At 47.0% G+C, this 288,358-nt stretch overlaps 2 protein-coding genes and 1 non-coding gene across 7 annotated transcripts in view; 2 read left to right on the forward strand and 1 right to left on the reverse strand.

The window, feature by feature from the left end:
- LOC146194269 (polyamine-transporting ATPase 13A3-like) overlaps positions 1–34,325 on the forward strand; it is an 813,351-nt gene extending 779,026 nt beyond the window's left edge. The window contains exons 32-33 of the mRNA XM_084596520.1: positions 19,263–19,355; positions 34,092–34,325. Coding sequence (XP_084452646.1) covers positions 19,263–19,355; positions 34,092–34,265 — 267 coding nt within the window. The 3' untranslated portion in view covers positions 34,266–34,325. The remainder of the gene's footprint in view (positions 1–19,262; positions 19,356–34,091) is intronic.
- A 5,531-nt stretch (positions 34,326–39,856) lies between these two features.
- LOC146194272 (uncharacterized) lies at positions 39,857–159,819 on the reverse strand. 5 transcript variants are annotated; one of them, XR_014705855.1, is made up of 4 exons: positions 159,507–159,819; positions 157,164–157,227; positions 147,763–147,891; positions 39,857–39,875 (listed from the first exon to the last, which is right to left on the reverse strand). XR_014705855.1 is itself a non-coding variant. In XM_084597319.1 (4 exons), exons 1-4 carry the CDS (start codon positions 159,765–159,767, stop codon positions 134,966–134,968), a joined length of 408 nt encoding a protein of 135 aa, XP_084453445.1. In that variant the 5' UTR covers positions 159,768–159,819; the 3' UTR covers positions 134,812–134,965. The 5 variants fall into 5 exon arrangements, 2 of the variants coding, with proteins under 2 accessions (XP_084453445.1, XP_084453444.1); XR_014705854.1 differs by lacking the exon at positions 39,857–39,875 and adding an exon at positions 134,812–134,999; XR_014705853.1 differs by lacking the exon at positions 39,857–39,875 and adding an exon at positions 134,812–134,999 and having other exon boundaries at positions 147,758–147,891.
- A 93,404-nt stretch (positions 159,820–253,223) lies between these two features.
- TRNAT-UGU (transfer RNA threonine (anticodon UGU)) lies at positions 253,224–253,296 on the forward strand. Its single transcript has one exon. It is a non-coding gene; the product is annotated as a tRNA-Thr (tRNA).
- Positions 253,297–288,358: the final 35,062 nt, after the last annotated feature.

A 288,358-nucleotide genomic window follows, 5' to 3' on the forward strand; every position in this document is an offset into this window, starting at 1 on the left:
TGGCGGTCTGTCCAGCGGAGCCAGGAATTCTTAGCACCTCCTGGTGCGTCACAGGTCTTACCGCCGCCGTGGTTAGTTGTTCCGCAGCCGCTGGTGACTGAGGGCCGGAGTTTTATGGAACTAATCATGAGAGGTTGCGGCAAATTACTGCACCACGGTGGCCAACTCCTATCCGAGGGAGGGAGTGCGTTGCCGGAGGTGTTCACCGGCATCAGGTCGCACCCCAAACCTGTTTGTGCAATTCCATCTACACGCGGATTTTTTCTTCCGGTGGAGAATTGCGGGGCACTGGAATTTGAACCCCAGTCCTCTTGCATGCGAGGCGGATGTTCTACTGCTACACCAACGGATATATGCGCGACAAAGGACTGTCAAGAATAAAACGGAACAAGGGTCACCGCTTTACCACGGTAACACAAAACACTCTGCGGCGCGAATAGGGCGAGTAATAGGGCCAAAGCGTTAACGGCGGTACAAAAACTTTGCCACCCACGTGGCAACAACTCACGCTAATACTCCTAAGCTATTCCTGTAGGCACTGCATCCATCTTCGTCCGGTAGGACCCCGCTTCGTCGTCCGTGTACATTCCGCCGGCCTGTGACGCTCGCTGGCCGCCCTTCGCTGGCCGGCACCCGGCGAAAAATCCCCGAGCCTTGCTTCCGATGCGCTTATTTACCATCGGTTTTACGCCGATAACATGTCGCCCGCGCTTCAGGCAGCTCGCTCAGGCGTACTCGCGCTGTCCGGGAAAACACCGACACAAACAGGAAAAAGCGCGCGCGGTTTCAAACACTAAAAGGGGCTGTGGGGCCCTGGGGCCCCCATAGTGCCTGGTTCTATGTAGCTAAGGACGGCCGTGGTAACCTCGGAGATCGGCTACGTTCACTGGTCTGGTTTCTCGACCAGCCTACACATGGCGAATATAGTACGAAAGCCGAGACACGCGCTTTGTTATCGTGTAAGGGCCAATCCATCGTGGAGTGACAGAAGCAGCAAACCCTTTTGCTACTTCGTGCATGCGGCGAAGAACTGTCGCCGACTGTGAACTCGAAAGGTCGCTTTCCCTTGTTGCAGTGGTTGCAGTGTTCCAGGCGGGCAAGGTCCAAGTTTTTCCTTGCCTCCTTCAGAGTCTCAGCCAAGCGGCTGGAAAGATCATGCGCGAATTTAGAATCACTAAGACGCGGTAAATCAGAGCCATTCAGAACATGCTCAATAGAGAACCTTAGCTCACGACCAAGGAGAATGGCCGCTGGCGTAAAACCTGTTGACCGGTTTACCGTGGTTCTTTGGGCGAAGGCCATCTCCGGAATTCGAGCGTCCCGGTCCTTGTGCCGCTCCGTGAATGCCACCATCATAGTCTCGAGATTTCGATTCACTCGCTCTGTAATGTTTGCTTGAAGGTGGTAGGACATAGTATTTTTGTGCTGGACGCCAAGAGCTTTGCAGGTGTCACTGAAAATCCTACCGATGTAATACGTGGCATTATCAGTGATAAGCTGAGCTGGGAAGCCATAGCGGGTTATTGTTTCTGGTAGCTTATGCCAAAGTATCTTAGAGTCTAGCCTACTCAGGAGATACAATTTTTCCCATTTCGAGAAAAGATCAGTGATCACTAACAAATAGGGATTCCCTTTCACTGATAAGGGATAGGGACCCACTACGTCGCAGGCTACGATTTCCCACGGGATATCGGCTCTCTACAGGTTGCATGAATCCCGGTGGTTTCCCTCCCCTCGGCCTCACAGTCTGGCAGGTATGGCAAGTGCGGACGTATGTCAGGACATGCGGTCTCATGCGGGGCCATGTTGCGACGCGACAGAATTTGTCATATGTTTTCTTGCCATCGCTGTGGTCTGCGAGGCGTGTATCGTGAAAGTACTCTAGAAAATGTTTGCGGAGGCCCTTAGGAACGACCACACGAAATGCGGACTCACCACTCTCGGTATCCGCAGCAGACATATACCGCAGGAGCAAGCCATCTTCTGCTTCCGCGTAGCTGTCATAGCATCCGTTAGGTGCCCGAGCCCCTGCAGGGTTGGCGCTGTTCAGACTTTCGCGTGTCTGGTTGCACTTGTAGTCTGAGAGCTGAGCATCGAGCAGCTGTTGACGTCACACCAGTGTTCCCCAGGTGTCTGCAGGAGCTGCCACAGCGTGTACCATGAAGGTTCGCTCCATCTCACCAGGAGGTGGAGCTCCCGAGCTCCGCTTCTTGTAGCAAATTGTGACAAGGCGTCGGCTACTTTGTTGAACGTGCCTCTTCTTTGTTCCACCCTGTGATTGTACTCTTGGAGAGCAAGTGACCAGCGGGCTAAATGTCTATGTGGGTTTTGTGACCTTGAAAGCCATAATAGGGCTTGGTGGTCGGTCTGAATGGCGAATTCGATCCCTTCTAAATACATGTAAAATTTCTTTAGTGCAAATACAATCGCGAGACACTTTTTCTATGTAACACTATAGTTCTTTTCCGGTCCGGTTAGTTTATGACTAGCAAACACCAATGGGCGAAGCTTTCCTTGATGATCTTGAAGCAATATCGCACTAATGCCGTACTCCCTTGCATCCGTTTGTACTGTGAACAACCGGTTAAGGTTTAGAAGCCGCAGGCGTGCAGTATCCGCGATGGCTGCAGAGAGTAAACGGAATGATCCGTGCTCTGCTTTTGTCCATGACCAGCAGGCTTCCTTCCGGAGGAGGTGATGGAGCGGTCGCGTTAAGTCATCGCAGTTCGGAATGAAGGTTCGGTAGAATCCCATCATGCCCAAGAAACGCTGGAGACTATGTTGGATGGTGGTGAGAACTGCAGAATGGCCTGAGTTTCTCTTCATCCGGGAGAACTGTGCCCTGTTCCACAATGAAACCAAGAAGGTTGATTGTGCTTGTCACCAACAGTACCTTGCTGGGGTTAATGGTGATGCCCGCATTCTGCATCCATTGAAGGACAATTGTTAGATGAAGGAGATGTTCTATGAAGCTTTCTGAGAACACTACTACGCCATCCATGTAAGCCATAGCGTAGTTAAATTTAGCGTCTCCCAGCCCAAATCCATTACACGCTGCAAATTAGCAGGGGAATTGCAGAAGCCGAAAGGCAATCGCACAAATTCGAACTGTCCCCGATGGGAAGTGAAAGCCGCTTTCTCAATGCCACAGCAGTCAACTGGGATTTGCAGAAAACCCCTACTACATCAAGAGTTGTGAAAAATTAGCTGACCCAAGTGAGTACATGGCTGAGTCAATTGACAGGAAATGGTAAGAGTCTCGCACTGTCGCAGCGTTTAGACGTCGATAATGGACACACAACGGTGCTGTGCCATCTTTCTTAGTCGCGAGAACAGGGAACGCCCAGTCGCTTTTTGAGGATCTCACCGCACCGGTAGCCACCATTTCGTTGAGGGCACCATCAAGCACTGCTCGCTTGTGCACACTCAAGGGCCTTGGATGGAATCGGACCGACCGGGCACCGCCCGTGTCGATCTTGTGAGTTAGTACGTTTGCCTTCCCCGGAGCCTCCGTGAACATTGCTGCAAAATGCCTGCGTACTGTCTCGATTCTGCATTTTTCCGCTGGTGACCCCCTGAAGGAATTTAAAACAGTGAGAATACCGCTTCCTGTGGCATTGGCCGAATGGCCGGTTGTTGCAAGCAACTGCGACTGTGGCTCAGCGGCCTTGGTCGTGAACGCAAAGGTTTCTGTTCGGGTGTCGTACCGGTAGGTACCCATACTAAGATTCATCACGATTCCTCCCCTGACTTATGACAGCCCAGGATAGACCGGAAACGCTTCTAATCTTTCGACCGTTTATAGAAATTGTTAGGTGGGCTGCTGAGGTTTGCGGGTACTACATGAGTCGTCGCCATACGAAGTTTAGTGTTTACACTCTGCAACTGTACATGTTTTGCCTCACAGAAATTCTTTGCGTGTTCGCCAAAAAACGACACAGTAGACTATTGTGTGGAACAGCGCGAAAACACGACAGGGACGAAGGAAGACAAAAAGACGATCGCTGACTTTCGTGGGGATTCTCACCGTGCTGCGGCTCCGCTCTGAGAACCGAGGCCACACCGCTAGCTCTGACCACAGCAGTGGCCGTGAAGAACGTCACACCGAGGCAAACATAGCCAGCGGGCCAAGCTGTTTATTGGGAACGCCCAATGTTCTTCCTCGGTGTCATAGCATCATCCGCGCGCTACGGCGTCGCGGCGTCGTCTCTCCGGGTGAAGCTGCTGTCCGCCAGGATGAGAGGGGAGGGGGAAGGAGGGGCCGTTCTCTCACCCCCGCGCTCTCCGCCACAGCACCGGAGGAAAGAGGCCAGAAGGGGAAAGATGAGGGCTCCCCGAGAGAGAGAGAGAGAGAGAGAGAGCGTTCGCCGCGTCGTGCGGGCGAGGGAAATGTTGAATTTCCACTCCCTTCCTCCCTTAATCATGACCTTCACCTGGGCACCGTTTTCCCCTTTGAAGCTGCATGGCTGGTTCCTCAGCAGGTCCATGTCGCAGGACAGGCGGCCAAAGCAGGAACGGCCGCCCCCGCGTCGGGCTGGCTCCGCATGCCGCACAAATCCCTGCCGCTGCCGTCAAGGGGATGAAGAGAGGGCGAAGTCCGCTGACACGCCATCCGGTCGCGTGCCGCCGGCACGCCCGCAGTGCGCTGATCGCCTACGACCGCGCCGACTCCTCGAAAGTCGTAAATCAGGGCATCAGGCTCCGTCCCTCCGCGTACAGGAACGACTCCGGCCTGCATATCAACACGGGTCGCGTTCTTATCCAATTCGAGCTCGGATGCTAGCTGCTCTATGAACTAGCTCAAATTCGAGCCTTTTTTTCGGGGACCACTATATGCCTGCGCAGCCATTGGGCTGGTAGACTAAGCATCACCTTCGCCGCACCCCGCAGCCTGAATGCAGACAGCGTGGCCCATGCGCCCGGAGTGCCGGTGTCATAAATAAGGCCAGTCGGCGGGCTAGGTCCCTCTGAACGTGCTCAGCACAGGCTTCGCGTAGATGAACACTGCCGGCTTGTGTATCGACACGTGCCGGATAACTTCACACGAGAGCGCTCGTGCCCCTGCGGTTGACATTAGGCGATTGCGCCTACCTTCTGCACTATATCATCGCGGAAAGGACTGCCTTCCCTTATATCCGCTCGCGCGAACTCGCGCTTCTGGCGTTTGTCCGTCGTCAGCTCAAACTGCACAGGCAGCCGACGCCGCCAGCGCTGCTCTGCGTGCGTGACCTCCACGCTCGGAGCACTCCCCCTTCTTTCAGCGATCGCGCTGACGGAAGGTGTTGTAGCGATGCCCACGTAGTAGCTGTGCACGTGGTCTCACATGCGCAGCATTTGACAGTTCTTCAGCGATTTCAGCCGGCTGTGTGTGCTACAGAGCCGCTGCTTGAGTGATTGCACTTGCGCGGCATTTTTCCCGTTGTCGCAGCGAGTGCGCTGGATTCGGGTTTTGCAGCGGTGCCCGTAGAGACCGCTCTCGGGATCGCTTGCCTACGCGCTGTTATGCGCATGCAGGGTCCGCTTCTACAGGTACTTTCAAAGGAAGTACTATTGGCATGGGTCCGCCGATTCCGCCCGACCTCGGGCCTTTCAGCTTGCATCCGCGAAACAATCTCAGCAGCCTCTAACAGTCCCACCCATCTGGGCGCACGACTCGTCGCGATCTCGAGGTCACGTCGCTGAGTGCGTAAGCATAGCTAGCCATCGCACTTGCAATGTTCTTACCGCGGCAGCGGTTCGCCTTTCCACTGGCATTGACCGTAATTTCGCGCAATAACATTGCGTAGTCGTCGACATTTGTCTCGACCTTCGCGTTCATGCGCAGAGCTAAGGAAATGGCGTGCCAGTGCACATTCCGGTCGTTATGCTATTGCGCATATTCACCCTAGAGCTTCTCTATATTCCGATATCGGCGCTCGCTCCTTTGCGAATAACGGCTTTTCTGCCCTCAACTGAGGCGTTATTGCCTAGCACGTATGTATCAAAGCCTAATCATAGATCAGCAGGAAGTCTCCAACTCACTCGTAGCAATACCAGCTACACTAGAGTTAACTAACGCCAAACACAGTACAAGTGGCTTCACAGTGCAATTTGGCCTGCATCGTCGCGGCGTTCTGTCTCTTCAATAACACTAGCGACCCTCTTACGACAAAATAAAAAAATATGAGCCTTCATACTAACCCCTGACAGCTCTTAACTGCTGAACGCAAGCTCAAGTGGGTGTCCCCACTCTTACGAGATGCACGTGCTTTGGAAGTTTGCGCAATAGGGCGCTCCCCGCTGCGACCTCCTTCCGTAAATTTGGTGTACTACGGCTCCTAGTGACATCGCACAGGCGACTATAATTCACGCTCCCTTTCCAAACGGCATTTGGCTACTCGTGAACTGACCTGCCGAATGCGAGTGACCTCACCGCATATCCATGCGATGCCGCTCCAGTAAACTTGGCTCTCGATTCTCCTGAGCCGGTGAACTTTGAACCTGTGCTCGGCGCGCTTCGGCAGCGCTCTCACCCGCATTCTTCGCTGTACAGACAGCGCGGTTTTGAGCCGACGGGCAAAACGGACTTACCGCATTGGCGGTTCTGGGCGGAGGTAGGCAAATGGGCACTTATCGTGAGCTGGACAACGGGCCGGCTTTCCCGAGCGGGTGTATGGGGGTAGCGTAGGCAACTGGCAGTAGCTTGACGAGTAGCTCAGGATCTCCTTGAGAATGACTCGTTCGGCGGACCACACCTACGAATTAACTTGAGGCTTATCGCTATAGCGGTTGGAAGCCCCTGCCATTGGGCTAGGCTTCGCATATCGGCCAGGATCTCCCAGCCGACTTCGGACAACTTACTGCGCGGAATTCCACAATTGTTCGTGAGCTAGCCTCCCCAAATGGACTGCCAGTGGGGCCCAACGTTGGTGCGCCATTTTGTGGGGATTCTCACGGGGCTGCGGCTCCGCTCTGAGAACCGAGGCCACACCGCCAGCTCTGACTACAGCATTGGCCGTGAAGAACGTCACACCGAGGCAAACATAGCCAGCGGGCCAAGCTGTTTATTGGGAAGGCCCAATGTTCTTCCTCGGTGTCATAGCAGCATCCGCGCGCTACGGTGTCGCAGCGTCGTATCTCCGGGTGAAGCTGCTGTCCGCCAAGATGAGAGGGGAGGCGGAAGGAGGGGCCGTTCTCTCACCTCCGCACTCTCCGCCAAAGCACTGGAGGAAGGAGGCCAGAAGGGGAAAGATGAGGGCTCCCCGAGAGAGAGAGAGAGAGAGAGGTTCGCCGCGTCGTGCGGGCGAGGGAAATGTTGAATTCCCACACTTTCAACTGACAAGTTTACTGCATGCCTGCAGCCATATATATTAACACGTTCACACAATAAAAGAAACAAGAACAAATAAACTATACACCAGAAAACGTAAGATATGCTGTTCTACACAATGGATTACCAACGTGCCCAAGCTTCTGTTTTGAAACCGTAGACGCTGTGTCTGAAAGGGCTGGAAGTTCAAGTCCGGCTGTTTTGATCGCGACTAGCGGGGTCTTCTAGTTGGTTTTGATGAAAGGAGGAGGTTGACGGCACTGCACTCACCGTGCGGTCATAAGGTTTCTCGGGGTCTGACTCGGGCACAGCAGGTAGTGACAATGGTACCTGTGACGATAGCACCTGTGTTGATTCGGGCAGGAGGGATAGCGACTGGGTCAACTTTCCGGTGGTTGGCCGCGTCTGTGTGGCCTGGCAGCCGGATGGCGCGACCAAAACACCCTGCCCTGCGGTGTCCTGAATCTGCGAATCGGAAAACAAGTTGCGTCCGGGGGTGACACCAATGCACCCGAAGGTGACACCCATGTCTCACCCGATGGCGACATTATTGCACCCGAAGGTGAATCTCATGTTTAACCCGGTGGCGGCACCCACGTTGCACCCGAATGTGACATTATGGCACCCGGTGGTGACATTATTGTACCCAAAGGTGAATCCCACATTGCACTCGGTGGCGACACCCATGTTGCACCCGAAGGCGACATTATGGCACCCGGTGGTGACGTTATTGCACCCGAAGGTGAATCCCACGTTACACCCGGTGGCGACACCAACGTTGCACACGAAGGCGGCATCACTGCACCCGAAGGTGACACCATTGCTCACGATGGTGCATGGTAAACGGCAGCTGCTGCAGGTGGTGTCCGTGATTTTCGCGTTCTGAGGTTCGATGGCCCAGGTACTGCCACACAAGGGGTCCCAGCACCTGCGTATGGCAAGAAAACACAGGGCGCCTATCTGACCTGGCACCCCATGCAATCGGCTCATCACTTGAGGCGCATCAGGGCCTGTGACCTCTTGCAAGTCGCCAGCCCCCATACGGCAGCCCGGGTCACCAGGCTGCGGGCTGCCGATGATCCAGGCCACACACAGGACGGCTCAAGACAAGTCTCCGCCAGGGGAGGTGGCTTGTAATGGAGCTCGGCAAGGAAAGCTCCCTCGATGCGGGATGCTTCTCTAGCCATGTCATCGAAGTCCGCGAACTGGCGACGCCGGAGATGTGGCTGGTATCTTGGATGGCACCGATGTATGGTATGAGCCACCTTCTCTGGCTCTGGGACTGCAGGATCTGTCCGCTCATGCAGCTCTTGAAAACTGCGCAAAAACTCGAGCGAACCCTCGTTTCCCCTTGCGTCTTGGTGCAAAGCTCGTCTTTCATACGGATGACATAGTCAGATGGCAAAAACTCTTCTCGAAAACTGTCTATAAAATCCTGCTTTGTTGCTAACGGCCGCTGCCTACGCCTTCAGGTTGCTGCGGAACCTACCAAAGCTACAGGAAGCACACGCGTGACCAGAGCGCTGTCCGAAATTGCCATTGCATTCTGATAATCGTCGATTTCGTAAAGAAAAGCGCAAACACATTTTTTGTCGGCATATCCTTCAAACCTTGGCATGGCCAAATTCAGCTGCAGCTGATTATCGCGATACAAGGAAGTGGGCGTTAACGAAACTGCCTCGCTTCCAACCACTTCTCTGAAATGAGCCTTTGATTCAAGTAGCACGAACAGTAGGCCAACAATTCCGCTACAAATGTCCGACGGTTCGCTTTTTATGTCTTCTGATTGCTCATGCCCGGAACCCGCTTGTGTGGGAGGCCGAACTGTCTCTGTCAACTGGGCGCTTGCCCCCGGTAAGTCTGGCATCGCTACACACGAAACTGCATGAACCTCAAATTGCGACACTCGCGGGGCAAGCCAAAGCTCGAGCGGAAATCACGTTGGGCGCCAAATGAAGGGTCCGCCTTCTAGAATACAGGTCCGCGAGCGATGGTCTCGCCCGACGAGTAAACAACCAAGTCTTCCTTGAGAAAACACCAGTTTATTCCGGATCAACAGAAAAGCATTAAATAAAAAAGAAACAAAAGTAGACAAAACTGCGCTGGAAACATGCCGTCGAAGTGCGCGACAATGGAGTATCAAGAATAAAACTGAACAAGGGTCACGGCTTACCGCGTCAACACAAAACACACTGCGGCGCGAATAGGACGTGTAATAGGGCTAAAGCGTTAACGGCGGTGCAAAAAAACATTGCTTCTCGCGTGGCAAAAACTCGCGCTCATATTCCTAAGCCATTCTGTAGGCACTGCTTCGCTTCTTCCCTCTTCGTCTGGCAGGGTCCCGCTCCGTCATCCGTGTACATCCCGCCGGCCTGTGACTCTCACTGGCTGCCCTTCGCTGGCCAACGCCTGGCGAAAAAGCCCCAAGGCTTGCTTCCGACGCGCTTATCAACCCCCGGTTTCATGCCGGTAACATGCCGCCCCCGCTCCAGGCAGCTCGCTCATGCGTACTCGCGCCACCCCGGCAAACGCCAACACAAACAGGAAAAAGCGCACGCGGTTTGAAACAATACAGGGGCTGTGGGGCTCCACAGCACGAACAGGCTATCATCTAAGCACCTACAATTCTGAAGTTCTCCAATCATCTTACTTTCCACCCATGCTCGCATCTTTAATTTCACCACTTGCATGGCCAACCTGTATATAAAAAATGTTATGTTAATCGGCCTGCAGTATTTATGTATATGCTATCTCCTTTGCTTTTATAAATCAAATTCAGTTTACTTTGCCGCCAGCTATTCGCGATATGTTTATTCGCTATGACCTTTTACAAAGATTTTAACAACGTTTCCTTACTTCTTGTACCAAGTTCATTAATCAGCTTCATCGGAAATTCATCTATTCCTGTAGATGTGCATTTAGGAACATTTTTTTCTGCCTTTTTCCAGTTTATATTGGTCAGTTCTAAGCTTATTTGTATTTGGTTGTCTAGTCTTGCTTCCTGATTTGCGAAGATTACCCTATCGTCGCTCTTCAATGATTCGACTATATCTAATGTAATGTAGTTCATTGCGTTGTCTCCCTTTAAACAATTTCCCTCGTTATCTTGAATCCGCTCCTCCTTTGTTTGAATCTTTTCACCTAGCCAGCTTATATGGTTCCAGATTTTTCTTGGTCCGCCTCTAGTGGCATCGTGTATTTCATCTATCCAGTGATCGGTGGAATGCTTTATTTTACTTTAGACGAGGGCCTGTACATCAAGTTTATTTTGTCGATACGATTTCCATTTTTGGTCTATTTCCTCCTGAGATACCTGTGGTTTCTTTGCCTCTCGGTGTTCCCTTGAAGCTGCCCGTCGTTGTTCAATGACTTCCCTCATTTCTTTATTCCACCAGCTCCGTCGCTTCCTTTTTCTATTCCAGCGGTTTGCTATTTTAACGTCCATAATTTTTCTCCTTATGAGTAGTTCTACCTGTTCATAATCTCGGTCTTCCATTGTTCCATGGGGCTTTTATCACTTCCCGTACTACACTCCCCTTCTTCGTCTACTTCCTTTTTTGCGAGCTTGCAATAAATTCCCTACGACATTAGACAGTAGTCAATGGTCATCTGTCTGTTACTGAATTCTCACGTGATTTGTCCCTCACATTTTATTTCTCTATTTACAATAACTAGGTTGTGTCGCAGAAATCTAGCATTAGCTTCCCGTACAATTAGTGTACCCATCCAGATCGTCGATATGGCCGTTCATGCCCCCCCACTAGAATAATATGGGCTCAATGGTATCATGAGGATGTCTTGGAAGAAAGACCTGGTACCGAAGAAATGTACTACAGAAGTGGTGACGTTTTTTGAGCGGAATAATCTTCGTTTACTTCAAACGAACAAAAAAGAGGGTTTTGCTATGGTTCCGGCTGGACTCTTTGAAGAGAAGGCGACACTGGCAATTAGGAAACTTTTTGTGAAAGTGAAGAAGAAAGTTAGCAAATCAAAAGTTGTTGCGTTATTTACTGATCTGCAGCTCACCAGGTTGGCAAAGGGGATAAGTGAATGCAAGAAGGCCTGCTTGAGTGTGTCTTTCATCGTTAAGACTCATAAACCGGGCTCGCCTTTCAGATGTATTGTGAGTGAACGGGATGCGTGGTAACCGCAGATAAGCCGGTATCTTCTTAAACATTTCAAAGGTTTGGAGTTTGATGATCCCTTTACTAATAAGAATTCTTTTCAAGTGATCCATTTGTAAAAGATCAAACTAATCTCGGGGACTTTTTTTCTGTTGATGTAGAGGATTTGTTGTTATCGGTTCCGCATTTAGAATTGTTTGAATCGGTGCGGAAATGTATTGAATGTAATGGCACTGTAGCTTTTCAGACCTCTTCTGGTGTTAATGTCGACAATTTTCTTTCCCTACTTGCGTTTTACCTTAAGTCCACTGTTGTGTCGCTTGGGACAGATATGTACGTATGTGCAGAGAAGGGGCATTTGTATTGGGTCATGCGTTGCCCCAGTCTTACGTAACGTCTTTTTATTTTCAGTTGACAGAGCAGTTGACATCTACATGTGGTACTTCTGTTTTTTGTGTTTGTTATCGCCCTCCTTCAAATGACGTTCGTCTGTTCTTGTCTTTTTTAGACTCTTTCTTAGAATTTGTCAGTGAAAGAAAATATACATTAATTCTGGGTGGTGATGTAAACGAGGACATGTCACAGAATTACAGGGTTAAATTAGAACTAGAATCATTATTAAGCTCTCACTCCTGTCAAAGCTTTATAACGTCTCCTACGCGAATAACTGCACAATCAACAACACTTTAGATCTGTTTGTCACCAATATTGATCCTTCCCTTGTTAGAGCCGGCACTTTGATTTACGATATCAGCGACCACTTGCCTATATTTATGTTTGTCAGTCAAGTAATTAACACGCATACACGTATGCGCTCAGAATTTTTATAAAGACGCATTACTCCTGATACGCTCTCCGCTTTTACAGAATGCTTAAGCAGAGAAAACTGGAACGATCTTTTCGCAGTGAGCGATCCTAACATTGCGTGCTAGATATTTATGAACAAGTTTAAAATTTGTAAGAAAAGTAGGAAGCCTTGGGTGGATAAAGAGTGTCTTAAGCTTATTAAAAAACGGGACCAGTTGTTCAAAGCATTTATATATCTTCAAGCTTCAAGCTTCAAAGATTCAAGTCCCTTGAAGCCCTCAAAGTGTTCAAGAAGTACAGGAATTCAGTCACAAAAAACCTTCCTAATGCCAAAAAGCAATATTACTCTAACCTCTTCGAAGCAACACAAGGACGCACAAACAACGTTTGGAAGGCACTCAACGCTGTATTTAGTAATGATTCAGAAGCGGTAACCACAATCGTAAAAGATGGGATAGAACTTCAAGGCACTAGGTTAGCTGACGCATTTAATGATTTCTTTTTATCAGTTGGCGATGCTACCAGCAGAAACCCTGATTTAAGATATATGAAGCACCGAAGTAATCCAACTATATTTCTAGAGCCATTCTCAAAGAGTGAGCTTGTAGCGACATTTTTAACCCTAAGCAATAGTAGAGCTGCTGACGCGGACGATATTCAAGTGAAACCTGTAAAATTTGCCATTGATATATTAGCACCTTGTCTTGCCCACATTTTTAATATGTGTTTGTCCGCAGGATGCTTTCCTCAAAAAATGCAGCGAGCAAAAGTGACAGTTGTGTTTAGGAAGGGAAATAGAAATGACATGTCAAAATACCGCCCCATATCTGTTTTACCTGTATTCTCCAAAGGTTTAGAGAAAATAATTTTGAAACGCCTTACCTCTTTCACTGAACGCTACAACTTAATAACATCTGCTCAGTTTGGCTTCCGCAGGAACAAGTCTACGGAACTCGCACTGCTGGCCCAAAAGGAGTTCATTCTCGAAAACTTTGAATGTAAAAATATGGTACTTGGGCTGTTTCTGGATTTTTGCAAAGCATTTGATCTCATTAATCATGAAATTCTCCTTCAGACACTCGAACACTATGGCATAAGAGGCATTTCGCATCAATTAATTACGTCTTACTTACATTACCGTACTCAATTTGTCGTCACTGAAGGAAAACACTCCACAATAAAGTCAATTAAAAGAGATGTCCCACAGGGAAGCATCCTGGGACCATTTCATTTCTGAGCGTCAATAAATGCCCTATTACACATGCTTATATTAACGAGATAGTTCGCGTTGATGCAACAGCACATTACATAATCTATGCTGACGACACAAGTTTATCCTTCTCAGGCAAATCGTGCGTTGATCTAGGTATCCCAGCGAATACAACGTTGTCCGAGATTAATGTCTGGGCTAAAATTAACTGCTTAAAGCTAAACATTAATAAAACGAAGGCGATTTTATTTCACCCGCGACACACACATGTCGAGAGACCTTCCGTTTTCTTACATAACACTGAAATTGCAGTGGTAAAGTGCTTTAAATCACTGGGCGTGTATTTCTCGGAAAACATGACATGGGATGATCATGTAAGCTATATTGTCGGTAAGCTATCTAAGACAGCTGGCATTATGCGCCGGTACTGCTACAATTTTAATATACCTGTAAACATGCTCATATATAATTCTTTATTTTCCTCTTTATGAAATTATGCGTTTTCTGTATGGGGAAACAACAACAGTCGAAAATATAAGCAAACTCACTGTTTTGCAGGAAAGGGCTTTACGCCTCGCCTGTAAAGTTCCATATCGCTTTCACACAGCAGGCCTATTTAAGAAGTACTACAATATACAAGTTACATCGATGAAAGATCACAGACTATGCCGTTTATGTAAACTCAGTTTAATAAAAGATAATGATGCCATCACTACCCTAGCATGGCTAGAGAAAAACATATCTGCTTATAATGTGCGCTACCTGAGGTGTGGTATGTTCCAAATTGTAGAACCAATTATGGAAATCAAATGTTAAAATTAATTTGCCTACACTTCTGAATTACATGATAAAGGATGCTAACATTGATATCAGATACATCACCAAAAGGGCTGCGTTTATTGTTTGTATAATGTTGTTATATGATTTTCTTGTCCTTCTTGCCTGTTTTATACTCACTTTTTTTTAACGATGTTGTCATATCCGACTGTGTTCTCTTGCCGCACGCTTCTGTCCTACCCCGTGTGCTAGAGGGTCAGGGCTTTTGAAGCGGTTCACACAAGGTTTTCCTGTCCTCCTCGCAGCATATTTTTGTTGTGGAATAAAATTTCAAATTTATCCGTCTCTTAATGGTTCAGGTTTTAAAAGTTTTAGGTATGGTGATGATTTTTAGTGATTTTGGATAAGGGCTCTGCATGATTCGAAGTGTGGAAAGCGTCCTTTTTATTTTTAGGCTACAAGGAAAGAGACTTAGTTTTATCCATGAGCTACCTGTGGATATAAAGTTGCAGTTTCTAGATTTAGATTTAAAATTTGTGATAGGGAGGCGTGTTGGAAGTATTTTTTCAGGGCTAAAAAAGAGCTACTTCCATATGAGTCAGCCATTCAAAAACTGTTAAAAGAGCGATAGCTTCTCTTTGCTTCGAGTCAGCCCTATTAAAGTCATGTGAACGTATGAATGAGGATAGCTTCAATAACGAAATACGAAGGCTTCAGGTGGCCGAATATTTATTTGAGGTGGCCGATTACGGTTATTTGTGGGGTGACAGAGACTCTGCTTCAGAAAACGAAAGGAAACAGAAGGATTGCGGCTAAATTGAGAAATAAACGCCCACAAGTAATACCTCATATTCAATGAGTGGCGCACTGCCTGAAAAAGGTAGCTGGCCGGTATGAGGTGTCGGTTGTGTTTTCTGCGGCAAAAAAAAAAAACAAAAAAAACAGTGATTTGTGTGCAATAATAAGGAGCAAAACGAAAGCACAATGTGATAAGTAGCATGTAAAGAGTTGTATCCCTGTGTGGTGGAAGTGATTTACGAGCTTCCACTGACGTGAGGTAAAGAATATATAGGGCAGACTTGAAGATGTATCAATGATAGAATAAGGGAACATGAGAAGCCCATAGAAAATAGGAAGGGGTCAAATTCCCCCTTGCACTGTCTAGAAGTGCAAGTGTGAGCCATTGTTTAAAGGCTTAATATTTTAGAGAAAAGTCGGGACAAGACTGACCGCGAAATTTTAGAGGCGTTCTGGATTCTGAAGAATGAAGATATATGTTTTAGTGAAGCCTCGCTGTGTTTACGCAGGAAAGAATTTACTTTTATTGAGGAATATTCCTGAGTAATGGAAAGATTTTAGTTTAATCTCGGCCCTAAAGCTGTTATTCTAAGATACCTTTCTTGTATTGTTGCCGCGTTTTGTGTTTTACATGTGCTCATTGCTTGCATCGCTTCTTTGACATGCTGCGCAAGATGCAGTCCTTTTTGTTAACGTAGGAACTCGCTCCTGCAGAAGTGAGTGGTTTTGGTGTCACCAAGGTGTTTGTTGGTCATGTTAAGAGCGTGTGCCAAATTTTCAGTTCAGAGTTTTAGAGTCAAATTCAGATTTTTAAACACTGGTTTCGTGCTATATGTTATGCAATACACCCTGCGTGAGTTGATGGAAAAAGCTATAGGATATGTGGCGTTTAGTGGCCAAACAACAGAGTTTTTGTAGCTATGTAAGGGTGGATAGAGGGGCTTTGGATGGACCTCTCCTACTGCACAAGGGACGTGCTTTGGTTTGACATGTCTGACTGCACATATGTGGTGGTTTTTGCTAGTGTGTGTCTATGTAGTGGACTTTGTGACTGTCTTGCTTGGACGATGTTTGTGTTCTACGGGGAGGAATGTGCTACCATCTGCTTGGCAAAGAAGAGGTGTGTGAAGTGAATGTACTTGTGTGTAGAAAAGGATCCTGTAGCGGAGTGATGAAGAGGACGTGCGTGTTCAGTTCCATATTACAGTTGGTAGCATGCGCCTGTCTTGTGTTTTCTTCTCAAGTGATTGCTTTTGTTGCGCCACATTTCTGGGTAACATGGGTCCCGTCTCCAACCTAGCTCATATCGTCACTGAGACATTCAACGAGATCCTTGTTTTCCTGCCTGCATCGGTGTCCTGCTCCTAAATAAGCTATCCCTAGCCATGTCCTTATGCCGGTAATTTTTCCTGATACCCAGACATGTTCTTTGCAAGATGATGTTATTCTTTGCCAATTTGTTCCTTTGTGTATCAACATATCTACCGCTCCATCGTTTTTTTTTTTCGCTCTCGTTCTGTTGCACCCTTCACAGACGCTACCTCCTATAAACGGCGGATCTTCTAGATCCCTGAGATGAGTCTCGCATAGAGCGCTGACACCTATTTCGTCATCATTCAACTGCTGTTCTATCTCTAGCCATTTCGCTCTCTTTCTACCCCCTTGCATGTTTATGTAGCTGATCCTAGTGTTGAATTTCTTTTCTGTACTTTTCCTACTCGACCTCCGCTTTGCCATTTTTTTTTGGGGCTCAGCCTCCGTTATTACGCTTTCTTCTGCTTCACTTCCAACTATCCTTGCGCCCGGAACCCTCGCGGACCCTCTAAAAAAGCTACAGCCCTGCCTGTCAGGCGCCAGCCGATCTCTGCTCCCTCACTTCTGGTAAAATGGATGCCATCTCGCTGAAAGGTCCTGCCAAAACCTGCTCTATGCACTTTCCTGTTTACCTCAACCACTTCGAAACGCTTCTCCAGGCTTAACGTTCTTATGTCATGGTTAACTGTCACCATGTCTTTTTCAAGCTTTCCGTTCGTTCCTAGCACCTCCGGTACTGTACACAGTGATCTGCGCTTGCTGTACTATCGCCCTGATATCGTCAACTCGCTGAGCTAAACTTTCCACCACTCCTGCAGCGTCACTATTAGGACATCGTTCAGCCCCGCGGCTACATTACCACATTGCGCTCTGCGGAAATTTCTGACAGCCTATTTTTGGTCTCTTTCAACATTGCGCTGATTGTCATCCCGGGGAAGGTTCCAACTAATACTCGCTTTTCAACCTTTACATGTTCCATGATATCTTGACTGCACCAGCTCATGTCATGTTAGAGATCCCCAGCGATAAGCGCCTGGACATTCTCTCTCTCCCTCCAAACTGTTGGCTCCTGATTTGGATTAACTGTCTCCTTCTCTCTTGAATTTTCATTCTTCTTTCTTTCTCGACTTCTCAGTAGCGACTTCAAAATAACTGTGTCGGTTCGGCACCACCTGACCTATTTTGGTTTCGCCGTCCAAGCCAGTGCTGGTCCCAGCCACGTGACCCGCACTGGAATCTCCGTCCTGGTTGCTGCCAAGGACAGTGTCGGCCATTTATTTTTCATTTGAGGAAGCTGTCCCAGAAGTTTATAATGTTCTTCCCCAAATAAACCTAATTCAGTTTCTAAGGCTTCCACGCGCGACACTAGACCGACCTTTCTTGTTCAAACCTGTCTCGGCGCTATTAGGTTTGGGGCTCGCGTGCTCAGCCCACCGCTGATGCCAGTTATTAGGTTTGGGTCGCGCGCCGGGTATCGTACCGCTGCCACCAGTGCCCCGCGCGGCTCGCGGCCCCTCGGTAGCGTTGGCCTGGCGGCTCCGTGACTCGGCGGATGGCATCAATGGTTCCAGCAAAGACGAGGCGCCTTCCAAAGAAACAACCTTTACTACATCATGAAGGAACGGGCAGAGAAGCTGACCCGGAGAGAATACAGACACTCTCACACAGCTGGTGTCTAGCGTCGTGTCCACGACGCGTCAAAGTAGTCTCTGGCTCAGCAGAGTCGGCCGCTGCTTTTTATAGGCTTGCCAGTTCACAGGGAAAAGGAGAGACCTGCATGTCCCGACACGAGATGACTCAATTGCGGGTGGCGCGACCACTTCTCCTCCACCCCCCGCAGACGGGCGAGGGCGACGCACTCTCCCTCGAGCTCCGGGCTTGGTCAGCGTTTGCACATACACGCACGCACACACATTTGGCGCGTGGCAGGATCACGTCGATATTTGCCCGCGGGAGGAAGCGTTGGGCGGCCGATGGACGGCGCCGAAATGGCCGATCCGCTCGCGGTTCTGCCTGTTGCTATGCGGTGGCCGCGTCAGCTGACACGCTTGTTGGTGGCGAAACGTAACAGCGCGCACTGAGCACGCAACACTGGCGCCAAAAGTAACTGCCTTCCACTTCCTCTACCGAGTCAAAAGGCGTTTCCGTGAGATTAACCTGCGCCTCACACTGAGCACACCTAACCTTCTTTTTGTTGCACATCTTAAGCCTATATCAACTGAACTATTGCTACTGCGAGTTCTCAGAATATACAGACTGCAAAGGAAATACACAAAAACTACCAACACGCTTTCAAATAAAGTCTGAATGCCAGTAACCTAGAAAACAGAATAATTAATAAAAAGCTAGCAAGCTAACAAAATAGTTAAAGAATGAACACCAAAAAAACCTAGTTGCCGGCACGAAAACCAGGCTGCTATGACAAAGCGCTAACATCTATTTTTTAGGCTGCACCTAAACTAACTAGCTGAAACATAAATAAAATTATTAAAGATAAAACCAATCTATTTGACGTTTTCGGAAGCTGCCGCTGTCTCCAGTCGTCCGTTTCCACAAGCCACGTGAAATTAGAGGAGCGATGAAACCCGCGTCCGCACCACACAGCAGTCAACTCTCAACCTCTGGCGCCAGCTGTCAAGAGGCGCAACCAGGGTAGCTACGGACCTCAAATCCGGCACCAAAAAAACGGTCTGCTGCCCTGTATCATCGGAGAGGTTCTGCGAAATAAACAATAGAACAGAACTAGTCCCAAAGGCTTTCCCTGTGAAACTGTAACACACGTACAGGGCGGGATGGGTTGCTAGACAGGCAGAGCTTGACCTTTGCAGTGCTTCAAGGTCACCTAGACCAAAGAAAGCGGCCCGAGGGTTTGTACTTGGAGTGCTGTCATAGCTTGATATTTCAAAACAACCTTTGCATGCAGCTGGTGCAATGGCAGCGTCGGGAGAAACTGCTGCTGCGGGTTTCCATCATCTTGGTTTCCTTCATGCACTGGGCACTGGCCCATCTCATCCAGGTGAGCGCACCTTCCCTCTCACTGTCCTTGTCTGTTTCTTCGGTGCCGTTTCCTGTGCTGCTGCATAACTCAACAATAATACGATTCATATCAACAGAGCAGCGCGCAAGGACGAGAAAAAGACAGCGCCTTGTTGTCTGTACTTTTCTCGTCTATCGTCCGTACGCGCTGCTGCCTTGAAATCAATATTTACCAACTAACTGTTTTAGTACAATAATAAGGTGGACGCTTCAATAATGTTCTGAGACACTTTTTGTCTCCTTGCGTGAGATTCCCCCGAGTGGCAGAAGCAATCGGAATGGGTGCCGTTTATCGTACAGCCTCTGCCGCTCGTAGTAGCCACTGAGCCACCGCGGCAGGGTACCGCTATGGTATTAAGCAGGCGTGAGTGCCTTCCACGGACAGTTTTCAACGAGCTCGGTATTCGTCGCCGCCTCGACGAGGCGTCATATTTATGACCTTGATACCGAGGGACGTTCCAGAGAGACAGCAAACCACTTATTACGAACTCTATGAAAGAAAGTGTTCCGCCTCACGTGTATCGGTTTTGCCACAGGCATCGGTCGCCTCCCCGACAAATCTATTCACAGCATGTATAAGCGTATCGGGCATATTGTCTTTACTGCCAGCAAGCAACAGTGTGTTTCGCCTAAGTACAACAGAACTGCGGCTGTCAGTAAGTCTGCCAAATATGCGTTCCTTGCTGGACGTAGTCTTAATGGAAGCTGATTTCGACACACCTTAATTTGTATAAATTGCGCACATCTTTCAAACTTTTCTAGCAAGACAATTTTATGCTTATTTAGTAATTCTCGCGTTAGCCAAGGATTTGAAGCCTTTATTCGTTTCCTGCTACGGGAAATTTACCTCATATAGCCAGCTTACGTCCACCATGCGCCATCACAGTTGGTTGTGAAGCGCTTTCACGTAGCCACTTTTGATTAAATTAGGGGTTCGGTAGCCGATAGCGCGTCACGCGCTAGACAAATTGGCAGGCTCGTGGCAGTTTCGAGGGATGCTTGGAGCTCAAAAATGTTTTTTCTCTTTTATTTCTTTCTTATCGCGCTGCAGACCTGACCAAGGCGACAGCTGCTGTTTAAAGCAGGTTACCGCCAGAAAAAGTTTATACATAAAAGTAGTCAGCACCCTGCTGACATCGGTCAAGTCTAAACATTGTTGTCTTCGTGCGCAACCGCTGCTAAGAAACTGCTTATACAAGCGTGCTTTTCGAGATGGATATTTCTTTTTGTAGATTCAAATTCATTTTCCTGCCTTGTAAGGTTACATAAAGCGGAGTCCCAAAAAAAGCTGTAGCTTAAAAAAGCAGCAGCCCAATTTCGCTTGGCACCAGCTTCTAAGCCTGCAAGGCTTCTAAAATAAACGCAATGGCACAGAGTAATAAAGAGATATACAATAGTGAAAAGCTGCAAAATAAATTGCGAACATTATGCAATATTGCGACATACCACAATAAGTAAATAACAGTACCGACAGTAAACAAAAAATGAAGACAGAGAAAAGTTTTGTTTTTAACATGCATAATACGTGAGGCCGAATGAAGAGGTGAAAATGCAGTACAATTCTAATGAAAACGATCTGTTTTTCTCTCATTGAGAATAAGTCCCCCTTGCGAATATCAAGAAGCTAGACTGAGCCTTCTACAGGGTAACATGCAGCATAGAGCATATATTTAATAATTCATTATACATATTGAGGGATCATGAATGAATTCATGCTTAAGTAAAAAAATATAAAACATATGAACAATTTTCACCGCTAGAATAAAATTAAAAGTGGAAGCAATTCAACAGGTGAACAAGCAGAAAAGCTGAGAGAAGCAAAAATGATATATGACCCGGAGCATGCCGCCACTCAGAATTTGCAGAGTTCATGAGGACGAAAACTAACTACAACATTATTTCTGAGATAGCACAGATAGCGAAAGGAAGCACGCCGAAATGCAGAAAAATAAATATTCAAGAGAAAAAACTAATATTATTCATTTTATATGTCAGAAAAATCCTCCACAAGGTATTTTCTTGAAATCACTATTTTCCTGCCGCCATTCATTTGAATTCAATGCAGCCGGTATCAAGAACTTTATCGACTGTCTTTCGCAATTAGTAAATTAGGGAAGTACACTGTCGATTGAGGTATACTGACTGTTACAGGGCCGAGCACCGTTCATGTGTAGGTTAGTAAGCTCGTCTGATGCTTCCCTTAAACGCTGAATCAATTTATTATGTGAAATAAAATGAATCTGGATTACATAACACTGACCTCAGCTCACTCTTTGCCGAGACTTCAAATGGTCACTCCTAAATACGTTCATTCGACTTAATCTTCCTGTAACTTGTGGTGCCGAGCCGTCTGCCTAGACTAGCAAGAAGCACCGCGCTCTCACTCCAGCACATAGATCCTGGCCCGTTCCCGCCGAAACGTACTCTTTCAGATCATTCTCTCACAACAACTCAGCCAATAGACACTTCTGGTTGGTTTGGTATGTGGGGTTTAACATCTCAAAACGACTCGAGCTATGAGAGACGCCGTAGTGAAGGAATTCGGAAATTTCGACCACTTCGGGTTTTTTAACGTGCACTGACATCGCACAGCACACGGGCGCCTAACGTATCACCTCCACAGAAAAGTGGCTGCCGAGACCGCGGGATTCGATCCCTTATTCTTGAGAACAGTAGTCGAGCGCCCTAACCACTGCGCCACCCCTGCGGATTCAATAGACAATTCTCTCACCATTTTGTTTTATTGGTTGATTGACTGATCTTTATTTTTCCCACAGCGAGAGATTCGGATCAAGGACTTGCCAAAGGTCTTAGCCTCTTACAAAAAACATTTTTGAACAGCGTTCATGAATACTTGAAATCCATAAATGTTAGAGGCACATTTTTTGAAGAATGCAGAATTTCAGTACCCAAAATGTTCAGGTATAATACATCACACACGTGTGTATTGCTCACTGCACAGCCGCACTCCAGCACAAGGCTATATTCACTTTTTATGGCGGAATATACATACAAAGAAGAAACAGTGTCAGTGACCAAGAAAAGGAAAGTAAAAACATGTTAATAAGGAAGAAGTTCGTCATCGAATTAGCGTTGAGAGGAAAGCTAGAATAATTCACTGCCTCGATACAGAACAGGTCATCTTTATCATTATTAGCCGAATTATGCCCACTGCAAGGCTAAGGCCTCTCCCATATTAATCCATCTAACGAGGTCCTGTGTTAGCTGCACCCACTTGATACTTGCTAACTTCTTAACCTCATACACCCACGTAACACTCTGCCTTCCTCTGCTACGCTTTTCTGCCCTTGGAATCCAATTGGTTACCTTACGCGACCATCGGTTATGCTCGCTTCGAAATTTCAATGCCCTCCTTAGAATGTCGTTAACTCGAGTCACTTCTCTGACCCATTATGCGCGCTTCCTATCTCGTAACTTTACACCTACCATTCTCCGTTCCACAGCTATCTGTGTACTCCTCGGCTTAAGTAAAATTCGCTTCGTTAGCCTCCACGTTTCAGCCGCATAGCTGAGTACCGGTAAGATATGCAACTGTTATACACTTTCGTTTTGAGCGATACCGGTTCGTTCACCGTTGGCATCTTTGAAAAACACTGGTATAAAGTATGTAATGTGATTTCGAAGCTACCTTTGAGTGCTAAAAAACAACTTCAAGTGGTAGCCAAAAAATGTAACAATACTTAACCTTTCAATTTCACAGAAAACAATCTGTCGGAGTGCATTCGAACAGACAAATCGCTCTTACGAAACTTGACAGTTATCGCTGCACCCCACGTATTCAAGTCTCGCGTTTTGCATTTTATTTCTTCGTATTCGCCGTTAAAGATGTCTGTTTTCCGTCCGTGGAAACGTGTGCCCCCAAACGTATGTAGCGCGCTACCACTACGATCCCTTAGTCATCGATTTCTCTACTTTAATCCTGACCATGACATCCTAACACCGAACTGAGAGCGGAACAAGCAGAAACTGATAGGCTCGTTAACATACTTTTCATTTTTCCAACTTGCTTAAACTGGCTGCAGTTTTTCAAAAGGAACGGCGTTTTGTGAAGCTGAACATATCCTTAACAGGTTCTGTCCAGTTGTGCTTTTCCGAATTCAACATTCTCCTGAAGCCCAACTTACTGTCATGTGCGCTACACTGGCTCATTAGTAGGATCCTTTAAAATTCAAGATTAAGTCACAAGAATGCTCTACATGAAAAGCAGTTCTCAAACGGTAGGGGAAGCGAAAGAAAACAAGCTACACACTATTGCCGACGACATCGCAGGTGATAACCCGGCGGCTTCCGGCTTTGGCTCCTTATCCTCCTATGTTTATAACACTGTGGTGGTTCGGCTATAGTGACAAGTTTCCTTGGAGGCGAAAACTTTACAAAAGGCATCATTCTTCCTCAATCCAGCCATACCCAAAACCTGGGGGAATTTGTGACTGAAGATGGGAATGAAAAAAGGCGCCATTTGCAGCAGGCCGATGACAAACAAGCGGCAAAGGAAGCATATAGAGTGTTATACTAGCTTGTTTTACTCCAAAGAACACATTCAATAAGACTACAGACTTTTACAAATATTTTAGGACAGCAAGAATACATATGTGATGAAAATTACGAAACAGCTTACTGCTGGGACGACCGGCCGAGTTGAATTTAATCTATTTTAAGAGAGCACGTTGTTGGGCGAGTCGGTCGTACATACTTAAAGGAATTGCGCTAAAAAAGACACGGACTAGAAGAGGACATGGACGGGAGGACATGGATTGCGCTCGTCCATGTCCTCTTCTCGTCCGTGTCTTTTTTCTTTTCCTTTGTTTCCTTTTCCTTTTCCGCAATTCCTTTGTTTATGAATTGACTCTTTTCACCGTTCTTGCTCTCATTTACTTGCCCCCGCCCCCCCCCCCCCCCATGAAATCTATTAAGGGCTATTTCAGTCAACACAGCAGATAGCATCACTGGTTAGGGCTCATATGAGCCCGAAAGAAGCTCGGTGCCGGACCGCAAGACTCACTGGGGCGCGCACCGAAATTTCACCGCTTATCCCTTCTAGATCCCCTTCATGGATCACTGCCTTGTCGTGGCGGAGGGGCTTGCGAAACTCGATGAAGTCGTGAGCTCTGCTGTGTAGGGCCACCCAAGAAAGACAGGTCACGGCAGACAGTTCTGACAAAATGTGATTCACTGGAGAAGGTAATGGCAACACACTCCAGTATTTCCTGCCAAGGAAACCCCATGGCCAGTCACAATACCATTAATGATATGGCGCCGGAAGATGAGCCCCCCAGGTTGGAAGGCGTCCCACATGTTACTGGAAATGAACAAAGGGCGATTCCTTGTAGCTCCAGGACGGATGAAGCGGCTGGGCTAAAGCCAAAAGGACGCTCAGTTGTGGATGTGTCGGGAAGCGACCGGAAAGTCCGATGTTGCAAGGAGATATATCCCATAGCAACATGGAATGTAAGATCTATGACGCAAGGTAAACTGGATGTCGTCAAGCGAGAAATGGACAGATTGAACATTGATATCTTGGGTATCAGCGAGCTCAAGTGGACCGGAATGGGAGAATTTAACTCCGGCGACCATTATGTCTTTTATTGTGGGCACGAATCCAAGAGAAGGAATGGGGTCGCTCTCATAGTAAACAGAAGAATGGGCAAAGCAGTGCTAGGGTACAAATCCAAAAACGACCGAATTATTTCACTTCGGATCCAAGGTCACCCTTTCAACATAAAAGTTATCCAAGTCTATGCCCCGACCACTACTGCTGAAGAAGCTGACGTTGAGTGAATTTATGCGGACCTACAATGCTTTTAGACCGCACCCAATCGTCAGACGTCGTTTTTCTCATACGAGACTGGAATGCTAAGGTCGGGAGTGAAGAAATATCCGGAATTACAGGCAAGTTCGGTCTTGGCGAGCCAAAAGAAGCTGGGCAGAGGCTAGCAGAGTTTTGTCAAGAAAACAACCTGACCATAGCGAATACTCATTTTGAACAGCACAAGAGGCGCCTTTACACATGGACTTCACCGGACGGTCTGTACAGGAATCAGATCGATTATATTATTTGCCGGCAGAGATGGAGAACCGCTATACAAGCAGTAAAAACAATACCTGGGGCCGATTGTGGCACCGATCATCAGCTTCTTGTTGCCAAAATTAAGCTTCGATTGAAGAAAACGCAGAAAACTAGAAGGCCTTTCAGGTAATGTCTGGATCAAATTACATTAGAATATGCTGCGGAAGTGAGGAATCGATTTCAAGAATTAGATCTAGAAGACGGAGAGCCCGAAGAGATGTGGACTGATGTTCGTGATATAATACAAGAAGTTGCTACTAAAGTAGTTCCAAAGCAAAAGAAATGCAAGAAAGCAAACTGGTTATCTGAAGAGGCTTTTGCAGATAGCTGAGGAAAGGAGGATAGCAAAAGTAATGGGGGAAAGAGAAAGATACAAGGTTCTCATGCGGATTTTCAGAAAATAGCAAGGAGAGATAAGAATGCCTTCCTGAATATACAGTGCCAAGCAGTTGAGGACAACAGCCAATTAAGGAACACAAGAGCTCTGTATAAGACAATCAAATATATTAAACGAAGCTTCTGTGCTAAGCTGGGCGTGATAAAGGACAAACGAGGCAAGGACCTCACTGAAGCCTCAGAGATAATGAATAGGTGGCAGGAATACACAGAAGAACTGTACAAGAAGGACCCGAATGTGCAAACCCAACATAAGACGGTTGTGATTACTGATCTCGAGCCGGGCATCCTGAAGAGTGAAGTTGAATGGGCCTTAGCCAGCCTTGCTAAGAACAAAGCTAGCGAAATTGATGGCATTCCAGCTGAGTTGCTTCAAAACCTCAACCATGATGCTGTTAACATTCTGCATACATTATGTCAGAAGATTTGGACAACCCTGCAGTGGCCACAGAATTGGAGGAGGTCAGTTTACATCCCCATTCCAAAGAAAGGCAGTGCCAAAGATTGTTCCAACTACCGCACGATCGCGCTTATTTCGCATGCTAGCAAGGTGATGTTGAAAATTCTCCAAGGTAGGCTGCAGCGGTATGTGGATCGGGAACTTCCGGACGTGCAAGCTTTGTTTCGCAAGGCGAGAGGAACTAGAGAACAAATTGCCAACCTTCGCTGGATCATGGAAATAGCAAGAGAGTTCCCGAAACCCATCTACTGCTTTATTGATTATGCGAAAGCGTTTGACTGCGTAGATCACAGCAGATTGTGGCAAGCTCTCCAAGAGATGGGAGTTCCAATTCACCTCATCTGTCTTCTCAGGAACCTGTATGAAGGGCAAGAGGCCACAGTCAGAACTGGGCATGGTCTTTCTGATTGGTTTCCGATTGAGAAAGGAGTGAGGCAAGGCTGCATACTGTCGCCCTGCCTATTTAACCTCTATGCAGAGTGCATCATGAGGAAGGCCGGTCTGGACGAGTTTTCAGCTGGAGTGAAGATTGCTGGAAAACGTATCAACAACCTTAGATATGCGGATGATACCACTTTAATGGCAGAAAGTGAAGTGGAACTCAAGATACTTTTGATGCGTGTACAAGAAAAGAGTGAGAAGTTTGGGCTTAAACTGAACATTAAAAAGAGAAAGATCATGGCGTCTTGCCCTATCAAGTCCTGGAGCATCAATGGACAAGAGGTGGAAGCTGTGACAGATTTTCTCTTCTTGGGCTCCAAGATTACCTCGGAAGGAGACTGCAGCCATGAAATTAGGAGACGCCTGCTTCTGGGAAGGAGAGCAATGGTAAGCCTTGACCGCCTAGTAAAGTGCCGAGACATTAGTCTGCCAACGAAGATCCGTATAACTCGTGCTATGGTCTTTCCAGTTGCGATGTAGGATGCGAGAGGTGGAGTGTGAAAAAGGCTGACCGCCGAAGAAATGACGGGTTTGAATTGTGGTGCTGGCGAAGACTCTTGAGAGTTCCTTGGACTGCCAGAAGATCAAATCAGTCGATATTGTCGGCCATAAACCCTGACTGCTCATTGGAGGGTCAAATTCTAAAGTTAAAGCTCAGCTACTTTGGTCATCTGATGAGAAGAGAGGAGTCGCTGGAGAAAGATTTTGCAGTGTTATCAGGTACGCGTGCTGATGTATAGCATAAGCTTGACTGTTTACACGTGCCGCATTCTTGCGTATCATGATCTGTAATCAGTGCGGATCTGTTATAAAACCAAGCACACCTATCAATAAAGGGGCAGTCCTTTGGCCTCCAGCCGCCGGCTACGTTCCGTTATTTCAGTGGCGACGAGGATGGGATAGTTGCTGCACGATGGCAGCCAGGCCACCCGAGTTCGACGACACGACTAGTAGCTGGGGCACTTACCGTGTTCGTTTAGAGGCCTTTTTTGAGGGCCACAGCATCACAGATCCAGGAAAACAGCGCGCGCTTCTGGTGTCGGCCCTGAGTGACAACGTGGTGCGCGTGCTTCAAGGCCAGTGCCAGACGGAATCGGTGAACAGTCTGAGCTACGAAGCCGTCGTACAGCTCCTGGACAATCACTTTGATCCCCAAGCCAATGAGATAGCAGCTAGCTACGCTTTCTTTATGCGGAACCAAGCGGACGGCGAAAGGGTACGGGACTACATCACCGACCTGAGGCGTCTCGCCAAGGATTGCAGTTTTGATAAGTTTTTGGATCGCATGTTGCGGGATCGGATTGTCTGCGGAATCCGTGACGAACAAGCTCGACGGCATATGTTATCGCAAAAGAAGCTGAGCCTGGCGGAGGCAGAAGCTTTTGCTCTAGCCGCGGAAACCGCCGAGGCGAATGTCCGGGTGATGCAAGAAAGGAGCTTTAATGACAACGGGGCGGCTGCCAACGTCGTACGGGAGCACAGCCGGTATCCGCAGAAATCCAGACGCAAGCAAGGATCCACGACCGAGTCCTCGCAATGCGGGAGATGTGGCTCGAACCATGCTTCAGAAGTGTGTAGACACAAGAAAGCGACGTGTCACAAGTGCGGTAGGAAAGGAGACCTAGCACGGATGTGCTCCAGTGGTGGCGATAACCCTTCAGGAACATACGCGGTGAAGGACGCAGACGGCAGCGACGGCAGTGAAGAAGATATGCTCTACGCTTTGGTGGCTCACAGCTACAGTACTAACGAGGCCGTACGGCCATTCGAAAGGGATTTCATCTGGGAAGGTCGGAACCTGCGCATGCTCGTGGATACAGGGTCTGCTGTCAGCGTCATTCCAAGGAAGGTATTCGAGAACCATCGCGACTTTTGGCCGACACTGGAGAAGACTGCACTGCGCTTATCGTGCTTCCTGGGGCCGCTTCCGGTCCTTGGCCGAGTGGCCATGAAAGTCGAATGCGGTAACACGCAAGTGGACAGCTCGCTCGTGGTTGTGGATTGCGACGGGCCTTTGTTGTGCGGCCGGAACACCATCCAAGCCTTCCAGAATGCGGGCATGGCACTACTGGAAGAATGTGCGCCGCAGAAAGTACATCTGGTTCAGGGTGACGCAGCGACAGTCGAACTTTTGGCGGAGTTTCCGGAAATTTTCGAGGATAGTTTGGGTCGTTGTAAGGGGCCGCCCGTGAAACTACACAAAAAAGAGGCCGCGGTACCACGCTTTCTCAAGGCTCGACCAGTGCCCTACGCGCTTCGGGAAAAGGTATCGGCAGAAATTGACCGCATGGTACAGGAAGGAGTGCTTTCACCAGTGAGAGTTTCCGAGTGGGCTACGCCTGTCGTGCCCGTAGTAAAACGGAACGGTGAAATTAGACTGTGCGGTGACTTCAAACTAACCGTGAATCAGGCGACACATTTGGAACAGTACCCATTACCAAAAATCGAGGACATCTTCGCATCTCTGTACGGAGGGGAGGTGTTCACCACTCTGGATTTACGGCACGCATATAATCAACTTCCACTGGACGACGACGCACGAAAAATGGCCGTGTTAAACACCCACAAAGGGTTGTTTGCATACAACCGCCTCGCTTTCGGCATCGCATCGGCTCCAGCTTTGTTCCAGCGTCGCCTCGAGTCCGTTCTACAAGGCATCCCTCGCGTCAAGGTGTACTTAGATGACATCATTATTGCCGAAAAACAGAACGACAACTCAACTCTCCGGCAAGTCTTCGAGCGGCTGCGCGATAATGGGCTCAAGCTGAACCGTGACAAATGCAGGTTCCGCGAGAAGGAAGTTTCGTTCTTGGGCCACAAGATTGATGCAACTGGACTACACCCCCCTGAGAATATGGAAGCCGTCACAGCCGCACCCAGACCGGAGACGGTGAGCCAGCTTAAATCCTTCCTGGGATTGATCACATATTATGCAAAGTTTTTGCCCAACCTTGCCACTACGCTGGTTCCACTCTATAGGCTGTTGACTAAAGGAGCGCGATGGCAATGGGGATGCGAGCATGAGGAAGCATTCCAGGCAGCAAAGCAGGCTATGGCAAAAGCACAGCTTCTCGTACACTACGACCCCGACAAGCCGTTGCGGCTTGAATGCGACGCTTCGCCAGTGGGGGTCGGCGCTGTGTTGTCACACCGAATTGGAAACCGGGACTATCCCATATCGTTCCGTTCAAGAGCACTGACACCTGCGGAGCGGAATTATTCGCAACTGGAGAAAGAAGCGCTGGCTTTGGTTTTCGGCGTTACCAAGTTTCGAGATTATTTGTTGGCGAAACATTTTACTCTGGTGACGGATCACAAGCCATTGACAGGTCTGTTCCACCCGGAAAAGCCGATTCCGCAAATGGCAGCAGGAAGAATTCAGCGGTGGGCGTTGTTACTGGCGGCTTACCAGTATGATCTGGAGTATCGGCCAGGACAGCTTAATGCTAACGCAGACGCTCTCAGTCGCCTTCCACTGCCGTGCATGGAAGACCGAGGAGGGCAAGAACCCATGGAATACGTACTTTATACGGAGAGCCTCAATTCCACCGCCCTTTCCGCTCAACAGCTAGTGGACCTAAGCGGCTCGGACGATACGCTTCATCAGATCAGGTGGTGGATCGCACATGGCTGGCCACGGTATTTATCAGCAGCACAGCAACACCTGATGCCATACTTTTCTCGCCGCAACGAGCTCGCGGCCAGTCACGACCTGATTTACTGGGGTCATCGAGTAGTGTTGCCGGAGGCGGCGCGACAAAGCATGCTAAAGGAACTGCACGACAGTCACCCCGGTATCAGTGCCATGAAGCGCACGGCTCGGGCGTTGTTTTGGTACCCTGGGTTAGATAGGGACATCGAAGTGTTGGTTCGAAGTTGCCCGCAATGTATACAATGCTGGCCCATGCCGGCTGCGGAAGTTCCCAGTCCCTGGCCGGTGAGCAACAGGCCCTGGTACAGGGTTCATATGGACTTTGCAGGCCCCATCAGGGGCTACCAAATTTTTGTGCTGGTTGATGCTGAGACAAAGTGGATTGAAGCCATACCTTTGAAAACGACCACAGCGGAGGTCACCATTCAAGTACTTCGAGGTATTTTCGCACGCTTTGGCTTGCCATTCTGTGTGGTATCGGATAATGGACCACAATTTTCAAGCTCCGCCATGTCCAGTTTCTTGCAGGAAAACCAAGTGAAACACATAAGAACCGCCCCATACCATCCCCAGTCAAATGGGTTGGCGGAACGGGCCGTGCGAACAATAAAGGAAGGGCTTCGGAAGAATCCAACAGGTACACTGCAAGAACGACTAATCAAGTTTTTATTCCGTTATAGAACGACACCTTTGGAAGGAGGAAAATCGCCAGCGGAACGGCTGTTGGCCTTCCGTCCCCGAACCCGGCTGAAAGCTTCTATCACGGATACCAAGGTGATAAGACATGACGGTTCGAGCGAAGCGGTTCCAGCAGCAGCAGCAGTACCGGCCCGGTTTCAACCTGGCAGGCATGTATGGTCGCGCCAGTTTCAGTCTGCCCGGAGATGGATGCCGGCAACCGTAGTGTCCACAACGGGAGCACGCATGGTGACACTGGAAACACCTGAGGGACAGCAACGACGCCACGTAGACCAACTCCGGCCACGACTAGTCACAGGTTCATCACCTAACAAGCAGAGCCTTGACCGGACCAACGACGGAGCTCAGCCTAGTTCCGGGGAGGCAGAAACTCGCCAAGGTACGGAGGCACCGGAAGTCAGCTCTCAAGCCGAAGACCAACAACCACCACCACCACGTCGTTCGACTCGCCTGCGGAAGCCCCCAGATCGTCTTACGTACTCCAGCTTAGGGGGAGGGGATGCAGTGTTATCAGGTACGCGTGCTGATGTATAGCATAAGCTTGACTGTTTACACGTGCCGCACTCTTGCGTATCATGATCTGTAATCACTGCGGTTCTGTTATAAAACCAAGCACACCTATCAATAAAGGGGCAGTCCTTTGGCCTCCAGCCGCCGGCTACGTTCCGTTATTTCAGATTTGATGTTGGGAAAGGTTGAGGGTCGCCGGAGAAGGGGTAGGCAGCGAACGCGATGGTTAGATGGCATCCTCGAGGCACTGCAGATGAAGTTATGTGATGTTAGGAAGATAGTGAGAGACCGGAAAGTGTGGCATGACATGGTCCATAGGGTCACGAAGAGTCGGAGACGACTGAACGACTGAACTGAACTGACCCCTTCTAGATACGTGGATGTAACGGTAATCAAAGCCCATAATTTGACTCCCGAATACTCTAGACTCGTGTCGCTTTATGCTGTGGGAGAAGAATGAAATTCCCTCTGAGTGGAAGCGCTCGGAGATAATCGTAGTTCGGAAACCGGCCAAGAAACCGGCGGTCGAAACGCTGCGACCCATATCATTCACCTCGTGCCTGGGCAAGCTCTACGAGCGAGTCATCCAGACGCGACTTCAACACTACATAGGAGTTCCATCCCTCCATGATCGGCATCAGATCAGACCTGTCCACTCAAGACGCTTTTCTTTTCCGCAAGGAGGAGGTACACTCCAAAATTCCGAGAGGAGGCGAGCACCTCATTATGGCGCTAGATCTAAAAGGCGCGTTTGATAACGTGCCTCACGAGGCAATCCTCTCCGAGCTCAATAACCTAAACTGCGGCGAGCGCACCTTCCGATACGTCAAGAATTTTTTGTCCAATCGAGCAGCAACGATAGGAATGTGTGACATGAGATCGGATCTTCAAGACTTGCCAAACAAGGGCATGCCACAGGGATTGGTCATCTCCCCGCTCCTCTTCAACATCGGCATGATTAGAGTCGCAAGGGCTCTGCAACAAGTGCCACTTATACGAATCCTGGGTCTCTGGCGCCGAAGCAATAGAAAAGTAGACCACGTGCTCCACCTCAGCAGATCTCTAAAATTATCCGTCGGGCGGCCAGAAACAAAAAGGCATGCGGGAAGAAGACACGATCCGTCTGGTGCAGGCGCTGGTCATCAGTCGCCTCTCCTATGGAGTACCTTACCTCACCCTGCTCCGAAGAGATCTCAACAAAGTAAATGCAATGACACGTGCAGCCTACAGGAACGCGTTAGGCCTCCCACCATACACCTCCAACGTCAAATTGGAAGCTCTTGGACTACACAACACATTTGAAGAGATTCAAGAGGCTGTCCCCTTGTCTCAAAGGGAACGCCTTCTGTCAACTGAGACAGGCCGGCTCATTCTCGAGCGCGTTGGCTATCCCTTGGACGTACGAGCTATCCAGTCAACGACCAACATTCCTGTTCCGTACCGGGCAAGAGTATATGTGGCCCCGCTTCCAAAGAACATGTACTTCAGTCCACAACGAAGGAAGACACCCCCGAGTGAATTATCTTAAGCGTGCAGTGGAACGCAGTCCGAAAATTGTCTATGTGGATGCCGCTCTATGCGAGCATACATCGAACGCAGCATCAGCCGTGGGGGTGAGCTCTTCGAGCACAGAAGTCTCCAGCATGTCCATCCCGCACTGTACTATCACAGAATCGGAAGGGGCGGTAATCATGCTGGCCATTACGTACGGAGATGCGACGAATCGAGAGCTTCACGTAATCACCGACTCACAAGCGGCGTGTCGGCTCCTTCTTGCAGGCAGAATACCAACAAAATTAGCTCGCTTCACAGCTAACCCGCTGGCTACAAACTCACTGCTCAAACATCAGATAACTTGGGTTCCAGGGCACTCTGGATTGGAAGGTAATGAGGTCGAGGATAGGCTAGCTCGAGGTCACACAAACCGAGCGGCCACCAATCCCGATCTCACAACCAGCATTCCTGTCCCAGCGACTTACGGCGCGCGACTTAATTATCTACGAAAACAACGTAGGATTTATCCCCCTCCACACAAGGGACTAAATGTACAAGAAATGCGGGAATGGAGACAGCTCCAAACTAACACTTACCCCAACCTACATCAATACAACATAATGTTTCCAGAACACTACACAGACATATGCCCTTGGTGCAACCACCAGCCCACCACCTACCATGTCCCATGGGGGTGCACAGGCCCCAAATCTCCACACATAAACATGCACCATTCGGAGGAGCAGTGGGAGGCCGCTCTGCTAGCTATGATCTAGAGACCCAGCGTAGGCAGCCCAGGCCACTGAGGTCATGAAATGAAGTCTCCACTCACTGCCCCCCCCCCTCTTTTTTTTCTTTTCTTCTTTTTTTTTCTTTTTGAAATAAAGTTCTCTCTCTCTCTCTCTATGCTAATTCTGCTTTCTCTAGTGCTCAAGTGTACGACAAGGGTTGCAAAACCAGGCTTTTCGTTTTTCAGGTGTATATCAAGAGAAGCACAGCCCTCAGAAGCATTTCCCGTCGTCTCTTCCCCACCAGTGTCACAATGCCTCGTTATGCATGCGTCCAAGAAGAACTGACAGAGGAGCCGGACTGGCTTCTGTCTAACGCAACAATGGTTACTCAAATAACCAACTTCGAGAGTCTAGGTTGAATTACTTTTACCAACTTATTCAGTTTCACTCCGTTGCATGACTAAAATAAAGATCAGCTTTGCTTATTATCGTACATATGAAGTTCAGATCACGATGTACTTGCTTAACCAAAGCTAAAATTGTCTACAAGGCGCTTTATGATGCAGACACAAGACCTATACACTTGGGCGCCTACGAGTGGTTTATTGTCTCTTTATCTGTCCTACGCTTATATTAGCGCCTTAAGCAGGATGTCGAACCAACTGAACCAACAATGACTGGTGGCAAAAAGACTACATAATCAAATTTGCTAATACGTATGAACGCTCTTGTTGGCCATTCATCGTGACAAACCAACGCAGGAAAGCGCTGACAAGGACACAACGGCACGAGTACACGGTCTATGGTCGAGGATCCCCGGCTTTCACCCAGGAGGCTGCAGTTTTATTCCCGGCTTCGGAATATGGTGGATCGAACAAGAGTTGTCTCCCTCGCATTCGCGAGGTAACGGGCTTGATCTCTAGTGTCATCGGTTACCCACCAGTTCGCGCATGAATACAAGATTCCTCCGGCCTGGTGTTCTGCTCACTATGGTGAAAATGCTTGGAAGAAGGGTTGTGGATAAAAAATTTACGCTGATGGGTCAGCGATTCGTATTGCCATCGGACACCTACAAGTCCTCATAATGCGGCAGAATCCCTTATGTGGCCCTTTCATTAACCGAAGTTGGGCTACGTGTAAAACATCCGCCTCGTATTAAAGTGGTACCAGGTAACATTTCCGGTACCACCGATATCCACCAGATTTCCAGCGGGTACAAGATTTTCACTGGCCTGATACTCGGCTGTTCTGGGATGAAATTTTTGGGGAAGGGGATGAAATGCTATGGGCACGGTGTAAGAATAACATACTAAGGTGTTGACACTCTCCTCCCGCCGCGCGCAAAAGCGCGGCCCGCTCGCGGTCAAAAAATGTTCGGGGGCGTGGCCAGGCGTGGCCATGGCAACCTGTCGCTAACTTGGAGGGCGCTGCGAAACGCGGGCCCACGCTAGCCCGGCGTGGCGCGGCGGCGCGGCACTTCGCACGTGGTTTTGCATATTTCAGTGTGCGGCTGCACCTCCGTGCTGTTTTAAACGTGTTCTTTCATTTTGCTTAAACACCGTCTGTTTGCCTACCGTCAGCAGAGTAGCCCACAACGGTGAGTGTTGCGCAAAGTGATGCGCAATGGGAAGAAAGTGCTTCGTGCCGAACTGTAATTAGGGCTACCGACTTCTGCGGAGCGTGTGGCGTTGTTCAAAGCTTCGTCCGACAATGTTCGTTCGGAGAAGTGGCGCCGTGCAATTCCGATTTCAGGGCTCTGATAAGCACAAACAATGCCAAAGCGTCATCAGCCGACATTGTAGATGATGTGCAGCAGAAACTAGAGAGACTTATCTGCGTAGACGGCTGGGAATGTGATGACATCATCAGGCAAACGAAAGGGGCAGCAGAAACTGAAGTTGAAGACTGCATTGTCTTTTATTTAGCAGGATTCATAAGCAGAAAAATGAAAAAGATCACCAACTGTCCGACATGCAAATCAGCGTTCAGTTCAGAAACGAGCATTACTCCTGAGGCAGCACTTACAAATGCAAAGGACAGAGGAGGCCTTACGCTTCCAAATATGCACCTTTATAATTTACTGAAGCAAACTGAACGTTTGTTTGCAGCATATGCAGGCACCCAGACCGTGTACTGGGACACAATTGATGGTGTTCTTGACACCTACACCATTACTTTTCCATGTGATGAGCACAAGGAAGAAACAGTGGCTCAGTTGCTTCACTGATATGTTAGCATGCGGATGAGGCAGCATTGTAGGCATGTTAACATGACCATGAAAAAGGAGGCTCAAGAAAAAAAGAAAATGGCTAAGCTTTGTTCCTCTTAGCCGCAATTTTTATTGATATGCTCCTATGTGCCACAGTTCTTGCGACTTTTCTTGGGTACATTAGATAAAAAACTGCTGCTATCGCGCAGTGACGCTGTGTATATTTTGAACATTTCGCCCAGTGACTGCATTTTTTGTTTGCACTGGGCATAATGGTGTGTAATAAAGTTATGTAAGTTTTCATTTCGTTTCTTTTAATTGTGGGAGTACATCACAGTTTAATCTTGTGAAGTGGTGCTTCCCTTGCATTTTTTCCCTCCATTGTTCGTTTTGAAAACGTACTTAAGTAGTGCCGAAAATTGGGCGAGTTGGTGTAGGTTCATAATGAAAAAAAAAAGAGAGCACCCGCCTTGCATTCGGGAGGTACCGGATTCGATCCCCGGTGCCGCCGGGTATCCACCGGTTTCCAATGGGTACAAGATTTCCCCCGGCCTGGTTGCCGGCTGTTCTGGGGTGAAATGCTTAGGAAAAGGGGCCATGAATAAAAAATGTTGGTTCAAGAATAAAAAAGGGCCACATAACGGGCGTTTGCCGCGCAATGCGTACTTATTGTTGTCCGATGGCGGAACGGATCTCTGTCACAACGGCGCAACTATTTGGGCCTATGACCCCTTTCCCAAGAATTTCACACCTAAGAGCCTAGCACCAGCCCAGGGCAAAGCTTGTACCCATTGAAAAACCGGTGTGTACCCGGCGGCAACGGGGACCGAGCCTGGTACCTTCCAAATGCGAGGCGGATGCTCTACCGCAAGGCCACCGCCTTCTTTTTTTTCAGCTTTTTATTTTCATCAAGAAAGCGTTCTTGGCTGAACGCTGAGCCCTGCACACTTGAGTCCTTCAAAATACATTTAGCCTCCAGTAGAAACGAGCTTATTGAAAATTATGCCCGTTCTATGATAATTTGCATTGGAATAAAAATGCCGTTTAGGTTTTCGTGTTGGGTCCATGTTGTTGGGTCCATCCGACGCGCCCTTTCATCCCTGTGACACATTTCTCGCGTGAGAAAGTTTTTACCTAATACGCAGTCTCTTCACAACTTAAGTCGTAAAAAGCCGCTCTATACTAGTACGCTGCGCCTTGAATATTGTCCCACTCAACGAAACAATGTTTGTACGGTCTTCATACAGAGTGAAGAAGCAACGATAAGCGTGAAGCAAAAAATTTCCTGCGCAATAATTTTCTACCATTTTGAGCGGAAGGAAGGCAACAAGAGGACCCCCATTTATATTTATTATGCATAAATGTATGATTAAATTGTTGGAAACAAGAATTGAGCGCGGAAGAGAAACTTGAATAGGATTCAAGTGCTGCTCGACCGTGTTCATATCATTAACTGCTTTACAAAGATAATTTCCAACAAAGTTTTAAAACTGGCACACTACTGATTTTAATTTCAAGCAACGATTTTCCTTAGCGTTTTGAATTCAAACTACGCCAGCAAAGCGAAAATCAAGCTTGTTCACCGGAATCACAAGGCGCCAACACCGCTCAACTGGGCCCGCTGGCATCCGCGCCATCTGTCGGCTTGCAGCCGAACTGCAAGGCGCGCTCCGCCGTGGCCGAACATTATCTGGACGCTCCCGCGGGCGCAGTGTCAACACCTCAGTATTCTTGCACCGTGCTATGGGTTGCATATGATCCCCCCCCCCCCCCCGTAGTCAGCCTCATGTCTGGTTTGGACCCCGCATGTCAAAACCATTGGGGCGGTTGGAGAAAGGGTCTCAAAGCAAGTGAACCAGCACGCAGCAAGGCCCCTTGCTTACAGATACCGGTTAGCTAAGGAGAGATCCGGTCCGCCTGGTGACATTAATTCGTCGCTGGAAAACTACAGCCGTTTCCTCGATGAAGAAAGGATTTAGTTTTGTCTGGACGGCGTTGGAAGGGGCAGCATCCTCCTGTAACCTAGTGGAGCGCAACCTTTGACAGGCTGGGGAGATTTCCGCCTCCCTTTGATCCGAGGGCGGATCTTACTATTCCAGGGGGACCACTAGGGGCGGCAGAGGACAACGGACGAACTCCTCATGTGCTCCGCTGATTTCGTGTTTTTACCCTAGACAGTGAGACCCTACAATACTTCCGTTGATATCACTGGTTTCCTAAAGACGAGCGGAATCCAGGGACACCAACCAGAAGTACGTACAGCGCGTATTGACCATTTTAGGTAAACTTTTACCGTGACCAAGCCAGATTCCTCGCTAGGTCTACTGCGCCGCGCCGAAGAATACGGAGCTCTGCGTCGCAGTGGCGTTCGCCACGTGCGTCGCAGCAGCGTTCTCCAGCTGGGCTGCGCCGTGGACCGTGCCCGCGCGCCGTAGTTCGCCATGAGGGTCACCATAGAAGGCATCCTAATTTCTCGAGAAGAGTTAGCAGCCAGTGATTGGTTGACTAAAGTAAACAAGCTCCGGGAAGCGCGAACAACATCAGGGCCTGCCGTGCCAGATCTCCCTGGAGACAAAGCGGGACCGAACCAAGCGTCCCAAATCGACAATGGGCTACGTGCGAAGACGGAAGCCTAACTCACGCCACGGCAGCGAGGACGCTTACTAGCCTAAAAATCTGTAGAATCAAACCAGCCTCGCTTACCCAGCAGCGCTCTCAAGCTAATTGTGCGCCCACGGGGAGGACTGCTGCTCTCCAAGATTACAACCTACCAACTACTGGAAGCGATTTGCACTGCTGCTCGCTTCACCAGGGACGCTGTTCGTCACGACCCAAGCGGCAAGCCTATGGTCGGCCCGCACTCGGCCCTTGCCAATATGGCCGACTGAAACTCACCGGGCCGACCTAGGCCACCTACCTCAGCCCGAGGTCGGGGATTGACAATGGCCTAAGAACGGCCGATTATCGGCAATCGACCTCGGGCCGACGAGTACGGCCGACTTGGCCAGCCTATTGCCGCGCTAGGGTCATGCATGGGCCATGGCTTGCCGACTTGACCAGCCTACTGCCGCGCTAGGGTCATGAATGGGCCATGGCTTACCCACACATGGCCCAACCACTTCGGCGGTACTCGCTGGCCGGTGGTTTATCCACTGTCGGCAGTGGACCTCGGGCCAACGAGTATGGCCGACTTGGCCAGCCTACTGCCGCGCTAGGGTCATGCATATGGGCCATGGCTTACCCACACATGGCCCAACCACTTCGGCGGTACACACTGCCCGGTGGTTTATCCATGTATAATTAGTGGTCTACTCATCCATGGCCTATGGTGTACCCAATAAAACGTCTGCAGTTCAATTGTGCATGGAGAATTAGCGCTGCGGCAGTATTTTGAGATGTCCCATCTTCTCCCATCTTGAGATGGCCCATCTTCTCCTCCAAGCGGGCTCTAACTTTGTGGCATCAGTAATGGTGTTCTCCGGGCAGGTGAAAAGCAACCCATACGTATGTAGCTCAAAAAAGCCTGAGCATCGGCAAATGTAGGTTTAAACAGCACTTTTTATTGGTTTTTCTTAAATATTCGAAACATGCTCAAAGCCCTGCTAATAAAAAAATGGCACTTACAGCTTACTAAGTTTGTGAGGCTTCACATCAATTTATTCTGGCTTTCAACTTCTAGACTGAGTTGAAGATGTCACCTTTCCCTGCTCGTTGTGCCCGCCGTCCTATTACTTCACTGTCACGAGCCATCGCTTGATTGCTGCCGCGGTCTTTCTGGAGAGGACGTCACTCAGGTACACGCTGCCTCTCCTCAGGCATCCTAGAAAATATACGAAAGAAAATATCAGCCTTCATTCCGTATTCATGAGTTTCCTAGCCTGTTAAAATGATAAAAGGCTGTCACTCAAGCAATTATAAGGACCTTCAGTGGTATCGGTAGTGATATAGTCATCCGATGATATCTGAAGTCATTTGAAATATGAGGTCCACCATTTTTACACATATGCTGCTTGTCCAAGCAAATTTGATCCAAGGGATAAAAAAGACATTTCCGAAGCAGGGGAAGGAAACCAGAAACGTATTGCTGGAAGCTACCTTGAGCACCACAGAAAAGGTTTTGTTTGGAATCCTTAATTGACATTATTTACCTAAATTACTGGGGGACGCCTGTACCCATTTTTACCGGTGGGTGTCCGGCGGTGGGTTTCGAACTAACCACCTCCCGCAGCCGAGACGGGCGCTCTAACCACTTACACAATAAATGGTGTTGCTACTTTGAAGAGTACCGGCACAAACCACGTTTCATTATTAGCGAAAAAGAACCATCAAGTCTGCATTTCGTTCCCCAGATACAATAGGATACCCCGAAAATACAAAAATCAGATTACCGGACAATACAATTGAGGCCTTGGCTTGGCTCGACAGCCCTGTGTAGCGTTAGACCTATAAGTTGCCTATGGTTTCTTTGTCCGCGCCAGCCCAACCGTTCAACAAGACCGTATTGGTACTTTACAGCTGAAAAATAATGTTCCACTCATTTGTATCCTTACCGCTTTGTAGTCATTATCCGCATTGCAAAGTTCAGCGCGCTCAGTGTAACTCGCGCCTTCATGTGCGCCAAAGGGCTGATGCGAGGCAACCATCGCCAGCATATCACCCTTACTCATGCATGGGACCAGCCATCATAGCGGCAGGTTGTTTCGTCCGCTCAAAATCATGTTGAGAGCAGCACAATTGAGGTGTGCGAATGGGCTAGTAACGGTTTCGGTATCTACATAACCGGTATCTACATAACACTGCAGATAGAAAAAAAAAGGTACACAAGAGGTTTCTAACCGCAAATATCGAAACAGAGGTTTCCGAACGTGCTCACCGACTCTGTAAGTCGTATTTATTGTCGAAAGTGAATATTTAGTACTTGGAGCGAATAACCTCACTTCCCTACGTACAAAATAAAAATTTACTGTGCTGTCCTAAGAGGCTGCCGGCAATGCGTCATTGGTTTCCATCGCCTGTTTCTAATGGTTTATTTCTAACCCTTGGCTCAAGCTATCAAGCACAGCAGGTGTAATGTAACTTGAATAAAACCTGCATGAGATCATACATATAGGCATATTTGTATGCTTTACAGATTTCACTTACAAATATTACGAGAATCGCGTCACTGCGGTCTTTCTTTAAAATTGACACCAATATTCATGGCTAAAATAAAGTACTCAACGTATTAATTCAGCTTCGCAAGTGCAGCTGTAACAGAAAGTGAGGGCTGGCGACACCGAAGGTGTGCCTAGCTTTCAAATTTTCTTAGATGGCCCAACCGTTCGAAATATGTAATTTTAAAAATAAGCCCTTGATAGTGGCTTTCTCACAGCGTATATGGGTGCCTTAATAAGAAACATAATAGAGGTCCCATGACCATCTTTTGTTTCAAATGAAATTTTTATATGCGGTGAGCAAATATCTAGACACAAAGGAATTAACCTTAGTTATGCAAGATACGGCGTAGTTTCTTCGAAAACAAAAAAAAAATATTACGGTATATCTTTAGAGGTAGAAAACGCTGTTTTTGCCATTTCAAAATGTTGCAAATTTGGATACCATGATTTTGTCATCGACAATTTTTACTCACTAAATATATGCAGGTTTTACATTTACAAACAGTATTAGGAACCCGTTTTGTTTTTGCAGTTGAGTTATTAAAAATCGCAAACTTTGGTTCAGGAGCGATGCGCTGTAAAAATATGCATTTTTAACCTTGTATACTGGAATGTGATGCATTAGGTCGGTTGCACTAAATTTGTTTCCACTTCCTAACGCATGTTCTTAAATCCAGGCAATATTTCGAGCTCCAGACCGCTAGGTGTGTTCTACACAACGCATCAAAATTGCCCAAAAATCGAAAACAGCAGTAAAGGGTAAATTTGCTGCAATTAAAAAAAAGATCATCTTCGATCTTCAAATACCTCTCAAGAATCTTCAGTACCTCAACAATATCGCGGACTAAAAAGTGTTGCGTTATATTGTTTAAAAATATAACATTAAATATTAAAACAAGTGCTTGTCCTGATAATGGCCAAATTCAGCCTGCATTCTTGCAAGATCCAATATTATCCTGGCACAGAAAATATTTCTCTGCATTATCTAGGTTCCATTCTCTATTTCTGAAAAAACTTGAAGCTCTAGGTTTGTTTTGTTCTACATATCATATTTAAATCGGCCAAAATTTAAAAAATGATAAAATAAGGAAAACTGATTAGGACTGAAGAAAATGCCGCAACATCGATTTTTATCGAAATCTCTGGAAACAATGCAAAGTACTTTGTTAATATGAGTCAGTAAATATATTGAATTCTGAAGACAACAACGAAACTGCTGGCGCTTACCGGTCCCAAAAAGGCGTCGTTGTCATCGTCCTTCGGGGGAGCATCGACGGGAGCGCGGGATAAGCAGTCTGCGTCGGAATGCTTTCGGCCCGACTTATAGACTACAGTCATGTCAAATTCTTGAAGTCGTAGGCTCCATCTGGCAAGGCGGCCGGAAGGATCTTTCAAATTAGCCAGCCAGCAGAGGGCGTGATGGTCGCTTACCACCTTGAATGGTCGGCCGTATAGGTATGGACGAAACTTAGAAGTGGCCCAGATGATTGCAAGGCACTCCTTCTCGGTCGTCGAGTAATTGACTTCGGCTTTTGTGAGTGACCTGCTAGCGTAGGCGATTACTTTCTCCTGTCCGGCACTCTTCTGGACGAGAACGGCTCCTAGGCCCACACTGCTCGCGTCGGTGTGAATTTCGGTCTCGGCATTTTCATCAAAGTGGCCAAGTACGGGAGGGCATTGCAGGCGGCGCTTGAGTTCGTCGAAGGCTTCTCCTTGCGGCGCTTCCCATTTAAAAGGTACGTCAGCCTTTGTAAGCTCCGTCAATGGTTCGGCGATCCGCGAAAAGTATCTGACAAATCGTCGATAATAAGCGCACAGCCCAAGGAATCGGCACACAGCTTTCTTGTCATCAGGCAGTGAGAATTGTGCGATTGCAGCTGTTTTCTCCGGGTCTGGGCGAATACCGTCCTTGCTAACGATGTGACCTAGGAACCGGAGTTCTTCGTAGGCGAAGTGACACTTCCCTGCTTTTAGCGTTAGTCCCGATGATTTGATGGCTTCCAACACTGTCTGTAGTCGTTTTAGGTGGTTTTCAAAGTTTGACGAGAAGACAACAACGTCGTCCAAATATACCAAACAAATTTGCCACTTCAACCCTGCCAGGACTGTGTCCATTACTCGTTGAAACGTGGCTGGTGCGGAGCAGAGGCCAAATGGCATCACCTTGAAGTCATAAAAGCCGTCCGGTGTGATGAATGTGGTCTTCTCGCGATCTCTTTCGTCGACCTCAATTTGCCAATATCCGCTCTTCAGGTCCATCGATGAGAAGTGCCTTGCATTGCAGAGTCGGTCGAGAGTGTCGTCGATGCGGGGAAGCGGGTAGACATCCTTCTTCGTTATGCTATTCAAGCGGCGGTAATCAACGCAGAAGCGAAGTGTGCTGTCTTTCTTCTTGGCCAAAACGACTGGTGTCGCCCAGGGGCTGTTCGATGGCTGGATTACGTCATCACGCAGAATTTCCTCAACTTGATCGCGAATGGCCTGCCGTTCTCGCGGCGATACACGATAAGAGCTTTGGCGCAGAGGTCGGTCGTGTTCGTCCGTTATAATGCGATGCTTGGCCAGTGGTGTTTGTCGTACCTTCGATGATGACGAGAAGCACTCCCTGTAGTTTCGAAGAAGACTGCGAATCTGGTTTTTCCTGCTGTGGGTCAATACTGGGTTGATGTCAAATGTGGGCTGACGGAATTGGTCCGGTGCGTCTTTCAGTGGTTGGTCGTGGAGGGCGAATACGTCTTCGAGGTCCGCTAATTCGTCGAGAAAAGCGATGGTCGTGCCCTTGTTTAGATGCCGGTATTCTTCAATGAAGTTTGTTACCAGCACCTGAGCTTGTCCTCTCCGGAATTTCGCGATGCCTCTTGCGATGCCGATACCTCGTTCCAAGAGCAATTGGATATTTCCTTCGACGATGCCTTCAGCGGTTTCAATGTCTGCGCTACCTACGCTGACGGCGACGCTTGATCGGGGCGGCACGGTCAATTCTCCGTCGAGGACGTTTAGAGCGACGTGTTGCGTCGAAGTCGTCGTAGCAGGTATGGCTTTGTCTGCAGAGAGCCTGATGAGCTTGGATCGGAGGTCGATGATAGCCCTATTTTCATTTAGCAAGTCCATGCCTAAAATCACGTCGCGGGAGCACTGCTGCAAGACCACAAAGCTGGTGGGGTAAGTACGCCCATTTACGGTTATTCTTGCAGTACACCGTCCCGATGCAGTAATCATGTTGCCACCTGCGGTGCGAATAAGCGGGCCATCCCAAGCGGTTGTAACTTTCCTGAGATGGGAGGCTAACGGTCCACTGATGACTGAATAGTCAGCTCCTGTGTCTACAAGGGCAGTGACTCTGCGACCGTCGATATCAACTTCAAGGTCACTTGTTCGCGTCCTCGCATTGCACGTGGACCTTAGTGTCCGATCTCGGCTCCGTCGTTTCTTCAGGTCATGGCCGGGGCATACCGTTGTTACTTCGCTGGGCGGCGGTGTCTGCTTGCAGTCTGGTCGTGTTGTCGTCGATGACGTCGTGTGGAGCGGCAGTAAAATGGCTGCGTCGTCGTTAGTGGTCGTCGGCGGCGGAGGATGTTCGTCTTTTCGCCGTTGAGCAACCTCACCTCCAAAGGTTGCTCTGTTTAGTTTCCCCTGCGCGGGCTTGGGGACCTTCCGCGCATACTCTCATCATAAGTACGGCCTGGCGACGCAAAGCGGGCCCTGTACGGCGATGGAGATCTGAACCGACGGCTTGGTGGGGCAATCTCACCGCTACGCAGGTAGTTGTCAATTTCTTGTGGTCGTTCACCTGGGCGTGGTCGTGGAGCGTCGACTGCAAATCCGCGGAGAAAGATTCGTCGGTACGGGCAGTGGCGCAGAATGTGGCCGGCCTCACCGCAGTGGAAGCATAATGGCCGGTTGTTTGCAGTCCTCCAGGCGTCGCACTTTCTGGGGTTTGGGGCCGTTGGTAGGCTTGGCGGGCGGGGGCCAAGGGGCGGTTTTCAGGAACAGGACGGTAGCGGCGAGGGCTCGGAAAGTCATCACGTCGGGGCGGAGGGCGACGTAATGCACCAGCGTAGTTCATCGCTGCTGCTTCTTGTGCTGGAACAGTCGTAGCCGTCGCTTCAGGAACGCCCAGTCCCTGCTGAACTTCTTCACGGACGACGTCAGCGAGCGTCGCCACCTGGGGTTGTTGCGATGATGTCAACATTCGGCGGAGCTCCTCTCGCACGATCTCCCGGATTAGGTCCCGAAGGTTCTCTCCGCTTGCAGATGTGCTGGGGTAGTGGCATGAGTAGTTTGGTTGAAGTGGTCGCTCGTAGTGGCGCATCCGGGTATCCAACGTCTTCTCGATGGTCGATGCTTCACTCTCAAATTCTTCCACAGTTTTCGGCGGGTTCCGGACAAGCCCCGCAAAAAGCGACTCTTTAACGCCTCGCATTAAGAATTTCACTCTGTCATCTTCGGTCATGTTAGGGTCGGCGCGGCGAAACAGGCGTTTCACCTCCTCTACGTAGACCAGGATGGGCTCGTTTGGTAGTTGAATTCTTGATTGGAGGAGGGCCTGAGCTCTTTCTTTTCGGACAGAACTTGTAAAGGCCATCAAGAACTGTGCTTTGAATGTCTCCCAATCCTTGAAAGAAGTCTCGTGATTTTCAAACCAAATTCGTGCATGTCCTTGAAGAACAAAGTAGACCTGCCTGAGTTTCGCAGCGTCGTTCCACCCGTTGAAATCTGCCACACGGACGAAAAGGTCCATCCAATCTCCCGCATCTTCATCCGGTAGTCCATGGAAGCAGGGGGGCTCACGGGGTTGGACGAAAACAACCGGTGCTGTAGGCTGGGCCATTGTCAGCGTCGATGCCTTCCGAGATCGAATGGGGTCAGGCAGCAGACCGTGTTGGAGTTGTAGGCCTTCAAGTCGGCGGCTGGCTCGGTGACCTGTAGGCTGGTCTTCCAGGGCGACAGGAACACGGCTGGGGTCTTCGCTTGAAGGGTCAAAGGTAGCACCTCCACCAGATGTCACGTAGTCGTGACGAGGTCGACGACACAAATTAAGGGGTCGATGATTGCACAAAGAAACTCCTTATTTGGGCTGACTTGCGCCCGCAAAAGAACTAAGCAACTCGGCGGTGGCGATAGCAACAAACGCGCTCGTCGGTCGTCGAACAAAAGAATGCCCGTCACACTCGGCAACGCTCAATTTAAAGGCTGCACAGAACAATCTAGATAACGTCGCAAACAGCTACCAGCACGGGCTGGAACATTGTGGACAGACACCCGAGTCGCCGGAACCTTCGAGACAGATCTCGGTGCATCTTTCGCTACAACAAAACTGATAAAGGTGTGACTTGCGACATCGAGCATTAACAAACAAAGATTACAGAACTGATAAGCGGTCCAGAATCAGAGTGATAAGCCTGTATGCCGGCGGCTGTTAAAAAACAACAAATACTGTTTGAAGGTTTCGCGGCAATATGACTCCCCCTTATAGAGTAGGCATCAAAACTACAATTTAGTATTTGCTGAATTTAGTTACATTTTACTGTAAGTAAAATTTAAAGCCTTGTCAGCGCTAATAAAGCCTTTTTCTGCTTGTCAGCAAGGACATAATCTTGCTTAAAATGGTATTAATTCGCTATTTCTGTCAATTTCATGGCAGAACGCAAGTGAAGGCTGCACTTTTTTTCTGTTTTGCATTCTTTTTTATTTCTAGGTGCAGTAGTATTCAATCTAGTCTATTAATATATTATTCCATTTCTCAGCTTTGACCATAACTAACAATACTATGTTTTTGAAGATGGTTTTTAAATGTGTAATTTTTTATAATGCAATCATAAGCAAATTGCTTTCCAGCGTTACAGAGAACACACATAGCTGCTTAGATCTCCAGATTCTGCCTTAAATTAACAATATAGCCTGCGTAATAAAGACAGAATATTTTAGTTCAAACAACGTAACGCATCACGCCAGTATGTAAGGTTGAAAATAAACATTTTTGTAGCGCGTTGCGCTTGAAGCAAAGTTTGCGATATTTTACTAAATCAACTGCATCAATGAAACACACTTTCAATACTTCTTATACAAATAAAAGTTATGTTGATGTGGTGAGTAAAAAACAATGGATGACAAAATTTTAGTGCGCAAGCAGCAGGCCTCCAAACGTGCAACATTTTGAAATGACAAAAACGGGGTTTTCCAGCTTAAGTGATAGGCGTTTTTTTTTTTTTTTCTGAGAAAACTACGTCGCATCTTGCAAACCTAAGGGTCTTTCCTTTGTGTCGAGAGATAAGCCCACGACATAGGGAAATTTAATTAAAACAAAATGGTCATGACTCCACGATTACTGTTCCTGTCCAAAGACATCCATATTTGTTTTCATTTCGTCTCTTCAAACAGGCTGGTTTAGGCAATGCGGTGAATAAAAATATCATCATATATATTAAAGATTTCCGCGCTACACGTTGTACCTAAAGCTACCTATATTGTCACAACTGTCATTCGTTATTTGTAGCTGAAACAACATCACAAAAGGAATTCGATTGCAAATTGTTCGCGAGTTAAATAGGCGTACGGGATGACACACGTGTACTCTGTAGAATACAATTTAAGAAAGAGCAGTCACAAACTATAGGCAAATAAGGCTATGATACGGAGCATATGTATTACTCCGGTTAACAGTAAAAAAGTCGACTTTTACCATGTTAATATATTCGACAAACTATTGCATGTTCACATAGGAACACAATTAATGAACTCATTCACGCATCTAATGTCTATGGGCATTAGATGCGTGGATGACTTCGCTTTCTTCCAATTCGTGCGTCACTGAAAATAATTGAACGAAGAAAAATTTAATGTCTACACAATTTTCAGCGAGTATACCACAAAATATACTAAGGTGCTTCATATATAGTCACATCACCTAGCAAGTGAAGTGGGATAACAGAACTAATCAGACACTCACCCTGATCAGCATTTCGCTTTCGCGTCATCTTTGTAAGTTTTTAGGCAGGCTTTTCCACTGATTATCCTCTTCTTTATTCCCCTTCCAACCACAGGACACAGATCTTCTGGGGGTGCCGAACTGTCGGTTTTCGCTCCAGTGATACAACTCAATCGAACCATTTCTACGTAGAAAACATTCCAATGCGCATCTAAAAAAATGAAAGCATGTATGTGTAGGCTAAATCATTCACACATGATAAAACAATATTATTTGAACAATAAAATCAAATGATCACACCCGGAGCAACAATAAAGTGATGGAGAGATAGAAATTGAAGCAATGAAAGACGGTTGCTTACTGAACAAAGTCAATAGCAAGAGGTCCTGCGTCTATAAGAATAGTCAATAAAATTATGGCACATTTAAAGGTGCATGCAGCAGTTACAGTGATGCAGTGTTACCTTTTTTGTTTCACTGCAGCGGTTGGTATAAATATTGCAGAAATTGCTAGGCATCTCAGGTAACCCCATTGAAAACCTCATCCAAGGTTGCTGCGGCGTGTTATTTGCAGCTGTTAACGGTAAGACAGTCTATCCTATGAGTGCATGTTCATTTCCTCCTCTTTGTACCTTGAATGAAACCGACTGAACAGTGGGTGTTGTAAGAGGTGCAGCGTCCCTAGGAATAGGGAACAAAATTAAGTTTTGCTTGTAATAAACAAAGGTAAAAAAGGAGCAAATATGCTTGCAATAATAGCATGATGACCTACCTTTTCATCAACAGCTGTAAACAACCTGTCACTACTAGTCGGTTCTTTGGATAGGGTTGTCAATGCCAGAGCTTAAAGCTAAGAGCAATATGAGTAATATTTATTGCGGTCACGGCCGTAAAGATTTAGCACAATACTCCATTACTGTAACTATTCAACAGTCCATTTATACATATTTATCATTAAAGAGCCATGCACATCTTATTCAGTTGCTCTTTTCTACTCCCAAATGATCTCCTATACAATTAGAATACGTGGATCCCTGCTTCGGTTTAAAATTTTTGTACGATGGCTATGACGTGCCCTTCATGCATACAGTACGTGAGGCACAAAGAGCTATAATTGCCGAACAGGCGGACCTGACGTCCTGTCCCATTTAAAGTGCTCGGCGTGATCGAGCGCTTCGCGAGCTATATATCTCGGACGATATGGTCGCCTCATACCGGCCGTCAGTTTTTTGTACAATGTGTCCCACGTGCACGTTGTTTACTTTCCAGTGACAGGGGCGCAGTGCACACACGGCTGATGCGCCTTTTTGCTTGTTTTGTTATTTTCCTCAGCCTTCGAAGCGCGTCTGCGAAACCGCTCTCCTATTGTCGCCGCTTCCTGACAGCGCGCCCTCACCTGAAGGTGCGTTCTCAGAAGGGGGGCGTCGATTAAGAAAATTTTGAAAAGGGGCTCACTTGCGCTGTTCACGGCTCTCAAATCCTCAATATGATATTAACCATTATAAAAGTGGAGGTTCATTATGACTTAATTATAGCCTAATCATCAAGCGGCATCACGCACATAACGTCTGCCCCACTGTAAAATTCGCTTGCACAGACCGCACTGACAGTTTTCAAAGCATCGTCTGTACATTTGAAAACAAAAAACTGCCCTAACTCTTAACAAAATCCAAGAACTGAGCGAACATGGCTTCCTGCGCGCAGAAAAGACGCTGTCCAAAATATATGTACAAAGCTGAGCGCGTAGTATTCGGTTACTAATTGATTGCGGCGCGCTGCGCAGTCAAAAAACTGCACAAATGGCTGCCGGTAGTGTTCTGTCGCGCGTTGGTGGCACACACACCTGTTCTGCACGGCTTCTCTATTTTCGGCGCAAATGTTGTTCATATCGCAGCCATGTAAATAAGTCCACGCACTTGCTTGCATGTAACCCGGACGAAAATTCGCTTAGTTCTTGAAGTCATGCTTCGCGCAGTTGTTTCGAGGAGAATACGGAAAGAGAATATTTGGGACTGGTAGGAGGTTATATAGAACCAATTATGAAGCAATGGCATGCTGAAAAGATATATACTCACGGTCTAAGATGACGGCTTTCACTGAGTCCGAGAATGCCGATGGTTTCCCGCCGTTGCTGTAATCCGTACTCCGGCGACATTTCACAGCTCTACTATACACAGATATGTAGCAATCACAAACCGGAGCACATGTAACGTATATAGGCGCAAGAAAAAAAATTATACACAGCACAATGAATAAGAAAATTAACGAGGGAAGCAATTAAAGAAAGGTATAAGAAGCAGTGACAAGTCTTGTAGCGTCTTCATCAAGCTCTGAAATGAACGCTTCGGGAGGAGGCCGCACAGCCGCGCAGCGGGTGATTCGTAGACGAGGTGGAACAATGAACTGCTCAACCAGTGCGCGTTGATTCCCGCCGCGGTGTTGTGTTCGCAAGGGCTGCGCGAGGGAACGAAGGACCAACGACCCTCTCGACATTCCATTCCTCCTTTACCCCAGCCTCTCCTGTCTGCCTCGGCCAGCCGTGCCCAGAGATTGGGCCGCGCCGACGAGCGGCCGCCAGCGCGCACCGCTCTAGTCGAGGTCTAATAAATAGTTTTTTTCTGTTCGCAAAAGCATTGTTTCTTCAAGCCAACCGCGGACATAACATTTAAAAAAAAAAATAGTAAGCCTCCCCATCTACCATCCACAACGTTGCGTAAATCTATACAGTTGGTGCATCGACAAATGCGCACGTCATCTTTCCCCTCCCTCTTCCATCTATGATCGAACAAAAGACGGTTGTTCGACCTTTTATATTGTTGCATGATGACTGATTAATAATATCGAAGAGGCGGAGTTCCGAGCTTCTCTGCTATTCTGGCCAAATTTAGTTATAGATTACACAAACTATGTTCAAGTTAGCTAGCTGAAAATTATCTGACTGAATATATACATGTTTTTATTTGTATTCAGTTAATTTTCGCTATTCGGGTAAGAGTAGATGTTTTTATAAAAATTCTCAAGATCGGCCAAAGAAACGAAATTTTCCTAAATTGCAGGCCTTTGTTTCAGAAAAGGTTCATGGTAGAGCAGCAATAATTCCCCACTATGTTCTCAGCATAGTTATCCGCAAACAGGTAAAGCTTATATTTTTGTGATATTTGAATACAGATACGATCGCGCTAATTTAGAGAAAACAGCGAACATTGAAAACTTCTTAGGAAAATAAAAAGAACTGTTTTTACACTGTTTAAGCTATTTCCGCCTATTCTACACTACCTCAGCTTTCAAAATCATTAAAAACACCGTGCATAATTTTGTTGCGCTAGTAATTATGGCCACTTTGATAAGGCCTTTGTCCAATTATAGCGCACCGCGCAGATCTGAAGTTCTCCGGAATTTGTGAATCGTTGAAGGTTTTTAAATTTTGGCATATTATTGTAACAGGGAGAAATACATTTATAAAAGAGGATTAAAGATATATGCATTGAGAAACAGCCAAGGAGCCAGGCAATAGGGCCCCCAGTTCGACGCACTTCTTTTTCTAATCTTCCACAAACGAGCGCGCCACTTCGTCCTCATCATTATCCAGCTATAAAAGTATTTCTTCTTTTATTGTTTGTGTCGACTTCGCAAATTGACGGTGACAGACACAGCAATGAATGATTCAGAATCAGTTTTGTACGCGTCGAATTCCTGATGCGCTGTGGCATCAGGCACCACACAGACGTTTTTCGCAATCACCTTCACCTTAACGCGAATTACAGAAGGAGACGATAACGTTCAATGAGCAAGCAACGTATTCCAAATCATTTTAGTAGAATTGAAAAATTGTGAAGGGCATGGAAAACTGCCTCAGTAAAACACAGTGTTTCTGGGCTGCATCCGTTTTTTTCGAATGACTCGACAGCGCACATTATTTTCATTCCTGTACAGTTTCTTCCATGCAGTCCTGGCTAGCGTGAACGCGCGGCAAAAGGCCCACTTCAGGCCGTCTGGATGCCGTCATCTGAGAGAGGCACGCGCATCCGGTTACCAATTGTTTTTTTTTCCTTTTTTTTAGCATTCCATACCTTGCTTTGCCACTGCAGTACCAGTTATGCTTTCCACCGATCGCATCTGGCGCAGCAGTTTCTCATACGGCAGAGGCTGTCGCCCGCGCTGGTGAAGCGGGCTTCCCGACAGTGGGCGCATCTCATTAACTTCACCCCGTGTTATTGGCGTCCGGTGCGGTTCGAAAAACAGGCGGATAGAATAGTGAAGCTCTAGTGCCGATGCGTTGAACAGCTACAAGGAAGTATTTTTTATTAGTTTTGGGTAGCTTCACCATAATATATGTATCGAAGTCTGTCGGTCTGAAGACGCAAAAACGAGCTCTCACTGCTCCGCCTCTTAAAACGAACGTCTATGGTGAGCACACCCCCACGCTCATGGCCGCTCCGGTCATCTCAACATCTCAACATTACTGTCCTCATTTTCGTCGACATCTTTTCCCTACTGTTGGACATATTTTTAGAACCTGAAATCCAATCCTGCTTGCATTTTATTCGCTTAGTGGCCAAGAAGTCAGACCTGCAGCAATTGCAAATTCCTGTTTAAGGGTCTTATTGGACTGGTCGTAACTACTAGTGCATCAATATTGTGCAATGTGTTTTTATTGACATTGCAAATTGATGTAGAGAAGAATACGTGAACGAAGTTTAAAAAGATGTCATAAACGTTTTTTTTTATTCTCCTCACAAATTTTCATTGTAATAATGGTGAAGGTGATTGCGAAAAACTTCTGTGGGCTGCCCTATGCCACAGCGCATCAGGAACTCTACGCATACAAAGCTGACTCCGATTCATTCAGTGCTGTGTCTGTCACAGCTAGTTTGCAACGTCGAGACAAAAAATGACAGAGGATGATGAGGACGAAGTGGCGCGCTTGTTTGTGGAAGAATAAAAAAAAAAGAAGTGCGTCGAACTCATTGCCTGGCTCCTTGGCTGAATACAAGCACCTTCGCACTTGTATTCAGAACTCGAGCGTAACCACGGAGCCATCACGCCTTATACGCTTCAGATTCGGATATCAATTTTGTAGACATTTTGCGGGATCCTTGTGAATTGTGGGCGAATGTTCTACTTATCATGGGTCCCGAAAGCGATAGCGCGCATGCATAGGCGGAATTTCTCGCCGTTCTTCCTAAGGCTCAATAGGCCTCACTCTGGAAGCGACGGACCAACTGAGCATTAGCATTAAAAACAGTTGAGCAGAGGCAATTTACGAGACTTTTGTGGCCACAGGCCGACAACAACGACCTTCCTTTTGAGACGTGTGTTAGTGAGGTAAGCACACCTGCGAGAAAAAGTGGAGAGGCCACGCGCTTTGAAAAGTCTGCACGTCCGCCTTTTCTGACGGTGAAGCGGTTATTTCTGTTTAAGGTACTCTCCTAAATGTACTTGCCATCTTGCCCAAACAATTTTGTCTGGCGCATTGTTTTGTATAAAATAAAAAAAAAGCAATCGTAGAAGTTTGCTCGAATCTGTACGTGTTGGTTCAATGCTGGGAACTAAAGCTGGAACGTGAAACCGAAGGAGGTTCTTGCCTCTACCAGCCTCTCTCGCCTCCCTGCTGTTCACCGGTAGTCTGCGCAGAGCGTGCGCAAGCCAACAGCGCATGTGAGACGCGCCAGCACAGTCGGTGGGAAACAGGCGGAGGAAAAGGGTGGATGTTTACTCTGCGGGCCCGTTGAGGCCAAATTATAGGCGCCGAGGAGCGCGTTTCATCGTACTGGGCGCGCCGCTTTCGAGCTCGCATGATGTCGACAATCGCCGAACCTTTCGCTTTTGCCGTAGTTCCTTTATGTTCTCTCTCCGAGTGCGTTTTTTTTTCGTTTTTCTTTTTGTCTAGATATATAATCTCGCTATTACTGTCTGTAATATATAGATATTGATGCTTATTCGCTTATTTAGTCGAGTTTGCATTTTTCCTCCTTTTCGCGTTTCAGGGTTTGAACTGTTGTCATATTACTTTTATGGATTCCGTTACGCGTGTTTTTACGTTGCGTTTCTTTGTGACAGCAAATAAATGCATATTGTAGCGCCCGAAGAAGAAGCGCGATCGCTTAGACAAAGACGGCGACGCTGCTGCCGTGACTCGCACGCGTGCGCTGTTCCGCTGCTGTTTTGCTGCACTGTGCAGTTGCCCCGACTTCGAACCATTCTTTGCTGTGTCTGTCACAGCTAGTTTGCAATGTCGAGACAAAACGTTACTGGATGATGATGAGAATGATGAAGACGAAGTGGCGCGCTCGTTTGCGTAAGATTAAGAAAAAAAGTGCGTCGAACGGGGGGCCCTCATTGCCTAGCTCCTTGGCTGTCTCTCATTGTATATATCTTAATTCCTCTTTTGTAAATATATTTTTCCCTGTTACAATAATATTGTCACGTCTGGGTAGAACGCCAAGGAGGGCCTAGCGTTAGATGGTTTGGATGGTCGACCAGAGCGAGTCTTGCGTTCAAGCTTCTTTCTCTTCCAGGCTCGCGCTTGTTGTCTCATATGTCATCTTTTGCTCCGCCTTCTATGTGTCGTTTGCCCCCCTCCTCAGGAAGCATCGTCTCGATGAGGTCGTGGGCGATTCACAAATGCCGTAGAATCTTCAGATCTGCGTGGTGCGCTACGCCTTGCACCAGGGCCTCATTGAAGTGGCCGTAATTACTTGCGCAACAAAATTATGTAAGGTGTTTTAATGATTTCGAAAGCTGGGGTATAGTGGAGAGTACGTAGTAAAAGTTTAAACAATGTTTAAACTATCTTTACTTTCCTAAGAAATGTTCAATGTTCGCTGTTTTCTTTAAATTAGCGCGATCGTATCTGTGTATTGAAAAGTTATATAAATATAAGCTTTAGCTGTTTAATACATAACTATGCTGAGAACATAGTGTGGATTTTTTGCTGCTCTGCCATAAACCTTTTTTGAAATAATTAGGTCTGCAAAGTAGAAAAATTTCGTTTCTTCGGCCGATTTTGTGAAAATTTATAAAAACATCTACACTACCTTGAAAAGCGAAAAATAACTGAATACAAATAATAACATGCATATATTTAGTCCGATAATTTTCAATTAACTGTAACATATTTTGCGTAATTCAAAACCAAAGTTGTCCAAAAGAGCAGAGAAGATAAGCGCGAAACTCCGCCTCTTCATTATTAACTTCGTGTGGCCGGAAAAATGTTTTGGCAGCAAAACCAATTGCAGATCTCTTCTTTCCATTTATCTGACAATGTTATATAAAGTTTTGAAATTAATATAAAAGGTCGGCCGACAATCTTTTTTTTTCTTACGTGGAAACATTCTACTATTTTTTTCTTCCTTTTCCACCACCTAGCGCGGTTAGAATGATCGGACTCTAAACTAATAGGCGGAACAAACTAATTTGTTATTTATTGCCGATATATATGTTGCGCGTCATATAAATGTACCGGGGCTTGTCATGCTCGCAGTCAGCGCGAAAAACTGCCATTTTTTTCTTTTTTTACCACCGTGTGAATGCCCAAAACTAAAATGGCAAACTCGGGTCTTCCGGCTTTTCATTTTCCAGGGATTGCGTCTAGAAAGTACACACACCGTATTCATTTCTTTCCCCAGGTAAACAGACGATGCTGCTCGTAGTTCCTTATGGATAATGCAAAAGCACTAGAACAAAAAACGGCTGAGAAAACGGTCATTTGTTCGATCAACTTGCGGCAACATTTTCTTTCTCGGCAATGAAAAAGCTACCTTCTAATCACTAATTTAATGTCCAATAATCGTGCTATGGCCACAAGGTTTCGTTTTGTATGCGCGTTCTCACTAACAACTGGATTTGTACTAGAGGTTAAGTAGATCCAGGGATGTAATCAGCGTCCACTACAAGCATATTGGGTCGGGAGTGCTAGCCTGCTTCCTGGCCAACATAGTACGCGGCCGACCGTGGGCTGTCAAATGCCCGAGCAACCGTTGTCAAACAGGTCAGCATTCAGTTGAGGTTACAAGCTCGGGCCATGGTTGCTGGCCGACTTCTGCCCAACCTAGTACATGGCCGACCATGGGCCGCCCAATGGCCGAGCTACCATGGCCAAATCGGTCGGCGTTCAGTCGGGTGCTCGAGCTTGGGCCTTGCTTGATGGCCGACTTCCGCCCTACCTGGGTCATGGCCAACCATGGGCCATCATTCCACCGAGCCCCGAATGCCGGCAGGCCGGCTGCCGACCAGCTGCCGATGACCGGCCATAGGTCGGCAGTCGGCGAATGCTGCTTAGGGAAGACCTAATACAAGCTAACCTGATCCAGAATACTTCCGCGTACTGCACCCCAATCGTCGAAAAAGCTGAACGGGTGATACAACTGAAAGAGATCGCCATTGACAACAAGAAGTAAGAGATATCCGTCTACTGCGCTCCAGATGATAGTTCGAGCCGTGGTGTGATTCGCGGCGTCGACCTCCGACTGGATCGAAATACAATCCAAGCAGAGTTACAAGACAACCGTAACCCAAACATTGTGGACTTTCGGCGGCTCGGCAACACCACTGCAGTACTTATCACATTCGCTCAGCGCCAAGTGCCTACCTGGGTCTACTTTTGCAATAGTCGCCACAGATGCGACTTATTCAAGAAGTACGAGGTGTGCTATCACTCTGGCGAGCTCGGTCATCGAGCCGATGTTTGTGCAAGCACAACTACCAACTACAGAGGTAGCGGACTATCCAATTTCACCAACGACCGCACGTGCAAACCAATCTGCCGCCTGTGCGGCAAAGGACATCTCACGGGCGATAGTCGCTGCAGAGAAATCTTCAGGATTCCTTACGAAGTCAAGCGCAGGAATTGGGAGAAAATTCGAAATGCTGTGGAAGAGAAACTCAAGACCCAAGAGACCGCCAAACGGATCACACTCCAGCGCCCCAGCTGATGGGACCGGCAATGCTCCGATAGCCAGCAGCGGCAGCTCCGAGACCGCTCGAGCTCTTTTCCACCGCTCAAGTCTGCCGCTCCATGGATGGGTTCTCAGGGGACCTCCCGGACCAATCCCGGGCCACCTGCAGTCGTCCAGCAGACAGGAGACTCTCCTCATCCTTTGCAGCAGCCACCTGGGCTACCACCATCTCTACCCGATCTACGAGAACGTCAAGAACCGGTGAGTACGCAGGAAGGGACTCCCACTACTCTAGACACACACAAAGCGATTATGGAACTGACAGCAGTCATCAAACAACTATACTCAGAGTAGAGGCTCTCGAAAAGCCAACGGCCACACTCACTCCGTCTCCCCCGCATCCGCAGGGATCATATGAATAAGTACCTATGGATATTGCTTCTCCCAACCGATCCGCATAAAAACGCAAAGCAACGTCCGTCACCGACTCACCCGCGGAGGGTTGCAGGCGCGTTTTGCCAAAGTTAAGGAAAGCTTCAACCTCAAACTCGCATCAAGGCTTTAGAAGCACACATCGAACGCTAACTTCACACAATCGGCGCATAAAAGTCACGCAACAATTTGAGATGCTGAGCAAAGCTATAGAAGCACACGGCAAACTCCTCGCTGCCGTGGTTCCCGCGGCCCCTGCGCCGACACTCGTTCAAACCCCACAACTATCCCAGCCTAATCATGGCGAGCAGCTCGGGTAACACCACCATCTGGCAGTGGAACTGTCGTGGGTTCGCGCGTAAGCGTCCGCTCCTCCAGCAGTTCCTCGACGCGAGTGATCGTCCCGAACTAATAGCTCTCCAGGAATGCGACAAGAACACGAAACTTGCCGGTTACAGTACATACTTATCGGAACGAGTAAAACCTCGAATATCTACTCCCGTCAAACGTAATCTCACTGTCCTCCAACATAATTTAGATCCAACTTTCCCCGAATACGTCTTCTTAGAAATATTACCTCAACCCTCGCGCAAACGTTGCACTAGTCTGTTTATAATTAATGTCTACAGCCCTCCCCTGAGCTCATAAGGATATTTTCGGTCCGCTTTTCCTCAAAGCCCAGCAGCTGGCGCAGGGGTAACCCCTCCTCATTCTCGGTGACTTTTTTGCGCACCACCGCGCTTGGGGCTACCACTATGACTCTGCTAAAGGTCGACGCCTTTGGAATGACTGGCATACGCACCAGGTGACCCTTATCACGGACGTATCCTACCCCACTAGACACGATACGGGCCTACACCATAATGCAATGCCGTATCTTGCCTTTACGACCTCCGGAGTTAAAGCGACTCTGTGTCACACGAAAACTTTGGGAGTGATCACTTCGTACTCGAAATCGTAATACACGAGCTCACCAGGCAATGTGCGCGCCCGGCTCAGGTGATTGACTGGGACTCCTTCCGGACGCACAGGAAACAGCAGGACAAACCTCCCGCTATTACTGATATCAAGGCGTGGACAACCGAAATTGTCAAACAAGTGGCCGACGCCACTCAAACCGTCGAGTTAGAGGACAGTATCCCAGACTGCGACCGCTACTACGCCCATCTGTGGGAGCGCAAGAAGTCGCTCGAAGCTGTACTTGCCACTCGGAAATAGGACCGCGATATCCGGTGTAGTCTGGCGCGCGCACATACGAATATCGAGAACTATGCAATAGAACTCACTCGACAGAGCTGACACAAAATATGTGACCAGATGAACAAGACTCCAAACGCTCGTAAGACGTGGAACCTTCTTCGACATTTAGTCGACCCAGCAGGAGGCAAGCTCCAGACATGGCAACAGCTCGAGCGAATCTTCCACAAGTATCCTGGCACGTCTGACGAGCTCAAACTTACATCCTTACATACTTACATCCGCCCTGAACCAACAACCAACCTCCCCTTCTATCAGGGCGCGGACAATATCTGTCTAGACGCTCCAATCACTTTTGCGGAGGTCCTAGCAGAACTCAATCGCCTCAAGACGACTTTGGCGGCCGGCCCTGACCGCATTTCAAATAAAATACTTAGGAATCTAGACGACGCATCCATTCATGCTCTTACCGACTATTTTCAAGAATGTTGGGCCAGCGGTACCATCCCTCAAGAGTGGAAATGCGCCAATCTAGACCTCATCCCCAAGCCGGGCAAACCACCAACCTTGGCCAACCTCCGCCCCATCTCTCACGTCCTGCGTTGGGAAGCTGGTGGAACAAGTTATCCAGACCAGACTCTCACAATACCTTGAAGACAACCGTCTTCTACCAGACACAATGTTCGGCTTCCGCCCTCATTTAGCGGCCCGGACATGATGCTCCTTTTCCATCATCAGGTAGTCCTGAGACGTACACTAGACAAGAAAGTCATCGTCGGCCTCGATGTTGCCAAGGCATTCGACAACGTCCTCCATGAAGCGATTCTTCAATAACTTCAAGCTCTCAATGTTGGACATAGCATGTATGCGTACATCCGAAACTTTCTCACCGACCGCGCAGTGCAACTTAAAGCCGGCACTGGAGATCCTTCCATCATCTCTCCGGGAAACCGTAGCACGCCGCAAGGCGCCGTACTTTCGCCGATGCTTTTTAACGTCGAACTGATAGGCCTGCCGAAGCTACTGGCCGACATCCCCCACGTGCATCACAGAATTTGTGCTGACGACCTCACACTTTGGATCACGCGCGGCAGTGACGGCCAGAATGAAGAGATTTTACAAACCGCGATCGAACGCATTGGAGATTATCTAAGTACAGTTGGCCTCACTTGCTCGGCGACAAAGTCCGAGTATATCATCACCCCTTCCCCGGGACGATGCCCTTCAAAGATACTTCCTGACATCAATCTCCAGGTGCAAGGAAAATTGATTCCTAGAACAGACAACATGAGGATATTGGGCTTGCATCTACAGGCCAACGGCAGCAACAACATCACGATCCAACGCATCGACAAGTCTGTTGCACAGATCGGACGCCTCCTTAAGCGAATCTCCAACAAGCATCATGGCATGCGAGAGTCCAACCTCCTGCGCCTCGTTCAAGCTTTCATCCGCTCCCGCATCACCTACTCTGGACCCTACTTACGTCTCACTCGTGCCGAAAGCGAACGGCTAGAGGCGTCACTTCGAAAAGCATACAAGACGGCCCTAGGTCTTCCCATGTCCACAGCTACCCATAAGCTCATGGCTCTCGGAATCCCCAATACCGTGAGCGAACTGATCGAGGCAACCCTCACCGCCCAGTATGAGCGGCTCTCACTCACACATGCTGGCCGAGCGGTACTGCAGTAAGTTGGGATCTCCCCGCAGAGATCGGCCCCAAGTTACGCTGAACTTACACCGGAATATCGCCTAAATATCCGCATTCCTCCCATTCCCAAACGGATGCACCCGGAACACCACATCGAGAGACGGGCCGACCGGGCTCGTAAATTCGAGAAACGCTTCAGTGGACGTCCGGATGTCACGTATACGGACGCCTCTTACCATCCATCGAGACCAGCGATGATGGCGGTAGCTCTCGCCCCTCACCGCAGCTAGTACACAGCCTGCAGCATTCGCAATGCAGAAACAGTCACCGCAGCTGAGGAGGTTGACATTGCACTAGCGCTAGCCGACCCTAATATCAAAGTCGTCATCAGTGACTCTCAACAGGCAATTCGCAATTACAATGCTGGCCGTATCTCTTGCCAGGCGTTACACATTCTACTTTCTACAGCACCCTCTTCCACATCTCGCTTACTTCTTTGGTCTCCAGCCCCCGAGTCGCTCAGCGGAAACGCCCAGGCACACACTCTCGCTCGAGATCTCAGCTGCCGAGCCGAGAGTATGATCAGCCACCCTGCTTCCACTGACACTAATATCTCACGCGCTTCTCTACTAACCACTTACACGGACGTACTCCAGCACTACCGACTCCAAAGGTGCACATATCCTCCCGCACACCGCGATCTAACAAGACGCGAGGCCATCCAATGGCGCAAACTACAAACTGGCAGCTTCCCACACCCCCTCTTATAAAGCAGGATCTTTCCGGATCAGATAGCCCACATGTGTAAATACTGCTCAACTCCGGCCACACTCATACACATGGTGTGGACTTGTACACATTACAACGCAGACAACTCAAACACCCCAGAGACGTGGGAGTCTCTCCTGTGTACTTCCGACCAAGCAGACCAACGCTGGCTTATCCAGCACGCGGTGGAGGCCGCGGCATCCCACAGGATCCCCGCCGACCTCCTCTAAGTCAGCGCAACCGGTCCTTTGACTGGTCCCCTGTTTTTGGGCGCAATAAAAGAGTTCACCACCACTTACCATTCCAGAGTTGTGGAAAACAAAATATAGTTTGCCGCCGGTGTGATCCTCGGATGGGCTGCGGCGGCTAAGTCTCTATGCATGGATACCACCGGGGAATCCCCGCTTCCTTATGAGATCAGGTTTATTGCAACCCTGTGTAGCCCAGCCCACAAAAATGCATGGGAGCGCTATTACACAGTCTTCACTACCCTCCCGGAAACCAAAGCCGCCCCTGGAAAATGCTGCGGCCTCCAGGCGTCTCAGTAGTCTCCACTCGCGCTTCCGGTACGTGGCGCAGAGCCTGGTTCAACTTAAAGAGCTGACTTAAAAAACAAAATGCTTAAGAAAACTTGCCGGAATCGTACTCTCACGAAATAAACACAGCGCGAAGAAACAGGACACAGGAAGAAGACACATAAAAGACGGGACTGACGCGTCTTCTTCCTGTGTCCTGTTTCTTCGAGCTGTGTTTATTTCGTGATACTTATAAACCAACTAGCCCAGACCAAGATCCTAATTGATCGTGCTCTCGCTTAGCGCTTCACGAAAAGAGTTACTGAAGTCGGCGATGCTACGACGCCTTGCACGGGAGCAGATCTCAGTGGTGCACCACGTTGAGTTGGGGCCCCACCAGCCCGAGATTTTGAGATGAACCCAGATTTTACCCATGAGGTGGCACTAGTGGAGTAGCCCGCCACGAGTGGCGGGATGGTTATTTAAGCGGCAGCTTCACTGCTATATCCAGCTCGAGCCTTCAGCGTCAGTTTTGGTGGGGGCCTGAAAGAGCACAAACTTGGGCCTCTCCTTTCATGTGGTGGGTGTGGGTGGGTGACAATTACTTGACTTCAACGCCAGATCACTAACATTGGTTTTACTCTCCGCGGGCCGAAAAAGACCTGTTATCGTTTGGATCAGCACATTCAAAGACTGTGAAACGGGCCATATCGCAACTTACTGTATGCAAAGCGCCTTGGCAAAGTCATATGTGCACCTAGTAGATGCGAGCATCAGAAATCAGGCCAATAGGCTGATGAAAGCTGGTTTCCCGATTACTGTAATTGCCGCTGTGGCAGAGAAGATTCTACGTAAGCTGAAAGCCAGACCATGCAGAAGGGTGGCCGGTCAGAGAAATAAAGGCCAGCGGGGGTGTTCAGCATTCACAGGGATTCCCACAATTTGAAGAATGGGGCGAAGAGACACGATGTGCCGGTGGTGCCCTCATTATGCCTGCTTGGAATGTACGAAGGAAAAAGTACGCAAGGCTGCGTGAAGCGTCATGCCAACTTATATGTCAGGTGTCAGACGGGCGTTGTGTATGAGGTTCCCCTAACCTGTGGAAGCGCTTACATCGGTTAGACAGCCTGTGTTTAAATCACCGCTCAAAAGGACAGAACACTAGAATTTAGGTCTCGAATTTTTTTCGCCACAATGAAAAGATTGACGTCTAAAATGTTTGATTACATGACGGTTTGGTGGAAACTGGGAATTCAACATTTCCCGCACCCGCACGACGCGTCGAACGCCCTCTCTTTCTCCTTCTCTCAGGGAAGCACTCATCTTTCCCCTCTTGGCTTCCTTCCCCGGCGCTGTGGCAGAGAGGGTGGGGGTGAGAGAACGGCCCGTCCTTCCGTCTCCCCTCTCATCTTGGCTGACTGAGCTTCACCAGGGAGACGACGCCGCGTGGCCGGAGCGCGCGGATGCTGCTACGACAGCAAAGAACATTGGGTGTTCCCAATAAGCAACTTGGCCCGCTGGCTATGTTTGCATTGGTGTGAGGTTATTGAAGGCCACAGGTGTGGCCAGAGCTAGAGGTGTGGCCTCGGTTCTCAGAGCGGAACCGGAGCCCTGTGAGAAATCCACAAAATGGCGTACAACATGGGGCTCCACTGGCAGTTCAGTTGGGGAGGCTAGCTCACGAAGAATGGTGGAATTCCACGCAGTATGTCTTCTGAAGTCGGCTGGGCGATCCTGGCCGGTATGCGAAGCCTAGCCCGATGACAGAGGCTTCCCACTGCCATTCCGATATGCCTCGAGTGAAACCGCAGGTATTGTCCGCCAAACGAGTCATTCTCAAGGAGATCCTGAGGTACTCTTCAAGCTACTGCCAGTTGCTGACAGTTGCCTTTACACCCGCTCGGGAAAGCCGGCCCGTTGGGCCAGATCACGGTAAAGTGCCCATTTGTCCACCTCCGCCCAGAACCGCCGATGCGGTAAGTCCGTTTTGCCCGTTGGCTGAAAACCGCGCAGTCTGTACGGCGGAGAATGCGGGAGAGAGCGCTGCCGAAGCGCGCCGAGCACAGGTTCAAAGTTAAGCGGCTCAGGAGAGTCGAGAGGCAAGTTGACTCTAGCGGCGTCGCATGGATATGCAGTGAGGTCACTCGTATGCGGCAGATCAGTTCACAAGCAGTCTGATGCAGTTTGGAAAGGGAGTGTTAATTATGTTCGCCGGTGCGATGTCAAGGTGCGGTGGTACACCAAATTTGCGGAAGGGGGTCGTGTCGCGGAGCGCCCTGTTGCGGAAGCCTCCAGAGCACGTGCATCTCGTAAGAGTGGGGCGCGCCCACCTGAGCTTGAGTTCAGCAGTTAAGAGCGGTCAAGAGTTAGTAGGAAGGCTCATATATTTTCCTTTAGTCGTAAGAGGGTTGCAAGTCTTATTGAAGAGACAGAACCCCGCGACAATTCAGGCCAGATTGCGCTGTGAAGCCACTTGTACTGTGGTCGGCGTTAGATAGCTCTAGTGTAGCTGGTATTGCTACGAGTGAGTTGGAGACCTTCTGCTGGTCTATGATTAACCTTGGCTACAATACGTGCTAGGCAATGACGCCTCAAATGAGGTCCGAAAACCGTTACTCGCAAAGGAGCGAGCGCCGAGATCGCGAACCGCAGATGCGGTAAGAACATTGCAAGCCCGACGCCTATCTATGATTGCACACTCAGCGACGTCACCGCGAGATCGCGACGAGTCGTGCGCCCAGATGGGTGTGACCGTTAGAGGTGGCTGAGATTGTTTAGCGGCAGCAAGTTGAAAGGCCCGAGGTCGGGCGGAATCGGCAGACCCATGCCAACAGTACATCCTTTAAAGGTAACTGTAGAAGCGGACCCTGCATGCACATAACAGCGCGTAGGCAAGCGATCCCGAGAGCGGTCTCTGCGGGCACCGCTGCAAAACCCGAAGACAGCGCAGTTACTGCGATAGTGGGAAAAATGCCGCGCACGAGCAATCATTCCACCAGCTGCTCTGTAGCACCCACAGCCAGTGAAATCGCTGAAGGATTGTCAAATGCCGCGCATGTGAGACCGCGCGCAAAGCTATTCCGTGGGTATGGCTACAACACCGTCAGTCAGCGCGATCGCTGAAAAGAGGAGAGTGCTTCGAGCATGATGTCAAGCACGCAGAGGAACGTCGGCTGCCTGTCTAGCTTGAGCTGACCACGGACAAACGCCAGAAGCATGAGTTCGCGCGCGAGCGGAGCGAAGGGAAGGCAGTCCTGTCCGCGATGATACAGTGCGGAAGGTAGGCGCAATCGCCTAATGTCATCTGCAAGGGCACGAGAGGTCGCGTGTGAAGTTATCTGGCACGTGTCAGTACACAAGCCGGCGACGCTCCTTTATGCGAAGCCTCTGCTGAGCATTTTCAAACGGACCGAGCCCGCCGACGGGCCTTATTTACGACACCGGCACTCCGGGCGCACGTACGGGCCACGCCGTTTCCGCTCAGGCGGCGAAAGCGGCGAAGGCGATGTTTAGACAGCGCCCTGTGCCTGCGCCAGCTTACAAATGTTCTTGGAGTAGCTTGCATTCGAGCTGGACCGAATAATTAGCGAACGGGAGAGCGGGGAGATACAAGTGCACTCTGACCACTCCCGCCGCCCTCTAGGTTTTGCTGGACTCGAACACGCCGGTTCAACCCTGGTTGGAGAAGAACCCTGCCCGTGTAGATACCCAGGCCGGAATGGTTGCTGCATACGGAGCTCTGCAAGATGTCTGGTGCATGGAGGGACGGAGCCTGCTGCCTTGATTTACGGCCTGCGGGGAGCCGGCGCGATGGTAGGCGGTCAGCGCACTGCGGGACTGCGGGCGTGCCGGCGGCCCGCGACCGGATGGCGGGCCAGCGGACTTCGCCCCCTCTTCATCCCCGTGACGGCAGCGGCGGGGATTTGTGCGGCCTGCACGCGGAGCCAGCCCGACGTGAGGGTGGCCGTCCTCGATTTGGCCGCGGCGCCAGAGCTTACCAACCCGAGTCCCGACTACTGTCGTGCGGCATGAACCTGCTGAAGTATCAGCCGTGCAGCTTCAAAGGGAAAACGGCGCCTAGGTGGAGGTCATGATTAAGGGAGGGAGGGTGTCGAAATTCAACATTTCCCTCGCCCGCTCGACGCGACGAACACCCTGTTTTTCTCTCGGGGAGCTCTCATCTTTCCCTCCTAGCCTCCTTCCCCCGGCGCTGTGGCGGAGAGGGCGGGGATGAGAGAACGGCCCCTCCTTCCCCCTCCCCTCTCATCTCGGCGGACAGTAGCTTCACCCAGAGAGACGACGCCGCGTCGCCTTAGCGCGCGGATGCTGCTACGTCAGTTAGGAAGAACATTGGGCGTTCAGAATAAACAACTTGGTCCCCTGGCTATGTTTGCCTCGGTGTGACGTTTTTCACGGCCACGGGTGTGGTCAGAGCTAGCGCTGTGGCCTCGGTTCTCAGAGCGGAGCCGGAGCCCCCCGTGAGAACCCCACAAAACGCCGTAGAAAAAAATTACCGCGAATTTTGCGATCAGTGCATGCGGCCGTGTTTTTGTAATCCGACGCTGAGAACCATGAGAAGCGACCGCGATGACGACTGGTGGTCGACAAAAAAGACGCACCGGAAAGAAATAAAAATTTCATTCGCCAGACAGTAATTAGACATTTTTTGCGTACAGTAACATCCTTTACAGTTTCACACTTAATGCTGTTACGGTACAATAACGCACTCCTCGTCAATCCAAGTCTTACTACGAACATCATCGCTTCATTCACGGAATTGCAAACACTGTGGCGCTATCTAGTAGCAAAACCTGAAAAACCTGAAAGCATGTCTCTCGTGTTGCGGAAAAAGGGGTGTTTTTTATTTAAGGACGCACTGCAGAAAGCGCAAACGATTTTCAATGGCAAATTAAAATAGTAAGGCCTCTTATCTTCGAAAATGTACTGCTCGATCTGTACTATATGAGGCAAGATCTTTTCATGTCCACCCTTATCTCATGACATATTTTGGCCAGTGTTCTGTCCCTTTAAAGGAACACCAGCTTTCTTTGAAAACTAAGATGTGTTCGAATTTAGCCGTGATTTGCGGCGCTTGCCCGCAAGCTACTCGCGGAAAGCCTTGCCTACCTTTGCTAAGGAAAAGAAAAAAGAAAAGAAAAGCATAGGTCAGGCCGCACGTGAACTTGCCGAGGCGTTTTTCATCAGTAAGCATGGGGATGATTGTATAAGTGACCGTTCGAGGAATCTTTATAAAAAAGAAGGCAGCTTTTTTAATAGCGCATGGTCCTAGATATGACACTTCAAAGCATACAAGATGCTTTTTCTTTCTTATGAATTCAGTAGCGAGTCTGCGGTTGTTGTGCCTACCGTCACGTACTTGGTTTTATGTGCGCAGTATGCTTTGAAGACATAGAATCAGCCTGTCGTGGCATGTCAATACACACTACCCCTATGCCACGGGCAGGAGCTGCCAACTCGAGTCGCTCCTTTTATATGGGGGGGAATGTGGTGATATCAGAGCCAGCCTTCCATACCACTAGGACACCAAGGGTAGTCCTTACGGCTTGGTTTAACGGGGACACTATTCATCGTCTCGGAGCTTACGCTGTCGCGTCATAGCCTCAAAGGCTGAGCTTAAATGTCTCTAATAAGGTAGAACCCTATACTGATAGGGCGTGATAGACGAATAATGTAGCAGGCAAAGAAGCTTCCGCTTCCATCCAGGTTTAACCAAAGCTAAAACAAAGTTAATTTTTGGCACTGGCGCAGACCCGCGGACGACCCAACCGAATTGGGTACAGGAGCGGTCCCCTGCGTTAGAGACCGGCCTTATGGTGGGACTTGGCTCCTGGGAAAGGATTCGGCCTGGATGAATACATGAATGCGCGACGGATACTATCGTCGAGCTGTAACTCTTCCTAAATGTTGGGCCGATTGGACAGTGATTATTTCCGCCAACGGAACATCATAAGTCCGTCTCGTGCGGCAGAATGCCATATGTGGCCCTTTTTTGGCCCGTGTCTCTTTCCCAACCATTTCACCCCAGAAGAGCCGAATAACAGGCCAGGGGGAATCACCCCATTGAAGGCCGGTGTGTACCTGGTAAACCACTCGTGCCGTTGTTTCTTCCTGTTCCGTGTCTTTCCTGCGCTCTTTTGTCAAGATATTTAATGAAATATTCTAATAATGAAAACATTTCCTTAGAAACCTTTGTGTAGTTTTTAAGGGCATTTGGTAGTGACAGAATAAACAATGCAGTCCTCTACAAATACGCGGGATAGGAGACCAAGGTTTACTTTCTTGGGGATGCGCCAGAAGACAACAATTAGATCAGTGCCTTTAAATTTACGCCTCATCTACATAAACTTGATGGCTCGTAGGGCAGTGTCCACAATCTTCTAAATCCTATATTTTAATTCTATTCTTATGCTTCCCACTTCCATCTGCTCTATATTTTACTCTTGTCATACATAAGTGAATGGGTAGACTACCTCTCATAAGACCCACTAGAGTCTAGATATAAAAGGTGAGGGCACAAAATAGAAACTGCTCGCCATAAAAGTATTTACACGAAAGCCACTTTAAAATATAATTCTTTATTTCCACCCACATATTTCTATTTTGCCCACTAGGGAATTTGATGACTTTAAGGTAATAAAGTGAAGTGAACTGAAGAAGTGAAGTTTTTTAACGCACATAATATGTCCTTTAAAAAAAACATGCTGGACATAGTCTGCATATTATCCAGCAGACCCACAGCCCAGACTTTATTAATTAAGGTCAGTTTAGTTACAATAACATATTCTTGCCGTATAGATGCTGCGCCCGTACATATTGTTAAGTGTTGGTGACGATGCCAAACCAGCAAATTGAGAGAGTTGCGTAGGACTGAATGAACTTTTTATTGGGCTGACCTGCGCGCCCAAAAGGACTAAATAACTCGGCGGCGGCGAGAACCCCAAGCGTGCCCATCGGCCGTCGAACTGAGAATGCCCGGTTCACTTGCAAGGGCTGAATCTATAGTCGTCACAGAAACATCTCGTAAAGACGCGAAAGGTGATATCATAAACGAGAACATTATAGAAACAGACGCACGTGGCTGGAACTATTCGAGATACATCTCGACGCATCTTGATCAACACTAAACATGGTGTCTCGCGACAGAAAGCATGGGCAAAGAGTGGAACATTGTTCCGTGCGCTAGGTGATAAAGCCGCATGCTGGCGGCTCTTGAAAAACAACAAATCAAGTTTGGAATGGTTCATGGCATTACTCCCCCCTGAAAGAACATCGCCTCTTTCTTCAAAATAAACAGGAGGATTATCGACTTGAAAACTTTACACTCAGTTCGCGAGTTCGCGACGGCGAATCACCGTCCATGCCCACACTTTCTCTCCCGGCTTCTACTCTGCGTCGCGTCGTCGCAAGTTGTATCGTCAGGCTTCGGTGAGTTGTTGATCTTTAATGCGTAGCCGTGTGAGTCCGAGCTTCCTCTGCACGCTTGAAGTAGGCGGTGACGTCCAGGTTCACTTCGTCATTTACGTGCCGCAGCATGCGTCGAGTGTGGTCGCGTGATCCCTGCCATTCACAAACTGGAGAGGGACTGTCCTGCTCGTGTCCTGGACGGCAATGTAATATGCTAAAATCATTTAGGGTAGGATGGAGTCCCATGTCTTGTGTTCGGCATCGACGTACATAGCAATCATATCAGCATTCGTTTTTCTTAGATGCTCCGTAAATCTGTTTGCCTGGGGATGGTAAGCAGTTGTACGTCGGTGGCAGGTATGACCATAAGTCAAGAGGAATTGCGTCACATCCACCGTAAATTCTATTCGCCTGTCCGTGATCAGTACTTCTTGTGCGCCGTCTCGCAGAAGAATTTGTGCGACAAAAACCTGCGACTTCCGCTGCGGAACCGTTAGGCAGGACTTTTGCGCCGGCTTTTTTTCCCATTGACGAAGTTGGGAAGGGTTCGAGGCATTCCTATTTCGAGGGAGGATTCGAGAGATTTCTGTTTGTTGAAAAGGCTTAGTCAGGTGTAGTATCTGGTACAGTAGCCCAGAAGGTCTGATCAGGGGTGTCTTGTGTCGCTGACATACCGGGCACGTTTTCAGGTAATGAGCAACGTAGGCATGTACCCATGGTAAATAATGCTTCTGAATTCGGTGCAATGTGCGCTCGAGACCAAGGTGCCCTGCTGTCGGCTCATAGTGCAACGCCTGTAAAACTTTCTATTTGAGCTTCGTGGGCACGAGAAGCTGCGAGGTCCTGTTGGGAGCGAATTTATTCAAAAAGATGTCATTCCTTGAGGCGAATGACGACCAATGACGCCTGAGCACAGCTGGAGTTCAAGCGGTTTTTCCTTGTAGGTATCTGCTAAGCCTTTCATCTCAATTTCTAAACGCTGCTGCTGTGCAAAACTGCTAGCGATTACTGGTCCCACGAAACTGTCGTCGTCTTTCGGCGGTGCGTCAAAGGGAACTCGTGAGAAGCAGTCTGCATTTAAGTGCTTGCTGCCAGACTTGTACACAACTGTAATGTCGAATTCTTGGAGACATAAGCTCCATTGAGCAAGGTGGACGGAGGGATGTTTCAAACTGGCGAGACAGCAGAGCGCGTAGTGATCACTGACCACCTTAAATGTTGGTGTTGGCTTTCCACAGATTTCCTCCTATCTCAGTGGGTCTGAAGACTACCGGTACAGCAGCAGCCCTCCTTTTCAAGCTGGACTCTACCATAGAGGACACCTGGCCCATGTATTCTGCATGGTCGCCCAAAGACGCTCGCTGGCGTGCTCTTCGTGCAGTTTCTTCTCCGCAGGGCGCATATTAGTACACACGGCTACAGGGGCCGCTTGAGGGAGAGTTGGTACTGCTGTCATGAGTGCAGCACTGATTTCAGTTGATGTTGATGTTCCGTGTGAATGTGATTACCCGGTAGAGCTCGTACGATATCGCTTCCCTGGCGGCATTGGCAGACTGCCGACCAACGGCCGACCATTGGCAGTTGGTCGGCAACCGATTGGACCTTCCAAGGGTTCTCGGCCGAATGACGGGCCATGGTTGGTCACGTACCATGTTAGGCGGAAGTAGGCCATCGACCAAGGCCCACGCTCGGGCTCCAGACTTAACGCCGACCAAATTGGACATAATTGCTCGGCCTTTGGGCGGCCCAAGGCCGGCCACGTACTATAATGGGCAGAAGTAGGCCAGCGCCCAAGGCCCGAATTGGTAACCCCAACTTAACGCTGAACTGTTGCTCGTTCATTTGGCGGCCTACAGTTGGCCGCGCACCAGGTTGACCAGCAGCCAACCAGCATCTACGACTCAAATGTATGCCCGTTCCGTATACCAATTGCAACCATAAAGCTGTGCAGGAATGATTTAATCGCAAATTAGCCCGACCGTTCAGGACAGCTTTTAAAAACCTAAAATACAGAATATGTAAACATTATCATTCAGTGAGAAGTTTAATCCATTTGCTTATACGCAAGTATGCTTTAAATGATTAGATTTTGTCGCTTGGACATATCTGCGCGAAAAAGAATATGCAGTTTAATATGCCAAAAGGACTGGATAAGATACTTGTATTTGGTAAAGTTTATCTTTATAATCCAAAGCAAAATTAATGGAACAATCACACGTGGCGGGGAAGAAGTTGACAGATGTAGTATGAACATTCATTCTGTATAGTAGCGCAATTAAACTGCACAAGCGGTTATTTCATGGCTCCGCGAGACATTCTTGCGCTTATTTTCGACATGAGCATGATTTAAATTGTCTAGGGGCATAAATCGCGCTTTTAGAATTTTTCGCGGCGATTTCACAATAATTTTACACCAATCAATGGATCTAATAAGAGTGGATGAGTGCCTATTATATGCTGTACGGGAACATTTTGTAAATGGGCGCGCATATCCCGAGCAGCTCACCACTATTGGACCACCGTGCGATCCAATGTTGGAAAACCGATGTTTCAATATCAGACCTACGTTGGCTCTAGGATAAATTCCGCAATAATGTTACACGAAGCAATGGAATTAATAAGAGTGAACGGGCGCCTAGGACATGCTGTATGGGAACGTTTTGCAAATTGGCCCGCATTTCCCAAGCAGCACGCCACTGTTGGACCACCGGTGGTCCAATGTTGGAAAACAGGTGTTTCAATGTCAGATCTACATTGACTTTTCAAGAAATTACTAATTTTTTTTACATTGAACAATCGTCCATGCCATCAGTGGTCCAGCGTTAATCTGTTATGGCACTACCAATATGCGTTTACTAATGGTGTGTCCATTCATAGCCCAATTATCACGGCCTTCCTAATCCCCGCAGGGGCACCCTGTGTAAACTAGGTGTTGGATGCTTGGCGCCACCACGGACCTTGAGCCCCCATACTGAAGCTGTCATCCGTACCGTGGCGAAAGGTTGAGAGGTGGAGGGAGGAAATCATGAACGGTGGCGGTCGAAGCCATGGTCAAGTCTCGGCCGATGGGCCCCTCGCCTGTCCACCAGGCGAGGGGCTTCGGGACCTTCCTCTGCGTATAAGGGTGAACCAGAGGCGACATATATTAGGAACCCTTAAACTATCCATACTGCATGGAAAAACTACCTTTAAAAAAACCTGATCGACCCCTAAAAGGAGTCGCACCGAAGTGACGCAAAAATTCACATCAACTGAGAACTTTCCAAAATTTCTTGTCTTGCGCTCTATAACCGAACCTAAACCAGTAAATGAACTGTCAGTCTTTCTGATTGCCAACTCTCTGAAGGCCATCATTGGGGCAAACTATAAAGCGAAAAAACTAGGATCTAATGACCTGCTAATAGAGGTATCAGACAAAAGTCAGTCTGACAACCTCCTCTCAACAAAAACATTTGCTCACCTTGACGTTCAAGTATCACCCCATCGCAGTCTTAACAGCTGCCGGGGAGTGGTTTCTGAGCGAGACCTCCTAAACGAAACAGAGTCAGATCTCCTTGAGGGCCTACAGAACCAAGGTGTAACAGCAGTACGAAGAATAACAATCAGGCGAAAGAATGAAGAAATAAAAACGAAACATATTGTTCTCACCTTCAACCGAAGCACACTTCCTGAGTTTATCAATGTGGAATTCATCCGATGCAAAGTTAGCCCGTACATACCAAGCCCGCGCAGGTGCTTCAAGTGTCAACGGTACGGGCATGATAGCCAGACATGTCGACGACGCCTTACATGTGCGAAGGACAGCGCTCACGACCATGCAACCGATAACTGCAGGGCGACTGAGTTCAAATGTGTGAACTCTGAGGGCACATACCCTGCGTACTCACGGTCCTGTGTGGCCTTTCAGGCAAAATATGAAGGGATAAATTGAAGGCTACTGAGAATATATCATACTGAGAGGCGCGAAAGAAATATATAATGCTTTCTTCCGCTCCCTATGCTGACACAGCCCGTAGAGAGGCCAAGCCGCGTCTAGTAACGTTGGGCAAGCAGTGGAAAGCTGCTGACGGGCTCCCATCACGGCTCCTCACTAAGCAGCCACCGGCTGCACCAATCTTCGCAATCCCGAAGATCACTTTCTCCCAGACGTCCGGGACACAAAAGAAATCTGAGAGGGACTTGGTTCCTCTCGAAAAATCTCACTGCCTCCATGCCTTCGCCAGAGGCGATGGAGGTGAGCGCAGACTCCGTAGCGCAAGTGGCGCCTAGGGAGTTCGCTAATGAGAGGCGGGGCTTGTTGGACCGCTTCAAATAAAAAAAAAACATACGCCAGTTAAGCCACCTGATAAAGGAGACGATTCTTAAACGCACCGTCTCTTCCCCATTCCGCACTTACAAAAATAGCCATTTTTGTAAGTGCGAACTGTCGAGGACTGCTAAATAATCTGGATGATGTATATGAAATCCTCGGTAGCACCAACCGCACATACTTTGTCTGCAAGAAACCCACTTAAAACCAGCAGACACAAATTTCCTGAAGCAGTATCTTGTGTTTTTAAAAGATAGGCAAGGCAGCACTGGCCCCACTGGCGGGGTTGCCATTGTAACTCAAAAATCAATCCCATGTCGAAACATCTTGCCTAATACAGACTTAGAGGCAGTGGCAATACGAACCTTAATTTTCGGTAAAATAACAACAGTGCGTTCCCTGTATTATAGGCTATATAGCGAAAGTTTTGGAAAGCTCATTGACCAACTTCCAGATCCATGGCTGCTGGTCGGAGTTTTTAATGCTCACCACCCACTATGGGGATGCACAAGAACGGACTCCCGAGGCGTGCTAATTGAAAAATTCTTATTGTACTCTGGATCATGCTTACTTAACACAAAAGAGCCAACATACGACAACATAGTACACAACACATACACAGCCATAGATTTAGCTATTGGCTTCTCAATGTTCTTGGCATGTACAGAGTGGGTTGTTATTAACAATCTACATGGAAGTGACCCTTTCCCGATATCTGTAAAGTATGCGGGCAATATAAATGAAATTGTATCTTACCCTAGAAAGTTTAAAGAACATGCAGCCAACTGGGAGATGTTCAGGGAACACTCATCATTGGCTTGTTCATCAGTTGCTAACTTAGGCATTGATGAAGCTCAGCACTTGATCACGCTGCACATTATAGAGGCAGCAGAAAAATACATTCCACAAACATCAGGTAGGCCACCAAATAAACGAAGACCATGGTGGAACGCGGAATGTAAGACTGCTCATGAAACTTAAAACAGGGCGGGGTAGAAGCGACGCCGATACCCCACAGTCGAAAACCTAACAGCCTTTAAGCGTGCAAATGCAAATGGCAGGCGTATTCGACGCATCTCTAAGCGAGATAGCTGGGCATCGTTCCTTTCCTCTGTGAACTCTTATCAAGACGTACACATAGTTTACAACAGAATAAGAGCACTCAAAGGATAAAATACTCTCCCGACACCCTTTGTCAGCACCAATGGAGACTCCCTTGAACATCAAGCAGACACTAGTGAAACACTTTGAATATATATTCAGCTGGGCGCACTATACAAATTCCTTTTTGGGGCACAAGACAACAAAGGAGAGGAAGCCAATACACGATAAAAGACCGTGCACAGGAAGGTACAATAGTTCATTCACCTTGCAGGAGATGAAGATTGCCCCAGGCACATATGTAAGAATTCAGCAGCAGGTCCTGACAGAATTACATACGGAATGCTCGGGCCCCTGCATGCGGACATGCTTCAAATCCTACTCTGCCTCTATAATAAAATGTGGGACACAGGACGCTTTCCTAAAGCATGGAAGGAAACAAACATTATTCCAATAACAAAACACGGAAAAGAGCCCGCACTTGCTGCCAGTTATCGGCCTATTGCTCTAACCAGCTGCCTATGTAAGCTTTTTAAAAAAATGGTAAATCTTCGCATTCTTCATTTTCTTGAATACAATGGTCTTCTTAACGAAACCCAAGCTGATTTTAGGGATGGGAAGTCAACAGCGGATCACCTCATTGCATTTGAGTCTTATGCAAGGGATTCTTTTGTACACAAACAACATTGTTTAAATGTTTTTTTTCCGATCTTAAACAAGCATATGACACCACTTGGCGCTATGGTATCATCCGCAACCTCTTCTCTCTCGGCATCACAGGGAACATGTTGAACGACACGAAGTTACTTGTCTGAACTGGTCTTCAAGGTTCGTGTTGGCAATACATACTCAAAGCTGTGCATACAGGATAATAATGTCCATCAAGGTGGTGTCCTCAGCTGCCCACGTTTTATAGTCAGAAGGAACTCTCTAAAAAGCGTGCTGCCAAGAACCATTTCTTGCTCTGTATTTGATGACGTCCAGATTAGCTTCAAATCTTGCAACTTGGCCATCTGTGATCGTCAGATTCAGCTAGGTGTTAACAAACTGTCTAAATAGGTTGATGACAATGGGTGTAAATTTAGCACTGGAAAGAGCGTTTCCATGCTTTTCACCAAGCAGCGTGGCATCATACCTGGCCCCAACATAACACTGAATGGTCAGAGCATCGTCGCTCAATAAGAACATAAATTTCTTGGCGTAGGTGTCGACAAAAAGCTTTCCTTCACTGCACACAAAAAACAGCTGCGACTGAAATGTCTCAACGCAATGAATCTACTGAAACTTCTGTCTCACCAGTCATGTGCACAGACCGTGACTGCTCCCTGAGACTTCTCAATAACGTAACCCTATCGCGCATTGACTATAGCTCGATTGTCTATGGGTCAGCATCATCCTCTGCTTCAAAATTGCTCGAACCAGTGCACCACCCTGGCATTCGCCTCGCCACGGGTGCTTTCAAAACTAGTCCAATTGCTAGCTTCTGTGTCGAGGCGAACCGATGGTCACTGCAAAGAAGAAGACACTTTGCTGGTGTAACTTGTGGTACAAAGGTACTATGCCAGGTAGATCATTCATGTCGGTGGCTCCTGCTTGACACAACTAGTACAAAAATTTTCTCAAGGAAAGCATCAATAACACCACCCTACCCAATCAGACTAGCCACTGATATGGAACATCTGGACATTACGCTAGCCAGTCTTCATACAACTTCCATAAATGACCTAATTGCTCCCTGGGAAATGCACGCTGTTAATTGTGACCTGTCATTTCTTGAAGTGGGGAAGCACGCATCTCCTATTGTCATACAGCAGCACTTCATGTCACTTCAGGCGAAGTACACTTGTGATGAATAATACACTGATGCTTTAAAGTCTGCTCAAGTGTCCTGTGCAGCACATGGACCGCAATTTTCATTTTCAAAAACACTGAACAGACATTTACCGCTGAATGCCATGGAATCCTGCTAGCTGTGAGACACATTATTGAAAACAAGATAGATAGATGGATTTATTGAAAGGAAAAGGCAGAGAGGTTGGCCGAAATAATTCAAATCTGGCCTGCTACTCTGCACTGGGGAAGGGAAGGAGAGAAGAAAGAAGGTCATGATGGGTGACGATGTGGGAGAAGGCATATGAAATACATATACAGACATAGTAGCTTGTTTTACAAGCGCTAATCAAGTCCGCTGGCGCACAAAAAACGGCAAAGAGCGCGCACTGCCTGGACACCCTCCCCCTTGTCCTGCCAAGCGCTCAGCAGCAGTTCCTCCGGCCGAGGCCTCTTGTCTAAACGCTTCAAGGAATCGGCTAGCACACTTTCGCACGCATACACTGGGCATACCAATAATATATGGTCCACAGTCACTGGGATGCCACAAGTTGAACATTCCGGCGAGTCCAGCTGTCCGATTAAATGTAAGTACTTGTGCATGAAAGCCACGTTTAAACGAAGTCTATGTAGTAAGTATGCCTGATGACGCGGAATATCACGCGGAACATAAAATTTTAATGTTTGATCGAGCCTTCTTAGACGAATGTGTCGGGCGTGTGGCTGGGCCCAGTAAGCTGCTGTAGCATTCTTCATACAACTCGTAAGAAGGCCCTATTTCAAACAAAATACGTACAGCGGTAATCTACACAGACTTCCTCAGCGTTTTAACCTCTATATCTTCTTCGAAATGGCTTAAGAACCCAGTCCTAAATTCTCTCTTTACAACCTCATGTCTGCCCATTATTTTGAACTTAAAATTACGCTATGTTGGGGACCAGGCCACCATTGTATACCAGGCAACGTGGCTGTTGATAGGCTTGCCGCTTCAGATGCCCTTCGAAATGACGCGGACATCCCCAAGATAACTTATCATGACCTCAAGCCACACATAAAAAACATGATTCGGCAACAATGGCAATAGGAATGGGACGCAGCAGCAGAAAATAAACTACACACAATAAAGCCAGGAATAGGCAGCTACACCACAGAAAAACGAAACAGATTTAAAGAAGTAGCTCTGTGCAGGCTGAGAATTGGTCACACATACACAACACATTCATATATTTTAACAAACTTTCCTGCACCACACTGTTTGTGATGTCGTTTTTTTTTCAGTACACCCTGCAGCGCCGAAGCATTATAGCAGGGGAGAGGGTACAACATTAGGCGACGAGCAGATAAACAAATAAAATATCACATTCGAGAGAAAGAACGACAAAATAGGGAAGGAAAGGGTAGAAAAGTAGTAATGAATTTAAAAAAATACAAGAGGAACAGCATTGCATTGGGTCAACAATAATAGTTTGAAGGAACAGTAAAATCACAAATCATTGATTAGCCGTGAAAATGCATCTCGATCTATACTCACATTAGCTGGCAACTTGTTCCATTCAGAAATAGTACGTGGGAAAAATGAGTACTTTTTGTAGTTCGTTTCACGCCATTTCGCGTGTTTTAAAACCGTGGTCATTTCTGTTAGAAATATAGTGAGCTATTTTGAGGTACTTTCCCTACTGAAAAATCCTGTATAAAATTCGTACAGGAAATCTTATACAGGTTTACTGTTAGGATCTGGGATATAGGATTGAGGGCTATTTCAGCAAATTCCTGTACTGCCCTGGTAAGTCCGGAATGAAACCGCGCGAAGCTCTGATACCGGAATGGTCTGTATGGTTGATGGCCCTCGCTTCCGGAAAGAAACGCGTCGCCAGGGTGGAAAACGCATGCAACAATATAAAATAAAACTACATTTAAAATAATAAAAAGAGTTTTACTACCAAGTGTGGAATTGAACCTCTGTCTTCATGGTCTTCAGACGGGCACCTTAACCACTACTCTACGGCGGGATACTTTTTTTCTTTATTGCCTGACTTCGGCACAATACACAAAACCACTTACAGGGCACAATGAGCATTCATTAATACAACAATCAGCCAGGTGGGTTGTGGCGTCGTCATGCTAAAATTCTCTTAGGGTCACTAACGGCTCCAATCTTCCGAGCCACTCGGGAGCTTCAGGAGCAAGTTTCTGAATTTCAATATATCTATTCATGCCCTCCCGAAAATAGATCCGTGCTGGCCGTGCGTCAGGATCGCAATGGTATCCTGCCATTCTAGCGCCAAATACAGTGGAGGGCCATTAGCATAACAAGGTCAATTGGCACCCCATCCTCATTCTCTACTGGCAAGTACCTAATCCCATGCGAGTCTAATGGAAATTCCCTTTTTAAAGTCCTTTGTAAAGTATCCCAAAAGTATACCCCTTCCCAACAATGTCGGAAAACGTGGTTTATAGCTTCTGGCTGTTTGCAAATTAAGCAATGCGAACCTCAAGGTAAAAATAAATTCTTCCTTTCCAAGAACTTCTTTACTGGCAGTGTTTCCGTGTGTAACTTAAAAAAGTTTTTGCATTTGACGGCACCTGCATCGCCTTCACCCGCTTAAGTACGTCGCGTCCTGGTACTCCCCTGTATAAGGCCCTGTACATTGGTATGGGAAGAACTACGTCACACAAATCCTTATACAGCTTCTTCCTGCTAACACAAGATAAATATTCATAAGAAATTCGAACAGACAGGAATCGCACACCAGCGACAACTTCTCTAAAATAACCAAAAATGCCTCCCGGTACACTTTTGGTCGAGACAACAAAGTCCGGCAGTGCATTTCCGAGCCTTAATTGGCACACAGTACGCAAAAATGGATCTTTTACATCGCGAACAAAAAGAAATCTGCTGACAATCTGTCGTAGAAATAAATGCCCAAACCCAGTCCACCGTCCTTCACCCGCCTAAACAAACTGGCCCGGCTACATCGTTCCCATTCTGCTGCCCACACAAAAATGGCAAATATCCGGTGCAGTCTCTGTACGTTCATCCTTGCACAATGCCACACTTGCATCACGTACCACAGCTTCGACATAAAAAACATATTGCACACTGTGGCCCTGGTGAAAACTGAAAATTGTTGCCCTTTCCACCCCTCCACCTTTTCCCGCATGACTTGAGTCTGTGCCCTCCAGTACGATTCGCTATCGCGATAACTATCTAGTGGGACTCCCAAGTACTTTACTGGTGTTGTCACCCAGGAGATGTTTGCAAACTTCTGGGGCGTCGTCGGCCATTCTCCGTGCCAAAGCCCCAGGGACTTTGACCAAATAACTTTACTGCCGGAAACCTTTGGGAATTCTTTTACAGACGACACGGCCTCGATTACCCCTTCGCGATTCACTGCGAATACAGCTACATCGTCCGCATATGCCAGCAGCTTAACCTCTGCAGCTTGCATTTGGAAGCCACGAATTTTGTCGTTTTCTATGATATTTAAACACCTACATCGATGTAGATGCAGAATAGCAGAGGGCTGAGGGGACAACCCTGGCGCACCGATCGCTGCACGTTTATGGGGGCCCCCAAACTCTTATTTACAATCAATCTTGTTGTGCAGCTTCTGTACGCCATGGCCACTCCCTCGCGAATGACGGACCCTTCATTCACATGGTCGAGTATGCAGAACAGGATTACATGTGAGACACAATCAAATTCTTTCTCCAGATCCAACTGAAGGATGGCTACGCAACTGTTCATCACAGCACTCAAGCACACTCCTCACTTTATGCACATTGGAAAGAATGGATCGACCCTTGATCCCACACGTCTGCTGTGGTCCAACTAACTGTTGAATTACTGACTGTAGTCTACGGGCTAGAATTTTCATAAAAACTATGTAGTCTACATTCGTGAGTGCGATAGGGCGATATGCTGTAACCTGTTGTAACTTATCTGCTTCATTGTATTTAGGAATCAACACTGTGGGATTTTCGTAATCAATGAATGCTATGTATAAGGGCTGGTTATATTCCGAGCATTTTTCTATCACCTGATTGATGGTATGGATATGATCGATAGTAGAGTACCGTTTCCGAAACCCTGCTTGATCCTTTGCTTGATTGCAGTCTAAGGTTGTCCTGATTCTATTAGTGATTACCTTAGTAAATACCTTATACGTAACAGACAGTAAGCTGATTGGTCTGTAATTTTTAAGGTCCTTAGAGTCCCCTTTCTTGTGAATGAGGATAATGTTTGCGTTCTTCCATGGTTCCGGTACCGTCGATGACACCAGGCACTGCGTATACAGGGTGGCCAGTTTTTCTAGCACGATATCCCCCCCATCCTTCAGCAAATCTGTAGTTATCTGATCCTCTCCAGCTGATTTCCCCCTTTTCATAGTTTCTAGTGCTTTCTTGACCTCGTCCTTCGTCACTGGTGGAACGTCTGACTGTTTCTCCCTACCGCCAATCTCATTACGGTCCTGACTACTTTGGCTACTGTAGAGATCTGTATAGAACTCCTCGGCTACTTTGACTATCTTGTCCATATTAGTGATGACGTTGCCCGCCTTGTCCCTTATCGCATACATCTGGTTTTTGCCTATGCCCAATTTCTTTTTTACCGCTTTAAGGCTTCCCCCGTTTTTTACAGCATGCTGAATTTTATCCATGTTATACTTCCTTATATCGGCCACCTTGCGCTTATTGATTAGCTTTGATATCTCGGCCAATTCGATCTGGTCTGTTGGATTGGAAGCTTTCATACTCTGGCGTTTCTTAATCAAATCTTTTGTCTGCTTAGACAGCTTACCGGTATCCTCTCTAACTATCCTACCGCCTACTTCTACCGCGCACTCAGTAATGATATTTCTGAAATTATTGTTCCTTGCCTCTACGGTAATGTCGCCATCCTCAGTTAGAGCTGAATACCTATTCTGTAGCGAGATCCTGAACTCTTCTGCCTTCCCCCTTACCGCTAATTCGTTGATGGGTTTCTTTCTTACTAATCTATTGCGTTCCTTCTTCAGATTTAGGCTAATTCGGGACCTCACCATCCTGTGGTCACTGCATCGCACTTTCCCGATTACCTCTACATCCTGCACAATGGCGGGGGTTGAACACATTACGAAAAAGCATTTGACTCAGTTGAAACCTCGGCGGTGATGCAGGCATTGCGAAATCAGGGGGTAGACGAGCCGTATGTGAAAGTCCTGGAAGATATATATAGTGGCTGCACAGCAACCATAGTTCTGCATAAAGAAAGTGACAAAATTCCCATAAAGAAAGGTGTTAGGCAAGGAGACACAATCTCCCCAGTACTATTCACAGCTTGTTAGAGGGAGTATTCAGAGACTTGGAATGGGAGCAGTTAGGGATAAGGGTAGATGGAGAATACCTCAGTAATCTGCGATTTGCTGATGACATTGCCTTGCTAAGCAACTCGGGAGATGAACTGCAAATAATGATTGATGACCTAGACAGAAAAAGTAGAAAAGTAGGCTTGAAAATCAATATGCAGAAGACTAAGGTAATGTTCAACAGCCTCGGGAAGGAACAGCAGTTTACATTATGTAGCGAAATACTGGAAGTAGTTGGCGAATATGTCTACTTAGGACAGGTAGTAACCGCAGATCCGGACCATGAAAAGGAAATAACAAGAAGAATAAGATTGGGATGGAGCGCATTTGGCAAGCACTCGCAGATTATGACTAGCAGCTTACCGGTATCGCTCAAGAGGAAAGTATACAACAGTTGCATCTTGCCGGTACTCACCTATGGGGCTGAAACGTGGAGGCTAACCAAGAGAGTTCTACTTAAGTTGAGGACAACCCAGAGGGCTATGGAACGAAAAATGGTAGGGGTAACATTAAGAGATAGAAAGCGTGCAGAGTGGGTCAGAGAAATAACTCAAGTTACCGACATTCTAGTGGAAATTAAGAAGAAGAAATGGACATGGGCAGGACATGTAGTGCGAAGAGAGGATAACCGATGGTCGCTGAGGGTAACAAACTGGATTCCAAGGGAAGGAAAGCGTAGCAGGGGGCGGCAGAAAGTTAGGTGGGCGGATGAGATTAAGAAGCTCGCAGGGGTGAAGTGGATGCAGCTAGCACAGAACCGGGTTAAGTGGAGAAATATGGGAGAGGCCTTCGCCCTGCAGTGGTTATAATCAGGCTGATGATGATGATGATGATGATGACTGTGGGATTTGCCATAAGACAGGGGCAATACATTTACTTTGTAGGACTCGTTGTACACGGCTGTTAGTACTGGCACTATTTCATGTTTGTATGCTTTGTAGAACGCCGCGCTTAACCCGTCGGGGCCGGGAGATTTTCCCGGGTTCAATTTTTCTATGGCAAGCTCGACCTCCGACGCGGTTATTGACAACTCCAGCCTATCTTTCTACTCATCATCTAATCGCGGTAAAGCGCCCACAAACTTTCTTCTGAATGCGTTTACTTCCACGTCTTGCTTTACAAACAGCGTTCGATAATATTCAAGAAACGCCTGCTGGATATGACCGCTTTCTCCAGATAACGTCCCGCCCGATTCGATCAGTTCAATGTGGTTTCTCTGAGCACTCGTCTTCTCAATTCCTAGTGCTCGTTTCGACGGTGCCTCCCCAGTAGCTATATCTTGCGCCTTCGGCCGCACAAGCGCACCACGATAACGCTCTTCTTCGAACAGTTCAATTCTGTTTTTTATTTTCCTAATATCGTCCATCCATTTACCAGCTCTTCGCTTTCTTTTTCAAGTAGTCTAGCCAGCAAGGATCTTAAATTGTCATCCTCACGCTTCTCTTCTTGTCGTATACAGCTTGACCGTTCGATTGCTGCTATCTTTATTTGCTCTTTGCAAAGTTCCCACTGCTGCCCTATTTTCATCTCCCCCCTAGACTCTATTTTGTCAATTTCTTCGCTTACTTTCCTACTAAAGATATCGTCTGTAATGAGCTTATTATTTAATTTACACTTCTAATGAAAACTGATTGCCTCGATTTTTTGTCCCTATCCCGCACTCCACTAAACAATGATCAGAAAATGAAATCGGTACTACATTGTAACTACTAAATTTTGATATGATGTCCGTAGACACATAAATACGATCCAGCCGCGCGTGGCTTGACCGGTGAAAATGTGTAAACTTCGCACAACGCGATCCGTCTAAACATTCCGTCACGTCGTCAAAGTTGCTAGTGTCTATAATTTCTTAGAGAGCCTCAGTACTTCTGTCTATAAACGCTCTTGCACTGGATTTATCGCAGCCTCTCAAGACGCAATTAAAGTCGCCCATGACAATCAGGGATTTCTCACAACTGATGTACTTTTGTACGTTTTGAAAAAAGGCTACCCTCTCATCCACAACATTTGGAGCGTACACACTAATAATGCGCCAATACTTTTTGTTGTACAGAAAATCAACACAAACACATCTGCCCGACGAACATGCCATATGCGCCTGAACCTCGAGTCCGGGCAATTTTTTAACAAAAATGACACAGCCCGCAGACGTGTCAATTGCGTGGCTCACTACTGCAAAATACCTAGACGTGAAACGTCGCACCATGTTACCGGTCTCTTCTTCCCCATCCATCAACTTTCCTTTCCTCCACGGCCAGGACGTCGATGTCATGCTCGGTTAAAAGGCGGTACACCTGGCCCTGCTTCTCCTTGCTTGCCAGTCCCCTGACATTAAGTGTACCTACTCTTATCGGAGCCGCAGAAGCCATTTTCATACAGAGGAAAGAGGCCGGTAACATGGTGCTTACCTCTCGCGTCTAGCGCGTGGCTATACGACGTCTTTGACACCGCAGCCATCCGGTGCTGGAGGCAGGCCTGACTGCGGTGGCGGTTTGTCGTGGTCTCTACTCTCCGCCGACACACTACACCACTACACCACGGCAGGATACGGTGGTAGGGGTTATATATCTGCTTATGTAGTCGAGATTGCTCTTTTGTAGTTCGTATATTTTTGTAGGGTGTAGAATTTGTCGTCGTAATTGAACGATCGCCCTTTAAACACTGCATCTTTTTCCTGGCTATCACGAAGGGTTATCCGTGCCCCGCATCTTTACAATGTATCGCTTTCTTGCAGACAAACCTCAGAATGTCACCATTTACTAATGCTGATGTGTTTTGTCATCGTCTTCGAAAGCATGCAATTTTTGCTACATATAGGTGCACCAACACTTGTAATACTGCTTGTTTTAGCTTCACCTGCTGCCAGCGGAGCCGCGACGTCAATGAATTTACTTCTTACCAAGTGTTTTGCATACGTAAACACTCGAGAAAGCAACTCACGGTGTCCGGCTGTCCTGTGCATATTTCGATGATTAGCAATATTTCATTTATTCTCGAGCGTATTTTATCCGCGCTAACGAAACGTTCTTGCTTGCACTTTCGCGTTGAAGGTGGCAGATCTTCAGTCACAAATTATGAAGATGCGCCGCAAGATCGTATAAGCAGCAGCAACTGTTGCACACGCAAAAGCAAAACGCGAAGCATGTATGTACTTGCTAGCGCACACATCCACGGCTTCATATCTTCTAGGTATGTGCGAAACAACGCGTACTCCACATATACAGAAAATTTGTAACGTATATGTATGGTTTCATGCTTATTTAGCGCGAAAGCATGTTCCGACGTGGTCATCCTGGCTGAGCTTCATGATCCGCCCGAATTGTACTGAGAAGCGGAAATACTCTGTCCCGTACCAGATTCATTCATATCGGGTTTGTCCGGTTTCTGTTAAACCGGACATGACCTGTCCTGTATATGAGCTCAATACAGGACTGGTCCGCTCTGTTTCATATCCATACCGGACTGGGATGTCATGTATAAGTTGCATATTGGAAATGGTCTGCCCTGTATTAACTCAATACTGGACTGGACCATCCGGATTGAGATTCATACCGGACATGTCCTGTCCGATATAAACACTTTTAAGCTTCATACAGGACTGGTCCGGCCTATTCATATCCATACCGGACTGGGATGTCATGTATAACATACATACGGGAAATGGTCTGCCCTGTATTCTGTCTGCCCTCTATACCGGAGCGGACCGTCCAGATTCAGAATCATACCGGACATGACCTGTACGAAATAAACCCGCTTAAGTTTCATACAGGACTGGTCACACCGGTATCAAATTTATACGGGATAATACAGGACCGGTTCAAACCCGTTTGTCGCGATACGGGATTTTTCACTAGGGTTTGCTTATCAGTGCCTGTTGTGTCAGTGTATATTGAGTGCAGAAGTTTGAGCCTTTGCTTCTGGCGCCTTATCTGTAGCGGTTCGAGTTCTATGTGTTTCTTTATCTGTGCTATGATGGCATGTTTGGAATACGGCCTTGATATAAATCTGACTGTGTGATTTTGTGCAGTTTCTAATTTATCAATCAGTTACCGCTGATACGGATCCCCGACTGCAGACGTATATTCCAGTTGAGGCCTTACCAGTGACTTGTAGGCAGTACTTTTAAGACTCTGAGGAGCAGTTCCAAGGGTCCGTATGAGTAGGTTGAGCATTTTCCCAGCTTTTTTGACAGTCACATATATATGATTTGAAAAGGACAGCTCAACAGTTAGTAGAACTCCTAGATATTTCACTTCATTTACGATGCTGAGAGTAGGTTCATTAGGAATCTTAGACTTAGTAAATGTTACCTGGTAACATTTGTTGGTGTTCAGGACATGTTGCCAGGTTTGGCACCAGCCGGCTATGCTGTTCAAGTCCTGCTGCAGGGCATCTACATCTTGTACATTACGGATTGATCTATAAACAATGCAGTCGTCTGCGAATAATCTTATTTTTGGAGATATGTTTGAAGGGATATCATTGATATAGATTTGGAAGAGTAGCGGTCCCAGCACCGAGCCCTGCGGCACTCCCGAAGTGACTTCAACAAAGCTAGAATTTTCGCCACCAATTACCACTCATTGCATTCTGTCGCTCAGTATAGTCTTCTATTACTCTCACAACTTTACCGTCCAGGTTAAGAGTTCTCATTTTGTACTTAAGTAGTTCATGTGAGACGGAATCAAATGCTTTGCGATAGTCAAGAAAAATTGCATCAGTACGGAACCTTTTTTCAGCAGTATCGACTAGTTCATGAAAAAGTTCAACCAGCTGAATGGTGCAGGACACGCCATTGCGGAAACCATGCTGGTTGGGAAAGAAAAGCTGCTGTGCTCTAAGTGTCTAATTGGTGTATAGTAAGTGCTCGAAGAGAAGAGAGGTTGAGGGTCGCCGGAGAAGGGGTAGGCAGCGAACGCGATGGTTAGATGGCATCCTCGAGGCACTGCAGATGAAGTTATGTGATGTTAGGAAGATAGTGAGAGACCGGAAAGCGTGGCGTGGCATGGTCCGTAGGGTCACGAAGAGTCGGACACGACTGAACGACTGAACTGAAGTGCTCGAACACTTTACAACATACGGAGCAGAGTCAGGTTAGCCTATATTGGTTCACAGAAACTTTGGAACCGCTTTTAAAAACTGGTACGACATAAGCTTTTTCCAGTCTTTGGGTATTAGGCTGCATTCGAGTGTTTTGCAGAAAATTACTTGTAAATATTGAGATACACTAAAGAACAGGCTTTGAGTACTCTAGGAGAGACTCCTCCTGGGCCAGTTGCTTTAGTTTCATCAATTGAGTTTAGGCATTTCCTGATACCCTCAGCTGTGATTGTTATTGAAGTCATCACGTTTTCAACTCTAGAAGTAGTGCTGGGTAAAGTATCTATTTTGTTCTTTTTTTAGACATACTGACTTCAAGCAATTATTAAAACAGTCAGCTTTAGCATTATTCTCATATATCTGGTTTCCGGAAAATACTCGGAATACCTACTTTCTCCTTGTGTATCTTTCTTGGCTTACTGTCATTCATGTTTCATTATATGTGAACAACTCGAACCAGAAAGGAGACGTCATTTTCCCTCATTGTACACTTACCAAATACCTGCCCAGCCATCCATTTTTCTTGGTGACAACCCAATCTTACCTTTAAAACATGTACTCAAATTCCTATCGAAAGTAGGTTTTTTACATGAAATTTCCTCTACGTGGGTTTCAGCCCGTTCCTCCTTTAAAAGACGGATGAGATCTTTTAAAGCATGTACATATCCTTTTTTAATTTTTGCAGTTTATTATACATCGCAAATCAATTTTAGGCCCTATACACCACTGATTTAGTAATTTTACACAGCCAATGAATTTTTAGGCCCTATACACCACTGTCTTATATACCTTCATGAAACCTCACAACCAGAGCATTGCACCAACTTTAGTACAACGTTCAGCTTGTGTTTGGCGCTCTTTGGCCTGAAACGCCTTCAGGCCATTAAAATCCGTCATCATCATCATGCTCATCATCATCATCACGGCCTTCCTAATCTATTGGCCTTCCAAGGTTGGGAAAACAATGGATGGATGGATGGATGGATGGATGGATGGATGGATGGATGGATGGATGGATGGATGGATGGAATATAGGAGCGTCCCCTTTGAAACGGGGTGGTAGCAGTAGCTATCATGCTCATTTTTCTCCCTATATCTTAATTATTGATTAAGAATGGTTAACTAAACCATCATTCTATTTATTAAATTTTGTAACTACATTACTAACATTATGTCAATTCTCTGCTTTTAAGCCACCAATTTTACAGTCGTTTTTTCTAGTTTCCGCCGCCGGTTTATTCACCCGGCCACTGGTATCTCTAAACCCCAAAGCGTCAGGAACAGTGATTGCGCCTGCACCAACTTCCGGATGGATACCATTACATTCGAGTATAATATGGTAAATTGTTTCACTGGAGATTCCACATACAGCACATGCGTCATCTCCATTGTTAAATTTCTTTTTGTAGCTGCATGTTCTAAGGCACCCTGATCTAGCTTCAAAAAGTAGGGCACTGCCTCTTGAGTTATCAAAGAAATCTTCCTACCTGATCCGCATTTTCCACTTTCGGTATAATGCCACACTCTGTTTCTTTTCCATCGAATTTATCCAATTTTTACCTTCTGTGTTTTTCACCTGTTGCTTAATGCTCTTTATTTCTCCGTCCTTGTTTCTAGCATACTTACTAGTTAGTTTTCTAGTTCTTTTCCTCCATTGTGAGTAAACGCTTTTTAGGTACAGGTATTTAAATACTTTAGCTGCCCATCTGTTACTGTCCAATTTCCTCAGGCGTTCCTCATTTAATATTTTACTCTGAGCTTCCCGTACTTCGAAAGATGCCCAGCCCATATCTCCCTGTACCGCCTCATTTGTAGTTTTGCCGTGCGCACCTTGTGCTAATCGTCCAACGGATCTCTGATTTGTTTCTAATGTCGACTGCACCTCTGATTTTAGGCACAAAACCGCATTTCCGAAAGTAAGTCCGGGCACCATAATTCCTTTCCAAATACCCCTCAAAACCTCATACCTATTGTATCCCCACAATGCCTTATGCTTCATTATCCCGGCATTTCTTCGCCCTTTGGCCTTAAGTGATTGCTCATGCTTTCCAATGTATGCCAATCCTTCGTTTACCCATACCCCTAGATATTTATATTCTGTTACTCTAGGTATTTCAAGGCCTTATATTTTAAGACCCTGATCAGTTGAGCCGTTGAAAATCATCAGACCCGACTTAACTGCGCTGAAACTGAAGCCTAGAGCGTACCCTTCGTCTCCGCTATACTTAACTAGAGTTTGCAATTCTTCCAGACTCAGCTAGCAGCACAATATCGTCTGCATCGTGCCAGCCCGCCTCACTTGTGCCGTTGCAGTACCCTGCGTGACTCACCGCAGTACCTCGTACCGAGCACTGGTACGTCGGGCGTGGCCTGTCGTGCGACCGGGCACTCGGAAGCCTGGGCGTTAACAGGGCCCGCGTCACACCCCGGCCGCCGGTCTCTCTTCAACCGGATTTCGAGCATCCTAGGACTCGATTCAACCTGACTCCGAGCACCGTCGGACTCGCCTGCACCGGCTTCGAGTCCACGATTGGATGAAGTCATAATAGGATGGCTTTTTGGACCTATCAAGTCAGCCTTTAAACTAAGATGTATGCCTGTGTGATCCGTGATCCGTTAATGGCCAAGAAAAGAAAAGTATGCGTGTGTCCGTGAATCTGATATGGTGCCTGCCCTAGCTCCTGAACGGACCTGGGCCCATAACATCCCAGTTAGCAATGCTCGGGAGGTGTTTGTGGGACCCTTTAACACTAGGTAGAGGTCGCGGGATGTCTCTTCCATTTCCTCGCCCTGCAGCTCCGCAGCCGACGAATTCCGACCTCAATGACTTACTTCAGCACCAAAACCACCCGCCCCGCTCCCTCGGACTCTTCCATGCTTCGGGGTGATTCAACAGCGGGACCCGTCGACAGCGGTACCGACGATCAGGACGTGGAGGACTGGCTTTCGTCGTATAAACGTGTAAGCACCCACAATAAGTGGGATGACGCCTTGAAACTTAACAACGTTATCTTCTACCTTACATAAGTAGCAAAGTCATGGTTCGCCAATCACGACGCTGACATTCCAACTTGGGCCTCCTTCAAATTTCGCTTTTTGGATGTCTTCGGTCGCACTGCAGTCCGCAAGCTTCGCGCCGAACACCGTTTGTGCGAGCGAGTGCAGCAGACATATTATGGTGAGGCCATCCAAAAAAAAACATAAAATAATGTCCTCTGCCCGTGCCACTAGGTATAACGGGCTGACAGGAGAAACCTTCACTAGCTACACCGAAGACGTTTTAGATTTGTGCCATCGTGTAAACGCATCGATTCCTAAAGCCGAGAAGATTCGCCACATCATGATGGGCATCCACAAAGGCGTATTCAACATTCTCATGAAAAAAAAGAGCCCCCTACTGTAAGTGATGTCACGATGTGTCAAAGCTACGACGACCTTCGTCGGCAACGCATCGTCCCTCGACAACCTGAAGCCCCGTCGCGGCTGTTTGACGCCCCTGTCAGCCCCACACTTATTCAAGAAATGAAAGACTTCGTAAGCAAGAATTTGCCCGGCAATTATCGCAAATTTCAAACGTTCCGCGTTCCAGCTCGCACCTGGCTCCGACCATACGCCAGGTTATTCAGGAACAAGTTGCCGATGCACTTCCGCCCCCTCGACAACCAAGTCTTCATGCCGGTCCACTGACAGCTCCGCTCATTCAAGGCGACGCTGTCCCGATGCCCGGACCCCCTCCAGTGTCTTATTCTGAGGTTGCCGCAAGACCACCACCTCCTACGCCTTTCCATCGTACGGTTCGCCTCAGCGGGAATTTTGCACTGAGCGCCGTGCGCCACCTATTCTACGTCCTTGGCGAACATCTGACAACCGGCCCATTTGCTTTGCATGTGGTCTCTCTGGCCATGTTGCACACCTGTGGTGCCCTTGCCCGGCTCCGTACGCTTTCGATCAGAGCCCGGTCGCGTATATCCGACCCCAACAAACGGATGCGACGCGAGGGGGAAACCGAAGATGGAGAGGGAGAAGAGGCCGTCGACTGGCTGTTACTAGCTGCGGCCGGCACCCCCATTCCCCGCTAGCGACGCAAGGAAAAGGCCTCGGCGCCCGTGTTGTTGTGTGCCTAGGCAGCGTGCGATGCGCGTTGTTGCATGGATGTGTGTGCGCGCTCTTGTGCTATACTTATGCCGCGAGTCTTCTCCAAAGACGACATGAGGCTTGTCATCTTGTCTTGCCCCAGATGAACTAAATGCGATTTGTGAATTGATTCAATCGCTGGCGCACGGCCGCTCCACGAAGCCCTTCGTGGCTCAGACGCAGGTTTGCTACATACCGCTTGCATGCAAATTGGCCTCGATCGAAATCCAAATGCGATCTATTTTATGAGGGAACGCAAGCCTTGTATTTCGGCAAGATCCCCGCTAAGGTACGACTGTATTACTTAGCCATCCGATGAAGAAAAGACCTGCATTTAAAAAAAAAAGCAAACCGTCCGCAGCTGTGCTTTCTGACCGCCTCTACGGCGTGCAGATATGTTCCGCCGTGCATGCAGTGAGAATGATTTGTGCATTTCGTAAGGCGACACTGAAATGAAAGTGCGGAGATTAAAAGCATTTGGCTGCTTTCGGGATGACGTGTTTTGTTCTACTGACAGTAATGTGCGGCGTCTGCAAGCTTTCAAGTGAGTTCTGTTGTTGGAACTCTAAAAGAAACAGCTGGGATTGACGTTTGGTTATGTGCAAAGCACGAAGTTCGTTAGTCGTCCGCTTTCATGAGTGACGCACGCTCTTTTTTATTTGATCTTGGAAACCAATTCCAAAATTTGGAGATCGCCCGCACTATCATCAGAGGAAGTGACCTTTACAGTATGAAACATTGTTTTTTTATGCTACGTTTTCGATAAATTACAACCATGTGGCACTTTTCAGAACAATCTTGTTTGCGTTATGCCCCGTCGCCATCTGCTGCCTCTGACTGCACTCGTGAGTTTTGTTTCGTTAGCGTGGTCACTAAACAGAGTTTTGTTGCTCTTTTGGTGCGGTATAAGGGGTTCAACTTCTAAAAGCAAGTTTTTTTTGCGAACAAAGTAAGTGATAAGAGCTTAATCACAATTTATTGCTACAATATATTAATCCATTCATCTCCGCCACCAGCCCAAAGTGCCATGTCTGGTGAAAGTATATGCCTAATACTGGTCAGTTAATTGAGACAAATGGGGTGAAACAAAGTCAATGACTGTTTTCACATAGAGGAATAGAGGAAAAGTAATTCATTTGTAGCCAATAAGCATGAAGCAAAAAAGGTACTATCATTGGCATGTGTTAACCTTTGTGGCATACTTGCGCTCTTGCTGCTTATGCAGCCATGAGGGAGCTGCACTAGTTGCACTTTTACCATATCGACAAAACTGTCTCGATGAACTAGAATTCTAGCAGGGGTTGTCCACAATCACTATAATATTTGGCTTCTGCTGTGCCTTGGTTGTATAGTCCTTCCCCCTATCAATAGCAACACACTTTCACCACTAGTACATCAAGGGAAAGTTGCTGGTTTGCATCATGCGCCTTGCAGCAGCAACCTTGTGCCACTTTTAGGATAAATTAAATTTGAAGGGAATAAACACTGAATGTGATGAATAAGACACCAGTGGAGTGCACATCAATATAGTGCCCAGATGTACCATTCACAGTATCATACAGCACCAGTGTGAAAACTGTCAAAAAGTGTGAGAAGCTCATAGCCAACTTTATTATAAAAGTAACTTGTTTCAGCTGCATCATGTAATGAGTTGCAAGACGAGAAGCGAAACTTTTCCATAGACGTAATATCAATAGTGGTCTTTATTTCATAGTTAGAAATGTTGCAGCAAGGTGTTCACTTGGCACAAATGGCCGGAGGCTAAGGTTGATGGAAACTGCCTAGCCGGTGTCACCAGTCCAGAAGAGCCAGACTTTTTCCATGGCCACAGTGGAAAATGTGATTTGCTTCCGAGCTTTTCCTTTCCTACTTTTTTTACCCTACATAAATTATTTTTCTTTTTGAACTCAGTTTTATTGCTTCATTATCATACACCAGTATTTTTAACATTGAGAAAAAGATCCATGAGCAATTTCATTGCTTTAAAATATGGACCTCTGTTAAGAACCTATTCCTGCTTCATTTCTTCACATGCACCAAGCAAAAACCATTAAGCTCTGTTGTCGTAATTTCTAGATGCATAAACAATACTACCCTACACTGTCACTATCTGCAAAAATATCTGCTATTGTGTCCTGTAAAGCTGGAGAAAAGGTACAAAATTCTTGTGATTCTCAAGTTGGCAGACAATCTCTGCATATTGTCGATTTCAGTCGTACTCTATGTCTGTCATCTTAAAGTAGAAGAGTATGAATAGTGAACCAGATATAATTAACGCAGCCTCTTTGATATATTTGGTTCTCAGTGACTTATGAATGCACACCTTTCTAAATATATTTTCTGTCACATATGACCCCTATGGCCAACATGATTAAATGGTTTCGAAGATTGTCAATTTGGGCTATATAGTGCATACTGTTCGAGACTGAAAATAATAGTGCTAAAAAGTGACACAAGAGACAATGACACAGGGCGAGCGCTAACTTCATCTGACCGTTATTCACTGCCAAGGCAGCAAATATATTGAAATTTTAAGGCATGCGCATGAACAACACGACGCATCAAACAAACCGTTCAAGATATGTCATCTCGGTCTTGAAAAGGTGAACCGATGTACCACTCACACGCTTTCCCTCTCTTTCTTATGTGAAACACCTCCAAGACCTCGCGTGCCTTCAGATCCCTACTTCTGCCCAGAATTTTTATCTCATGAAGCCGTGGTTCACATATCTTTCTTCAGTGCATGCATATTTTTTCTCCCGGCGCATGTTTTGCCGCTCGGTTGCACATGAAGCAATTTCCACAATGCTGTGAAAGATGTGCACCCCCTGGTTCGTTTTGTGATCGTGCATGCTCAACTGCACGGTCATTCACGCAGCGCCTCGATTGGCCTACATAGGCTTTTCCGCATGCCAGTGGTATCTGATATACCACTCCTGTGCAGCACTTCACGTAATACTTGCCATGTTTTTTGCTGCAAGCGCCCTTCTTTTCATTGCTCGCAATGCGCGCGCATAATTGTGCAAGCTTTCGTGGAGCGGAAAATATAACAGGCACGTCATGTGGATTTGCAACCTTTTTCACATTGTGTGCAACCCTGTGAACATAGGGTACCACTTCTGGTTTCACGCTTAGCTTTTTTGTCTCGCAAGGCTTTTTGAACACTACACTTTTGGTTTTTCATAGGAAGGCTTCCGCTTCACCAGTGATTACCGAGCTTGGGAACCCCGCCATAGCAAAGCAATTCACTTGCTTTTCAAAGCTCGCCTGCATAGTATGTTCACACGACTTCACAAGAGCAGACCCAAGGCAGAGGTTAGACGCGTTTCACAGTCTTTGAATGAGCCAAGGAATAAGGCAGCAGCTCCTTCCGTGCTCGAGGCGAGTATTGCCAACACAGATGATGCTCGCCCAAGGTAATACTTAAATTCAAAACTGCAAACATCCGCAAAGGAAGTTCGCAGGTAAAACACAATCCCTGCCCCTCTTCTTGAAATTTGGCTAAAACTGGGCTTACAGAATCTGTGTAGGTCAAATGTTTGTTTTTTAATCACTATTAGAAAATCATCAACATACCTGAAAACTTTTAGTACTTCCTTTTCTGTCAAACTGAGTTCTAGAGCGCGGTCATTTAAAGGCTAAGAAATGTTAGCACAGGGGCTACACAGGATCTCATGCAAATCCCTTGTCTTTGTCAGTAAAATCTGTTATCAAAAGATATAAATGTCACACTGAGATGAAATTCTAGCAGCCTCATAAAATTACTAATTGACACACCTGAGGAGTTCTGAAAATCAACTGTGCCGCTACTCTCTATGGCATCCTTTACAGAAGTTAACAAGGCATCATGGAGCACAGAATGAAACAAGTTCTCGACATCGACAGGAAACACATATCTAATGGATGCATTTCCCGCGAGAAACTTAACATCCTTTGAGCTTTTGGTATCAAGCGGATAATGAACATTAAGAGAAGGGAGCTGCTTCTGCAGTATTTGCTGAGAACATGCTTCCAAGTACCATTCATGCTGACTACTGTTCTAAACAAAACCGAAGGTGAGAATGGTACTTGGCATGTTGCTGGAGAGTCTGCATGGGGCTTTTTGGCATGTTTTTGTTGGGTTTAGTCATGGCTGCAATCATCCTTTCATGAACAGAACACCTGCCCTGTTGGCTGATAGACAGGCACCTTATAATCTGTGACATGCAAGCATCAGCGCAGTTGCTTCTATTCACAGTTCCATTAAGGAAGCTACGACAGCTCATGTGAGTTAGGTGTTGACAAATGCACACGACGTTTGATGCAGGATTCATCATGCATTGCAAAGTTATCCTGAGTATATATGATATTCTCAAAGATCCAAACCGTTATGAGTCTTCACAGCATCACTTTTATTTCAATCAGCCAGGGTGCCGACAACCGAGTTTTAACCTTTACTGATCTAGACTTGTACTCCCGTCTTGCAGACTTTAAGAGCGATGGTGAAGGTAAGAAAAGTCTTCTTCTCCATAGTACACAAACCAAATTATCAAAGCAATCAAATTACATAATGAAAGAAACCTCGCCACAAGACATGGTAAAAACAGAAGATCATGACTGCTGTTTCTTTTTGTTGACAATGTAAATTCGGTTCTCATAAACTAGGAACCTAGTAGGGTGACAGAAATTGTGTACTTTAAAAAAGCAGTACTCATAGTCATATCATAGGACATACCCTCTTCCACTTCGTGCTAATCACATTAATATTTTAATATGATGCGTTATCCAATCAATTTATGTCATATGAGACCTGCAGAAAGGGAAATTTTGTTTTTTCTGCAATGCACGTACAAAGCCAATGTGAAAGCAATGCCTTTGCAGAATGTGCACATTTCTTGCAGCTTAAAAAGGTTAAAGACTTCTTCCGAACACAAAGGAGAACATAGGTCTAAGGCATTCAGTTCCACTATAGTTTTATTATAAACACTAGAAATAGTTTGTCATAATTTTATTGTATGGTGAAGGAACAATGCAAGGGACGGGACACAGCGACACGAGGAAGCACAAACACTCACACACCTCGTGTCACTGTGCCCCGTGCCTTGCGCTGTTCCTTCATCACGTAAAACCAACTAGCCTGCCAATTCGCTCTTATAGATTTTGTGTTGCTCACTGAAAAGTTTGCAATGCAATTATTGTTAATCTGAGAAATGAAAAATTTAAATAAGAACAAAAGTTAATCACATGCCTTTAAAGGGATCTGAACTAGAAATTCTAAATATCCTAAAATTTTGTATGGCTTATAAAAAAAATTTTCCCTACGTTCTTCTAATAAATTCAACATTTTGGAAAAAACATGACAAGAACAGCATGGAATTATTTGCTAAAAAGCATGACTGAATAATGACAAGCTTTATCAGATCAAGAAAGCAAGTTTAGGTCATGAGCCACATATTCAAAACATGTGATATGCGCTTGCAACAATACCACAGGCTACTTTTATGCTGCTGGCATTGCTGCGATTAATGCCACTACTATATGATGGAGGCGAAACGGTGTAGCGACTGTGTGCTTTATGATGTCAGTGCACGTTAAAGAACCCCAGGTGGTCAAAATTTCCGGAGTCCTCCACTACGGCGTCTCTCATAGCCTGAGTCGCTTTGAGACGTTAAACCCCACAAACCAACCAACCAACTATGTTCTGAGCATTTCACTCACTGAAAGCATCCCCCCAGCTACATAAACTACTACATTGCAGTGTGATGATTGTTTCCTGTTTGGACTATCAGTTGATTAATGGTTTTGGTTTATGCATTCACAACCAAATTTATGAGTGCCTCACCGTGAATATTAGTCAATCTGGCATTCAAAACCATCTTAAATGAAGCAATTTTCGAGGTCTCCTTTACAAGATTCTTCACTCGCGTGGGGTCAAGCAAAGCTCCACTTAGTAGGTATTGAGAAGCTTGAGCTAACGTGGCATCAATCTGCTGCACCAACCAGAATGAGGCTGGCGCAATGAAGGCAAACCTTTCAGCCAGTCAGAACTGAATGGCGTGAGGTAAAAACACAAGGCAGGAGCTCAGTTCGACTGCACTTCGGTATTGGCAGCTGGTGCCGCCTGTGCTGCAAGAGACCATTGCTGCTGGTACGGCACACCCACAAAGTTGCACTCGAAAAGTATCGAGAAGCTTGAGCTAAGGAAGCATCCTCTGGCTTGCGGCTCTGGAGTGATAAGGCCTAGAAAAAATGCAGCCACCTTGATTTTTTGGGGGCAGTGGGTTCTGTTCTTTGCCTCTGAAATGTAAAAAAATCACTTCTTGGCAGCTGCGCGGATAAATATTATTGTTCACCCTCGTACTTTATTTCACTGAAGTGAATGTCCCTCTTGTCCAGCCAAAATCTCTTACACAACAGCTGCCTTGTGAAGCTCGTCGCATCAGGAAATCCATGCTCAGTATTACGGTACTTGGATACTGTCCTCTTCCTTCCAACATCGGCTGTGTCGCTCACAGAAAGCACTTCTTGATGTTAAAAGGGGCAAACCTTTCCCAGCATTGACAAGAATTTACCACGCTAACCAACTTTCATGCCCTGTCAGCACTAACTTTCTTGTGTATGCATTGTGAAAGTAAATAAGATGAAACTTTTGCCTAGTTCTGCTGATACAGTAAACCCTCTCCCTAGTGAAGTCACTCGAACTGGCAAAAATCTTGACTTGGGGTCTTTCCAATATTAGTTTTTGATGATGACATGGGCCTGAAGATGCTATCTGGTAATTAAATGGCTGCTTATTAACATGTCTTGTCGGTTTATAAAAAAATGAAAGCTTAGCGTGAACACAACGTAGCCTTCTGATTTTTCTGTCATCAAGAGGTATTAGCTGAGCATTGAGCGTGACATAGTCAAGCGTGGCAAAATTGTACATGTCACGCCTACACTTGCTACCGCTGCGTCGTGCTGCGAGCTTTCAGGGTGTTCTGTCCCCTTCTTTACAGTAGTGTACGGAAGACAAGCTGAGACATTTCACTTCACTATATTGAGTGTTTACTACAGCAGAGTTTATTCATTAGACGGCGGTGCGAAACTATCTTGCATAGCATTACTGTATAGCGGGAAAAGTAGAAACGTAGGCTTGAAAATCAATATGCGGAAGGCTAATGTAATGTTCAACAGCCTCGGGAAGGAACCGCAGTTTACAATAGGTAGCGAAGTACTGGAAGTAGTAGGCGAATATGTCTACTTAAGACAGGTAGTAACCGCAGATCCGGACCATGAAAAGGTAATAACAAGAAGAATATTATTGGGAGGGAGCGCATTTGGCATGCACTCGCAGATTATGACTAGCAGCTTACCGGTATCGCTCAAGAGGAAAGTATACAACAGTTGCATCTAACCTGTACTCACCTATGGGGCTGAAACGTGGAGGCTAACCAAGAGAGTTCTATTTAAGTTGAGGACAACCCAGAGGGCTGTGGAACGAAAAATGGTAGGGGTAACATTAAGAGATAGGAAGCGTGCAGAGTTGGTCAGAGAAATAACTCAAGTTACCGACATTCTAGTGGAAATTAAGAAGAAGAAATGGGCATGGGCAGGACATGTAGTGCGAAGAGAGGATAAGCGATGGTCGCTTAGGGTAACAAACTGGACTCTAAGGGAAGGAAAGCGTAGCAGGGGACGGCAGAAAGTTAGGTGTGTGGATGAGGTTAAGAAGTTCGCAGGGGTCAAGTGGATGCAGCTAGCACAGAACCGGGCTAAGTGGAGAAATATGGGAGAGGCCTTCGCTCTGCAGTGGATATAGTCAGGCTGTTGATGATGATGATAGCCTGCCGAAGAGAACTTTCCCAGAGAGAACCAATCTCACCCGCCAAGAAGACTTCCATTTTTTGTCGTGTCTTGTGCATTGTACAGCAGCATGTCCAGCAATTCTGTCTGACTTGCACCTTGAATAAAAGCATTAAATTTTACTTGTGCTCAGCCTGGCACATCCATGTGACCTGCCTTCAGCCCACATCCTTTCAGCACTAAAGTCTGAGAAATTCTGTCTTCAACATGGGATAACTCTTGGTGGTTAGGCATCAAGTACCGAGTCGGGGGACATAGATTTGATCTTGGTCGCAGCGGCTGCATTTCAATGAAGCGAGAAGCAAGCTGCCCATGTAATTTCGGATATCATTGTAGGTTAGAGTCCCCTGTTCTCAAAATTAATTGGGGCCCTCCACTACGGCATCGCTCACACATAAAAAATTTCACGGAATGGAAAGGCGGTACTAAAAGCACTATCACATTTACTCTTAAGGTGAAGTTTGAGTGTCTCCCTACTTTTTCTCACATGTGTGATTTGTTATTCAAGGATCCCAGTGGGTTCAATTAACTGCCCTCATCGTTAAAGCAGCTGCCCACTCAGTGCCTAGCCATGTAACCTGCCAACTACCATCAGGTTGTAATGTTTTGCTCACAACAGAGTTGCAAGGATTTTCTAGAGAAGCGGACCTCCAAGGCTGTCGAATGAATCTGCATTCATGCACTTTGAACTCAGGCGACTACAGTTTCTGGACCAAAAAGGTACATTTAACCTAGCAGCAATGAACGATTGTCCGCATCCTTCCTTGAACTGTGCTTTGTAGGCCATATCTGTTAGCAGCTTCCTAGCACCCTCTACAGACAAAAGCTTGTGGATGTGTGTTATCAAACAGCCTGGTGGGTACCATAGGTTTTGATGGAACCAATAAGCTTGAACTGGTTATGAAAATGTTATGAACTCTCGGGACTATTGTTTCTGGGCCAAAAATGTACATTTAACCTAATAGCAATGAACAAAAATTGGTGGCATTATTCGTCGTTTGTAGGCCATATTTTACCTGCAACTCATGCCTGAAGAGGTCTGTACCCACATTATGGCAGTTGTCTAGCTGTCCCCTTTCTTAGCAACCGAACTCTCGTCTTCATTCATGCTGCATATACATTTGGTATGTTTCCTTTTTGTTGCGGCATGGAAGGATTGGATAACTACAATATTTAGGATGACTACTGGCATGAGCACTCCAGTATTAAATTTAACAGGGACTTTATGACGTCTTATGTTACACAGCAGAAGCCAAACTGATTGAAGCACTATCGATTTGATAATGTACCGGTGAAAAACACAAGAGCACACAACTTCAACAAAGACACGCAATTTCCTTCAATTTGTTTACTACACGGCAATGATATCTGAACAACACGCACGAGCTGTTATAATCTGGTTAAAAAAACAAGTTACATGTATCTGCTCAGGCGTATGTATGTAGGGTATGCTGCATAGCTATTTCTGAAGAAAAAAACACTTTGACCAAAATGCGGCTTCTTTGGCCTAGGGCCAGCAAACCACTTTGCGGCTCTTCATCCATTTACAAACGAACACTCTATTACCATCAAGCAAAAGTGTACATGTTTTACAAAGCTAGAATTTGCATGTTTCGATTGTAGTTTGTACTGCCTTGCAGTGGATATCTAATGGGGAAGGCAGTAATTTACACTGATGGAATCCACAACTGGTTTTCGATCCCACAGCTACAAATAAAGATAGCAACGACATAGCAAACCCCCACAAAAATACTTATCATTGATGTGTGACCGCTTAAAGAGTAAAGGATAGAAAATGATTTAGGCAACCAGCGCCAAGGCAACGACGAAATTGAGTCGTGTGTGTTGCCCATTTTGGCCTTGACTCGGTTGCTATACTTCGGCGCTGGTTGCTTGAACCATGCCGAAGTCGAACAAACTTTCCCAACAGCACAAGCCTCAATCGAACAGTTTGAAGCATGAGCGCTCAAATCTTGAAGCAGTAGTACAAGCATAACAGTATAAATTTCAATTAATGACGCACATTTCGTGGCAACACCAAAGAATTATCTGTATCTAGCGCTAGTTCAGTCAAACCAGACAGGCAGTCGTTTGAAAACTCGGATCAACATTACGCTACTTGCCAGTAAGAGCCAAGTACTTGCGGGCAACACATGCAGCAACAGCACCCCATGGTAACAGCGGACCGCGTCCGTGAAAACTACATACATTCAGAACATAAATATCTGTAGTGCATTTCCGTAAGCACAAGACAATTCGCGAAGGCCAGTAGTTTAAAATACGGATCAACGTGGAAGCAGACGGTGCCTGAAACGGGCGACAGAAAACCAACATAGCTTCAGCACTAATGCTGGGAAAAAATGTGAACTTGCAGCGCAACTGTTTCCACCCTCGTTTAAGGTTAATTTCAAAAGAAATGCTTTGTAAACCGGGAGGAGAAAAACAAACCTCTGAGATATTCTGAGGAGATAGCGAGCTCGCTATACTGGGCGCAGCCATCTTGAAAAACAGCACCAATGACACTAGGCGAAAAAACAAAGTCTGTCAAATATAGCCACATTTAACTGTTCCAAAACATGGACGCGAAGTAGTGAATTATATAGTTTTTTGTGTTATGACGAGGAAACATAAATAAAATAATTTGTAATGTGAACTAAAGACACATGATTGTATGTGAATAGTAGCAGTAGCCAAGACAGTCAAGGGAGATTAAGGCATGTCTATGTGTTAAGGGTAGCAGCGCTGCAACACAACGCAGCCACAACGACATTAGCAGCATGGTGCATTGTGGCGCAGCACCATGCGCAGCACCATGGATGCGCAGCACAAAAGAAAACTTGTACACGGTGGTTTTGAATTAGGACATCATCAAAGTGGAGCCGTGGAGCTTCCATCATCAGGAACGTTGTAAAATTCGGCAGTGGATCATGGTTCGGACCAGCGGACGGAGACCCGAGGACGACGAGCAGCGTAGGACGACGAGCAGCACTTCCATAACGCTGACAGCAGATGTTCTGCAAAACACTGCAAAACTTTTGTTGTGTTAAAAGTTATGCAGGCTTCCTGCGCAAATTCAGTTGACTGCAGAATGGAGCTCTTGACTGCAGAATAGAGCTCGCCCGATGGCCGATTGGCTGCTGTTGCCTTTTCGTCCTACCAAAATGTTTGCTCACCTATGCTAATGTCAAAATGACATTGCGGCAAAGCGAGCCAGTTCCTAATCAAACAGTTTCATGGTGTAATGCCTTCCTCTGGCTACGCAAAGACTGCGGCCAAAGCATGGCCGATGGAAAAATGAAAAACATTTGCAAGGGTTCAACGCTTGTGAACCAAATATTGAGTGAAAGCATTAGCTGCCGGTGACCGAGCGTTCTTCGTCTTCTCTTTTTCTTCTTCCTTAGCCCACATATAAAGCCCCGCTTTAACCAAGCCATATCAACGTGCCTAGTGGCCTATAGCGGTAACGTGAATGCCAGTGTCCTAGCAGGCTGATTTTTGTGAAACGATAGACCGAAGTTGGCAGCTCCTGCCAGCCCTTGTGTCACGTGGGGTGTGGCGTCACAGCGTCACGTGGGTAAGACGTAACTGCGGCCGGGTCACGCGAAGGCTTGAAAGTGCGAGTGGTATGGCGTTCATATGTACCTTGGCATGCGACAGACTTTCCTTCTCAAGCCGTTGCTGTCATTGTTCCTGGGTTTCCTGGGCACGTCGCAATCGTTTCGTCATGTTCCAACGTTCTGCACTACTGAGAGATACACTACTCATGGCTTCGGTATCACTGTCAATGACATTGAGCGATTCCATAAAATTAACATTACCCGTCTCATCTTCCACTGTTTCCACTGAAGAAGCTGCACGTTCACGCCGAGCTGCGTACTGGGCACGTTGTTTAGCACGTCTTTGTTCACGCTCTTCGTTTGTCTCCATAGCTCGCCGTTGTTTCATCCGCTCATTACGGCGAGCTGCCTTAGCAGTAGGCGGCACCGTAGTCATGCGCATCGCCGTCTCTCACGCACGGCGCGAGTCGGTCTACGCTTTATACAGCTGTATAACGATGGATGGATGGAATATAGGAGCGTCCCCTTTGAAACGGGGTGGTAGCAGTAGCTATCATGGTCATTTTTCTCCATATATCTTAATTATTGATTTAGAATGGTTAACTAAACCATCATTCTATTTATTAAATTTTTCTCCTACATTACTAACATTATGTCACTTCTCTTCTTTTAAGCCACCAATCTTCCAGCCGTTTTTTGCTAGTTTCCACCGCCGGTTTATTCACCCGGCCACTGTTATCTCTAAACCCCAGAGCTTCAGGAACAGTGATTGCGCCTGCATCAACTTCTGGATGGATACAATTGCATTCGAGTATAATATGGTCAATTGTTTCACTGGAGTTTCCACATACAGCACATGCATCATCTCCATTGTTAAACTTTTTTTTTGTAGCTGCGTGTTCTAAGGCACCCTGATCTAGCTTAAAAAAGTAGGGCACTGCCTCTTGAGTTATCAAAGAAATCTTCCTTCCTGATCTGCATTTTCCACTTTTGGTATAATACCACACTCTGTTTTTTTTTTTTCATCGAATTTATCAAATTTTTACCTTCTGTGTTTTTCACCTGTTGCTTAATGCTCTTTATTTCTCCGTCCTTGTTACTAGCATACTTACTAATTAGTTTCCTAGTTCTTTTCCTCCATTGTGAGTCAACGCTTTTTAGGTACAGGTATTTAAATACATAGCTGCCCATCTGTTACTGTCCAATTTCCTCAGGTGTTCCTCATATAATATTTTACTCTGAGCTTCCCGTACTTCGAAAGATGCCCAGCCCATATCTCCCTGTACCGCCTCATTTGTAGTTTTGCCGTGGGCACCTAGTGCTAATCGTCCAACGGATCTGATTTGTTTCTAATGTTGACTGTACCTCTGATTTTATGCACAAAACCGCATTTCCGAAAGTAAGTCCGGGCACCATAATTCTTGTCCAAATACCCCTCAATACCTCATACCTAATGTATCCCCACAATGCCTTATGCTTCATTATCCCGGCATTCCTTCGCCCTTTGGCCTTAAGTGATTGCTCATGCTTTCCAATGTACGCCAATCCTTCGTTTACCCATACCCCCAAATATTTATATTCTGCTGCTCTAGGTATTTCAAGGCCTTGTATTTTAAGACCCTGATCAGTTGAGCCGTTGAGAATCATCAGACCCGACTTAACTGCGCTGAAACTGAAGCCTAGAGCGTCCCCTTCGTCTTCGCAATGCTTAACTAGAGTTTGCAATTCTTCCAGACTCGCAGCTAGCAGCATAATATCGTCTTCATACATCAAACCGGGGAGGCGCTGCTCTACCGCCTTTCCACCTAATCTATATGACAGGTTAAAACCTAGGTTACTGTCTTGTATCCTCTGTTCCAGGTTTATCATATAAAGCATGAACAGCACCGGTGATAGAGGACAGCCTTGTCTTAATCCTTTGCATACTTTGACATCCTCCGTACTTCTTATCCCTTCCCACGTAATTTCTACTTTGTTATCCCGGTATATTTCCTGTAGGAACTCTATTATCTCATAACCGATACCTTCTTCTTTTAATATGTTCCACAGGAGTTCCCTGCTTACGTTGTCGTACGCCCCGTTTATGTCCAGGAAGGCCAAATACAAAGGTCGATTTTCCGCTCTAGATATTTCGATGCATTGAGTAAGCACGAACAGGCTATCATCTAAGCGCCTACCATTTCTAAAGCCGTTCTGAAGTTCTCCGAGTATCTTGTTACTATCTACCCATGCTCCCTTACAAAAATGTGTTTTGAAACTCTATTGTTGGACTATTGACCGCCTTTTGAATTTACTGAATTTCGATATACATTCAACCCCAGCTGAATGCAATCTTTACAGGGCCAACAGAATTTTCATTGTGTTCTACCCAATAGACTTTTTGTGCAATTTTTTTCTATGTGCTTTTTGTTGTCAGTTTTCAACGTTCACGAACAATTAGCGTGTGCTGTTCATGCTGACCCATGTTTTTAAGTAGTTTTAGGCGCAAATGATAAGAACATGATGTGACAATTTGGTTATGAATTTTTGGTCTCACTTGTAATCAACTATTGGCCACATTCTGCAAAGGGAAATATAAGAGCAGCATGCAGTTGCGTGCTCGTTCATGTTATATAAAAGTACATATTAACGGTGAACACTTAGCTCAAGCTTCGCAACACAGTGAAAATAGGCCCTAAAAGCTTCATGATGGCAAAGCCTCCACTAATAATGCAAATCCATCTTTGAATGTCAATCAGAATCCGTAATGGATCAGCTTCTGTATGTCGCAGAAGGTAACTTTAGTGGTAGGACATATTTTATATTTATCATAAAACAAGTTCAGTGAGTCATCATACTAACAAACAGGATCCTAGATTGAACCTACTATGTAGGGCAGGACAGAGCTTTTTTAAACCAGTTCCAAAGTTCACAATATATATGCTTCAGGGTCTGACATTCTGCCCAAGCATAGGTACTTTTGCCCGTAGCTTTTTGCCGCAAAATGAGGTGCAGTCTCTATTGGAATTCTCCACCGCTGTATGTCTTTGGAGAATTTTACTGTTATTTTTTTCTTTTCCTTCCTTTCTTAGTGGACACCATGCTAAAATGAAGTCACTTTAAACATTGCGGGGTTCTAATAATCACGGATTGATCCCACGCATACTACAGAGTTAACACGCATAGCAAAAACATTCGCGTATGAAATAAAAAGAAAAACAAAAACAGGATTGCACGCGTCTTCTATCGTCGACTCTTCTTTTCAAAGAAGCATTCCGCCGCCGCCTTGCTCCTGTCCGTACCCACTTCCCCCGTGCCCCGCGAACGGCGCCAGCGTGTCCGGAGGGGTCTCTTCCTGTCGGCTGGGGGAAAAAAAAAGGGGGGGGGGAGGGGTGCTCCCCGCTCTCTGCCTTCTCCGTGGTTTGCCTTCACGGAGATGACCTTGGCTTCAACATAGCCGGAGCCGCGCAGCGGGGGCGGCGTCTTCCCCTTTTCACCGAAGCTGTTCTTCTGCGCCCCGATTTCTTTGCACGCAGACGCGGGTACGCTGAGTGCGGCGATGTGCCAGTTCAGTTGGCGTTTTCCCGCCACCGTGGTCGCATCTTGCACTGTGAGCGAAGCACCGTATGTAGGTTTTTCGCTGGTGATTATCACGAAGATTGTTTTGTTCAAATTGGAGCGCGGACGTACGAATTTAAGACTTCGGAGGAATCCGCTCTTGGGCGGCAGCTTCTGCGCAAGGAGGACCTGTTTAAGAAGTTCAACAGTCGCAGGCGTTTTGGATTCTAGGCGAAAAGCCGGCGCGGGCGGAGGGAGCGTCTGCACTTTGGTGAGTGTTTTACTTTTTCCTATTCGTGTTTGTGCCAGTCTTGTACAGTGTGTGCTACAAGGTGAATCCCGCATGTAAATATTTCTAGCAGACAAACCAGCCTCGTCGGAAAAAAAAGGAGGGGGAGAGAGAGAGAACGAGGCTTGTCTCTACGCGGACGCTGGGGCCGATGGAACGCCAGCTGGAATGGCGACATTTTCTTTCTTTTTTTTAACCGGTGACCATTTTTGACGGATTGTTCGACACAGTGCTGTACTCTTTCGATACGCTACTCGCGCTGAGACGGACACATTATCGAGATCATAATATGCCTCTGTCACACATTGTGGATTATTGAATCTGTGCAGCTCCGCCATTTTTGCAGTGTTTGTTTTTGTTTACACTCATTTTAGTGCCTATAGTTGGTAATTTTGCTTCAAGTTTTCTGGGTAGTAATGCTTGTGACCTGCGCTTTGCTAATTATAAAAACAATGGGATCTTTGACGGTAGCATATATTGTTTATCAGGGAGAAATGAACGATGTGGTAGTGCTGCCGAGCTGTGGAGGCGGCGGTCGATGCCGTCTAAGCAGTGAAAGACAGTGACAACTCATTTTAGACAAGAAATTTCTTGAGCTATGACGTGGAGCAGCGCACAAATGCCTTTGCTCTATTTTTAGGTTAGTATATAGCGCAACTTAATTATGATTTATATTGTTTATTTCAGCATCACATGCGAGGAGTTCCCGGACGTATCAGCGTTTTACGCAAAGAACAGCCTGGCGTCATACCTTGCACATGAATTGAAATAAAGCAAATAAACAACCCAGCTCATGTTATGGGTTCACCAAAGATGCACATTTTTTCTTTCTCATTAACGCGCATTTTTTATTCTTTTTTCCCTTTCCGCTGCGGATTAACAGAAAATGCTGCGTGATCAACGGTTAGCCAGGAGCAGGCACGAGGTGGTTTACATTAATGCAAAAGTAGCACAGCACATATCCTTGCTGCGGTCAGTCAACACATTCTATGTTCTGCTCGACCAATCAACAATTTAGTCAGTTTAGTGTAGGTTAAGTCCAAGTCAAAGTTTATTTCCCATCTAAATCTACAGATGGAGGAATCGTAGAAAAAAGCTGCCCTTGGCCAGCTTGACGAGTCTACAATCCTATATATTGGCAGGAAGGCAACACAAGAGTTTATACAGTTTTAAAACAAGCTCATCAAGAAACACCACAAAATACACGAAACAGCAATATGTATACATCAGTTCAGTTCAGGCGTTCAGTCGCGTCCGACTCTTCGTGACCCTATGGACCATGTCACGCCACGCTTTCCGGTCTCTATCTTCTTAACATCACATAGCTTCATCTGCAATGCCTCGAGAATGCCATCTAACCATCGCGTTCGCTGCCTACCCCTTCTCCGGCGACCCTCAACCTTTCCCAACATCAAATCTTTCTCCAGCGACTCCTCTCTTCTCATCAGATGACCAAAGTAGCTGAGCTTTAACTTTAGAATTTGACCCTCCAATGAGCAGTCAGAGTTTATGGTCGACAATATCGACTGATTTGATCTTCTGGCAGTCCAAGGAACTCTTAAGAGTCTTCGCCAGCACCACAATTCAAACGCGTCAATTCTTCGGCGGTCAGCCTTTTTCACAGTCCAACTCTCGCATCCATACATCACAACTGGAAAGACCATAGCACGGATTATACGGATCTTGGTTGGTAGACTAATGTCTCTGCTCTTTACTAGGCGGTCAAGGCTAACCATTGCTCTCTTTCCCAGAAGCAGGCGTCTCCTAATTTCATGGCTGCAGTCTCCTTCCGAGGTAATCTTGGCGCCCAAGAATAGAAAATCTGTCACAGCTTCCACTTCTTGTCCATTGATGCTCCAGGACTTGATAGGGCAAGACGCCATGATCTTCGTCTTTTTAATGTTAAGTTTAAGCTCAAACTTCTCACTCTCTTCTTGTACGCGCATCAGAAGTCTCTTGACTTCTGATGCGCGTACAAGTTTCATTATGTATACATAATGAAACTTAAACCATGTTATTCAAAAACAAATTATGTAGTTCACGACGTGGAAAGGAAAACAAATCGAGGTTAATGTGGATATACCTATTTAGAAGGGATGGAAAAGTGTACTGAAGTCATTCCCTACCAAGATTTAATCGAGGTGTTGGCACTGTCCATTCTTCGCCACGTCTTGTTGAATAGACTGATTCTTTTTTCCTTAGTTCTGCTAAATTCTTAAGGTTTGTTACATTATTCCTGATTTCTGTTTTAAAAGTAACACTGAGGCGATATTTATAAAGATTATGTGCTTTAATAACTCTTGAATGACAAAAGAGAGCTGCACTTGGATGTCGGAATGGTAAATTATATGTATTTCGGAGATATCTTTTTTGCATTAAATGAATACGTTCAAGGTTAGTGAATGTTGTAGTGCCCCACACTAACTGGCAATAGTTTAAATGCGAGTTGAATATTGAATTGTATACCAGCATCTTAGTTTTTGTGGGAAGTATGTATTTTAGACAGCCTATAATACCAGTGATTTGAGCTATTTTTTTCAAGATATAATTGACATGATAATCCCATGACATACTGGCAGAAAATATAACCCCGAGGCATTTAAATTGCTCAACTATTACTACAGCCCGCGAGTTTAATATAATATTATCGTGCGGTGAGATAACTTTGTTTTTCGGCCTAAATATGAGAGCTTTGGTCTTACTCTCGTTTATTTGCATCAAGTTAACTGCAGACCAGACCTCAAGTGCTTTCATTGTGGCATTACATTGTTTGATAAGTTCATGAAGATATTCACCTGAAAAAAATACGCTCGTATCGTCGGCAAAGATGAAAAACTTTGTATTATCGCTGATGTTGACAATATCGTTTAGGTAAATATTGAAGAGTAGAGGCCCTAGCGTACTGCCTTGGGGGACACCGCAGAAGAGCGGCTTCGTCTCGACCGTATACCATTTATGAACACCACTTGCTGTCTAAACAACAAATAGGAACTTAAGAGTGAGAGCGCTTTTCCTCGGATACCATAGCAGTGTAATTTATTTAGTAAGATTTCATGATTTACCAGGTCAAAAGCCTTTGAGAAGTCCACAAATACACCAATGACAATAGCTTTGTTTTCAAGTTGCTTTATAATATATTCCTTTTGTTGGAGTAACGCAAGTTCAGTTGATTTGCTTTTGCAGAAGCCAAACTGAAACGGTGTTAGCAAGTTAAATTTATGGATGAAATTTGACATTCTTAAATGGAGCATTTTCTCAAATGCTTTCGAAAACACTGGCAAAACAGAGATTGGTCTGTAGTTGCCGAGGGCGTTGCGATCTCCTTTTTTGTAAAGAACAACAACTTTTGCTAATTGCATTTTTACCGGAAAAACTGCAGCCTCTAAACACATGTTAAAGATGTGAGCAAGTATGGGAGCAATTATATAAACTACATGCTTGACTGGCCGTATTTGGATACCATCAATGTCACAGCTAGTGCTATTGTTTAGATTTGTTATCACCGACACTACCTCGCCTACCATGACTGGGTGCAGAAAAATTGTTTCATCATTCTGAATTCGAACATATTTGCAAGCGTCAGATCCGGCAGCACGGGTAGCCAAGCTCGTTAAAAAAGTATTGAATACATTAGCGAGTTCAACGCCAGAAACTTCCTTTCCATCAATATTTATTTTTGTTAATGCAGTGCGTGAACTTTCCCGCTGCAGAAGCGTATTTAATCTCGACCATAGTACACCATTTCGAGCATCCTTAACCTCTAGAAGTGACACATGATAGGCTGTTCGTGCAGACCGCAGTTTTTTAGTCAGTCTATTCCTATATTTTTTAAATACCGCAAGGTCCTCAGCCTTCCGGCTGGTCAAAAATTTTCTATACAGTTTGTATTTCATTTGTATTTCTCTGTGAAGCTCTGGCGTTACCCAAGGCTTGCGGATTCTGCGACTTTTCACACGTGTTACAAGAGGAAAGCAGTCGCGATATATCTGTTTAAAGCAATCGATAAACGTATTATAAGCAACATTTGCGTCATGAAGTTCAGCTATCTTACCCCAATATACTTTCGTGAGCGCATCCCTAAAGGATTTCAATGATGATTCTGTAATAGCTTGGTATGTGATTGATGTGGACTTACTCCCTATTGTACTAGCCTTCTTAATGCAAGCAAACACGGGAAGATGATCACTAACATAACAAGATAAAACACAAGAAAAAGCATTCAGCTGCATAGAGTTAGTAATAATTAAATTGAGAACTGAATGGCCTTCGCTTGTGACTCTGGTTGGTGTATTGATCAGGTTAACAAAGCCATTAGACATAACAGTCATATTAAAATCTCTAGCAGATGGGTTGGGATTACCCATATCAATATTAAAGCCACCACAAGCTATTAAGGCTTTCTTATTGTGATACTGAACAACAAAAGCCAAGAACATGTCATAAAACTGTAAAAATGTTGCAATATTACCGTTAGGAGGGCGATAACACACAGAGAATACAGCACTTTGTATAGAAACTGAAATCATTTCATAATCTGTGGTAATTAAAGTGTATGCTTCAAATAATTCGCCTTCAACGTCATCCTGAAGCAATAACGCAACACCACCACAGCGAACATGTCTGTTTGCATAATACGTCGTAAAATTCTTCAACCTGAAAACATCACAGTCACTTGTGCTCCACGTCTCGGTTAACATTATTGCAGAGAATTCAAAGGAAACACTAGCAAAAAATTCTTGCAGGCAGAATACTTTGTTTTTCACATACCTAGTATTCAGGTGAATACATTTGTAAGAGGTCGCCGGAAAAACTGACACCACTTGATCAACATCACTGGGCAAGTAATAGCGAGTACCATCCATCACTTTTTTTTTTCAACAAATTAGAACAAACAATGCGTCAGTTACAGGCTATCAAGGTCAGCTTTGGTCTTAATAACAATGGCAACTGCACCGCTGGTCTTTCGAACCAGAACTTTTCCGTTCACGTACCAGACAAAAGCATAGCCTTTTTCCTTTGCCTTATTCTTCGCGTCCCGAAGAAGTTCTCTGTGGTAGCGAGTTATGTTTTCCTGAATGAAAGCATTTGTTTCACTGTCTTTCAGCGCGCTTCTTTTCTGAAGCCATGCGTCTTTGTCTGCTGCTTGGTAAACCGGATAATAATTCCGGGGATTTTATCTCTCCTGGCTGGCAGGCGGTGAGCTGATGCGACGTCAGCGTCAGTGAGCTGAGGGACTTGAAGCATATGTCGGCAATCTGATTCAGAGATGATAACAGGTATTCGCCCGCGACAACAGGGACACCGTGTACTTCCAGATTAAGCCGCCTACTGCGAAATTCTAGATCATTTATTTGTTGCTCAAGATCAACTTGTACTGTAGCACGAGCTAAATCCTTCTCTTCCAATTCTGCCACCCGCTCTCTGAGCGCCTTTATTTCTGTGTCTTGTCTTCTTATCTTCTGCTCAAATTCATCGAACTTTCCTGACATGAACTGAACAGATTTTTCCATGTCACTGATTTTTTCAACTAGTGCCGGCAAGCTTTCGAGCTTTTGATTAATGGCCATGAGAACATCGGTTTCAACTTCGCTTTGAAAGCGTGTCACAGCGCCTCTGCATGTTGGGCATCTCCAATTAGCCTTGGCGGTTTCGGTTTTTTCCTTAAAGGATTTCTCGGTTACGCCAGCGCACTTGCCAAAGTGGTACTCGCTCGAGCATTCTGAGCATTGCACTGACCCCGATCCTTCATCCAAGACAATGGGCAGCTGACATGAGAGGCAATTATAAGACATATCTGAAAATCTTAAAAAACACAGCAGCAACAACAACAAATCACGGAAGGAACAATTGCAAGGTGACGCTATGGCAGCGGAAGCAGCAGCAACATTGTTGGTTAATTGTTGATAAAATAATAAGAGTGCTTTGTACACCAACCTGTAAAAAGCAGGATTCCTCGATAAGCAGGTGATTCCACGAGCTGCCGCCGCTGCCAAATGACCACCGAGCAGGAAGACGCCTAGTTATATCAGTTCCTGCAGTGTGCCAACTGCGCATGCGCTGGCAGAGTTTGTTGAAATGGCGATGCAGGTGATCAGGGCTTCGGGGCTTGCAGCGCGGCACTGCTGGCAGGGCTTTGTGCAGAGCCGGCACCACGTCCAAAGGTTCCCACGATGGCTTGTGTCAGCAGAGAAACAGCACGGAAACTGTAAAAAGCAGGATTCCTCGATAAGCAGGTGATCCCAAGAGCTGCCGCCGCTTCCAAATGACCACCGAGCAGGAAGACGCCTAGTTATATCAGTTCCTGCATTGTGCCAACTGCGCATGCGCTGGCAGAGTTTGTTGAAATGGCGATGCAGGTGATCAGGGCTTCGGAGCTTGCAGCGCGACACTGCGGGCAGGGCTTTGTGCAGAGCCGGTACCACGTCCAAAGGTTCCCACGATGGCTTGTTAATGAGTGAGTAAGTATAATGGGGCTTAAAAGATCAAGATCTGTTTTGTTCTTTTATGCCTCACTATGCTTATCATTAACCAGCACTGATCAGACAGGATTGTTGATTGGTCGGGCAGAACATAGAATGTGGTGACTTATCGCAGCTAGGATATTGACTGTACTACTTTTGCATTAATGAAAATCACCCCGTGTCTGCTCCTGGCAAACCGATGATCGTGTACTATTTTCTGTTGTTCAGGAGTGGAAAGGTAGCAGAAAATCAAAAAGCGTCACTTGCAGAGTTTCTGAAGCATTTGAGCCTGAAATCAACAGAATTTCAGTTGGGCGAATTCCAAAAGCGCTCTTAAGAAACACATGGGCCACTATTCCAAAAGACCTCAACATGGGGTCAACACGGCACCTTCAAAGATGTCGATGATTATCGATAGAGTTTCAACAGCGTATGTTGACACATCTGATCCGAATTTCTATAGACTCCCAACATGCATTTTTGTAAGGGCTTGCACCTTTAATTTCACCGCCTGCATGGCTTACCTGTACATAACAGATGTTATGGTAATCGGCCTGTAGGATTTTATCTGCATCCTCTCTTCTTTCCCTTTTTAAATCAAATTCTTTTACTCTGCCGCCAGCTGTCCGGAATTTGCTTATTCGTTATGACGGTTTCCAGAGCTTTTAACAATGTTTCCTTACTTTTTGGACCGAGTTCATTAATCAGCTTGATCGGAATTCCATCTATTCCTGTAGATGTGTTTTTAGGAATATTTTTTCTGCCTTTTTCCAGTTTAGATTGGTCAGTTCTAAGCTGCTTTGTATTCTGCTACCTTGTGTTGCTTCCTGATTTGCGGAGATTACCCTATCGTCGCTCTTAAATGACTCGGCTATAACTGATGTAATGTAGTTAACTGCGTTGTCTCCTTGTTATCCTTTTTCCTTGTTATCTTGAATCCGATCCTGCTTTCTTTGATTCTTCTTCCCTAGCCAGCTTATATGGTTCCATAATTTTCTTGCTTCGCCTCTAGAGGCATCGTGTTTGTCAGCCATCCAGCGATCGGTGGACTGCTTTGTTTTACTTTGGACGAGGGCCTGTACCTCATGTTTCTTTTGTCGATATGATTCCCATTTTTGGTCGATTTCCTCCTGAGATACCTGTGCTTTCTTTGCCAATCGGTGTTCCCTTGAAGCAGCCCGTCGTTGTTCAATAGCTTCCCTTTTGTCTAAGTTCCATTTCTCTTTTCATCAAGGGCCCCATCTGCAGACTAATACGTTTATGATCACTTCCCAGACTACACTCCCCTTCTTCGTCTATTTCCATTTTTGTGACCTTGCTATAAATTTCCTGCGACATTAGACAATAGTCAATGGTCGTCTGCCTGTTGCGGAATTCCCACGTGATTTGGCCTTCACATTTTGTTTCCCTATTTACTATAACTAGATCGTGTCGCTCGCAGAAATCTAGCATTAGCTTCCCGTTACAATCCGTGTATCCATCCAGATCGTCGATGCGGCCGTTCATGTCCCCCAGCAGAATAATATTGGCCCCGTTTCCAAGCTGGCTTATATCGTCACTGAGACATTGAACAAGATTCCTGTTTTCTTGCCTGCATTGATGTCCTGTTCCTAAATAAACTACCCCTAGCCATGTCCTTATGCCGGCAATGGTTCCTGAAACCCAGATATGTTCTTTACAAGATGATTTAATCCTTTGCCAATTTGTTCCCTGGTGTATCAACATACCTACCCCTCCACCCTTTCTTTCCGTTCTCGTTCTCTTGCACCCTTCCCAGACGTAGCCTTCTATAAACGGCGGATCTTCTAGATCCCTGAGATGAGTCTCGCAAAAAGCGTACACACCTATTTTGTCATCCTTCAACTGCTGTTCTATCTCTAGCCATTTCGCTCTTTTCCTACCTCCTTGCATGTTTATGCAGCTGATCCTAGTGTTAAATTTCTTTTTTGTACTTTTTTTTCTTGACCTACTCTTTGCCATTTTTGGGGGCTCAGCCTCCATTATTATACTTTCTTCTGCTTCACTTCTAACTACCTCTGTGCACGGAGTCCTCGCGGACCCCCTAAAAAAGCTACAGCCCTGCCTGCCAAGCGCCAGCCGATCTCTGCTTCGACCCTCCTGTTAAAATGAATGCCATCTCGCTGAAAAGCCCTACCAAAAGCTGCTTTATGTACCTCCCTGTTTACCTCAACCACTTCGAAACGCTTCTCCAGGCTTAACTTTCTTGTGTCCTGATTAACTGTCACCACGTCCTTTTCCATCTTTCCGTTCAATCCTAGCACCTCTGGTACTGTGCATACAACTATCTCTGTCTGCTGTGCTATCTCCCTGATCTCGTCAACTCCCTTAGCTAAACTTTCCACCACTCCTGCAGCGTCACCATTTAGGACATCGTTTAGACCCGCGGCTACTATTACCATACTGCGCTCTGCGGAATTCTTCAACAGCCTATTTTTACTCTCTTTTAGCACAGCCCTCATTGTGCTCCCTAGGAAGGCTCCAACCAAAACTCTCTTATCATCCCTTACACGTTCCAAGATATCTCGCTTGCACCTGTTCATGTTAGAATCTCCGGCGATAAGCACCTGGGCCTTCTCTCTCCCTCTCCCAAATGTTGGCTCCTGCTTTCGGTTATCTGTGTCCTTATCTCTGGGATTTTCATTCTTCCTTACTTCTTCCTTTTTTTCCGGCGTCTTAGCTGCTTCTAAATAACTCTGACGGTTCGGATCCGCCTGACCTACTTTGCTTATGCCTTCCATGCCAGTGCTGGCCCCAGCCACGTGGCCCGCATTGGAATGTTCGTCCTTGTTGGTTCCAAGGACAAAGTCGGCCCCTTTCTTTTCAATTTGAGTAAGCTGTCCAAGCAGTTTCTGATTTTCCGTCCTTAGCAAACGTACTTCATTTTCTAAATCCTCCACACGAGACACTAAACTCCCCTTTCCCAGCCTCGGCGGCCGCTTTTCGCTGCAGGCGAAAAGCAAGGCGCCCGTGTGCTGTGCGATGTCAGTGCACGTTAAAGAACCCCAGGTGGTCGAAATTTCCGGAGTCCTCCACTACGGCGTCTCTCATAGCCTGAAGTTGCTTTGGGACGTTAAACCCCACAAACGAAACCAAACCAAACCTTTCTTGATCAAATCTATCTAGACGTGCATTCAGTACGCAACACCGACACAAAAAGTCGCTGCCTTCAGCTTCACCTACAGAGTCAAAACCCGTTTCTTTGAGGTTAACCTGCGCCTCACACTGAGTACACTTTACCTTCTTTTGATTGCACATCTTAAGCGCTCATCGACTGAACTATAACTATTGCGAATTCTCAGAATAAACAAATTGCCAAAAGAAGGCACAAGAAACGACTAGCAAACACGCGTTAAAAACCAATTTTGCGAATGCCAATAGCCTAGAAAGAAAAATATTTATCTAAACAAGATAGCTAAATATTGAACGCCAGGAAAAAATAGCTGCCGGCACGAAAAACCAGGCCGCTGGGAACTAGAGCTAAAATCTATTCTTTAGGCTGCACCTAACCTAACTAGCTGAAAACGAAAACGAAATAAAGTTAATAAAAGAAAGAACTCATCTATTTGACGCTTCGGAAGCTTCGGAAGGAGCGATGGAACACGCGTCCGCACACACTGCTGTCAACTGTCAACTCACAACACCTGTGGCGCTCATGGCGGAGAGAGCGGGAGTTAGGCCGCCGTTCATGCGCACCGCCGTCTCTCACGGACGGCGCGAATTGGTCGCCCAGTTGTGAGGCGTGACGTCATAACACCTGTGGCGCTCCTGGCGGAGAGAGCGGGAGTTAAGCCGCCGTTCATGCGCACCGCCGCCTCTCACTCACGCACGGCGCGAGTTGGTCGCCCAGCTTTGAGGCGTGACGTCACACAGAGGTCATGCGATAGGTTATTTCATGTGCACCGCCGTCGCACCGCAAAGGCTTGAAAGCGAAAGTATTGCGAAAGCAATAAAAGGACGCCGGCTGGCAATGGCATGTGAAACCACAGTTGGCTGGTCTGTTCTAGTCTAGATCCTTAAGCTGTCTCGTCCTTCGCTCCTGAGGTCATCAGCCTACAATGTATTCGGCCCTTGTTCCTTTTTGCATAATGCCAGCCTTGCCTTGAGCCCAAGTAGCATTTAGCTTCTGAGGCATTGTTTTGATATGATAGCTTAAAGACTTCGTTTTCCAGAAAAACCAGCAACAACGGCAATATTGATGTGAGCGAAAAATCATGGGCATGCCTCTGGCAGGTGAGAAGGCCGTGCACTGACTGGTCAGCAGGTTGTCTGTCGCCACGAAGCCACAAGACATGGCCGACTTGGCAGGAACTCCTGACTCCAGCAGCTCCTTTGAGATGGAGGGGGAAATGAGAATCGGACCCACCGGAAGCCTTCTATACTGTAACAAGAAGCTCCCATTGATGGCGCTAGCTACAACAGCGATGCATCGTATCCTCATCGATCGGAGCAGCCAGCTGGGAGCCCCGACCGAGTGCCGTGCGCCTAGTGGAGTGGTTGGCAGCCACTGTCTCTCTCCTCACACAGAGCAGACAAATGACGTTTCATGGCATCTTTTCTCTAGCTGCAACGCAGCAGGCCCACATCTGTATTCCTCGTAACCACACCTGTGTAGCCTAGACTAATTGAACCTGTTATGCCCATTTACAAACTCCTCGAGTAATTTATCCATACTAAACAGGTATGAAACCAATAACGCGTCAAGCACATTACTCATATGCAATGCAGGCACGTTCTTGGTTTAAGCAGGTCTTTTTAGCTATGGCTGTTGGTGTTTCACGTAATGTGGTAGCTCACGAGTATAAACTAATGAGTAGGTGTGGGATGATAGTGTCACAAATTCAGGAATTGGTGATTCAGCGAGTTTTAAAGTATTGAGGATCTGCAGGGGAAGCCATTAAAACTGTCGCATTAGGGCTGATGTCTTCCAGGTCATTTCTTGCTTTTTTTAAGGTTTGATTTTTTTTTATTTTTGAGGAAATATGCTAAAGTGAACCTGTAAAGGTAATTATTGTCATATTGTAATGCAGTACATTTCTAGGATTTTCTTTGTTGGTATTCAAGTCAAATTTGAAATGCCTCTGCATGCACCCTTTTTTTACAAATTTCTCAAAATTGCTTTTCGCAGTCTATTTGGACATCACCTCACGGCCTACTCTTAGCTGCACCCTACTGACATAAACTCGGCCATCTGGGACCAAATGATGCAGGCGAAATGGGCCACAGTGGGGAATGGTTGCGACATTTTCTTTACTTTTCTCATCGGCGTGTGTCGAATTGAAGGGAAAGGAGGGGAATTATTTTTTACCTTCATCTGTGTTAATCATCATCATCATCATCATCATCAGCCTGATTATACCCACTGCAGGGCGAAGGCCTCTCCCATATTTCTCCACTTAACCCGGTTCTGTGCTAGCTGCATCCACTTGACCCCTGCGAACTTCTTAATCTCATCCGCCCACCTAACTTTCTGCCTCCCCCTGCTACGCTTTCCTTCCCTTGGAATCCAGTTTGTTACCCTCAGCGACCATCGGTTATCCTCTCTTCGCACTACATGTCCTGCCCATGTCCATTTCTTCTTCTTAATTTCCACTAGAATGTCGTTAACTTGAGTTATTTCTCTGACCCACTCTGCACGCTTTCTATCTCTTAATGTTACCCCTACCATTTTTCGTTCCATAGCTCTTTGGGTTGTCCTCAACTTAAGTAGAACTCTCTTGGTTAGCCTCCACGTTTCAGCCCCATAGGTGAGTACAGGCAAGATGCAACTGTTGTACACTTTCCTCTTGAGCGATACCGGTAAGCTGCTAGTCATAATCTGCGAGTGCTTGCCAAATGCGCTCCATCCCAATCTTATTCTTCTTGATATTTCCTTTTCATGGTCTGGATCTGCGGTTACTACCTGTCCTAAGTAGACATATTCGCCTACTTTTTCCAGTATTTCGCTACCTAATGTAAACTGCTGTTCCTTCCCGAGGCTGTTGAACATTACCTTAGTCTTCTGCATATTGATTTTCAAGCCTATCATTCTACTTTTTCTGTCTAGGTCATCAATCATTATTTGCAGTTCATCCCCCGAGTTGCTTAGCAAGGCAATGTCATCAGCAAATCGCAGATTACTGAGGTATTCTCCATCTACCCTTATCCCTAACTGCTCCCATTCCAAGTCTCTGAATACTTCCTCTAAACAAGCTGTGAATAGTACTGGGGAGATTGTGTCTCCTTGCCTAACACCTTTCTTTATGGGAATTTTATTGCTTTCTTTATGTAGAACTATGGTTGCTGTGCAGCCACTATATATATCTTCCAGCACTTTCACGTACGTCTCGTCTACCCCCTGATTTCGCAATGCCTGCATCACCGCCGAGGTTTCAACTGAGTCAAATGCTTTTTCGTAATCAATGAATGCTATGTATAAGGGTTGGTTATATTCCGAGCATTTTTCTATCACCTGATTGATGGTATGGATATGATCGATAGTAGAGTACCGTTTCCGAAACCCTGCTTGATCCTTTGCTTGATTGTAGTCTAAGGTTGTCCTGATCCTATTGGCGATTACCTTAGTAAATACCTTATACGTAACAGACAGTAAGCTGATTGGTCTGTAATTTTTAAGGTCCTTAGAGTCCCCTTTCTTGTGAATGAGGATAATGTTTGCATTCTTCCATGCTTCCGGTACCGTCGATGACACCAGGCACTGCGTATACAGGGTGGCCAGTTTTTCTAGCACGATATCCCCCCCGTCCTTTAGCAAATCTGTAGTTATCTGATCCTCTCCAGCTGATTTCCCCCTTTTCATAGTTTCTAGTGCTTTCTTGACCTCGTCCTTCGTCACTGGTGGAACGTCTGACTGTTTTTCCCTACCGCCAATCTCACTACGGTCCTGACTACTTCGGCTACTGTAGAGATCTGTATAGAACTCCTCGGCTACTTTGACTATCTTGTCCATATTAGTGATGACGTTGCCCGCCTTGTCCCTTATCGCATACATCTGGTTTTTGCCTATGCCCAATTTCTTCTTTACCGCTTTAAGGCTTCCCCCGTTCTTTACAGCATGCTCAATTTTCTCCATGTTATACTTCCTTATATCGGCCACCTTGCGCTTATTGATTAGCTTTGATATCTCGGCCAATTCGATCTGGTCTGTTGGATTGGAAGCTTTCATACTCTGCCGTTTCTTAATCAAATCTTTCGTCTCCTTAGACAGCTTACCGGTACCCTCTTTAACTATCCTACCGCCTACTTCTACTGCGCACTCAGTAATGATATCTCTGAAATTATTGTTCATTGCCTCTAGGGTAATGTCGCCATCCTCAGTTAGAGCTGAAAACCTATTCTGTAGCGAGATTCTGAACTCTTCTGTCCTCCCCCTCACCGCTAATTCGTTGATGGGTTTCTTTCTTACTAATCTATTGCGTTCCTTCTTCAGATTTAGGCTAATTCGGGACCTCACCATCCTATGGTCACTACATCGAACTTTCCCGATTACCTCTACATCCTGCACAATGGCGGGGGTTGAACACATTATGAAGTCGATTTCATTTTTAGTCTCTCCGTTAGGACTTTTCCATGTCCATTTCCGGTTCTTCCGTTTGCTAAAGAAGGTATTCATGATTCGTAAGTTATTGCGCTCTGCAAACTCAACTAGTAACTCCCCCCTGCTATTCCTAGAACCAATGCCATAGTCACCTACTGCCTTGTCTCCTGCCTCTTTTTTCCCTACCTTGGCATTGAAGTCGCCCATTAGTACAGTATACTGCATCTTTACTTTTCGCATTGCCGATTCTACATCTTCATAGAAGCTTTCAACTGCCTGGTCATCATAACTACATGTAGGTGCATAGGCCTGTACAACCTTCAGTTTATACCGCTTATTAAGCCTAATTACGATGCCTGCAACCCTCTCATTAATGCTATAGAATTCATCTATATTGCCCGCTATATACTTATTGACAAGAAAACCTACCCCTAGTTGTCGCCTCTCTGGTAAACCTCGATAACACAGTACATGCCCATCCTTCAATACAGTATATGCCTCATTCGGCCTCCTAACCTCACTAAGCCCTATGACATCCCATTTCATGCCCTCTAGTTCCTCTAACAGCACTGCTAAACTAGCTTCACTAGCAAGGGTTCTAGCATTAAACGTTGCCAGGGTCAGTTTCCAATGGCGGCCTGTCCAGCGGAGCCAGGCTTTCTTAGCACCCCCTGCTGCGTCACAGGTCTGACCGCCGCCGTGGTCAGTTGTTCCGCAGCCGCTGGTGACTGAGGGCCGGGGTTTTATGGAGCTTATCATAGGAGGTTGTGGCCAATTACTGCACCAGGGTGGCCAACTCCTGTTCTGGTGAGGGAGTGCGTTGCCGGAGGTGTTCACCGGCATCAGGTCGCACCCCAAACCTGTATATGCAATTCCATCGACACGCGGATTTTTTTTTTTTTTTTTTTTTGTCATCCGGTGGAGAATTGCGCGGCACCGGGATTTGAACCCCGGTCCTCTTGCATGCGAGGCGGATGTTCTACCGCTACGCCACCGCTGCACCTACGCCACCGCTGCACCTGTGTTAATAAAAGGAGCTTAAAAATTTGTGTCGTGGAAATGAGTGAGGAAATACTAATCGTTAGTGCACCTTTTCTAGCCACAGCAAATACCTTTTCATTGTTCCTTTATTGAAGCTGAACTAGTTCGTTTATTATCACAGAAACGTATGCAGCTTTGTCCTCATCTATTTGTTCCATTTTTGTTGTGGTTTTCATGCAGCAGTTTTATAACAGCTTCATTCCTTTCGTGCACAGACAAGGGTAGGAAAATGAATGGCTCGTGACGACATGCATATGAAAAAAGCCAGAAATGATTGAAATCAAGTAAAGCATATGGAATTTTTTATTATAGTTGTTGTTTCACATGATATTCAGTGGAAAATTATTACTTAATCGTTTTTTACCTGAACGATTACGGTGGAAGTAGGAGAGACGGCAAATATATGTTAATAGAGAGATTCAAAGCTACAGCAGTGGCTGTCAAAACCTTGTTCTTCCGAGTATACTAATTCGGTTGTGCATAGCCGAAAATTGAGATTGCTCACAAGGGTCACCCCCAACCAAAGCGGAAATAGGTCTAATACCGCACGTGCCACTTGGAATGCGATTGAGTGGTGAGAGCAGCAGCTTTACCAGAACCCTTTAGTTCTCCTCTAGGAGCACCAAAAGGTTCTAGCCAGAGCCACTGTTAAAGGTATACTGCAGGGAATTTGCAACTTTATCTGAAATCGCTCAAATTGCATTCGGAAGATGCAGTTATCAAAAGCTGCTTTTATGCACTGCTTTGAGGTTATTGTACTGGCAGGTTATATTTTCTAGAAGATTGCTGTAAAGGTGTGAACTTTCCTATGAACTAGTGCTAGGTAGTTTATAATGATAAATTATGTACAACTCTGAAAATTTTGTTAAGCAAAAGTTGTAAAGATCTGCACTAACACGATAAGTACAAACCATCTTCTCTTGGTCACGTGTCAGTATATGTTGTGCTTCCGAGGCTCCTGTATTGTGCTCTTTCTGTGATGGGTTCCTTGCGACATAGGCAAGTGGCTTTGCCTTATGAGTGACCTTAAAGCAACTCACACTTCCATTAGTTTGCACTTGTACAATCATGCACAAGAGATGAATTATAGGGCCATGCAGCACTACACATCTTGCATCTACTGCACACCTAATATGGGAAGCATGGGAGTGCTGGCAGCAATCTCTCTGTTGTGCTTTTCTCACTACGACGTTTTTTTATACCGTCCTCAACAGTTGAAAAAGCAGCTTAGTTGATGCAGAGAATTTTCGGATAATGATTGGGTTTGTCCGCACATTCACGAAGCATGCTTGGGTAGAAATACAGGAAAATACTGAGTTTTCAGTATACACTAACTATCCTAAACGCATTTGCGAACTAACTGTAAACTTCCTTTATCGGTATTTGTTTTTGGCAGATTCACAAAGTGCCTTAAATCTGTGTAGGTGGTTCCTTCACATTCACATTCAAGGGACCAACAGACCAAAATGTGTCATAAATATGATGGAAATGGCAAGCTCTTGCCTTGTAATTGAGGACAGCGGTATAGGGAGCAAAACGATTTATTTATCACTGAAAATCTTATAAATGAGCTAGAGTGTTATATTGCTGTGAAACCTTGCCGTTACCGGTGCATCCCACCATATGACCACATCTCGGTGAAATATTAGGGTGCACTTGATTTTTTCTTCTTCTTTCACGAGTGTTAATGTTCTATTTTAGTTTATGCACTCTGGCCAGCACTCTGCTGATTATAAATGCTCCCTTCACTTCGCCAGTGAAGTGTGTCTAGCGTCTGTCACTCAGTCGAACCACAATGTTTTGCATTTCTTGGCTGAAATGGCGCCCGCGGTCACTTAATGCTTGCATAGACTTGGGCATTTGTCAAATTGTCATAATGGTTAGGTGCGGGAACTCATATACATATATTTTATTCTATTCTGTAAAATAATGACTGTCTGGCAGCAGAGCTTTCTTTTCGTATTAGCTTTCAATACATCCTTTTTGCCAGCCTGTGATTGACATTGTGCTCATTTTTCATGGTTTCCTGCTTCTTCATGCAAAAAATAGAACAGTAATATACTAATGAAAATATTCTTGGTAAAAACTTTTCTACACCATTTCTAACAAAAATTTCATAGAATGATTACCTTAGAAGTATGTTTTTCGTTATGCCGAAAAGTATAGGTGTTTAAACTGTTGTAAGGTGCACGAAATGCACTCCCTTTGCAAAGCCATTGTTTTTGCACGTTGCAGCCGTAAAAAGTTTGCAGTCTGCAGTTCTCGTAGGACGTAAATTCACTAAGTTAGGTGTAAACAAAAAAAAAAATGAGAGGTAAAATCAGCTGAGGAGGAATAACTCGAAAGCCCATCATATTCTCCACTGTAGCCATAGAAAAAAGTCTAGCTCTTTCGCACAATGACACAGCTAGGCAGCTCCCAATGACTTTATTAACAACTGGCTGTTTGTGTCAAAGGAACACCTTTGTTCATAATACAGTGTGCATTAAAAAACGTTTTGCTTCTTGTCCTGTAACTCATTACATGATGGAACTGAAAGAATTTAGATTTCAAATAACGCTTAGAAATGAGCTCAGTCCTACTTCACACATTTTTATTCAGTCTTCACTGGTGGCAGCACGCTAACTGTGACTGGTGCATCTGTTGACTAAACTATCGGTGAACTGCAGTTGATGATTTAATTTATTCTAGGAAGCAGCTCAATGGCACAAAGTTGGTACTGTGGGGTGCACGAGGTCAACCAACAACTTTTGATGTACAGACTGATGTACAGACGTCAGCACGTTTGCCCGGAGTGCTCGAACACCAACCTGTCGCACAAAGAAAATGAAATTTTTGAGCAGGGGCTCAATTCTAGGAACAATGATGGTGCTATAATGAAGGTGCATAGGCATACTATTTGCACTGAGAACTACACTTTCGCACTAATAGAGTAGCTCAGACAAATTTGCACTTTGTTCGCTCCGCAGCACACCTCTCGAGCATTGTAGACGTGCCGACGACTGCACTAGCGGTGAAAGTGTGCTGCTATTGCTAGGGGGAAGGACTATACTACCAAGGCACAGCAGAAGCCAAATATTATAGTGATTATTATTATTATGCTATTATGAATCAAATCATACACGAATACCCAGGTACAGATGCAGATCTGCTAAGCGAACTCCGAAGCAGATATCTCAATACCGGTAGCAACCCCAATGCCACCTACGAGTACAAAGGGGTTCCTAATGAAGACTTAGACAGAGATCGTGGAAGCGGAAATTTGGGGTGCGATTGGCCATTTACGTACTACCTCGGCGCCAGGGCCAGATGGCGTAACCAATAAAATGTTAAGAAACTTGGACCTAAAGTCACTCTCAGCAATTAACGACTTAATGTATGAATATTGGAACAAGGGTGAACTTCTGCAGATATGGAAACACGCGAAGGTTGTCTTTCTTCCTAAACCCAAAAAGAAACTAAGCATAGAGAACTTAAGGCACATATATCTTACGTTGTGATTAGATAAACTTATGGAACATGTTATTCTAAATAGGCTTTAAAACTACGCGGAAGAGAATGACCTTCTGCCCAGCACAATGACTGGCTTCAAAAGTCAACTCTCTACTCAGGACATAATGCTTCAGTTGCATGCAGAAGTGATAGATCCCCCTAACAAAACCGAAACGAAAGCGATTCTTGCCTTGGATCTGGAAATAGCCTTCGACAATGTCTCTCATTAAGTCATTCTCCAAACCCTCTCCAACTTAAACGCGGGGAACAAAACCTTTCATTACATTCGTTCCTTTCTCTCGGGAAGGACTGCGGAGCTAAGTGTCGCAGGAGTTAGATCGGACAAAATAGCAATAGGAGACAGAGGAACCCCGCAGGGATCAGTCCTCTCTCCCTTCTTATTCAACCTAGCAATGATAGGTCTGCCTCCCCAACTTGAAGAAATCCAAGGTCTTCAACATTCCCTATATGCTGACAATGTCACCTTGTGGGTAACAAAAGGTTCGGAAGCTCATATAGAGGAAACGCTTCAAGAAGCAGTGAATGTAGCCCAGTCATACGCTAACCAGGTTGGGCTGAAATGCTCGCAACCTAAGACTGAACTACTAGCAGTCAGAAGGAAAACGCAAGTAAAAGTAAAAGTCTGCCTGCACGGACTACCCATACCTATGGTCGATAATATTAGAGTACTCGGGCTCTACATCCAGAGCAATAGGAAGAGCAATGTTACTGTCAACAAGCTGGAAATGACTGTACAACAAATCATTAGACTAATACACAGAGTAACGGCAAGTAAGAGTCTGACATTTGTCATCTTATGCATGCCTTTGTACTAAGTCGATTCACATACTCTGTCCCTTATCTCCGCCTCAGTCAGTCTGACAAGGAGAAATTAGACAGACTCATTAGAAGCACCTAAAAGGCTGGGCTAGGCCTACCCAGAAACAATTCAACCGAAAAACTTCTCTCACTTGGGATACACAACACTGTAGAGGAGCTGATCGCAGCACATAAGACAGCATAGCTACAAACACTAACGAACTCTAAAGCAGGCAGACAAATTCTCAACCGCATGGGAATCAATGCCGAACCACTAGCCATCCACCCAGGACCACTACCAAGAGGAGTGCGGAACAAGTGTCTCCAAACATTTGCCAAAAAACATGCGTCCCTCCTTCCATCGAGGCAGGAGGAAAGCTAGAGCTAGGGCCCTAAACAGAAAATACCGAAATCACGATAGGGTGGTGTATACCGACGTCTCGGACTACAATATGGCTGAAGGTGCCGTAGCCATCTGTGTAATTAAGCAGTACAGTAACGTCAGTAAATGCGTATCAGCCACTTCGGTCAAAGTCCGCTACTCGGACCAGGCAGAAGAAGCCGCAATCGCTTTAGCCATCGCTAAAACAGATGCGGACATAATTGCCACAGATTCAAAAACTGCCATACGTAACTTCTCGCGTAACAGAATATCCAATACTGCTAAAAACAGCCTCGCGGATATTAGACTAGACAGAGAGATAGAACTTGTATGGACACCTGCCCGCTCAGGGAACCGAGGCAATGAGGCTGCTCATCAACACGCTCGAGGTTCTGTCAGCCGAGCGGTGAGACCTAATGCCGAGGAACTTGAAATTGAAGGATTGCTCACATAAAGCGACCTACAGCGACATACAGGGGTTGCCCCCTCAAGGACAACCCCTGCCAGCATTCTAGTTCATCGGGACAGTTTGTCCATATGGTAACAGTAGCAACTAGTGTAGCTCCCTCATGGCTGCATGGGCAGCAAGAGCGCAAGTATGCTGCAAGGAAATACACTATCACGGTTAAAACATGCCAAAGTTAATACTTTTCTTGTTCGTGCACACTGGCTACAAGTTAATTACTTCTCCTCTATGGAAACAGTAATAGACTTGGTTTCATGCATTTTGCCTTGCTTAACTGATCAATATTATACCTTTACCAGACATTGCACTCCGGGCTGGTGGCAGAAATAAATGGATTAGTATATTGTGCCAATAAATTATTATTAAACTTTTACCACTTTATTTGCAAAAAAAAAAAACATTTTTGCAAATGTGTGTAACATGCAAGGCTGATTTTGTTGATGCCCGCATCACATTGACACAGATAAAGTAACATAGTGTGTAACAGTGAAAAAAGTGATTTCTAGTCTGTGTTTGTGCCTGGGGGGGGGGGGGGGCTTTGTTTCTGCTGCTGTCTGCAATCAAGACATGCGAGGCCGAGGACCTGGGTTTAGTTCCAGCCATAGTGGTCGTTGCATATCGATTAAGGTGAAATAAAAGACACACTTGCAATGTCAGTGCACACAAAGAACCTCAAATCAATGACATTAATGCAGAGCTGTCCGCTATGACGTCTCTTATAGGCAGTTTTTCTATATCACTTTCGGAAGGTGACACCATGTACCACACCGAAGGAGGAACAAAACTTTCTTTACTGACCAACTAAACGAAAAAGAAACAAAACTCGTGATTACCCTGGCCTTTAACACTGATGCTGAAGGAAAGATAGTGTATTCAGAGGCAGCAGCTGATGATGGAAATTTCCCCCGGGTATGGATATTCAATGAATGCTTGTTTTAATCTGAAAGTAAATTTCTAGAAGGAAAATGATTGATCAAGGGCGACATCTGCAGGTTTTGTTGATGCTATATGGCCAGTTCGGACATTGTGAGTACCCTTTCACTGTTATCTACTACCCTGCAAAACTAAGAAGCAAACAAGATAGCTTTGAAAAGTGCCACACTGCTGCAATACCTAAACAACAGCTGCAAGAGCTGTTTAAAGCCCCTTGCAAAATACACAAACTATTTTCACTACATGCACGGCGGAAGGTGTCTGCACGCAGTACAGGCACTCAGAAAAGTAATGTGTCAGCTTTTGGGGTTGAAGCACAGCTAAGGAAGGGTCCTACTTTTTTTTTGATGCAGGCCTTTGCTTAACCGAACGGTTTAAGTGGCGATCTTACCGAAATACAAGGCGTGCGATAGCATTTCGGAGCCGATTTGCATCTTAACGTTATGTAACAGAAAACTGCGTCTGAGAGCCACGACGGGTTTCATGACATGCACAAATAAACCGCATTTAATTGATTCGTGTGAAATGTGGATTTAATGGTTGGCTGGAACGTCTAGCACTGGCAGTACTTCGGGCACAGCAGGGTCGAATTACCAGCCGCAGGGCACAGCTTCAGCGCGAGCGAGATGGGCGCCGGAGACCAGCGATGGTGATGGTCTCCGCAAGTCTCCGATGGTCGATTTGCAAGACGACAGGAGCTCTTGAACTACTTCGGAAAGAAACACACGACCTCTGTCACTCAGTAGCTCGCGAGGGGCGCCGTGTCGAAGAATGAAGTGGTGCAGAAGAAAATGGGCTACCTCTCGGGCTGTCGCCGTGGAAAGTGCAGCAGTCTCGGCGTAACGAGTCAGGTGATCGACTGCGACGATGACCCATCGATTACCAGTAGCAGTGCATGGTAGCGGACCATAAAGGTTGATTCCACGCGATCAAACGGGCCAGCTGGACAAGGTAAAGGCTGGAGAGGGCCAGCGGGGTGACGAGGAATCTTGCGTTGTTGACAGGCGGTACAAGAGCGAATGTAGCGCCGTACGAAATTGTACATTCCCCGCCAGTAGTACCTCTGACGAATTCGATCATAGGTTTTGAGGACGCCGGCATGAGCGCTTTGAGGGTCAATGTGATGGTGGGCACAAACCTCGGAGCGGAGGTGGCGCGGAATGACAAGAAGCCACGTTCTGCCGTCTGAGTTGTAGTTCCTGCGGTAGAGAAGGCCGTCCCGAATGGCGAAATGGGAGGCCTGTCGGCGGAGTGCCCGAGGATGCGTAGCCGCGGAAGTAGTGCCAAGGATATCCAGCAGGTTAGAAACCCAAGGATCTTGTCGTTGCTCGAAAGGCATATCCTCAATGGTGAGTGCTGACAAGAATGCTTGAGGAGGGGACGATGAGTTAGGCGAGCGCACCGGTGACCGAGAAAGAGCGTCGGCGTCAGAGTGCTTGCGGCCAGAGCGGTACACTACACGGATGTCGTATTCCTGAAGCCTGAGAGCCCAGCGCCCGAGACGGCCAGACGGATCCTTGAGAGACGCGAGCCAGCAGAGAGCGTGATGATCTGTAACTACCTCGAAGGAGTGACCGTATAAGTAAGGGCGGAACTTCGTTACAGCCCACACGATTGCTAAGCACTCCTTTTCGGTAACGGAGTAGTTGGACTCGGCTTTGGTGAGAGCACGGCTTGCGTAGGCGACAACGTATTCGGAGAAGCCAGGCTTGCGCTGGGCAAGGACGGCGCCGAGGCCGACACCACTGGCATCGGTGTGAAGTTTTGTAGGTGCAGTAGGGTCGTAATGGCGAAGGATTGGTGGTGACGTCAGAACATTGCGCAGTGTCGCGAATGCATCATCGCAGGCTGGCGACCAAGAGGAGAGGTTAGGGGTGCCTTTCAAGAGCTGTGTAAGGGGGGCTATGATGGTTGCGAAATTCCGAACAAAACGACGAAAGTACGAGCAGAGGCCCACGAAGCTTCGCAGTTGTTTCAAAGTGGTCGGTTTCGGAAAGTCAGCGACGGCGCGCAGCTTCTCAGGATCAGGCAGAACGCCATCTTTACACACAACATGTCCGAGTATTGTGAGCTGGCGGGCACCAAAGCGGCACTTTTTGAGGTTCCGTTGAAGACCGGCGCGGGTTAGGCAGGTGAAGACCTGGCGAAGTCGAGTCAGGTGGGTCGGGAAGTCGGTTGAAAAGACGATGATATCATCGAGGTAGCATAAACAGATGTTCCATCTCAGGCCGCGCAGTACAGTGTCCATCATTCTTTCAAATGTGGCTGGGGCGTTACAGAGTCCGAATGGCATAACATTAAATTCGTATAGTCCGTCTGGAGTAATAAAAGCGGTCTTAGGACGATCCGCCTCTGCCATGGGCACCTGCCAATACCCGGAGCGTAAATCGAGTGAGGAAAAGAATTCTGCGCCTTGCAAACAGTCTAGGGCATCGTCGATTCGTGGGAGGGGGTACACATCACGACGAGTGATTTTGTTGAGGCGGCGATAATCAACACAAAATCGTATGGAGCCATCCTTCTTTTTAACTAGGACCACAGGAGACGACCATGGGCTACAGGATTCTCTAATTACTCCGCGTTGCAGCATGTCATCGACTTGTTGGGCAAAAACACGGCGCTCAGTCGGGGACACCCGATACGGCCGCTGATGGAGAGGTGGGTGAGCGCCAGTGTCGATGAGGTGGGAAACGGTCGTCGTGCGGCCCAAGGAAAATTGCGGAATGTCGAAGGAGGCGCGGAATTGGTGTAGAAGGTCAAGAAGTTGCTCGCGGTGGCGCGGTTCTAGAGCGCTGTCCACGGAATGGTCAAAAAGGTCCCGCTGTAGCGGATCTGAAGCCACACGAGTTGGAGTCAAGGCGTCAACTTGGCAAACAGGGAATGACACATCAACAAAGGTGAACAGAAGGTCCACGGGCTCGATGCGGCCGAGGCACTCCCCTTCGATCAACATAGCGGGAGACGGAAGAGGATTGGCTACCAGAAGTGTGCTAGCGCTGTTTTTCATGTCAAGGACGGCAAACGGCAGCGGTAAGTGGCGGCGGCGGCAGACAACGTTAGAGGGCACAAAGAGGACTGTCGCAGCGGTGGTAAAAGAGGCAGTGAGGGGAACCAGAACAGCGCTAACGGGTGGGATGGTTGTGTCATGTGCTACGAGGAGTTTGGTCGCAAAACGAGGACACGGCTCGTGGAGCAGGGCATCAGACGGTGCATCACTCGATTCAATGAGCTCTACTTGAGGACTGGCGCAGTCAATGATAGCATGATGCTGGGACAGGAAATCCCAGCCGAGAATGACGTCATGAGAACATGTGGGGAGAACGACGAATTCGATGATGTACAAGGCTGCAGCAATGACGACGCGAGCAGTGCAGATAGCTGTCGGCTGTATACTGTGAGCGGATGCGGTACGAAGCGATACTCCCTCGAGAGGCGTAGTCACCTTTCGGATGGAGCGGCAGAGTTTTTGGCTGATAACTGATACAGCGGCACCGGTGTCGACGAGCGCAAGAGTATGAACACCTTCAACGATGACAGGAATAACATTCGCGGGATTAAGACGAGGACTTTGAAATTCGGTCGGATACGCAGTTCGTGCCTCGCGAACTGCGGCGGTTAGTTTTCCGGCTGGGTAGCGGGTCGCCGGCGCATTGGCGAAATGGAGCGGCGACGTGGTGATGGCGAACGACGAGGGCGGAAGTCCGTAGGTTCAGGGGGTGCTGTTGGAGGACCCGATGGGACTGGGAACTGGGGGGCCAAATAAGGTGGCGCAGGCCGTGCAGCAAAGGCCATATTTATTCGGCGCCTGCAGTAGCGTGTAGTGTGCCCAGGGATGCCGCAGTGGTAGCAAATAGGCCTGTTGTCTGATGTGCGCCATGGAGATCGTGTCGGAAGCAAGGGGGGAGCAAAAGCTGTTGGTGCCGACCGCATGGGGGGCGAAGCATAGGCATATGCTGGCTCAGGCGGTGGACTTGAAGTGACTTCGGCATACGTGCGGCGCAATACTTGAGGAGGAGCCGGCGCGAATGCTGGAGCGTAGCTCAGTGGCGCAACGCCGGACGATGAAACTGTGGGCGTGAGTAACGGCATTGAAGGTGCGACCGGAGCTGGTTGAGGAACAGGATTAGGGAGGACTTCAGATACATGCTGTTGGATTGCATGGCGAAGCTCCGGAACAAGGCCAGTTGTTGACGACTCCTTAACATAGGGCTGCAGGGACAGTTGTCGCGCGACTTCCTGGCGTACAAAAGCCTTGATGTCTTCAGAGAGGCTAGATGACTCCCTCTCCGCGGCTAGTCCAGCAAGTGGTGTATGAGGCTGGCGAATCAAAGCACGCTCCCTCCGGAGCTCGTCGTAGCTTTGACAGAGGTCATATATTTCCTTGACCGTAGTGGGGCCTTTCGCGATGAGCATGTGAAAAGCGCCGTCATCAATTCCTGTGAGGACATGACGTATTTTAGCGGCCTCGGTCATGGTCGGGTCAACGCGACGGCACATATCAACAATGTCCTCAATGTAACTGGTGAACGTTTCACCGGGCAGCTGCAGTCGCGACCGAAGACGCTGTTCCGCGCGGAGTTTTCGGACGGCGGGGCGGCCAAAGACATCAGAAAATTTCGTCTTGAAATTCGCCCAGGTGCCAAAGTCCGACTCGTGGTTTCGAAACCACAGATTAGCGACGTCGCTCAAGTAAAAGATGACATTGTTGAGCTTACGGTTGTCGTCCCAGTTATTGTGACGGCTGACCCGTTCGTAAGTGGTCAGCCAATCGTCGACGTCGTCATCGCTGCTTCCACTGAAGAATGCCGGGTCCCGTTGACGAACGGCACCTGTGCAGGTGACTGGCGGAGGTAGGTGCAATGAAGTCGGCTCCGTCATTGGGGTAGTCAATGTTCTGCTGCGAAGTTCCAGGGTGAGATTGGTACAGGGAACCTCAGATTGACCTCCACCAAGTGAAATGTGGATTTAATGGTTGGCTGGAACGTCTAGCACTGGCAGTACTTCGGGCACAGCAGGGTCGAATTACCAGCCGCAGGGCACAGCTTCAGCGCGAGCGAGATGGGCGCCGGAGACCAGCGATGGTGATGGCGATGCCGCAGCGTTTTTCTGTTCTTTGTCTTCTTTACACGTGGCAAGACTAGCCACTAGAGCACTAGCCTCATGCGGTCTATGGGGTAGTCTTGCGTCACGACAGCACGCACGCACATCCAACGGCTAGCAGCAACGCTACTAGAACAAATTCTAGAAATCAGCACAAGAGATCTTGCCGAAATGCAAGGCTTGCGTTCCCTCATAAAATAGATCGTATTTCGGGGCCGGTTTGCATGTAAACGGTATGTAACAAGCCTGCGTCTGAGCCACGAAGGGCTTCGTGGAGCTGCCGTGCGCCAGCGATTGAATCAATGCACAAATCGCATTGAGTTCATCCGGGGCAAGACAAGATGACTAGCCTCATGTGGTCTTTGGAGAAGACTCGCAGCACAAGTATAGCACAAGAGCGCACACACACATCCACGCAACAACGCGCATCGCACGCTGCCTAGGCAGACAACAACACGGGCTCCGAGGCCCTTGCCTTGCGTCGCTATAGGGGAATGGGAGTGCCGGCCGCAGCTAGTAACAGCTAGCCGACGGCCTCTTCTCGCTCTCCATCTTTGTTTTCCCCCTCGCGTCTCATCCGTTTGTGGGGATCAGATATACGCAGCCCGGTCATCTACGCGCAGACGCTGTCCCCACCCAGTGTGCCACCTCAGCCCTCGTCCCACTTTGACCACTTCTCGCACGACCACCGTTCAATCTCTCCGCGTCGTCGCTCCCCGTCACCGATGCGTCATCGCTCTACCTCGCCAGTGCGGGAAAACCACTAGACGCAGTTCCGCAGGGAAGAACTGCGCTTTCGTCGACTAGTGAAAGTCCTGTTTCGCCACCGATCAATTTAATCGAAGTTACCATTGAAAATGTTTGTGCTCTTGCGCTTGTAGATACTGGTGCTGCTGTGTCGGTTATTGACGTTAGACTGCCGCTTGTTACGAAAAGTTGTTCTGCCATATTTGGAGATTTCTTTGCGCGCCGTCACTGCTCAGCGCCTCGAAACGCTCGGTACCTGCACGGCTCGAGTCACCATTCAGGACGTTCTGTACGTCATCAGTTTTATCGTTCTCCGTGACTGCTTCCATGACATTATTTTAGGATGGCACTTCTTGTGTCACAATCGCATGTAATTCATTGCGCACGTGCCGAAGTAGAGCTTTCTCCGCTGTGCACCGCACCGACCGCCGCTAACGTTTTTGAGGAAGCCAAATGCCACGTTTCTCATACTAATGATATCCCGCCTTCATCTGCTGCGATTGTCCCTATAAACTGTGCATCACTTCAACACGCTTCAGTGCTCTTCACCCCATCTTCCCTTTTCGTCTCGCGACGGCGTCTTCCCCTGCCCTGCGCCGTCCTTAGTGTACGAAGCGGCCGTACCGAAATATCCATTAGTAACGATTTGTTCTATCCACTCACGTTGCAACGTGGCGAGTGCGTTGCGCATGCCGAGCCTGTTCGATCAGAAAATTATGTGACCGTCCTGTCGGTTCTCTCCACCTGTGCCGACACAATTTCCGACAGCGTCAGTGCCCTTAGCCCACCTCGTTCCTCGTCTCCTTCATCGCCTCTGGCTGCCTTCGGAAAAGCCATGGACAGTGCTCTCGCTCCAGATCAACGCGACAATCTCCTCGACTTGCTGAACCGATTCCGAGCTTCCTTTAACATCCAGCAGACATCCTTGGGTCGTACATCAACTGTTTCCCACCACATCTATACTTATACGCACGCCTCATTACAACAACGTCCTTCCCAAGCGGCAAGCCTATGGTCGGCCCGCGCTCGGCCCTTGCCAATATGGCCAACTGAAACTCACCGGGCCAACCTAGGCGACCAACCTCAGCCCAAGGTTGGGGATTGACAATGGCCTAAGAATGGCCGATCATCGGCAATCGACCTCGGGCCGACGAGTATGGCCGACTTGGCCAGCCTACCGCCGCGCTAGGGTCCTGCATGGGCCATGGCTTGCAGACTTGGCCAGCCTACTGCCGCGCTTGGGTCATGCATGGGCCATGGCTTACCCACACATGGCCCAACCACATCGGTGGTACTCGCTGGCCGGTGGTTTATCTACCATCGGCAGTAGACCTCGGGCCAACGAGTATTGCCGACTTGGCCAGCCTACTGCCGCGCTAGGGTCAGGCATGGGCGATGGCTTACCCACACATGCCCAACTACTTCGGCAGTACACGCTGCCCGGTGGCCTATCCATGTGTAATTAGTGATCTACTCATCCATGGCCATTGTTTACCCATTAAAACGTCTGCAGTGCTATTGTTGCTGAAAATTAGCGCTGCGGCAGCATTTTGAGATGCGCATCTTTTCCTCCAAGCGGGCTCTTTGTGGCATCAGCAATGCTGTTCTCCGGGCAGGTGAAAAGCAACCCATACGTATATGTAGCTTAAAAAAGCCTGCACATCGACAAATGTAGGTTTAAACAGCACTTTTTATTGGTCTTTCTTAAATATTCGAAAGGCTCAAAGCCCTCCTAATAAAAAATGGCACTTACAGCTTACTAAGTTTGTGAGGCTTCACAGCAATTTATTCTGGCATTCAGCTTTTAGGCTGAGTTGAAGATGTCACGGTTCCCTGCTCGTTGTGCCTGCCGTCCCATTATTCACTGTTACGAGCCATCGCTTGATTGCTGCCACGGTCTTCCTGGAGAGGACGTCACTCAGGTACATGCTGTCTCTCCTCAGGCATCCTAGAAAATATAAGAAAGAAAATATCAGCCTTCATTCCGTATTCATGTGAATTTTCTAGCCTGTTAAAGTGATAAAAGGCTGTCACTCAAGCAATTATAAGGACCTTCAGTGGGATCAGTGGTGATGTAGTCATCGGATATATTTTTACACATATACTGCTTGTGTAAGCAAATTTGATCCAAGGGGGAAAAAAGACATTTCCGAGGCAGGGGAAGGAAATCAGATACATATATATCGCTGGAAGCTACCTTGAGCGCCACAGAAAAGGTTTTGTTTCGAATCCTTAATTGACATTATTTACCTAAATTACTGATTAATGACTTACACATTAAATGGTGTTGCTACTTTGAAGAGTACCGGCACAAACCACGTTTCATTATTTGCGATAAAGAACCCTCACGTCTGCATTTTGTTCCCCAGTACAATAGGAAACCCCGAAAATACAAAATCAGATTGCCGGACAATACAATTGCGGCCTTGGCTTGGCTCGACAGCCCTGTGTAGCATTAGACCTATAAGTTGCCTATGGTTTCTTCGTGCGCGCCAGCACAACCATTCAACAAGACCGTATTTGTATTTTACAGCTTAAAAATAATGTTCCACTCATTTATATCCTTACCGCTTTGTAGTCATTATCCGCATTGCAAAGTTCAACACGCTCACTGTAACTCGCGCCTTCATGTGCGCCAAAGGGCCGACATGAAGCAACCATTACCCGCATATCACCCTTACTCATGCATGGGGCCAGCCATCATAGCGGCAGGTTGTTTCGTCCGCTCAAAATCATGTTGAGAGCAGCGCAATTGAGGTGCGCGAATGGGCTGGTAACGGTTTCGGTATCTACATAACCCGGAATTTTTCTGCAGACGGAAAGAAAGGTACACATGAGGTTTCTAACCGCAAATATTGAAACAGGGGCTTCCGAATGTGCTCGCCGACTCTAAGTCCTATTTATTGTCTAAAGTGAATATTCAGTACTTGGAGCGAATAACCTCACTTTCCTATGTACAAAATAAAAATTTACTGCGCTGTGCGAAGTGGCTGCCAGCAATGCGCCACCGGTTTCCATCACCTGTTTCCAATGGTTTATTTCTAATCCTTGTCTCAAGCTATCGGGCACAGCAGGTGTAATGTACCTTGCATAAAACCTGCATGAGAGCATATTAATGGGTAGATTTGTAAGCTTTACAGATTTCACTTACAAATACTACGAGAATCGCGTCACTGCGGCCTTTCTTTAAAATTGACACGTAACAGCGCAATATACGTGGCTAAAATAAAGTACTCAACGTATTAATTCAGCTTCGCAAGTGCAGCTGTAACAGAAAGTGAGGGCTGGAGACACTGAAGGTGCGCCTAGCTTTCAAATTTTCTTAGATGGCACAACCGTTCGAAATATGTAATTTTAAAAATAAGCCCTTGATAGTGGCTTTCCCACAGCGTATATATGGGTGCCTTAGATAAGAATTATAATCGAGGTCCCATGACCATCTTTAGTTTCCAATTAAATTCTTTTATGTGATGGGCAAATATCTACAAACAAAGGAATTAACCTTAGCTTTGCAAGATACGGCGTAGTTTCCTTGAAAACAAAAAAATTGTACGGTATATCTTTAGAGGTAGAAATTAAACGCTGTTTTTGCCATTTCAAAATGTTGCAAGTTTGGATACCACTATTTTGTCATCTACTATGTTTTACTCACTAAATATATGCAAGTTGTTTTACATTTACAAGCACTATTAGAAACCGTTTTGTTTTTGCAGTTGAGTTATTAAAAAATCGCAAACTTTGCTTCAAGAGCAATGGGCAGCAAAACTATACATTTTTAATCTTACATGCTGGAATATGATGCTTAGGTTGGTTGCACTAAATATGTTTTCACTTCCTAATGCATGTTCTTAATTCCAAGCAATTTTTGGAGCTCCAGACCGCTAGGTGTGTTCTCCACAACTCATCAAAATTGCCCAAAATTCGAAAACAGCAGTAAAGGGTAAATTTGCTGCAAATAAAAAAAGGATCATCTTCGATTTTCATTCAAATCCCGGTCAAGAATCTTCAGTGCCTCAAAAATATCACAGACTAAAATGTGTTGCGTTATATTGTTTAAAAATATAACGTTGAATATTAAACCGAGTGCTTGTCCTGATAATAGCCAAATTCAGCCTGCATTCTTGCAAGATCCAATAATATTGTGGCACTGAAACTATCTCTAGATTATCTAGGTTCCATTCTTTATTTCTAAAAGAATTTCAAGCTCTAGATGTTTTTCTTCTGCATATTATATTGAAATCGGGCAAAATTTAAAAAAATGGTAAAATAAGGAAAACTGATTAGAATTGAAACTGCCGCAACATCGATTTGTATCAAAATCTCTGGAAACAATGCGAAGTACTTTGTTAATACGAGTCAGTAAATATATTCAATTCTGCAAAATGTAATATTAGAAACATAAAAATGCCTGTTTTTATTCTATAGATGTGTTATATGGCTCCACCTTATGGAGTAGGCATCAAATCTTCAATTTAGTATTTGCTGAATTTAGTTACATTTTACCTTAAGTAAAATTTAAAGCCTTGTCAGAGCTTATAAACCCTTTTTCTGCTTGTCGGCAAAGACTTAATATAGCTTAAAATGGAATTAATTCGCTATTTCTGTCCATTTCATGACAGAACGCAAGTGAACTGAACTTTTTCTCTGTCCTGCACTTTTTTATTGCTAGGTGCAGTAGTATTCAATCAAGTTTATAAATATTGTATTCCATTCCTCAGCTTTGACCATAACTAACAATACTATAAATTTGAAGGGGAAATGAGGGTGCTCGTTATAATACATGAATGAAGCCAACAGTCGGCGAGGCCGAGGAAAGCGTTCGTGATGGTACTTTTATGTCATTTTTTTACGTTTACTTGGATAATTACAGAAATTATTAATGTAATCTGATTAGGGGAAAGATAATTAAACACAAAGTAGAAGAAAAAACGTGCTGATGGTGGGAGCCGAACCCACGACCTCCGAATATTGGATCCGGTGCTCTTCCAACTGAGCTACATTGGCCGCTGTCCCCCCTGCTACTTTCTTGGGTATTTATGTTGTCTGTATACGAACCTTGAGAGTGTTCACCAGTACCACCCTGAACCATAGCGGCGGACGTGGAATGTCCTTTGTTACCGCCAGCATCACATAGAACGTGATCAATCAAGAGCGAGGGCGAAAGCTGCGCTAGAACCCTCTACGCTACCTATGGCTTCAAGACTGCCAGAACCGAGACCCCCGTACGCTACAAGCAGATCTATTAAGGGGAAATGAGGGTGCTCGTTATAATACATGAAGAAAAGAAGCCAACAGTCGGCGAGGCCGAGGAAAGCATTGGGGATGGCACTTTTATGTCTTTTTTTTTAATGTTTACTTGGATAATCGCTATATTCCGAGGTCGTGGGTTCGGTTCCCACCATCGCCACGTTTTTTTCTTCTATTTTGAGTTTAATTATCTTTCCCCTAATCAGATTACATTAATAATTTCTGTGAGCAGTCACGTAAGCACCGATCGCACGCGGGGGCTGATGGGTCTTAGTGGGCATGGTTCGGTCAGCTGCCCTCCACATGTGCATACTGGGGCAAGAGCAATTTAGTGATTGTGTGGTTCTGTTTTGTCTCGCCATATTCACGAAGCGTTGACTGATTGTTGTTGTGTATGTGGTGTCCGCAACAAAGTTGAATGCAGCAGCGGTGACCAAGGCTTATGCGATGCGTTTAGCAGCTAGAGGACGCTTTTGTCGGGCAGAATGCCAACGCGAAGCGGGCAAGCATTACCCAGTTCTTCCTTCAAAAACCAAAGTTTAGTGTTTCCTGAGAGTTCTCTGCCGTTTATTACAAAAGCTCCCTTAGTGCAGTGGAGCGTTAACGGGTGTGATGGGCCGAGGGCCGCCAAAGCATTCCGCTCGGCGCTGTCGCGCTCAGGTTCTGGGTTTGTAGAAAATTTTTCATATCACCCAGAAGCAGCTCGCCGTCCTAGTCTTTTTTTTTTTTTTTTCGCGAGCGAAGTTGGTTTTCCTAGTCCGATTTGAGCGAAGAACCTGCAGACGCTCACTTCGTCTGATCCGTGCATATATGAGCGCATCGAGACAATTTAGTAAAAGCTTGGTAAGGTAGTAAAGAAAAATAAATATGCTAGTGTGGGTAGATATTAATTTTCTAAAGGAGCAAGAGGAAGTCATTGCTTCCATCGCAGTGTAGTAGCGCACCGCTGAGCTGTGACCTTTTTTTTTTTTTTACACGTGATGCGTTACAAAAACATTCATCACCGTTTTACCATACGTCATGCTGTTTAGTGTTGAAAGCTGGATATAGCATAATTGTACTCCCCCTGACTGGCCCAACTGACCTTCATTTTCCCAGCTAGGGAACTGGAGATTGCGGACGCTTTATTAATGTGTGGAGCTATCCACGGTAGCTAAGGAGTTCAGCTCGGCTCTGCTCTCCTTGCCTGAGTTTTTCTTCCTGTTTTGACATGTAAATAGTGTATATAAAACTTCTTTGCCAGCTCTACCTGCTGCTCCTCGTCCGATGTTTTGTCCGCCTGATCACGCTACCCAGAAGCCTTGGCCCCGAACCTGATCGCATCAAGTGGATGGTTGCGGTGTAATGGTCTGCACCTCCAGTCCTGACTCTGGTAAAGTAAGTGCATGGTCCTTCTCTTGGAACATTGCCAGGTTTTACAACTTGTAGATATTTGTAAGCTTCGGCAAATGAAGGGTGGTTTTAGAGGCAGATTGGTTTCCTTTAACCACATAGTGCAGGGACTTGCCATTGCTGCAGTAGTCATGGACTGAAATAAGTTGCACAAACCGGAGCTGGTTTTAATCTTTGGGGAATTGGGCATTGACTGTGGGCCCATCCGCAGAAAACCAGAACTGATTAGGGCAATTGAAGACATCGGTGCGGACGCGGAGGAGATAACAGAACGTTGGGAGCTTATTCAAGAAGAGTTAAAGAAGGCTGAGGAACAGCAGAAGCTCAAAAAGGATCTTAAAGACGAATAGAATGAAAGAGGGATCGAGAAAAAAACAGCTTGATCTGCAGTTAGCACAGGCAGAACACACTGGGAGACACACACCAAGCTCCGTTGTGAGTCAGGAAGCATGAAGCGTTAAAATAAAAACCTCTTGCTACCATACAAACTAGGAGAAGACATAGGGCTTTTGCTCGTAATGTTTGAGTGGGCGTGTGAAAATGTTGAGTTATCATCCGAGTTTTGGCCCCAGGAACTGCTGACCATCCTCCCATGTGAGGCAGCCCAACTGCTTGCTCGGCTGACAAAAGAAGGAGCGGCCGACTAAGCTAAAGCAAAGGCAGCGCTTCTCAAAAAGTACCGCCTATCCCTCAGATGCGTTTTGCCGCCGGTTCAGGGAAGCCAGGTAACAACGTAATCAGTCGTTTCCGCATTTCACTTACAATCTGAAGGCAGACCTGACAGAATGGTAAAAGAGGAGAACAGGCTTTCGGAACTCATGTCAAAGTATTAGAAGTGATCTGCCTGGAACAATTCTATAGCTGTCTAAGAGCAGAAAAGTGTGTGTGGGTGCAAGACAGGCCGGGAAATAAAAGCTTAGAATGTGCAGCAGAGCTGGCAGAAGAATGTCATGCTAGGTGGGAAACACAGTGATCGCACTCTCGGGGAAACCCTAAAGCAAACTAAGTTTCTGCGAACCCAGACTGGAAACCTAGCAAGCGGCACCTTGGAGCGAGGCGAAAGCCACAGGGCAGAATCGAGTAACTGCCCTAAAGTGACAGCCGACAAAGGGAAGGAAACCGAGAGAAAAATCTGTGTGTTTCCGAGGCAACGAGCCCGTTCACTTTGCCAGATGAAAAAAACATGCGCCTGCTAGAGCCATACCTAAAAGATCCAGGTTAATGGGAAGCATTGTCGGGTTCTGAGAGATTCCGCGGCCATCATGGACGTAATCCACCCCACATACATGAAGGCAGCTGACTTAACGGGGGATTGTGCATATACTAAACAGGTTCCGGTAAAGAATGGCGCATGTGTGCCGGTCGCACGTGTCAGATAAGGCCCATTCGGCATTCTGGAAATAGAGGCAGTGGTAACACGGAACCTGCGAGAGCAGTTTCCGTACCTCTTTTCAAACAGGTCAGAACAGATGCTGCAGGAGGAAGGTCGTAGCTTCGGTGACCGAGCCGTCCAAGCGCTCACTTGATTGAAAGCCCGCGAAATTGCAGCTGAACTAAGCCGAAAGAAGAATGAGCTTTCTCTCGCGATGGGCTAGGCAGTAGCAAACCAAGGTAGTGTCAGGTTCTGGCGAAGTGGCTCAGGACAGTGACAGAGAGGACTTAGAAGGCAGGGAATCGGGCACCGTGTCCCCGAAAGAATCAAGGGAAATAGCGTCTATTGTAGTGCAGCCACGTGTGGAACCTTTGTTAGCTCTGGCAAAAGTCGATAGACGATAGCAGCCGAGCTGTAAAAGACATGGTAAAAATGAAGATAAATACAAAAAACATTTGTGGCGAACACCCTTCCCGCCAAGTGTGGCACAGCTTCACAAAGGCCAACCTAGAACGCCCCAAGCTAGGGTGGCTGCGGGAAAAAAAAAAAAAAAAAGCTGCGGGGAATTGAGCGGCCGAGAAGGATAGAATGAGTATGGGAGAAGAATAGGAATTAATGAACATACTGTAGGCATGAAGTGCACGTCTTAGCCATCGTACAAAAATTTTGAAACCGAAGCAGCAATCTACGTATTCTAATTGTATAGAAATCATTTGGGAGTAGAAAAGAGCACCTTAATAAGATGTGCATGGTTCTTAAATGAACAATATGTATACAAATGGACGGTTGAATAGTCACAGTAATGGAGTGTAGTGCTAGAATTCTTTACAGCCGTGACCGCAATAAATATTACTCATATTGCTCTTTGCTTTAAGCTCTGGCATTGACAACTCTATCCAAAGAACCGACTGGTAGTGACAGGTTGTTTACAGTTGTTGATGAAAACATAGGCCATCATGATATTATTGCAAGCATATTTGCTCCTTTTTGTACTTGTTTATTACAAGCAAAACTTAAATTTGGTCCCTATTCCTAGGGACGCTGCACCTCTTACAACACCCACTGTTCAGTCGCTTTCATTTAAGGCACAAACGCGCCACTGCTGCTCGGTACCTTGGATGAGGTTTTCAATGGGGTTACCTCTGATACCTAGCAATTGCTGTAAAATTTATACCAACTACTGCATCGAAAAAAAAAAGGTAACACTGCATCACTGTAACTGCTGCATGCACCTTTAAACGTGCCTTAATTTTATTTCCTATTCTTATAGACACATGACCTCTTGCTATTGCTTTGTTCAATAAGCAATCGTCTTTCATTCCTTCAATTTCTATCTCTCTACCACTTTCTTGTTGCTCCTGGTGTGATCATTTGATTTCATTCTTCAAATCATATTGGTTTATCACATGTGAAGGATTTAGCCTATACATAGATGCTTTTTTTTTTTTTAGATGCGCATCGGGAGTGTTTTCTACATAGAAATGAATCTATTGAGTTGTATGACTGGCGCAAAAACAGACAGTTTGGCACCCCCAAAAGATCTGTGTCCAGTGGTTGGAAGGGGAATAAAGACGAGGATAATCAGCGAAAAAGCCCGCCTAACAAAAGGCAGCACTGCATCACTGTAACTGCTGCATGCACCTTTAAATGTGCCTTATATTTGTTGCCTATTCTTATAGACGGTGGGCCTCTTGCTATTGTTGCAGTAGGCAACCGCCTTTCATTGCTTTAATTCCTATCTCTCCACTACTTTCTTGTTGTTTTGAGTTTGAGCGCATCGAGAGTGTTGTCTACGTAGAAATGGATCGATTGAGTTGTATCACTGATGCGGAAACCAACAGTTCGCTACCCCCCAGAAGATTTGTATCCTGTGGTTAGAAGGGGAATAAAGAAGAGGATAATCAGTGGAAAAGCCTGCTTAAAAACTTACAAAGATGGTGCAAAAGCGAAATGCTGATCAGGGTGAGTGTCTGATTACCTCTGTTATCCCACTTCACTTGCTAGGTGATGTGACTGTATATAAAGTACCTTAGTGTATTTTGTGGTATACTCGCTAAAAATTGTGTAGACACTAAATTTTTCCTCGTTCGATTATTTTGAGTGACGCACGAATTGGAATAAAACGGAGTCATCCACACATCTAATGCCCATAGACATTAGATGCGTGGATGAGCTCATTTATTGTGTTCCGATGTAAACATGCCATAGTTTGTCGAATATATTAATATGCTAAAGTCGACTTTTTTACTGTTAAATGGAGTAATACATATGCTCTATATCATAGCATTATTTGCCTATAGTTTGTAACTGCTCTTTCTTAAATTGTATTCTACAGAGTATGCATGTGTCATCTCGTACGTCTATTTAACTAGCGAACAATTTGAAAATCGAATCCCTTTTGTGATATTGTTTCAGCTACAAATAACTAATAACAGTTGTGACAATATAGGTGGCTTTAGGTATAACGCGTAGCGCAGAAATCTTTAATATATGCGGTATTTTTATTCACCACATTGCCTAAACGAGCCTGTTTAAAGAGACGAAATGAAAACAAATATGCACGTCTTCAGACAGGAACAGTGATTGTGGTGCCATCACCATTTTATTTTAATTAAATTTTCCTATGACGTGGGCTAATGTCTCGATACAAAGGAAATACCCTTAGGTTTGCAAGATGTGGCGTAGTTTTCCCGAAAAAAAAAAAAAAATGCCTATCACTTAAGAAAACACAGTTTTTTGTCATCTCAAAAAGTTGCACGTTTGGAGGCCTGCTGCTTGCGCACTAAAATTTTGTCATCCATTGTTTTTTACTCACCAAATCAACGTAACCTTTATTTGTATAAGTATTAAAAGCTTGTTTCATTGATTCAGTTGATTTAGTAAAAAATCATAAACTTTGCATCAGGAGCAACGCGCTACAAAAATGTTAATTTTCAACCTTACATACTGGCGTAATGCGTTGTTATTTGCACTAAAACATTCTGTGTCTATTACGCAGGTTATACTGTTAATTTAAGGCAGAATCTGGAGCTCTATGCTCGTGGGTTCGGTTCCCACCATCGGCCCATTGTTTTTGCTTCTACTTTGCGTTTAATAACCTTTCCCCTAATCAGATTGCATTAATAATTTCTGTGATTATCTAAGTAAACATTAAAAAAAAAAAAGACATAAAAGTGCCATCCCCAACGCTTTCCTCGGCCTCGCCGACTGTTGGCTTCTTTCCTTCATATAATTTTGAAGGTCATTCTTCAATGCGCAATTTTTTATAATTATAATCATAAGCAAATCACTTTCCAGCATAATAATTATAGGTGGCACTACAGAGAACACACATACCAGCATAGAGCTCCAGATTCTGCCTTAAATTAACAGTATAACCAGTGTAATAAACACAATGTTTCAGTGCAAATAACGTAACGCATTATGCCAGTATGTAAAGTTGAAAATTAACATTTTTGTAGCGCGTTGCACCTGAAGCAAAGTTTGTGATTTTTTATTAAATCAACTGAATCAATGAAACAAGATTTTAATACTTCTTATACAAATAAAAGTTGCGTTGATTTGGTGAGCAAAAAACAATGGATGACAAAATTTTAGTGCGCAAGCAGCAGGCCTCCAAACGTGCAACTTTTTGAGATGACAAAAAACTGTTTTCTTAAGTGATAGGCATTTTTTTTTTTTTCGGGAAAACTGCGCCACATCTTGCAAACCTAAGGGTATTTCCTTTGTATCGAGACATTAGCCCACGTCATAGAAAAATTTAATTAAAATAAAATGGTGATGGCACCACAATCACTGTTCCTGTCCGAAGACATGCATATTTGTTTTCATTTCGTCTCTTTAAACAGGCTCGTTTAGGCAATGCGGTGAATAAAAATATCGCATATATTAGATTTCTGCGCTACGCGTTATACCTAAAGCCACCTATATTGTCACAACTGTTATTCGATATTTGTAGCTGAAACAAGATCACAAAACGGATTCGATTGAAAATTGTTCGCAAGTTAAATAGCCGTACGGGATGACACATGCACACTCTGTAGAATACAATTTAAGAAAGAGCAGATACAAACTATATGCAAATAATGCTATGATATAGAGCATATGTATTACTCCATTTAACAGTAAAAAAGTCGACTTTAGCATAATATATTCGACAAACTATGGCATGTTTACATCGGAACACAATAAATGAGCTCATCTATGCATCTAATGTCTATGGGCATTAGATGTGTGGGCATTAGATGTGTGGATGACTCCGTTTTATTCCAATTCGTGCATCACTCAAAATAATCGAATGAGGAAAAATTTAGTGTCTACACAATTTTCAGCGAGTATACCACAAAATACACTAAGGTACTTCATATACAGTCACATCACCTAGCAAGTGAAGTGGGATAACAGAAGTAATCAGACACTCACCCTGATCAGCATTTCGCTTTTGCACCATCTTTGTAAGTTTTTAAGCAGGCTTTTCCACTGATTATCCTCTTCTTTATTCCCCTTCTAACCACAGGATACAAATCTTCTGGGGGTAGCGAACTGTTGGTTTCCGCATCAGTGATACAACTCAATCGATCCACTTCTACGTAGTCAACACTTTCGATGCGCACCTAAAAAAATGAAAGCATGCATGTGTAGGCGAAATCATTCACCCGTGATAAAATATGATTTGAACAATAAAATCGAATGATCACACTCAAAACAACAAGAAAGTAGTGGAGAGATAGGAATTAAAGCAATGATAGGCGGTTGCCTACTGCAACAATAGCAAGAGGTCCACAGTCTATAAGAATAGGCAACAAATATAAGGCACATTTAAAGGTGCATGCAGCAGTTACAGTGATGCAGTGCTACCTTTTGTTAGGCAGGCTTTTCCGCTGATTATCCTCCTCTTTATTCCCCTTCCAACCACAGGACACCGATCTTTTGGGGGTGCCAAACTGTCGGTTTTCGCGCCAGTCATACAACTCAATCGATTCATTTCTATGTAGAAAACACTCCCGATGCGCATCTAAAAAAAAAAAGGCATCTATGTATAGGCTAAATCCTTCACATGTGATAAACCAATATGATTTGAAGAATGAAATCAAATGATCACACCCGGAGCAACGAGAAAGTGTTGGAGAGATAAATATTGAAGCAATGAAAGATGATCGCTTACTGAGCAAAGCAATACAAGAGGTCATGTGTCTATAAGAATAGGAAATAAAATTTAAGCACGTTTAAAGGTGCATGCAGCAGTTACAGTGATGCAGTGTTACCTTTTTTTTTCGCTGCAGTAGTTGGTATAAATATTACAGCAATTGCTAGGTATCAGAGGTAACTCCATTGAAAACCTCATCCAAGGTACCGAGCAGCAGTGGCGCGTTTGTGCCTTAAATGAAAGCGACTGAACAAGGTGCAGCGTCCCTAGGAATAGGGACCAAATTTAAGTTTTGCTTGTAATAAACAAGTACAAAAAGGAGCAAATATGCTTGCAATAATATCATGATGGCCTATGTTTTCATCGAAAGCTGTAAACAACCTGTCACTACCAGTCGGTTCTTTGGATAGAGTTGTCAATGCCAGAGCTTAAAGCTAAGAGCAATATGAGTAATATTTATTGCGGTCCCGGCTGTAAAGAATTCTAGCACAACAATCCATTACTGTGACTATTCAACCGCCCATTTGTATACATATTGTTCATTTAAGAACCATGCACATCTTATTAAGTTGCTCTTTTCTACTCCCAAATGATTTCCTATAGAATTAGAATGCGTAGATTGCTGCTTCGGTTTCAAATTTTTATACGATGGCTATGATGTGCACTTCATGCTTACAGTATGTTCATTAATTCCTATTCTTCTCCCATACTCATTCTATCCTTCTCGGCCGCTCAATTCCCCGCAGCTTTTTTTTTTTTTTTCCCGCAGCCACCCTAGCTTGGGGCGTTCTAGGTTGGCCTTTATGAAGCTGTGCCACACTTGGGAGGAAGGATGTTCGCCACAATTTTTTTTTGTATTTATCTTCATTTTTACCATGTCTTTTACAGCTCGGCTGCTATCGTCTATCGACTTTTGCCAGAGCTAACAAAGGTTCCACACGTGGCTGTACTACAATAGACGCTATCTCCCTTGATTCATTCGGGGACACGGTGCCCGATTCCCTGCCTTCCAAGTCCTCTCTGTCACTGACCTGAGCCACCACTGCCTGGCCCATCGCGAGAGAAAGCTCATTCTTCTTTCGGCTTAGTTCAGCTGCAATTTCGCGGGCTTTCAACCAAGTGAGCGCTTGGACGGCTCGGTCACCGAAGCTATGACCTTCCTCCTGCAGCATCTGCTCTGACCTGTTCGAAAAGAGGTATGGAAACTGCTCTCGCAGGTTCCGTGATACCGCTGCCTCGATTTCCAGAATGCCAAATGGGCCTATTCTGACACGTGCGAGAGGCGCACATGCGCTATTCTTTACAGGAACTTGTTCTGATTTTCTGCGGATGGGCCCACAGTCAATGCCCAATTCCCCAAAGATTAAAACCAGCTCCGGTTTGTGCAACTTTTTTCAGTCCATGACTACTGCAGCAATGGCAAGTCCCTGCACTATGTGGTTAAAGGAAACCAATCTGCCTCTAAAACCACCCTTCATTTGCCGAAGCTTACAAATATCTACAAGTTGTAAAACCTGGCAATGTTCCAAGAGAAGGACTGTGCACTTACTGTACCAGAGTCAGGACTGGAGGCGGAGACCATTACACCGCAGCCATCCACTTGATGCGATCAGGTTCGGGGCCAAGGCTTCTGGGTAGCGTGATCAGGCGGACAAGACATCGGACGAGGAGCAGCAGGTAGAGCTGGCAAAGAAGTTTTATATATAGACTATTTACATGTCAAAACAGGAAGAAAAACTCAGACAAGGAGAGCAGAGCCGAGCTGAACTCCTTAGCTACCGTGGATAGCTCCAGCTCCACACATTAATAAAGCGTCCGCAATCTCCAGTTCCCTAGCTGGGGAAATGAAGGTCAATTGGGCCAGTCAGGGGGAGTACAATTATGCTATATCCAGCTTTCAACACTAAACAGCTTGACGTATGGTAAAACGGTGATGAATGTTTTTGTAACGCATCGCGTGTAAAAAAAAAAAAAAAGTCACAGCTCAGCGGTGCGCTACTACACTGCGATGGAAGCAATGACTAGAAAATTAATATCTACCCACACTAGCGTATTTATTTTCCTTTACTACCCTACCAAGCTTTTACTAAATTGTCTCGATGCGCTCATGTATGCACGGATCAGACGAAGTGAGCGTCTGCAGGTTCTTCGCTCAAATCGGACTAGGAAAACCAACTGCACTCACGAAAAAAAAAAAAAAAGAACTAGGACGGAAATTGAGCAGCCCAAAGCCTTCTGTGATTGGCTGCCTAGCGAGCTGCTTCTGGGTGATACGCAAAATTTTCTACAAACCCAGAACCTGAGCGCGACAGCGCCGAGCGGAATTCTTTGGCGGCCCGTCACGCCCGTCAACGCTTCACTGCACTAAGGGAGCTTTTGTAATAAACGAAAAAGAACTCTCAGGAAAAACCAAACTTTGATTTTTGAAGGAACAACTGAGTAATGCTTGCCCGCTTCGCGTTGGCATTCTGCCCGACAAAAGCGTCCTCTAGCTGCTAAACCCATCACATAAGCCATTGGTCGCCGCTGCTGCATTCAACTTTGTTGCGGACACCACATACACAACAAAAATCAGTCAACGCTTCGTGAATATGGCGCGACCAAACAGAACCACACAATCACTAAACTGCTCTTGCCGGTATGCACGTGCGGAGGGCAGCTGACCGAACCACGCCCAATAAGACCCATCAGCCCCCGCGTGCGATCGGTGCTTACGTGACTGCTCCCAAGGTGAAAAACTGCTGGGTCTGCGGGAGTTTTGTATTCGCTCTTTGAACGTGACTGCGTTCGGCACTTAATATAAGAACAAAGCGCTCGCTTGGAGCCCCTATCACTTTTCGGTAATGACCTCTGTCTTCGATCTTTGCGGTCAAAATTTCGACATATCCGCATTATGCCCGAAAAATGCTTCGAGATAAACGGGAGTTAATACATGGTACCTATGGGAGGTGAAAGCGCAACGTGGAAAATTTTAACTTAACCGATTTTTCGAGATAAGCGAGTTCGTGTTAACGAGGGTTTACTGTATTTTTTTTACTCACATACCTCACAGGCTCCAACTGGAGTATTATGTGAGGGGGGGTTACATAAAAACCTGGGGTGCAAAAAGAAGCAAATAGAACACAGTTACTTGAACATTGTTATACAAATAGTTAACAGCCAACCAGAAAGTTGAATGCAGTTAGAAAAACTTCAGATCAAGAGCTGAGCACCCCAAAAATCAGCCACTCAAATGACACACTAAGAATGCATTTTTAGCAAATAGAGTCACTAGCCGCTATTTACAACACTGGAATTAAGAAGTGAAGCTCTCATTTCCTATTTCTGTTGGTTTATTTGGCCGTGCAATGCAAAAGAAAATACTCTTGGTAATGATATTTTTACTTCCATGACCACAAGCTATATAAACAGGTAATAAAAGGAAGTGAAGGAAAAGCCCTATGCTTATGCGTAGCAGACTGTGCACAAAATATCATGCAGTGGAATGTTCACTTCATGTGCCTACACTATGTACAAAGATACTGTCCATGTCTACCTTCTGGCTTCTTAAGTGTTATGGACAGAAGTCTGCCATCAAGGACAAAATTTACTGGACCACTCCACAGCAGCATATCATGCACACACTCATGGTAACACACCAGGTGACGAGACTGGCTCTAGGACCATGCGTGTCCTTCGTTACCAACAAGCATCATTTTTTCTGTCACTGAGTAGCTGCTTATTGATTGCCAGGGGCACGCTGCAAGGCACTGTTGCAGCAGTGGCATTCTGCTGACTCACCAGTGCGAGCAGGTGCCTATTGTTCCCTTGCTCGGCCACTTGCACACCACTGTGATAATGCACATCTTCGGTACTGTGTATTAGCATAAATACACTGCCGCATGCAACGCATTCATTACAAAAAGTTCCAGTCTGCACGTCGCTGCTTCTTTATATTTGCAAAGGCAGACAAGATGTTGCAAACTTGAGCATGCACTGGAGAGCACCTATACACAATACCAATGAATCAGGGTAATATTGTAGATAAAAACAAAATATAGAAAACTAGCTGTGTGGGTATTGCTCATACTTGCTCAAGATATCAATTGCATCTGTCCATGAGTTATCGCTTATGCAAACACCTGGTGCCGAATTCTCTAAGGTGCTGTATGTTTGGCGACGACCCCTTAAAGGCCTACTTGACCGAAAATCCTCGCCGGTTAACTATGCTCCCAATGCATCGGCAATGTAACCAACATTACTAATCTGCGTTTTTAAGGCTGTAAATCGTTTGGTCTTATAGTTACAAGCGGTTAAAAGGTTTGGTAGCAGACGACGCAGCCCTCTAACGGCGTGCTAAGCAAATAAGCATCAAACCGGAAATTGCGTACATGTGAGACGCTCCGCCGCTCCGCTACCACTGCCGCTACCCGTGCGCGAGCGGCCCTTTCGCTTTGTTATCTTCGCGTGCTATTTGCTTTTGCGCTGCTGCGTCTCGGTAGTCTCGCTGCGAATGCTGACTTGGCTACTGTGGCGTCAATATAGGAATTTTTGGCGCCATGCCAACAAAATGCGTCGCTGTTGGTTGCTCCAACACGCACTCGGTTCCGGGGATCAGCCTTCATCGGTTTCCGAAGAGCGATAAGCTGCGCAAGTTATGGGTCTTGGCATTGAAGCGAGACCGATGGGAGCCGAGCAAGACAAGCGTTCTTTGTTCGGCGCACTTCAAAGCTGCGGACTTTGTGCATGACGCCAACATCGCCGCAAGTTTGCCGTACAATCAGCTGAAACGACTTTTGAAGCCCGATGCGTTGCCTTCAGTTTTCGCACACTGCAAACGCAGCGAGATCCTTCGGCCAGCCTTCGAGAAGCGCCGTCGTATGGAGGTGATTATGCTTCTTTACAGTTGATATTACAGTGTTGCACCACAGCAGCCTTTATCGTTTTGTATTAATTTTTGTAGATCGTGAATAACGCCTTAGCGGCGTCTGCTACTGCGAGCGTGGGCTCGTCTTCGGCAATCATTGCAGCGCCTGAAAGCAATTGCATAGTGGGTGGAACAGCGCGAAAAGAAGAAACAAAAGAAGAGACGCACAACAGACGAGCGCCTGAAAGCAACCCAGATATCTGTCTCAATGTTTGCAGTAACCCTGAAGTGTCAACATGTGATGGTAAGTTGTATGAACTTACTTCAAAAAAGACGCTTTAGTGCGATATGAATAGGACACTATAGCTTTATATGTGGCCGCGGCGCGCGAAAGCACAGACGTTTGGTGCTTGACAGAAACCTCGCTAAAACTTGTATAGTTCTTTACAAGGAATAGCTTTTCTGCCACTGTCCATGGAATGGCCACAATGGCCATGGCACATTTAGTGATGTATCGTCAAGTGACACATGGAAAAAAATAATAAAAATTGTTTACTGACACATTCCTGGTCACTTTAGTGTCCCAGTGCATCTCGACCCCTCGATATCCAGCACCTATCTGAGCTTGTAGTTTCGTTCACATTTCATTATGTTGGTCTTACTGCTACACCACTTTTGTTAGCTGTACAAACTCAATTGTTTTTTCTACCGATTTATACGTTTTGTGTGTCCATTGTTTGTTCTAATAAAGGCTGTTATCTGTAGTTGTCTCCACGTTCTGGAAAATGGCATCTCTAGTTTCTCATTAGCACCTGATGTTGCACTTCTCTACATTGGCGCGTCTGCTATTGTACCATATGAAAGATTTTATTTCTCAATATATCATATTGTTCATTTTGTTTGGATAGCCACTGTTTCAGGGTCACTGATATATATTTTTTTTTAATACAGCATAGTAGCTTATACAAGGAAAAATTTATATCAGTTCATCTGCCCACCGGCCAGCCGTGTTTAGTGCCTCGTCGGGCGGTTCGTTCCGCGAATGATGAGAAAAAATCCTAACTTGTTTGACGAAGATTCATGGCACTAGATATTACTTTTGCCATGTCAAAGCTAGCCAATTAGTTTTATCAGCGAAAACGAAACTGAAACGCATGTTTTGCCTTTCGGCTTTTGGGGTACATAATGACAACCTACCACATACGTGACATAGGCTTCATTGTACAAGCAAACATGTCGGATATTAGCTCCGATCGCGAATCTGGCGAAGTGTCTTTGGATGAAGAGACCAGATATGGGGTCGTTCCATATCAATTCGAGCCGAGAAGCGATTCCGCCGAGCGCAACCGCAGTTCACAGCACCCGCCTTCGGCTCCAAGCCCCCCTAATTTAGACATGATTATGAGCACGGCATGGTACGTATTCATGTATGCGTGTGTTGGACTGCTTCGTTGGAAATGCATGTGCACGCTCTTATCGCAGGTGCAGCTGCGCCCGATGCATAGTAATGCCAACCTGCGCGGAATGTGTGTGTTGCCGCGAAGATCAGTAGGTCCTATTAAAGATACTGAATGGCCAGACTTGCGTCACAGAAAACGCCGAATTCGTGACATACTGCCTCACGCCATTCATTCTCGAGGTCGAGTACAAGAAACTACAACATTACCACCCGCGCTTTCACGACGTCGTTTAAGTGAATGCGTAAGCTATTTCAGTGATTATTTCCAAATGCACACAATGTAATTTTGACTATATTCTGCATTATTTCTCAGTCGATACAGGTACACTGCGTACCGACAGTTTGCGTGGTGGGCGTATGGTCGGCTAGGCCCAGCTGTGTCGTAACACTGATAAGGAAAACATTCCCATCGGTTGAGTACACGGGCTTCAAGTGGTCCTAGGTAAGTGTGTTAATAAACTCGCTTCATATATGACACGTTTTTGTGTACCGTACCTACTAAACTACGTTATTTCTATACAGCGGCATGATGCTCCGAAGTACGATACCTTCCCATCAACGGCACCAGCGTCATTTCGTGCTCATGGAATAAAGAGGAGATTCTGATTTTGAAAGACGTAAAACTTTTCTGCTTTCTTCGTTCACTTTACAAAGGACATCTATTCTTATGTAATCGGCCTGGACGCACCGTACTGTCACTGAATCATCTCGCGTTTTTTACCGGGCCCTGCTCGAATTTGCCATGCAATACCCGTGTCTGTCTGTAGAAATGACTTCAAGCAATCGGCTATTTGCTCTTGGGGTATACTGGATTATGCTTGATTCATTAAATGTGATCCGAACTCCGCATAAGCTCCAATTAAATACTTTAAGGCGAATATAGCTGCGTGACACGTGTAGTGCGAGCACTTTGGCCACTGTGAAATGCTTTCAAACCTGTTGTACATAGACCACAGGTATTTTATCCGAATGTAGGTGTTCACAGGCGGCATCGCGTGTTCGTTTACATATTATAGTCGTATAAAAGCAAAAAGCATCACGCGCAAACACTGTCAGCGCTTTGCAGTCAGCGCTTTGCAACAGCCGCCCTAGCAGACGACGCACACGTTTCCTGTCTCAAACAAGCGTCACTTCCGGCGAGCGGTAATGGCGCCTGTTTTTCCAGTTTCGGTTCTAAAAATGCTGTTTTTTGCGTCCCGCTTGCGCCGTAACTTCTAGGGCCTGAAAGGTTATATGTTTATGGTAGCATGCTCTACATGTATACTATACAAATGTAGCTTTTTTGATGCCTAGAAAATTTGGGTAAAGTAGGCCTTTAACTGATGCAATAAAAATACCAACAATTTTCCTTGTTGGTAGATCATTTAATATGTAGCTCTATTGCAAAACTACATTCATGAGAACTGTGGCAGTGTCCATTCATATTGATAAGCATGGAGTGTGGTAGCTCATAGAGGCACAACTGCTGTTTGCGACATTTCAATCAAATTAGCAGATAAGGAAGCTTGGGCAAGTTGGTGACAGTATTCTTGGTACCAGTGGCCTAGCCAGAAATATTTTTCAGGGGTGTTATACAACAGAATACAACAGAAAAAACAGACCAACCGGAAGGGGAGAGCGGGGAAAGGAATGTGGGTGCAATGTTCAGAGAATTTCCTATTGTTCTCAACGTTACACTAACTTATGGTTTCTGCTTGTATATAGATCCCAAGTACTAAATCGAGACCACAGTTCTCACCTGGCCCTTAAAATGTAAGGAGACAGTAAATTACCATTTCAGAAATGCGCTGTTTACAGCACTGCATTTGTTGTTTTATTTTCCTAATATGGCCTTTTAATAAGATGCGGTTAAAAGTGCTGAAGGCAAGCATAATCATAATTGCATAAAAGCTCCCGGGTAAGTGCATGAGACGCGCCTGACCATGCCAATTAGTCAGCGGGGTGCCAGTAGTGCAACAAGAGCCTAGAAGCACATTTCTGACGACCAATAAGAAGCAACCAGAAGCATGAAAACTGGTATGCTTTAAGGGAAGGATTGGGCATGCTCCCAACATTGGCCTTGTCACAAGGCCAATGTTAGAGTATGTGCAGACATCTAATTAATGAGCAGCAAGTAAAGTTTAGGAAAGTAACCAAAATCTTCAATTTCTTTTCGACACTAAATATTGCTAAGGACAATGAAGATGAAGCGAGCTGTGGCACAGGCATGAACACTTGCTCCAGGCCTGCTCCTATTATTAAAAACCATCCCATCCCATCACCATCAGTCATGCTCTTTCTTCACTAGCTTCCCATCCTGTAACAATGTTTTTCTAATCTTTAGAGACAGGTAAAACTCAACAAGTAAACTCAACTCAACTAAATCTGAAGAAGGAACGCAACAGATTAGTAAGAAAGAAACCCATCAATGAATTAGCGGTGAGGGGGATGGCAGAAGAGTTCAGGATCTCGCTACAGAATAGGTTTTCAGCTCTAATTGAGGACGGCGACATTACCCTAGAGGCAAGGAACAATAATTTCAGAGATGTCATTACTGAGTGCGCGGTAGAAGTAGGCGGTAGGATAGTTAGAGAGGATACCGGCAAGCTGTCTAAGGAGACGAAAGATTTGATTAAGAAACGCCAGAGTATGAAAGCTTCCAATCCAAACAGACCAGATCGAATTGGCCGAGATATCAAAGCTAATCAATAAGCGCAAGGTGGCCGATATAAGGAAGTATAACATGGAGAAAATTAAGCATGGTGTAAAGAACGGGGGAAGCCTTAAAGCGGTAAAGAAGAAATTGGGCGTAGGCAAAAACCAGATGTATGCGATAAGGGACAAGGCGGGCAACGTCATCACTAATATGGAAAAGATAGTCAAAGTAGCCGAGGAGTTCTATACAGCTCTCTACAGTAGCAATAGTAGTCAGGACCGCAATGAGATTGGCGGTAGGGAAAAACAATCAGACGTTCCACCAGTGACGAAGGACGAGGTCAAGAAAGCACTAGAAACTATGAAAAGGGGGAAATCAGCTGGAGAGGATCAGATAACTACAGATTTGCTGAAGGACGGGGGGATATCGTGCTAGAAAAACTGGCCACCCTGTATACGCAGTGCCTGGTGTCATCGACGGTATCGGAACCATGGAAGAATGCAAACATTATCCTCATTCACAAGAAAGGGGACTCTAAGGACCTTAAAAATTACAGACCAATCAGCTTACTGTCTGTTACGTATAAGGTATTTACTAAGGTAATCGCTAATAGAATCAGGACAACCCTAGACTGCAATCAAGCAAAGGATCAAGCAGGGTTTCAGAAACGGTACTCTACTATCGATCATATCCATACCATCAATCAGGTGATAGAAAAATGCTCAGAATATAACCAGCCCTTATACGTAGCATTCATTGATTACGAAAAAGCATTTGACTCAGTTGAAACCTCGGCGGTGATGCAGGCATTGCGAAATCAGGGGGTAGACGAGCCGTACATGAAAGTGCTGGAAGATATATATAGTGGCTGCACAGCAACCATAGTTCTGCATAAAGAAAGTAACAAAATTCCCATAAAGAAAGGTGTTAGGCAAGGAGACAGAATCTCCCCAGTACTATTCACAGCTTGTTTAGAGGAAGTATTCAGAGACTTGGAATGGGAGCAGTTAGGGATAAGGGTAGATGGAGAATACCTCAGTAATCTGCGATTTGCTGATGACATTGCCTTGCTAAGCAACTCGGGGGATGAACTGCAAATAATGATTGATGACCTAGACAGGAAAAGTAGAAAGGTAGGCTTGAAAATCAATATGCAGAAGACTAAGGTAATGTTCAACATCCTCGGGAAGGAACAGCAGTTTACATTAGGTAGCGAAATACTGGAAGTAGTAGGCGAATATGTCTACTTAGGACAGGTAGTAACCGCAGATCCAGACCACGAAAAGGAAATAACAAGAAGAATACGATTGGGATGGAGCGCATTTGGCAAGCATTTGCAGATTATGACTAGCAGCTTACCGGTATCGCTCAAGAGGAAAGTATACAACAGTTGCATCTTGCCTGTACTCACCTATGGGGTTGAAACGTGGAGGCTAACCAAGAGAGTTCTACTTAAGTTGAGGACAACCCAGAGGGCTATGGAACGAAAAATGGTAGGGGTAACATTAAGAGGTAGAAAGCGTGCAGAGTGGGTCAGAGAAATAACTCAAGTTACCGACATTCTAGTAGAAATTAAGAAGAAGAAATGGACATGGGCAGGACATGTAGTGCGAAGAGAGGATAACCGATGGTCGCTAAGGGTAACAAACTGGATTCCAAGGGAAGGAAAGCGTAGCAGGGGGCGGCAGAAAGTTAGGTGGGCGGATGAGATTAAGAAGTTCGCAGGGGTCAAGTGGATGCAGCTAGCACAGAACCGGGTTAAGTGGAGAAATATGGGAGAGGCCTTCGCCCTGCAGTGGGTATAATCAGGCTGATGATGATGATGATGAAAACTCAACACTGGGGCCCCAAAAGCCCTTCAAAAGAGGTATTCCAGCTGTACAACATCATGGCTAAGCCAGCTGCCAAGCAGCTCATCTTTGGGACTGCTGCAGGTACCACTTCTTACATAACAGCTAAAGCAGAAGGCAATATTCAGAGATAAACACAGGGGTTTCAATCCTCAGTGCACTTACCTCTTGCTTCTCCCTGCCCTTCCGCCATGTGCAAGGTGGGTATCCAATTCCAATTCAATATTCTCTGTGAACACATGCAAACAGAAACAAGTCAAGTAGAGTTTGCAACCTCGTTATAGGTAATTAACAAGAAGCTGATGTTTGCAAGCTTACTTCATGCACTGCACTGCATCAATGCCAAACATTTTTTACAAGTGACCCACATTTGAAAACTCCTTGCATGCAAGCTACAATGAAAAACATTGTTTACAGCAAAGAGAAAGCCTTAAAAGAGCTTCAAAATGCTTGTTAAGCACATTGTTCTTCCTCTTGGTTACGTAGATAGTGATACTATAACTGGTGGTTGTTTTGTGTATTATCCAGCGTTTAATGCTTTAAGTTGCTCCCGAAAAATGAGTTCGGGCCACTGAGGGTGCTGGCACACAATGGCCGTTTTTGGCAGCGGATGTGTTATCACTGGGTAGGGGTTTGATGATTGGACGAACAATAAATTCACAGCTAAAAGGGCTCATAAGTAAATATATGTTCTGTCATATTTTTGTATTTTCTATAGTATCTACAAAACCAGCATGTTTGGTTTCGTCAAAGTACTCCAAAGTATTACAAAAAAGTAATCATTGCTACAGGCTCTGGCTATTCTGCCTCGGGGAACTTTGCGTCTCTCTACATAAATGGCTTTGGCAAGTATAGCTACCCTCTATGCACATGCAAACTCTTGCCTAAACAGCTGGTTTCTCGTAGGTGATATCTCGTTGAATTCTGCGCTGCCATGAGAACGAAAACTAGGCAGCACCATGCTACTCGAGCAGCGAAGGCAGTGGAAAAATATTTTTATATAGTTCCCTCCAAGAATGAGCGAAAAAAATATGGATGGAAGCTCTTGGCATTCACGAGCCTGACGCGGCGGGTGTGCTCAGCACATTTCACTCGAGCACGCCCTCGAAACTCCTTTGAAGGTTCACCAAAGATTTGGCATTCGCTGGCTACAAGCAACGGCGGCAACGATGCGACGCGGTGCTGGCGGTGGCAGGCACTCACACAAAACATCGATTGAAAAAAGTAACTATCATGCGCATTAGCTGAGCAGTGAAACCTCGTTCCGATCGGAGCCTATCGATGTTCATACATAATAGAGTTTGCAATGTTTTTACTGCTGTTCTTTTCTCAAAAACTCACCATCACGAGTAACGTCCCTGGCAGCAGCTCACTGTGCTCTCGCCTGTCGGCTTAGTTTTCAGTCAGATTAACGCGCGTGAGCACACTTATTGAGAGCTTACATCCCTTTGAATTATTTATAATATTGCATTACCATCGGCTGCATGGATTGACAGCGCCAGGTTACAGTGGAGCACAGGAAGGTCAGCGAAATTTACAAGTGCACCATTCCTTTTTTTCTTTTTTTTGCTTCATTGTCACTAGGAAAAAATACTGGGACACGCATTTCCTTTTTTCTTGCCAAAGCGACTGTTGACGCAACACGGATAAAATGTATTTTCAGGCAATCCTGCTGCTGTTGATTTTTTTTCAATGACTTGAACCCATGCATGCCAAATGGAATTGATCAAAACTAAAATGGGAATTTATCACCTGCGTGCTAGGTGCTCTTTTTTTTTTTTTTTTGGAATGTGAACCTCTTCATTATCCCTCGCAGGACGCAACTTCGGAACGCATTCACAGGAGTGAACCAGGCTGTACTCTATTTGAAGCAATGAAGCAATACGTCTTTTGAATGCATCTTTGCAATAGTTTGATACCTTGCTTGAATTTGCGCAACTGATTTAAGCGTCATCCTCAGCATTACTGGAAATGTCTCACTGCCCTTTGAGGTGTGCAGGCAATTTAAATATTAAAGCCATGAAATATGAATGTACACAGACAAAGCCTCTATTCACTGAAGATGGCCGCATCAAATGCAAAGCTGGTGGCACATCTGATGATGCCGTGGGCTGTAAATTTTTGGACACTCCAACCTCCCTCCTCCCCCCCCCCCCCCCCTCCTGCTGCCTTAGCACAAACCCCGATAGGTACATACAACTGGGAGCCGTGCGCACCGCTCTGAAAAGTCGCCGCAAGCCACCAGCTGACGGCCACTTGCCCCCCAGTGCTACGTAACGTGCGTCCCGATACATACAACTAGGCGCCGTAAACAGCGAGCCACCAGCTGACGGCTACTTGGCTCTTCCACTAGGGAACCCAGTAACTCAGCTTCCGACAATAAAGTTTTGTTTCTCTCTCTAGTGACGCGCAACTGCTGATACTGCTACTGCTAGCCCTACTGCCATTGCAATAAGAAACAGGAATAGGGAAAAGGTACGCCCATGCAAACATAGTTACAGCACTTACCTGCCAATTCTTCACCATTTCCATGATAAAATTTCTTCTCTTGCGGTCATCTCCTGGCATGCCAACACCAGTAAGCCTGCCTTTCGCAGCATTCTTTGTAGTCTGTGGCTTGTATGCTTTCACAAGCGATACGTTCACGAAAACTTTCCCCCGTCGTCGCATACCGCATAGGCTATTGTGGAGCTTCCATGCCACGCGACAAACTGCCTGCAGGCAGTGACTGGCAGATATGAAACAATGAATACTTGCGTACAAGAGCATCGCACACCATGACCGCGCACAAACACCGCCATTAACGCAGCCTCCCAGACTCTCTTGGCTACAGGAATGCCTAAAGCTTTGGATGGCTTTGGCTTCGTTTGTTTTGCGACGTGATATCGTCTGCTAGTAAATTATCGTCTTCAGACAGGAAAACCGGTTAGGTCAGATATTTGTCATGTAGTTTTTAACAGATAGGAAGCACTTGCTGCTATTTAAAGTAAAGAAAATTATCATTTTATTACTGATGTCCACCGTGGTCATATGGCCAAAGGAAACAAATATACACTCTCATAATCACGGAGGTTAACATTACCGCGCGTTCACATTACCCCATTTTCTATGCGCTTTGGTGAAGGACGTGTTGCTCATTAACGTGTGCATTCATAGCAGCATACATACTACCGCGGTATTATTATATCACGTGATGCAAATTTTGTGCTGTTAAATTTTTTTTTTTTTTTTGGTGACCACCACATTACTGCGAAAGGCGCGGTCACGATTCTACTGTACAATATACCATATATAGTGTATATATCTCTATTATCTTATTTTTGCCTACCCTGTCCTTTCTCTCTGTCGCTCTTCTTTGATTTCCTCTACCGCTTCCTTACTATCCTTTTATTTTCGCCGCCTCAGCCAGGTGCTGCCGGGGATAGCAAACATCTTTTCCTCCCTTTTTGATATCTAATGATAAATAACCACATACTACTGTTTAATTTTTGTGGCACAGTACGTCGATCTAACGTCGTTACCAGCGTGATTTTGCAGTAAATCTAAGTGCCCCAGCATATGTTAAGTTCAGTATCCATGCATTAAATGTACAGTCCAATACCATCACAGCTAAAATCGAAGGGTTGGTCCCCAGCATGGTCTTAGAATGGCGCAAACTGTAACGAGGCCCGGAGACGAAGTGTTCTCGCGTTTCATTCTTTTAATATATAGCTTTATTGGCATGCAATGCTGCTATGTTCAAGTCCGACTTGCAGACTGCCACTTGATATATGACTTGATTCATACAGCTGCACAAAAATGAAAGTTTGAAGCCATATCAAGCCCTGTATGCCCGATTATATTAGCACACATTTTTACCATAGGTTTCCTCTGCAATTATATGACCATCACATTAAATGCTCCTACTTCGATTTTGTCTCATTGCATTCAGCATTAACTCAGGAAAACAAAGTATGCAGTTACTATACGTCCTGTTACTATACTTAATCCCTCTCTCATAACATAACGAGAGAGGTGTCCCTTACAAGGATTAGGGCCCTTACCCCATCGGTGACATGCCGACGGGGCTCTGAAGAGGATGCAGTGCAGAGTACATGCCCTAAGTGTACAAGGCCAACTGCCGAAGTGGGTCTTCGCCACCTTTTATGGACGTGCCCAGGAATGCAGCCGTCAAGAATAAGACAACTACAAGAAGTTGGACTGTCGGCTACGAGGGAGGAACATTTACACGTGTGGCTAATGGACAATATTAAGAGCCGGAGCTTGCTCCGGTTTCTTGAAGAAAATAGACTGCATGACTTCCTTTAAGAAGACAGCCTCATTCTATGCCACATGGCAAGCCTTTGAATAATAAAAAAAAAAAATGAGTGCACTTCTGGGTGACCATTTTCCTACTAGTGAAATGCAGGACATGATGGGGGGGGGGGGGGGGGGGGTGGCATGGTCAAAAATTGTCAAATTTACAATAATTTATTTCTCAACTTTTGGTGTGAAATTTTCTCTTGCAATATTTTCACATCTGTCTGAAACAAGGCAAGGGAGCAAATAATACAAGTTGAAGTTCATATACATATATGTAAACAACACTGTTTTATACAACTCTGTTATCATTGTAGTATATGCTCTGACACATTATTGACCTGAGATGTACATGCCACTGCCAACCGGTGGCGAGATGTGGCTCCTATTTTATACTGTGCTGTGCTATTCAGGCATCCTTCCCTAACCGAATTTAAAGTATTTCATGCTGCTTGTTGATGCAGTATTCATACTACTTTTAGAAGAGTTGAGTGAAGAACAGCTACAGCATATTGGTAAGTTGAAAAATTTTATTCAGCTATGTTGTTTCAATATTTTAATAGTTCACACTTTTCTAACAATTATGCATGACATAAAAGAGATTAATAAGAAAGATACATACGACATATTTCAAAATGTACAGGGATTGCAATCACTGGCTTCAATTAAGCTAAATGAGAGCTGTAAATATTGTCATTTACACATTCCTCAGACAAAGCAATTGCTGGATGTCACAACATAATATGTCACAACATAATAATAGTAGCTGTTCAAATACTAAGTAACAGTTGAGCTTGCACTCTTGGTGGATTTGCCCCTCTGCAAAGGATCAGTGGTTAGGGCACTTGATCGCTGTGCCCAAGGATGCAAGTTCAAACACAGGACATGACTGCTGCTTTTCATTGGAGAGGAAAAGCAAGGCACCCGTGTACTGCATGACACCAGTGCACTTTGAAGAACCCCAGGGGGTTGAAATGACACGGAGCTGTTAACTGGTATATGTCTACCATTGTGGATATTGCGCATTAAATAATGCAGTGCATTTTACAAGGCGTGATTTCAGTTAACAAGGTATCACTTCATTTTAATAGGGATAAAAAATTTGTTAAGCCATGCAGAGTATCAAATTTGATATTTGTCAGACAATTGAACTAACCAGAATCCATGTGTGAGATTGTGCATGAAGATGCCGATGTATTCTTTATAGTCATATTTTAGCATATAGCTAAAATGAATAATATTCCCCAGGAAAATAAAATGGGCACCCAGTCAAATACAGCAGATCCTATCACAACAGGCTGAACAAACCCAACTTTCCTGCCTTTGCAATTGTTTTGCTTATTGCACAGAATGTTTTGCCAGTGCTAATACATACTTTATTTGTTCATGTCTGTGGTGCAGGTCACTTGCTACAGGAGTTTGTTGGACGAAGACTCTATAACCGGCAAATGATGATATTCAATCTGCATCAATTGCTTCACCTCGTAACAGCTATTAGAAACTTTGGATATCTGTGGGGACATAGTGTTTTTGTTTTTGAGAATGGGAGTGGCAGGCTCAATAAAATAACTGGTGCAAAATGGGTGCCAAATAAGGTGGTGGAGAAGCTGGTAATGCTACAACAGCTGTAGCTCAACACTTCATTCCTTTGAGAGATAAGTGAAAGACCTCATTAATGCCATGCTGGCTAATCCACTGACTGCTACAGCTACACACATATTGATGGAGCATGTCTTCTTGGTCATGCCAACTGCACACCTAGCCTGTCAGCAGAGGCCATCATTTTGATGGTACTAGTACTATTTTTCTTTGTAAGAAACTTGTTTGCATTGATAGTACACACAGGCTGCGAAGACACATTACTGAGTGCTTTTTGTCTCTTCTGACTGCTCTGTCAATATTGAAATTGAATGATATTGCAGCATCATGCCTTCTCAATGAATTTCCAGCTGATAACACAGTATATATGTAGGTATGTGATTTGCCAAACCTTATTGAGCGGGATTAAGATTTAATACTTTGCTTGTACTCTCAGTTTGGCTTATAGGGTTTAACATCCCAAAGCGACTTAGTCTATGAGAGATGCTGCCATGATGGGTTATGGCAATGTTCAAACATCGTTGCTCTTAAGAAACATCGACGTAAAGAACGACACGAAACACAAGAGCGCAAACTATCAACTGAAATTTTATTGCGATGAACACACATATACAGCATCACACATACCAACATCACAAAAATCGACAAGTCAGCAAAGTAGCTATCGTCTCAAGGGTGAACGTGATATCTCCTTCACAAAAAAAAAAAAAAATATGCATGCTCTCATGCGGTCGTGCATATGTGGGGCAAGCGGGAAGATGCCTTAACGAAAGGCTCAGAGAGCACAGGTACAACTGTAACCAAATTAGTGTATCTGGAAATCTGGTGCCACACTGCGCTAGATGCAAAGATTGTGCATCATTTTTCAATGAGACGGCAGTTCTTCTGAAATCTAAAGACAAGCTAACAAGGGAACTGTGGGAGGCCCACTGTATCGAATCCGGGAATGGGACATGTGTAAGCGACCCTTCGGTCCCCCTATCGAAAGAAGAAAGGGAATTCTTGGGAAAATAAAGAAAAGGAGACAAATGGTTTTTTTTTTCTTTTTTTTTTTTTGTGAAGGAGATATCACATTCACCCTTGAGACAATAGCTACTTTGCTGACTTGTCGATTTTTGTGATGTTGTTATGTGTAATGCTATATATGTATGTTCATCGCAATAAAATTTCAGTTGATAGTTCGCACTTTTGTGTTTCACATCGTTCTTTACGTCAGTTGTTCTTAAGCACAACAATGTTTGAACATGTCAGCTGTCACCAACTAGCCCAACTAGAAACCCTCTTGATGGTTATGGCAATTTCAATCACCTGTGGTTTTTTTTAAAATGTGCAGTGGAATTGTACAGTAGACAGGCACCATATGCTTTTCACCTCCATTGAAAAGCAACCACTGTGGCTAGGATTGAATTCGTCTTTGGGTTTATATCAAGCCCCGTAAGCACTGAGCCACATAGTGAGCATATGCTTTGTACAGTGCACTCTGACTAGATTATGATGAAATGTCACTCAGTATGGCCCACAATTTTTAAGACGCAGCTACTGTTAATAAACGTGGGAGTGCAGTGATGGAAAAACTTTGCTGCTAGCTGCTAACAGAATATTTTCAGTGTCTTGCTGTTTTGTATTAAGGTGCATTCAACTACTCTAAAGTTCAAGCTGGTTACTGTTTTCTTGAGCATGTTGTAAATCACATTGTCATTATACTCTACAGGGTACAGGGTGCTTCTAACTGTGGCTAAATACCAGCTGCTGCTTTCTCTTTACTTGTACCCAGCAATAAATATGCCATAGATATTTTGAAGTAGTGCCTGCAAAATGAAGCTTATACACTTAGCTAAACAAAACTACACTTAAGCAAGTAAATTAGGTCTACTAAAAGAAATAGGGGGCATGAGGGATTGGCAGGATGCTGGTACACAATGCTATTGCCTTGCAGGCTAAGCAAAGATTCACATAGCTTTCCTATTTGTGAAGTTATTGTCTGATATCAATGCTCTAATTCAAAAAGCAGATGCCTCCAGGTCAATAATAAGCTTCCAAAGAAAGTCATGCAGCACCTTAGCATCAAGTTGTGCCACAGGTAGAATGTGTACGTCTGTTTGAAGAACCCCTGGAGCATGAATATGTGGACGGCTTTCGCAGGGCTTCACAACTAAATAGGAGCCAAGCCAGCTTTGCGATCAAAATTTGCTTCAAGTTTCATTTCATCTATCATTAAAGTTGCTGTTTGTTCATGCTCTGTATGTGTTCAGAACCCCCTTCACTTAAGAAAGTTAGATTCCTGTTTTATGTAGCCGGACTTGTGTTTTGTGATAACATCCAGAGCCATTCTGACTGTATTGGTGTGAGACAACCTTCCTTCAAACGAACTTTTCAAAAACTTATCAGCGTGAGATGAAACTGTGAATTGACTTGCAAAAGCTAAAGAACCTGGGGGGCATCACAGTATTGTTTAAAACAAGATTGACTTTGTTTTTGAAGAATTTTAGCACCTCCAAAATGCAAAATGCTCATCACTCACTTAATCCAGTAAAGTTGCTACCAAATCATAGCATTGCACGTATTAACTGTTGCACGTTATTAGCACTAAATTCTTCATTTTTCCAGATGCAATATGTGAAACTCCCTGCCAAACACCATCGTGTCATGTACTGATTGTAAATCATTCAGGGTAAAACTGAACGACCAACTTTTGTGAAGGCATTGATGGTGACGTCGGCGGAATTGTGGGCGCGCGGGGGGGGGGCAGCGCTTACATTGTCTTGCCTTTTTTCGCGTGTTTAATACTTCATGTATATAACATAGATTTATATAACAGTTTCGGCATCATTTACTTATGGTATGTTGTTATTTTTATTTTTCATATTGTTCCGTTTAACCCGGCCATGCCCTATTTCTCTCGTTTCTGTTTTCCTGTTGTTCCAATGTTTTCCCGTTCTTGTTCGCATTGCATATTAAGTTTGCTCCCCCCTTATGTAATGCCCTCAGGGGAAAATAAATGAAATTAAATTGCAGAAGACGAACCCTTTCAGAAGGCTCACATGCGTGCCGATATTCTTGTGAACCTCTATTAAAACACATGTAGCACTGTTTTCAAATCCCTTCGGTCACTCAGCTTTTCAGGCTCAAGCAACTCATCACAATTGCGCGGCGTCACTAAAAAAGCGCTTCTAGGAAAAAGATGGGCAATGACACAATCACCCGCGAACGGATTGCGGAGAAGAATGAATAGGACCGTGCTATTTTTTTCTTCCGAAGTTCGCGGTTGTTTTCGGTACATATGTCCGTGCGTTCAATGAACGCTGATAACATGCAAAGTGATAGCGGCCAAGGCGTGGCGATCGTTCATGCTACCGACCGACTGCAGTGCGTCTGCGACTGCTATTACCGCCGCGCGAGCCATTTTTTGGTGCGTCTTAATTGTCACCGCGAACCATAGTCTTTACATGGCTTATACATATACATATGATTATCTCAATAAATGTATAAAAAGTGAGCGAAACAGCCTCATTAATTATTTGCAACGACTGCGTTCGGGACACGTGGCTCAAGCGAGTAGCTGTGGTGAAGTCCGTTTCTTCCGCATTTGCCGGCCTGTACAGCGAGGTTTCCGCTTACGCGGAACGGAGTATCCGCATCAACCGTACGCACTCCGTAGTTACCGCATCATGTCAGTGAGGAATCCGTATGCTCCGCACACATCCGTCCGCAATCGCCGTACATGCTCCGTACACTCTATTAGGACATCCATATCAATCACATGACGTCTATATGTTCTCCGCACACGACCATCCGCATCCGCAGCATGAAATCCGTAAGTTCCGCAAGGACTTCCGTAACGAACGTATGAAATCCGCTTGTTTTCTGTAAGTGTGATGCGAAAAACGTACGGAATCCGTACATTTTCTGTACTGCTGCAATAGGGGGGCTCGCCATGCTCGCAGTCTGCACGAAAAGCTGCCATTTTTTCTTTTTTTTACCACCGTGTGAAACTAAAATGGCAAACTCGACAGTCTTTTGACTTTTCATTTTTCAGGGATTGCATCTAGAAAGTGCACACATCGTATTCGGTCCTTTCCCCAGGTAAACATACGATGCTGCGCTTAGTTCCTGCGCGCAGAAAACGGTCATTTATTCGATCAACTTGCGGCAACGTTTTCTTTCTCGGCAATGAAAAAGCTGTCTTCTAATCACTAATTTAATGTCACATGATCGTGCTATGACCACGCGGTTTTGTTTTGTATGCGCGTTCTCACTGACAACTGGATTTGTACAAGATGTTAAGTAGATCCAGGGAGGTAATCGGCGTCCACTACAGGCATATTGGGTCGTGAGTGCTAGCCGGCTTCCTGGCCAACATGGCACGCGGCCGACCGTGGGCAGCCAAATGCCCCAGCAACCGTTGCCAAACAGGTCGGCGTTCAGTCGGGGTTACAAGCTCGGGCCATGGATGCAGGCTGACTTCTGCCCTACCTAATACATGGCCGGCCATGGGCCGCCCATTGGCCGAGCTACCGTGGCCGAATTGGTCGGCGTTCAGTCGGGTGCCTGAGCTTGGGCCTTGGTTGATGGCCGACTTCCGTCCTACCTGGTACATGGCCAACCATGGGCCGTCATTCGACCGAGCATCGAATGCCGGCAGGTCGGCTGCCGACCAGCTGCCTATGACCGGCCATAGGTTGGCAGTCGGCCAATGCTATCTGGGTTATCGTGTATCAGCCTCAGAGAGCCGCATTATTGATGAGCAAGTCGACGAGATGCTCAGTAGGGGTGTCATTCAGCCTTCCGGTAGCCCTTGAGCGTCCCCAGTCATTTTAGTCGAGAAAAAAATGGGTCTATTCGATTCTATGTTGACTACCGCCGCCTTCATGTGATCACACGAAAGGACGTCTATCCGCTACCACGCATAGACGACGCTCTAGACATTTTGCATGGCGCGGAATATTTCTCTTCAATCGATTTACGTTCTGGCTACTGGCAAGTTCCAATGGCTGAGGACGATCGCACCAAGACAGTTTTTGTCACTCCCGACGGGCTCTATGAGTTCAACGTCATGCATTTTGGCCTGTGTAACGCGCCAGCCACCTTTAAACGCATGATGGACAATATCCTCCGCGGTTTGAAGTGGGACACATGTATCTGCTACTTGGATGATATCGTTGTATTTTCATCCGACTTCACGACCTTTCACCTTTTATTATGCCTTGAAACTGTCTTGAAATGTCTTAGCGGCGCAGGTTTGCAGCTCAATCTGAAAAAGTGCCAATTTGCCGCTCGTCAACTAACTATTCTAGTGCATTCAGTGTCTAAGAATAGCATCCTTCCTGATCCATCTTAACTTCGCGCTCTCGCTTAGTTCCCGAAGCCAACATCTTTCAAGCAATTAAGCAGCTTTATAGGCTTATGCTCCTATTTTAGGCGTTTCGTTCGGAAGTTTGCGAGCATCATTGCCCCTCTGACGCGACTTCTCAGCGCTCACAAAGATCTTCCTGCCTGGTCGCTGGCTTCCGATACTGCTTTACAAAATTGCGCACGATACTTACCTTAAACCCCCTATTGCGCCATTGTGACCCGGCTGCTCCTACCGAAGTGCACAGCGATGCCAGCGACATCGGCTTCGGCGCTGTTCTTGCCTAACGAAAACCCGGTGTTGATGAATACGTTGTGGCGTACGCAAGTTGAACTTTGACCAAGGCCGAGACCAACTACTCGGTGACAGAAAAGGAATGCTTGGCCATTGTTTGGGCGCTCCAGAAATTTCGGCCATACTTGTATGGGCGCCCATACGATGTCGTTACAGACCACCACGCTTTGTGTTGGTTATCTTCACTAAAAGACCCCCCCGGCCCTCTCGCCCGCTGGTCGTTTAGACTGCAAGAGTATGATATCCGAGTTAATCATCATACAGGGCGCAAGCAATCCGACGCAGACGCTTTATCTCGCTTGCCGGTGCCGCCTGATGCTCCGTTGTCCCCTGCCTCCAGCATCGCCTTGTCTTCCCTGTTCATAGACGACATGCCATCAGGACAGCGCAAGGATCAGTGGCTAACATCACTAATCAATCTTCGTACGAACTAGTCAGTTTCACCGGCTCCTCGCGCCCTTCGTCGTCAAGCGCAGCATTTCGCTCTTCGTGACCGTCTCTATCGACGCAATTATATGCCAGATGGCCGTAAGTGGCTGCTCGTCATACCTCGCCACTTCCGTAGTGATATATGCGCATCTTACCATAACGATCTGCATTGTGGTCATTTCGGTGTATTTAAGACTTATGAACGGCTGCGGCAGCGCTTTTACTGGCGCTGTATGCATACCTTCGTCAGTATGTGCGTACACTAAAAAAAAAAGAGTGGAAAAGGAAGGTAACTTCGGGATTTATACTATCTGAAACCGCATGGCTTAAATATACCCTGCGCAATCACTTGCACGGAAGACGTTAGTCTCTTTCGCATGACGTTACACCATTACGCCCCTGCAGCTGCAACAAAAAAAAAAATGTTTGCCGCTTGTTTTTTCTTTTTTTGTGATATGGTAACCGGTTTGAAGCTGGGTGCGGCTGTGTTTCTTCTGCCCGTCCGGTGTCCTTTCAAGAGCTACCTCGAAAGGACCCCCGTTTTTCCCCGGAGGAGGTGGGGAATCATCGAAAGTTGGGAGCATCTTATCTTACAGAACACGGTGCCTCCCCCCTTCCCTTCCCCCCCCCCCCAACACAGACACCCCTTGGTCATCCCGTCTTTTGACTCCTACGCGAGCTTGACCCTGGAGGGAGCAAGGCCGAACTCAGAACAAGAGCGAACTAGTGTGTATGCTGCAAAACAGGGAAAAAGGGGAGGTGATGGGGGAGTGGTGGTGAGGCGAGAAGCGAAGCAGTTGCTTTTTAGTTTTGTTGCTTTTATTCTCAACACAGCGTCACGTGTTCGTAGTTGCTTGAACCTGCCTGCGTTCCCTCCCTGAGACTCTGCGAGCCCGAGAAGACGACGACGGCGATTGCCGCGCGAGTCAGCGTTCGTGCTCTTAGTCGTTGGTGCTCATCTGTGTTCTCAGAAAAGTTCGGTTACTCTCAGCGATTATTTCATCGAGTGCGCTCATCAATGCCTCACTCTGAAACGACTTCGTGAAACTGTAAGCTTCGGAATGAAACGGCGGATGACTGGTCGTCGTGGTGGTGGGATTCCAACGGATCCTTGGCGCCAAATTGCAGCCGCGCATGTAAGTTAAGTTTTACATTTCGTGTTACGTGTTTTTCTATGCTATTTAACTTCGCCTGAACATGTTTTGTTATTGCTTATGTCTACGACGCTGCTTCTTACTGCTGTTTGTCTGTGAAACAGCCTCTGAGCACGACCTCTTGGATCCCAACCTGAGCATACCACTCCCTCAGTTCAGACTGGAGGAGCGGCGCATCCCAAAATTTCCAGATGGTCACGGCCTTTTTGCAGGATGTTAACGGTGCATTTCTAGTCGTCTACGACACTCACAATGATATCCAGCGGTGGAAAGGATGTGTCGACGACCGCAAATCCAGTCTCGGTGATACGTATTGACGTGTTTGCATGCCGCATTATTTTTGCTCGCTGCCTACAATCGATTTTAATCGTGCGTTGTTGCTGCATTACGGGAGCGGTGCGATAAATGCGGGAGAGCATGCAGGGTGATGGGATAAGTTTACGCTTCTTTTGCCAGCAACCTGTACGTCCGGAGGCAGCGCGCTTGATATCCGAAAGCCACGCTTTCAGAACGCCGATTTAACCCCGCAGTTTTGAGGTGGTGGCGTCGAGACCGGAGGTGGGACCAAGCCGATTCGTGTACATACTGTCGCAGTGACGCATTGTGCAGAAAAAACATCTCTCACGCTTTTTTTTCGCTGCAGCCTCAAGTCCTTCGTCTCGTCTGCGCAAGAACGTAGACTGTCTATTCTTCAAATAATTTTCACCTGGTCACTGCTATCCGTTCTGCTAAGTCCAAAGCATTGTTTCCGTTCAGAAAGGGGCGCTTAAATTGACACGCGCAATTTTGTGGCACATATTTCTGATCACTGACTTCTGCCTCAATGTATACTGCTTGGGATTCTCGTCGGAGAATATTTATGTCGCATGCCATGGGTGTGTGTCTCCTTGCGCGTTACCATTTTCGCTCACGCCGTGCAATATGGTGCACGCCCAGACAGTGACTTATCAATTACGTTTCACTGTGTTTGAGGACGTGCGCGAGTAAATAGTGTTATTTTACTTGCTGATCACTTATGTTAAGAACTTATAATAAATATTGGACTCGATCAAATCACTTAACAAGTGAAAAGTCTGGGTTAGCTGGTGATCAGATGTGTTCAGCACTGAAGCAAACCATGTGTCACCCCTTCTTTGCTTTAAGACTGACTTTCTTTTTGTAATTAACACATTAAAAGACCAGCGCAAAAAAATAATAACGTGGACAAAGGAACAAACAATGACAGGACGGGCGCTAAAATACGTTTTGTTTTCCTTTGTACCCGTCTTCTTTTTTTTTTTTTCACTGGTCTTTTAGGGTGCTATGTATGAATACTGGCCAAACAGCTATTTTGATTAAATGTGTTAATTTTTGATAGCAAGCTAAGGCTAAATTTTATTTCACTAATATTTTTCATTTGAGAATTTGCTATAGTTTCTACTCAGCTATTTCGATTTTGAACTTTTCAGCCTCCTGACCAATAACAACACATTCTTTTCCTTCAGTAGTTTCTTTTGTTAGACATTGTGTAGTACTCATTACTACAATTCACTGCTACTGAGACATTCCCTCGTTGAATATAAAGTGTATTGTCATTGTGCTAGCAGTTTTTTGTCATAAGTCTGCTATTCTAGTTTATTTTAGCAGTTATTTCAACTGTAAAGAGGTGGCAGATATTGTTACAGATATATCTAAGAACAGGAGTTGTAGCTTCTAAGCTCATTGTCAAAGTATTTGAGTCATTGTTTTGGCATCTGTGGTGCCATTATTTTTTGTACTATAGTTATGTATTTACTAGTTACGAGTATCGTGCTAATGTTATGAATGTTACCTTTGCTGCAGCGTACCTGCCAATAGGAGAAATACGGTGTAGAATTGTTGTTACTTCTTCTGCGAAAGATCAACCTGCCTTCTTTAGAGCTGGACTACTTACGGCAAGATTTGTGTGGTATGGTAAGCGGTGGTGAAATAGTGCTTAATGGAGCAGTAGCGGAGAATTTCGTCGACTGCTCAGGCGAGAAAGCAACGGCCACGGTCAGTGAGCAGCTGGTATGGAGTGACGGACATTTGGGACGGTTTCGGTGTGAGGCTCATTAGGTTGAGTAAGAAAGGCATATACGTAACAATATTAACAAGCTAGAACAAGTACAAAAATAAGCAGTGTGCTTCATATATATGACCACTTCCGCCGGCATGGGTCATCATCACAGTTGATAAGAATAAATGACATTCAATCTTTAGCATCTCTGAGGTGGTTAGCAAGAATAAAATTCGTCTTTAACCTGTATCATTGCACACTCTATATAAATCTTTCATTATATTTGCAACCCTCATGGTCTAGTTTAATGAGGCGTTATCATGCACATAAACAAACTCCTTTATTTGCCCACACAAACAAGTTTAATTATTAGTTCTTTGGTTGGACTATAACCTAATGTAATGATTTCCCTTGCCATGTGTTTGAAGCTGAAAATGCTCTCTGCAATTGAAGAATTTTTGAAGCAGTGTCGCCTCTTTCTCATTGTTTCTCAAAGTGTATTTTTGTTCTATCATTCTACTCTCTTTCATGAAAAGTGGTACCACTTATAGGTTTGTATAATGATGTTCAGCTGTGCCACCCTCCTGTAAATATTCCGTGTCGAAATATAAATATTTATGCATAACACTAAACTCTGACCTCAGATGGGATTCTCATGTTAACAATGTCACATCAACCGCCTCAAGACAGTTACTTTTCATTAACAGACGCCTCAAACTACCACCATCGGAAACAAAGCCACTAGCGTATAAGACATATGTCAGACCAATTCTAGAATATGCTAATGTTGTTTGGTTTTCTTTCACTAACAAGCTTATTAAACAAATTGAAGCAGTGCAGAAGAAGGCGGTCAGATGTATATTTAATAAACAAAGGTTGACAGACTCACCAACAGAACTACTCAAGCACGCAGGACTACTAGTCCTTCAAAACAAAGCATAACTAGCGCGCCTCAGAACCATGTACCAACTCATACACAATCAATTAAAAATCGACACTTCAAGATGCATATCAAAATCACAAACGCGACAAACAAACACGTAATAATCCCATACACACTCCAAACGAGTTTTCATTCCGTACTGACACTTTCAAATATTCATACTTTCCCCGCGCTATACACGAATGGAACACCTTGAACATATCCATTGTTACTAACCCATCATTAAATTCCTTCAGCACATGTGTGGAAAATCAACTACTTATATCTCAGTAATTATTGAGTTCTTATGTCACTACGAAGTTATTCCTTCCGTTTGTGTTTTCGCTTGTGGCTTTATTTGTCCGCCAAAATCTTGTCACATGCTCTTTATTCTTGTTTAATTGCTTAACATATATCTTTTTATGTATAATCTCGTGTCATATTTTTTTGATGCACTTCGATTAATAATCATTGTTATTTTTTGTGCCTCTGTACTTTTGAATGCCCACCCTGTTACGATCTGTGATGGGATTGACAGTATCGAATAAATAAATAAATAAAAAAATTCAATCAAGAAGTCTCACTGCGTCTAGCAGAAGTTAGCTTGGATATGAATAAGCTTACTCCGCTGATACTGACAGGCTGTAGCTGCTGCAGTGAATATGAGTTGGATGTCTTTGGGTACATTGAAGACTGGCGTGGCGCTTGGATGGTGAAACGCAGATCGTTTTCCTCACCACAAGCAAAGCACACTTCGCACGCAACATCTCTTCGCTGTCTGCTTATTTTTGGGGATGCCCGCTAGCAGACCCAGTCGATGTGGACAGCCGCTTTTGATGTGTGTAATGGCATGTTAATATCAGGGAAAATGCACTGGCAAGCACAGATAGGTTGTCCTTTGCTTGAGTTCAAGGTGGTGGCGTTACTGTGACCACCCTTCCTCTTGCATGCATGCTTCGATGGACCACATAGCCCTTTCCACGTGTGTCCGCTAGCTTCGTACGGCTGGTGACGACAGCAAGGTTTTGGTACCACGTGAATGTCTTCAACAAATGTCGATTGCTTTTTTTAGTCAGCAGGGCTGTGTAAAGATTATCTAGTGAACGAAGAGCGGATGTCACGAAACACGAGGAAGAGAACAACGAAGTGCCGCTGCGCTGCTCGAGCTCGCTGGTTTGTGCCTAGACGGACTGTGTTCCTGTGCTGTTCGCCGTGCAGCTTAAAGAGGACTATATTCCGTTGAACCCTCAGTAAAACCCATTTCACTTGGTGGAGGTGAGGATTTCTGTCCGCCCTGGAGCTTCGCAGCCACACACTACCGACAACAGCCATGACCGATGCTACCACTCCTAGTCCAACCGCCTCCTCGTCCCCCGTCTTCTGCGCTGTAGCTTTGCGCCAACGGGACCCTCCTATCTTCAGCGGAACCGGCGACCACGACGTGGAAGATTGGCTGTCCTCATATGAGCGGGTCAGTACGCACAACAAATCGGACGACGGTCTCAAATTAAATAACGTGATATTCTACCTAACGGACGTTGCCAACCTGTGGTTCCGCAACCACGAGGCCGATATCTCCTCGTGGTCTGCTTTCAAGACCACTTTTTCCGATATCTTCGGCAGGCCTGCAGTGCGCAAGCTGCGCGCTGAGCAACGCTTGCGCGGCCGTGCACAGCTACCCGGCGAAAATTTTACAAGTTATATTAAAGATGTTGTAGACCTGTTGAAGCGCGTGGATGCTTCAATGACAGAACATGCCAGGATTGGTCATATTTTACAAGGAATCGACGATGACGCCTGCCAGATGCTTCTGGCCAGAAACCCAGCAACCGTGGTCGACGTAATCAATGCATGCCAAAACTTTGAGGAATTACGCAAGCGCCGTCAAATCACTCGTTCTTCGCTCTCACACCAGGAGCCTCTTGCAGCTTTAACAGCTGACGCAGAACAGTCCCCCTTGCTGCAACAAATCAAGGAGTTCGTTCGAGAAGAAGTTGCCCGTCAACTGTCCCTCGTTCCCCATCGTCCTGACATACACTCCTACAAATGCAATAGAGGCTTGTGAAGTACTTTTTGCTTAACTAATCGGCCAGTATCTCGCTGGCAAGCGCAGATCGCCGTGCATTTCAGCGGCGCAGCGAGCACCGCTGGACTCTTTGGGTGGAGCTTGGCGGCGAAGAGGTCCCGTGCAGCCAACCGGCCTATCGGAGGGAGCGGCGGCTGAATCAAGACCTGTCGCTACCTTTTAAAAATGAAGGAGCCTTATGCCCGGCGCTTGGTACGAGGGTGCCCTATGTGACGACAGCTTTCTCCCTCCCTCTCGCGCTGTAAAGTAGCACGCCTTCAGAACTCTATGTGCGGCGTTCGTCCGTTTCGCCTTTCTTACTCTATGGTTCGCCGCTGCCGCTCGCTACGAAGAGGGCGTCTGGACTCTGGATATTGGCATCACCGGTCTCGGCGCGCAATTGCATATACTGGCGCCCTGCTTCCTTCCTCCAAAATACGTTCATCGCCGTAGGTGCATCGAGACGCGAGAAACGAGTGTCGTGCCTCTCTCTAGCCGCGCTGTTATAGGACCTATGTCCACGGAGCGTTCAGATGCCGCGCTCTGCAGTGGCGAGACCTTGCTACTCAGACCGTTTCTCTTGTGCCGTTGTGGCGAAACTCAGTATGACTTTTTTTTAGAAAAGTCTGCTCTCCTCAATGCAAACTCTTCGATAGAAGAAATACCAAGTTTAATGGGAACAAATGTTCTGCCATTGGCCATTTTGTCTAGTACAGTTGCACTTGACAAATCAGAGACCCTAAACGTCTACTGTGAATTATGTCAGTGGGGTTAAATTTGAACTTTATGCTACATTTAATGATATATCACTGAATGGCTTACGTCAAGTATAACACTACTAATTGTGGTTATTAATAAGTTGTTACTAATTTGTAATTTGCGATTAAATATTTCCCTATACCTTCAAGTCATAAAATGTTGGATAGCTATGCAGAGTATAAATGCGCTGGACTAGCTAATTGTACTTTTCAATTATTCATCGCTATTTTGTTAATTGCAACTAAGTATGAAATATGCTACACCATAAAGTCATGTATGGTTGGAAAACTTGTATGAAGTATTATAGCAAATAATGATTGGTAGGCGCTAAACTATTATCGCTAATGTTTTCATTGCGAATAAATATGTTACACTACTACCTCAAGTTACGTATCATTAAATAGCTTATATCGAGTATTATTGCACAGGACTAATAATAGGCGTTAATTATTTATCACTAGTTTGTTAATTGCGATTAAATACATAATACACTACAACCTCAACTTATATATCACTTGATAGCATATATTGAGTATTATTGCACATATCTACTAGTAGGTGTTAATTAATTATTGCTTAATTGTTAATTGCGATTAAATATATATGTTACGCTACAACCTGAACTTATATATCATTGGAGAGCTTATGCCGAGTATTATTGCACAGAACTGATAATGGGTGTTACTTTTTTTCGAAGAGTTTGCCACAAGGCATATGTTGAGAATGGGGGAATGGGATGCAGGAGATAGAAAGTTAAAAGAAGGAGTGAAGTCCAGTTGCGCTTATGTATTCGAGAAGGTTGGCAGTGTAGCGATAGTCCATTGTCCATTTCTCATAATCACTATCGCGATTCTACCTCAGGCCCACCTTCATGATTATCCGTTGCCTAATGTGCGTCGTTGATGGACACGTCCACATTAAGTGACGCACATCGCAGACGTCAGGTGGAGTCTCACAGTGAGGGCATCTGTCAGTCACGGGTAGATCTTTTTCCCGCCATCGATGTCGAACAGATGGGGTCAGAGCCGCCCCTGCCCGGATCTGGCGCACTGTCACCTCCTCCTGCCGAGTAAGACTACGGGGGAGAGGGTGCGAACACGGAGGAATGAGAGCCCGTGTTCGCTGGCGCAGAACTTGCGAATCGGAAACGTGGGACAGGAACGGATCTGGGGGAAGAGGGGAGGGTGGTCGATCGCCTGATGTGTTTATATGCGTCATAGCATCTGCTTGAATATTATGTAGATCGCGAGCATGGCCGCGAATCCAGTGTGTGCGAATAGGACATGGGTACTTTGAACAGAGCAAATGTATGAACTGTGTTATTTGGAATGTGCGTCGAACGGCCTTAAGCTGTGAGAGAGTGAGTGAGTGAGAGGCAGTGAGAGAGTCAAAGATGAACTGCATTGAATGTAGGAACTGGTGGAAGGGAATGTATGGCATTGTAAATTGCTTGAAGTTCCAGTGCCAGAGGGGTGCACGTATCCGCGGTATATGTCACGTGAGTGTTGAGATGCGGATGAGAGGGACTATACACAGAAGTAACTCCTCGCTCTGCAGTATGTGATGCATCGGTATATAATATGCACCCTTCAGGCAGATGTGCGGATGATACCGACGGGGAAGCAGTGGGGCGATTGTCCGTGAGCTGGCAGTACGACCATGGAGGCAGTGTCTTCAAATGATGTTGTTGTAAAGACTATTTGCGAGTTCTGTTTGCCATCCGCTGGTCGACGAGTTCAGTGAGCGTATTTAGCAGGGCATACTCCTGAAGTACTGGTATGGGTGTTAGGCGGGGAAGACATGTTATTGCACGCTTAGCCTCACGATTGATGGCCTCAAGGGAGTCCCACTGTCTGTGGGTGAGATGTTGAAACTGTGCCTGGTATATTATACGTGGCTGGAGGACAGAGCGAACAAGCTGGCGGGCCGTGTGAGCATGCGCGCCGCCAGAGCGCATAGCTCTGCGACGAATGAGACCTAAAGTAGCGTGAGCGGTCTTACGGATGGCTGTCAGCCACGGGATGCCAGTCCCAGAGGAATAAAGAAGAAGACCAAGAATGCGAACGGTTTGTACCTGAGGAATTGGGGTATTATCTATCATAAAATTTATAGTGGGAGCTTTCCGTAAGCCAGCTTTATTTTCAATGGAATGAAACAGGATTTTGTATGCGAAAGAGTTAGGCCTAAAGGAGGGAGGCGAAATGTCAATACATCCAGCGCATGCTGGAGGGCCGCCTGATGGACAGACGTATCTGGGTGACAGCACCATAAGGTTATATCATCGGCATACGCAAGCACGCGTATAGAAGGGATGGCCTCTAGGGCTCGAACAAGTGGAATGAAGGCCACATTAAATAATGTAGGGGCGAGAACGGAGCCCTGGGGCACTCCTCTGTTTGAGGGGAAGTGACCAAAGGGCTTTCCATGGACACGCACACTGAATGTTCTATTTGTTAGAAAGACGTAATGGCGAGGAGAAACCTGTGAGGAAGACCAAGAGTTTGTAGGGAGGCAAGAATGGCTGAGTGAAGGATGTTATCATATGCCTTTGTTATATCTGTAGCAATCACAGTTCTAACAAGATGACTGTGCGGAGAGTGGTGAAGCACGTCAGCAGCCAAAGTAGCAAGACCGTCCTCCGTTCCTATTTGCGGGCGGAAGCCAACTTGGGATTCTGGATAACAATCATGGGATTCCAACCACCACGATAAGCGAGTGGCGAGAATGTTTTCGTAAAGCTTACAGATTGTTGGCGTCAGGGAAATTGGGCGAAGGGCCGACAGAGATACTGGAGGATGACCTGACTTCGGTATTGGAACAACAATAGAATGCTTCTACTCGTCCGGCATGACACCAAAATGCCAAGCGTCATTGAATGCATCAAGCAGGGCCTGCAAAGCAGTCCCTTCCAAGTTGCGGAATAAGGAGTTAGGTATGCCGTCGTGCCCGGGAGCAGAGTTAGATTTGAGGCGTTCAATGGAGGCCAGCAGTTCTGCCATGGTTAGGTCAGAAGTAATCGCATCGGGGGGTTCGGTAACCGGTAAGCAAGGTGGAGAAGTTGAGGTGGTATCATAGTGGGGAAAAAAACTGTCTGGCCGCTTGTTTTCCAAATGTGTCCTCATCTACATTCATCGCAAGGCGAATGCTCTCTGTGTAATCAAAAACTTGAGAAGAGCGCTCCATGGCGTGAAACACTATCCAAAGTTGTCGGTTACTCTGCTTGGAGGACAGGCGCTCACACCATGAAGCCCAACGTTGCCTTCCTAGACGCTTTTCATACAGCCTCGCACGCGCGGCAGCCCGGTGAAGAGAGGGGATAGCAGATGGGTCATCGGTGTTACGAGCAGCATAATGATCTGCCTGGCGACGCAGAGCCCAAAGATTCAGGAGGTGGATGTCCGGATTTGGCTCGTCTTCATTTAGTGGTGGTAATCGTGTCGGACGCAAGCACAGCAGAGAGAGTAGACAATGCTGATGATGGGGTGAAATCAGATAAGCGATTGTCTGAGCGTACAGAGTCCCATGATGTTATTCGTACGCTACGGCGTATTTTACGTATCCGCGAAGGAGTGAGAGAGATAAAGATAGAACTGTGATCACTACCCCAGGTATCTGGTTCAACAGCCCAACGAGGGCTACCAGGGCCTAACCAGCAAGTCAAATCAGGTGAATAAGGCCCACCTCGTGGACGGGTAGATGTATGCGGGTGGTTTAAAAGATGAAAAGAATTATCTGAAAAGCTTCCCTGGATGTGTGCACCCCTGGGAGAATCCGATGGGTAACCCCACGAGGTGTGTGCGCAGTTGATGTCTCCACCGACTAGAATAGAGATACCCGGGTAGGTAGAACGCAGAAAACGAACCCATACAAGATTAGGAGATGCGGAACCAGGACGGCCATACAAGGAAACTCGTATAAGTGTTACTTAATTGTTGCTAAATTGGTAATTGCAATTAAACATTTAGTGCCGTGCTAAATGTTTAAGTTATATATCTTTGAATAGCTTATGTTGTGTATAATTGTACCCCACTATCAAGAAAGATCAGCAAGGAGTACAGTATCTTGCTCTGAATTAGGCTAAATCTGGTGTGTTGTGGCGAACTGTGTCTAGTGCCATAACAAATTAGCGATAAATATTTAACCCATATTATTAGTTCTGTGCAATAATACTCGACATAAGCTATTAAATGATATGTAACTTGAGGTTGTAGTGTAATATATATATATATATATATATATATAGTCGTAACAATATGTATATATATATATATACCGGGTGCCCCAACTAACATGAACCAAGGGATACAAAATAATACATTTGAGGTAGGTCAGTGAAACCAATTGCATTCAACTGCCAGCCTCCTCGCGCACTACAGGCGATTTTTTGTTTTGCAATTACTTAATTAGCTAATTATGTTAATTTTTCTAATTCATTAAATATCGGCTTTAGACCAAACATGTGAATTGGAAACTTGTAGAGCACCTTCAGAATCCCCCATTCCATTAATTGCGATAAAGAAAATCTCACGTGTATCTTTTTTTCTGGGCTCAAAAGAAAGCCCGCGAAATACAAATAATACCACGTGACTAGTGCATTTGTGCGCCGCGATTGTGTTGCTCTCAGTCGTGGTTTGAGCGAACGAAATTAGCTGCGGCCGTGTCTCCTTTGCCCCGCTAAAGCGGCAGGCCGATATGCCTGCGATGGTTTCTTCGCCCGCGTCCGACAGCCGGCCCACGTGATGGTGCAAGTAGCACCGAGAGCGGCGAGCCGACAACACCGGGATTCTAACAAGCCCTCCTTCTCTCCCATCAGCGAACTTTACGGCAAACGGATCAGTGATAAGGTATCAGCCACTGAATCTGCGCATACCGGCTTGGGTAAAGGGGCGAGATGACATCATGTGACTCAAAACAATTAGCGCTGCATCTTCATTTGCCGGTTCTTTATCGCCATCCGCCTGTCGTGATGTAGGCTGCTGCGTTGCGCAGGCCTGGCCAAAATCGCGGTGGCGACGGGCGAGCTCGAGCTCGCTCGAACCATCGCCAACATTTCTGCCTGCCTCAGCAACGGGACCATCGGGTCACGGCCGCAGCTGATTTCGTTCGCTCAAACCACGACTGAGAGCACCACAATCGCTGCGCTCAAATGCGCTAGTCACGTGGTATTATTTGTATTTCGCGGGCTTTCTTTTGAGCCCGGAAAAAAAGATACACGTGAGACTTTCTTTATCGCAGTTAATGGAATGGGGGTTTCTGAAGGTGCTCTACAACTTTCCAATTCACATTTCTGGTCTAAGGTGCATATTTATTAAATTAGAGAAATTAACATAATTAGGCAATTAACTAATTGCAAAACAAAAAATTGCCTGTAGTGCGCAAGGCAACTGGCAGTTGAATGCAATTGGTTTCACTGACCTACCTCAAATATATTATTTTGTAACCCTTGGTTCAAGTTAGTTGGGACACCCGGTATATTTGCAATTACTTAATTAGCTAATTATGTTAGTTTATCTAATTTATTAAATATCGACTTTAGACCAAACTTGTAAATTGGAAAGTTGTAGAGCACCTTCAGAAACCCCCATTTCATTAATTGCGATAAAGAAAGTCTCACGTGTATCGTTTTTTCCGGGCTCAGAAGAAAGCCCGCGAAATACAAATAATACCACGTGACTAGTGCATTTGTGCGCCGCGATTGTGGTGCTCTCAGTCGTGGTTTGAGCGAACGAAATCAGCTTCGGCCGTGTCTTCTTGGCCCCGTTAAAGCGGCAGGCCGATATGCCTGCGATGGCTTCTTCGCCCGCGTCAGACAGCCGGCCCACATGACGGTGCAGTAGCAGCGAGAGCGGCGAGCCGACACCACCGACATTCTAACAAGGCCTCCTTCTCTCCCATCAGCGAACGTCACGACAAACGAATGAGCGATAAGGTATCAGCCACTGAATCTGCGCATACAGGCTTGGGTAAAGGGGCGAGATGACATCATGTGACTCGACTAAAATTAGCGCTGCACCTTCATTTGCCGGTTTTTTATCGCCATCCGCCTGTCGTGATGTAGGCTGCTGCGGTGCGCAGGCCTGGCCAAAATCGCGGTGGCGACGGGCGAGCTCGAGCTCGCTCGAACCATCGCCAACATTTCTGCCTGCCGCTGCAACGGGACCATCGGGTCACAGCCGCAGCTTATGTCGTTCGCTCGAACCACGACTGAGAGCACTAGAATCGCGGCGCACAAATGCGCTAGTCACGTGGTATTATTTGTATTTCGCGCGCTTTCTTCTGAGCCCGGAAAAAAAGATACACGTGAGACTTTCTTTATCGAAGTTAATGGAATGGGGGTTTCTGAAGGTGCTCTACAACTTTCCAATTCACATGTTTGGTCTAAAGTCGATATTTAAAAAATTAGAGAAATTAACATAATTAGCTAATTAAGTAACTGCAAAACAAAAAATTGCCTGTAGTGCGCAAACAGGCTGGCAGTTGTATGCATTTGGTTTCACTGACCTACCTCAAATGCATTATTTTGTAACCCTTGGTTCAAGTTAGCTGGGACACCCGGTATATACATATATTGTGAAAGAAGGCCAGGTCCAGACGGCAAGGTCGTGAAGGCAAGGCAAGGTATGCCGTGTCAGCGTTTAATCTGATGAAGAAAACCCAAGCGCGCGCCGGAGCCGGCGCCGCGGGACGATGATGATGGTATGTACAAGAGGAAGAAGAAGATCATGGTATGTACAAATGAAAGAAGATCCGTGGAGGGCTCACACAATCTTCCCGGGGGGTCGGAAGCGGCCAGCCTGGCCGCTCCTAACCAACCGATGTGCCGCGGCGCACGAACGGCGTCAAGCGAGATACATGAACAATATCAGTTCCACGGTGGCGTCGATCGGCTGGGGGATCAACAGGTGTGACTTGGTAGTTTACTGGGGAAGTTTGGCTAATTACCTTGTAGGGACCAAGATAGCGGCGCTGAAATTTATCACTAAGGCCAGGAGTGCGCAGTGGTGTATAGAGCAGTACTTCGTAACCAGGACGAAAAGAGACCACGCGGTGCTTCGAATCGTAGCGACTCTTGCGGTCTTGCTGGCACGCTTCTGTGTTGAGGCGGGCAAGATGACGGCATCTGGCCACATGGGATAAGAGCTGGGCTGGTAATGATGAGTAGTAGTCGGGCGTAGAGAAGAAGGAAGTGTCGAGGATTGTACTGTGAGGACGGCCGACAACGAGGAAAAATGGGAGTAACCGGTAGTCCGCTGTACTGCAGTATTATAGGCGAATGTGACGAATGGTAGAACAGTATTCCAATTTCGATGATCCGGTGTGATGTACATGGATATCATATCCGATAGGGTGCGGTGAAATCGCTCAGTCACACCGTTAGTCTGGAGGTGGTAGCTTGAGGTTGTCTTATGGAGGGTGGATGACGAACGAAGAACTTCGGATACGACTGTCGATAAAAAGGCCGTCCCGCGGTCACTTAGAAGCACCCGAGGAGCGCCATGACGCAATACAATTGACCGCTAAAAGAAATTAGCTACCTCTGGGCCGTCTCAGCATAGCGCGTAAGGTGGTCGACAGCTGTTATAATCCAACGGTTACCCCCATTGGAGAGAGGTAGGGGACCATATAAGTCGATGCCGACTACGTCGAACGGTGTGGCGGGACAGGGGAGGGGCTGTACGAGACCAGCGGGGGAAGACGTCGGCCGCTTGCGACGTTGGCACAGGTGGCAGGAAGCAACGTATTTAGCTACGGTGGTAGACAGGCCAGGCCAAAAGAATAGTCTTTTCACGCGGTCATATGTTTTGTTAAAAACCAAGGTGACCTGCAGTAGCGTCATCGCGGAAAGCCGCTAGTATACGTGGGCGAAGCACACGCGGTACGACTGGGAGCCAGCGAGTTCCATTAGAATAATACACGTAGCGGCGTAGTATGCCATCTTCAAGCTTGAAATTGCGAAGCTGTCAGCGAAGCCTAGCGTTGGGTGGGCTCGAAGCGCCGATAAGGCGGTCGATGATGGGCCGACAGAAGGCATCAGCTAATTGCTGTGAGCGGAGAGCGTGCTTGTTCTCAGAGCCGTCAAACGAAACTGCAATGATATGTGTCGGTGGAAGCGATGATCGGCTGTGGTCAGAGGTGGAAATGCATTGTGAAGAAAAACAGCAGGCTGATTCAGAACCCGGCAGCGAGAAAGGGCGTCGGCGTCTTGGTGTTGACGACCCGATTTATAAACTACGTCGAACTGGTATTCTTGCAGGCGTAGAATCCAACGGTAAGTTTGCCTTTCAAATTTTTCAGTGAAGATAACCGGCAAAGAGCATGGTGTTCAGTCACAACTCTGAAATTCCGAACATATAGGTAAGGGCGAAACTTTTGAACAGCCCAGACGACGGCGAGACATTCCTGCTCGGTAATGGTGTAGTTTTTCTCAGCTGCAGTCATGGTCCGACTGGCGAAGGCAATCACTTTCTCACGTGAAGTTGCATCGCGCTGCAGAAGTACAGCGCCAAGGCCGTGACCACTGGCATCAGTGTGCAGGATGGTAGGAGCGCTGTCGCTGAAGTGGCCAAGAACTGGATCTGATGTGAGGGCGTGCTTTAGATCGTTAAAAGCAGTGTTGCACTGTTCAGTCCACACAAAGGGCTGCGCGCTTTAAGTAGTTCATGAAGTGGCGCAGCAATAGTTGCAAAGTGTCTTATAAATCGCCGGAAATAGGACTCCAGGCCGAGGAAACTGCGCAAATCTGTAGTCCGTTGCGGACGAGGAAAGTTCAAGACCGCGATTATTTTTTCAGGGTCTGGGCGAATGCCGTCATGGCTAAACAGATGTTCCAATATTTTAATTTCCTTCTCTGCAAAGTGGCACCTCTTGGTATTGATCTGAAGGCCCGCTGAAGCAAGACACATGAGGACTTCATTCAGGCGCGTGAGATGGTCGGTAAAAGTTGACGAAAAGATAACAATGTCATCCAAGTAACATAAACAGGTTCTCCATTTGAGGCCACGAAGTACAGTATCGATCATTCTTTCGAATGTTGCGGGTGCGTTACAAAGGCCGAAGGGCATAACATTAAACTCGTAAAGTCTGTCGGGAGTTGCGAAAGCAGTTTTTTCTTTGTCGTCCTCGTGCATAGGTATTTGCCAATAACCTGAGCGGAGGTCCAAGGTCGAGAAATATTCGGCACCTTGGAGTGAGTCAAGGGCCTCATCAATACGCGCCATCGGGTAGACGTCTGTGCGGGTAATTTTGTTGAGTGCGCAATAATCAACACAAAATCGTACTGATCCTTCCCTTTTTTAACTAATACTACTGGGGAGGACCATGGGCTTGTTGATGGACGAATAATATCGCGACGGAGCGTGTCATTGACATTTTCTTCAATTACTTTTCGTTCCGAGAGAGAAACCCGATAAGGCCGTCGGCGTACAATTGAGTTACCTTCGGTAAGGATGCGGTGATGTGCAACACTAGTCCGTCCCAGGGGTGGGGAAGTGGCATCAAAAATGGCTTGGCGGGCTTGAAGATTGCAGCAATTCTTGACGTAGATGCGGCATGAGTTTCGTATTGATTGTCTTCTACAGCATGGAAAGAGAGACTTGCGATGAATCACGTTGCGGAGGTAGCGGGGCCGTGAGCACCATCATGGATATAGGGTGAGCATCCACTATGCATGACAGGGAAGTTCCTTTAGTCAGCACGAGGGATTCACGGGAAGTGTTCGTGGCAGCTACTATCGCTGAGCTGCTGCGGAATCGTACAGGACTTGATGGGAAGGCGATTCCACGTGCAAAGTGACGATGAGATGGTGCGATGAGTACATCCCCGTCACTGATGTGTTCAGAAACAACGGTAATAAGTGTTTCGCACTGTGGAGGCATTACAGTATCAGCTGCGGTAATGAGGAAATGATGCCATGCAGAAATATCAGATGAAAAATCACTGTCTGTCGTATGGGTAACACGGTCGCCACAAGAAATTAACGCTGAAGAGGTTGACAAAAAATCCCATCCAAAAATCATCAAATGCGCACACAGTGAAATCATAGCAAACTACACATGGTGGCGGACGCCGTCTATAACGACTCGAACTGTACACTTTGCTAAAGGGTGCAGAGGGACGCCATTTGCCCCACGAAGTTCAGGTCCATCATATTATGTCGTTACTTTCCGCAAAGAGTGGCACAAATCAGCATGAATAACAGAAAGTGCAGTTCCTGTGTCAATCAAAGCTTCGACCGGTAATCCTTCAGCTAAAACGGAAATCATATTATACGGGCGATGAGGAGGACTTTTTGTAAGTTCGCAAAGTGCAGTTTCTACTCCGGAAACTGCATCGCTTAGTTTTCCGAATTACGGACAGGAACAGTTGTTGCTGGTCGAAGTGGCGAAATAGAGCGGCGGTATGGGGAAGGGAACCGGCGTCCGGATGCATGAGCCCCACTTGGTTCAGACGAGGATACCAGCGGTGGAGAGAATCGACGAGGTTGGCTGGGAATTGGTTGTCGCTGATAATATGTAGGTATGTCACTTTCGAAGGCGTCATAACCACGTCGCTCGTTCTGAATGCGTCGGCGACAAAAGTGAGATATATGGCCTCGAATTCCACAATAATAGCACACTGGGCGAGAGGGGCGCCAAGGTGCGTAATATGGTGGCGTTGTTTGAGCCGTCGTCATGGCGTTGATGTGGTTGTAGGGTGGTGCTTGGGGTGGGGGAACAAAAGGAGGAGGGGATGCAGCGACGTGAGCGTACGTCGGTGCTTGGCGAGGTGCAGGAGGATCGGGTGTGACAAGATGGTTGATAGGGTCCAACTCTTCTTTAATGATGTGGCGGAGACTGGCGTCGTTAGAAGGCGGTGACGAATGATCGCACCCGTGCCGGCAGAAAGGGCTGAGGGCTTGGAGCTCTTCGCGGATTATCGCTCGAATCATGGCTCGTAGATCGAGGTCAGTAGAGGTCGGGGCAGTAGTGAAGCCGGGCTGCAATCCAGAGGACTGTAGCTGGTCAAAGCGTTGGCATGGTCGTTATAATGGAATAAACACTTGATGGATTCTGGGCAACTACGGTGTTATAAGCCATTGAATTGATTCCCTTCAAGACATGGTGCACACGTTCAGATTCCGGCATGGTGGGACTGATACGCCGACAGAGTGCCAGCACGGCCTCTATCTATAACGCATAGGACTCATCGGGATCTTGACGGCGGGTGGCGAGCTTGTTCCTTGCGATCTCCGTCCGAACAGCCGAGTTGGTGAAGTACTGTCGGAACTACTGCTTGAAGGTGGGCCAGTTTGTGGTGTGGGGCTTGCGGTTAATAAACCAATTTCTGGCGACCTCAATAAGGTACAAAGATGCTTTCAGAAATTTCAAAGCATCATCCCACCGGTTGTAGGCACTGCAGCGCTCATAAGTGTCAAGCCAGTCATCGACGTCTTCGTCGCGGCGACCAGCGAACAGCGGCGGGTCGCGTTGTCGTGTGGGCACCATCGAAGGCGGCGGTGTAGTCGAGGTAGAGGGTCCGGCCGGGTCGGGACTGCTCTCGGTTGACATTACGATGGTAATTGTTAAACGGCGACCGGAATGTAGCTCCAGCGAGAGGCAGGGCACAAGGCAGCAAGGGGATCGAATTTCACCTCCACCACTTGTGTAAGAAGGCCAGGTACAGACGGCAATGTCGTGAAGGCAAGGCAAGGTATGCCGTGTCAGTGTTTAATCTCATGGAGAAAACCCAAGCGCGCGCCGGAGCCGGCGCCGCGGGACGATGATGATGGTATGTACAAGAGGAGGAAGAAGATCATGGTATGTACAAATGAAAGAAGATCTGTGGAGGGCTCACAATATATATATATATATATATATATATATATATATATTCAAACAGGATGTCACACAACTTTCCCGATTATCTATTTTATTCCAACAGTTTTGGACGGTGGACCGTCCTTCTTCAAGGTAGAATTGAGTATGGAGAATAAGTCTGCACATTACGCCACTGTTAGGAGAGGGAGAAGGAGTTCTCGCTCTCCGTCTTTGGAGAAGCAAACATTACTGAATAGATAGAAAGGGCGAAAAGCTCCAGTTGATTATTGGCTGGTGATGCAACAAAGACGGAGAAAGAGAGAAAAAAAAGGGTGGGGGGAGAGAAAAGGGGCAAAAAGAGAAAGTGGAGAGCCGACGAATGTTACATACGCGCCGTGCTTCCACGAAGACGACGCTAAAAGCAAGACAAGTCTCTCTCGAAGGAAGGTTCAGAATAACATAAAAAAAAAAGAAAAAAGAAAACTGAAAAACAGACAACGCGAGCATGCACACCAGGGCGGCCCGCTCTCCAGCGGTGCAGGTGCTCAAGAAACCGTTGGGATAAGAGTTATGTGTTCTAGACGGAGTTGTTCCACCCCGCGACACGCCAGCGATCGGAGCCAGGGCGGCGCGCCGCCGCGGCGACGAAAGAGCCGTCGGCCAGACGCGCTCTCCCGAACCCCGAAACCCAATGCCGCAGCCGGGCATTCGCGTCAAGTGGTTCCCGCGAGCGTGTCCTAAGTGAAGACGTTTGTTGCGGGATAGAAAACCGACCAGAGGGGGGAGGCCAAGGAACTAAATAACGAACAGTATAGTTTGAAGTGAGAAGGAGGAAATTCTTAGGAGCGGGCAAAGGGGGGGAGATAATGGCCTCGTCTATTAGTTATGTAGGCTTTTCAGAAAGGCAAAGTTGCCCAATGTTTCATTAATTCCATGGGTTAGAGTCTGAAATTTGTGTATGAAGTACGATTCTCTTTTTTCTCTTTGTCGAGTTGTTTGCAAGCCTGATTCAAGGAGAATGACCCGAATGTTTTCGAAAGTGTGGTTTGGAAGGCACAGGTGCTTAGAAAAAGGGAGATTTGGCAGTGTGTGGATGTGGGCCTTGTGGTTATTGAAACGAAACCTGAATGGTGTTTCGGTCTGGCCGACGTATTCCATGCCGCACACACCGCAGCTTAGCATGTATACCACATTGGCACTGTCGCAGTTCAAGGATTCTTTGACCTTAAAGGTGAAATCAGAGAAGTTGCCCTTTACAATATTTGTCGCCTGCAAATGATTGCAAACTTTACAGCGTGGTTTTCCGCACGGTTTACATCCGGGGTTAGGGTTAGCATTGGCGGTCGTTTTAGATTTAACTAACATGTCCTTTAGGTTTCTAGAGCGCCGATACACTGCTCTCGGTGGCTGTTTGAAAATCGAAGACAAGTGACTGCTTTTCTGGATTATATTAAAATGTTTCGAGAGGATATTATAAACCCGTGGCATGTTTGAGGAATGTGTAAGAACGAGGTTTGTTAGCCTGTCGTTCTGCTGTGATTTTTCAAAATTGATTATTTCATTTCTGTCTAAGCCTCGAGCTTTCCCAATAGCATCATCAACAATGAAGGGGGGGTATTCCTTTTGCAGATGATTTGTTTTTAGTTGCTCCGCATGGCGGTCAAAGTCATCTAGCTCAGAGCAAATCCGTCGGAATCTATGGGCCTGTGAGTAGGGTATGCTGGTTTTACAGTGGTGTGGGTGGCTGCTTTTGAAATGTAGGTACTGCTGGCGGTCGGTAGGTTTCCGGTATAGGGTAGTCTTAAGAACGTTGCCTTTTCTCTTTATTGTAACGTCCAAGAAGTTAATTAAGGATTTAGAAAAGCTGTGAGTGAACGATATGGATGGGTGAAATGAATTGTAATTTTGTATAAATGTTAACAGGCTGGCTTCGTCGTGGGGCCAAATGAGGAAAATATCGTCAAGAAAACGTTTATAGAGGAGGGGTTTCAGAGACTGAGTGTCCAGGAATTGCTTCTCGAGGGCCGCCATGAATTTATTGGCATAAGCCGGTGCCACCTTGGTTCCCATCGCCGTACCGTTAACCTGAAGGTAGTGTCTTCCCTCAAATTCGAAGTTATTGTGATTAAGCACCAGGCTAAGAATAGTGGAGAGAGTTTCTTCATCCAGGTTCACCGTGGGGTCCGTCTTAAGGTATGCATCCACTGCCGCGCGTATGCCGTTTGAATGGGGGATATTCGTGTACAGGGATGTTACGTCCATTGTGACTAAAAAGCTTTCCGTCGGAATTTCGAGGTTGGACACGACCCTCAGGAAATGATTTGTGTCCTTAATGTAGGCAGGGATAGTTGGTATAATGTCCTTAAATAGGAAGTCAAGGACTCAGTAACCACGAAACGAAGCGTGAAATTAACATACCGGGGATATCTGATAAATCATGGACACCAAGGGAACACAGAGACAAACATTTAGATATGTACATCGCTGCTGTTCAAAAGGATATTCTGGCTGCGTATACAAAATCAAAACCTAATGCAGTCCGTAACAACCTGTCACCCGAAGGGCGCCAAGCACTCGACGCTTTGAGTCAGCGGTCCCACATCATCATCAAACCTGCGGACAAAGGCGGCGCTATTGTTGTTATGGACAAGGCAGAATATTTAACAGAAGGTTTCCGACAATTGGAAGATAAACGTTTCTACACTAAATTGGATAGCGATCCCACAAGAGATTTTGAAACCAAAATCAACAATCAATTAGAGCCTCTGTTTCAACAGCAAAAGATATCCCAGGATATATTTAAAGCAATGAAGCCCATCAAACCGGATCCCGGGCGATTCTACCTCCTCCCAAAAATTCACAAACCCAACCGTACCGGCCGCCCAATTGTGTCATGTAACAGTACACTCACCGAAAATATTTCCGCAGTCCTTGACTTCCTATTTAAGGACATTATACCAACTATCCCTGCCTACATTAAGGACACAAATCATTTCCTGAGGGTCGTGTCCAACCTCGAAATTCCGACGGAAAGCGTTTTAGTCACAATGGACGTAACATCCCTGTACACGAATATCCCCCATTCAGACGGCATACGCGTGGCAGTGGATGCATACCTTAAGATGGACCCCTCGGTGAACCTGGATGAGGAAACCCTCTCCACTATTCTTAGCCTGGTGCTTAATCACAATAACTTCGAATTTGAGGGAAGACACTACCTTCAGGTTAACGGTACGGCGATGGGAACCAAGGTGGCACCGGCTTATGCCAATATATTCATGGCGGCCCTCGAGAAGCAATTCCTGGACACTCAGTCTCTGAAACCCCTCCTCTATAAACGTTTTCTTGACGATATTTTCCTCATTTGGCCCCACGACGAAGCCAGCCTGTTAACATTTATACAAAATTACAATTCATTTCACCCATCCATATCGTTCACTCACAGCTTTTCTAAATCCTTAATTAACTTCTTGGACGTTACAATACAGAGAAAAGGCAAAGTTCTTAAGACTACCCTATACCGGAAACCTACCGACCGCCAACAGTACCTACGTTTCAAAAGCAGCCACCCACACCCCTGTAAAACCAGCATACCCTACTCACAGGCCCATAGCTTCCGACGAATTCGCTCTGAGCTAGATGACTTTGACCGCCATGCGGAGCAACTAAAAACAAATCTTCTGCAAAAGGAATACCCCCCCCCCCCCCCCCCTTCATGGTTGATGATGCTATTGGGAAAGCTCGAGGCTTAGACAGAAATGAAATAATCAATTTTGAAAAATCACAGCAGAACGACAGGCCAACAAACCTGGTTCTTACACATTCCTCAAACATGCCACGGGTTAATAATATCCTCTCGAAACGTTTTAATATAATCCAGCAAAGCAGTCACTTGTCTTCCATTTTCAAACAGCCACCGAGAGCAGTGTACCGGCGCTCTAGAAACCTAAAGGACATGTTAGTTAAATCTAAAACGACCGCCAATGCTAACCCTAACCCCGGATGTAAACCGTGCGGAAAACCACGCTGTAAAGTTTGCAATCATTTGCAGGCGACAAATATTGTAAAGGGCAACTTCTCTGATTTCGCCTTTAAGGTCAAAGAATCCTTGAACTGCGACAGTGCCAATGTGGTATACATGCTAAGCTGCGGTGTGTGCGGCATGGATTACGTCGGCCAGACCGAAACACCATTCAGGTTTCGTTTCAATAACCACAAGGCCCACGTCCACACACTGCCAAATCTCCCTTTTTCTAAGCACCTGTGCCTTCCAAACCAGACTTTCGAAAACATTCGGGTCATTCTCCTTCAATCAGGCTTCCAAACAACTCGACAAAGAGAACAAAGAGAATCGTACTTCATACACAAATTTCAGACTCTAACCCATGGAATTAATGAAACATTGGGCAACTTTGCCTTTCTGAAAAGCCAACATAACTAATAGACGAGGCCTTTATCTCCCCCCATTTGCCCGCTCCTAAGAATTTCCTCCTTCTCACTTCAAACTATACTGTTCGTTATTTAGTTCCTTGGCCTCCCCCCTCTGGTCGGCTTTCTATCCCGCAACAAACGTCTTCACTTAGGACACGCTCGCGGGAACCACTTGAGGCGAATGCCCGGCTGCGGCATTGGGTTTCGGGGTTCGGGAGAGCGCGTCTGGCCGACGGCTCTTTCGTCGCCGCGGCGGCGCGCCGCCCTGGCTCCGATCGCTGGCGTGTCGCGGGGTGGAACAACTCCGTCTAGAACACATAACTCTTATCCCAACGGTTTCTTGAACACCTGCACCGCTGGGGAGCGGGCCGTTCTGGTGTGCATGCTCGCGTTGTCTGTTTTCCAGTTTTTTTATTTTTTTTTATTTTTTTTATGTTATTCTGAACCTTCCTTCGAGAGAGACTTGTCTTGCTTTCAGTGTCGTCTTCGTGGAAGCACGGCGCGTATGTAACATTCGTCGGCTCTCCACTTTCTCTTTTTGCCCCTTTTCTCTGCCCCCCCCCTTTTTTTCTTTTTTTTTTCTCTCTTTCTCCGTCTTTGTTGCATCACCAGCCAATAATCAACTGGAGCTTTTCGCCCTTTCTATGTTTGCTTTTCCAAAGACGGAGAGCGAGAATTCCTTCTCCCTCTCCTAATAGTGGCGTAATGTGCAGACTTATTCTCCATACTCAATTCTACCTTGAAGAAGGACGGTCCACCGTCCGAAACTGTTGGAATAAAATAGATAATCGGGAAAGTTGTGTGACATCCTGTTTGAATTTAACTCAGGCCCATTAGTAACAAGCAATCCATGTCTATATATATATTTATGCTCAATTAACAAATTAATGACAATTAATTAACGGCTCCCATTATTTACATGATATAATACTTTATATAAATTTTCCAACCACGCATATTTCATATTTAGTTACAATTAAAAAGAGGGCAATACTTATTTGAAAAGTACTATTGGCTAGTCCAGCGCAATTACTATCCAACAATTTATAACTTGAAGGTGTAGCAAAATATTTATTCAGAATTTACAAAATAGTGACGACTCATTAGTACCAAAAGTTATTACAGTGTAATCGTGCTTGACGTAAGCTATCCAGTGATATATCATTAAATGTAGCATAATGCTCAAATTTATCCACACTGAGATAACTCACAGTAGATGTTTAAGATCTCCGATTTGTCGATTGCAAGGATATTAATGGTAGAACACTTGTTCCCAGTAAACTTGGTATTCCTTCTTTCGAAGTGGTTGCATTGAGGAGAGCAATCTTTTCTAGAAAAGTCATTCTGAGTTTCGCCACAACTGCACAAGAGAGGCGGACTTAGAAGCAAGATCTTGCCACTGCAGAGCGCGGCATCTCAACGCTTCGTGGACATAGGTCCACAAAATGGCGCGGCGCGAGAGCCACGGAACTTGTTTTTCGAATCTCGATGCAAGCCCGCCTATGAATGTATGTTGGAGCAAAGTGGCTCCAGTATTTGCAAACGCGCGCCAATCGCCCACGTGGTGAGCGTCGAGACCGGCGATGCGAACATCGTCAGTGAGTGAAAAACTTTATTGAGTAGAGATAAGGGAGGGGGATGTGTAGGTGGCGATTCCTAGTCCAGGACTCCAGCTGCTACCGCTGCTATCCGCGCCCGTGTCACGAGGGCTCGTTGGGCCTCTAGTCCAGAGCTGGATAGATGAGCCTCCCACCTCTCAATTGTTGGCAGTGTATTTGTGTCATCTGGAGGCCCCAAATCCAAATATTGCGGGGAGAAGGCAGACCTGCACCACATGGTGCGGACCTGCCCACACAATCTTCCAGATGACCCGAACATCCTACGAACATCCAGTGTCCAGACGCCCTCTTTCGTAGCGAGCGGCAGCGGCGAAACGAACGGACGAACGCCGCACGTAGTGTTCAGAAGGCGTGTTACTTGACAGCGCGAGAGGGAGGGAGATAGCTATCGTCACATATGGCACCCTCGCGCCGAGCAAAGATAGCAGCGCCGCGGCGCGGCCCGGCAGCCGCTCCGCTTACCGAAGCCGTGGGCCGTGTATTTTTGAAAACCACTCTACGTCTTACTAACACATTCGTCATGTAGTGGTAAAATGCGTCTAGCTTAAATTATTTCCCGATTGCATTTGCAATGAACGCACAGCCGTAGCTGAAATAAATGAAAAGAAGCCAGCGCAATGCACAGCCAAGTTAATACACACTTCTCGTACGCCCGTAATCGTACCTTTAAAGACTTCCAATTTAATCCACGAAATCCCGACCGTAAGATAACAATATGCAACATTCTTTAGTCATGGTACGTATTACTCATGATTCACTCGACATACGTGATTTTCCCGAGCCCCACACACGGCTGTTTCTTCTTGACAATCTATTCATTATCATCATCATCATCAGCAGCCTGACTATACCCACTGCAAGGCGAAGGCCTCTCCTATATTTCTCCACTTAACCCGGTTCTGTGCTAGCTGCATCCACTTCACCCCTGCGAACTTCTTAACCTCATCCGCCCACCTAACTTTCTGCCGCCCCCTGCTACGCTTTCCTTCCCTTGGAATCCAGTTTGTTACCCTAAGCGACCATCGGTTATCCTCTCTTCGCACTACATGTCCTGTCCATGCCCATTTATTCTTCTTAATTTGCACTAGTATGTCGGCAACCTGAGTTATTTCTCTGACCCACGCTGTACGCTTCCTACCTCTTAATGTTACCCCTGCCATTTTTCGTTCCATAGCCCTCTGGGTTGTCCTCAACTTAAGTAGATCTCTCTTGGTTAGCCTCCACGTTTCAGCCCCATAGGAGAGTACAGATATGCAACTGTTATATACTTTCCTCTTTAGCGATACCGGTAAGCTGCTAGTCATAATCTGTGAGTGCGTGCCAAATGCGCTCCGTCCCAATCTCATTCTTCTTGTAATTTCCTTTTCATGGTCCGGATCTGCGGTTACTACCTGTCCTAAGTAGACATATTCGCCTACTACTTCGAGTACTTCGCTACCTAACGTAAACTGCTGTTCCTTTCTGAGGCTGTTGAACATTACCTTAGTCTTCTGCATATTGATTTTCAAGCCTACCTTTCTACTTTTCCTGTCTAGGTCACCAATCATTATTTGCAGTTCATCCCCCGAGTTGCTTAGCAAGGCAATGTCATCAGCAAATCGCAGATTGCTGAGGTATTCTCCATCTACCCTTATCCAATCTATTAGGGACCGAGAACACCACTCCATAGCCGAAATTGGCAAATTATGCCTCTATCCATGCACATATAAAAACAACTGGTCTCTTCGTATCAGAGGTCCGGCCCCTCCCTGCTCATGTAAGTCCCGGCAAAACAGTGTTCTACTTCTTTAGCAATTTGTCGCGCGCTCTGGTAATAACGTGAACATAAATACCTAGAAATCATGTTCAATAAAACTGATCGTCATGCTGTGAAAGCACGACTTCGCCAATACTTAAGCCAGGCTGGTTTACTGCAATGATATCTTTTACAAGGTTTGAATGGTTAGACCTGTAATCAAATAGCGGCTTAACGCTCCTAGGCGAGTATCGCCAGCACACATGGTGCGTACAGAAAGTCATGGTAATGCCTTCAGATGCGGCAGCTCTTGTTCACTCTTTTGTACCAGCATAAAGCCAAGGCCATGGCCATGCTCCCTAAACAACATAAGAACATTCACAACTAGACCTCAATCTATGATACCCTTTGTAAAAGATGAAAAAATCATCCACATACCCACATACACTTTTCATTCACTCATGCAAGTTCTTGGCAATCATCCTGTCCTCCGTTCTTCAGAAAATATCTCTTGGCACATGGGCAACCTTCGAACCAATACAGATATCAGACTTTTGAACATATATTTTACTGCCATACTCTACAGGCATGCTTTTTAAACAAAAAGATGTATTTCCAAAAAAGACTCAATGGGAAACCATTACCTATTTCTAAACGCTAGCTCGTCATTATGCTCTCAAAGGCTCAAACGCAGGCTATTCATGGGGCCTTCTTTGCGATAAAATAAAACAGATCCTCCATATCGATACTAACTGCTAAGCAGTCGCCAAGATATTCTTTTCTTAGTTACTCAAACCACGCACTCCGAGTTCGGTATACAAGACAGGTATCTTCAAGACCCAAGGTAGACAAATGCTGCTGCAAATAGTCTGAGACGCAATTTTGCGATGTGCCCTTTTCTGATAGGATCACTCTAAATGGCTGACCTGGCTTGTGTGCCAGGATCTTGCATAGGTTAGGGGGAAAGATCGTTCGGTATGTAGATAACGTTTTTGATTTTCTACAAAGGGTGGGAGAATAATGCCGGTAAACCTTCTGAAGTTTTTAGGAAGCAATGATTGGTCGTAGGTTTACGATGGACAAATGGCTAAACAAAAAGAGCTGTGATATCCAGACGTTACTTTCACGTTCTGTACCCACCATGTGGGCTGGCGATTTTCAGCTCCAAGTTTTAAGCCGCTACTTGATTCATCATTTAAAGCTTACCAAAGATAGCATTGCAGTATCCCACCTGGGTTCAGTAAAGATGAAGCCGTGCATTCACCGCATGACGAAAAATTTAAATCAGCAGGTTTGTAGGCTAACGAACGCATGTTTGCCAGTTGACGTTATTGCATGAGCGCGCGATATTTTGATAAAAAAAAAAAAACTGAAATGGTTTTCTCGGGATTTGCGGAAGCAGTCAGGGGCCGGGCTGTGTGATACTAAAAGATCACTTGTGTTATGATATGTACATAAACTATGGCACGATTTGAGAAACGTGCCTAGGAGGTATGGGGTTAGAGTGTGTTTTCGGCCCCTGATAAATTGTCAAGAATAAATCGGGAAATGGGGCTCGGGAAAAGCACACATGTCGAGTGAATCATGACTATGTATACGTACAATGCAAAAAGATTGTTGCTTATCGGATACCGTTATCTTGCGTTCGGGTTTATGTGGGTCAAACTTGAAGATGATTTGCGGGAGCACGAGATGTGAGCGTTATAAGGAATTCGCTGGTTGATTTCCATTGCTTTCAGCAATACCCATTTTGGCCTTTCTCCATTGCAAATCAAACGGGAAATCATTGGAACTGGACGCTTTTAACACTATGTGAAGAATGTGTTAGTGAGCCGTCAATCATGTTAACATGCAGTGAGTTGTGGTATCTAGATCAGGGAACTCGGGATTTTAGTGGCTCATGTTTTGCTGTCTGCTTAATGGGGATTGGTAGTTTGCGGTGTTGCTTGGAATATGGATATATTTCATAATTGCTTCAATAAACTTTAGTTTCGAGTCACCTACTGTCTTGCTCCCTTTAACGTCCTTTCTTTTTCGCGTTGCTACTTTCAAGATAAAGTTATTTGCTCCAAGTACCGAATATTCACTTTAGTAAATAATTGGGATTTACAGATTCAGAGAGCACCTTCAGAAACCTGTTTCATTATTCGCGGTAAGAAAACCTAATATGTACCTTTCTTTTGTTTCCATCTTCAGAAAAAATGAGCGAAATGTAGATAAAAAGACTGTTGCCAGCCCATTCGCCGCCGCAATTGGCCTGCCCTTAACCATAAACGCAGCGAATGAAACAACTTCCAGACAGGATTGACGGTGCTGTTACAGAGTAAGGCTGATATGTTGGCGACGGTTGCTTCGCGTCGGCCGTTTGAGACGCATGAAGGCGTAATCTATATTGAATGCGCTGCACTTTGCAATTATGATAAACACAGGAAGCTGTAAGGATATAAATGAGATGAGCAGTATTCCTAAAACAGCAAGCAAATGCAGTCTCATATGGCTGACGCTGGCTTTTATACGTCTACCGCTGCACTGTGCCGTCGAGCAAAGACCGCTATTGAATTCTATGACCGCGGTGTTTTTCTGTATTTCTGTTATTTTCTTCTTTATCTGCGAAAAAAACATAAGATTTGTTTTTATAGAAACAAATTAAATGCGGAGTTTCTGGAGGGGCTCTTCAACGTAGCAATTGCCATTTGTTATCAAAAGTCAATATTTAGTAATTTAAGCCAATAATGTCAGTTAAATTGCGAACAAGAACATTTTTTTGCCTCTCCAAGGTAGCTGCCGGCAACATATAACTGGCCTCATTCGCCTGCCTCTGAAATTTTATCTTTATCTCTCGGTTAAAATGAGTTGGGACGTGGAGTATGTGTGTGAACGTAGTGAACCCTGTTTCAGTCGATTTCATATATCATCCGATGACTATAGCATCTGACCTTAGCACTCATAGTACTGACATTCCTTGCAGTAATAGCCTTAGTGACATCCTTTTATCACTTTTCACGGGTAGGAACTTTATTTTTTCTCTGAATACAGAATGAAAGCTGATTTATTTCTTTCGCATATTTTCTAGGTGAGGAGGGACAAAATTCCCCTGATTCAAGTCCTGTTTGTGAAGGTCGATCGTGACGACAGCAGCCCAGCCATGGCTCCTAAACGAGAAGAAATGAAATGGCGGGTGCGGCGAGTAAGGAAAAATGATATCTTAAACTCAACATAGAAGTTGAAAGCCGGAATAAAATATGAGGAGCGTCCAAACTTGATAAGTTGTAAGAAAAATGCTACTTTTTATTAGAAGAATTTTTGGTCTGTTGCAAGTATTTGAGAAAATCGGCGATAAAAAGTGCTTTTTTGAATCTGCCTTTATCGGTGTGCAGCCTTTTTTTAAGCCAGATACGTATGGATTCCTTTTGACCTTCCCGAAGATTGTTTCGATGTTATATTGTTGATGCTACAAAGATAGAGCACGCTTTAAATAAAAGCTACGCATCTAAATCTGCTGCCGCAGCAGCAATTTCCTTGCACAATCCAACTGCTGAGTTGCATGGGTAAATCATGTGTCTTTAATGAGTAGACCGCTGGCCAGGAATGGATAAACCACAAGGCAGCAAGTAACGTACACGTAGCAGTGGTTGCGGGCGCAAGAAAGAGTTTCATTCAAGTGCAACACCAGTGCCTTCGTTTTATTGAGAAAGCAACAGTACGCCGGTTTCGAGCCTTCAGCGTAGCATGATCTGGCAGTTACGCTTTACACCACGTCACTACTGACGTCATACCAACGCGAGAGCTGGGCTAACAAGTCGGCTCTACAGTGTAGCGCGCGTTCAAGTTTGCGATTGCAGATGGCATGAACGCTAGACGAAACGACACTTCTGGAGGCAAGGCGCCGTCTCCCACTTTCTCCGAGATGTGTGCGTTTGGAAGGTGCGCCATCGCTCCTGTCGCGTGGCGTTCCTTGGCGCACGTTCATGATTTGGATTTCAGATAACAGGAACGCTCCTGAAGCGCTCACCTGGGGATATTTGACGTGCGCTGACATCGTACAGCACAGGTTAAATATACCCCGGTGGTCGAAATTAGGTGCGCTGTGGTCTAACAGGTGGTAGGATGCCTCGATGTGTGCGCCTCCCTCCGCTCCTCCGGAGGGTGGAGACATTCTTTGAAAGGGTGAGTGCCGCTTCTACGCCTCCATATTTAAGCACGGGCAAGTGTGTTCCGTTTTTGTGGCGGCTGTCGCGTGGCCAGCGCGAGAGCTGGGCTACCAAGTCGGCTCTTCAGCGCAGTGTGGCTTATTTTAAACGAGCCAAAGACGGACACAGGAAAGAAGGGAACAAAACAAGGCTGGTTTAAAATGAATTGTTACCAACTCGCCCAGTCATCAACCTTGTTGTAGCGTGGCTCGTAGCCACGCCGGGCGTTTCGCGCTTCTCCTGCTAGGTGCGCTGTAGTCTAACAAATGGTGTGACGTGCAAGATGCGTGATTCCGTTCTCTCAACGGTAGGGTCCTCTGAGCAGCGTCAGGCGACGATGAGCTACCAAGTCGGCTCTTAGCATAGCGTGGCTCGTAGCCACGCCAGGCATTTCGCGCTTCTCCCACTAGGTGCGATGTGGTTTAACAAGTGGTAGGGTGCCTCGATGCGTCCCCCCCCCCCTCCGCCGCTCCGCAGGGTGGGGACTATCTTTGAAAGGGTCAGTGTCGCCTCTACGCCTCCATATTTGAGTCCCAGCAAGTGCGTCCTGCTTTTGCGGCGGCTGTCGCGCGGCGTTCCTTGGCGCGCGTTCAAGTGTGGGATTGCAGATTGCAGGAACGCTAGACAAGATGAGACTTCTGGAGGAAAGGCGATGTATCTCGCACTTTCTCCGATAAGTGTGCGTTTGTATGGTATGCCATCGCTCCTGTCGCGTGGCGTTACTAGGCGCGCGTTCAAGATTGGGATTGCTGATACAGGAACGCTCCTGAAGCGCTATGAGAAGGGTGGGCCAAAATATGGCGGAGTTGTCTCCACCCTTCGAGGACGCGCGCATCGAGGTATCCTAACAGGAGGCGCCGTCTTCCATTCGAGAAACTTTGCCTATCTTGCTTTCGAAATCTTCTCTATAGGCTGGACTACAGCTAAGCCACTGTTAATTTTTTTGGCTACCTGGCTTGTCACCACTACTTGACAATACCAAGGTTGGACAGGGCATAGTAATAAATTTTGTGAAAAAGCGATGTTATGACGAATTGTTGCGCTTTAAGTTTAGCATTACGTTTTAGTTCAGCGACATTTCGTGTTCTCCGTAATTATCGGCGAACCTCGTTCCTAGCACCTCCATCAGTGAAATTACTAGCTTATTTAACATTTATCCCCCCGAAACTGGAACTGTTTGGGACATAACATAAGAAAACAAAAACAGCATGACGGACAAAGGGGGAGAAAAATTCAGGGGGCACTTTGGCCCATTAAAGTGCTTGAAGGCCTTCCCTTCACGCTGTTTAGGCATTGACTGATACTGCGCCTTTTCTTTGCTGTCAACCAATTTTAAGCGCCGCTGATGCATGCGGATGCCTGATGCCTGCTGTACTGCGTGTGGGCCGACGGGGTGGTTGCTCCTGGCCCTACGGGGCTGGGACTGGTAGGTCACTACCGCTTGCGGCGGGGGCTAGCCTGCCACTATATTTTTATCTGTTTTAGGCCGTCATTGCACTCGCTACCGTTTCGGTGGTGGCCGACGGCGGTTGCGACGCGAGTCTTTCTCGCCCTTTTAAGATGAAAGCCTTTAATGGCTCATGCTCTCGTAGACAGTCTGTCCCGCTATTGCGGCGTTCTGATTGGCCGAGCCGGGATGCGTTCTTGCCATCTGCAGTGCCACACTTGAACGCGCGCCAACGAACGCCACGTGACAGAAGCGATGGCGTACCATCCAAACACACACTTGCCGGAGAAAGTTTTATAGATAATGCGCCTTCCCTTCCCTGTAAACCAATTATAATTATATGTAGCACTGCCACGAATTCCGACAAGAGGCTAGCGATCCCTACTGCAAAAACCAGTGCCACTGGGTCCCAGCGCCCCAGCGCCATACCTGATTATGGTCCCAGTATGACGCTGGAAACTGGCCGCACTGTGACGCGGCATATACTGGCACGCTCCGTACTGGCGGCACGGTTTGCCCAGAAAAAAGGCCCGGGAAAAATTAAAAGGTAAAAAGTAACGAAGCAAGTTACGTACAATAAAAAAACCATTTTAACTCGGTAGCGTTAAGGAGCTTGTGTCGCAGAAAAGCCGGTGTCGTCGGCGTCCAGTGAGCGATAAATCCCGGCATGCACTTCATAAATAAACATGCACTTCATAAATAAAAAGCAAGTACCAAGATTGGCTGGGTGGGAATCGAACCAGGGTCTCCGCAGTGTGAGACGGAGACGCTACCACTCAGCCGTTTTTTTTTTTCTTTATTTCAGAGGTAGACATGAACAACAAATTGTCACACTTAATAAAACACTTCAGCTGCCCTTGAGCTGACGCGTGTGAGGTTAAAATTTCTTCAATTTTACCAGGTCATCCAGTACTTCTGCCCACTGTGGTGGGTCGGAGAGCGCGCAGATACATTCCCGTAGATAAACAGCACTTTCAACAAAATTTTCACGTACACTGCGAATGTTAATATCTTCGTGCCTTACTTGCATCCGTGTTTTCCACAAGCTGTGGAGGCCCAGAAGCATTATTAAATCATAGGGTACGTCTTCGTTCTCCACCGGTAAAAACCGGATGCCATAAGGGTTTAGTGGTAGCTCTTTTTTAATTGTTCTTTGTAGCACGTCCCAATGAAATACTGCATCCCAACAGTCTAAGAATATGTGTTCAATTGTCTCTGGCTTCTTGCAAAGCAGGCAGTTTGTCGTCCAAGGGACATAGATTCTGTGAAGAGGAAGAAGTGCACAAGGAACATGCCAGTCAGTGGCATCGTGATCGCTGCGCGTGCTGGATCTGCCTGTGTTCGCTGCCGCTGTGTTCGAAGCTGATCTGCTCAGTCCTGCTGATCAAGTCCTGTTGATCCGCTGAATAAACCCCCCATTCTTACATTTGGTGGAGGTGCTGGGTAAGATCTATCCTCTCGCCCTGGAACTCCGCAGCCGTACATTACCACCTCCTGCGATGCCTGAGGACGTCAACCACCAAGCCGTACAAGTTGGCTCTGCCATCATCTGCCCCGGCTCCCTCCGCCAGCGTGACCCCGCCATCTTCAGCGGCACTGACGACCACGATGTCGAGGACTGGCTCACATCCTATGAACGAGTGAGCGTTTACAACAAATGGGACGCGGAAACAAAGTTAAGCAACGTCATTTTCTATCTCACCGGCGTAGCAAACCTATGGTTTCGAAACCATGAAGCGGACATTCCATCATGGTCCGCGTTTAAAGCCAGCTTCTCTGAAGTCTTCGGCCGACCAGCTGTGAGGAAACTCCGCGCTGAACAGCGCTTGCGTACGCGGTCTCAGCAAGCTGGCGAAAATTTCACGAGCTATATCGAGGACGTCGTCGACCTGTGCAAGCGCATTAACCCACACATGTCAGAGGCCGAGAAGATCAAGCACATTCTGCAAGGCATCGATGACGATGCCTTTCAGATGCTGTCGGCTCGAGATATCCGCACCGTCGCACAAGTGGTCACACTGTGTCAAAGTTATGATGAACTGCGAAAACAAAGGGCCATAACTCGCGCGAACACCATGCACTCCGAGTCCCTTGCTGGCCTGACAGATGCATGCGAACATTCTGCGCTCCTACCACAAATTAAGAGCTTCATTCGGGAAGAAGTTGCTCGACAGCTCTCCCTTATATCCTGCCATCAAGAACCTTCCTCAAACCTGGCTCCTAGTTTGCGCCACATTATTCAAGAACAGGTAGCTGAATCTCTTCCTCCAGCCCCTCAACCCATGCCTGTTACAGCGCCGTTAACTTATGCGGCTGTTGCGGCCCGACAGCCACCTGCATATGCTCCACCGCCACCAGCCTACGTTCAGCCGCCTCCTGCGCCTGCGCGAGAACCTGCGCAGTTTATGCGACCGGCTCCAAGACCACGTAATCCCTGGCGCACGACGGATAACCGGCCAATCTGTTACACTTGCGGGCTTGCTGGACACATTTCTCGTTACTGCCGCAACCGTCTCCCGGTGTCGGCACCACCTACTCATGGTTCTGCATACTGGTCTCCGACGCCTCAGTATTCCGCGCCTACCGAGCCTCCAGCTGGCCCTCAGTTCTCCCCAGACCGCTCAGCCATGTCCGACCGCCGTTCACCGTCGCCGCGACGCCGCTCTATCTCTCCGATGCGACGTCGACAGAACGCTTCACATGAGGAAAACTAGAGGCCGCAGTTCCTGAGGCGAGAACTGCGACCCAGTCGAACTTCCCAAGTCCTCATCTGTCGCCGACAAACCTAATTGAAGTTTTCGTCGAGGGTGTTGCTGTCATGGCTCTAATTGACACTGGTGCTGCGATTTCGGTAATGGACGCAAAACTATGTCGCACTTTAAAGAAAGTGAAGACGCCAATTGCGGGACTTTCGTTGCGAACGGCCAGCGCTCAGCATATCAAGCCTTTAGCAGCGTGCACCGCTCGAGTAGTTATTCAAAATTCCCTTTATACGATTGAGTTCGTCGTGCTGCCAAGTTGCTCGCACGCTGTAATTTTAGGCTGGGATTTCCTGTCGCGTCATGCTGCTATTATCGATTGTGCTCGAGCTGAAGTGGGGTTCTCGACTATGCCCGATGCCTTACCAGACGCTGATCAGTCAAATTCCGGTGCTAAAGCCCTCGTCGCCGAAGATATCCTTCCTCCCTGCTCTTCAGTGCTTGTTCGTGTCGCTTGTGCATCTCTTAGCGATGACACCGTTCTCTTCACACCAGCCCATACTTTCCTGCGCCGCAAGTGCCTTCCATTGCCCTACGCAGTGCTCGCTATTTCCGCTGGCTTTTCCATGTTATGGGTCTCTAACCCATTTAACTCCCCTACTGCTTTGCGCCATGGCGAATGTCTCGGAAGTATCCAGCCAATCGCATCTCTTCTGATCTCTGAGGAACCTGACGACGCGCCGCACTGTGCCGTGACTGCCCTCAGCCCCCCTTCAATTGCGCCCGCTCCCCCCTCTACAGACTTGTTTCTCCGTTCCATCGATGCCGATCTTCCTCCAGAGCAGCGCACTCAGCTTTTGAACCTACTACATCACTTTCGCTCCTCCTTCGACTCTCATCAAAGTTCTTTGGGTCAAACTTCTACAGTCACTCATCGCATCGACACCGGCACCCACGCACCACTACGACAGCGTCCCTATCGTGTGTCTGCAACCGAACGCCAGGCTATAGAAGAGCAAGTCGACCTAATGATCCAGAATGGCGTGATTCAGCCCTCAAGCAGCCCTTGGGCCTCACCTGTTGTCCTTGTAAAAAAGAAAGATGGCTCTATCCGCTTCTGTGTCGATTATCGCCGCCTTAATAAGATAACGCGAAAGGACGTCTATCCTCTCCCGCGCATCGACGACGCTCTCGATTGTTTGCAAGGCGCCGAACTCTTTTCTTCCCTAGATTTACGTTCCGGGTACTGGCAAGTCCCCTTGGAAGCGGCTGATCGCCCCAAAACTGCCTTTGTAACTCCCGACGGCTTGTACGAATTCACAGTTATGCCGTTTGGCCTTTGTAATGCTCCGGCAACATTTGAGCGGATGATGGACACCATTTTGCGTGGCCTAAAGTGGAAGACATGCCTCTGCTACCTCGATGACATTGTCGTCTTTTCTCGTGACTTTGACACGCACCTCTACCGTCTGAAGCACGTTTTGACCTGCCTATCTGATGCCGGACTGCAGCTGAATTTGAAAAAATGTCGTTTTGCCGCCCGCCAGCTCAACATTCTCGGCCACGTTGTTTCCAAAGAAGGTGTATCTCCAGACCCTGCCAAACTTCGTGCCGTAACAGCCTTTCCCAAACCGACTTCCATCAAAGATCTACGTAGCTTCCTCGGGCTGTGCTCTTACTTTCGCCGCTTTATTAAGAATTTTGCTTCCATTGCTGCTCCCTTGACAGAACTTCTGTCCGGCAGTTCCGACCTTTCGTCGTGGTCACCAGCGTGCGACGATGCCTTCAATGCTTTACGACATATCCTCACGGCACCGCCTGTCCTACGTCATTTCGACCCCACAGCGCCTACTGAGGTCCACACAGACGCCAGTGGTATTGGTCTCGGCGCTGTGCTCGCTCAGCGCAAAGCAGGTTATGCTGAATACGTGGTCGCCTATGCTAGCCGTACACTCACGAAGGCTGAATCCAATTACTCTGTCACTGAAAAAGAATGCTTAGCGATTATTTGGGCTCTTACTAAATTCCGCCCTTACCTCTATGGTCGCCCTTTTGACGTAGTGACGGACCACCATGCGCTTTGCTGGCTTTCCTCACTGAAAGACCCGTCCGGCAGACTGGCAAGATGGGCTCTTCGCCTTCAGGAATATGATGTCCGCGTTGTTTACCGCTCTGGCCGCAAACATCACGATGCCGATGCACTTTCCCGCTGCCCCCTTACAGCTGAGGTCGCGAGCCTTTCCCCTTCCGACGACTCCCCGCCATCGCTTCACATCAATGACATGCCGTCAGCGCAGCGGCAAGATCCTTGGATAAACTCTATCCTCGATTTTATCTCCAATCCTACAGCTGCTTCTCCATCGCGTGCTCTCCGCCGCCATGCTTCCCACTTCGCCATTCGTGATAACCTCCTCTACCGCCGCAACTACTGTGCAGATGGCCGCAAGTGGTTGCTAGTTATTCCCCGGCAGCTACGTTCGCAAATTTGTGACTATTTCCACGCTGACCCACAATCCGGTCACGCGGGCGTCTTCAAGACATACACTCGTCTCCGGCTGCGTTACTACTGGCGGGGTATGTACACCTTTGTACTCAAGTACGTTCGCTCATGCCTCACCTGTCAACGTCGCAAGCCATCTCCTCAACGTTCTGCTGGAGAGTTGCTGCCGTTACCCAGCCCACCACGTCCTTTCGACCGCGTCGGCATTGATTTGTACGGGCCGCTTCCCTACACTGCGGCCGGCAACCGCTGGGCTATCGTAGCCGTTGATCATCTGACGAGGTATGCAGAAACCGCCGCACTTCCATCTGCCACAGCGTCAGAAGTAGCTTCCTTCATTTTGCAGCGATTTGTTCTTCGCCATGGCGCACCTCGAGAGCTGCTCAGCGACAGAGGACGCGTTTTCTTGAGTGATGTTGTAAAAGCCTTGCTCACCAAGTGCAACATAATTCATAGAACCACCTCCGCCTATCATCCCCAGACTAATGGCCTCACTGAGCGTTTTAATCGTACCCTTGGCGACATGCTCTCTATGTACATCTCCTCCAACCACTCAAACTGGGACCTCGTCCTTCCGTATGTCACGTACGCATACAATACCGCAACGCAGTCTACTACTGGCTTCTCTCCTTTTTTTCTCCTCTACGGCCGTCACCCCTCTGCAACAATCGACACCATACTCCCGTATCAGCCAGACATATCAGAGTATACACCTGCGTCTCAAGCAGTCCAGCATGCGGAAGACTGTCGACAAATCGCCCGCGCATTCACGGCCAACACCCAGTACCGCCATAAATCCAACCATGACAGCCAACACTCGACACCGCACTTCTCGTCTGGCGCTCTTGTGTGGCTATGGATACCTTCCAATGCCCCTGGACTGTCTTCAAAATTTCTTGCTAAATATCATGGCCCATACCGTGTTCTGGAGCGCACCTCTCCGGTTAATTATGTGGTGGAACCTGTTACGCCGTCCCATGATCTACGCCGGCGCGGACGCGAGATTGTTCACGTCCAGCGCCTCAAACCCTATTACGACCCTGCCGTCTTGCTCACACCGTAAGTCGCCAGGATGTCTCCTCTTCGTCCCGCGGGTAATTGTGAAGAGGAAGAAGTGCACAAGGAACATGCCAGTCAGTGGCATCGTGATCGCTGCGCGTGCTGGATCTGCCTGTGTTCGCTGCCGCTGTGTTCGAAGCTGATCTGCTCAGTCCTGCTGATCAAGTCCTGTTGATCCGCTGAATAAACCCCCCATTCTTACAATTCCTTTTTCGTGAAGCCAGGTTTTGACGGGTAGAGTGTTCGAGTGCAACTTAAAAAAGAACGTTTTGGCAGCCGGTCGAATTGGCATCCTCTTCATTCGTTTTAAAATATCCTGCCCTGGGCCTCCACGGTAGGGCTCTCGATACAAAGGTGCCGGCAGAATTATTTCCACTAGGTCCTTATACAGCTTTTTCTTGTCAACACTGTACAAATATTCACGGGAAAAACGCACTTCTAACAACTTGTAAGAGAGAACTACCTCGCGCAAATATCCTGTGACAGCACCACGCATGTTTTCACTTGAGGAGACAACAAATCCGGGTAACAGCCTTTGCAGCCGCACTTGCATGACTGTTCTTAAAAAGGTGTCATTTTGGTCGCGAAGAAAAAAAAAGCGCGATACCACTTGGCGCAGAAACAAATGAATCAAACCGACTCCTCCGCTTTTTAAAGAAAAAAATAAATTCGTTCGCCTCGTCTTTTCCCAGGTCGAAGTCCAAAGAAAAACCGCAAACACACGATGAATTTTTTGAATGGCAGTTCGTGACGCACATGGAACATTCATTACATACCATATATTTGAAATCAAAAAAACATTGCAGATGAACGCGCGTGAAAAAATTGACAGTTGCCTTCCCTGGCATGCTTCCGCTTTCTCTCGCACTCTATTTGTTTCTTCCTTCCAATGTAAGCTAGGATCGCGATAACACTGTAGGGGCACACCCAGATACTGCATTGGCACGGAAGACCATTGCAATCGGGAGAAAGAAGCCGGTTCAGCATCCCATAAGCCGTGCCAAAATCCGGAGCTTTTTTCCCAGTTAACCCGACATCCAGTCTGGTCACAAAACTTTTCAACAACTTTAACCAATTCACAAATGCTCTCTCTGTTTTCACAAAATGCTGCAATGTCGTCCGCGTATGCAAGTAGCTTCACATGCACCGATTGAAGCTTGAAACCCGAGATGCATACAATATTGAGAATGGCCAAGCATAATGGCTCGAGATAGGCTGCAAAAAGCAGAGGAGAGAGTGGGCATCCTTGCCTCACCGAAGAACGCACTACGAGACTGTCAGTGAGATCGCCATTCACTATAATAGGCGTCGAGCAGTTTGCGTACGCCATTCTCACTCCCTCCACGATTACCGAGCCCAGGTTACAATGCTCTAGAATGGAGAAAAGGATGTCGTGTGATACGCGATCGAACGCTTTTTCCAAATCCAGCTGAATCATGGCAACCCGCCTTCCAAGCGTGTCTACACATTCCAGTACGGTTCGTGCCACATGTATATTTGTGGCGATGCTGCGACCTCTTATGCGGCACGTTTGGTGCGGTCCGACTAATTTGGCTATTACACTCTGCAATCTCTTCGCTAAAACTTTCCTGAAGATTTTGTAATCAACATTTGTCAGGCTTATTGGCCTATAGGACTTCACCAACAGGCGTTTCTCCGGATCATCAGTTTTTTGAATAAGTACGATGTGTGACGTAGTAAATGATAATGGCACTTGTTTGCGTTCGTAGGCTTCTCTTATCACTTCCAACATAAGGCTGGAAACATGGTTTTTAAATGCTTTGTAAAAGGAGGCGCTCAGCCCATCAGGTCCAGGGGCTTTCCCACATGGGAGGTCATCTATGGCCTTTTCTATCTCTTGCAATGTAATAGGCATTTCAAGGCTCTCTTTCACATGATCTTCGAGCGTTGGCATTAGCCGTAAATATTCTTTTGGAAACCCTTCACTATGTGCGCGCGTATTACTCAGAAGCTCAGCAAAATGTTTCAGAATCGCACACTTTATATCTTTAGCATCGTTTGTAATCTGCCCTTCATGTCTTATTTGCCTGATTTCCTTCTGGCAAGCATACCTTTTTTCATCTGATAGCGATCGCTTTGTCGGCGCCTCGCCAGCCCACAGTTTATCGCTTCTTGCACGTATAACCGCTGCTCTGAACTTCTCAGCGTCGATTCTTTCTAAATGAGATTTCACATCTCTTATTTGCTTCGTGAACTTTCCTGGCGCACAGCTTTCCATGCACAACAGGCACTCAAGTTGTCCATGAAGTTCCTTTTCTGTTTCTTTCTGTTTGTACCGAATAACACTGCTCTTTTCTATTGCTTTTATCTTCACCTGCTCTTTAAATCTTTCCCATTTATCTGCATGGCTTTCTTCATGCACCTTAAGCAAACATTCCAAATCGTTCGTGATTGCCTTAACAAACTCTTCGTCCTCCAAAATTTTCTCGTTCAGTTTCCATAGATGCCAGTTGAAAACAGATTTCTTAACCTTCATTCCAAAAGTCGCACTAACAAGGCAATGATCACTAAACGAAATAGGTTTTACATTATAGTCGGTACAGATTGGAACGAGATCAATAGATACATACAGCCTGTCTAGTCTCGCATGACTATCGCGTTGAAAGTGCGTGTATTCCGGACGGGTTCCAGCAGAAAACACATTTCCAATGTCTTCCAAGCAATAGTCATGCACCAATACATTCAACAGTTCAGCGCTCTTGTCTTTCACTGGTCTAATCTTCACTCGATCAGTAGCAGCACACACACAGTTAAAATCGCCCAATACAAGCAAAATTTTGTCACATTTCAAGTACGGCTCGACTGCATAAAAGAAGTTTTGACGATCACTTTCAACATTGGGGGCGTACATACAGACAGCACGCCAAAATAAATTTCAGAACAAAAAGTCAACAACCAAGAGTCGGCCACTTTCGCATGCAAATACGCAGTGTACGCTTATACTGTCGTGACGCTGGGACTAAGTCGACCCGGCCTTCACTTGGTAGCGTGCAGAGACTCGGGGTTGAAGTAGGATTGAATCTTCGAAGTTGGTGAAATATGTACAAGCAGGTTTAATGGCACTTTGAGAAAACTTATTTACAAAATTATTTACACGAAAAAGAAGGGTACATCAGCAAAATGGCAAGCGTTAAGAGTTCATAGCGAGAAGCGACTGGATGAGCCGTTTACCCAGGGCCCAGAGCGACATTTCGTGCTCTGCAGCGTCCTTAAAAACCCCCTATGTCCAGCCCCTCTCTGAAGATGCTGACCAACCAAATCCAGGGCACGCCCCTCAGGTATCGGCATCCAATCGAACACATCACTGCACTGATGGTCTGAAGCACTGACTGGTCCGGCATTCATTCGTTGGGCGTGATCACTTGTTGGCGGGAAAAGCTTGGGAACGGCGAGGAGAGGAGGTACATTTCTATTCTTCAGCAAAGAAACCACAGGCTGGTTCTGACAAGGGGTTTTACTTCTCAGAAACCCGAGTGCACGTGGCGCCGCATAGGGCTCCCAACATTGTCCCTTTTCGACAATTGCAAATCTTTCCTGCATTCCCGGGAAATCACTTAATGGCCGTATGAGTCATGCTCCTTTCTTGTCCTGCACGTCAGCGGACAAGTCACTCTGTCGTCTCCTTTGGATAGGAGGCATTCATCACTGGAGGATAGCACTTCTCGACTGGAAGGGTGAACAAAAGAAAGAAAGCACTTCCTGCTATTTCCCGCAGGGGGACGTTTCTTTGTGTTTTTCCAGACGTTCTCTTGACAGGGTCAATTTGGCATTTGCAGGTTGTCCACAAAGCAAAACATGCTTACAAAACAGGATTCCTGGAAACAGGCTCACTTAGAGCCATTGGACCATCACCACATATTCACAAAACTTATCCATGCCCACAGGCGAACAATAGAGCGCGCAATTGCGGATGCTTGGTCGTAACAGCCTCCTCCCCCGCCAGAAGAGACTCGGAGGGCAGCAGTCCCAGCTGCTGCATGAAGAGACGACTTAATGGCCTGCACGTGAACGCTTGAAGCTCGCTGTTGCTTGTCGCGTTGTCTTGATTGTTGTAGGCCAAATTGCTCGAGCTGTCTGAAACTCAACCACATGTCGAAGCAAGCACTCGGCTCCCGTCTGAAGAGACCAGGTTAAAAGAAAACTGCCATTGTTGTTCGAGAAAAGCCCACTCTCAAGACGTTCAGGACCCACGTATTCCTAGAAAACCAAACGTGCTGCTTTACATAGCCACACATATACAAGCGCACGAAAAAAAAAAAAAAACCTGATTATCAATTTGGATACATGGTGAGGAACATCTCGGACCGCTTAGAAAGAGCGGCTAAGCGCGTCCGCATTCCCATTTAACTTCCCCTTTTTGTATCTTATTTCAAAATTGTACTGCTGTAAAATCAAGCTCCACCTAAGAAGGCGACTGTTCTTCGATGTCGCAGTTTGCAGCCAAGCTAGGGGACAATGGTCCGTCTCTACGGTGAATTTGGCCCCTCCAAGATAGCACTGCAATTTTTGAATGGCCCATACAATGCAAGCGCACTCTTTCTCTGACGCGCAATAAGCCCTCTCTCTAGAACTCAGTTTTCTGCTCAAGTAGAGCACGGGGTGCTCATTACCGTCGTCATCTCTCTGGCAGAGAACAGCACCTAACCCTCGATCACTGGCATCACACTGGACCGTGAATTCTCGGCCATAGTCTGGAGCTCGCAATACCGGACGGCTAATCAGCACAGCCTTCAGGTTTACGAAGGAGGCTTCCTTTTGTTCGTCCCAGACTACATTTGTCGGTTCTGTCCTGCGGAGAGCGTCGGTCAGAGGGCTAGCCAAAGCTGAATAGTTAGGGATGTAGTGATTGTAGTACCCAGTCAGACCCAGGAATGCTCGAATTTCCGTCTTCGTGCTCGGCCGCGGGTAGTCTGCTACCGCAGAAATCTTAATCTCGCTGGGTTTCCTGAAACCTTGACCTACATTGTGACCCAAGTAGTCCACGGTCGCCCTTGCCAGGCAACATTTCTCGGCCTTTACGGTTAGTCCAGCTTGACGCAAAAGGCTCAGTACAGCTCTTAGATGTACCATATGGTCCGCCCATGAGTCGGAAAAAACCGCAATGTCGTCTAAATAAGGCACCGCGAATGTTTCACACCCCTTTAAAACCCTATCCATGAGTCGGGAAAAACAAAATGGAGCATTTTTGAGCCCGAAACTCATCATTGTTGGCTGGTAGCTGCCCGTCGGAGTGACGAAAGCCGCGTATCTGCTGGCGCGTTCAGTGAGCGGTACTTGCCAGTATCCTCGAGTAAGGTCCAGCGTAGTCACATATGCCGCTCTACTGACCTGTTCTACTCTCTCCTCAATATTCGGAATAGGATACACTTGATCCCTGGTGAGAGAATTTAGCTTTCGGTAGTCTACCACAGGCCTAGGGTCTTTACCTGGAGCTTCTACTAAGATCATAGGCGAAGCATAATCGCTTTCCGAGGGTTTTATTACTCCCAATTCCAGCATGCGAGTTACTTCCCTATCCAGAATTTCTCTTTGCCTTGGAGAAAATCGGTAGCACCTTGATCGCACTGGCACGTCTGAAGTCAGCTCAATATCGTGCTCAGTCAAATCAGTTCTGCCTGGCCTGTCCACGAAACAGGCCTCAAACTCTGTTATTATTTCGCCCAGATCGGACAGCTGGGATTTCTTTAGTTCTCCTCTCTGCTCTGTCTTTTTGAGAAGCTCCTGAGCGTTGCTTCCTTTTTCGCTGAGGCAAATCAAGTTATCCCCCATCTCCTCGGGAAGGTTTAACGTTAGTTTTACCACGGCTTCCCTCTGCTCATAAGGCTTCATAAGATTGCAATGATAAATGCGCACTGCTTTACGCCTATCGGGGATTTTCACTGCGTAGTTAGTGTCAGAAAGCTCTGCAACGACTTTAGCAGGTCCTTCCCACTGTACTTCGAGCTTATTCTTGGGATCATTGGCTTGCTCCATAGCTAAGTCCTCTCGGGTTCCACTTAGAAGTCTCGTGAGATTACTAGACACCGGCGGCAAGAGGTTACTCTCTAGAACGTCCTCATTCCGTGTCTTATCAAGCTCACTTTCTAGTTGACTTATCTGAGATGCCTCGCTCTCCAATTTTTCTGACCCGCTATCTTCCGCATCGACCACTGTTTTAACTGCCGTTTCCTCCGCTGTGGATTTCTCTGGTATGAGCAGTGTAGCTGGTTCTCGCGCCTTTGAACGTGTTAATGCTTGCACAACACTGTCTCCGAAAAGGATGCCCCTCTTTCGCAGTAGCATGTCCGATTTGTTGGAAAACAAATACGGATAGCACTTAGGAAGCTTTCCTGAAACGGCAGCCTCGGTTGTTAATTCGCCGAAAGGGCCCTCGATGACCACGTTCGCGATCGGCAAGCACACACTCTGTTCCTCAACTACCTGTCGGATCCATGCACACTGTCCTGTATAGTCGGAAGGCGACACATACGCCGGATGGACAACATCCATCGTTGCGGCCGAATCGCGCAGTACCTTGCAAGGCTTCCCGTTGACTACTAGGTCATGCAGGTAGGGTTCTAAAAGCTGCATATTTTCATCGCAGTCCCTGACATACGAGAAAGCAATCTTTTCTTTCCGGCAGTTGACGGCAATGTGACCCTGCTCATTACACCTAAAGCATGTGAGCGGCTTCCTAGCCTCAAGCTTGTTCTTTGTGTTCTGCGCGTTGGTCACTTCCCCACTTTTCTCACTGCCGTCCTTTCTAGGGACTCTGCCTGAAGAAACCTTCATTTCTTCGTTTCCAACTCTAGCAAAGTGCCTTTCCTGACGGTTTTTCACACTGAACTTGGGATTGCGGGGCCTATCCACTGCTGGGTTGCTGAATTGTCGGCGCGAAGCATACTCCTCAATAAGTTCGGCAGCTTCAGTTGCCGACTTAATTTCGCCTCGGTCCTGTAACCAATTTCTTTCTTTTTCTGGGAGGCAGTTATAAAACTGCTCCAAAAGAATTCGCTCGACTACAGCGTCCCTATCACTGTAGGAATCAGTGCTCTTTAGCCACTCGCCCAAATTTACTCTTAAATTATACAGGAATTCAGGGTAACTCTCGTCCCTGGACTTAGTAGCTTTCCGAAAACGTTGTCTGAACGCCTCGGCGCTAAGCCTATACTTTCTCAGAAGGCAAGCTTTGACCTTCTCGTAGTTGTCCGCGTCCTCCTTGCTTAGCCGCGCGACAACCTCCGCTGCCTCGCAGGGCAGAACCGTCAATAATCTCTGAGACCAAGTGTCTCGCTGGAAGGACAGTTTTTCGCAGGTTCGCTCAAAGTTAGCCAGATACAGACCGATATCCCCTGATATCACATATGGCTGCATGTACTTTGACATCTTGAAATCTGCCTCCTTGTTGAGAAGAGGTACCGCTAGCTGGGGACAATTGCCCGACCTCTTGCTCAACTCTAGTTCTAATTTCCGGAGCTCAATTTCTTGGTCCAGCTTTTTTGCTTCTCTTTCACGCTTCTTTTCCTCTTTTTCCCACTCACGTTCGCGCTCCCTTTCCTCTTTTTCCCTCTCAAGTTCACGCTCACGCCTCTTTTCCTCTTTTTCCCGCTCTTTCTGCTCTTTTTCCCGCTCCTTCTGCTGTCTGAGCTGTTCCTTTTTTTGACCGATGAGGTTCCATGCTTCACTGAGCTCCTCATCATCGGCTCCCAAATCTGTGATTGCCTTTATAATCAAAGGTTTTCGTGCCAAACCACTTGTATCAATTCCCAATTCCTCACACAATAGCAACAGGTCCGGTTTCTGCAGCTTTTGTAGGTCCATGATCGCTCCGAGTGTCGGCTACTTCCAAAACAACAGTGCAAACTACCAAACCTAAAGGCGTTTCAACACTTTTTACCAGTTCTAAAATCTAACCCTGTTCTAGAACCTGGTCCACATCAGAAGAAAAGCCAAGCACTCACCCACACATGCGATCGATGTTCCGAGCTGCCCTCTTGGCCGATTGTTGCTCCTGCTTGTTGCTTGAGATGCTACCTCCGATCACAAGGTGTTGTGGCTTGTAGCTTCAGATCCACCTCCAATCACCAGATGTTGTGGCTTGTAGATTCAGATCCCAACGCTGGGCACCAGTCGTTGTGCTTGTAGATTCAGATCCCACCGCTGCCACCAGTTGTCGTGACGCTGGGACTAAGTCGACCCGGCCTTCACTTGGTAGCGTGCAGAGACTCGGGGTTGAAGTAGGATTGAATCTTCGAAGTTGGTGAAATATGTACAAGCAGGTTTAATGGCACTTTGAGAAAACTTATTTACAAAATTATTTACACGAAAAAGAAGGGTACATCAGCAAAATGGCAAGCGTTAAGAGTTCATAGCGAGAAGCGACTGGATGAGCCGTTTACCCAGGGCCCAGAGCGACATTTCGTGCTCTGCAGCGTCCTTAAAAACCCCCTATGTCCAGCCCCTCTCTGAAGATGCTGACCAACCAAATCCAGGGCACGCCCCTCAGGTATCGGCATCCAATCGAACACATCACTGCACTGATGGTCTGAAGCACTGACTGGTCCGGCATTCATTCGTTGGGCGTGATCACTTGTTGGCGGGAAAAGCTTGGGAACGGCGAGGAGAGGAGGTACATTTCTATTCTTCAGCAAAGAAACCACAGGCTGGTTCTGACAAGGGGTTTTACTTCTCAGAAACCCGAGTGCACGTGGCGCCGCATAGGGCTCCCAACATTGTCCCTTTTCGACAATTGCAAATCTTTCCTGCATTCCCGGGAAATCACTTAATGGCCGTATGAGTCATGCTCCTTTCTTGTCCTGCACGTCAGCGGACAAGTCACTCTGTCGTCTCCTTTGGATAGGAGGCATTCATCACTGGAGGATAGCACTTCTCGACTGGAAGGGTGAACAAAAGAAAGAAAGCACTTCCTGCTATTTCCCGCAGGGGGACGTTTCTTTGTGTTTTTCCAGACGTTCTCTTGACAGGGTCAATTTGGCATTTGCAGGTTGTCCACAAAGCAAAACATGCTTACAAAACAGGATTCCTGGAAACAGGCTCACTTAGAGCCATTGGACCATCACCACATATTCACAAAACTTATCCATGCCCACAGGCGAACAATAGAGCGCGCAATTGCGGATGCTTGGTCGTAACAATACCCAAAGTATTGCGAATGAAAAGAAGGCATCCGCCTGATGCCCCCACAGAGTGACAAACACACACATCAAAGTTTGCATGGAAAACAGACACCATGCGGTCTGCATGGTCCTGAGATTCTATCTTCGACTCTTGAACGGCTAATAAGTCGATTTCATTATCTAGCAGCAGGCGATTCAACTGGCATTGCCGCCTTCGGGCTCCAAGCCCTCTAATATTCAAGGTTGCTACACGTAATGGGACATCTAGCTTAATTGCCATGCATCTAGAGAAAAAGGCGCCCGATCCATGTGATGCCTACCTCAAGCGTCAATGTTGCTCTGCTTGTCCGAGGTTCCAAAGCGTACGTGCTCGTATCCGGCCTCCCAAAGGGATGTCTGAATGCGTACTGAGGCGTGCCTAACCACCGCACTTGCCACCTTCCATAAACACAGTCAAAGAGCCACAGCCGAAAACAGGTTATGACGGCTGACGCACCCCCTGCACTCACATGCATTAGGTCACGTCCAAACTACGGAGGCTGTTTCCCCGCCTGCCGCGTCTCGGACGAAACGTTCAGCCGAGGCCTCAACGTGGAACGTCGAACCCCCGGTGCTTTCGATGGCGGCTCGTCACTGCCACCACCAGGCTGCAGATCCTCACCGGCGCTCTCATCATGGGGCCGCTTCCCAACGGGTAGGCCGCTTACTCCTGCGTTGAAGTCCATAACTTCGGAGTTGGGAGACTCCGCGCTGCCTTGGCTTTCGAGCACAGGTTCTCTGGCGTCCGCCACACTGTTACTTGCGTCCAGTTGGGAACCATTCTCCACTGGTGCAGAATCCGCTGTCGCAACGGCCGTGGACGTCCTCCTCATTGTCAAAGGGGTCAACACACCAGCCCATCATTCCTTGCCGGTTGCCCGGTTGTTTTGGCTGCCTCTTCCGCGTCCGCCTCATCCATCAGATGCTCGGAAAAATCTTCGCTGTTCCCAGGTCCAGCGATGCTCGCGTAGCTGCGAGAACACTGCCCTTCTTCGTGGCCAAAACGACGGCATGCACCACAACGCGGAACCTTACACTCTCGGCGAATGTGGCCGGTACTTCGACACCGGAGACATAACGGAGGCCTTCCAGGTACTACGACGAGCGCCAACTCACCGCCGACGTTCAGCTGGTGCGGCAAGTCGTCCAGTTTGACCCCCACTTTCATCTTCAAGGTGACAATCCTGATAGTTGAAACCTTATCCGACATGCCATGCACGCGCCAGCGCTCCCTGGCCACTTCGGAAACCTTTCCATACGGCGCGAAGGCCACACGCACATCTTCATCCGGAACGTTGTGAAGCAACCAGTGGAGCTTCAGCCTCACATTCTTGTTAGCGGGATAAAAACGAGGCAGCGACGTTGCTTCACACACAACTCACCCACTCCAGCAATCTTCTTCACAGCATCCGCGTCTTTCATAGTGATGGCCCAGACATGGCTCATGCGATACGCCCCCATGGCGATAACGTCAGGGAGCAGCGAACGCTGAGCCAACGCGTCTCGGAAATCTTCCACCCGGTACGGGCGGGCCCTGATATCCGCGTGCAAAAAAAAACTGTGTTTAACACAAAACGCCCTGTTGGAAGACTTGGCAGACGAGTTCGATGCTTGAAAGCGGTACAAAAGCGCTTCTAGTGAATGCGGTGTTGCCTTAGAAACATGCCGTAGAACGTTATACTGCAGTGTATATCGGTAATTATGAGCATGTTGCTTACAGAAGTCGCAGTTACACGAGTAGCGAAGTACGTTTGCGCTACATTTCTTCTGCGCTCTGCGCACATGCAGAGCCATCTTGCGGCAAACACAGAAGAACCCCTCCTCGCAATGTGCGGCGCTGCCCCGACACGTGGCGCGCCACTCGCCCCTGACGTTTCGCCGTGCACCCTCACAGGTTGTAGAACCAAGCGTCTTTCCTTTCTTTAGATCACTATCTTCGCTCACCCGCTTCTCCCCTTCGGGCCGCGCGGGTACCGGTGCGAGGATGCCCCAATACCCTTGCGTTTAGTAAGTTTTCTCGACGAGGTGCAATAACGCTATCGCGTTCCACTCTTGAAGGCGAAGCTTAAGCGTCCTCCAAATTTTTGAAAAGTAAAAAAAAAAAGAAAGAGTGGCACCTAGCGCGCTTCGAACTCGGTACGCAGGCACCTATTCAATCACTAGTCCTCTATACTAACCACTCGGCCACGCCTTTGTTTTTATTTTCTTTTTTTTTCTGGCTTGATGTGATTCCAAAATTTAGTAGCTACCATGTTGTTGCCGTTTCTTTTTCTGACCACTGTTTAGTAATATGCGTGATAGGATCACAAAAACGAGGCAGTGCTTTTAATTGGGACCAGTGGAAATTAAATGACAAGTTGATTAAAGACGAAATCTTCAGAGATGCAGTAACGGAAGAAATAGGCAAGATAGATGCTAACAGTACACTGAGAACATGGCAGCAATGGGCGCTTTGTAAGGAAAAGCTTAAAATAATAGTAATTAGTAGATCTAGTTTCCTTGCCCACAAACAGAAACATATTGAATGCAAATTAAGGTCCCTGCTTAGAAAAATGCTTGAAAATGAATGTGCAGCGCCTCGCAAATGGACATACGATATAATGAAGATTAAACAAATAATCGAACTGATAGAGAAAGAGCGTTATCGCGGTGCACTTGTGCGTGCGAGAGCGGAAGAGACAGCTGCAGGGGAAGCACCGTCGAGACGAACGCTAGGAACCACTCGGCCACGCGGAGACCTGAAGTTTGGAAACAGTTTTCCTTTTTATGTCATGACCGCATTTATAAGGTCGGGACTTGATGTTTCGCAGTCTACAGACCATTGCTGCTGCTCTAACAATTACAACTTCTTGATCATTGGAGCTTGCTGCCTGCTCTCACGACTTGCAACTAATGTTCTGGATGCCTATGCGCGCTATTTTGTGCCCTGGAATCATTTTAACATGTGAAGTTTGACATCGCTGGCAAATTTACCAACGCCGGCTCTCCGGTGGCGCTCACCTACAGTGGCCGTAATTTTCGCTGAACATGGAGCTTAAGTACAAACCTTCAAGGAAAAAAGTGCGACCAAGCTTCAATACCGGCAAGCGCAGCAGCGACGACAGTGTTTTGCGTGTAGCTAAACCTTATTTGTATGTGAACATTTCGGAAAGCGTTGCGATGACCGAGGGCTTGGCTGCTTTATACGGAGAGTACGAAGGAGCGCAAAAAATTTATAAACACGCAAAATATTATGCATTACAAGCGCTGTATGTTGTTGTTTTTTTTCTCTCATGGGTCCATCGCTCGGTAAACTACTCTCTTCCTCGTTTTGTTTTTTTCTTTCTGCTGTTTATACTGGGCTGTGGTGCAGGCTATGCTCGCCTACGAATGAGCCCTCATCGAACATATTGGCAGTAATCATTGTGTTAGACTGCCCTTAAGATCAGCTGTGAAGTTTGTAATGCATGGTAGCCTACATTATTCAATTCCAGTTTTAGTTGTACGTTAATCGTCAGTGTGTCATGAGATATCAGAGGCGCGGCACGGCGGTCGTGGACTCTCTCGAAACGCTCGAAACGACCTATCAAAACATGGAAACTCTAGAAAGATACTGCCTTTGTTTTCTTGCAGGTGCACAACGACTTCGCAGCAAAAAGCGCTTGCTTCAACCATATTTCTCATATGCGCCCCGATGGTCGATTGCGAGTACGCTGTTGCCATGTTGGCCCCTGAGGGATGCTACACCGGTCGAAGCCGCACACCGCATCGGCTAAACTGGGGCACTGGGACCAGTGCGGCCCCAGCGCACATACAGCGCTTCTCCCAGTGCATCGCGGATGCCAGCGACACACCCAGCGTCAGAAAGCTAATCCCAGCGTTTTTCTCCCATCGTACCAGTGCAACAAGTGTTTTTCCGTTACTGCTCCAGTGAATATCGCAGACTTCCAGCGTGCCCAGCAGATAGCTACCTTTAACGTGCGTAATAATGCTTCAGGCGTATAACATGGACGACTGCCGGGTGCGCTCGGGGCCGTTGGGATGTTGTCAGGCCGTCGGGGATGACCTCGCACTCGAGCTGTTATATTCGTCAAATGATTCTGTATGGTCCGAAGTACCGCTGCAAGAGATTTTCACTCATTCCGCGGTAGAGTATCGGCATCCAAACCCACACTTGGTCTCCCGGCCTTTACTCTGGGTCGCGTCGCCGCAAGTTGTATCGTCGGGCGTCAGTGTGCTGCTGGTCTTTGATGCGCAGCAGGTCAAGCCGTCGCACTTTCTCTGCACGGTGAAGGTAGGCTGTGACGTCCAGGTTCTCCTCGTCGGTTATGTGCGGCAGCATTGCGTCGAGCGTCGTCTTGGGCTCCCTGCTGTACACAAGCTTGAACGGGATCGCTCTGGTTGTCTCCTGGACGGCCGTGTTTTCCGCAAACACCACGTACGGCAGGATGGCGTACCAGGTCTTGTGTTCGGCGTCCACGTGCATTGCGATCATGTGTGCGATCATTTTTTTGAGGCGCTCCGTTAGTCCGTTGGTCTGGGGATGGTAGCCAGTTGGCCTACGGTGGCTCGTTTGACTGTAATGCAAGACGGCCTGCGTGAGCTCAGCCTTAAATGCAGTTCCTCTATCCGTGATGAACAGTTCAGGAGCGCCGTGTCGCAAGAGAATTCGCTCGACAAAAAACTTAGCAACTTTTGCTAGGGTACCTTTTGGGCAGGGCTTTCGCTTCGGCGTTTCGGGTATAGTGAACGGTTGCCATGATTATTAGCAAATTCTGCTGCTATACCTTTTGGCAGGGCTTTAGCTTCGGCATAACTGGGTGATGTAATTGATTGCCATGATGGTAAGCAACTTCTGCTGCGGTACCTTTGAACAGGGCTTTCGCTTCGGCGTAACAGCTCGTGAAATCGGTTGCCATGATGGTCAGCAACTTCTGCTGCAGTACCTTTGGGCAGGGCTTTCACTTCGGCGTAACGGGTCATGTAAGCGGTTGACATGATGGTCACCAACTTGTGCTGCAGTGCCTTTGGGCAGGGTTTTCACTTCGGTGTAACGGGTCATGTAATCGGCTGCCATGATGGTCAGCAACATCTGCCGCGGTACCCTTGGGCAGGGCTTTCGTTTTGGCGTAACGGGTCATGTTATTCGTTGCCATGATTGTCAGCAACTTGTTCCAGGGTACCTTTGGGCAGGGCGTTCGCTTCGGCGTAGCGGGTCATGTAATCGGTTGCCACGATGATCCATTTGTTCCCCGCTGCTGAAGTTGGGAAGGGGCCGAGGTGGTCTATCTCAGTTTGTTGAAAGGGCTCAATCGGGGGTGGTATTGGGTTCAGTAGACCAGCTGGTCTGACTGAGGGTGTCTTGCGCTACTTACACTGACGGCACGTTTTCACATAATGACCAACGTCGGCAGGTAACCGTGGCCAGTATTATTTCTCTTGTATCCTTTACAACGTGCGTGCAAAGCAGAGATCTCCTGCTGTTGGCTCGTCGTGCAGCACCAACAAGATATCCTGTCTGAGGCTTTTGAGCACAACAAGGAGCTTCGCCGTTCTGTTGGCTACAAAGTTCGTCACGAGGACGTCATTGTTTAGGGCGAAAGACGGCGGCAATTCAAGGGCGTGGTCACCTAACCTGCTTGTCTTCATCGCGCAGTCTTGAATCAGCATGCTGTTGGCTACCGTCAGCAGCTTCGCTGGGCCCTCAATGGCCGCAAATGATCACCTCATCCTGAATGTTACCAGCTTTCACTTGGATCCTGGGCGTCTACCGACGTGCGGGGTTCGACCGATAAAGGAATCAGCGATGACACGCACCGATGTCAACGCGCATGGCCAAAGGACAGTGCCCCTACGCCACCCGTGCCCAGCACATCTACTGGGCACGGCGGAAATTGAAGGAAATTCAAGGAAATCGGGAAAGTGCGATGCAGTGACCACAAGGTGGTGAGGCCCCGAATTACCCTAAATCTGAAGAAGGAATCCAACAGATGAGTAAGAAAGCGGTGAGGGGGAGGGCAGAAGAGTTCACCACCAACACCCATGGCTTCCTCTTAGTTTCCTCAAAAGGGAGTCGGCTACTGAGATCAGCAGGTGCTGAGGGTTCTTACCAGCCGATGAGTCTTTAGGCTTATGGCCCGTAGAGTGTACACAGGACTTCATTAGGGCATTCGTGAAGCAGGGGTTCACAATGCCTCTCTTAACAGTCTTAGAGTGAGCTGAACTTTAAGGTGAAATGTGGATTTAATTGTTGGTTTGAACGTCTAGCGCTACCAGCAATTCGGGCACAGCAAGGTCGAATTGCCAGCCGCAGGGCACAGCTTCAACACGAGAGATGGGCGCCGGAGACAAGCGATGGTGATGGCGATGCCGCAGCGTTTTCCGTTCTTTGTCTTCTTTACATTTCCCCCACATGAAGAAGTCGCCATCCTGGCGACTCAGGGAGAAGAGACGACCAGAGGGTTGTAATATGGCTTGAGGCGGCTAACGTGGACAATCTCGCGGCCGCGACGGCGGCGGTCGGAAGAAGGGGTGACTGGCTCGATGACGTAGTTCACAGGGGATGTGCGTTCCAAGACGCGATAAGGTCCGTGGTATTTGGTGTCTAGTTTGTTGGTGGCAGGAACGCATAGCCAAACGAAGCTGTCGGCCAGGAACGTGGCAGCAGGGGTATCGGTATCATGCTGATCTTTGCGATAGCCTTGAGTGTTTGAGGTAAACGTGCGAGCTAGCTGACAGCATTCCTTGGCCTTCTGTACAATATCTGACAAAGCACTGTACTCAGAGGCATCTGGATGGCATGGCAAAATTGTGTCCAGAGTACAAGATGGTTCACGGCCGTATAAGAGAAGGAGGGGCGAAAAACCAGTTGTTGCTCGGGTGGCAGTGTTGTACGCGAACGTTACGAATGGCAGTACTTGGTCCCAGTTGGAGCTTCCAGATTCGGATGTAACATACATTGCGAGCATGTCCCCAAGCGTACGGTTGAAGCGCTCCGTGAGGCCGTTTGTTTGCGGGTGGTACGCAGTTGTAGCCCGATGTATCGATTTACAAGACGACAGGAGCTCTTGGACTACTTCGGAAAGAAAGACACGACCTCTATCACTCAGTAGCTCGCGGGGGGCGCCGTGTCGAAGAATGAAGTGGTGCAGAAGAAAATGGGCTACCTCTTGGGCTGTCGCCGCGGGAAGTGCAGCAGTCTCGGCGTAACGGGTCAGGTGGTCGACGGCGACGATGCCCCATCGATTACCAGCGGCACTGCATGGTAGCGGACCATAAAGGTCGATTCCCACGCGATCAAACGGGCGAGCTGGACACGGCAAAGGCTGGAGAGGGCCAGCAGGGTGGCGAGAAATCTTGCGTTGTTGACAGGCGGTACAAGAGCGAATGTAGCGACGTACGAAATTGTACATTCCCCGCCAGACGAATTCGATCATAGGTTTTGAGGACGCCGGCATGAGCGCTTTGCGGGTCAGTGTGATGGTGGGCACAAACCTCGGAGCGGAGGTGGCGCGGATTGACAAGAAGCCACGTTCTGCCGTCTGAGTTGTAGTTCCTTCGGTAGAGAAGGCCGTCCCGAATGGCGAAATGGGAGGCCTGTCGGCGGAGTGCCCGAGGATGCGTAGCCGCGGAAGCAGTGCCAAGGATATCTAGTAGGTTAGAAACCCAAGGATCTTGTTGTTGCTCGAAAGGCATATCCTCAATGGTGAGTGCTGACAAGGATGCTTGAGGAGGGGACGATGAGTTAGGCGAGCGCACCGGTGACCGAGAAAGAGAGTCGGCGTCAGAGTGCTTGCGGCCAGAGCGGTACACTACACGGATGTCGTATTCCTGAAGCCTGAGAACCAGCGCCCGAGACGGCCAGACGGATCCTTGAGAGATGCGAGCCAGCAGAGAGCGTGATAATCTGTAACTACCTCGATGGAGTGGCCCTATAAGTAAGGGCGGAACTTCGTTACAGCCCACACGATTGCTAAGCACTCCTTTTCGGTAACGGAGTAGTTGGACTCGGCTTTGGTGAGAGCACGACTTGCGTAGGCGACAACGTATTCGGAGAAGCCAGGCTTGCGCTGGGCGAGGACGGCGCCGAGGCCGACACCCCTGGCATCGGTGTGAAGTTCTGTAGGTGCAGTAGGGTAGTAATGGCGAAGGATTGACGGTGACTTCAGAACATTGCGCAGTGTCGCGAATGCATCATCGCAGGCTGGCGACCAAGAGGAGAGGTTAGGGGTGCCTTTCAAGAGCTGTATAAGGGGGGCTATGATGGTTGTGAAATCCGAACAAAACGACGAAAGTACGAGCAGAGGCCCACGAAGCTTCGCAGTTGTTTCAAAGTGGTCGGTTTCGGAAAGTCAGCGACGGCGCGCAGCTTCTCAGGATCAGGCAGAACTCCATCTTTACACACAACATGTTCGAGTATTGTGAGCTGGCGGGCACCAAAGCGGCACTTTTTGAGGTTCAGTTGAAGACCGGCGCGGGTTAAGCAGGTGAATACTTGGCGAGGTCGAGTCAGGTGGGTCGGGAAGTCGGTTGAAAAGACGACGATATCATCAAGGTAGCATAAACAGATGTTCCATTTCTGGCCGCGCAGTACAGTGTCCATCATTCTTTCAAATGTGGCTGGGTGTTACAGGGTCCGAATGGCATAACATTAAATTCGTATAGTCCGTCTGGAGTAATAAAGGTGGTCTTAGGACGATCCGCCTCCGCCATGGGCACCTGCGAATACCCGGAGCGTAAATCGAATGAGGAAAAGAATTGTGCGCCTTGCAAGCAGTCTAGGGCATCGTCGATTCGTGGGAGGGGGTACACATCAGGACGAGTGATTTTGTTGAGACGGCGATAATAAACACAAAATCGTATGGAGCCATCCTTCTTTTTAACTAGGACCACAGGAGACGACCATGGGCTACAGGATTCTCTAATTACTCCGCATTAAAGCATGTCATCGACTTGTTGGGCAATAACATGGCGCTCAGTCGGGGACACACGATACGGCCGCTGATGGAGAGGTGGATGAGCGCCAGTGTCGATGAGGTGGGAAACGGTCGTCGTGCGGCCCAAGGAAGATTGCGGGATGTCGAAGGAGGAGCGGAATCGGTATAGAAGGTCAAGAAGTTGCTCGCGGTGGCGTGGCTCTAGAGCGCTGTCCACAGCATGGTCAAAAAGGTCCCGCTGTAGCGGATCGGAAGCCACACGAGTTGGGGTCAAGGCGTCAACTTGGCAAACAGGGAATGACTCATCATCAAAGGCGAACAGAAGGTCCACGGGCTCGATGCGGCCAAGGCACTCCCCTTCGATCAACATAGCGGGAGACGCAAGAGGATTGGCTAACAGAAGTATGCTTGCGCCGTTGTTCATGTCAAGGACGGCAAACGGCAGCGGTAACTGGCGGCGGCGGCAGACCACGTTAGAGGGCACAAAGAGGACTGTCGCGGCGGTGGTAGAAGAGGCAGTGAGGGGAACCAGAATAGCGCTAACGGGTGGGATGGTTGTGTCATGAGCTACGAGGAGTTTGGTCGAAAAACGAGGACACGGCTCGTGGAGCAGGGCATCAAATGGTGCATCACTCGATTCAATGGGCTCTACTTGAGGACTGGCGCAGTCAATGATAGCATGATGCTGGGACAGGAAATCCCAGCCGAGAATGACGTCATGAGAACATGTGGGGAAAACGACGAATTCGATGATGTACAAGGCGGCAGCAATGACGACGCGAGCAGTGCAGATAGCTGTCGGCTGTATACTGTGAGCGGATGCGGTACGAAGCAATAGTCCCTCAAGAGGCGTAGTCACCTTTCGGATGGAGCGGCAGAGTTTTTGGCTGATAACTGATACAGTGGCACCGGTGTTGACGAGCGCAAGAGTATGAACCCCTTCAACGATGACAGGAATAACATTTGCGGGATTAAGACGAGGACTTTGAAATTCTGTCGAATACGCAGTTCGTGCCTCGCGAACTGCGGCGGTTAGTTTTCCGGCTGGGTAGCGGGTCGTCGGCGCATTGGTGAAATGGAGCGGCGACGTGGTGATGGCGAACGACGACAGAGGAAGTCCGGAGGATCAGGGGGTGCTGTTGGAGGATCCGATGGGACTGGGAACTGGGGGGAGAAATAAGGTGGCGCAGGCCATGCAGCAAAGGCCATATTTATTCGGCGCCGGCAGTAGTGTGTAGTGTGCCCAGGGATGCCGCAGTGGTAGCAAATAAGCCTGTTGTCTAAAGTGCGCCATGGAGATCGTGTCGGAAGCAAGGGGGGAGCAAAAGCTGTTGGTGCCGACCGCATGGGGGGCGAAGCATAGGCATATGCTGGATCAGGCGGTGGACTTGAAGTGACTTCGGCATACGTGCGACGCAATACTTGAGGAGGAGCCGGCGCGAATGCTGGAGCGTAGCGCAGTGCCGCAACGCCGGACGATGAAATTGTGGGCGTGGGGAACGGCATTGAGGGTGCGACCGGAGCTGATTGAGGAACAGGATTAGGGAGGACTTCAGATACATGCTGCTGGATTGCATGGCGAAGCTCCGGAACAAGGCCAGTTGTTGACGACTCCTTAACATATGGCTGGGGACAGTTGTCGCGCGACCTCCTGGCGTACAAAAGCCTTGATGTCTTCAGAAAGGCTAAATGATTCCCTCTCCGCGGCTAGTCCAGCGAGTGATGCATGAGGCTGGCGAATCAAAACACGCTCCTTCCGGAGCTCGTCGTAGCTTCGATAGAGGTCGTAGATTTCCTTGACTGTAGTGACGCCTTTCGCGATGAGCATGTTGAAGGTGCCGTCATCAATTCCTGTGAGGACATGACGTATTTTAACGGCCTCGGTCATGGCCGGGTCAACGCGACGACACATATCAACAATGTCCTCAATGTAACTGGTGAATGTTTCACCGGGCAGCTGCAGTCGCGACCGAAGACGCTGTTCCACGCGGAGTTTTCGGACGGCGGGGCGGCCAAAGACATCAAAAAATTTCGTCTTGAAATTCGCCCAGGTAGTAAAGTCCGACTCGCGGTTTCTAAACCACAGATTAGCGACGTCGCTCAAGTAAAAGATGACATTGTTGAGCTTACGGACATTTCACGTGACCGTGTGACGTCACGCCAAACCGAGAGAAGAGGCTGATAATTGATATTTGGTTCACAGGAAGGGAAAGGCGCAGTATCTGTCACACTTGCTCTGTGGACACCTGAACCGCCGTAAGAGAAGGAAGGTGGGAGTGAAAGTGGATAGAGAGAAGGGGGAGCCGTAGTGGAGGGCTACGTCCCAGTTATTGTGACGGCTGACCCGTTCGTAAGTGGTCAGCCAATCGTCGACGTCGTCATCGCTGCTTCCACTGAAGGTAGCGGCGTCCCGTTGACGAAGCGCACCTGTGCATGTGACGGGCGGAGGTAGGTGCAATGAAGTCGGCTCCGTCATTGGGGTAGTCAACGCTCTGCTGCGAAGTTCCAGGGCGAGATGGGTACCTCAGATTGACCTCCACCAAGTGAAATGTGGATTTAATAGTTGGTTTGAACGTCTAGCGCTGCCAGTAATTCGGGCACAGCAGGGTCGAATTGACAGCCGCAGGGCACAGCTTCAACACGAGAGATGGGCGCCGGAGACAAGCGATGGCGATGGCGATGCCGCAGCGCTTTCCGTTCTTTGTCTTCTTTACAAAGGCAACAAAGACTGGCCCCCTTTCTGCTCATACCACCAACACTGGCGGTTTTAGGTCTCAGTACACTTAAATAAAAGAAGTGTAAAGGCCCACTCTCGTAAATAACTGTTTTCTTCTCTCGAGTAACGCATGGGTCAAAACGAGGAGCGAGAGGCAGTGTTGAAAGAAAGAAAGCACATCTGAAACATAGCTAGGTAACGTATAGACGTTACACGCCGAAAGGATTAGGTAATCATCGACGAATCTGTCTTCGCCACTTTCTTTGCAGCAACTGTCTTCGTCAGTTGCTGCTAACAAAGTGCACAAGGCAGCGACGAAGACTACTCATCTATCAGTCGGTCCTGATGGGTGACGTAGTATACCCTAAGATTAGAGAATTGCAGGAACCGATGCCCCACTCCAGTTTTTTGAATAAAATTACTTTCATCCCATGAAACGAAATTGGCGCAAAAATAAACAGACAACAGTCCTAAGAAGCCGCCCACCGAAATACTGCAAGAATTCTTTTAATGTGACGGATCCCAACGCATCAATGCAAATTTAAACGCGCATAAGAAGGCTGTCATGTGGTAGTGAGAAGTAAAGGTCATTAATGTCGACTGAAAAAAAAAACGCGAGAGCACAATCGCAAGCCTTTAGAAGTTCAAAGACGTCTCTTTGAAAGAATCCTCCAAAGCAAAGGATCACCGACAGTTAAAACCTTCAGTTTGGTTTGGAGGAATAGCCCCAGGGGTTTATGCCAAGTGCCTTTCTCAGTGACGATTACTTACAATAGGCAGTCAACTTTATGCGCCTTCGCGACATGAAATACATCCAAGCTTCTTGCCTGCGGCATGTATGCTTGCAACCAGTGTGTCAAGATTTAGGCGCTTGCAAGCCTGCTTAGCCTTTGATTTTACCCTGGATAGAGAAGCTTTATCATACCGTACGAAAACAGATGCTAAGGCTTCGGCAGCTTCTTTGTCAAACAAGTGTTTGGGTAGTACACGAAAAGCTTCCTCTTTGTACGCAACAGCGAAAGGGGATGTCTTCTTAGAAATAAAGTAACATAATTAACGGGCCCAAAAAGGGAATATTGTTGGGCTAATTGGTTCATGACTTTGAACAAAACAGTGCGAAACCACGGAACGACAAGAAAGAAGAGGCAGGCAGAAGGATATCACAAAGTATAACAATATTACTGCTGATATCATTTGTCATTATCTAAAAAGGCTATTTCTTTCCTTCCTTCCTTATTTCCTTGCCTTCCGTATTTGCATTCTTGCACGAAATACACTCAGTTGTAAGTCAGCGCTCGTGTCTGTGCTTCTTTCCTGTTGTCGCGTTGTTTCGCGCTGTTTGTCCTTGAACATGTAGGGCGACAAAACCTGAACGCCTTCAGATGGGCAGTTAGAAAATTCAGATTCCGGAACACGATTAGCCACTTGACTCACCATGCCAAGTAGTGCTGTCCACGTCTTAAGGGTGCGGTGTATATATATATTGTGAAAGAAGGCTAGGTTTACACGGCAAGGTCGTGAAGGCAAGGCCAGCGATGCCTTGTCTAGCTATGCATTGTTAATATTGTAAGGTAACGCGAAGGTCGGACTTGGGGGATCAGGCTTTATTGCAGACCTGAAGCCTTGGTCGCACGCTGCAGCCAAACACACTCCGCGATGACGATGGGTATCTACAAGAGGGAGCAGGATGAAGATGAAGCAGCACGTTCAGCCGTGTGGAAGATGTAGCGCCACACAGTGCTCACACTATTTCGCCCGCGCAGTTGAAGCGGCCAGCCTGGCCGCAATTAGTCCGCAGTATTGCGCCGAATAAAAGGTTTCATACGTGAAACGTGGACAACTGCAGTGCCACGGTAACGACAGTCCGGAGGAGGGTAAACAGGGGAGACGCAATAGTTGACCGGGGAGGTTTTTGGAAGAACTGTGTAAGGACCAATGTAACGGTGCTGTAACTTGTCACAAAAGCCAGGAGTGCGTAATGGGGTCCAAAGTAACACCTCGTCGCCGGGACGGAACGGAACTTGGCGATGGCTTGCATCATAGCGGCACTTGCGGTCTTCCTGGCTAGCCTCCGTGTTGACGCGAGCAAGCCGGCGAGATTTGGCCACTCGGGAAAGGAACTGGTCAGGAAGAGAGGATGAGGAACCGCCATGTGTAGAAAGGAAAGAGGCGTCAAGAGAGGTAGCGGGAGAACGGCCGTAAACGAGGAAAAACGGGGTGTAACCTGTGGTCCGCTGTACAGCCGTATTGTAGGCGAACGCAACAAAAGGAAGTATTACGTCCCAGTTTCGGTGGTCCTGGTCGACGTACATAGACAACATGTCAGAAAGCGTGCGGTGGAACCGCTCAGTCAACCCATTGGTCTGCGGGTGATAGCTGGAGGTCAATTTGTGATGTGTGGTTGAGGCCTCAATGACTTCGGCTACAATCTTCGACAGAAATGTCCGACCACGATCGCTGAGAAGCACTTGAGGGCTTACGCAGTACGAGGCATGGCGCAGTACGAGCGATTCCAAAAAGAAGGTCGCGACCTCATGTGCTGAGCCATTAGGCAGGGCAGCGGTCTCAGCGTAGCGTGTTAGGTGGTCGACGGCGGTGACGATCCAGCGATTACCTCGTGCAGACAATGGAAGTGGCCCGTATAAGTCTATGCCAACAACGGCAAAAGGAGTAGCAGGGCAAGGTAGCGGCTGTAGTAGGCCAGCAGGAGGAGAAGTGGGCCGTTTGCTGCGCTGACATGGCAAACAAGAGGCGACGTATTTTGCCACACTTGAGGCGAGGCCTGGCCAGAAGAAACGGGTTTTCACGCGGTCGTAAGTTTTATGAAAGCCTAAGTGACTGGCTGCAGCATCATCGTGGAAAGCCACCAGGATATGGGTGCGAAGCACTCTCGGAATAACGGGGACCCAACGGGTGCCTTCAGAGCAATAAATATAACGGGAGAGCACGCCGTTGTCAAGTTTAAACTTTTGGAGTTGCCTGCGCATCCTAGCGGTATGAGGGTGAGAAGCACCGGTGAGAAGGTTGAGTAGGGAAAGACAGTAGGGATCGGCTCGCTGGTGTGAAATATTGGCGTAGCAATCTGGAGCAGCGGCAGGAGTAGCACAGGTGATGTTTGGAGCTATGGACGAGATTGGAATGTCGAGGGTGCAGGCAGGAAGGCGCGAAGAAGCACTAGGTGGTGATTCTGGGAGCGGGCAGCGGGAAAGAGCATCGGCATCTCGATATTTGCGACCCGATTTGAATATGACATCGAAGTGGTATTCCTGCAAACGCAGAATCCAACGGCCCAGGCGTCCAGTCAAATTTTTGAGCGTTGATAACCAGCACAGAGCGTGGTGATCGCTAACGATCGTGGCCGTAGAGGAATGGCGGCCGTAGAGGTAGGGGCGGAATTTCTGAACTGCCCAAACGACGGCGAGGCACTCTTGCTCAGTGATGGTGTAGGTGCGTTCCGCTGGTGTTAGAGTTCGACTGGCAAACGCAATTACCTTTTCCCGAGAAGCGGTATCACGTTGCAGAAGTACGGCGCCGATACCGAGCCTGCTAGAATCGGTGTGGAGAATGGTGGCAGCAGTGTCGTCGAAGTGAGCGAGAACAGGGTCCGAAGTGAGGGCATTCTTTAGGGTTTGGAAAGCTTTTTCGCATTCGTCGGACCAATTGAAAGTAGTACGGTCGGTCAGGAGGCGGTGGAGCGGTGCAGCAATGGTAGCGAAATTGCGAATGAAACGGCGAAAGTACGAAGACAGGCCAAGGACACTGCGTAGTTCCTTAGTCCGCTGAGGGCGTGCAAAGTTCAAAACTGCAGCAAGCTTGTCAGGGTCGGGTCGAATGCCATCGCGGCTGACGAGGTGGCCCAGGATCTTGATTTCTTTCTTGGCGAAATTACACTTTTTTGTGTTCAGCTGGAGACCGGCGGATGCCAGGAACGTTAATACTTGATCAAGGCGGCATACATGATCACAAAAAGTCGCAGAGAAAATAACTATGTCGTCCAGGTAGCACAAGCATGTTTTCCACTTAAGTCCTCTAAGAACAGTGTCAATCATGCGCTCAAACGTAGCGGGGGCATTACAAAGTCCAAAAAGTATGACATTGAATTCGTAAAGCCCATCAGGAGTAGCGACTGCGGTTTGTTCTTTGTCGGCTTCGTGCATCGGTATCTGCCAGTAACCGGAACACAAATCCAAAGTGGAGAAATATTCGGCGCCCTGAAGACAGTCGAGGGAGTCGTCAATTCGTGGCATAGCGTAAACATCTTTGCGAGTGACTTTGTTAATTGCGCGGTAATCAACGCAAAAACGCACGGACCCATCCCTTTTTTTACCAAGACAACCGGAGATGACCAGGGGCTAGCTGATGGCCGAATAATGTCTCGTCGGAGCATATCATTCACATTATCTTCTATGATTTTACGTTCTGATAAGGAAACACGGTAAGGGCGGCGGCTAACAATAGAAGTACCTTCTGTAATAATGCGGTGCTGTGCAGAAGTTCGGCCCAAGGTTGGAGAAGTGACATCCAAGGAGGCTTGGTGTTTTCGAAGTAATTCCTGCAAAGCTTGGCGGTGAGTCGCAGGAAGGTCAGGATTGATGATGCCAAAGAGAACACAGAGAGAACCATCGGAAGAAGCTGCTGGTGAGGAAGAGGGGCGGTAAGGGTGGTGAGGGACACCGGGTGAATGTCCAGGGCACAAAGAAAACATGTCCCTTTAGTCAGCACAATGGGCTCTGGGGAAGTGTTCGAAGCAGCGACAAGCGCTGTGCCATGCTCAAACCGAACAAGACTTGGTGGTAGCGCGATTTCGCGGGTCAGATGGCGATCAGAAGGCACGATTAGCACATCGCCGTTATCAATGTCAGTAGAAGTAAGCGCGACAAGTTGTTCGCATCCAGGGGGCAACACTGAGTTAGTAGCGGCAAGCAGGCGATGACGGGGCTCGGGAGGTTCAGAAGACGGATCACTCTCGTTCATGTAAATGACCCTGTCGCGACACGAAATGCTGGCTGATGCGGCAGACAGAAAATCCCAGCCTAAAATAATTGGGTGAGCGCAAGGTGACATCACGGCAAATTGTACATGTTGGCGGACACCATCAACAAAAACTCGCACAGTACACTTAGCAAAAGGCCGAATTATTGCACCACTAGCTCCACGGAGTTCAGGTCCATCATAAGGCGTTTTCACTTATCGCAAGCGGGAGCACAAGTCAGTGTGTATCACAGAAACAGCGGCGCCCGTGTCAACCAAAGCCTCAACAGATAAACCTTCAACCCACACTAAAATAATATTCCAGGGACGTTCCGGAGAATTTTTGGGATGGCCGAAGAGTGCAGTTTTCCCTCCTAAAACTGCAGTGGTCAGTTTTCCGATAGGCGGGGGGTCGTCAGAGAAGCTTGACGGAGAGGCGAGGTTGAGCGGCGAAAAGGCGAAGGAGAACGGCGTCTTAAAGGCCTGTAACCAGCAGGCGGAGCGGGGCTTTCTGGCGGGGGTGCTGAACGTCGGGGATAATCAGGGAATGAACGGTGATTAGAGCCGGAAAAGCGAGGAGGGTAGTCTGCTTCAAATGAGTCGTAGCCGCGGCGTTCATTCTGGAGCCTGCGACGACAGAAGCGGGAAATATGGCCTCGGTACCCGCAGTAATAACAAACAGGGCGGGCTGGGCGCCAGTTGGGGTAGTATGTCGGCGCCGCGGCAGGCGGTGCCAATGCAGCGACATGAGCAGTGGTAGGCGCCGGTGGCGTAGGCGCTCCAACTGCAGGCGGCAAGGATGTGACCTGGGCGTACATTGGCACCTGACAGATGGTAGGAGCGACCGATGTTGGGGGGGAATAGGTGATTGAGGCCAGCTCTTCTTTGACAATGCTACGCAGGCCGGCACTTGAAGGATGTGGCTCAGATGCAGGGCAGCACAAATTACCTTGAGCCTAGAGCTCTTCGCGAATTAATTCGCGAATAAGCGCACGGAGGTCAGCGTCGGCAGTGAAACCAAATGAAGTGGGATCAGGCTGCAGGCGTATTGACTGTAGTTCGTCAAGGCGTTGACAAGTCGATATGATGGCGTCAATTGTGGTATGGTTCTGCGCGGCCAGGGCGTTGTAGGCGAGTGGCCCAATACCTTTCAGGACGTGCCGAACCCGCTCGGCCTCTGGCATGGTGTCGTTTATGCGCCGACAAAGTGCAAGTACATCTTCTATATAAGAGGTATAGGTCTCATTGGACCGCTGAAGTCGGGCTTCTAGCTTCTTCTTGGCGGACTCCGTGCGAACAGTAGGAGCGCAGAAAATCTGCCGTAACTTTTGTTTAAAGGTAGCCCAGTCCGGAATCGTCGATTCATGATTTAGGAACCACGTTTTGGCCACATCCGTCATATAAAAGGACACATTAATTAGTTTAAGAGAATCGGCCCACCGGTTGAAAACACTGACCCGGTCGTAGCTGTCGAGCCAGTCATCTGCGTCGTCGCCGCGGAGGCCGGCGAACATCTGCGGGTCGCGCTGACTGCTGCTGACAGTCCAAGTGGAAAAGGGAGCCGGAGTCGAGTTGGTAGAAGCCGAAGTAGCGGAGTGGCCCTCTTGAGTCATGACGATGGTGGTCGGGGTCAAACGGCGGCCAGAACGAAGCTCCAGGTGGATGAAGGTGACGAAGCAGCGGGGAAATCAAGGCGCACTTCCACCATGTGTAAGGTAACGCGAAGGTCGGACTTGGGGGATCAGGCTTTATTGCAGACCTGAAGCCTTGGTCGCACGCTGCAGCCAAACACACTCCGCGATGACGATGGGTCATGGGACGATGGGACAAGAGGGAGCAGGATGAAGATGAAGCAGCACGTTCAGCCGTGTGGAAGATGTAGCGCCACACAGTGCTCACAATATCTTGGTAAGCCTTGTCTAGCGTTTTAATCCGATGACAAAACCCAGGCGCGTGCCGGAGCCGGCGCCTCGGGACGATGATGATGGTATGTACAAATGAAAGAGGAAGATCATGGCATATACAAATTAAAGAACATCCACGGAAGGCTCACACAATCTGCCCGGGGGGTCGGAAGCGGCCAGCCCGGCCACTCCTAAGTAACCGATGCATCGAGGCGCACAAACGGTTTCAAGCGAGACACATGAACAATTTCAGTTCCACGGTATCATCGATCGGCTGGGGGATCAACAGGCGTCACTTTGTAGTTCACTGGGGAAGTTTGGCTGATGATATCATAGGGACCTACGTAGCGCTGGTGGAATTTGTCACTAAGGCCAGGGCAGCGCAATGGTGTATAAAGAAGTACTTCGTCACCAGGACGAAAAGAGCCACGCGATGTGTAGAGTCATAGCGAGTCTTGCGGTCTTCCTGGCACGCTTCTGTGTTGAGGCGGGCAAGATGACGGTATCTCGCCACGCGAGATAAAAAATGGGTAGGTACTGTTGTGGAGTAGTCGTGCGTATAAAGAACAAGGAAGTATCGAGATTGTAGTGGGAGGACGGCCATAAACAAGGAAAAATGAACAGTAACCGGTAGTTCGCTGTACTGCTGTATTATATGCGATAGTGACGAATGAAATAGTGTCCCAATTTTGATGATCTTGTGTGATGTATATGGATATCATATCCGACAAGGTGGGACGAAATTGCTCAGTCAGACCGTTAGTATTGGGAGGGTAGCTTGAGGTTGTCTTATGAAGGGTGGATGGGGCGTGAAGAACTTCGGGAACGACTTTCGATAAGAAGTCTGTACCGCGGTCACTTAGGGGCCCCCGAGGAGCGCCACGGCGCAATACGATTGATCGCAAAAAGAAATTTGCTACTTCTTTAGCGGAACCAGTCGGTACAGGTGCTATCTCAGCGTAGCGTGTGAGGGGGTCGACAGCTGTTATAATCCAATGGTTACTCCCAACGCATAGAGGTAGGGGACCATATAAGTCGATGCTGACTACGTCGAATGGCGTGGCTGGAGAAGGAAGAGGTTATAGAAGGCCAGTGGGCGAAGAAGTCAGCAGTTTGCGAAGTTGGCACAGAGGGCAGGATGCGACGTATTTGGCAACGGTGGAAGATAAGCCAGGCCAAAATAATCGTTTTCTCACGCGGTCGCAGGTTTTGTCAAAACCAAGGTGACCTGCAGTAGAGTCATCGTGGAGAGCCGCCAGTATACGTGGGCGAAGTACACGCGGCACGACTTGGATCCAGCGAGTTCCATCAGGGCAATACACGTAGCGGAGTAGGATGTCATCTTCGAGCTTGAAATTGCGAAGCGGTAGGCGATGCCTAGAATTGGACGGGTCGGAAGCGCCGATAAGGCGGGCGATGATAGGACGGCAGTAAGCATCGGCTAATTGCTGTGAGCGGAGAGCGTGCTTGTTCTCAGAGTCGTCAAAACAAACTGTTGTGATATACGTCGGGCAAAGAGATGGTCGGCTCTGGTCAGAGGTGGAAATGCATTGGGAAGAAAAACGGCAAGCTCATTCCGAAAGTGGACAGCTAGAAAGAGCGTCGGCGTCTTGGTGTTGGCGACTAGATTTATAAGTGACGTCGAAATGGTATTCTTGCAGGCGTAGAATCCAGCGGCCAAGCCGGCCTGTCAATTTTTTGAGTGAAGCAACTAGCAAAGAGCATGGTGGTCTGTCACAACTGCGAAGTGCCGACCGTATAGGTAAGGGCGGAATTTTTGGACAGCCTAGACGACTTCAAGACACTCCTGCTCGGTAATGGTGTTGTTTTTCTCAGCTGGAGTCAGAGTCCGACTGGCAAAGGCAATCACTTTCTCACGCGATGTTGCGTCACGCTGCAGAAGTACAGCGCCAAGACCGTGACCACTGGCATCGGTGTGCAGGATAGTTGGAGCGCTGTCACTGAAGTGGCCAAGAACAGGATCTGATGTGAGGGCAAGCTTTAGGTCACTGCGTGCTGCGTGCTTTAAGTATCTAATGAAGTGGTGCAGCACATATTTGCAAAATGCCTTATAAAACGCCGGAAATAAGACGCGAGGCCGAGGAGAATACGCAAATCTGTAGTTCGTTGCGGGCGAGCAAAGTTCAAGACCGCAATGATTTTTTCAGGATCTGGACGAATGCCGTCATGGCTGACCAGATGTCCCAATATTCTAATTTCCTTCTGTGCAAAGTGGCACTTCTTGGTGTTGAGCTGAAGGCCTGCCGAAGCGAGACAGGTGACGACTTCATTAAGGCGCGTGAGATGGTCATTAAAAGTTGCCGAAAAGATAACAATGTCGTCCAATTGTAACACAAAGAGGTTCTCCATTTTAGGCCACGAAGTATAGTGTCGATCATTCTTTCAAATGTCGCTTTTGCGTTACAAAGTCCGAAAGGCATAACATTAAATTCGTAAAGGTCATCAGGTGTTGCGAAAGCGGTTTTTTCTTTGTCGTCCTCGTGTATAGGTATTTGCCAATAACCTGAACGGAGGTCCAAGGTCTAGAAATATTCGGAGCCTTGGAGAGATTCACGGGTGTCACCAATTCGCGGAATTGGATATACATCTTTGTGGGTAATTTTGTTGAGTGCGCGGTAATCAACACAAAAGCGTGCCGAGCCGTCCTTTTTTTAACTAGCACTACTGAGGAGGACCATGGGCTTGTTGAGGGACGAATAATATTGCGATGGAGCATGTCATTTACATTTTCTTCAATTACTTTTCGTTCAGAAAGGGCAACCCGATAGGGCTATCGGCAAACGATAGTTACCTTCAGTAATGATGCGATGGTCCGCAACACTAGTCCGTCCCTGTGGTGGGGAAGGCATCAAAAATGGCTTGTGGTGTCGGAGCAATGTCAGGAGTTCTTGGTGTTGGTTCGACGTTAGTTTAGGATTAATAGTCCTTGTGAGAACAGAAAGAGAGACGTCCGACGAAACACGTTGCTGAGGCGGAGGGGCGGTGAGCACCATCAGGTAAAATGTTGAACATCTACCATGCAATGCAGAGAAGTTCCGTTTGGAAGCACGAGGGATTCACATGAAGTGTTAGTGGCCGCTATTGTCACTGGCCGTTGTGGAACCGGACAAGACCTGACGGGAAGGCGATACCGCGTGCAAGATGACTATATGATGGTGCTATGAGTACGTCCCCATCAGTGATGTGGTCAGAAACAACAGTAAGCAGTTTTTCGCGCTGAGGAGGCAAAACAGTATCAGCACGGCAATGAGGGGATGATGTCGTTCAGAAATATCAGATTAAAAATCGCTGTCTGTCATATGAATAACACGGTCACCACAAGAAATTAACGCTGAAGCAGTTGACAAAAAATGTTATCCAAAAATTACCAGAAGCGCACAAGATGAGAGCACAGCAAACTGCACATGATGGCGGATGCCGTCGATAACAACTCGTACGGTGCACTTCGCTGAAGGGCGCAAAGGGACGTCATTGGCTCCACGGAGTTCAGGCCCACCATATGGTGTTGTCACTTTTCGCAAACGGTAGCACAAATGAGCATGAATGACAGAAATTGCAGCCCCTGTATCAATCAAAGCTTCGACCTCTAAAACTTCGGCGATAACAGCAATAACGTTATACCGGCGATCAGGAGGACTTTTAGTAAGTTCGCAGAGTGCAGTTTGACCTCCGGAAACTGCAACACTTACTTTTCCGGATGGCGGACAGGGAGAACGATTGCGGCTCGGAGAGGGGAAGCTGAGCAGTGGTATGAGGATGGAGACCGGCGTCGGGATACATGGCTCTCACGAGGCTCGGACGAAGATACTGGAGGTGGGGAGGATCGTCGAGGTGGGCTTGGAATAGACCGGCGTTGATAATATGAGTGCAGTGACCAAAGGATGGTGAGGTCCCGAATTAGCCTAAATCTGACGAAGGAACGCAACAGATTAGTAAGAAAGAAATCCATCAACGAATAAGCGGTGATGGGGACGGCAGAAGAGTTCAGGATCTCGCTACAGAATAGGTTTTCAGCTCTAACTGAGGATGGCGACATTACCCTAGAGGCAAGGAACAATAATTTCACAGATATAATTACTGCGTGCGCGGTAGACGTAGGCGGTAGGATAGTCAGAGAGGATACCGGCAAGCTGCCTAAGGAGACGAAAGATTTGATTAAGAAACGCCAGAGTATGAAAGCCAATTGGCCGAGACATCAAAACCAATCAATAAGCGCAAGGTGGCCGATATAAGGAAGTATACCATGGAGAAAATTGAGCATGCTGTAAAGAACGGGGGAAGCCTTAAAGCGGTAAAAAAAAAAATTGGGCATAGGCAAAAACCAGATGTATGCGATAAGGGACAAGGCGGGCAACGTCATCACTAATATGGAAAAGATAGTCAAAGTAGCCGAGGAGCTCTATACAGATCTGTACAGTAGCCAAAGTAGTCAGGGCCGTAATGAGATTGGCGGTAGGGAAAAACAGTCAGACGTTCCACCAGTGACGAAGGACGAGGCCAAGAAACCACTAGAAACTATGAAAAGGGGGAAATCAGCTGGAGAGGATCAGACAACTACAGATTTGCTGAAGAACGGGGGGGGGGGGGGGGATATCGTGCTAGAGAAACTGGCCACCCTGCATACGCAGTGCCTGGTGTCATCGACGGTACCGGAACCATGGAAGAATGCAAACATTATCCTCATTCACAAGAAAGGGGACTTTAGGGACCTTAAAAATTACAGACCAATCAGCTTACTGTCTGTTATGTATAAGGCATTTACAAAGGTAATCGCTAATAGAATCAGGACAACCTTAGACTGCAATCAAGCAAAGGATCAAGCAGGGTTTCGGAAACGGTACTCTACTATCGATCATATCCATACCATCAATCAGGTGATAGAAAAATGCTCGGAATATAACCAGCCCTTATACATAGCATTCATTGATTACGAAAAAGCATTTGACTCCGTTGAAACCTCGGCGGTGATGCAGGCATTGCGAAATCAGGGGGTAGACGAGCCGTAATTGAAAGTGCTGGAAGATATATATAGTGGCTGCACAGCAACCATAGTTCTGCATAAAGAAAGTAACAAAATTCCCATAAAGAAAGGTGTTAGGCAAGGAGACACAATCTCCCCAGTACTATTCACAGCTTGTTTAGAGGAAGTATTCAGAGACTTGGAATGGGAGCAGTTAGGGATAGGGGTAGATGGAGAATACCTCAGTAATCTGCGATTTGCTGATGACATTGCCTTGCTAAGCAACTCGGGGGATGAACTGCAAATAATGATTGATGACCTAGACAGGAAAAGTAGAAAGGTAGGCTTGAAAATCAATATGCAGAAGACTAAAGTAATATTCAACAGCCTCGGGAAGAAACAGCAGTTTACATTAGGTAGAGAAATACTGGAAGTAGTAGGCGAATATGTCTACTTAGGACAGGTAGTAACCACAGATCCGGACCACGAAAACGAAATAACAAGAAGAGTACGATTGGGATGGAGCGCATTTGGCAAGCACTCGCAGATTATGACTAGCCGCTTACCGGTATCGCTCAAGAGGAAAGTATACAACAGTTGCATCTTCCCTGTACTCACCTATGGGGCTGAAACGTGGAGGCTAATCAAGAGAGTTCTACTTAAGTTGAGGACAACCCAGAGGGCTATGAAACGAAAAATGGTAGGGGTAACATTAAGAGATAGGAAGCGTGCAGAGTGGGTCAGAGAAATAACTCAAGTTACCGACATTTTAGTTGAAATTAAGAAGAAGAAATGCACATGGGCAGGACATGTAGTGCGAAGAGAGGATAACCGATGGTCGATGAGGGTAACAAACTGGATTCCAAGGGAAGGAAAGCGTAGCAGGGGGCGGCAGAAAGTTAGGTGGGTGGATGAGATTAAGAAGTTCGCAGGGGTCAAGTGGATGCAGCTAGCACAGAACCGGGTTAAGTGGAGAAATATGGGAGAGGCCTTCGCCCTGCAGTGGGTATAATCAGGCTGATGATGATGATGATGATAATGATGATGATAATATCAGGTTGAAGGCATGTCACTTTCAAAGGTGTCGTAACCACGGCGCTCGTTCTGAAGGCGGCGACGACAGAAGCGGGATATATGTCCTCTAATACCACAGTAATAGCAGACTGGTCGGGAGGGATGCCAAGGTGCGTAATAGGGTGGTGTAGTTTGAGCCATCGCCATTGCATTGACGTGATTGTAGGTTGGTGCCGGTCGGGGCGGGGGAAACAAAGAAGGGGGATGCAGCGACGTGCGCGTAGGTCGGCACTGGGCGGGTTGAAGGAGGTTCGGATGTAATAGGGTGTGTGATGGTTGCTAACTCTTCTTTAATCATGTTGCGGAGAACGGTGTCATTGGAAGGTTCGAAAGAATGATCACACCCGTGTCGACAGAAAGGATTGAGGACTTGGAGCTCCTCACGTATGATTGCTCGAATCATTGCCCGCAGATCAAGGTCAGCAGAGGTCGCACCAGTTGCGAAGCCGGGCTGTAATTGAGAGCACTGCAGCTGGTCGAGGCGCTGGCAAGTCGTAATAATTGAATCAACACTTGAAGGATTCTGAACAACTAAGGCGTGATAAGCCATAGAATTGATCCCTTTTAAGACGTGGTGCACACGTTCAGGTTCCGTCATGGCGGAACTAATGCGCCGGCAAAGTGCAAGCATATGATTCATCGGGACCATGAAGGCGGGAAGCGAGAATGTTTCTCGCGATCTCAGTCCGAACTGCCCGGTCGGCGAAGTATTCTCGGAACTGCTGTTTTAAAGTGGTCCAGTTAGTAGTGTGGGGTTCGCAATTAATGAATTAGTTTCTTTCGACCTCAAAGAGATAGATCGAAACGTTGGGGTATTTTAAAGCATCGTCCCACCGGTTATAGGCACTGCAACGTTCATATGTGTCGAGCCAGTCATCGACGCCTTCGTCGCGACGACCAGCGAACAGCGGCGGGTCGTGCTGACGTGTGAGCGAGTCGGAGGCGTCGGTGCATTCGAGGTAGAGGGTCCGGCCGGGTCGGGATTGCTCTCGGTGGACATGACTATGGTGGCAGTTGCCAAACAGCGACAGGAACGTAGCTCCAGCGAGAGGCAGGGCTCAAGGCAGAGAGGGGATTAAATTTCACCTCCAACACTTGTGAAAGAAGGCTAGGTTAAGACGGCAAGGTCGTGACGGCAAGGGTAGCGATGCCTTGTCTAGCGTTTTAATCCGATGCAAAACCCAGGCGCATGCCGGAGCCGGCGCCGCGGGACAATGATGATGGTATGTACAAATGAAAGAGGAAGATCATGGCATGTACCAATTAAAGAACATCCACGGAAGGCTCACAATATATATATATATATATATATATATATATATATATATATATATATATATATATATATATATATATATATATATATATATATATATATATATATATATATATATATAGTGAAAGAAGGCCAGGTCCAGACGGCAAGGTCGTGAAGGCAGAGCAAGGTATGCCGTGTCAGCGTTTATTCTGATGGAGAAAACCCAAGCGCGCGCCAGAGCCGGCACCGCGGAACGATGAAGATGGTATGTACAAGAGGAAGAAGATGATCATGGTATGTACAAATGAAAGAAGATCCGTGGAGACCTCACACAATCTGCCCGGGGGGTCGGAAGCGGCCAGCCTGGCCGCTCCAAACCAACCGATGTACCGCGGCGCACAAACGGCTTCAAGCGAGATACATGAACAATTTCAGTTCCACGGTGGCGTCGGTCAGCTGGGGGATCAACAGGTGACTTGGTAGTTTACTGGGGAAGTTTGGTTGATTACCTTGTAGGGACCAAGATAGCGGTGCTGAAATTTATCACTAAGGCCAGGAGTGCGCAGTGGTGTATAGAGCAGTACTTCGTCAACAGGACGAAAAGAGACGACGCGATGCTTCGAATCGTAGCGACTCTTGCGGTCTTGCTGGCACGCTTCTGTGTTGAGGCGGGCAAGATGACGGCATCTGGCCACACGGGATAAGAACTGGGCTGATAATGATGAGGAGTAGTCGGGCGTAGAAAAGAAGGAAGTGTCGAGGATTGTAGTAGGAGAACGGCCGAAAACGAGGAAAAATGGGGAGTAACCAGTAGTCCGCTGTACTGCAGTATTATAGGCGAATGTGACGAATGGTAGAACAGTATCCCAATTTCGATGATCCGGTGTGATGTACATGGATAGCATATCCGATAGGGTGCAGTGAAATCGCTCAGTCAGACCGTTAGTCTGGGGATGGTAGCTTGAGGTTGTCTTATGGAGGGTCGATCACGCACGAAGAACTTCGGATACGATTGTCGATAAGAAGGCCGTCCCGCGGTCACTTAGAAGCACCCGAGGAGCGCCATGACGCAATACAATTGACCGCAAAAAGAAATTAGCTACCTCTTCGGCGGAAGCAGTCGGTACAGGGGCCGTCTCAGCATAGCGTGTAAGGTGGTCGACAGCTGTTTTAACCCAATGGTTACCACCATTGGAGAGAGGTAGGGGACCATATAAGTCGATGCCGACTACGTCGAATGGTGTGGCGGGACAGGGAAGGGGCTGTAGAAGACCAGCGGGGGAAGAAGTCGGCCGCTTGCGACATTGGCGCAGGTGACAGGAAGCAACGTATTTAGCTACTGTGGTAGACAGGCCAGGCCAAAAGAATCGTCTTTTTAGGTGGTCGTATGTTTTGTTAAAACCAAGGTGACCTGCAGTAGCGTCATCGTGGAAAGCCGCTAGTATACGTGGGCGAAGCACACGCGGTACGACTGGGATCCAGAGAGTTACATCAGGATAATACACGTAGCGGCGTAGTATGCCATCTTCAAGCTTGAAATTGCGAAGCTGTCGGCGAAGCCTAGCGTTGGGTGGGCTCGAAGCGCCGATAAGGTGGTTGATGATGGGCCGACAGTAGGCATCAGCTAATTGCTGTGAGCGGAGAGCGTGCTTGTTCTCAGAGTCGTCAAAAGAAACTGCCGTAATATGCGTCGGTGGAAGCGATGATCGGCTGTGGTCAGAGGTGGAAATGCATTGTGAAGAAAAACAGCAGGCTGATTCCGAAACCGGGCAGCGAGAAAGAGAGTTGGCGTCTTGGTGTTGGCGGCCCGATTTATAAACGACGTCGAAATGGTATTCTTGCAGGCGTAGAATCCAGCGGCCAAGTCTGCCTGTCAAATTTTTCAGCGAAGATAACCAACAAAGAGCATGGTGATCGGTCACAACTGTGAAATGCCGGCCATATAGGTAAGGGCGAAACTTTTGAACAGCCCAGACGACGGCGAGACATTCCTGCTCGGTAATGGTGTAGTTTTTCTCAGTTGGAGTCATGGTCCGACTGGCGAAGGCAATCACTTTCTCACGTGAAGTTACATCGCGCTGCAGAAGTACAGCACCAAGACCGTGACCACTGGCATCAGTGTGGAGGATGGTAGGAGCGCTGTTGCTGAAGTGGCCAAGAACTGGATCTCATGTGAGGGCGTGCTCTAGGTCGTTAAAAGCAGTGTTGCACTGTTCAGTCCACACGAAAGGGCTGCGCGCTTTAAGTAGTTCCTGAAGTGGCGCAGCAATAGTTGCAAAATGTCCTATAAATCGCCGGAAATAGGACACCAGGCCTAGGAAACTGCGCAAATCTGTAGTCCGTTGCGGACGAGGAAAGTTCAAGACCGCGGTTATTTTTTTCAGGGTCTGGGCGAATGCCGTCATGGCTAACCAGATGTCCTAATAATTTAATTTCCTTCTCTGCAAAGTGGCACTTCTTGGTGTTGAGCTGGAGGCCCGCTGAAGCAAGACACGTGAGGACTTCATTCAGGCGCGTGAGATGGTCAGTAAAAGTTGACGAAAAGATAACAATGTCATCCAAGTAACATAAACAGGTTCTCCATTTGAGACCACGAAGTACAGTATCGATCATTCTTTCAAATGTTGCGGGTGCGTTACAAAGGCCGAAAAGCATAACATTAAACTCGTAAAGTCCGTCGGGAGTTGCGAAAGCGGTTTTTTCTTTGTCGTCCTCATGCATAGGTATTTGCCAATAACCTGAGCGGAGGTCCAATGTCGAGAAATATTCGGCACCTTGGAGAGAGTCAAGGGCATCATCAATACGCGGCATCGGGTAGACGTCTTTGCGGGTAATTTTGTTGAGTGCGCGATAATCAACACAAAATCGTACCGATCGGTCCTTTTTTTTAACTAATACTACTGGGGAGGACCATGGGCTTGCTGATGGACGAATAATATCCCGACGGAGCATGTCATTGACATTTTCTTCGATTACTTTTCTTTCCGAGAGAGAAACTCGATAAGGTCGTCGACATACAATTGAGTTACCTTCGGTAAGGATGCGGTGATGTGCAACACTAGTCCATCCCAGTGGTGGGGAAGTGGCATCAAAAATGGCTTGGTGGGCTTGAAGCAATTGCAGCAATTCTTGTCGTTGGTGTGGCATGAGGTTCGGATTGATTGTCTTCGACAGCATGGAAAGAGAAACTTGCGATGAATCACGTTGCGGAGGTAGCGGGGCAGTGAGCACCATCATGGATATAGGGTGAGCATCCACTATGCATGGCAGGGAAGTTCCTTTAGTCAGCACGAGGGATTCACGGGAAGTGTTCGTGGCAGCTGCTATTGCTGAGATGCTGCGGAATCGTACAAGACTTGATGGGAAGGCGATTCCACGTGCAAGATGACGATGAGATGGTGCGATGAGTACATCCCCGTCACTGATGTGTTCGGAAACAACGGTAATAAATGTTTCGCACTGTGGAGGCAGTACAGTATCAGCTGCGGCAATGAGGAAATGATGCCGTGCAGATATGTCAGATGAAAAATCACTGTCTGTCATATGGATGACACGGTCGCGACGAGAAATTAACGCTGAAGTGGTTGACAAAAAATCCCATCCTAAAATCATCAAATGCGCACACGGTGAAAGCACAGCAAACTGCACATGGTGGCGGACGCCGTCTATAACAACTCGAACTGTACATTTTGCTGAAGAGTGCAGAGACACGCCATTTGCTGCACGAAGTTCAGGTCCATCATTTGGTGTCGTTATTTTCCGCAAACGGTGGCACAAATCAGCATGAATAACAGAAAGTGCAGCTCCTGTGTCAATCAAAGCTTCGACCGGGAATCCTTCAGCTAAAACGGAAATCATATTGTACGGGCGGTGAGGAGGACTTTTTGTAAGTTCGCAAAGTGCAGTTTCTACTCCGGAAACTGCATCGCTTAGTTTTCCGAATTACGGACAGGAACAGTTGTTGCTGGTCGAAGTGGCGAAATAGAGCGGCGGTATGGGGAAGGGAACCGGCGTCCGGATGCATGAGCCCCACTTGGTTCAGACGAGGATACCGGCGGTGGAGAGAATCGACGAGGTTGGTTGGGAATTGGTCGTCGCTGATAATATGCAGGTATGTCACTTTCGAAGGCGTCATAACCACGTCGCTCGTTTTGAAGGCGTCGGCGACAAAAGCGAGATATATGTGCTCGAATTCCACAATAATAGCACACTGGGCGAGAGGGGCGCCAAGGTGCGTAATAAGGTGGCGTCGGTTGAGCCGTCGTCATGGCGTTGATGTGGTTGTAGGGTGGTGCTTGGGGTGGGGGAACAAAAGGAGGAGGGGATGCAGCGACGTGAGCGTAAGTCGGTGCTGGGCGAGGTGCAGGAGGATCAGGTGTGGCAGGGTGTTTGATAGTGGCCAACTCTTCTTTAATGATGTGGCGGAGGCCGGCGTCGTTAGGAGGAGGAGACGAATGATCGCACCCGTGCGTGCAGAAAGGGCTGAGGGCTTGTAGCTCCTCGCGGATTATCGCTCGAATCATGGCTCGTAGATCGAGGTCAGTAGAGGTCGGGGCAGTAGTGAAGCCGGGCTGCAATCGGGAGGACTGTAGCTGGTCGAGGCGTTGGCAGGTCGTTATAATGGAATCAACACTTGATGGATTTTGGGCAACAAGGGTGGTATAAGCCATTGAATTGATTCCCTTCAAGACATGGTGTACACGTTCAGATTCCGGCATGGTGGGACTGATACGCCGACAGAGTGCCAGCACGGCCTTTATGTATGACGCATAGGACTCATCGGGACCTTGACGGCGGGTAGCGAGCTTGTTCCTTGCGATCTCCGTCCGAACAGCCGGGTCGGCGAAGTACTGTCGGAACTGCTGCTTGAACGTGGGCCAGTTTGTGGTGTGGGGCTCGCGGTTAATAAACCAATTTCTGGCGACCTCAATAACGTAGAAAGACACGTTCAAAAATTTCAAAGCATCATCCCACCGGTTGTAGGCACTGCAGCGTTCATAAGTGTCAAGCCAGTCATCGACGTCTTCGTCGCGACGACCAGCGAACAGCGGCGGGTCGCGTTGTCGTGTGGGCACCAGCGGAGACGGCGGTGTAGCCGAGGTAGAGGGTCCGGCCGTGTCGGGACTGCTCTCGGTTGACATGACGATTGTAGTTGTTAAACGGCGACCGGAACGTAACTCCTGCGAGAGGCAGGACACAAGGCAGAAAAGGGATCAAATTTCACCTCCACCACTTGTGAAAGAAGGCCAGGTCCAGACGGCAAGGTCGTGAAGGCAGGGCAAGGTATGCCGTGTCAGCGTTTATTCTGATGGAGAAAACCCAAGCGCGCGCCAGAGCCGGCACCGCGGGACGATGAAGATGGTATGTACAAGAGGAAGAAGATGATCATGGTATGTACAAATGAAAGAAGATCCGTGGAGAGCTCACAATATATATATATACGTGAAGGAAAGAAGCCAACAGTCGGCGAGGCCAAGGAAAGCGTTGGGGATGGTACTTTGTCTTTTTTTTTAATATTTACTTGGATAATCACAGAAATTAGTAATGAAATCTGTTTAGGGGAAAGATAATTAGACACAAAGTAGAAGAAAAAACAACGTGCCGATGGTGGGATCCGAACCCACGACCTCCGAATAACGGGTCCGGTGCTCTTCCAACTGAGCTACATCGGCCGCGGTCCCCCCTGCTACTTTCTTGGGTATTTATGTTGTCTGTATACGAAACTTGAGAGTGTTCACCAGCGCCACCCTCAGCCATAGCGGCGGACGTGGGACGTCCTTTGTTACCGCCAGCGTCACGTAGAACGTGATCAAGAGCGAGGGCGAAAGCTGTGCTAGAACCCTCTTACGCTACCTATGGCTTCAAGACTGCCAGAACCGAGACCCCCGTAAGCTACAAGCAGATCAATCAAGGGGAAATGAGGGTGCTCGTTATAATACATGAAGGAAAGAAGCCTACAGTCGGCGAGGCCAAGGAAAGCGTTGGGGATGGCACTTTATGTCTTTTTTATAAATATTTACTTGGATAATCACAGAAATTAGTAATGAAATCTGTTTAGGGGAAAGATAATTAGACACAAAGAAGAAGAAAAAACAACGTGCCGATGGTGGGATCCGAACCCACGACCTCCGAATAACGCGTCCGGTGCTCTTCCAACTGAGCTACATCGGCCGCTGTCCCCCCTGCTACTTTCTTGGGTTTTTATGTTGTCTGTATACGAAACTTGAGAGTGTTCACCAGCACCACCCTCAGCCATAGCGGCGGACGTGGGACGTCCTTTGTTACCAACAGCGTCACGTAGAACGTGATCAAGACGGAGGGCGAAAGCTGTGCTAGAACCCTCTTACGCTACCTATGGCTTCAAGACTGCCAGAACCGAGACCCCCGTAAGCTACAAGCAGATCAATCAAGGGGAAATGAGGGTGCTCGTTATAATACTTTGTGTCTAATTATCTTTCCCCTAAACAGATTTCATTACTAATTTCTGTGATTATCCAAGTAAATATTAAAAAAAGACATAAAGTACCATCCCCAACGCTTTCCTTGGCCTCGCCGACTGTTGGCTTCTTTCCTTCATGTATTATAACGAGCACCCTCATTTCCCCTTGATTGATCTGCTTGTAGCTTACGGGGGTCTCGGTTCTGGCAGTCTTGAAGCCATAGGTAGCGTAAGAGGGTTCTAGCACAGCTTTCGCCCTCGCTCTTGATCACGTTCTACGTGACGCTGGCGGTAACAAAGGACGTCCCACGTCCGCCGCTATGGCTGAGGGTGGCGCTGGTGAACACTCTCAAGTTTCGTATACAGACAACATAAATACCCAAGAAAGTAGCAGGGGGGACAGCGGCCAATGTAGCTCAGTTGGAAGAGCACCGGACGCGTTATTCGGAGGTCGTGGGTTCGGATCCCACCATCGGCACGTCGTTTTTTCTTCAACTTTGTGTCTAATTATCCTTCCCCTAAACAGATTTCATTACTAATTTCTGTGATTATCCCAGTAAATATTAAAAAAAGACATAATGTACCATCCCCAACGCTTTTCTTGGCCTCGCCGACTGTTGGCTTCTTTCCTTCACGTATTATAACGAGCACCCTCATTTCCCCTTGATTGATCTGCTTGTAGCTTACGGGGGTCTCGGATCTGGCAGTCTTGAAGCCATAGGTAGCGTTAGAGGGTTCTAGCACAGCTTTCGCCCTCGCTCTTGATCACGTTCTACGTGACGCTGGCGGTAACAAAGGACGTCGCACGTCCGCCGCTATGGCTGAGGGTGGCGCTGGTGAACACTCTCAAGAACACTCTCAAGGAAAAAAAACAGAGTGTGGAATTATACCGAAAGTGGAAAATGCAGATTAGGAAGAAAGATTTCTTTGATAACTCAAGAGGCAGTGCCCTACTTTTTGAAGCTAGATCAGGGTGCCTTAGAACACGCAGCTACAAAAAGAAGTTTAACAATGGAGATGACGCATGTGCTGTATGTGGAAACTCCAGCGAAACAATTGACCATATTATACTCGAATGCAATGGTATCCATCCGGAAGTTGATGCGGGCGCAATCACTGTTCCTGAAGCTCTGGGGTTTAGAGATAACAGTGGCCGGGTGAATAAACCGGCGGTGGAAACTAGCAAAAAACGGGTGGAAGATTGGTGGCTTAAATGCAGAGAAGTGACATAATGTTAGTAATGTAGAAGCAAAATTTAATAAATAGAATGATGGTTTAGTTAACAATTCTAAATCAATAATTAAGATATATGGCGAAAAATGAGCATGATAGCTACTGCTACCACCCCGTTTCAAAGGGGACGCTCCTATATTCCATTCATCCATCCAAGTTTCGTATACAGACAACATAAATACCCAAGAAAGTAGCAGGGGGGACAGCGGCCGATGTAGCTCAGTTGGAAGAGCACCGGACGCGTTATTCGGAGGTCGTGGGTTCGGATCCCACCATCGGCACGTTGTTTTTTCTTCTACTTTGTGTCTAATTATCTTTCAACTAAACAGATTTCATTACTAATTTCTGTGATTATCCAAGTAAATATTAAAGAAAAAGACATAAATTACCATCCCCAACGCTTTCCTTGGCCTCGCCGACTGTTGGCTTCTTTCCTTCATGTATTATAACGAGCACCCTCATTTCCCCTTGATTGATCTGCTTGTAGCTTACGGGGGTCTCGGTTCTGGCAGTCTTGAAGCCATAGGTAGCGTAAGAGGGTTCTAACACAGCTTTCGCCCTCGCTCTTGATCACGTTCTACGTGACGCTGGCGGTAACAAAGGACGTCCCACGTCCGCCGCTATGGCTGAGGGTGGCGCTGGTGAACACTCTCAAGTTTCGTATACAGACGAAATAAATACCCGAGAAAGTAGCAGGGGGGACAGTGGCCGATGTAGCTCAGTTGGAAGAGCACCGGACGCGTTATTCGGAGGTCGTGGGTTCGGATCCCACCATCGGCACGTTGTTTTTTCTTCTACTTTGTGTCTAATTATCTTTCCCCTAAACAGATTTCATTACTAATTTCTGTGATTATCCAAGTAAATATTAAAAAAAAAGACAAACTACCATCCCCAACGCTTTCCTTGGCCTCGCCGACTGTTGGCTTCTTTCCTTCATGTATTATAACGAGCACCCTCATTTCCCCTTGATTGATCTGCTTGTAGCTTACGGGGGTCTCGGTTCTGGCAGTCTTGAAGCCATAGGTAGCGTAAGAGGGTTCTAGCACAGCTTTCGCCCTCGCTCTTGATCACGTTCCACGTGACGCTGGCGGTAACAAAGGACGCCCCACGTCCGCCGCTATGGCTGAGGGTGGCGCTGGTGAACACTCTCAAGTTTCGTATACAGACAACATAAATACCCAAGAAAGTAGCAGGGGGGACAGCGGCCGATGTAGCTGAGTTGGAAGAGCACCGGACGCGTTATTCGGAGGTCGTGGGTTCGGATCCCACCATCGGCACGTTGTTTTTTCTTCTACTTTGTTTCTAATTATCTTTCCCCTAAACAGATTTCATTACTAATTTCTGTGATTATCCAAGTAAATATTAAAAAAAAGACATAAAGTACCATCCCCAACGCTTTCCTTGGCCACGCCGACTGTTGGCTTCTTTCCTTCATGTATTATAACGAGCACCCTAATTTCCCCTTGATTGATCTGCTTGTAGCTTGCGGGGGTCTCGGTTCTGGCAGTCTTGAAGCCATAGGTAGCGTAAGAGGGTTCTAGGACAGCTTTCGCCCTCGCTCTTGATCACGTTCTACGTGACGCTGGCGGTAAGAACGGACGTCCCACGTCCGCCGCTATGGCTGAGGGTGGCGCTGGTGAACACTCTCTAGTTTCGTATACAGACAACATAAATACCCAAGAAAGTAGCAGGGGGGACAGCGGCCGATGTAGCTCAGTTGGAAGAGCACCGGACGCGTTATTCGGAGGTCGTGGGTTCGGATCCCACCATCGGCACGTTGTTTTTTCTTCTACTTTGTGTCTAATTATCTTTCCCTTAAACAGATTTCATTACTAATTTCTGTGATTATCCAAGTAAATATTAAAAAAAAAGACAAACTACCATCCCCAACGCTTTCCTTGGCCTCGCCGACTGTTGGCTTCTTTCCTTCATGTATTATAACGAGCTCCCTCATTTCCCCTTGATTGATCTGCTTGTAGCTTACGGGGGTCTCGGTTCTGGCAGTCTTGAAGCCATAGGTAGCGTAAGAGGGTTCTAGCACAGCTTTCGCCCTCGCTCTTGATCACGTTCTACGTGACGCTGGCGGTAACAAAGGACGTCCCACGTCCGCCGCTATGGCTGACGGTGGCGCTGGTGAGCACTCTCAAGTTTCGTATACAGACAACATAAATACCCAAGAAAGTAGCAGGGGGGACAGCGGCCGATGTAGCTCAGTTGGAAGAGCACCGGACGCGTTATTCGGAGGTCGTGGGTTCGGATCCCACCATCGGCACGTTGTTTTTTCTTCTACTTTGTGTCTAATTATCTTTCCCCTAAACAGATTTCATTACTAATTTCTGTGATTATCCAAGTAAATATTAAAAAAAACACATAAAGTACCATCCCCAACGCTTTCCTTGGCCACGCCGACTGTTGGCTTCTTTCCTTCATGTATTATAACGAGCACCCTAATTTCCCCTTGATTGATCTGCTTGTAACTTGCGGGGGTCTCGGTTCTGGCAGTCTTGAAGCCATAGGTAGCGTAAGAGGGTTCTAGCACAGCTTTCGCCCTCGCTCTTGATCACGTTCTACGTGACGCTGGCGGTAAGAAAGGACGTCCCACGTCCGCCGCTATGGCTGAGGGTGGCGCTGGTGAACACTCTCTAGTTTCGTATACAGACAACATAAATACCCAAGAAAGTAGCAGGGGGGACAGCGGCCGATGTAGCTCAGTTGGAAGAGCACCGGACGCGTTATTCGGAGGTCGTGGGTTCGGATCCCACCATCGGCACGTTGTTTTTTCTTCTACTTTGTGTCTAATTATCTTTCCCCTAAACAGATTTCATTACTAATTTCTGTGATTATCCAAGTAAATATTAAAAAAAAGACATAAAGTACCATCCCCAACGCTTTCCTAGGCCTCGCCGACTGTTGGCTTCTTTCCTTCATGTATTATAACGAGCACCCTCATTTCCCCTTGATTGATCTGCTTGTAGCTTACAGGGGTCTCGGTTCTGGCAGTCTTGAAGCCATAGGTAGCGTAAGAGGGTTCTAGCACAGCTTTCGCCCTCGCTCTTGATCACGTTCCACGTGACGCTGGCGGTAACAAAGGACGCCCCACGTCCGCCGCTATGGCTGAGGGTGGCGCTGGTGAACACTCTCAAGTTTCGTATACAGACAACATAAATACCCAAGAAAGTAGCAGGGGGGACAGCGGCCGATGTAGCTCAGTTGGAAGAGCACCGGACGTGTTATTCGGAGGTCGTGGGTTCGGATCCCACCATCGGCACGTTGTTTTTTCTTCTACTTTGTGTCTAATTATCTTTCCCCTAAACAGATTTCATTACTAATTTCTGTGAGTATCCAAGTAAATATTAAAAAAAAAGACATAAAGTACCATCCCCAACGCTTTCCTTGGCCTCGCCGACTGTTGGCTTCTTTCCTTCATGTATTATAACAAGCACCCTCATTTCCCCTATATATATATATATATATATATATATATATATATATATATATATTTTTTTTTTTTTTTTTTCAAATATGAACTGCCAGCTAACCCGCTCTTCCACCCTTACAAGTCTGACATGATAGGCGTGTTGCTGTCCACAGATCTTCGAAAGGTTCTGCAAGGCATGCAAAAGAAGAACGCTATGAATATAATAATATAATAATAATCGGTTTACGGGAAAGTAAAGGCGCAGTATCTGTCACACTTGTTCTGTGGACACCTGAGCCGCGCCGTAAGGGATGGGAAGAAGATGGGAGTGAAACCGGAGTGAAATGGGTGCCGTAGTTGCGTATTCCGGAATAATTTCGACCACCTGGGGATCTTAACGTGCACTGACACCGCACGGATGCCGCTTCGTTTCGCCTCCATCGAAACGCACCGCCATCATCATCATCATTGTCAGCCTGACTATACCCACTGCAGGGCGAAGGCCTCTCCCATATTTCTCCACTTAACCCGGTTCTGTGCTATCTGCATCCACTTGACCCCTGCGAACTTAACCTCATCCGCCCACCTAACTTTCTGCCGCCCCCTGCTACGCTTTCCTTCCCTTGGAATCCAATTTGTTACCTAAAGCGACCATCGGTTATCCTCTCTTCGCACTATATGTCCTGCCCATGCCTATTTCTTCTTCTTTATTTCCACTAGAATGTCGGTAACTTGAGTTATTTCTCTGACCCACTCTAGAACAGGCCGATGTTGAAGCGAAAAGCGCACTCATCAATGGCCTCCAAACAGCTGTGCCTTTTTCAAGAGGTGACACGACGTGCCTTCTTACGAGCTGTATGAATAATGCTACAGCCGCTTACTGGCCCCAGCCAGACTCCCGACACATTCATTTAAGAAGGGTCGATCAAACATTAAAATTTTATGTTCCGCGTGATATTCCGCGTCATGAGGCATGCTTACTATATAGACTTCGTTTGCACGTGGCTTTCACGCACAAGTACTTATATTTAATTGGACAGATGGACTCGCCGGAATGTTCAAGTTGTGGCATCCCAGAGACTGTGGACCATATATTATTGGTGTGCCCAGCGTATGCGCATGAAAGAAGTGTGCTAGCGGCTTCCTTGAAGCGTTTAGACAAGAGGCCTCTGTAGGAGGAACTGCTGCTGGGCGCTTGGCAGGACAAGGGGAAAGGTGCCCAGGCAGTGCGTGCTCTTTGCCGTTTTTTGTGCGCCAGCGGACTTGATTCGCGCTTGTAAAACAAGCTACTGTGTATATGTATTTCATATGCATTCTCCCATATCGTAACCCATTATGACCTTTTTTTCTTCTCTCCTTCCCTTTCCCCAGTGCAGAGTAGCAGGCCAGATTTGAATTATTCCGGCCAACCTCTCTGCCTTTTCCTTTCAATAAATACATCTATCTATCTATCTGACCTACTCTACACGCTTCCTATATCCTAATGTTACCACTACAATTTTTCGTTCCATAGCCCTCTGGGTTGTCCTCAACTTAAGTAGAACTCTCTTGGTTAGCCTCCACGTTTCAGCAGGTGAGTACAGGTAACATGGAACTGTGTATACTTTCCTCTTGAGCGATACCGGTAAGCTGCTAGTCATAATCTGCGAGTGCTTGCCAAATGAGCTCCATCCCAATCTTATTCTTCTTGTTATTTCCTTTTCATGGTCCGGATCTGCGGTTACTATCTGTCCTAAGCAGACATATTCGCCTACTACTTCCAGTATTTCGCTACCTAATGTAAACTGCTGTTCCTTCCCGAGGCTATTGAACATTACCTTAGTCTTCTGCATATTGATTTTCAAGCCTACCTTTCTACTTTTCCTGTCTAGGTCATCAATCATTATTTGCAGTTCATCCCCAGAGTTGCTTAGCAAGGCAATGTCATCAGCAAAGCGTAGATTACTGAGGTATTCTCCATCTCCAGAAAAATTGATAACCGAGTGAATGTAAATGTTCTGTTCTCTGCCCCAAGTAAGCTGAGTGCGCTAAGTAAGCGGAGCATGTCAGAAAACAGGATAAAGTCAGGTTGCATGATCAAGCACCAAAAGCCATTTGTGAAATGCACAGAAGGGGTTGTGCACAAGGTGCCATTGACGTGCGGTAAATATTACATAGGCCAAACTGGTAGATGCCTAAATGAGAGATTAGGTGAACATAATTACGCTGTGGACAACAAAAAAGGTGAGCATTTGCGCATTCATTGCCTCACGTGCAAAAGCAAGAACAATTGTCGTCCTCTCTTTCCTCAATGTGTAGTTCTTTATAAAAGCAAGTGTAAAACAACGCGCGAAATTGTTGAGGCAATTGAGATAGCACGAACTGGCGATGATTGTGTAAGTGGTGCGTCGATTTTGCTGTCTGAGAAAGAGATTGCGTATCTTTCATCTTTTACATGTGCAGCCAGATAATATTTTTTCCTGTTTGAGTTTTTCCTTCGCATGCGCATGTGATCTCTAGTGTACATATATTCTGCTTCTCGCATGAAATTAAAATCAGTTGGAAGCAAGCGCTCGTGTGTCTGTCTCTTGCTGTTGTCCGTGTGTTTTATGCGCTTTCCAGGTTTCACAAGTCTAACCAACTCGCCCAAACGCTGCCATTATTGAACTATATTTCTTGTACAATGGGTTCTTTTTTCTGTGCGAATGTGGATCTATGTTTTCTGGTTTCCCTCACCGCAAATGCCATCTGCCAAGCTCGTGCTCTCTCCTTTTGTATTCGATGCAACGTGCTGCCCCCGGCTATCTTATCCCTGTTTGGATCACTTCGACCATCGGCCAGTCATGGAAAAAGGATATTCAAGATACTTTGAGAGGAATGGGAAGGATAGCAAGAGTGTATAAGGACTGTCTGCAAGCAAGGCTTTCCTCAGGTGAGAGCCCGCCGAGTGGCAAGAAAAAATGGCAGCAATTCGCACGAGTTCTTGACCAGTCCGCCGAGTTTTTTATGGAGTACTGTCCTGCCAGGGCTTCGACAACTGGTCCTTAAACGGAATGCTAGGTCTCACAACCACGTCCATACGTTTGGGGAGATAACGCTTCCCGAAGATGTGCGCCGTACACTTCAGTTGGGACCCAAGTTCGCCGTGGAGCAAAAGAAATCTAAACCAGAACTTTTGGCCATGGTCCGTACGGTTTCGAAGCATGCCCCAACAAGTGAGCAAGGGAGCTGTGTGTCGCAGGGCATCGACGTTTTAAAGAAATGTTCGAAGACAATGCCAATAATATCCCTTTCAAACGTATTGAAAGACCTCAAGGAAGACAACTTATGTGTTCTTCCATGTGATAAGGAAGGCGGTTTTGCTGTGATGCCAAGATGCCTTTTTGATGAAAAAGTTGACAAGGCGATTGAGAATGTATTTCACAGGCAGGAAAGTATCAAGTTTTCAAAAATTAGGATGAAGGCAAAAAAGTTGTGTACTTCGTTTAATCTCACCCGTTTAGCTCAGTCCGTCGAAAATTCCAGAGGTCTAAATCTTGACATGCTTTTTCTGCTAAAACCCATAAATTGGATTGTCCTTTAAGAATAATCGTTTCAGAAGCGGGAACGCGGCAAAAATCAGTCTCAGACTTCCTGCAAAAGAGCCTAAAACAGCTAGTTGTTGATGACCCCTTCTTATAAAACATCCCGATTGTCTGACTACTTTTCTTAAGCAAAGTGAAAGAAGGAGTCTCGGTGCTTTCTCTGTAGACATAAAGGACCTCTACTACTCTTTGCCCCAAAATGGTTTGCTGCAGTGCGATGAAAGATGTATTGAGAACTCTGGTATAATTGATTTTCAGAATTCAGTGGGTGTGAGTGTCGGCGCTTTTCTAGAACTTTTAGGAACATATCTTAATTCTACATTTGTTAGGTGGGGCGATGACCTGTTTTTACAGAAGCAAGGAATGTGTATAGGGTCCAGTGTGGCTCCCATTTTAAGTGACCTGTTTTTATCTGAATGTGACAGAAGGCTCTTTGAAGAGCCTGCCTGAAAGACGTAGGGGTGTTAAATGTATTTTGTTATGTTGACGACGTTTTAATTTTTTTAGACACATCTGTAATCACCCTCGATGAGGCCGTTGGAAGTGTTTTAGATTGTTTTTCGAACTGTTTATCTCCACTTGTCGTCACACATAAGCTCCCTGATAACAATAGCATACGTTTCCTTGATATCATCATAACATTTTTTGAAGATCATACTTGCTGGATTTATTATCCCAGGGATGGAAAAGTGTCTTTACCTTTCAGCTCCGCGCACTCTAAACTCATTAAACGTAACATAGCTCGTTTAGGTTTCGTAAACTGTTTGAAAAGGTCATTCCCACATTCTGTTGAAGAAAGCATCTTTTTACAGTCAAGAAAGTTGCAAGATGCTGGCTACCCATTGCACATGCTGGTGTCTGTTGCAGAAGGACTTGTTAAAACAAACAAAAGGAATGCTAACCCAAAGCAAGAGCCGGATAAGACAAAAGATAAAAGAAAGTTTGCAGTCATCCCCTATAAGCACAGGTTGTCACACAACCTAAGAAAAATTGGTAACCGAGTGAATGTAAATGTTCTGTTCTCTGCCCCATGTAAGCTGAGTGCGCTAAGTAAGCAGAGCACGTCAGAAAACAGGATGAAGTCAGGTTGCTTGATCAAGCACCAAAAACCATTTGTAAAATGCACAGAAGGGGTTGTGTACAAGATGCCATTGACTTGCGGTAAATATTACATAGGCCAAACTGGTAGATGCCTAAATGAGAGATTAGGTGAACATAATTACGCAGTGGACAACAAAAAAGGTGGGCATTGGAGCATTCATTGCCTCAAGTGCAAAAGCAGGAAGAATTGTCGTCCTCTCTTTCCTCAATGTGAAGTTTTTTATAAAAGCAATTGTAAAACAACGCACGAAATTGTTGAGGCAATTGAGATAGCACGAACTGGCGATGATTGTGTAAGTGGTGCGTCGATTTTGCTGTCTGAGAAAGAAATTGCATATCTTTCATCTTTTACATGTGCAGCCAGATAATATTTTTTCCTGTTTGAGTTTTTCCTTCACATGCGCATGTGATCTCTAGTGTACATATATTCTGCTTCTCGCATGAAATTAAAATCAGTTGGAAGTAAGCGCTCGTGCGTCTGTCTCTTGCTGTTGTCCGTGTGTTTTTATGCGCTTTCCAGGTTTAACATCCAGTAGAGCACCGGGAACCAGCTTCTTTTCTGTGCACCGACACTCATTAGCCCTCCTCAGATCAGCGACTGCGCAAAAACGGTCTGATTCCTTCCTCCGCCGGCGTCGCAGGCAGAGCGAAACGGGCAGTCTTGGAGGGGGGGGGGGGGGGGGGGGGGTTAGGAAGAGCATGACGCAGCGTTGATCACCTGCGCTCCAGTGGACTTGGTTTTTTTTCTTGTTCTTGTCGACTTCACGCGGAAAATGACTCTGAAAGGGGTCTCGATCTGTTTGCGAAAGCAGCGCAAATTGCCTTCGCAAAGCATAGGGATTCTTAAGTCGACAAGCGCTTGAAAGACTTTGCGGGACACCGCCACTGCCGAAGTATATGCACCAGTCGAGAGAACACCCGTGTTCGCCACCGTGAGGGAATTGTTCTCTCCTGCGTGACTGCGCGCTTCTGGCGCGAGGCCAGCCGCTGACGCTGGGACCACTGTTTTTTGTTGCTTTTGCGGATTCGGCACGGCATCCAGGAAAGGCATGCATAAATAAAGCAATAAAGAAGGAACGAAAAGAAGAAAGAAAGAAAGAGACAGAGAGAAAGAAAGAAGGAAAGAAAGAAAGAGCGCTAATGTGACGAAATTTATGCGCTCGTCAGGCACCGTTTGCTAAAGGCAGCTTTAAATTTCACTTGACCTTACTAAATAACAACCTAATTTCCGAAAGTAAGCAAACAGAGATCAACTGTTCACCACGTTGAAGCCAAAAGCTTTGAAACCAAGTGGGGGACGTAACCTTACGGCTTGACACAGTGTTAGTCCTCACACGTATATTGCCACGTAGTGGTGACAAGCCCGGTAGACGCAAATGAAGAATGAATTAAAATCTTTATTGGGCTGACTTGTGCCCTCAAAGGAACTAAGAGAATTGACGGCGGCGATAACAGCAAACGTGCTCGTCGGTCGACGATCTACAATTGCTCGTTTCACTCATTAGCGCTCAATTTAAAGACGGCGAAGAAAGTTCTAGATAAAACCGCGGATGGTCACTAGCATACCCTGGAACACCGTAGAATCACACGCGCGCGTGTCTGGAATCTTTCTGTGTGCATCTCGAAGCATCTTCTCAAATAAAGGGAATAATAAAGCTGCGTCTTTTAACAGGGAGCATGAGCAAACAAAGAATACAGATCAATCCGCGCGCCAGAATCACAGCGATAATGTCATAAGCCAGCGGCTGTCAAAGAAGAGCCAATAAAGACTTGAATCGTTCGCGGCAATATGAAGGGAAGCACCAACAAAAGGCGAGGACGAGGAAAACGTAAGGAATTTTTTCAATTTTTTTTTAATTTTGCTGTTGACATGAATTAGTCCTGAATTCAGCTTAGAAAGAAAGATCAAAAAGAAGAGAGATGAAAAACAATGCGCCGAGGGTTGGAATCGAACCCACGACCACGTATATTTTACCGCGAAACATTCAAAACTGTATTTCGTTACTGAGTATTCCGTTTCCGTTACTGAGCAGTTCGTTTTGGCTTTCGTGAGAGTACGGCTGGCGTAAGCGACTACGTATTCGCCGAAGCCAGAGGGTCGCTGAGCAAGCACAGTGCCGAGGCCGACACCACTGACGTCTGCGTGCACTTCGGTGGGTGCCTGGGGGTCAAAATGGCGCAGGATGGGCGGGGCTGTGGGGAGGCGGCGTAAGATATTTTAGGCGGCGTCGCATGCTTGTGACCAAAGCGAAAAATCTGAGTTATTGGCAAGTAGCGGAGTCAGCGGGCAAACAATGGCGGAAAAGTTTCTTATAAAACGCCGAAAGTATGAACACAGGCACAAGAAGCTCCTGAGCTGCTTAATGGTAGTAGGTTTCGGGAAGGCAGTCACAGCTCAAAGTTTGGCGGGATCAGGGCGGATACCCTCCTTGGACCCAACGTGGCCTAAAATAGTCAGCTCACGAGCACCGAAACGACATTTCTTCAAGCTGAGCTGCAGACCGGCGTTCGCAAGACATGTCAAGGCCTGCTTCAGACGAGAGATGTGGGTTGCAAAGTCCGGCGAGAACACCACGATGTCGTCAAGGTAACAGAGGCACGTCTTCCACTTCAGACCACGCAAAAAAGTGTCCATCATACGCTCTAATGTAGCAGGAGCATTACAGAGACCGAAAGGCATAACGGTAAATTCAGAGGCCATCGGCGGTGACAAATGCGGTTTTATGACGATCTTCCGCAGCCAGTAACCGGATCGTAAATCGAGCGAAGAGTTCAGCGCCTTGTAAACAGTGCAATGCCTCCTCTATACATGATATAGAGTAGACGTGATTCCGCGTGATTTTATTTAGGCGACGGTAGTCAACGCAGAAGCGAATAGAACCGTCCTTCTTCCTCACCAGGAACTACAGGGGGGAAGACCACGGAGTGTTAGAAAGTTCGATCACGCCATTCTGAATCATAGGGCTTCAATACCTCGGCGCTCGGTGGCAGAGACACGATAGGGGCGCAGAGGAGCATGGCAACCGGTGTCAATGTGGTGGGCGACAGTTTATGTGCGTTTCAAAGCAGGCTGATGAGAGTCGAATGAAGAACTGGTGAAGCAGTGCGAGAATTTCAGAGCGTTGAGGTCCAGGAAGATTGGCATCAATGCAGCGAAAGAAAACGTCGGGAGACGACTGGTCCAGTGCAATAACAGGTGGTGTGAGTGCAGCCAAGGCAGTGAAGCGGTTGTTGCGTCACCACTGGGAATGGAATCAATGCGCTGTATGGTGCCGAGGCATTCACCACGGGGCAGGGACATGGGAAATGAGAACGGATTAGAAATCGAGAGCACGGTGAGGCCAGCTGGTATAGAAAGTATACTGCATAAGGCAGGGGAAGACTTTTGGGGTTGAGAAAGATTAACGTTGATGTGAAAAGGACATCGGTACTGCGGAAAACGCACAAGCGGTTGGCACAAGAACGAAAGAGCACGCTGGGAGGTCAATATCTTCGGCAACGACGACTTTGGGAGAAGGAATGTCCGGCGACTGTTCGTCAAGCGCAAAATCGTCAAGTGCAAAAAACTCCAGTTAGGCACGAGCACAGTTGATTACCGCAATATTACGCGACAGAAAATCCCAGCCCAAGATAAGATCATGAGAGCAGGAAGGCAAAACGACGACCTCTATTGCATACACAACTTCTTGAATGACGACTCGTGCTGTGCAAACCGCTATAGGCTCTACAGGTTGAGCACTTCCCGTGCATAACGAGAGTCCTGAAATAGATGTCGTTACTTTGCGCAATGAACGGCAGAATTGCAGCCATGGAAGAAACAGCAGCGTCGGTGTCGACCAAAGCCAGTAGTACAACGCCCTCAACAGAAACTTCAAGCAGATTTGCGGGAGATAGGTGAGGCCTTTGACAGTCCACTCGTTGCGCAGTTCTCGCCTCAGGAACTGCGGCATTCAGTTTTCCTCTTGCGCAAGATTGGGACGCTGTCGCAGCGGAGATAGAGAGCGGCGACGTACGCTCTCGTATGCGGCCGCTGCTACGCCTGATACCATGTCGCATCAAGGGGGAAACGCTGCCGTGACAGCCCTCAGTGAGCCCTCAGTAGTGTCCAGTAAAACCCTCACTACAAACCCTGAGGTCGAAACTGACAAGGCGTCCCCAGCCGCCCAGTCTCCGAAATCCGGCGTCACGGGCTCGGAAATTGAGTCCGACGACGAGTTGTCCCGTGTGTCTTTCTCATCAGTGACTGACTCGGACGCATCGCAACTTCCCTCTACATCGACATACGAGGATGCGGCTCCAACCGCATCCACTACGAAGAATCGCGCTCTGCCCGAGGCCTATTCGAGTCGGCGGCTTCCCCCTCACCTGAAGCTACTGTATAGCTACCGTACATGCACGGTCCGAAGACTACAGCTACAGAAGTCTACAGAAGACTACAGTCCCTCGCCGTTTTGTTTGTTATCCTGCTCCGTTTGTTATTTGTATTTTGCTTTCATTCACTCGTTTGTTATGATGGCTTGGTTTCGCTTTCTTACTTATAATGTGCAAGGGTTCGGTAAGATCCGTGTTGATGCTGTTTTTGCAGGAATGCAATTTCCGTACTTGAAAATATTGCATACTTCTGCATATTGAAAATCAATATGCAAAAGTGTTCAACAGCCTCGGAAAGGAACAGCAGTTTACATTAGATAGCGAAGTACTGGAAGTAGCACGCGAATATGTCTACTTAGGACAGGTAGTAACCGCAGATCCGGACCATGAAAAGGAAATAACAAGAAGAATTAGATTGGGATGGAGCGCATTTGGAAAGCACTCACAGATTATGACTACCAGCTTACCGGTATCGCTAAAGAGGAAAGTATATAACAGTTGCATCTTGCCTGTACTCACCTATGGGGCTGAAACGTGGAGCCTAACCAAGAGAGTTCTACTTAAGTTGAGGACAACTCAGAGGGCTATGGAACGAAAATAGTAGGGGTAACATTAAGACATAGGAAGCGTGCAGAGTGGGTCAGAGAAATAACTCAGGTTACCGACATTCTAGTGGAAATTAAGAAGAAGAAATGGGCATGGGCAGGACATGTAGTGCGAAGAGAGGATAACCGATGGTCGCTGAGGGTAACAAACTGGATTCCAAGGGAAGGAAAGCGTAGCAGGGAGCGGCAGAAAGTTAGGTGGGCGGATGAGGTTAAGAAGTTCGCAGGGGTCAAGTGGATGCAGCTAGCACAGAATCGGGTTAAGTGGAGAAATAAGGGAGAGGCCTTCGCCCTGCAGTGGGTATAGTCAGGCTGATGATGATGATGATGATGAATTTCCGTACACCTGCAGATGTCATTTCTTTCACTGTTATTTTAATGTAGATGCCTTTTTTCTTTGACGGACTCGCGGTTTTGCGGCGTGGGTGTCGTTTTTCTCAACCCTGCATTCAGATCGAGCACTCACTGCTCATTCGGTCTCGACGGTCGCTTGATAGCGGTGGACGTTTTTTTGGACGGCCGGAGAACTCGTTTCGTCAACGTTTACGCGCCAGTCACGCGTAGTTTGACGAACGAGTTCTTCAGATCTATTGCACCCTATTTTTTGGATGATGTTTCGCATGTCTCGCTCGCAGACTTCAGCGGTGTATTGGACTCATGGCGCGACATCAGGGGGCCTAAACACGGCGCTTCAAATTATCATGCCAAAGAACTGGGAAGCTTGTCCGCTCCCTGCGCCTTCAGGACACATGGCTCGCACAACACGTGAACAATTTTGGGGCAACGCGCGCTAGGAATCGGAGTGCTAGCCGGCTAGTCCGAGTTTATGTGCCCTCTACTCTGGCGGCCAATTTACTTGAGTGTGAGGTGCTGCCCTATCCTGCTGCGATCAGAAATATCAGTGACCATTTCCCAGTAATGATTACGCTACAGGTGTCACCCGGATGCTCCAACTGCCCACTAACGTGGTGAATGGACGCATCTGCACTGCACGATGATGAGTGCATTACTACAATCCACGCGGAACTGCATGCATTGGTAGCGGATGTGATTGACTTGATTCCCACGGGCTGGGATACTCTGAAATCACAATGGCGAGATGTTCTCGTGCTCACGGGGAAAGCGCGGCGCTCGTGTTACCACGGCGCTTAACGACGACCTCAGACGTACGCGGATTGTACGCGATGGCGGCGAGTTAACTTTCGCAATGAGAGAATATCTTGACAGGCTGCGCACTCGGTATCCTCGCATCCTTGAGAACAGCTCCCGCTGCTCACGGGAATGCGTGAACCTGCTGCCATACACATATGGCAGCAGGTTCACGCATTCCCGTTGTTGACAAAGCTGACATTGGTTACGCGCGCTCGCAAGGTCAGGCTAAAGTTCGGCCACCGCAAGTGGATGAACTAAACTTGGAAAATGATACTTCCTCTTCGGATGAAGCCGATATCCAGCGCATCTTTTGCGGCCATTTTGCTGCCCTGTTTTCATCCCAGGGCGTCGACCAACACGGAGGTTATGAAGAAGCTCTGAGCTCCTTTTGCGGCCCCCTCCCTCTGCTCCCTGAAGAAGCACGCGAGGCACTTACATCTCCAGCTACTATTGTGGAGATGCGCGACGCTTTACGGGCCATGAATCAGTCAACTGTGCCTGGTCCAGACGGAATAGTGGCAGGGTTTGACACCACCTTTTTCGACGTCATCGGAGGTTTACTTCTTAAGCTTGTGAACGGCTTTCTTTCCAATGGCACGAAACCACCCTCGTTTTGCACTGGTCGCATTGTCTTGCTCCTAAAGGATGGCTTGATACAATCAAACCCAGCTTCTTGGCGACCAGTTACCCTCCTGAACACTGATTATAAACTGATTGCCACTCTGCTCGTTAGAAGGTTGCGGGCTTTCCTAGAGGACCTGGTAAGCCCTTACCAGTCCTGAACGGTACATGGTAGGTCGGTGTTTGCCTCCCTTACGTTAACGAGAGATGTATTCTCTTACGCAAATGCCAAAAATGTCAGTGGTGTATTCGTTGCTTTAGACTAGGCGAAGGCTTTTGATAATGTAGATAATGTAGATCACAGCTATCTTTTTAATGTGCTGAGTTGCTTTGGCTTACCGACTGATTTTGTACTACTCATAAGATCGCTGTATAACGGTTTAACCATCCAACGCGTCCTCAATGGCACCATCGCAGGCAGTTTTGAGATAACTCGAGGGGTACGACAAGGGTGCCCGCTCTCACCGGCCCTTTTCGTGTTTGCTCTGGATCCTTTTTTGCGTAGAGTAGTCGCCGACAAACGAATCCGGGAATTCCCAATTGTAGGACTGGAAACGCTTGTGGTTTCCGCGTATGCGGATAATATCTATGTTTTTGTTCGGAACAGCGCGAGCTTCCGAGTCTTCCTATCCACATTTCATCAGTACTTCCTTCTGTCAGGTGCACAGCTCAACTCCAGCAAAAGCCATGCGCTACGTTTCGGGTCTTTCATAGATCCACTGCTTGTGCGGTGAACTTTGTGGCCGCAGTCCGTGTGTCGGGGATACTGTTTGAAACAAGTGGAGGTTCTTCCCGTACTTTGGAAGACGTTGTGTAGAGCGCAAAACGCGCTCTCTCGGATGCCGCGCTTTTCAGCCTCTCACTAAGTGCAAAAGCCACGGATGTGAAAACTCGTGCGTGCGATTTCGATTTTTATGTCGCACGCGTCGCAATAATTCTGCGCCGTACAGCGGGCCGCCTCGCATTCTTTGTAGGTGCTTTTGTGTGGGACGGACGGACTGCGTTGGTTGCCCGTCACTTGGTAACACCGCCGACAAACCGGGGTCCTTGGACTGCCGTGTATCCCTACCGTTTCTCAGGTGCTGGCAATGAGGTTAGTGGGTTCCCTTCTCACAAGGGAGTCGTACCCAGGCCGCTCACTACTCTTCTACTGGTTAAGCACGGCACGTCGTGCTTTCAAGGCCCACAGAAACGGCCACGAAGAAGTCACTGATAAACGTGTTCCGTGTGTAGAACGAACCCCTTTGAGCATTAACCCAATGTGTAACGCCTTGGAGCAAAGCCAGCGATTTATTATAAATTTTTAAGAACAGAATTTGAAATTTGCGGGCAGAGAGGTTGTTGCTTGGCGGTGTCGCAAGGAACTATTTCCTTAACCCGTGACGTCACGTATGAGTTGGCTGGCAAGCATGGAGGAAGGAAAGAACTTATTAGAGGCATTCTATTCATTCTAAAACAGCGCAAAAGAACAGGGACGAGAGAACGAAACGGACAACACGAGCGTTGTGTTCTTTTGCGCTGTTTTAGAATGTATACATACCAACTCGCCCAGGCTTCTATTTTGGCAGATTTTATTAGAGGCCCTGACGTCATTTTTTTTAAGCAGGCGCGGCCGCGCAGCGACCTGACGCTGCAACAACTCTCCTCCTCCTTTACCCTCCGCAATTTCTTACTCCGCGACGCCAATGCAGCTCCCGGAGGTGATGCTGCATTGACGACCCGGCCCGAAAATCCTCTGCTGACCCTCGCTCATCGCCGCAACCTTTTAGACATCTGTGTAGATGGTGCCCCTGTTACTGCCCTCATTGACACTGGCGCCCAAATGTCAGTCCTCAGCTCATCCTTTCGCCGCCGTCTCAAAAAGGTGGTCACAGCCACCGCTTCATCCGCCGTTCGTGTCGCCGATGGAAGCGTCGCTGCCGTCGTGGGACTGTGCACTGCGCGCGTCAGTATTTCCGGTCGCACTACCCCTGTCCTCTTCACTGTTATCGACCGCTGCCCTCACGACGTTATCCATGGCATCGACTTTTTAACGGCCCATTCTGCCCTGATTGATTGCTCAACTGGCCTTCTTCGCTTAGACCTGGCCTACTGCCCTCAAAACACCAATGTCAAGCCCCGCCTCTGATCCGCCGAATTTGTTCGTCTACCACCCGAAGCTGCTATTTATGTTCCACTGGCCCCGTTCCCCGCAGTTCCTGACTGCACATAAGTCACTTGCCCAATTACCGATGTTGTTCTGCGTCGCAACATCATACTCCCTCATACCATTGTGACTGTGACTGCTAACCGCACCTCTCTTCCCGTCCTTAATTTCAGCCGCTCGACCCAAGTATTACCCCATGGCATCGCACTTGCTGATCTGGTTCCTTTGGCGGACTGCGAAGTTGCTGCTCGAACGCCTCAGCATCTGTCGGAGCAGCATATATCAGCTTCTTCCCATTCGAACCTCTTTTCAGGCATGATATCTGCGGGTCTGCCAGATGACCAAGCCAGAGCTCTCTCCGACTTTTTGCTGTCGTACGCTGATATATTTGATTTCGGGGACCGACCATTGGGCCAAACATTCGTTGTGACCCATCGAATCAATACGGGTGACGCCAGCCCCATCCACAGACGACCTTATCGTGTTTCCCTTACTGAGCGACATGCTATACAGAAAGAAGTTGACAAGATGCTGACGCAAAACATTACTGAGCCTTCCTGCAGTCCCTGGGCGTCCCCTGTCGTATTGGTCAAAACGAAAGACCAAAGTTGGAGATTTTGTGTAGACTATCGCCACCTTAATCAAATAACAAATAAAGATGTTTACCCTCTTCCATGAATTGACGACGCGCTTGACTGCTTGCATAGTGGACTCATGATGGACTCGCTCCTCCGTGGCTTCAAGCGGACAACATGTTTAAACTACTTACATGACGTCGTAGTTTTCTCTTCCACGTTCGCAACCCACCTTGATCGACATTCTACAGTCCTGGCCTTTTTTTGCCGCGCCGGTCTTCAACTGAATGCCAAAAAATGTAGCTTCGGTAGGCGCCAAATCAAAGTCCTCGGTCATTTGGTTGATGCAAATGGTGTGCAGCCCGACCCTGACAAGGTTCGAGCCGTGCGTGAGTTCCCTACCCCGCGTAGCTCAAGTGATGTGCGAAGCTTCCTTGGCCTTTGCTCCTACTTCCGACGCTTCATTCGGAACTTCGCAGACATCGCTCGTCCGCTTACCTCTCTTCTTAAGAAAAACGCACCTTTCACATGGGGTTGTGACGAAGCCTATGCCTTCACGACGCTTATTTCTACCCTCACTACGCCACCTGTTTTGGCGCACTTCGATCCTTCTGCACCTACCGAACTGCGCACCGACGCTAGCGTCCATGGTATTGGTGCTATCCTTGCCCAATCCCAGCATGGGTCCTCCCGCGTCATTGCTCATGCCAGCCGCCTGCCTTCGTCCTCTGAGTGCAATTATTCAATTACAGAGCGGGAATACCTTGCACTTGTTTGGGCGTTGACCAAATTTCGCCCTTATTTGTTTAGGCGGTCCTTCTGCGTAGTGACAGACCATCATGCTTTGTGTTGGCTGTCCTCACTAAAGGGCCCCACTGGCCGTTTAGGTCGCTGGGCCTTGCGAATACAAGAGTACGAATTTACTGTGGTATACAAGTCCGGCCACTTACACCAAGACGCTGACTGCTTGTCCCGTCATCCAGTACATCCTCCCGATTTGTCCGACCATACTGCTGACGACTACATTTTGTCCATCTCGGACTTTATAACTATCGCCTCCGAACTGCGTCGGGATCCTGCCCTGCAACCAATTATAGACTAGCTGCGCAACAACCCCGATTCTTCCGCCAGCATGTTTGTGCTCCATAACGAGACATTATACAGACGCAATATGCGTCCAGATGGCGCTGACCTTTTACTGGTTGTTCCGGCTCATCTGCGCTCTACTGTCCTCACCCAACTTCACGACGCCCCTACAGCAGGATACTTGGGAGTATCACGCACGTACGACCGTGTGCGACGACGATTTTTCTGTCCTGGTCTCTACCGCTCTGTCCGTCGCTACGTCGCCGCTTGTGAGCTATGTCAGCGCCGTAAGACACCATAGCTTCAACCTAGTGGGCCCCTGCACCCAATCTCAGTGCCGACTGAACCGTTTTCTCGTGTGGGCCTCGATCTTCTTGGGTCTTTTCCAACGTCAACGTCTGGAAACAAATGGATTGCTGTGGCGGCTGATTATACTACCCGATATGCTATGACCAGGGGCCATCCCCACCAGTTGCGCCTCCGACGTTGCTGACTTTCTTTTGCATGACGTAATTTTGATTCATGGCGCTCAGCGTCAACTGCTTACAGATCGTGGCCGCTGTTTCCTTTCTAAAGTGGTTCATGACCTTTTCCGCTCATGCGCTACTCGTCACCAATTCACCACGGCCTACCATCCGCAAACGAACGGTCTTACTGAGCGCCTTAATCGCACACTGGCCGACATGCTATCTATGTATGTGTCCGATCACCATCGTGACTGGGACATCTCCGTACCTTTCGTCACGTTCGCCTATAACTCATCACGCCATGACATCGGCGGATACTCTCCCTTTTATCTACTTTTCGGCCGCAACCGTTTACTCCCCTTCGACACCTTGCTGCCTCTTGACAACTCTTCCTGTAGTTACGCTTCGGACGCCATCGCCCGCGCTGATGCCGCCCGCCACATTGCTCGAGACCTGTTTGGCGCGTCTCAGTGCTCACAAAAGCATCGTTATGACCTACATCACCGAGACGTCCACTACCCTCCTGGTTCCCTCATGCTTCTTTGGCTTCCGGCCCGTCGTGTGGGGATGTGCGAGAAACTTCTGCCTCGTTACGTGGGTCCTTACTGCGTCCTGCGACAAGCCACCGATGTGACCTATGAGATCGCCCCTCTACAGCCCAAGTATCCTTCCACAACCCCTCATCCAGAAAGTGTGCACGTCGCCCGTCTGAAACCACACCATTCAAGTTCTCCTGTGTAGGTAGCACCGGGACGGGGCTTCTCCCGCGCGGGGAATACTGGTACGGTGCGCAATATCTAGATGACGACGACGCACTGGTGTGGTGTTGTGAAGAAGACGACGCTCAGGCTAAGCTGGGTTCATGCTGGTGGTGTGTGCTTCTGAGAGTTATCTGGCGTTTACCGTTGTGTAAGTTTCCCTCAACAATATATTTCCGATGCCATCAAAATCAGATGTCGTCGGTGCACATGTATGTGCGTATTTGCTGCTTTAATTCTGCTGTGACGCCCATGATTGCCTGCTGAGTGATATCACTGGTAGGCATTCTCAAACCTTACGTTTTTCGACAATGTAGGATGCATTACAGGTTTCTTTAGTCCTTTTTGCATTTGCTACTCGTTTAAATGTGCACCTTGCACAGTGATCAGTTGGGTTTTCTGAGGCACATATCAGTTCACATTTGTTGTATGGCCACCACTGTACATGATCTCATGCCAGATTTGCAAAGACTAATTACCTTATTTTTTCATCGTGTTAAGCATTATCACGTAGTTATTGGTTCTATTATGCTGATGTTGATCTATTCTGATAGCTCCTAGGCATGGTTGTAACATTTGACTTGTTGACACTGAGGTGACATGTAACTTTATCTAAATTCATTCCTTTTCTGCTTGAATTGGATTTGCTGTTTTTATTCACAGATTCACTGCTTCGCTTTGCACCTATGCAGACTGTTATCTTAGCAATTCAGGATAAGGTTATAACAGAACGGTTACAATCTAAGCGGGCAGCTTAATCACGGGTGGAAGTGCTGCTCCAAATGCGTCAATTGCTCCATTCTGCTCCAAACTGCTTTCCCTGCTGCATCCTGCTCCAAAATGCAATATTGCTCCAAAACTGCTCCAAACGGGCTGTTTTGGTGTCCTGCCATCCAATTTAGCAGAACATGGGAACAATGTCATTGCACCAGTAGCAGAGATATAACGCATCTTGCGCTGGGTTTAATACAAATATAAATGTTTTTAGGGAAGGAAGCAGGGAGCATAATACATACTTGTTCGCAAGTAAATTTAATATGAGCCACCAGCGATTAGAGATAATTGCAAAAAAATGCACTGTGCTTGTGATGTAGCACCTTTTCCGTCTTTTGAATTGCCAGTAGAGAGAAGCGAGATCAGTAAGCAAAGCGGGTAGCATGAACTACTGTTAACTGTTAGGAAGAACACTTGTCCGACTTCAAAAACTGCATGAGTTATTTTAATGGTTCTGCTGTGAAAACAAGCAGATACTTCACCATTGAGCCTGTATGTCACTGACAAGCTTGCCAGGCCTATGGCAGACAAAAACATACTTGGAGAGTTATGTGTTGGTAGGCCAAAGCTGTCAATCACTAGGGAGCGTCTCAATAGTGTTAGGAAGGCATGCGGGCTCTATCGCCAAAATATTGAAAATGAGTACCAGCATTCAGTTCAGTTCAGTCGTTCAGTCGTGTCCGACTCTTCGTGACCCTATGGACCATGTCACGCAACGCTTTCCGGTCTCTCACTATCTTCCTAACATTGCTTAAGCACAAAGTGGACTATTGGCAGGAGGCAGTGAAGTAAAAAGTAAAAGGATGGACAGGCTACCCTTCAATGCCATTTATCTATATCCCAAAGCTGGTCCAAAATGTTCGAGCCTGCATCTCCTTAGACATCCGCCATATTTACAAACGGACAAGACGATCGAGGACGTGTTGTAGTCGTCTGCGGTCCCAGAGTAGGCAATAAGCACGAGAGCGGCACTAGCACCAAGCTTTTCAAGGCGCATTATTGGGGTCTGAAGGTGCCTTTTTGGCAGACGAAATATCCATGTACTCAGAGATTTATCAGCCCAGACATAGGATCTCAAAGGTTCATGTAATAGCCCTTATTGGGGGGTTTTGTGTTGTATTCTTAATAAAATAAAATAGATATCCACATGATATGGAGCGGAAATGTTAATTAGAACTCCAAATTAGTATCGATGCAAGAGCGTATCGAAGTAGTAGACTGGACATTTGAATCTATCAAGTCAAAATAGGTAAATGCATTAGGTCAGACTACATGTTCAGTTATGAAGCGCACCAGCAAGCATTACGTTTGTTGCTAGTTTGTTCCAAGTTTTTGCTAAGGTTGGCTTGTGTTGTATTATATACCTTTATATGCTTTGTTCGTTTGTCAAGTCACAGATGAGTGCAAACTTTGAAAGGTATTGAACTTGCATAAAAAAGAATCAGATTTAAGATTTTGTATTTCCGGAAAAGAAAACTGCAATTTATTAAAGACGTTTGCCCTTAGCAACATGCTCCAAAACATAACTCAAATGCTCCAAAACTCGTTTCGTTGCTCCAAAGCTGATTCAAAATGGCTTTACTGCTGCTTCCAAAGCTGCTCCAAAATGCTCGAGCCTGCTTCCACCCCTGCTTAATTCATTTTGTGCAATGACTAGCAAATGAGCTCCCAAGCCTTGCAGTGGTGACTTACTGCTAACTATTTTAACATAAGAAAAAGTGATTTGGGAACCAGAGTGTGAGCTGAAGGTCTCAGTATGCCTCACAGTTCATGGGTTCACCAAAATATTGTACACAGTGCAATGAACAGCACGATGGCCGTTTCACAGATTAACAGCCATGTAATTTGGTCTGTTTTACTTTCCTACTCAAATACAAAGAGCCTTAAAAGCCCTCCCACACTATAATATAAACCTAGCTACCACACTGACAGTTTTGTTTGCAAGCATTGCCGTGCGTATTTATGAAAAATACATGGTTCACACGGCCCCAATAGGCTCTTGTTTATTCTCTAAACAGCAAACTTCCATGTTAATAAAGTGTAAAGGCATTGCAAGGTTCACCTGCAGAAAATGTTTTTGTAATATGAGTCGTACATGTCCATATTAACAGGGTCCATATTAACGAGGCATTGCTGTATATGTAACCTATTTATTTTTTAGTCATGATAATGGCACAAACAGCCAGGCTGCGCGTGTTTAAACTGTGCGGCTCAAGAAAGACATTTCTTCTAGAAAGTGTGCAAGATAATTACAACACTGTTTCATGGAACAAAAAGTTGATGAGAGGAATATATTTTGGCTTAACCTGCTCTTAAAACTTTTACACAACACATTAAAATAGCCCAAGCAGCACGCCGTCAATGGACCGCCCATGGTCCAATATTGGGATATATTGGTCCCAATATTGGTCAATATTGGCGTCTGATTGGGGCGCACAAAGAGCCAAGATATATGCCAACCAATTTGATCGGCTCTCCTAACAAAACCAGTATTGGCATACTACCTTGTTTACTGGCATTCAACGGCACTCAATGGCTACTCAATATCTTCCACCCAAGCTCACTCACTGGTTGTTATATCACGGCCATCCCGCCAAGCTCACTGACCATCCAATATCTTGTATCCATGCTTATTCACTGGATATTCAAAACTGGCATCCAGCCAGATTTATCGGCTACCCAATATTTCCAATCCAATCTTGCCCAGTGGTTTTGCATTATTGGCATCCAGCCAGAGCAATTGGCAATCCGGCTAGTTGCTTTTTCGTGCTATGACTAATAGGCACCTGCAAAGCCATCCGCTACTTATGCAGTGCAGATATTTTTCACGCAGCTTTTTATTTAAATTAGGCATGTTGAGGATATCCATGCACAGAAAATAATACAGCTGAAAGGTTCACTGCATGGTGATTTATTAGGTGTGCACGTGTTACAGGGCATGGAAACATTTAGGCAGAACTCTTAGACTTCAGTGCTCCTCCTGTCTTTGCGTCCCTTGGCAAGGTGTTCTCAGGTCCCAGGTCTGAGGAAGGCGCTGCGTTCATCGCAGCTTCTTTTGTGGTCGGTTGTAGGGGCAGCAGCTCCATGCAGCCTTTAAAGATATGGACTTGAGCAGCGTGCATAACAATGTATTTCCTTTCGCAGATGGCACCTGGAAATAAAAGCAACATTCATAAATCCCATTAAGACAGAAAACGGTTGGAAAGTGGAAGTGCAGCTAGACCGTGGAGTAAAAATGTAAAATAAAGCACTACCTGTTGGCCCTCAGGCAACTTTCTTGTATGATTTACTCAGGTTGAAATAAGCTGCATGCTCAGTGAGGCCGGCCATATTAACCTGGTTACATTGGTTGCGACATCTGGCAGTGCACGGCTTCCCATGTGGATGTGTTGTTGACGCTGGAAACATAAAACAAAATGATATTTGCCGTTATCTGTTCATTAAACGGTAGTCAGTGCTTGCCCCCTTATACTTGTAGTGCCTTTGTGATCGAACACCTGTACAAGAAAGACGTCGTCATAAATGGAAGCTTCAAATCAATAGCTTTCCTTTGAATAGATTGCCGCAAGAACTAAAAAGAAACTACAAAGGAAAAAACAGACACAAAAAATGGCAGTCGCACTCCGACCGCGGCTGCTAAATTTAGTGTGCACCGCATCATTACTGCAAACAAAACGTTTTAAAAGTTGTCAAAGCTGCAGCCAAAACAACGCACGACACAAATGCTTTGGAGTTTGTATGATACACTCGAACTGAAAAAATAAAGAAATCCGTAACTTAGCATCACGTTTGTTGTGGGAACAAGTTTGTGCGTGTGGTAAAGTATAAGAACTATGGTAGCAACTGTAAATAACCTATTTTAAGCGGCTATTTTATGACACTTCTACTACTCGGAATTAGCGCAAGAGAAAGATCAAACACGTGAATAAGCTACGCGTCGTTTAGACCATTCCAATAGCGCATTCATAACGGCAAATTACAATATTGAATATTCGCTCGCAACTAAAAATCATGTCCCAGAAAGCTAGACAAGAAACTGACCACTTCAGACACACAACACACGCGCGATGAAGTTGTAACCTGAAAATCACACAAAACACGCGTCATGTTTTACAGGACCACGTTTTTCTTTTGCAATACAAATTGGCCACCTCTGCGCCGTAAATTTTGTCATTATGACCAGAGTTTATGCATACAAAATAGTGCACTGAAAATACAGTTCAGAACTGACTGGCGTGGTGCGGTCGAAATAAATGACTTTCCGTTCTCGCAAGCATATCGGTTATTGACATGATGATAAAGGCTGACGACATACTGCACCAAATAATGCAAAAAAAAAGTATCTTACCACGGCTAACGCAGATTTGCAGACCTCAGTTGCAACAATCCAAAATGAATGCTGCCACGCAAAGTACATCCCAGGGATCTGATGCTTTATACACCTGGTAAGAAAAAGAAGCGATCTTACAAGGAGACAAAGCAAGAAATAATCTCAGAGAGCTCAGTTATGAACAAACAACTTAAAATGCTGGTGGTACTCACAAATATCCTCTTTCAGGCATGGCCATTAAAACGAATCGGAACTTTCACAAGGCTTGGTTTTTCGGTTCTGCTGTCCAAAGCTGCGGGAGCTCGAGCAGCTCGAGCGGTTGGGGATTGTCTGGCCGACCAGACGCCTCTGAATCAGCGGCTTGTGTCGAGTTTTGAGGCGCGGTTGGAAGGGGGCAGAAGGATGGTTGTGTTTTCTCTCCCTCTTTTTTTTTTTTGCTTGAGATCTGTCGAAAGAGTAGGCATAAAGCTCGAAAGGGGGTGAGAGTAATGCAAGGGGTCCCGCAGGACCACGTGAGCCCAGAAGGCTGCCGGCCAGGAAAGTTGGCGGGAAGGAAGGGAAGAGTGAGGGGGAGCAGAGTGGGGGGTATTGTGAACACCGCCTGCCTAGCCGGGAGGAAAAAGAGGGCAGTGAAGGTCGCTGCCCTTCCGCGATGACTGCTTTACAGGGAGAAAAGGCTACAAGACGGGAAGTTGAAAGCGGTTTGGAAAATTGCTTTAGTCAAGGCCCTCGGGCGCAGAGGCGACAAAAGGACGAGAGAATGGAAACCGTATGTTCTTTGCGCCAAGCGTGTGAGGAGGAATGCGCAGAATTTTGCCCTTGGCTTCGCTAAAACAACGAGGAGTGCGTTCGGAGCTCTTTGGTCGCCTCGACTGTTGGCTCGGTAACATTTTCAGTGGAATGATAATTTCGCTATATTTCTTTTGTTAATGCAAAATACGTTTTACCTCATAGTTTCAAATAATAATCACATACGTAAAACAATCTTCAGTTTTCACGGAATCGTCCTCGGTTAGAACAAATGGACATATTGCCGCGAAACCTTCAAAACAGTATTTGTTGTTTTTCAACAGCCGCCAGCATACAGGCTTATCACTCTGGTTCTGGACCGCGTATCAGTTCCGTAATCTTTGTTTGTTACTGCTCGATGTCGCGAGTCACACCTTTATCAGTTTTGTTGTAGCGCAAGACGCACCGAGATCTGTCTCGAAGGTTCTGGCCACTCGCTTGTCTTTCCACAATGTTCCAGCCCGTGCTGGTAGCTGTTTGCGACGTTATCTAGATTCTTCTGCGCAACCTTTAAATTGAGCGTTGCCGAGTGTGACGGGCATTCTTTGTTCGCCGACCGACGAGAGCGTTTGTTGCTATCGCCGCCGCCGAGTTGCTTAGTTCTTTTGCGGGCGCAAGTCAGCCCAAATAAAGAGTTTCTTTGTGCAATCATCGACCCCTTCATTTGTGTCGTCGACCTCGTCACGACTACGTGACATCTGGTGGAGGTGCTGCCTTTGATCCTTCAAGCGAAGACCCAAGCCGTGTTCCTGTCGCCCTGGAAGACCAGCCTACAGGTCACCGAGCCAGCCGCCCACTTCAAGGCCTACAGCCAGAGCACGGTCTGCTACCTGACCCCATTCGATTTCAGAAGACATCGACGCTGACAATGGCCCAGCCTACAGCACCGGTTGTCTTCGTTCAACCCCGTGAGCCCCCCTGATACCATGGACGACCGGACGAAGATGCAGAAGACTGGATGGACCTTTTCGACCGTGTTGCAGAATTCAATGGCTGGAACGACGCCGCGAAACTCAGGCAAGTCTACTTTGTTCTTCAAGGACATGCCCGAGTTTGGTTCGAAAATCATGAGGCAGCTATGAAGGATTGGGAGATTTTCAAGGAAGCGTTTCTGACTGCCTTTTCAAGCGCCGTCCGAAAGGAAAGTGCCCAGGCCCTCCTGCAGTCAAGACTTCAACTCCCTAACGAGCCTGTCTTGGCGTATGTTGAGGAGATGAAGCGCCTCTTTCGCCGCGCCGACCCTAATATGACCGAAGGTGAGCAAGTCAAACTTCTATTGCGAGGCGTTAAAGAGTCGCTCTTTGAGGGTCTTGTGCGAAATCCGCCAAGAACTGTGGCGGAATTTGAAACGGAGGCGTCTACTATTGAGAAGACGTTGGCCACCCGAATGCGCCACTACGAGCGACCACTTCAGCCGGACTGCTCAATCTACTACCCCAGCGCATCTGCAAGCAGAGAGAACCTTCGGGACCTCATCCGGGAGATCGTGCGAGAGGAGCTCCGCCGAATGCTGCCATCATCGCAACAACCCCAGGTGGCGACGCTCGCGGACGTCGTCCGTGAAGAAGTTCAGCAGGCGCTGGGCGTTCCTAACGCGATGGCTGCGACAGTTCCAGCACAAGAGGCAACAGCGATGAACTACGCTGGTGCATTACGTCGCCCTCCGCCCCGACGTGATGACTTTCAGAGCCCTCGCCTCTACCATCCTGTTCCTGAAAACCGCCCCTTGGCCCCCGCCCGCCAAGCCTACCAACGACCCCCAAGCCCCAGGAAGTGCGATGCCTGGAGGACTGCAAACAACCGGCCATTATGCTTCCACTGCGGTGAGGCCGGCCACATTCTACGGCACTGCCCGTACCGACGAATCGGCCTCCGCGGATTTGCAGTCGACGCTCCACGCCCACGCCCAGGTGAACGACCGCAAGAAATCGACAACTATCTGCGTAGCGGTGAGATTGCGCCACCAAGCCGTCGATTCAGGTCTCCATCGCCGTACAGGGCCCGCTTTGCGTCGCCAAGACGTAGCTATGATGATAGTGTGCGCGGAAGGTCCCCAAGCCCCCGTAGGGGAAACTAAAGGCAGCAACCTTTGGAGGTGAGGTTGCTCAACGGCGAAAAGACGAAGATCCTCCGCCGCCGACGACCACTAACGACGACGCAGCCGTTTCACCGCCGCTCGACACGACGACATCGACGACAACACAACCAAATTGCAAGCAGACACCGCCGCCCAGCGAAGTAACAACGGTATGCCCCGGCCATGACCTGAAGAAACGACGCAGCCGGGATCGGACACTAAGGCCCACGTGCAATGCGAGGACGCGAACAAGTGACCTTGAAGTTGATGTCGACGGTCGCAGAGTCACTGCCCTAGTAGACACCGGAGCTGACTATTCAGTCATTAGTGGACCGTTAGCCTCTCAGCTAAGAAAAGTTACCACCGCTTGGGATGGCCCGCTGATTCGCACAGCAGGTGGCAACCTGATTACTCCATCGGGACGATGCACTGCAAGAATAACCGTAAATGGGCGTACTTACCCCACCAGCTTTGTGGCCTTGCAGCAGTGCTCCCGCGACGTGATTTTAGGCATGGACTTCCTAAATGAACATAGGGCTATCATCGACCTGCGATCCAAGCTCATCAAGCTCTCTGCAGACAAAGCCATTCCTGCTACGACGACGTCGATGCAACACATCGCTCTAAACGTCCTCGATGAAGAACTGACCGTCCCGCCCCGATCAAGCATTGCAGTCTGCGTAGGTAGCGCAAACATCGAAACCGCTGAAGGCATCGTCGAAGGAAATATCCAATTGCTCTTAGAACGAGGTGTCGGTATCGCAAGAGGCATCGCGAAATTCCGGAGAGGTCAAACTCAGGTGCTGGTAACAAACTTCACCGAAGAATACCGGCATCTCAACAAGGGCACGACGATCGCTTTTCTCGACGAATTAGCCGACCTCAAAGATGTATTCGCCCTCCACGACCAAACGCTGGAAGACTCACCGGACCAATTCCGTCAGCCCAAATTTGACATCAACCCGGCATTGACCCACAGCAGGAAAGACCAGATTCTTAGTCTTCTTCGAAGCTACGGGGAGTGCTTCTCGTCATCATCGAAGGTACGACAAAAACCACTGGCCAAGCACCGCATTATAACGGACGAACAAGCTCGACCTCTGCGCCAAAGCCCTTATCGTGTATCGCCGCGAGAACGCCAGGCCATTCACGATCAAGTTGAGGAAATGCTACGTGATGACGTAATCCAGCCCTCGAACAGCCCCTGGGCGGCACCAGTCGTTTTGGTCAAGAAGAAAGACAGCACACTTCGCTTCTGCGTTGATTACCGCCGCTTGAATAGCATAACGAAGAAGGATGTCTACCCGCTTCCCCGCATCGACGACACTCTCGACCGACTCTGCAATGCAAGGTACTTCTCATCGATGGACCTGAAGAGCGGATATTGGCAGATTGAGGTCGACGAAAGAGATCGCGAAAAGACCGCATTCATCACACCGGACGGCCTTTATGAGTTCAAGGTGATGCCATTTGGCCTCTGCTCCGCACCAGCCACGTTTCAACGAGTAATGGACACAGTCCTGGCAGGCTTGAAGTGGCAAATTTGTTTGGTATATTTGGACGACGTTGTTGTCTTCTCGTCAAACTTTGAAGACCACCTAAAACGACTACAAACAGTGCTGGAATCCATCAAGTCATCGGGGCTAACGCTAACAGCAGAGAAGTGTCACTTCGCCTACGAAGAACTCCGGTTCCTAGGTCACATCGTTAGCAAGGACGGTATTCGCCCAGACCCGGAGAAAACAGCTGCAATCGCACAATTCCCACCGCCTGCCGACAAGAAAGCTGTGCGCCGATTCCTTGGGCTGTGCGCTTATTATCGACGATTTGTCAGAAACTTTTCGCGGATCGCCGAACCGTTGACGCAGCTTACAAAGGCTGACGTACCTTTTAAATGGGAAGCGCCGCAAGAAGAAGCCTTCGACGAACTTAAGCGCCGCCTGCAATGCCCTCCTGTACTTGGCCACTTTGATGAAAACGCCGAGACCGAAATTCACACCGACGCGAGCAGTGTGGGCCTAGGAGCCGTTCTTGTCCAGAAGAGTGCCGGACAGGAGAAAATAATCGCATACGCTAGCAGATCCCTCATTTAGCAGATGTCACGTAGTCGTGACGAGGTCGACGACACAAATGAAGGGGTCGATGATTGCACAAAGAAACTCTTTATTTGGGCTGACTTGCGCCCGCAAAAGAACTAAGCAACTCGGCGGCGGCGATAGCAACAAACGCGCTCGTCGGTCGGCGAACAAAGAATGCCCGTCACACTCGGCAACGCTCAATTTAAAGGTTGCACAGAAGAATCTAGATAACGTCGCAAACAGCTACCAGCACTGGCTGGAACATTGTGGAAAGACAAGCGAGTGGCCAGAACCTTCGAGACAGATCTCGGTGCGTCTTGCGCTACAACAAAACTGATAAAGGTGTGACTCGCGACATCGAGCAGTAACAAAGATTACGGAACTGATACATATTTTTTTTTATTAAAAATGGCACACAGGTCGCTGTTTATGACGGAGTGCTCTTGAAACGTGATCACGCGCAACTGAGCGATGCAAAAGCCCGTATACTTGCTGTATTCCTATTAAGGAAAAGAAAAGCGAAAACGACCATAACTACGAGTACCTCAAGGTTAAAAATTCCCATGTTATTCATTTTTATTTTTATTTTTAAATCAGGTGGTCATTTAGAGCAAGAAAAAATCCGCGTAGAACTAAACGTGGGCATATCAAGAAATACAAAATACTCGACGAGCTAAGATCTGAAGAACTAAATTTGCAGTAAAGAAAAAATAGAAAGAAAGCAAGGGTCAACATTGAAACTATATCTACGAACTTGGGACAAGGTTGTCCTCAGAAAGAAGCGCGGTATAATCATCTTTCAGCCCGCGGAAGCAGCGCTTGTGAAAGCGGCAGAATATTTCACAAAGGAACCCTAATTCTCAATCATGTGTTAAATTCTTCGAGAGTGGTGTTCTCTAAAAATGCCTCAAAACTGCTGAAGTGACGCACTCGCATTACTTTTAATATATATGAATTGCAATTAGCTGCCTGGTTGACATGATGGGATAGAATTATTTAGTTCTCTGAAGGGAAACGCCTTCGGTGCGGTGATTATATGGTTGGATAATAAGGCAATGAATGTTTGAAGAATAGTTTCTGAAGAATGCTTAGGAGAGCGCTGTCAAACGCTGTGGTCAAATGCATCATTATGAGCCATATATTACAGCTTTCGAACAAAAATAACTTTCGTAAAGAACATCGTTATTATGCAATTTCAATTTTGTTACCATATATGCTGGCGACACATGTGCGCGCATTCATTACACTGTAGGTAACTGTTTTAAATTTTTATTTTTTTTCGTTTGCCTTGCCCCATGCGGTGCTGTTGATTCTTTTTATTATCTTTTACATGTACACTACTTTTTGGCAGTGTGCGATTTACGTCGCATTAGAATACGAACCATTCCAGGACAGTTCAGATTTGTTTTCTTGTCTAGTGAATTAGCTAGACATAACGTAGAATATATGTTGCTTGTATTTTTTCTTTGAGCTGAAATATTTCATGCGCTGCTGCACCGATGGCCAAAGTCGTTCAGTCTTTGTCTGTTGCTGAAGCCCACAGCAGAGCGCAAAAGAGTACAGTACAAATTTGTGTTTAGCAGATATTCGAACTCGAAGGCCCTGAAAGCAGCCCAACATATCTGTCTATAAGAACAGCTAGTATTGAGGCGTGGTATAGTCGGTGCTTATGCTGAATGCCGGAAACAGCTAGGGTAATGGCGAATCATACAGTGCGTGTTTGGTTGGCTAGCGTGATCGATCTCTCCCACCTCTGCTTAGCTTGAACATGTTGGGTTTCTTTCCATCACGTAAACACAGGCGGAAATAATGATGCTACGCGTGCGTGTTTCGAATCATGGACAAACGTTTACAGGATGTGGATTTACCGGATGTATTCGATCGTTTCTGCGTTTACTATCCAAACGTAACCCCTGGTGTTTGTTCAAGCGACACACACGTTCTGTTGCGTTCTTCGCATTTGAGTACCTTGCGTTTCTTGACTGCGCAGGATATTTTTCGCGGACACGCATCTAATAAACATTTGCTTGTCAGATCAGATGTGTGCTCGAGCGTGCGCGTATGCTTGTACTCGTATGCGTATAAATAGGCCCATGGAACGAAATCCCGTGCGCGAGAGTTGTGCGCGAGATCTGTTCGAGATCTGTGCATGGATATATCTGTGCATCGGATCTGTGCATTGATGTGTCAATCACTTTCAATCATCCTGATTTGACGAGATCAGAAAAACAAATCGTCTCCACCGGGAATCGAATTCCTAGCCTAGTTAACGCTTTAACCAACAGCGCTAAACCCTGGATCGCGAAACTAGCACCATACGTAATTCTCATTGTCTACCGTGATGATAGCGACGAGAATGACGCTGCAATTAGTGATAATTACAATGATGACAGAATCAATGGTAATGACGCTGCGTTTAGTTGATAACGATAATGATACGTAATGCACCGTATGCAGTAGCATTAATCTCGCCTTCGCTAATTTCTGCAGTGTAGATTCCACGTGCTGTCAGAATTTTTTCAACACTTGGCTAAAGTTTGGAACACTATCTGTGTTAGCTACGTCCACGCGTGATCGACATCTGGGCCTCTAGTCTGCAGGAATTGTCTCGAAGATATTATATGCAGAATTTTACATAACAATTAATCGTGCCTAAAGTCGTAAATAAAAGAGTTCTCTACCAAAACTGTCAAGTATAATCGCAGGTCATCCACAACAATTAGCGAATCACGAAAAATGTATTCAGAAAAATATATTCTACATTTTCCGTGATGGGCACTTCTGTTCATTTTGTCTGGTCAGCTCAGTCAAACAATTTTAGGACAATCTATACATTAATCCCAATAAACATTATATATATGGTGGCCCAAATTACGTATGGCGTATGGCGTATGGCCCGGACGTCAGTTGAACGTAAACTGACGTCCGTGCCAGCGAAAAATTTAGTTGCGACGAAATTAGCCCCAACACACTGTCATATCGAGATGCAAGCATTAGAAATGTCTCTGTCGGTCAGAGCTGCTTCTACTGTTTTTTTAGCGCCGCCGCAGCCTGAAATATGCAAAGGTGGCCAGCCATCAAAGCTCGTTAGACAATATCGACCACTAGAAACCATGATATATACAATGTTGGGATGCCATCAAAGCTGATGGGACAATATTGACCAGTCTATGTCAAGATATATGCAATGTTGACAAGCCATCCATATTGGCAGAACATTATTGCCCAACCTATGCCATTAGGGTGCAATGCTGGCTAGCCATCACAGTCCATCGAACAATATTGAACAATATAATGCATATGTATACATTGTTGGCAGGCCGCCATGACAGGCGGGTCACTATTGGCCAATATATGCCATGATTTATTTATTGCTGACAAGACAACCATAATGGCCGGACAATATTAACCTATTTATGCCATTATATGTGCAATGCTGGCCAGCCATCAGACCTCATTAGGCAATATTGACCGCTATAATCCAAGATATATACAATGTTAGGATGCCACCAAAGCTGGTGGGGCAATATTGACCAATGTATGCCAAGATATATTCAATGTTGACGAGGCAACCATAACGGCCGGACAATATTAGCCAAGCTATGCCATGATATGTGCAATGCTGGACAGCCATCAAGGCTCATTAGACAATATCGACCACTAGAAACCAAGATATTGCAATTTAGGAAGCCGGCAAAGTTGGTTGGATATTATTGACCACTATATGCCTAGATATATTCAATATTGAGAAGCCGGTGTTTTTGACCGGACAATATTTACCAGGTTATACCATGGTGTGGAAGATATTGGCAAACAGTTGCAGCTGGTTGGCCAATAATGACCAGGCTGCCTCATTGTGTATACAATAATGGCAAACTGTTCAATATGAATGGGCATTATTGACCGCTCTTAGCCGGTTGAATGCCAATAACGGAATAACGGATGTGGCTGCACATTATTGGTAGCTCAATGGCACCATTGGGCCACTTGTGGGCCAGTAATCCCCAATCAATCCCCATTATTGGGTCGATGAAATGTGCTGCCTGGGAGGTTTTGTGGAGCATGCAGAAACACTGCTAAAGGACAAGGACAGTAGGAAAGAATAAATGCCATTGTACTAGGTAGCAATTCTTGTTCTCCTTGTTTCTTTATGCAGTTTTCTCTTTTCTTTTTCCACAAGCTATCCCTGCAGTGCACTCGGATCGAGCCCTTTAGAATTTACGCATAGTGGCGACAGGACAAAGTACAGGAAGCAATGAGTATGTGCACTTGTAAAGCACACTGTAGTTACCCACCTTATATACATTGCCCTCAAAGTGCTGCTTATTCTCATCATGATCTCAACAGCATGCACCCCATTCCAATACAAAGCATCTGATAAGAGAGCACAGGACTATTTGAGCATTGCATATGACACAGTCGTCATTTATACTGACTCTACTTATATAGTATCAATGCATTATCAACCTGTATAAGAAATATATTAAATTGGCAATTAAGGATGGCACTTCATTTTATATTGAGCACAATGTATAGTCTCAATGTATTACCAACCTGTATAAAGAATGTATTACATTGGCAATAAAGGATGGCACTTCGTTTCATATTGGGCACAATGTATGTTGTGCAGTAGATTTCTTGAGATAGCTCTTGAATCCATGTAACAGCAGTGACAAATGCAACATACATTATTCACATCACTGAAGAGGCATGTTGAACAAAATTATAAATAGTAATGTTGAAGCCAATTTTTTAGGCCTCTCTAGAGTGCAAGCAGATGCTGGAAGCAAATGTTCTGTCGTAGATGAAAAGGCTGCAGATTTTCTGCTAGTGTCTTCAGGAGAACATTGCTACATGTTGTATGTGTTTCCTATGTTCAATGTGGCCAAAGTGGACATCTTTTTCCTTGCATAGCAACCTTAAATCTACACCTCAAGTAAATATGAGCTGGCAGAGCATGACATGGTCCATGATATGCAGAACATGTTAATATAACATATGCCGAGTGATTAATATTTTGCATATCACGGTGATGGCAGCCCCAGGGTTTGGTTCTAGGGTTCTAGGGGGAGCGAAAGGGCTGCCTATGGACCGAAAAGGAATAGCAACAATTTCCTTGTTTACTTTATATTTCTCAAACAATATCATGCGCTTTGTTGAGCAATAAATGGCAAACAAAGTGAATGTTTTAACTTAACTCATGCTTTTCATACAGCGGTTCTGTGAGCAATATTGATATATAATCATTTTTATATTTAGCTTACAATATTACAGCTTGAATAATAGTGTTCTGCTTGCAAGGTCTTTATATCTTGATTTGAAAAATGACCAGTGGAATATTTTACTTGCTAGAAGGCTTCAAGGGGAGGGGGGGGGGGGGCAGCTCATTCAGCTTCCACAGCTGAACAAAGCCGATTTTGTTCTCTGAGCCATGTTTTGGGACATTGAAGTGAAATTGCTGTCATGCAGACGCTTCCTTTACAGGCCTTGTTGCCGTTTAAGATCATGAAAAAAAATTATTCAAAATAGAAGGCACTTTGGTGCAAACATTTCTGTCAGCTGTTTTGGAAGACAGTTTACTACTTCCTTATGGACACTAACTGTTCTTGAAGCCAATAATTTAAATGCTAACTATATAGTCTTAATCATAAAATTCAATAATGAAAACCAAACTAGGCCAGGCAACTCTCAATAGCCCGCGGATGGATTATATTACTGCGCTAAGGCACATCGACTTTCTAAAAGCTAGGACACCTATTATATAACACACTCAATGATCTCTCTTTTTTTAGTTGTTTTAATGTCACAGACTCCTTCTGTTTTAAGTACATAACACAGTATTCTAGGATTATGTTTCTGGAACTCTAGAATTAAAAGAATGTGTTTTGCACACATCAGTGCTTTGATAAAGTAGCAGCAAAAGGAAAGCCTTGTGTAACAAACGTAGTAACAACAGGGCAAACTGCAGCTAATGTAGATACCTCAACTGCCATCCTGGGCAATAATTACCCTGGCTCTAGTCCCACATAGCAATAGCTATACATGTTTTATGCCGAAATCAATCAGTTGTGAGTGAGCGGTTTTTCTCTTCAGGTAATGCCGTTGAGTCGCCATTTCCTTTTCACACATCTGTCCCATATATTTCATTTCAATTTTCCTTTAGGGGGAAGGGGTGGGAGTCGGAAGAGAGCTTGCATTTGTTCATACTTGAGGCTATTCAATGTTAGATCCTATTCCATAATTGGTATTTTTCCCGGGTTGCGCTGGTTCAGGCTTCACAATATTTTCTTTTTATCTGTATGCTGGAGCCGTCGGTCATATCACTCCTATTGGATGCTTCTTTCACCATTCGTGATTTTAACACCTAGTGAATGTCACCATTGCAGATTTTTGTCTTTTATCCTCACTGCACACATATACATTGGCATCCACAAGACCGGTGCGTGCTACTTTAGCAACTATATATCTTTATTAGGCTGACTTGGGCCCACAAAACAAAACGGCTTCTTCAATAGTAGCAATCGTGCTCATCAGTCGTCGAACTATGAATGCACGTTCATTCGACAGTGCTCAATTTAAATTAGGAGTAGAAACATCTAAATAAATCAGCGAAGGGTACTAGAAAAGCCAGAAAAGTGGACAGACGATGCGGCGGCAGCTACGAACCGTGCGAGCAAAGGCCAAGTCAAATTTGCGATGGTGGCCATGTAAGCACTCATGAACGGTAGTGAAGCGCTACTCATTTGGCAGCTGACGAGAGCCCATGATCACAGCAAAAACCACGCCATGGTGATCCCGAGCCAAGCGAACTGCGCCGAGGTGCCGAAATCGATAGCACCCCGCAGCACGGGTTGCGCGCCAGCTTTGAATGTCATTTGAGGGAGCATGCTATTGGACAGAAGGCGTTGCCCGGGCGCGCCAATCGGGATGCTGGAACCGTCCGGCTGAACGGCAGTCAGCAAAACGATCATACAGCACCCCTTCCGCACCACGTCTGCAAGCGAAAAGAAAACATGCGCCCGCATACGTACGGAGCGGATCTAAAAATAAACCGTACAGCGTCCTTTAGGCGATCAAGCACCGCACTATGGCGGCACCTCCTCGACCGCCGTAAACACCACCGCTGTGGCCCCTCCTTCCGCATACCGTACGCGAACGACACGGCGGATCGTTAGCGGCGATGTCCGAAATAAAGCGTGCTAAAATATATATGGTAGCACCTCCTCGAGCGCCGTAAACACCGCCGCTGTGGCCCCTCCTTCCGCATACCGTACGCGAACGACACGGCGGATCGTTAGCGGCGATGTCCGAAATAAAGCGTGCTAAAATATGTTGGCGTCTGGAATACTGAGCCGAATATCAAGTATGAAGCTCTCGTGAGGATCGCCGACCAGCAGCAAATTGCTGGTAAGATCGATAGCCGTGATACAAGCAAGTTTATGCTCAAGCCAGCTGCCGCTGGTGCATTTCCCAGACAGCACTCGCCGACTGCCGACCTATGGTCGATCATAGGCAGCTGGTCGGCAGCCGACCTGCCAGCATTCGATGCTTGGTCAAATGACGGCCCATGGTTGGCCATGTACCAGGTAGGGCGGAAGTCGGCTATCAACCAAGGTCCAAGCTCTGGCACCCTGCTGAATGCCGACCAATTCAGCCATGGTAGCTCGGCCATTGGGCGGCCCATGGTCAGTCATGTACTAGGTTGGGCAGAAGTCGACCAGTATTCGTGGCCCGAGCTTGTAACCACGACTGAATGCCGACCTGTTTGGCAACGGTTGCTCGGGAATTTGGCGGCCCACGGTTTGCCGCGTGCCATGTTGGCCAGGAAGCCGGCTAGCATGCACGACCCAATATGCCTGTATTGGACGGCAATTAAATCCCTGGATCTACTTAACCTCTAGTACAAATCCAGTTGTCAGTGAGAACGCGCAGACAAAACGAAACCGTGAGGTCATAGCACGATCATGTGATATTAAATTAGTGATTAGAAGGTACCTTTTTCATCGTCGAGAAGGAAAAATTTGCCTGAAGTTGATCGAACAAAAGACTATTTTCTCAGCGTCATTTCTTTTTCTAGTGGTTTTGCATTATCCATAAGGAACTACGCGCAGAATTGTCTGTTTACCTGGGGAAAGGACCGAATACGATGCGTGTACTTTCTAGTCGCAATCCCTGGAAAATGAAAAGCCGGAAGACTATCGAGGTTACCATTTTAGTTTTGGGCATTCGCACGGTGGTAAAAAACGGAAAAAAATGGCAGTTTTCCGCGCAGACTGCGAGCATGACAAGGTACATTTATATGGCGCACAACATATATATCGGCAATAAACAATAAATTAGTTTCTTCTGCCTATTAGTTTAGAGTTGGATCATTCCAACCACGCTAAGCGGTGGCAAATTGTCCCTCTGGGTACAAAAT

Source organism: Amblyomma maculatum, chromosome 3, assembly GCF_055883805.1.
Source record: "Amblyomma maculatum isolate TAMU_Amacu chromosome 3, ASM5588380v1, whole genome shotgun sequence".
In the NCBI taxonomy this organism is placed as follows: domain Eukaryota; kingdom Metazoa; phylum Arthropoda; class Arachnida; order Ixodida; family Ixodidae; genus Amblyomma; species Amblyomma maculatum.

What these genes read in the sequence shown, in the direction of transcription:
- LOC146194272 (XM_084597318.1), bottom strand. Translation starts at nt 159,767, where the DNA reads ATGCTCTTGTACGCAAGTATTCATTGTTTCATATCTGCCAGTCACTGC. An exon ending in AAATGGTGAAGAATTGGCAG is followed by an intron (nt 157,228 to 159,506) that starts GTAAGTGCTGTA and finishes ATGTGTTCACAG; the next exon opens with AGAATATTGAATTGGAATTG. An exon ending in AGGGCAGGGAGAAGCAAGAG is followed by an intron (nt 135,000 to 157,163) that starts GTAAGTGCACTG and finishes TATATTTTCTAG; the next exon opens with GATGCCTGAGGAGAGACAGC.